The sequence below is a fragment of the Physella acuta genome, unplaced genomic scaffold, assembly GCF_028476545.2.
Source record: "Physella acuta isolate Inbredline_101_S28 unplaced genomic scaffold, ASM2847654v3 ptg000604l, whole genome shotgun sequence".
NCBI classification, from domain to species: Eukaryota; Metazoa; Mollusca; class Gastropoda; family Physidae; genus Physella; species Physella acuta.
The window spans coordinates 863,396-1,151,753 of NW_026732123.1; the positions used below are offsets into that span (position 1 = coordinate 863,396).

The 288,358-nt window shown below is 34.6% G+C and overlaps 13 protein-coding genes, 2 non-coding genes and 1 pseudogene across 35 annotated transcripts; 7 read left to right on the forward strand and 9 right to left on the reverse strand.

The window, feature by feature from the left end:
- Positions 1–28,375: 28,375 nt before the first annotated feature.
- On the reverse strand, positions 28,376–28,804 carry LOC131947693 (large ribosomal subunit protein eL33-like; annotated as a pseudogene).
- A 5,799-nt stretch (positions 28,805–34,603) lies between these two features.
- Positions 34,604–34,692, reverse strand: Trnay-gua (transfer RNA tyrosine (anticodon GUA)). The gene is given in 2 exon segments: positions 34,604–34,639; positions 34,656–34,692. It is a non-coding gene; the product is annotated as a tRNA-Tyr (tRNA).
- A 1,087-nt stretch (positions 34,693–35,779) lies between these two features.
- Positions 35,780–35,865, reverse strand: Trnay-gua (transfer RNA tyrosine (anticodon GUA)). The gene is given in 2 exon segments: positions 35,780–35,815; positions 35,829–35,865. It is a non-coding gene; the product is annotated as a tRNA-Tyr (tRNA).
- Positions 35,866–75,631: 39,766 nt separating this feature from the next.
- LOC131947677 (GDP-mannose 4,6 dehydratase) lies at positions 75,632–95,626 on the reverse strand. 2 transcript variants are annotated; one of them, XM_059308939.1, is made up of 13 exons: positions 95,450–95,626; positions 94,052–94,096; positions 91,597–91,684; positions 89,093–89,113; positions 85,447–85,556; positions 84,398–84,493; positions 82,404–82,500; positions 81,178–81,282; positions 79,670–79,797; positions 79,021–79,139; positions 77,932–78,028; positions 77,394–77,462; positions 75,632–76,847 (listed from the first exon to the last, which is right to left on the reverse strand). In XM_059308939.1, the coding sequence occupies exons 1-13, from the start codon at positions 95,504–95,506 to the stop codon at positions 76,785–76,787; spliced, it is 1,095 nt and encodes a 364-aa protein (XP_059164922.1). In that variant the 5' UTR covers positions 95,507–95,626; the 3' UTR covers positions 75,632–76,784. The 2 variants fall into 2 exon arrangements, with proteins under 2 accessions (XP_059164922.1, XP_059164923.1); XM_059308940.1 differs by lacking the exon at positions 89,093–89,113.
- Positions 95,627–103,351: 7,725 nt separating this feature from the next.
- LOC131947658 (hydrocephalus-inducing protein homolog) lies at positions 103,352–174,065 on the forward strand. 11 transcript variants are annotated; one of them, XM_059308909.1, is made up of 96 exons: positions 103,352–103,455; positions 105,126–105,273; positions 105,370–105,495; positions 105,881–106,000; positions 106,384–106,518; positions 106,906–107,105; positions 107,570–107,694; positions 108,017–108,218; positions 108,718–108,844; positions 109,195–109,511; positions 110,073–110,255; positions 110,479–110,563; positions 111,231–111,431; positions 111,807–111,913; positions 112,278–112,482; positions 112,601–112,717; positions 113,701–113,853; positions 114,320–114,423; positions 114,893–115,027; positions 115,164–115,296; positions 115,583–115,695; positions 116,071–116,221; positions 116,795–116,929; positions 117,017–117,145; positions 117,465–117,599; positions 118,052–118,270; positions 118,591–118,701; positions 119,400–119,573; positions 120,208–120,417; positions 121,048–121,185; positions 121,275–121,407; positions 121,968–122,221; positions 122,473–122,660; positions 123,761–124,034; positions 124,418–124,609; positions 125,012–125,158; positions 125,828–126,067; positions 126,497–126,599; positions 127,164–127,256; positions 127,494–127,646; positions 128,342–128,509; positions 129,346–129,585; positions 129,874–130,001; positions 130,227–130,358; positions 130,749–130,932; positions 131,114–131,255; positions 131,432–131,512; positions 131,813–131,998; positions 133,085–133,186; positions 133,491–133,648; positions 134,078–134,101; positions 134,891–134,970; positions 135,346–135,489; positions 138,487–138,638; positions 138,864–139,091; positions 139,712–139,759; positions 140,304–140,486; positions 140,670–140,789; positions 141,367–141,554; positions 143,350–143,494; positions 143,738–143,939; positions 144,641–144,740; positions 147,066–147,165; positions 147,485–147,587; positions 147,747–147,898; positions 148,292–148,459; positions 148,955–149,035; positions 151,545–151,677; positions 152,166–152,450; positions 153,005–153,157; positions 153,733–153,966; positions 154,277–154,373; positions 155,189–155,455; positions 157,404–157,546; positions 157,935–158,066; positions 158,500–158,576; positions 160,000–160,206; positions 160,539–160,805; positions 161,113–161,337; positions 161,641–161,779; positions 162,114–162,279; positions 162,448–162,595; positions 162,991–163,198; positions 164,000–164,221; positions 164,567–164,742; positions 165,027–165,225; positions 166,408–166,677; positions 167,809–167,978; positions 168,525–168,660; positions 168,878–169,177; positions 170,827–170,990; positions 171,373–171,523; positions 171,749–171,979; positions 172,422–172,646; positions 173,001–173,282; positions 173,696–174,065. In XM_059308909.1, the coding sequence occupies exons 2-96, from the start codon at positions 105,130–105,132 to the stop codon at positions 173,897–173,899; spliced, it is 15,561 nt and encodes a 5,186-aa protein (XP_059164892.1). In that variant the 5' UTR covers positions 103,352–103,455; positions 105,126–105,129; the 3' UTR covers positions 173,900–174,065. The 11 variants fall into 11 exon arrangements, with proteins under 11 accessions (XP_059164892.1, XP_059164881.1, XP_059164883.1 ...); XM_059308898.1 differs by lacking the exons at positions 103,352–103,455; positions 105,126–105,273; positions 105,370–105,495; ... (11 more) ...; positions 112,278–112,482; positions 112,601–112,717 and adding exons at positions 137,003–137,311; positions 137,838–137,924; positions 142,476–142,859; ... (1 more) ...; positions 156,376–156,510; positions 158,917–158,982 and having other exon boundaries at positions 113,728–113,853; positions 131,816–131,998; XM_059308900.1 differs by lacking the exons at positions 103,352–103,455; positions 105,126–105,273; positions 105,370–105,495; ... (11 more) ...; positions 112,278–112,482; positions 112,601–112,717 and adding exons at positions 137,003–137,311; positions 137,838–137,924; positions 142,476–142,859; positions 145,821–145,955; positions 156,376–156,510 and having other exon boundaries at positions 113,728–113,853.
- Positions 174,066–175,384: 1,319 nt separating this feature from the next.
- Positions 175,385–180,253, reverse strand: LOC131947660 (uncharacterized). Its single transcript, XM_059308910.1, has 3 exons — positions 179,593–180,253; positions 177,344–177,467; positions 175,385–175,934 (listed from the first exon to the last, which is right to left on the reverse strand). The coding sequence occupies exons 1-3, from the start codon at positions 179,662–179,664 to the stop codon at positions 175,477–175,479; spliced, it is 654 nt and encodes a 217-aa protein (XP_059164893.1). The 5' UTR covers positions 179,665–180,253; the 3' UTR covers positions 175,385–175,476.
- Positions 180,254–180,571: 318 nt separating this feature from the next.
- Positions 180,572–195,943, forward strand: LOC131947661 (kinesin-like protein KIF15). Of its 6 annotated transcripts, none has more exons than XM_059308912.1 (36): positions 180,572–180,683; positions 182,379–182,457; positions 182,591–182,780; positions 182,909–182,985; positions 183,203–183,240; positions 183,369–183,469; positions 183,694–183,873; positions 184,160–184,261; positions 184,390–184,497; positions 184,731–184,856; positions 184,981–185,039; positions 185,300–185,363; positions 185,625–185,790; positions 185,893–185,984; positions 186,121–186,279; positions 186,533–186,734; positions 186,968–187,089; positions 187,257–187,436; positions 187,781–187,984; positions 188,421–188,507; positions 188,696–188,801; positions 189,024–189,154; positions 189,300–189,377; positions 189,555–189,671; positions 189,950–190,111; positions 190,614–190,841; positions 191,134–191,232; positions 191,367–191,414; positions 191,512–191,645; positions 191,871–191,961; positions 192,770–192,879; positions 193,512–193,637; positions 193,839–193,889; positions 194,300–194,393; positions 194,601–194,732; positions 194,995–195,943. In XM_059308912.1, exons 2-36 carry the CDS (start codon positions 182,435–182,437, stop codon positions 195,133–195,135), a joined length of 4,128 nt encoding a protein of 1,375 aa, XP_059164895.1. In that variant the 5' UTR covers positions 180,572–180,683; positions 182,379–182,434; the 3' UTR covers positions 195,136–195,943. The 6 variants fall into 6 exon arrangements, with proteins under 6 accessions (XP_059164895.1, XP_059164894.1, XP_059164897.1 ...); XM_059308911.1 differs by lacking the exon at positions 180,572–180,683 and adding an exon at positions 180,845–180,912; XM_059308914.1 differs by lacking the exon at positions 180,572–180,683 and adding an exon at positions 180,845–180,912 and having other exon boundaries at positions 187,802–187,984.
- Positions 195,944–196,173: 230 nt separating this feature from the next.
- Positions 196,174–201,629, reverse strand: LOC131947663 (ER membrane protein complex subunit 8). The gene is made up of 5 exons (XM_059308917.1): positions 201,400–201,629; positions 199,011–199,087; positions 198,704–198,773; positions 198,429–198,520; positions 196,174–197,165 (listed from the first exon to the last, which is right to left on the reverse strand). Exons 1-5 carry the CDS (start codon positions 201,604–201,606, stop codon positions 197,003–197,005), a joined length of 609 nt encoding a protein of 202 aa, XP_059164900.1. The 5' UTR covers positions 201,607–201,629; the 3' UTR covers positions 196,174–197,002.
- Positions 201,410–204,257, forward strand: LOC131947664 (transmembrane protein 42). Of its 2 annotated transcripts, none has more exons than XM_059308920.1 (4): positions 201,410–201,473; positions 203,111–203,295; positions 203,583–203,729; positions 204,018–204,257. In XM_059308920.1, exons 2-4 carry the CDS (start codon positions 203,140–203,142, stop codon positions 204,183–204,185), a joined length of 471 nt encoding a protein of 156 aa, XP_059164903.1. In that variant the 5' UTR covers positions 201,410–201,473; positions 203,111–203,139; the 3' UTR covers positions 204,186–204,257. The 2 variants fall into 2 exon arrangements, with proteins under 2 accessions (XP_059164903.1, XP_059164901.1); XM_059308918.1 differs by lacking the exon at positions 201,410–201,473 and adding an exon at positions 201,842–201,970.
- A 346-nt stretch (positions 204,258–204,603) lies between these two features.
- Positions 204,604–212,480, reverse strand: LOC131947665 (ribosome quality control complex subunit TCF25). Its single transcript, XM_059308921.1, has 17 exons — positions 212,098–212,480; positions 210,521–210,688; positions 210,259–210,398; positions 209,831–209,905; positions 209,543–209,628; positions 209,321–209,442; positions 208,815–208,914; positions 208,479–208,572; positions 208,247–208,339; positions 207,954–208,059; positions 207,683–207,790; positions 206,891–207,012; positions 206,630–206,788; positions 205,957–206,041; positions 205,723–205,802; positions 205,526–205,604; positions 204,604–205,412 (listed from the first exon to the last, which is right to left on the reverse strand). The coding sequence occupies exons 1-17, from the start codon at positions 212,323–212,325 to the stop codon at positions 205,161–205,163; spliced, it is 2,097 nt and encodes a 698-aa protein (XP_059164904.1). The 5' UTR covers positions 212,326–212,480; the 3' UTR covers positions 204,604–205,160.
- Positions 212,481–215,874: 3,394 nt separating this feature from the next.
- On the forward strand, positions 215,875–225,055 carry LOC131947676 (solute carrier family 66 member 2-like). Of its 2 annotated transcripts, XM_059308937.1 has the most exons (7): positions 215,875–215,927; positions 217,643–217,915; positions 218,075–218,211; positions 219,333–219,380; positions 222,383–222,599; positions 223,092–223,224; positions 223,527–225,055. In XM_059308937.1, exons 2-7 carry the CDS (start codon positions 217,695–217,697, stop codon positions 223,587–223,589), a joined length of 819 nt encoding a protein of 272 aa, XP_059164920.1. In that variant the 5' UTR covers positions 215,875–215,927; positions 217,643–217,694; the 3' UTR covers positions 223,590–225,055. The 2 variants fall into 2 exon arrangements, with proteins under 2 accessions (XP_059164920.1, XP_059164921.1); XM_059308938.1 differs by lacking the exon at positions 219,333–219,380.
- A 3,045-nt stretch (positions 225,056–228,100) lies between these two features.
- LOC131947675 (chloride channel protein C) lies at positions 228,101–238,213 on the reverse strand. Its single transcript, XM_059308935.1, has 19 exons — positions 238,141–238,213; positions 236,981–237,223; positions 236,504–236,646; positions 236,041–236,170; positions 235,711–235,791; positions 235,370–235,545; positions 235,124–235,216; positions 234,737–234,980; positions 233,863–234,057; positions 233,147–233,235; positions 232,646–232,779; positions 231,840–232,011; positions 231,515–231,689; positions 231,246–231,412; positions 230,658–230,834; positions 229,844–229,949; positions 229,506–229,604; positions 229,146–229,265; positions 228,101–228,620 (listed from the first exon to the last, which is right to left on the reverse strand). Exons 2-19 carry the CDS (start codon positions 237,164–237,166, stop codon positions 228,327–228,329), a joined length of 2,781 nt encoding a protein of 926 aa, XP_059164918.1. The 5' UTR covers positions 237,167–237,223; positions 238,141–238,213; the 3' UTR covers positions 228,101–228,326.
- Positions 238,214–239,893: 1,680 nt separating this feature from the next.
- Positions 239,894–246,249, forward strand: LOC131947690 (ileal sodium/bile acid cotransporter). 2 transcript variants are annotated; one of them, XM_059308966.1, is made up of 5 exons: positions 239,894–240,517; positions 240,821–240,907; positions 241,033–241,204; positions 241,582–242,145; positions 242,956–246,249. In XM_059308966.1, exons 1-5 carry the CDS (start codon positions 239,957–239,959, stop codon positions 242,988–242,990), a joined length of 1,419 nt encoding a protein of 472 aa, XP_059164949.1. In that variant the 5' UTR covers positions 239,894–239,956; the 3' UTR covers positions 242,991–246,249. The 2 variants fall into 2 exon arrangements, with proteins under 2 accessions (XP_059164949.1, XP_059164948.1); XM_059308965.1 differs by lacking the exon at positions 242,956–246,249 and having other exon boundaries at positions 241,582–242,290.
- Positions 246,250–248,192: 1,943 nt separating this feature from the next.
- LOC131947673 (pseudouridylate synthase RPUSD2) lies at positions 248,193–253,906 on the reverse strand. Its single transcript, XM_059308932.1, has 12 exons — positions 253,858–253,906; positions 251,946–252,286; positions 251,662–251,788; positions 251,387–251,508; positions 251,208–251,308; positions 250,762–250,928; positions 250,435–250,576; positions 249,888–250,024; positions 249,364–249,509; positions 248,988–249,270; positions 248,719–248,882; positions 248,193–248,387 (listed from the first exon to the last, which is right to left on the reverse strand). The coding sequence occupies exons 2-12, from the start codon at positions 252,249–252,251 to the stop codon at positions 248,289–248,291; spliced, it is 1,794 nt and encodes a 597-aa protein (XP_059164915.1). The 5' UTR covers positions 252,252–252,286; positions 253,858–253,906; the 3' UTR covers positions 248,193–248,288.
- Positions 253,907–255,467: 1,561 nt separating this feature from the next.
- Positions 255,468–268,006, forward strand: LOC131947657 (ankyrin repeat domain-containing protein SOWAHA-like). Its single transcript, XM_059308897.1, has 12 exons — positions 255,468–255,585; positions 256,758–256,819; positions 260,219–260,477; positions 262,643–262,800; positions 263,058–263,228; positions 263,337–263,360; positions 263,469–263,492; positions 264,334–264,384; positions 264,680–264,781; positions 265,830–265,919; positions 267,317–267,389; positions 267,774–268,006. The coding sequence occupies exons 1-12, from the start codon at positions 255,468–255,470 to the stop codon at positions 268,004–268,006; spliced, it is 1,365 nt and encodes a 454-aa protein (XP_059164880.1).
- LOC131947674 (uncharacterized) lies at positions 266,764–277,720 on the forward strand. 2 transcript variants are annotated; one of them, XM_059308934.1, is made up of 8 exons: positions 266,764–266,830; positions 267,317–267,389; positions 267,774–267,854; positions 270,905–270,952; positions 274,372–274,416; positions 274,851–275,044; positions 275,412–275,515; positions 277,309–277,720. In XM_059308934.1, the coding sequence occupies exons 6-8, from the start codon at positions 274,853–274,855 to the stop codon at positions 277,388–277,390; spliced, it is 378 nt and encodes a 125-aa protein (XP_059164917.1). In that variant the 5' UTR covers positions 266,764–266,830; positions 267,317–267,389; positions 267,774–267,854; positions 270,905–270,952; positions 274,372–274,416; positions 274,851–274,852; the 3' UTR covers positions 277,391–277,720. The 2 variants fall into 2 exon arrangements, with proteins under 2 accessions (XP_059164917.1, XP_059164916.1); XM_059308933.1 differs by lacking the exon at positions 270,905–270,952 and having other exon boundaries at positions 266,765–266,830.
- The last annotated feature ends 10,638 nt before the right edge of the window (positions 277,721–288,358 follow it).

Here is a 288,358-nt window from a genome sequence, read left to right on the forward strand (position 1 = left end):
ACATGAGTAGCTCCCCAACGTGACAACAACATGAGTGGCTCCTCAACGTGACAAAATGAGTGCCCCACTCTCCACTCCACACAACACCACTCTACCCATAGCTAACACCACCAGTGTAAATATCCCTAAACCCCTGCACAGATTCAACCATGGCGTAATATTACGTGATCCAATCACTCAATGCTGACCATTCATCCCCCACCCCCTTCCCCCACCCCCAACAGGTTCACGATGAAACAGAACCCACTTGTCAACGCTGAGTTTATCGGTGGCCAGATGCAGATGATAAGCACGCTACCCGACCCACGGGCCACAGAACTTGGGACGGAACTGGATCCGACCCCGGGCTAATATACCTCCCACCCTCGGGATCGATGGAAAAACAGGTGCAACAGAAGGCGGTCTTGTTTGCCGGTCATCTGGAGGTGTAGGGGAAGAAGCGAACCGCTCACCTCGACCGTGCACTGCCCTGTTTATTTGTTGTGTGTGTGACGGTATCTCTCGCCCCGCTAGCGCTGGATCTGTTCGTTCATCTTTACCGAGCGTTAAACAAGGGTGTAGCTTGTTGAGAGAGTTTTGGGGGGGGGGGGGGAAGGGGGGAGTCACCCACACACCCTAGGTAAGGTAGCTAATGAAACTACACTCGTGGGGTGTTAAACTACCCCCCCCCTACCCCCAGCCCTCCCCTCCAGCGCGTTATCTCGTTACGCCTGGTGGGCCAAAATGTAAACTCTCCACGCTTCAGTGAGCAGGCTAGAGAATCGGGACTTTGATATTAGAGCGACTTTTATGGGTGACCCACCCCGTTTTTTATACAATCGCGTACGGAAAATTTGGGGTCTGTTTATATTCATCTGGTGCTAAAGTTTTTTTTTGGGTTTTTTTTTATCTACAAGGCCTGTTGGTTTACTTGCCGTAATTAGCATGTGTAGTTGCTGATGGTATTCACGTGCTGGGGTGATGGTATTCACTCGGGGGGAGGGGGAGGGTGGAGGGGGTGGGTAACACGTGTGTTTCGTGTTTGACAAATTTTGTTTGGATTTTTTTTTATTTAAACGTCGGGTAGATCCGAGGGTTTTATTATGCTAATTATGTCTCAATGTTGGAGTGTGTAAATATGTTTTATGGTCGGGTGATGTTAGACTTTCACACGTTGTGTGGGTGTGGGGAGGGGGGATGTAAAGGACAGGGGCGGAAGCGTTGGGGGATTTAGTGAGAGGAAATCCATGGTCGTGTGGTTGTGTTGGGTGGTAGGAGGTGTGTGGTTGTGTTGGGTAGAAGATGTGTGGTTGAGTAAGTGGTAGAAGGTGTGTGGTTGTGTAAGTGGTAGAAGTAGTTAAATCAGCAAACAAATAGTTTGATCAGATACCTTTAATTTGATTAGTTACATTGAGCAAAGTTTATTCTCTGTTATATGAGCATCACCGGCTCATCAGCCAAGCGGACTGGATGAGGGTACAATATCGAGTATTTCTATCACACATGTTACCAGGAATGAATTTCCCCCTCCCCTAATGCATCGACCCCCCCCCCTTTTTTGGGGGGCATGTGGGGCCGTGTATTTGGGGACCCCGAACCTGTGACTTTCAAGTTGTCAAGCGCGCGTTCCACCACTCCATCGCCTCAAAAAAAAAAAAAGATTGCTATAAATCTCGACACCGACCACCAATGAATGGCTGTAGAACAATAACTATGTCTTCACTCAATGCTGACTTTGTCACACGGAAACTCTCTGTCGTACCCCACAAACTAAAGCTTTGGCGCATCCGACACGGAAACTCTCTGTCGTACCCCACAAACTAAAGCTTTGGCGCATCCGACACGGAAACTCTCTGTCGTACCCCACACACTAAAGCTTTGGCGCATCCGACACGGAAACTCTCTGTCGTACCCCACACACTAAAGCTTTGGCGCATCCGACACGGAAACTCTCTGTCGTACCCCACACACTAAAGCTTTGGCGCATCCCACATAGAAACTCTCTGTCGTACCCCACACACTAAAGCTTTGGCGCATCCCACATAGAAACTCTCTGTCGTACCCCACATACTAAAGCTTTGGCGCATCCGACACGGAAACTCTCTGTCGTACCCCACACACTAAAGCTTTGGCGCATCCGACACGGAAACTCTCTGTCGTACCCCACACACTAAAGCTTTGGCGCATCCGACACGGAAACTCTCTGTCGTACCCCACACACTAAAGCTTTGGCGCATCCCACATAGAAACTCTCTGTCGTACCCCACATACTAAAGCTTTGGCGCATCCGACACGGAAACTCTCTGTCGTACCCCACACACTAAAGCTTTGGCGCATCCGACACGGAAACTCTCTGTCGTACCCCACACACTAAAGCTTTGGCGCATCCCACATAGAAACTCTCTGTCGTACCCCACATACTAAAGCTTTGGCGCATCCGACACGGAAACTCTCTGTCGTACCCCACACACTAAAGCTTTGGCGCATCCCACATCGAAACTCTCTGTCGTACCCCACATACTAAAGCTTTGGCGCAACCCACATCGAAACTCGTACCCCACATACTAAAGCTTTGGCGCATCCCACATCGAAACTCTCTGTCGTACCCCACAAACTAAAGCTTTGGCGCATCCGACACGGAAACTCTCTGTCGTACCCCACACACTAAAGCTTTGGCGCATCCCACATAGAAACTCTCTGTCGTACCCCACATACTAAAGCTTTGGCGCAACCCACATCGAAACTCGTACCCCACATACTAAAGCTTTGGCGCATCCCACATCGAAACTCTCTGTCGTACCCCACAAACTAAAGCTTTGGCGCATCCGACACGGAAACTCTCTGTCGTACCCCACACACTAAAGCTTTGGCGCATCCCACATAGAAACTCTCTGTCGTACCCCACATACTAAAGCTTTGGCGCAACCCACATCGAAACTCTGTCACATCCCACACCGAACCGCTTAGGCGCATTCCACAGTAAAACGCACCGAGTGCGCGGCACGACAACAGCGAGTTAAAAGCGGCAACCTAAGAACGATCTGCTGCGGGTGCTGAGCTAGACATCTGTTGCTCGGGGGAAGTTAGCAGACGACTCTGGAACAGACTGGGCTATGGCATCGGGTGCGAGGCGTTGAGTTTTGCCTGGTTAAAGTGGCATTGATGAACAAATAATACCCCTCGTATGTTAGGCGGTTCTTCTTTGATAAGTAGAAGCAAATATTTTCGCTGGGAAATTTTCGTCAACATCTTTGGCCGCGGGTTCGTTTAGGAAAAAAAAAATGGTTGCTAATCTTCGTCCCTCCCGTACTCCATGATACAGTGTGTGTGTGGTGTGGTGTGGTGTGTGTGTGTGTTTTTTTCTTTATAGAGGGGATGTGAAGGATGAGTATTGGGGGGGGGGAGAGATTTTAGAAAGTGTGGTCCAGCGATAGAGCGTGTCTGCTAAACGGGAAGAAATAGAGTTCGAACATTAATTAGTTAATATACAAGCCTGGATCTGATTTAAAGTCACGCGATAGATGTAATAAAAGCCCAACCAATCAAACAATTTGGGGGAGGGGGCTGTACGTAAGTCATGGGTGGTCGCCGGAAAAGATGTCACGGTCTTAGATATAGGATAATTCTATTTCATCTACATCATGGATAGCGAGGTGTAGCAAGAAAAATTCTGGGGCCGTGTCTATTTTTTTTAACTATCCCGAACTTGCAAACATAATGAGTTGGTATACATTAGCTCGTAGTGCGATCAACCGCCTAATTACGTTAAAAATTTGGTTTAATTTATTTAACACTTGTCCGTTATTTTAGTGGTGTCCTCAACTCCGGGCTAAAATAGGACTAAAACAGGAACGGGTTATTTGATATTTGAGTAGTGCCCCTATGTTTAATAGAGGAGTAAAGCCCCATCTTCAGCTAATTGAAACTCTACGGCCATAGTAATCATTGCGACTTATTTTTCATTACACAAATATTAACAAGACCCGTATTTGATGGGTCATTCATTTTTAGCCACGGGGTAGGATTGTCCATCATAAGCCGGAACTGGAAGTAGCCATGATAGAAGTATACAAACATTGTTTTTGGGTGGGTTTTTAAATATATAAATATAAAGATAAATGATAATTTACAAATATATATGTGGATCTCATATCCAGTGTATATGATGTCGTCTTTAACACAACTCCGCCCACTTGACCCCTCAAATTAACATGTCCCCGCCCACACACGTGATAACTTGGACGCGACTGCGGCGCGCACGTGAGAAGCTCGGGCGGGGCCGCTCACGAGATGCACACGGTAATTGTGTGTCGTAAATCACGACCCGTCCCCCGGGCCACCACAGGTAAGTTCTCGCTAATACGTCAGTAACGAGGCGGGGGGGGGGGAGATAGCGCCCCCCCCCCCGACTCCCTGGTCTCTAGCGAACATCCTTAGAGAGTGAGTTACTTCCCATGCCGAATGAAACCCGTGACAAACCCTAATTAAAAGATCTAACGCCGGGGTGAAGAAATGTAGGGGTAGGGGGGGGGGGGGGGGGTGACGTGTTGACGTCATTGCGCGCGGGGAGAGGGAACGCGCGGACAGATCGTGAGCGTGGCACGTGACTTTTACACGTGAGTCCAACATGGCCGCCGTGCTTTTGGGACGACGTGTTATGGCGGAGTGGTACCACGTAACGGAAAAGATATCAAATCAGGTTTCTTTGTTTAAATACCCTTGGAGTAATGCAATATATCGACTAGCAATAAGGTTTATAAGTGTCTTGTTTTTTACAGCCGTCTGTAATGTTTACACTCTGTTATAGATCTTGGTGGAGTCGGGGGGGGGGGGGGAGGTGCTTTTGATACTGTGTGTGATGGGGAAGATGTAATAGCAGTGATCGAACACACTAATTGTATTTTATAACTTGTTTTAAATATAGGTATCTAATTATTTTAAACAATAACAAAATTATCATTGAAAAATTTAATTTCAAAATCCTGACATCCATAACCCTATTCCTGTAGACATACAGTCTATGTAGGTGTTTGGTCTATGTAGGTGTTTGGTCTATAAAGGTGTTTGGTCTATGTAGGTGTTTGGTCTATGTAGGTGTTTGCCCAACTTCATTGCCTTCTGCCATCCACTCTTGTCTGCTGTCTTCTAATTCTGGCCTCCAGGTTGTCGTGTAGGCCTATACAAACGTCAACTAACCATCTGAACCCAGGCTTGTCTGATGTTCTTTTCCCTGTGGGTGGGGGGTTTTGGTTAGACACCGCCGGAGTTAATAACCAATAACACAACAGCTTATATTCATCGGGGATAAGAAAAAAAGCTGAGACGTAGTTCCGACTTCAACTTTTTTCGTTCCATTTTGAGTAGACTTCATTCAACATTATTTATGCTTTTTTTTTTGCTGGTATTTTTTTTTCTATATATTTGTACATAGTACTGCTGTGTTTTCCACATTTAATATCTCTCTAGGCAGGAGAATGGGGGAGGGGGTGAGACACATACAATGACCAACAGAAGAGGCGTGTGAAACATGTGCTAGCGAACACACATGTTCAAACCATGCCATAGACACAACAGTTTTTTCTAATCTTGTTGTACAAGTAGAGTTCAATTAATATGTGTCACCCACGTGTTACTCAGCCTCTTTTTTTTCTAATTTTTTGACATCTGACACCAAGACATTTGGTAATATCACTTATCCTAGTTGTTAGCTACTGTCTTCAACAAAGTCCCCTTACCTCCTCCACCCACCCCCTCCATACAAAACACCCACCCTATAACTCGTGAATCGATCATTGAGCCGTTGATTAACACAACCGGCCATCTTGTTTCAATTGTGTCATCTCCCCTGTGGGCTGGATCACTTCCCTCAACAAGGGGCGGAGAACTCCTCGGCTCCGGCGCGATCGTCTCCCTTTCAAGGCGACACTTGGGACATAACCCTGGCTAACAAGCGACCATCGATGACACGGTACTGTCCATTCACTGACCACTGCAAATGGTCACTGGGGCTGGCTAACGATCGGTCATCATTGACATGTCGCATTCATGTGCGACGGACGCGAGATCGAACTCACGGGTTGCATTCTATCCACTAATGTCCGATAATCCGGCCAACAAAGACCCCCTCCATGACCATCAATTTGACCCCTGGCCTGGTGTCATTTCCCCCCCCCCCTTCCATGAGTGACATGATCCGACACTTGTTAGGTCATTGTCCAGTTTTGACCGGTGCCACAATAGCATCACATTCAAGCTAACATCGAGTCCATTCCAACAACATGACTGTGGGTCAATATGACTTGATTGGAACATGAATTATAAACAAACCAAATTGATTGGATTGGAACATGACTTAAAAACAAAACAAAATGACTTGATTGGAACATGACTTTAAAAAAGTCAGAATGACTTGAACATAAATTACTAGCGAGCTAAAATGACTTAGTGAAAACATCATTTATAAGAAAGCCATGCTGATTGTAATATATTATAGAAGTGTATTAATTTGGCTTAAATAAGCCATGATTTGCAGCTAAATATAAAAAAAAAATTTCTGGCCATCCACCGTCCGTCCATATTCAGTTAATTTAAAGCTCCATTGTTCTCTCTGTTTTTACGTATCATTTCAAAGCTATGGAAATTAAAAAATACCATAATAATAAACACGGTTTTAAAAAGCTTTTTAAAGTTGATTCGTTGGAAATTTAGTGAGTAGAGGTACCTGGATCTAGAAACCAATCACAGCAGCAGAAGAAAGAAAATGGTCGCTTGAATTGATCTAACAAAGATTTTAAAATCAGGACTGTGCGATGACTTGCTTGAACGGGGAACTCCAGTAGTTAAATGTTTTTAACTATAAAATAAGTTGCTAGAGAGGAGAGGAAAAGTTTATTTAAAAACAGAAAATTGTAAAATAAATGTAAAGTTTTGTAAACTTGTCCCTGTATTTAAACAGTTTTTAATAAGCGTGTAATTATTATTTTTATGTGAATTAAATTAATTTTCATAATAATATTCACAATAATATTAAATCAAGTAGTTTTGATGGGCATTTATTTACGTATGTTGAAACAAGTAGATGCGATTGTATTTGTATTTATTTTTTTTATAATTTATCATACCAAGTCACTATAATGCTCATTTAAATGCTAATGATTAAATTACGTAGGATTATATTAAATGCTAACTGTGTTTGTATGATGAAGAACTTTCAAAATGACGTCACCAGCGAACACGATCACAAAACGTCACTTCAAGTTTCACAATTTGTCAATTACTTCCTGCCACCCTTTCCCCTCCCCCACATTATCATAGGCGGTGCTAGGGTCTAGAACCAGTGTGCCCCCTGGCCACCCATCCCCCCCTCCCCTTCCCTACGATCCCCTGGTGTCAATGCATATAGCCGTGCTACACGGTGAGTGATTCACGGCTTTAGGCGTCGCTCCTTCCACGAGAACATAACCACAATTGTGTCACTTTTGATGGGGAGGTCAGGGGAGGGGGGGGGGGGGTTGAAAGTGGGGTGTGACGAGGGATATGATAGGGGTGTGTGAAAGGGGACAAGAGAGGTGGGGAGGGGCATGAAAAGACACGGGGACATTGATATAGATACCGTGGAAGTTGGAGATGGTGAGGGGGCGGGGTGAGGGGGGGGGGGTGTCTAGGGCCCCAGGGGAATCTCCAGGAATAGCTCCCCAAAGGACGAATACAGGCACCTATAGCAACTAATGGCACCGTTTATGGCATGACGTCAACTGTCAGGGTCGAGAGATGGATTGGGTTTCAGATTCCCCCCACTACCCCCAACCCCCTCCCACACACACACATACACATACACATACACATACACACACCCACTCACTCCCTCTCTTCAGTACGTCAATGAGATCTATAACCAGTAGACATAATAAATGCAAACGGTCGCTGTCGATAGAACCAAATTTAAGGCTTTGACCACTTTCAAGCATTCATTATAGTTCACGAACTACAATATTCACATATATGCAGTTAAACACCAATATAAATCCATATATATATATATATATATATATATATATATATATATATATATATATATATATATATATATATATATATATATATAATTAAAGCTTGTGGTGCAAACATTAAAACGTTAGTTTTTACAGTGAAAATCGACAAATAAGAAGTACATTTGGGGGCCCCTAAAAATCGGGATACCGCTTAGATTCACAAAGACAGGACAATGTGAATGTTGTTGTATCTTAAAAACAACATGTTAGAGCCTCTATCAACCAATACCGGATTGATTATAACCCGATCAACCTCCTCTTTAATTGCTTAAAAGAAGATCACATAACTTTAAAGCTAAACGTGACTCGTTAAATCCTCTGTATTAGACCACCATAGATCAAAGTAAACCCTTATTGACGTATCCATGTGGGTGTGTACCTCCCCCTTACCACCACCCTCCCCACTCCCCCTACAAGACGTTTCATCACTAGCCCTGTTGTCCTCATCACCATGGTTACCAGACGTCAGCCTTGACAAATTTCCCTCTGGGGTCACATCCGCCAACCTGACACGCGCGGAGAGACGCGCGCCCATTGGTGGAAACTCCAGCCACTAATTAATGGCAATGATTGCGGTGTGACGCTGTGGCGTCGTGACGTAATGGGGCTGTGACGCAATGAACACGACAGGCCAGGGCGCCAGAAGCACCTCTTGTTCGGTGGCAGGTTCTAATAAATCACGTGGTATCCAACAAAACAGTTCGACCTTATGCTACGTTTGCAATGGTTTACATGTCTAAACTTAGACTTTCGTTTTTAATTAAAAACAAATTGCAAATTTAGTTTCAATCGTCAGTTTAATAATACAATTGAAGTGGGGACCTCATAATCTCAGGAACATTAGGTCCTAGGTTCAAAATTCCTAATCTTTCCAAATCATTAGATCAAGATCATTAAACGGTAAGATCAAGATCATTAGACGGTCCAATTCAAATCAGACGGCAAACAAACAGAGGAAGAGTGAACCAACGGCCTCCGTCAGCAGAAGTCTAGCAGACGTCTAGCTGTCCTACCAACACCCTCCGTCAGCAGAAGTCTAGCTGTCCTACCAACACCCTCCGTCAGCAGACGTCTAGCAGACGTCTAGCTGTCCTACCAACAGCCTCTGTCAGCAGAAGTCTAGCTGTCCTACCAACACCCTCCGTCAGCAGACGTCTAGCAGACGTCTAGCTGTCCTACCAACAGCCTCTGTCAGCAGACGTCTAGCAGACGTCTAGCTGTCCTACCAACAGCCTCTGTCAGCAGACGTCTAGCAGACGTCTAGCTGTCCTACCAACAGCCTCTGTCAGCAGACGTCTAGCAGACGTCTAGCTGTCCTACCAACAGCCTCTGTCAGCAGACGTCTAGCAGACGTCTAGCTGTCCTACCAACACCCTCCGTCAGCAGACGTCTAGCAGACGTCTAGCTGTCCTACCAACAGCCTCTGTCAGCAGAAGTCTAGCTGTCCTACCAACACCCTCCGTCAGCAGACGTCTAGCAGACGTCTAGCTGTCCTACCAACAGCCTCTGTCAGCAGACGTCTAGCAGACGTCTAGCTGTCCTACCAACAGCCTCTGTCAGCAGACGTCTAGCAGACGTCTAGCTGTCCTACCAACAGCCTCTGTCAGCAGACGTCTAGCAGACGTCTAGCTGTCCTACCAACACCCTCCGTCAGCAGACGTCTAGCAGACGTCTAGCTGTCCTACCAACAGCCTCTGTCAGCAGACGTCTAGCAGACGTCTAGCTGTCCTACCAACAGCCTCTGTCAGCAGACGTCTAGCAGACGTCTAGCTGTCCTACCAACACCCTCCGTCAGCAGACGTCTAGCAGACGTCTAGCTGTCCTACCAACAGCCTCTGTCAGCAGAAGTCTAGCTGTCCTACCAACACCCTCCGTCAGCAGACGTCTAGCAGACGTCTAGCTGTCCTACCAACAGCCTCTGTCAGCAGACGTCTAGCAGACGTCTAGCTGTCCTACAAACAGCCTCTGTCAGCAGACGTCTAGCAGACGTCTAGCTGTCCTACCAACAGCCTCTGTCAGCAGACGTCTAGCAGACGTCTAGCTGTCCTACCAACAGCCTCTGTCAGCAGACGTCTAGCAGACGTCTAGCTGTCCTACCAACAGCCTCTGTCAGCAGACGTCTAGCAGACGTCTAGCTGTCCTACCAACAGCCTCCGTCAGCAGACGTCTAGCAGAAGTCTAGCTGTCCTACCAACAGCCTGGGCAACAGGCCAAGGGCAACTCACTCTGGTCTCTGCCACGGGGAGTAATTCTCATCTAGGGGAACTCACCCTAGACGTACTCACTGACAGCGCGCTATAGACCACGTGAGCAGTGTTGCGTCACGGGAAAGTCAAGGTTTAATCTCGCATGGCCCCGCCGGCTTTCAGCGGGTTGGAACAATTAGGGGCCATTACAGGAGGTGTGGACAGGGCCGCAGAGCCACGCCGCCAGCCACTGCTTTAATCAGAGCACGGGCGATGATGGTTTGCTGGCTCTCAAGAGACTCGCTGGGAGCAGGCACAAGGGGTTCAGAGGTCAAGGTGGTGTGTGGTGAGTGGTGGGGATGTAAGGAGTGGTGGGGATGTAAGGAGTGGTGGATGGACAAAACTATAGGTGGGAGGTGGGTGTAAGCTTAGGTGGGTGTATGCTTAGGTGAGAGGTGGGTGTAAGCTTAGGTGAGAGGTGGGTGTAAGGTGAGATTTGGGTGTAAGCTTAGGTGAGAGGTGGGGGAAGCTTAGGTGAGAGGTGGGTGTAAGCTTAGATGAGAGGTGGGTGTAAGCTTAGGTGAGAGGTGGGGGAAGCTTAGGTGAGAGGTGGGTGTAAGGTGAGAGGTGGGTGTAAGCTTAGGTGGGTGTAAGCTTAGATGAGAGGTGGGTGTAAGATTCTATATTAAATTTATGTTTTATATTTATTATATTTCCCTTCCAGCCTACTATATACAGTAGTCCGGAGAATATATATAAATGTATAGGGTGTGTGGAGGTGTAACCCGCTACTAGTTTACAAGAACCTACTCCACAGACAAATGGACTCTTTGAAACCTTTCCCACGCACATCAGTTTTCCGAAGGTTTTGAACCTGCGACAGCGACAAAAAAAAGGGGTAGATAATTGGCAGCAAGGAGCCTTGGATAGACACAGCGAGAGAATTTCATTGGTAAACAAACAAAAGCCAGCCCATGGTAATGTGAATTAGTGAACGACGTTAGATCAGTTGTGAAGCAGTGATTAGCCGTTTTGGGGTTGAGTTGATGAGACGTACTTTTGTAGGCCTGGCGATGTCAGCGACGATAAAATGGACAACAAAAGAGTACAGAATAAAAAAACAGAGGGAGAATGGTAATTGCTGTCGTCTGTTTAACATTAACTTCTGTGTCACATTTTCGGAGATTTCCGGAATGGGCATTATTTAAATACTACATTGGCGCATTTTCGTTCTCTCTAGTATATGTGGAGAGTTTGTAATGAATGATTATAGGTCCTAATTATTGTTTGTCAAATTGCGATTTTGTAAAAAAAATAATTGTAAATTGCAAATTAAGACCAAACAATTCAACACGTGAGGCTCAAGACACAAATAAACAAAGTTTGTATTATATAATGTCTTATGAGGGTTTGAATCCTAAGTCATAAAGGTTTGGAACATTCGACGACAATAGTTTATACCTCGGTACAAGTGACGGGACAATGTGGTCAGAATGTAGAGCACTCGATGACTAGCCTTGAAGTCGTGGGTTCGGCTACAAGGACGAGTATCTCCGACGCCTGTACCAACTCTACCCCACGCCTCTACCAACTCTACCCCACGCCTCTACCAACTCTCTCAGACGCCTCTACCAACTCTATCAGACGCCTCTATCTTTACCAACTCTGTCACGAGCCTAAAACTCTAACAAATCCCACCGACAATTCTAACTATCAAATCCCACCGACACCTCTAACTCTAACAAATCAGTTAAAACAAACCATCCTCCTTGGTTAGTGTTCTCATGGTTATCGTTGTAAAAAGACGATTAAAACAATTTGAGACTATACTTCGATGAGGTAAGCGACTGTGGGAATTTATCAAAGCACCCCCCCCCCCCTCTCTCTCTCTCCTCTCCCTCCTTTTCGTTCTTCCACATCGTAACTTTGTGCTTTTATTCTAAAAAACTTGACCGTTAATTTACAGCTTGACGTCTGCCGTTTCTCTCTCATCGTCTGCGACATCACGTGATAAAAACTGTCTAAAGAAACCACCGGAGCGGTGAGGGTACACCAGCCAGGGGCCGCCACTCTAGAGGAACAAAGGTAAGACAACCACATAAAAAAAATTAAAAACATTTGACGCTTATTAATTTCGATACGAATGGGTTAAGGGGAATAAAAAAACTAAACCGTAAGTTGAAATTAGGATCAAAAGAAAAAGTCTAAGTCAATCGAGGACCCAGTCGTCGCTTCCGTCTTCCCAAATCTGGCTGCCGCGACAAGTTCATTTTGAAGGCGCGCCAAATTTGTCGAGGGATGACAAATGCAACAAGGGTGGTAATGGCTGTTGATAAAACGTTTCAAAGGGGGAGAATCCTGTTCGCTGAGTGGATGGCGGACAATGAAAACACCGTGAAATTCGCCGTCTTTTGGCGCTGTCGGCCTTTGTGGGGCGGGGGATGTTAAACAGGGGTGGGTGGGTGGGGCGACGGACAAAGTGGTTTTGGTTTTCAAATAAAAATGAAATTTCATAAAGGCGGTGAAGAGAGGTGGGGGGTGGGGGAAAAAAGGATGCATCTCAGGGGCGGGGAAGCAGAAGTAAGAGATAAATTGAGGGTTGATAATGCAGATTTTTTATTAAAAGAAACGGCGCATCTTGGGCGGTTACGAATGTGAGGAATGTCATGTCGCATTGATGGCTGTTTGCTTTTTCCTTTTCATGTACGCTGAAAAATTAGAATGTAAGAGTGCATAGTTTTTTTTAATTCAAAATGTTAAATTTGTGTTTAATCAAAGTGACAGCTATTTTTTTTGTATTCCTATACTCAGTGGTGGCCAGTGAATTAGATAAATGGATTAGCCAGTGTCGGATTATCCTTTATTACCTAATTTAAACAATAGCTCAGAGCAGTGGCGTAGCGAGGTCGGGTGTCACCCGGTGCGGTACTTAATGGTGTCACCCCCCCCCCAGAGGCGTAGCGACCCTTCCCGGGGACAAACTTTCGATTTGCACCCCCCCCCACCTCAAGTTTTCGATTTGCACCCCCCCCCCCCCTCAAGTTTTTCTCTATATATTTTGCTATTTTTTGCCTTGGTGTCACCCCCCCTAAATGGTGTCACCCGGTGCGGTCCGCACCCCCCGCCCCCCCCCCCCTCGCTACGCCCCTGGCTCAGAGTAACGTCTATTAATAATCTTAACCCACTATATCTATTCAACTATGGACAATATTATAATCACATAATAGCCTATGTATAGGTTATTTATTTATATGCCTACATATTAATAGAAAACAATAATGGACGTTTGACACATTTTACATGAACACACTACAGTCTTATTATCTTGGTTTGTTCTACAGTTTAAAAATTACTTATTATTAAAGTGCAAAATATTCTTTTTACAGATTTAAAAAGTAAAACATCTCGTACATTTTGCCACTGTATGTTCCCTAACTATAACCAATCACTTATTGCCATTCCTCCCATAGAACCAATGATATTTTTGTATGTACCATGTACGAACCATATCCCATTATCGCCATCTCTCCCACAGAACCCAGAATAGTTTGAACAAAAATCGCGTCAGTTCCCGCACCAAGGAACCTCCTCCATAAATTCTGCATCTTTGTCCCATCACCCGGAGCTCGATATAATTAAATCATTTATCCGGCCACATCCCCGCTCCCCCGCTCCCCACGGGGGCTTTCCCCCGACCGCAGCTCCCCATATACCAAATTTTAAAACAACAACAAAATCGAAACCGGAGCCGCCATCTTGCCCCCAGCCATCCAATGATTGGTCTTTTAAGTGTGTGAAAAAAAGCATGAAGCGCGTTCATTGGCTGGCGTGGGTTTACCCCGTATCGATTACAGGCATCGGGGACTCCGCTTTGAAGCTGGGGGCGCCCCCCGCCGAGGATCGCTTTCAGGGTCTGTGGTATCTCCCAATACGGGTTGAGCTAGTTTGGTGAATGGGTTGCGTCCCCTCCAGGGCGTTTAGAAAATAATAACTTTAAAAACAAGTCGCGGGCATTAATGGGCCTGGGTGTGACTTTGTGACACCGTGGTGAAACGGCGATACAAGTAGATCATTGAAAGCCCGGGGGTGGGGGCATGGGTGTCTACCCTGGGTAGTATTGTAGTCTTTGATCACTAGGGCAGAAGTGGATGACTAGAACGGGAGAGTAGTTATCGTATAGGACTGCATCTTTCGCTGGTTGCAGAAGTTACTGCCGGCTAGCGCAAGTATTATTTGCCGGTTAGGAGGAGTGATATTTACCGGCTAGATCAGTTGTTATATGCCGGATGGTGCAAGCGATGACTGCCGGTTGATGCAGGTGAAATCTACGGACTACAAGAGATGTATCTGCCGGCTTCACCAAATGGCATTCCGATAGCCGGCTGTTATAAGCTATGGTGTATCTGCTGGCTGTTAAAAGCGATTCTGTATCCGGTTGTTTTAAGTCATGGACTGCCGTCTGTTATAACCGATGGTGTATGTGTCGGCTGTTATAAGCGATGGTGTACCTGCCGGCTGTTATAACCGATAGTGTAACTGCCAGTTGTAATTACCGATGCTGTATCTGCCGATTGTTAAACGCGCTGATGAATGTGCCGGCTGACCATGGCTTGAGGTAATGCCGGATGATGCCGGATGAAACTTGAAACGTTTTAAACTATAATTTCAGCTGTCGCACTTGAAGCATCATCTTCCATGTTTACCAACGGTTGTCTGCCCGTGTGCCCAGCAGACGGCTAAACGTCTGCTACGTGCGACCTGTCCAGGCGTCCATCTCACGGCGTCGTCTGCTGTTTGACACTTGATTTGATTGACGCTGACGCCAAATTCAATTCTGCTGGTTACACGCGCAAGGTCATTGTCAGTTATACAAAGGGGTCAAGGTATGTAATATAAGGGGTCGAGGTATGTAATACAAAGCGGTCAAGGTATGTAATATAAGGGGTCAATGTGGGTAATACAAAGCGGTCAAGGTATGTAATAGAAGGGGTCAATGTGGGTAATACAAAGCGGTCAAGGTATGTCAAGGTATGTAATAGAAGGGGTCAATGTGGGTAATCAAAGCGGTCAAGGTATGTAATAGAAGGGGTCAATGTGGGTAATCAAAGCGGTCAAGGTAGGTAATAGAAGGGGTCAATGTGGGTAATCAAAGCGGTCAAGGTATGTAATAGAAGGGGTCAATGTGGGTAATCAAAGCGGTCAAGGTAGGTAATAGAAGGGGTCAATGTGGGTAATCAAAGCGGTCAAGGTAGGTAATAGAAGGGGTCAATGTGGGTAATCAAAGCGGTCAAGGTAGGTAATATAAAGGGGTCAGGGTATGTTTTTGTAATACAAAGGAGACGAGGTAGGTAATATAAAGGGGTCAATGTGGATAATGTGGATAATACAAAGGAGTCAATGTATGTAATACAAAGGGGTCAATATAGGTAATAGAAAGGGGTCAATGTATGTAATACAAAGGGATCAAAGGGGTTAAGGTGGGTAATACAAAGAGGTCAAAGTAAGTAAAACAGAGTGTGAAAGTAGGTATTACAATGCGTAAAGTTGGGCGATTTAAAAAAGGTCAATTCGAAAGAAGCTACACAAAGCGCATCACGCTACTTAACTATCTCCAAAATTGTTCTGTCTCATTTGTGGGACAAATTGGTCTTTGTGGGATAGCATGGTTGAGATTTTCTTGTATTATCTGAAAACTACTGAAAAAAAAAAATGAACTTCCTTGCTAGAGTCTATTTTTTTTAAATAATTACAGAATTTTAAAAACAGAATAATGAGTAATTAGTGACATAGTTACGCACTAAATACATATATGAAACAAATGAGCAATTCATTTAATATCCAGGCGCTTTTTATTTTCTCATTTAAAAACGCGCATTATCATTACAGCTAACCAACCAAAAATTAATTAGACATCTATTTAATAATCAGTTAATTGACGAGAATTCGCGCCGGATTGTCAAACTTAAAGTATTAGGGGATGGTGCGAAGAAAAAAATGTAAGGTTCTTATGGAATGGTGCGCACAGCATAGCACGGGGCGCGTGGACAGGGTGGCATGCATGGGATGGTAATCAGGCGTAACCTGAGAAATTGAACCTGTCTCTGGTAATAAGATTTGATGGACACAAGCTTTAGTGCCATGGCCGAGGGGGACGCGGTCGGGATATGGCTGTGAGGGGGAGGGGGAGGGGGAGTGGGGGGAGGGGGTATTGCCAAACTAGAAAATCAATTTGTTTATGGAATGCAAAACTTTAATGTTTTGTTCTTAAGTGCTAAAATGTATTAGTTGTTATAATATTGAATTGAAGCTTATCTTATAAGATATAATATACTTTTCCAGAATGAGCTTAAAAAAAATTGTAACAATTTTAAACATGATCAACAGAATTAAATAAAAAATTATTGTTCTTAATATCTCCTCCACTCTGGAGACTTAAAACATTATCATCAAAGTGAAATAGTTCTTAATACCTCTTCCCATCTAGAGATGTAGAGCAGCATCACATAGAACAGAGGTTTGAACTATGACAGGCATCTAACTAACCTTAGGGGAAGTAAAAATGGCTGGGCATAGTGCTGACCACACCATCACTTCATATGCCGAGGTCACTGAAACAGATGAACTCTACTTCACTTGTCTTTGGAATCGACAGGTTCCAAGGGGAATTTTACTACTGCTATTATACCAAGATTTATTTTTTAAAAACATTTCTCTGTAACCCTGTTAGGGTTTGGTCTAGAATTAGCGTTTGTGAAGGTTTATTCAAACTTTTTTTTTCACTTTCAAATTTATTATTTTATACGTACAAAAAACCTTTTGTTAGTGATTTTCTACATATTTCGGCTTTTACAGAACCCACATTTAATTGCAGACTATCCTAACGGTATCTTAACTTTTTTTTGTAAACATCCCGTCCCGATCCCACACACATTTTTTTAAAAAGGTACTCCTCTGAAGAAGACACCCCCTCCCCCCCCCCACACACACACACGCACATACATATCTACGCCACTGATACTCAAAAACGTCTGCACCACACACAAAAAAAACCTAAAAGAAATAAATTATAATTCTTTTCTTGGACGTTCGCCTTGAAACCAGGGCTGTTTCTAATAGCTTGAACGTAAGCGGTATTAGATGGAGTGCCTGTGTGTATGTTTAGGAGGTACTCACCACGACAAAACGCTGGCTCGGGGAAATCAATGCCTTTGTCTCCTCTCTCGCCCTTTACGCCAACCCGATCTGCGAAGACACAAACAACAACAAACTGGGACGCAGGGCAACAAACAGCCGCCACGGGCGAGGCTCTGGTTGCGAGGGGGCGCAGGGTTCAAATACGTGTTCGGCGCGAGACTTTGAGCGGCTGTTTGGGGGACGACACCGGCAGATGGCGTTGTTTCGACTTGCCGTGTTTTTTTGCGTGTGGTCTTATACTGGTGTTAACATTCACAGTTTACGTTTGATGGTCGCGGGCAAGCTGTTTTGTAGCTGGTTGCTTGATATGTTCATGTATTTTTATTTGGCTTAATTGGCCTTTCACTCCATTAATTTCATTTATTTGTGTGAGTAAAGATGGGCCTATAAAGTGTGGGGGTCGTGGGGGTCAAGACGAGTACAAATTGTATGTAAACACAGGTGGGTTATTTAGGGGATAAAGCGGGGGGGGGGGGGGGGGGACGAATGTGTGGGTATGGCCAGTTAAATATAGATAACAAAGATCTTATTTCTAGGACACATTGAACCAGTGATAGGTTATACGTTTGGAGATGGTAGGTGACTGGTTTTCTCTTTAACAGAAAAGTTGAGCTATAATAACAGCATTTAAAACATATAATGGGTCATCAATAAATGAAATCTGTGTTTTTTTGTGACGATTTTTATCTCTCCGTCACACATCGTCACAAAAAGCAGATCTCCCCCTCCTCCATACATGACGTCACACAACCTCTCAGAACTGTAGATGAATGGAATTTTTTTTTGAACATCGATTTTTTTTCTATAAAATATTGACTAACCTCTGTCAACATAGAGTACTAAAATCGCTTTCTTTTACAATGTGTTGAAACAATTTTCTAAAATACGAAAAAGCGGCTAAAATTCAGTTCCTAATATTTAAATTTAAAAGTGTGACGTCACACTATCTACAGCTTCCCCTCCCCCCCCCCCCCCCCCCCCAATATATAGTCACAAAAATACGAGCAATACTTATAAAATCTATACGCTTAAAGTCTAATAATAATAAATGGAAATCCGTCGAATTAAATAAAAGTGTACTTAAATTAAGTTGTCGTGTTCAAGCACTTACATACACACACACAAACACACACACACACACACACACAGCTACATACAAGATTGAGTTGATTTTTCTTCGCTTCTCCGTGATAGTATATTTTGCATACGTCATAGAAAAAATGAAAATAAATGTCTAAAATTTAAGATTGAATTTTGTGGTTAAGGGTAGACAACAAAACTTTATCAATAAATTTAAGAAAATTACAGCTACCTCCCTTTGTTAACAAATATCCTAAAGATTTTGTTACCTAGAAATAAAATGTTTAAACTTTTGTACATTTTTTTAAACATTTAAAATAGTAATAATAATTTATTTGACGGTTTTTACACAGCTTTAAAGACATGAACATCAATTGTATATATAATAATTAAATGGAGAAAACATCAATTGTATATAGAGAAATTAAATGGAGATAATAAAATGGCATAAGAACTAGTTTTTATTGCGTAGACTACTTGAAAGACGATGAGAAATTATTTAAAAGGTATTTTAAAAAATAGTGCCCAAACCAGTTTTACAAGGTAAAACAAGCTCGGAGCACTTCAATTTTCAAATTGGATAGTATTCATTCAGGGGAGATAGTCATGTTAAACTTTGAAAATAATGGGTTCATTCGTTCATTCCCTTTACAATATTTTACCCAAAAAAAATGTGTTGTGTGTTAATAATTTTCCCTTTTTTTTTTTTTTTTTTTTTTTTTTTTTTTTTTTTTAAGATTGTTTTTTATTTTAAAGCAAAAGCAAAAGGCTTTAATGTACGCCGTTAAAAAACCACAACAGTTCTTGTTTTTCGTCATGATGGGTTTCTTGCACTTTTGGATACTTTGTCCATTTTGTATAAAGAAAATAATAACTTTAATGAGAAAAAAATGTATGTATTCAATATACCATTTTTATGACCCTATTAATTAAAAAATAATCAATGTTTCCCAATATTAAAAGCTCTCTTGAGAAAATGTTTATATCCGTCATCATATTCTATTTGGCATCATTGGAAAGCTGGATTTCCTGTGTATCGATAATCTTAACTTCTATCATCTCGGAAACACCCAAATCTTACAATCGGCTTTGCAGTTTACACAGATATGGTATTTTCGTGACCTACTTTTTGTTACTTCTAGCTGTTTTTCTCAGTTCGCAGGTTTTTAACACTAAAAAGCCTACTACTTTTTTATTTATTAAACAATCCTCACCATATTTTCAGTAATTGTTCTTTATGCAAAAATACAACTTTTATCACGGGGGAATTGTGATGGCATTCATAGAAAAAAATGAATATGCAAATTTTTAAACTTTTGAATATCAAAAAGGGTACGATTTTTTAGACCTTGTAAAATACTTACTTGTATCTATTTCAAAAAGTTGTCGTGATAAAAGCATTAATTTATACTGAAATATAAGTAGTTTAAACTTGATTGCTATAAGTACATAAATAAAAAAAGCCATAGCATTTTCAAAAGTACAGAAAAATTCAAAATGGCGGAGATTTGTTTTGGTTTAAATGACAACCAAAATTGTTTTCAACACTTTTTTTTTTAGCTGTTTAATACTTACTTTCATGTGCCAAACATGGTAATAGTATTCAAAAGACTTTAGACTATAGATTTTAAATAGTAAAAATTAAAAGAATTGAAAAAAAAAAACCGGTGCATATCCCCTTAGACTAGGAGTTGGCAACCTTTTGAGAGGGAAGAGCCAAAAGATACAATTTATAATATCTCCCAGTTTTTAAAGAGATACTTACACTTTTTTTTCTCAATATAATAGTATTTGATTAGGATTAGGTAAATGGATTTAAAATAAATGGGTTTAAGTGTGAAATAATATGTATTCTTATAAAAACATGCATATTTTGCGTAACACATAATAAAGTATTTAACTAGCTCTGCTAGGATGCTAGGATAACAAAATCAAATTATATATAACTATAGCACTAGGCCTACCCAATTCAAAAGTAAAAAAAAAAAACGTGTCACTCAAGTCAAATTAATGCACACTGACAAATAAGAAAATGCCCTCTGAATAAAATAAATAAATAAAATTGAAAATATTCGGAAAAAAGCATTTCGGTAGTGGAAAGCATGGAACTACTGCCACAGGGCTGGCCATATCACAGTTGTGGAGCTGAGCCTAGTACCCAAGCAGTTGTCAGCATACACTACTCCACCAATGTATTTTTTTTTTCTTATTTGAAGTTGCTTTTTACAGTTTAATATTTTTATGAATTATGATAATAAATTATAATAATCATTATGCAACTGGCGTGTTGCATATTGCTTAGGCCTAAAAGTAAAACGATATTCAGTTATTTTGTTTTTGTTCCACAAAAGTAAAAATGTCTTAATGGTGTTTCAACTGTATTATATTCTTAATTTTGTACTGAATAAATTGTCATTGTCTTAAGTAAAGATACTTAATTTAATGTTTAAAAATTATTTACAAATATGTTTGAAATTTATCAACGTTTGTCAATATTGTATTGTCTTAATATTTATACCTTACTCTTAGACTAGTTTAATTGAGTTATATCCCTTAGATCGTAAAATCCCATACTATTAAAAGAGCTGTTTCCCTTGATACAACTTAATGAAACAAAACGATTTAAACTAAAATATTTTTTTATTATCATTTTATTTAAATTTGGTCATTTATTTGTTTAATATAATTTCTGTTTTTACACATTGCCGATGACACACTGGTGTGTTTGTGTGTGTGTGGTTTGTGTGTGGTGTGTGTTTCTGTGTGTTTCTGTGTGTTTCTGTGTTTTCTGTGTGTTTCTGTGTGTTTCTGTGTGTTTCTGTGTGTTTCTGTGTGCATCTGTACTTTTGTGTGTGTCTGTCATTATCTTAATACTCAAAAATGACAGACTCTTATAGTCTACTCGTTGAAATGAGCTATAACCTTTTAATAAAACGGATTATCACCCTTGATCTAGTATTCTAGTTGAATGAAATCAACCGAATCAAAGTAAAATAGCAAATTGCTGTATATTTACATCTAACACACACAGATACACACAAGCACACTCAACCATTTATATATTTATATATATATATATATATATATATATATATATATATATATATATATATATATATATATATATATATGTTTCTGTGTCTGTCTGTGTCTGTGTTTATATGTGTGTGTGTGTGTGTCTGACTGTGTGTGTCTATGCCTGTATGTGTGTGGCTGTGTGTGTGTCTACTGTCTGCGTGTATGCGTGTGTTTCTTTGGGTTTTTTTTTATTTTGTCTGAGTGCGTCTGTGTGTGTGTGACGTGTCTTTAATATTAAACTTCTAATTCAAACCATGTATGATAACTTGCTTTTATTTTGACACAAAAAATAAAAGGAAGTTAATAAAAATTAGTTCCTTTCATTATTTAGTAATGCTCCCTTATTTAAATATCAATTTAAAAATGTATAGGCCGTTTATTTTATTTTAGTACGAATATTCATTAAACAATGTAGTAAATGGTACATCGTGTTTCATATCACGAACACATCATTGAAAGAACGTGCCGGTTGAATTGATTGTATTCGTTTTATGAGGAACCCTTGCAATTATTTTAACTTACTTATTGTGTTTTAAATAGATTTGCTTGTAAGTATTCGTTTAATACTTGGACTTGTGATCATAATTATCATGTTAAACCATATTTACTTGTGGTCTTATGCTTGCACGAAAGAACACTTGAATGAAGGATATGCCCGTGAGAGTTTTTTCACATATTACCTCATTAGATAGAAGGTCGCAATTAATTAGCATTAGGGATCCCTATAATCCTCAGGGTCCAGGAATAATTCTCAGCATGCACGTGCAGTCCACGTGAGATATTTTTGTGCGCTAGTAATTTAAGCTCATTATGATTTTTTTAGCTATTTATTTGAGCTCACCAAAACGTTTTTTCGTGTGATTTAAGCTCACTAAATTTCTTTTCCTACTCCCTAATAATTTAAGCTAAGGTTGATTATATTTAAATTTACCAAATTATTTTTTTCGTTTAGAGCTAATCATTTAAGCTCACCAAATTATTTTTTCATATGAGCTTATCATTTCAGCTCTCCAAACTATTATTCAATTGGGTAATCATTTAAGCGCCCCAAATATTTTTCATGTGAGCTAATCATTTATGCTCAGCTAATTATTTTCTCATACGGGCTAATTATTTTAGCTCACCAAATTATTTTTCATGTGAGCTAATAATTTAAGCTCACCAAATTATTCTTCGCGTGAGCTAATTATTTAATCTCACCTAATAATGTTTAAATTGAGCTAATACTTCAGCAAATATCTTTTTTCATATGAGCCAATTACTTAAGCTTACCAAATTATTTTTCATGTGAGCTAATCATTTAAGTTTACCAAAAAAAATGTTCGTGTGAGCAAATCATTTAAACTCACCAAATAATTTTTTACGTGAGCTTATCATTTAAGCTCTCCAAATTATTTTCATGTGAGCTTATCATTTAAGCTCAGCAAATTATGTTTAAATTTAGCAAATCCTTTACGTAAGCTCAGCAAATTATTGTTCCATGTGAGCTAATCATTTAAGCTCAGCTCTCCCCGTGAGCACGACGCAGCTAACAGCTCAGCACCCAGCACCCAGCACCCAGTACCCAGCACCCAGCACCCAGCACCTGGCCCTCTACCACACACAACTGTCCGCCAGTTAATTCCCCGTCACGTCACACCCCAGCAACAAATTAAAGGGAAGTCACCCGCTCTCTAAATTTATTCATCAAAAAAAGGGGAGAGAACACTCGCTCTGTTTATGTACATTAAACAAGATGTTCGCTTCTGCTCAAGTGACAGCTGACAGAAGAAGCAAACCAATTTTTTTTCGGTTTCCGAAACTGAAGATTGGTGTAAACGTATCACGAGAGATGGCGCCATCTATTGTACGGAAGCCCACTTTCTCATTTTGTACTTTTCTGTATTTTATTTTAACTAAAGCTTAACTGTCGTTGCATGATTATGAGCATCGGTCTTTCTTCCATCGTAATTGTTACGATGAAGGATATTTCCTGTAAAAAAATTAAGAATTACTGCCATAAGACCCATAGACTCCTATTTTACCAGATTTTGTTTTTTTCGATTTCTTTCCACCCAAGAACAAACTACAAGGCACAGCAGTTAGATTCTATATGATTTTAGAGTTTTCTAGAAGGGTTGCTGTCCCCAGCTAACGGCCTCATTGGTCTTGATGCAGTTTGAACTCGATAGCAGGCATTTGCTCTCTCGCCCGACCACGTTATGGGTTTTGTTCATGCAATTTCTATTATAGTGTGGGTGTCCTTATCAATGATTTAAATTTATGTTTCTCGGTGTCTTCATGTTTAATTAGAAGTGTCTCTCTTCGTGTTTAATTAGACGTGTCTCTCTTCATGTTGTTTAATTAGAATTTCTCTCCTCGCGTTTAATTAGAAGTGGTTCTTTACCTTTTTGAGGTACCGAACCCCACCAGTTTCATATGAGCATTCACCGAACCCTTCTTAATAGTTCTATCGTCCACACTGACTAAATCAGATAGAGACTCATATTTGTCTTGACTCCCGCTGAACCCATGACTCAGCGAACCTCTGGGGTTCGATCGAACCCTTGATGGGAAAACACTGGTCTACACGTACCAAACATGGTAGATGTTGATAGCTGCTTCTATTAACTGCTGATTATAATTGTTGGGTTGTTTGTATGGAATGGCATACAGCATATCTTTTTTTTTTTATTTCATGTCAAATGAAACCAAATGAATATATTATTGTTTTAAATTCCCTTATATCAAGATACTAAGGCTCAGGGTAAAATAAACTGTCTTTGCTGCCGATTAATTATACATTCATATTTTTTTCAATCAATATATCGACATTTTTAAATCGGTCTTTATTTCTAAACATCAATATTTAATTGTTTAAAGAACTGTTCACGGTTGTTTATAAGTTGATATGCAAAATCTGTTGTAATATACAAATTGTTGAACTACAAAATTTGTTGGACTACACGAAATGTTGGACATTTTGCTGGAAATCAAAGTTTGTTGAAATACAATTTTGTTGACCTAAAAAGATTCGTTTGACTGCAACATTTTTTCGACGCACTGTGAAGATACAACATTTGTTGGACTACACGGTTTGTGAGACTACAACATTTGTTGGACTACACAAATTGTGAAACTACAACATTTGTTGGACTACACAAATTGTGAAACTACAACATTTGTTGGACTACACAAATTGTAAAACTACAACATTTGTTGGACTACATCATGTGTTGGACTACATCATGTGTTGGACTACACCATTAATTCCCGCACCAAATAGCCTCTACTCCCGGAGTAGCGATCTCCGTGACGAGATCTATGTGTACATGTAAACCGTGGTGATGTTTATCAACACGACTCCAAGATCTCCCGACTGTCGCTACACATTGACAGCCTACCCTGGGTGTAAAGTTTACAGACAACTCGAGAACTACAGCAGTAGCTGGCTTGTTTCCCCTGATATGATGACGCTCTGCGGCGTTGTTGACAAACAGCCGCAGACAAAACGGCTCGGAAATAGTTTTCCGTAAATAAGCAGAGGACAGGAAGACCTACGTCACTAGCCCGTGGCATGCCGGGTAAACAGCGCGAGGATCGCGCGTGTTTATAGTGACTTGTGACGGGAGATAGCCGATTGTTTGGGTGCATGTTTAGATACAAAAATGGTGTAAAAATAGAGATTACGGGAGGGGGAGGTGGAGGGGGGAAATCGTCGGTGTATGACGTCACGCATGTATTGGGGTTTGTGACGATTTGACGTGAGGGTCGGTCGATGACGTCACCTGGGGGTGGAGCTACAGGTTTTTGACAAAGTGGAATCGGGATAGTGACAGATTTGAAGACGTTTAAAGTAAAATATCGCACTGGTTGCATGAAATCAGTTTACGATGGACGAGCTGATCCCTCCCAGCACATGAGTAGCACCCTATTAGCACCCAATTAGCCACTATTGGAACCATAAGCACCCCATTAGCACTACTTGTTGCACTCTTTTAGCACTACACCATCTCTTCGTTAGAACCTATGAACACACTATTTGCACTATCATTACTACCCCCACCCCATCCCTTTATTACAACCTATTAACACACTATTAGCACTACTATTGCTACCCCTACCCCTCTATTGGAACCTATCAACACACTATTTGCACTATTATTGCTACCCCCACCCCTCTATTAGAAACTATGAACACACTATTTGCACTGTTATTGCTACCCCCACCCCTCTATTGGAACCTATCTTAACCCTCTTAGACCGTTAAAGCACCCCATTAGCCCCCATTAGCACCTATTAGCCCCCATTAGCACCTATTAGCAGCTATTAGCCCCCATTAGCACATATTAGCCCCCATTAGCACCTATTAGCCCCCATTATCATTAGCACCCTGAATGATTCTAGCTCTACCCTTTGTCAGCTACTTTATATCCCTTTTATTATAACAAAACTAAAGGAGCATTGCCCCATTTCCATTGTTAGGCCATATCAACTTTTTTTTGTCTGATTAAAAACTGCTTACATTGGGAATGGTAAACTTCCGGTAATCCTGGGTTGTGTAACCGGATTAACCATTGATGCCGCTGTAATTTTAATTTCTATATCTGAACATTTTTAACTACCTCTGATTAGTAGTAAAATAGTACATTATATATATATATATATATATATATATATATATATATATATATATATATATATATATATATATATTAAGTTTAAACTTTTACCACATGTCGGCCATTAATCAGCTAGTCTTTAATATGTCGGCAGTCATCACCCAGCCTTTAGTCTGTCGGCATTTTCGTTAGCTAGACTGAAATCTATCGGAATAATGTACTATTATTTAAACAACTATAAAAAAAGGCTGAGAATGTCGAAAACTTTAACAGGCGCAACCGCCGGCGCCCCGTAGATTGCACGACTCGAAGCGCCCCGGGTTCCCCTGCGAGTACTATGGCGCCACTGCGGTAGTGTAATCGGGGGCTTTGGAGAGCGCCCCTCTACGTCCCTGATACATGGGCGGTCACCGAAGTGTGTTCTACCTATTATTTTGCTGAGTGATTAACGTACACTCAAGGTTTTCATGCGGTAGTGTAGGTAAACCCGTGTCCCGCAATTTATGATTTACAATACATGCGCAAGCATTGTTTACATTTAAATATCTCAGTTTTAGAAATCAAGGTCACACGTCTAAGAATATATGATTGGTAACGCATTCATGCCTTCTTATACATTTCGTCAGACTTTCTTCTGTTCCCGCTGCAACGCATGAATGAATGAATTCTTTGACTATTTCTAGCCTTAATGAAACCGGAAGTAATTTTGTACTTATTACACGCGTGTTATAAAATATTCAATTTTGGTTGAGAAATATGCTTTCTGGCATCAAAAATTTTAAACCATTTGGAACCAGCTTTTCTTTTTTTTTATAAGTTTATTTTTAAAATAACCAACATAAACAAAGGCCATTTTATACAAAATAATCATAATGGAAATGGTTAAAGTCCAGTTTTACTCTCTTTCAAATCTGTTCACTCGCCCAGTTTTTGACACACTGTACAGGCAATATCTTGCACACACGAGAAACAAAGAACGTTTAGTGTCAGTTGATCTCAGGGCCCTTACCACCAGGGACAAGCATAGTGATATTATTTCCATTGAGCAAAAGTTTGTCCAGCTTTGTAACCCTCCTGCCTTTTGATACACTTTCAAATGTTGTGACATCTTCATAGTGATATTATTTCCATTGAGCAAAAGTTTGTCCAGCTTTGTAACCCTCCTGCCTTTTGATACACTTTCAAATTCTGTGAAATCTTCATAGTGATATTATTTCCATTGAGCAAAAGTTTGTCCAGCTTTGTAACCCTCCTGCCTTTTGATACACTTTCAAATTCTGTGACATCTTCATACTGATATTATTTCCATTGAGCGAAGGTTTGTCCAGCTTTGTAACCCTTCTGTCTTCTGATACACTTTCAAATGTTGTGACATCTTCATAGTGATATTATTTCAATTGAGCGAAGGTTTGTCCAGCTTTGTAACCCTTCTGTCTTCTGATACACTTTCAAATGTTGTGACATCTTCATAGTGATATTATTTCCATTGAGCGAAGGTTTGTCCAGCTTTGTAACCCTTCTGTCTTCTGATACACTTTCAAATTTTGTGACATCTTCATAGTGATATTATTTCCATTGAGCGAAGGTTTGTCCAGCTTTGTAACCCTTCTGTCTTCTGATACACTTTCAAATTTTGTGACATCTTCATAGTGATATTATTTCCATTAAGCGAAGGTTTGTTCAGCTTTGTAACCCTCCTGCCTTGTGATACACTTTCAAATTTTGTGACATCTTCATAGTGATATTATTTCCATTGAGCAAAAGTTTGTCCAGCTTTGTAACGCTCCTGCTTTATGATATACTTTCAAATTTTGTGACATCTTCATAGTGATATTTCCATTGAGCAAAAGTTTATCCAGCTTTGTAACCCTCCTGCCTTCTGATACGCTTTCATATTTTGTGACATCTTCATACTGATATTATTTCCTTGGAGCAAAAGTTTGTCCAGCTTTGTAACCCTCCTGCCTTCTGATACGCTTTCATATTTTGTGACATCTTCATACTGATATTATTTCCATTGAGCAAAAGTTTGTCCAGCTTTGTAACCCTCCTGCCTTCTGATGTACTTTCAAATGTTGTGACATCTTCTATCACCATCTTGACAAGGTCATCAAACCCCAGCAAATCTCTTTGTTATTCTTCATGATGATGTGGATCCTGGGTACAATACATTTGTCAACAAGTTCAAGGTAGAAGCTGTGTAGGGTTTGCTTTTTCTAATGTTATAACATTTTAATCTGGAACTCATTCTATACTCTTGATGGGTACATCATCACTCTGATTCTTCTGCCCATTGCTTTGCTTGGCAGGTTCTTCCTGAACTTGGCCATTACAGCACCACTGTTACCATGGGGACGAGTTACTTTGCCCCAGATAACTCTAAGCCGACTTGGTTTATTATGACCAGGACAGGCTGTTAGCCTCTTGGCCTTGTAGACATAAGCACACTTTTTTCCAAGGTAAAAATCTGTCTCATTCTTAGTGTTGACGCCTTCAATTTTCAGAAGAGCAATAGATTCATGCTGGTTTTTTGTGTCCTCTTTTGTAACCAGTGAATACAGCTTTACAGTATAACCTTCCTGACTTTTTGGGAGCATATGGCTGTGATTGTTTCTCGGCCATTGAGAAACCTTTAATCTATATATATGATTCTCTTCTGGGAGACGCTAGAAAACAAGCTGTAAACGCACTCCCTACCATCCCCACCCCTACATGGTCTTAGTGAGTTGTGGTTCACGCTATGTTTGCCTTCGTGGAGTCGGGTTTAGTGACGGCTATTAGGGGCAGATAATTTAGTTTGAAACGATTTTAAACGTTGGGGGGGGGGGAGGGGGGGGGTATGGTCCTTAACGAGCTACTTATAGTGTTTTAAAAAATATATTCAGTGTCAGCGTTGGTACTGTCGAATTCACAAATTATGAATTACTGAAAAGTAGAAAAAACAACACGTATCTTATGCCGCGGGCCGGCTCGTTTATTATATTACGGATATGTTGCTTGACTAATAGTTTATTTGTAATTTCTTGGTACAAAAACAATTTGCATTTGTAAAAATTCAACTATTTAATACAATCAAACAATAATAAAAATTTTCTAAACTATTCTAATTAAGTATTTCATATTTTTATTGCTTTTTCAATTAAAATTTTGATAAAATGATAATTCCAAATGCAAATAAGTTTTTAAAAAATAAAATAGTCATATAACACTGTTTAAAATACCATTTAATACAATAATAAAAATGATAAACATTTTCATTTAAATATAAATAAATTTATTTTATTTTTCTAAAAACATTTTAACATGTTTTAGGTTATATCCCTTGTATTTGAAATTGTGTTAGCTAACTCCCGTTGGTAAAAAAATAAACCGGGAGTGATCTCCCCTAAACTTTCTCGAATATTCTTATAAAAAACAACAGGGGATGGGAACTCGGGATATAGTTAGGATTTTTAATCCATTTTAAATACTTAAACTTTTTAAAATAGAATAGAATATCATAATAAAAAGAATTGCGCACCAAGCGAACGCCAAATAAAGATGTTCATAATAGTACGAATATTATTAGTACTTTATAAATTTACATGCGTGTTTTGAGAAATTGGAAATAGCGTAAATTACTACTTCGGGTCAACGGAAATTACTCAAAATTTGATAGAAGGTAGAGAATTAGATCATTTACTTACATGTGAAATTTCATTTATCTATCTGAAATAGTACTCAAGTTAAAGTCTTTTGAAAAATTCAAAGTAGGAAAAGTACCACTTCCGGTTATCGGAAATCGCTCAGAAGTTAATACGGATCTACGATTTTGATAAAATACTTATATATGAAATTTCATCAACCTAGCTGTAACGGTACTCAAGTTATCGTGTTTACACACACACAGCACACACACATACAGAGACACACAGACATACGGACAAGATTGCAAAATTATGTTTTTCCGTATCAGTGAGGTGTAAAACGTCGAGATTTGTAAAAATCTCGATTTTTCTTTTGCACGATTACAAGACTTTCTCTATACTTCGTATATACGAGAAAGTAAAAAAAGAAGTTGAGGTAAGAATTATAGGTTAAATTGTTAATACAAGTGATGGTGCATTCTAATAAAAGTCTGTAATGTTCAATGAAAATAGAACGAAGCAAATTTTTAACAATATAAAATTAATATGGATATAAACTAGCACAAGATGTGCTTACATCTGTGTTGTTTAAATAATATGTGCTTACATCTGTGTTGTTTAAATAATATGTGCTTACATCTGTATTGTTTAAATAATGTGTGCTTACATCTGTGTTGTTTAAATAATGTGTGCTTACATCTGTGTTGTTTAAATAATGTGTGCTTACATCTGTGTTGTTTAAATAATATGTGCTTACATTTGTGTTGTTTAAATAATGTGTGCTTACATCTGTGTCGTTTAAATAATGTGTGCTTACATCTGTGTTGTTTAAATAATGTGTGCTTACATCTGTTTTGTTTAAATAATGTGTGCTTACATCTGTGTCGTTTAAATAATGTATGCTTACATCTGTGTTGTTTAAATAATTTGTGCTTACATTCTGTGCTTACAACTGTAAGATGTCTACATAATTATTGTGTGCTTACACCTCAGTGTTTTGTTTAAAGAGATGGACCACAGTGTTATGTTTTATCAGACAACTCGTGTTGTTAAAAAAAAAAAAAAAAAAAAAAAAAAAAAAAAAAAAAAAACATATAGTGCGTATAGCATTGTGGCTGACTAGAGGTTGAACATGGTAGCCTTTTATTAACAAACGTCTTTTTATTTTTAAAGTCAGTTTCTAAGCCAACGATTTCAGTTGGTAATGGACCTTGGCACCAAATTAAAAAGCAGTTTATGTTAAAGTTGTATTAAGCAATAATCAGGTTTAAAGAGAGCTTAATGACACTGGTTTAGCAAAGATTGTGTCGCCATCTTTAAAAAAAATACTTTTCTCGTTATTTGTATTTTACATCCCTTTAGAGGTCGCCAAAAATAAGACTACTTCCCTGTGGGTCCCTAACCTTAATACATGTCTTTAGGGGTCGGTTATATTAGTAATGTCATCGTCCTTGGGATACCCAAATCTTGAGACAGCTCAATCAATATTTTTTAAAGAAAATGTTTCAAAAAGGAAAAGTTTTACTGAAGGCTGGTTAGGCTAAAGTAAGACGTCATTTTAGTGTGTGTGTGTGTGTGTGGGGAGGGGGGGGGGGATTTCGGTGACGAACGTCTATCATTGAGGGGTGGGTGGAACCAACAACATTTACGTGACGACGTTCATGGACTACCTTCTTTACGCCATAATATAGAGTCAGAAGTTTAAACGACGTCACAGAAATTTTCTTGAAGTTAATTTTTAAACCTTAAGAAAATTCGTACAGTATTTCTTATTTCAGTAGTTATTATGATCTGCAATGAGAAAGTGTTTTCAAAAATAATCATTTGTCTTTCGGTGTTTCTTCCAGGCATCCCCCTTTCCCCCCCCCCCCCCCCCCACCCCCCGAACGAAATTGAATTTATATAGAAAATATATACTTTTAACAGTGTCCGCCTTCCCCCCCCCCCTCTCCCGGAGAACAAAGTCTGGAAGAAACACTGTCATCATCTAGAATCTAGAATATTTCTCAAAACCATCCTATTTTAGCTAGAACAGCTAGTTGCTGTTTGTAGCCTTTATAGCAGCTCCCTCTCAGCAGAGGGCAGATCTTTTCTAATAATTTAATTATTTTTTTTTAAACTCCTCAAGTTGAAGTCAGAAAACTCGGCTGCATCCTGATCACACTGAAAAAAATAGATTATATTTTCCTTTACTGTACAACCGGCTCGAATTTCTGAAAATGTGCTCAAACGGTACGCCATAGTCGCCGGCTTCTGGGACCGCCCCTGTGCAGTTTATGTGTGGTCGTAGGGCCGTGTGTATTTATTCCGGTGCCACAATCATCCTTGTTGGTATACACGCGCTTATCACACCTACATGGGGAGACCCGGATGGTGCTTGGGAAAAGGTTTGGATAGGGGCGAACCGGCTGAGGTTTATAAAAAGTTGTCTCCCTTGGAGTTAAGGGAAGTAATTGCGTTTAAGGGAGAGAATAAATAGAGTCGATTGCATTTGTATACTGGTGTATTTCAAATTATACCACAAAATAAAAATTAGTGTAGAGTTAAATTTAACACACTGACATTTATTTTATTTTATATTTTTATTCATGAATATAAAATATAATCTTTATAAACTGTGTCTATAATATTTAATTAAAATATTTTAAATTTAGCAACGGAATTTTTTTTTATGTATTCATGCCGTTCATCTGGGGCTGCAAGCTGTGTAAAGACAGACACGTCCCTTCCGGTGAGTTTTTGTAGGTGGCGCCGTTTACCATAGACACAATTTGCAGTTGTTGTTTTTGTTTATGTGGTGTGCCATATCGTCTTTAAAAATAGATTGGATTTGTAGGAAGCGAAGGATTGTGTTCCTGATACGCTAGATCCAGCCTACTGGCGGTCAGACAATGTAAGCCTACAGGTCAACTACAGGCTGGAGGATATACTTGACCGTGCTAACTGGTCGGAAATAATGAAGTATGCAACACTGTATTAGGGTTAAATGAAGCAGGAAATAATCTATAAGTAGCCTATGAAGTAGCCAATACTCTAGAATGGGTTAAATGAAGTAGGCAATAATCTATAAAAGAGCTTCTTCCAGGCATCTTTTCGGGGGGTGGGGGATAGAAACGTCCCCCCCCCCCTTCCGAAAGTAATAGAATTTATATAGAAAAAATATAATTTTACCAGTGCCCCGCACCCCCTGAAGTTTTAGCCCCCCCCCCCCGAAAATCTCAAAGTTACCCCCCCCCCCCACCCTTCCCACGGAGAAAAAGAGTCTGGAAGAAACACTGAAATATAACGGGTTAAATGAAGTAGCCAATAACCTAGAAGGGGTTGAAAGAAGTAGTCAACAACCTATTACGGGTTGAGTGAAGTAGGCAATAACCTAATATGGGTTGAGTGAAGTAGGCAGTAAACTAATACGGGATGCGTGAAGTAGGCAATAACCTAATACGGGTTGAGTGAAGTAGGCAATAACCTTATACGGGTTGAGTGAAGTAGGCAGTAAACTAATACGGGATGCGTGAAGTAGGCAATAACCTAATACGGGTTGAGTGAAGTAGGCAATAACCTTATACGGGTTGAGTGAAGTAGGCAGTAAACTAATACGGGATGCGTGAAGTAGGCAATAACCTAATACGGGTTGAGTGAAGTAGGCAATAACCTATTACGGGTTGAGTGGAGTAGGAAATAACCAAACACGGGTTGAGTGAAGTAGGCAACAACCTAATACGGGTTGAGTGAAGTAGGCAATAACCTAATACGGGTTAAATGAAGTAGGCAAGACTCTATAAAGGGTTGCTATATTAAAGAAAAGGTTATTATTCTTGTACTCATCTTACCAATAATTGTTTATATCGTTGTGTAAAATGTCCAACGCCCACCAGCTTTCTTATATAACATTTCCTTTTAAACATTTGTAAAGCCTTATTTGTGTTAGTGACAGCCAAAACTTGACCACTAGGACACTGACAGCCAAAACTTGACCACTAGCTAAAACTTGACCATAATTTCCAACCAATTTTGGTAAAAGAGAAAATGTGTCGTTTAAATACTTTTCAAAAAAGTTTCTGCAATATAACTTTCTTTATTTTTTTAATTAAGCTATATAATTACACCAAAAAAATTTCCCGCGAACCGGATTCGAACCAGTGACCTAAGGATAGCAATTAGCACTCTACAGTCCTCCGCTCTACCAACTGAGCTTTCAAAATGCTTTCAAAACTTCCGATATGTGTACATCTTAATTATGATGATCAATCTGTTCAAAATTTAAAAGTAGATAATCTCTCGATGAATTATGTTCTGACTTTCTGTAGTTCAAAATCTGTTTTGGCCCAATTACCTACAACAAAAATTATTTGACGAAAGTAACGAACGCTATTTCAGCCATTGATAGAGCTGATCAATGTTCACAAAATATATCATATAGATAGATCTGCCTGGAAGAAACTCTGAGAATAGCAGAAGACAATTACTCAGCCTTCTGACAATCCAAATCTCCCATTACACAACGTTTACACTTGCGACATGTATACTATACATGTCCAGAAAAAAAAAACTCTGCCTTAAATTAATTTTATCCGAACATGTATGGGGGGGGGAGCTACTCACTTATTGCGAAGTTGTTTTTTTTTTCTAGACATGTCCCAAGTGTAAAGTCTGTGTTAGACTTGGATGAATAGTAAACAATAACAATACGCGTGTCACTAGTTCTTCTAAGACTGATGTCAATTAATTTTATTTCAGAAATCAAATACGGCTTATTTCTTCTTTTCTTTCTTCTTAAATTATATCTTTATATAAAAGGGAAAAAATATTCCCGCGAACCGGATTCGAACCAGTGACCTAAGGATAGCTATCGCTTACATTCTACAGTCCTCCGCTCTACCAACTGAGCTATCGCGGGATGTACAGAAAATTTGGATTTAATGTATCATCTATGATAATATCTCTTTTTTTTAAAAAGCCATAAAGACATGGTTGTGATGGAATGTTGGGTTGTCTTCAACATGTAACCAAAGCTTATCCACCCATCCACTAAACTTTTGTTCTCCCTAAGTCAAAGCCGATCATATCAATGTGTCAACATTATAGATCAACACAACGTACCGATCACATCCCATTAGAGACTACAAGCAGAGTTTCTTCCAGGCATCTCTTCCGGGGAGGGGGGCGAATAAAGTCTACCGAAATGGATTTTATATAGTAAACATACACTTTTACTATTAAAAAAATGTTGACTGCCCCCCCCCCCCCCGAAAATTTCAAAAGCCCCCCCCCCCCCCACCCCACCCCGGAGAAAAAAAAGTTTGGAAGAAACACGAAACACTGACTACAAGGCCTACAAAAAAACCTGTTCTAAACAAAAAAAATAAACTGATTAATCGCTAACAGGTTGCTAAATATCATTTTAAAGTTACCATTTTCTTACATTTCATAACTTGATCCTATCATTTTTTCAGCATATCCTTCAGAAGTGTCGAATAATTTTTACGAACATTTTTTTCATAATGTTTTACCTACAAGTAACGGTTAATGTAATGTGTAGCCTTGATATCAGTATGTCACCACTTTTCTAATCATTTTAAAACTCTTTCATTCCTATAATCATCATAAAACTCTTTCATTCCATTAATCATAAACGAGTTGTTGGTTTGTTGTTTTTTTTGCAACCATTATAAAAGAGTTTCGTTTCAAATAGTTTCATTACATTTGAATTAGGCTTACATTCAGAGGCCTAAAGACTATTACATAAAAATAGGCGTTTCGGTTATTCAAATGTAAATCTTTATTTTACAAATTCCTTCAGAAAAATAACATAGGCTTATTAATTGGCCCGAAGTAAGTTATGAACATAAATGATTTTTAAATCCCTTTTAAGACATTAAAAAGTGTAATAAAATAATATGTCCGTAAAATAATTACTGAGTGCTAATGTTTCACTTTCAAGATGTTGGCCCGTTATTAATTAATTTTAAGGGAAAAGAAAAAGTTCCCGCGAACCGGATTCGAACCAGTGACCTAAGGATAGCAATTGACGCTCTACAGTCCTCCGCTCTACCAACTGAGCTATCGCGGGTTGAATGAATTTGGGAAAAGTATTAATTTATTGGCACGATTAAACTTCTCTTACAATAGATTTCCATAACTGTATCATCATACACCATTGTTATAGCCCATCTATTTGTAAATTTAATTTTGTTTTTATCAATATAGCTGTTGAATTGTTCTATTTAAATTTCCATATTCAACTTATATTTCAAAATATTTATTTATTTATTTATTTTTTGAATAGTTTATTTTTAAATTCATTTATTCTTTCTTGTACTAGTATTTTGAAAGGTGTGTTTTAAGTTATTTTTCTTTTGTTATAGATCTAATAAGTATTTCTAATGCATCTAATATTATCTAACTAAACATGGAATTTTTATCTGGTGTGCTTAGTCTTGTTTTAAATTATGTTAGGCCCATATGAAACATTTTGTAAAATAAAAACACTCACTTGATATAAACACTTCAAGCTGATATCGTAGACAAAATGAAAAGTTTGTTTTTAATTAAATTACCTTTGATTCAAAAAGCTAATTTAATAGTAAAAATATAGGCCTAGTAAAAAACACTTTAATAACAAGCTTTTATATATTAAAGCGCGAAAAAGAGAAAATAAATTATTTTCTTTAAACAAATAATAATGCACCACTTTTTAAAATAACCATAAAGAAAAGCGTTGTACACTTTATTATATTGAATACCAAGATCCGCAAATTTTTTAAACCTAAATGCATTTAACACGGTATTAATTATAACTTTACAGATCTGAACGACGCTCTTAAATAGACCTATTGATAGACCTGACAACTCTTTATTGTCGGGTTAAGGGCTAGTTTGTTGTGTCTCAATGAGATTAGTCGCTCATATACATCATCGGTACTGTTACAATGGTGTATATGGTGAATAAATAATTGTGTGTGGATCATGGGGTTAGTGGATTCTGCAACCACCCACTTCATCCTACCTCCTCACCCATCCACTTCATCCATCCTCCTACCACACCCACCTACCTCACTCACCTTCCTCACTCACTACCTCACCCACCCACTTACCTCACCCAGTTGCGTCACTCAACTACCTCACCGAACTTCTTTATCCACCCACCTCACCCACCCTCCCCAATTCATCCCTCACCCACTTCCGTCATTCACACGTTAAATTAACACCTTAAGCAACCACAACCTATCAATTCCCCTCCCCAACACAAAGACTCCCACCTTCCAACGGAAAACATTTCTAATGGAACACAACGTAATCGATAGTGACAAAAAATAATTTATTAATTTACACAGCTACATTCACACACCTGTACAAAGTTCAATAAAATATAAGGCCGGTGTCAGTCTTTGTAAGAATGTGTTTACAAATGGGTAACTTGGAAGCCAACATCTGGCAAACATCAAATTGGTTGGTGCTGTTAAACGATCTTATTGTTATAGGTTAGTTCACTTGGTAGGTCGTTTCATATGAAAAGCTTGACTGTTTTTATATGTCAGTTAACTCAAAGACTTTATAGGTCAGTTGACCTGAAAGACCTTAGTTTATAGGTCAATAGACTTGACATAATATCTGCGGTATAAACCACAGTGTGGTCAAGTTCCAGTGTCCTGCAGTACTGAAGCATGATAAGACTTGACCGGTAGATCTGGCTAAAGCAGCAGAAGACTTGACCAGTAGACCTGGCTACAGCATCAGAAGACTTGACCAGTAGACCTGGCTACAGCAGCAGAAGACTTGACCAGTAGATCTGGCTACAGCTGCAGAAGACTTGACCAGTAGACCTGGATACTGAAGCACATCCGTCACATGATCTGGCCACTGAAGCAGCAGAAGACTTGACCAGTAGATCTGGTTACTGTAGTACATTCGCCACATGATCTGGTTACTGTAGCACATTCGTCACATGATTTGGTTACTGTAGCACATGCGTCACATGATCTGGTTACTGTAGCACATTCGTCACATGATCTGGTTACTGTAGCACATTCGTCACATGATCTGGTTACTGTAGCACATTCGTCACATGATCTGGTTACTGTAGTACATTCGCCACATGATCTGGTTACTGTAGCACATTCGTCACATGATTTGGTTACTGTAGCACATGCGTCACATGATCTGGTTACTGTAGCACATTCGTCACATGATCTGGTTACTGTAGCACATTCGTCACATGATCTGGTTACTGTAGTACATTCGCCACATGATCTGGTTACTGTAGCACATTCGTCACATGATTTGGTTACTGTAGCACATGCGTCACATGATCTGGTTACTGTAGCACATTCGTCACATGATCTGGTTACTGTAGCACATTCGTCACATGAACACGTTGTATGGGAACCCTGAAGACCGGGACAGGGGCTCTAACCCCGTCAGACGGTGGGGGTGGTGCTGGCTGGATGACGTCAGACCCAAAAACGGGTGCCCGTACATCATGACGTTGTCGATCGATGACGTCATCGTGTCCAGGGGCGTGGGGTGGGTGACGGGGAACCCCAGACCCGCGGGGGATCGGAGAGAAAAACGCCCGCCTCTGGTCATGTAATTGGGCAGTAAAGACAGGGATAAAGCGTCCAGGTTTTTCTGTTTCAGGTCGATGAGTTTTGGAGGTGGGTTCGGGATGCCCTCGAAGACGTCACGTTTTCTTTTCTCGCCGAGTTCGTAACCCGAACCAAAATCTGTCCCCGGTGTTGTTTCGGAGTTCGAACATCTCGTTCCCGTCACACAGCTTTGGTTCACATCGAGGCTAGATCGGAAAATTTTTGAATAGTACTCAAGAGACGCGATAGGAGATTTCGGATCAGCAGCTCCATCGTTATGCGCTGAACGTATATGTTTGTTGTGATCGTTGTCGTCATTGCCGATAAGTCGGTCAATGCCGAAGGACAGACGTAGCTTTTTATAGATGCTTTCATTGTTCGGCGCATTCAAGGACGGGTCGTGTTTGGTACACGGGTCTCTGACCTGGGTCGTGGAAGTAGTTTCGTTATGTTTATCTTCCTTGTGGAACTCTTGTTTTTCTGGAGATTTTTCCTGCTTGACGCTGTGGCCTGGTGAGAGAGTGGTGTCCATTTCGTATTTCCGGTTAAGTAACGACGCGTGGATGTCGACGAATTTGTTGATGCACTTCGTATCTTGTTCGCTGTCGTCGGTGGTGGCGGCGTTGTCGTACTGGCGAGGCGAATCCATCGAGGTCACGTGTTTCATGTCACGGCCTTTACCTTGGCTAAGGTCGACGGCGGCGGTGTTGAAAGTTGGACGGTGTGCTTTGAACTCTGAAGGGTCAAGGACGTTCTCGCGGGGAAGGTCACGGAGAAAAGTGTCAGGGTTATCACGTGATCTGTCTTCATCTTTCACCAGCTCATCGTCCACGTCGATTTTGTCTCCTTCGTTGCTGTAGGCGGACGTGTCCACTGGCGACTCGCCCTGCAGCCGGCAAACTCCGGACGGCTCGTCCTGCAGCCGGCAAACACCGGCCTGACCCCTGACCCACAGGAGTCTGTGATTGGATAAATTATAACGCTCGTGACAACTCTCCCCTTCGTCGGATTTCGGACTGATGACGTCAGAGGACATGGGCGTGTCCAACTCGTGACGCGGTGTATCGCCCCGCCCCTGGCTGTCAATCACCGGTCCGCCATTACGGCCTTCACTCTCGACACGGCCACTGGCCACCGTGTCCCCGGTGTGAGGGCCACTGATTGCCCTGTGCTGTATCTTGACCCTTCGCTTGCGACGTCTGTAGTTGCCCTCCTCGAACAGTTCGTCACAGTTCGGGTCCATGGTCCAGTAATTGCCCTTGCCTGATACAAACAGGAAACAAACAAATTAAACAGATGGTTTTATAAAAGATGTTTAAAAATATGAATACCATTTTAGCTGATAAAGATATAAAAGCTCTTTTAAATTATAGTGCGTAAATAATGAACCTAAGAGAAGTATTTCTAGATTATATTAATTGTGATCAGAGTTTCTCTCAGCCATCTATTCAGGCATCTACCCCCACCCCCTAACCAGTGCCCCCCCCCCCCCCCCCCCGGAAAGTCTGGAAGAAACACTGCTTGTAATATAGCATATATTGTGTTATGTTTTAATAGTAAGCGTCTATAAATGCCTTCATTAACTTCTGCGAGGCACGGTGGATGGGGAGCAGAGTTTCTTCCGAGACAGTCTTGTATCAACATAGGGGAAAGCTTTTTGGGCAGATATGCGACGACAAAGCGTACAGTGCAAACACATAGTCTTAAAATTGGATGATGTCATCTGGTTTTGTGTATTACCAGGCTAACTCTGCTGCATCTATCCTACTACCAGACCGAGCCTTGATCGTATGACACCTACAAGCCCTGAACACACACAAGCTACTGTGTACCGTACCTGGTGTGCCCTTGTCCCTGGGCACCTTGACAAAACAGTGGTTCAGGCTCAGGTTGTGACGTATGGAGTTCTGCCAACCTTGTCTGGTGGAAGAAAATGTTTGAATGATTACATCTGTGTGATGCATTTTTTGAATGATTACATATGTGTGATGTATTTGTTGAATGATTACATATGTGTGATGTACTTGTTGAATGATTACGTCTGTGTCATGTATTTGTTGAATGATTACATCTGTGTGATATATTTGTTGAATGATTACATCTGTGTGGTGTATTTGTTGAATGATTACATCTGTGTGATGTATTTGTTGAATGATTAGATCTGTGTGATGTACTTGTTGAATGATTACATCTGTGTAATATATTAGTAGAATGATTACATATGTGTGATGTATCTGTTGAATGATTACATCTGTTTGGAGTATGTGTTGAATGATTACATCTCTGTGATGTATTTATTGAATGATTACATCTCTGTGATGTATTTGTTGAATGATTAAATCTGTTTGATGTATTTGTTGAATGATTAAATACATGTGATGTATTAGTTTAAAGATTAAATCAATAGCTGTGTGATGAAGCTAATTGTTGAATGATTAAATCACTATCTGTGTGATTAAGCTATTTGTTGAATGATTAAATCCCTATCTCTGTATTTGTTAAATTATTAAACGTCCGTATTGATGTTGTATTTTTAAAAGTTTGAATGTATGAATGATCAAAGATTCATCTGTTAATTCTAACTCTGATGAAGAAGAAATTAAAACATGAAGGTCTACTTGATCAAACTTCAGTTTTCACTACTATCAAATGAAAACAAACAGGGGTCAAAGAATAGTAGAAATAATCTATACAACCCCTAGTTCATATTGTAATAAGATAGACGTCTTTTAGGTGTAATACAATTAAATGTGTATTAAAACTAACAAAAAATATGTGTTCTCAAATAAGATTCCAGGACATCTAATTTTACAGAGTTTCAGATCGATTCGATGTTCGTGTTAAAAATCAGCGAGCTGAATTCAACGTACTCGTTGGTGAACCTGTTGTAACAAATAGACTCAAATCAGAATTGAAAGTTCGCCTAATGCAGGGGTCGGCAACCTGCGGCTCGCGAGCCGCATGCGGCTCTTTTGATATCAAGATGCGGCTCTCCAACTCCTTGAACAAATACTAATAATCTTAATAAAAAAAAAAATATTTGAAATAAAAAAAATGTTAGTGGCTCTTTAAAACCAGGGAAATATTGCAAATTGTAACTTTTGGCTCTTCCGCTTCAAAAGGTTGCCGACCTCTGGCCTAATGAAATTGGTTCAAACAAACTGTAATTTTAACTTTCGATACAAAATGTAAATGGCAAAACTTTGGTCGTAGAGGCCTAGGTGGTCACTCCAAGATAAGGTGCCATCGTGGATCAGGCATCTCAAACGTACTGGCCGGTACCATATCCGGTTACTTGATCTAAAGAATACCGGATCAGTCCTTTGTCCGGCGACCTAATCTAAAGAATACCGGATCAGTCCTTTGTCCGGTGACCTAATCTAGAGAATACCGGATCAGTCCAATGACCGGTGACCTAATCTAAAGAATACCGGATCAGTCCTTTGTCCGGTGACCTAATCTAGAGAATACCGGATCAGTCCTATGTCCGGAGACCTAATCTAAAGAATACCGGATCAGTCCTTTGTCCGGTGACCTAATCTAAAGAATACCGGATCAGTCCTTTGTCCGGTGACCTAATCTAAAGAATACCGGATCAGTCCTTTGTCCGGTGACCTAATCTAAAGAATACCGGATCAGTCCTTTGTCCGGTGACCTAATCTAAAGAATACCGGATCAGTCCTTTGTCCGGTGACCTAATCTAAAGAATACCGAATCAGTCCTTTGTCCGGTGACCTAATCTAGAGAATACCGGATCAGTCCTTTGTCCGGTGACCTAATCTAAAGAAAACCGAATCAGTCCTTTGTCCGGTGACCTAATCTAAAGAATACCGGATCAGTCCTTTGTCCGGTGACCTAATCTAAAGAATACCGAATCAGTCCTTTGTCCGGTGACCTAATCTAGAGAATACCGGATCAGTCCTATTTCCGGAGACCTAATCTAAAGAATACCGGATCAGTCCTTTGTCCGGTGACCTAATCTAAAGAATACCGGATCAGTCCTTTGTCCGGTGACCTAATCTAAAGAATACCGGATTAGTCCTTTGTCCGGTGACCTAATCTAAAGAATACCGGATCAGTCCTTTGTCCGGTGACCTAATCTAAAGAATACCGGATCAGTCCTTTGTCCGGTGACCTAATCTAAAGAATACCGGATCAGTCCTATGTCCGGAGACCTAATCTAAAGAATACCGGATCAGTCCTATGTCCGGTAAATTGATCTAAAAAACATAAGGGTGAGCTCCCCCACCACCATCCCCCCTTCGGATACTCGGTCAATGACCCCCAGATCAAAATGTAACTAATTTTCTCTAATCATTGCTTTAAAAACACACGCGAGCTTTGTTTATTTTGTTTTGTTTTTCTACATTTTTGTTCCGTCGTCATCGCTATAATTTGATGAAGTTGTTTTAATAACACGCGATAATCGTCTGCTTCAACTTGCTTTAATATTTACCCACGGCGCCTCGCCAGTTTGCGGCTCATAAAGATTACAACTCGGGGTTTGTAAATAGGCGGCCATGATTACAGGGAGACAACTACAAAACTTGTGTACGCTAAAGAGTTGAAGGGGTAATTAAATTAATTTATACCATCCATGTTTTCCCATGTCCTAGCAGAAAAAAAAATCTTTACTCTCTGCTTGTATAGTAATACTACAGTCACAGTTTTGTCTTAAATTTTTGTTAAAAATATATGGAACTTATAAATTCACAGTCAATACGCACAGCAGATTTTAAATTTGATTAAAGTTAATTGTTTATAAAATGTAGAATATTTCGATTACAGATTAAGATTCATAGTATTTCAAGCATCTCTTCCGCCTCTCTCTTCTCTCCCACCCCCCCCCCCCCACCCCCCCCCCCCCCTCCTACCCTGCCAGAGATATAATTCTGGAAGAATCACTGAATAAAATCCTAATCATTTTTGTCTTTAAAAGTAAGAATTATATACTTAAAAGCCCAAACCCTCACAGCCCACCAGGGCCCACCACTCCGATGAAAAATAATCCCTTGAATCAACATTTAATTACACATTTGCATGTTCAGGTTTTTATTTTAAATAAAATTGTAATTAGACGTTTTGTATTAGATCTATGTATACGTAAACCATCTTAAATGAATGAATGTAGGCTACAAGTAAGAAATAAATATTACTATTGTAGATCTGTATCAGTCCTCACAAGTCGATGGTGAAAAATGTAATACTAAAGCGAACAAGCAAGGCAAACTGACGAAAAGAAATGAGTATTATATACCGCTTATATTTGTTTAGTTATATATTTCAATAATAGACTTTTATCGAAAAATTGGTTTTAAAAAAAAAAATGAAATATAGTGCAGATGCAAATTTATTTTATAAACATTTTTTTAAGACAAAAGCTTTAACAATAGCCTGTATATATATATATATATATATATATATATATATATATATATATATATATATATATATATATATATATATATATATATATATATATATATATATATATATATATATATATATTTACCATTTAATATATTTAACTACTCGCGTATTTTTTTTCTAAACCACACATTAAAAATATTTATTTATTTAGATATTTTTACCAGCCCACATAAAAATTAATCTGGCAAATATAGACAAACAGTGGCTGACTAGGCGGGCATTTAACAGTCCTTATCACGCAGTTCCTAACAGGGCAGGGTGGCCAGATAAGCGATGAATTTTATCGCCAGCTTCAAAGACACTGCGTTTAAACATGGCGTTGTTTATTTTCTATAGGTGGTCTCTAAATTGACGGAGTTTTTTTTTCTAAGACTTTGAGATTTCCATGCATGGGTTCATAGACTCTTAGTGTAGTAATAGGGTGGTGTGTTGCACGTTATATATACATAAATAAAATACTTTACACATACCGACATATTTACGCGTATAGCCTATGTATACATTGTACCTGTTTTTATACATAGTTTTCCATAGCCTACTACTAATTAACTCTTACCCGTTGCTTTAAGTCTTTAACATGGATCGCTTCTTAAATTTTGGTTTAGAAAAGGTTATTTAAAAAATAATATAGTGACCCACGCTTTTCTTTATAGTTATTTAAATAATTGTGTATTTATTATATAGATCAAGAAAATCGTTTTTTTTTTCTACTTTTTAGTGCATTATTAAATAAAAGCTTGTGATTAAAAAAAATTTTTAGTTTGTTTTCAAAAATTGTAATACAATAGACTTGCATGACTAAAATAATTGCATACTAAATAAATACAATTGTATAATAGCGCGGCAAGTAGTAATCTAGAAAATCTTAATTAATTCTTAAAAATTAAGTAAGAATCCAATCAAGTCGAATTAGGTGTTACTTTGCATTGTCATCGGATTTTGACCAAATCGGTCTGTTAGAAGTGATCGAAATTTTGCACGCCCGTTTCAACCCATTACGACAGACAAAGCCATGAGAAAACAAGTTAAATAAAATCTTGTAATGAGTTTAATCTAATATTATCTTTTTATTTCATTATTTATTTATTAGTTCCAACACATTTTACTGTCATCGTTGTTAGGTAGGCGAGAATTTGTTTTTATGGTTGTATCAATTAACTTGACTCCATTTAAAATGGAATTCCTTCTTATGTTAGCAATAATCATCTCATGTAAAGTCCCTATATTTCAAATAATTCTTCCTGTTAACAGGCGAATTACTTTTCCTGTTTAACCCGGTCCGACTTAACTTGTTAAACCAAATTAAACGCACCATATTTCATGTTAAATCGAATTGGGCGAAAGACTTTCCCTGTTAAACTTGAGTCTAACAACCGTTTTACCTGTTAAACCCTAGTCTAACGAACAACTTCACCCGTTAAACGAACCACTTTACCTGTTAAACCTGAGTGTAGCGAACCACTTTACCTGTTAAAACCTAACCTGAGCAACAGCTAACATAGCCAGTACTTTAAAACACCAACCCCGACCACAGTCCTTTACCCAAAACGAACTTAATCCTTAACCCCAAACCTAATTATCATCCAAACCCTTATCCTCAACCTACTTAACCCTAACTCGTCTTTTCTTAGACTGAAATTATCACACACGAGCATCAACGTATATATCAACCTGTCACAGATACTTCACTGCCTGCAATCAACAATTCGCGTGATTATAAAATAATCATCAACCCCGAAGTGTAAATATGACAAACAAACTCGCTCTATCTCTCCCTAAACCATTTCATACATACACAGACAAAACACTTTATTATTTTTTCCTTATCATAATAGAACCGGAGGGAAGAGATGTTTTAATAATTATATCTAAAATTATTCTTGTTGTTTTTTTTTTTATTTCGCACTATCGCGGGGTTAAAGCGTGCATCTGGCTCATCTTCTTACAGCGTGGCAAGTCTGTTTTGTCAGGATTCGCATTGGTCTCCGCCGTTTTATCAGCGGGTAAAATGTTGAGGGTCAGAGTTCACCTTGTTTATATTATTGTTTCTTGTGTTGTGTTCGTGTTTTTTTTTTTTCAATTAAATGGATCTCGCCCGCCGTGTGATATTTGAAGAGAGCCGCAGACTAAATATGTAAACATTTTTTAAATTTATATTTGTCGGCTTCCGGACAATAGCCCCCTGATCAATTATCTCCCCCCCCCCCCCGAGGGGGAGGGGTCAATTATCCCAGGTCATTTACCCCCTCTCCGTGGCATATGCCCCGCTAGATAATACCCCTCCCCAATTTAGGTTTATATACGAAAAAAAACTAACTTTTTATCAAAGAACAATCACCGACAACACCTCTGATGTATGTCATTATAATGTGAGGTCAGCTGTGATATGAAAACAGCAAATTGTTTCACAATACAAAAGGTCTTAAGTGTTATCCATGGATGATATTTAAGTGATCGTTTGAATGTTTAATTGACAATTTTTTTTAATGTTCAAATCGACTAAAATCATCATAAAAAATACAAATAATTTACAAGATTCTTTGTCTGAGATGTTTTGTGTGAGATCATTTGCCCATGATATTATTAGTCTTGATATAATTATTTTGTCCTGAGATTATTTGTCTTTCAACCGACATTTCGTACGGCTATAATTAACGTTTGTAATTAAAATGATGAGCTTGAACATTTCAGATAGGCCAAAAAAAAGTCAGCAGATGACTTTCAAAATAATTTGAATCTTTAAATCCAGCCACCCCACCCCCACCATAGATATTACACTGTGCATACTAAACAATACGTGAATGTTGAGTGTGATCCAACAGGTTATTTTACCCCAGCATAGCTTCCATGGTTCTAACCTAACTCGTGTATCCCCCCCCCCCCCCTCCCCTTGTAAGATCTTGTAAGATAACGTTTTTCAAGTTTATGGTTAAATCGTAAATTTCCTCGTAATAAGTTATAGTTAAATTTAAAAAATTAAATCAGACTGAAAGCAACGGGTAATAGTTAATTAATAGTAGGCTATAGAAAACTATGATGTGTAAAACAGGTACAATGTATACACAGGCTATATGCGTAAATATGTTTGTATGTGTAAAGTATTTTTTTGAGTATATACAACGTGCAATACACCACCACAAAACTCTACAACCTCTCCCCCCCCCCCCCCCCACCCTCCCCCAATCCAACAGCAGAAACTTGCTTATTGTCGAGGTAGTTCGGGAAGCGCTCCCACCCAAAAACACACACACACATACACCCCTCCCCCACCCCCACCCCGAGTTACTACGGGAACCCTTCCATGATGAAGTTGTAAATATCGTTAATTAATGTGATAAAAACTTACTTATTGTCGAGGTAGTTGTAAATATCGTTAATGTGACAAAACTTACTTATTGTCGAGGTACTTGTAAATATCGTTAATGTGACAAAACTTACTTATTGTCGAGGTAGCCTACTTGTAAATATCGTTAATGTGACAAAACTTACTTATTGTCTAGGTAGTTGTAAATATCGTTAATGTGACAAAACTTACTTATTGTCGAGGTACTTGTAAATATCGTTAATGTGACAAAACTTACTTATTGTCGAGGTAGCCTACTTGTAAATATCGTTAATGTGACAAAACTTACTTATTGTCGAGGTAGTTGTAAATATCGTTAATGTGACAAAACTTACTTATTGTCGAGGTAGTTGTAATTATCGTTAATGTCACAAAACTTACTTATTGTCGAGATGATGAAGTTGTAAATATCGTTAATGTGACAAAACTTACTTATTGTCGAGGTAGTACGGGAACCGCTCCATGATGAAGTTATAAATATCGTTGAGGGTCGCACGTCGACCGGGCGAGGCCTTGATGGCCATGCTGATGAGGGCGATGTACGAGTAGGGCGGCTTCTGGGTCTGCTCACGGTGTCTGTGCAGCTCACTCAACATGGCGCTGTACTTCAGCTGAAAGGTCAAAGGTTAATTAGTTTGGGTTAACTGCGCTAAAAATAATTTTTAAAGGGTGGTTTTCGTACACAGTATTTAAAATTAATTCAGATAAATTAGGATGGTAATTGAATGAATGGTGTGGTGGAAAGGTAGAGCGCACGACTGTTAACCTGAAAGCCTTTAGTTCGCATCTCGATCTAGTGTCCGTAGGACGCCCCTGAGTCCACCCAGCTCTGATGGGTACCTGACTTACGTTCCGGAAAGTAAAAGTGATTGAGCAGAGAGCTGACCACGCTATCTTTTTATATGCCGAGGTCACAGAAACATGAACTTAACTACATCGTTCACATCGACCGCCGGGTTCAAAATGGTTGCAATCAGCCTACTATAAATTTATGAGATTGAAAGAAAGATATGGTTTGTGCAAAACTTCTAAGCCACGCAAAATCTAAACTAGGTCTTCAAATTCGTGCTATCATTCAACACTATTTGGAAATACAGTTGAATATTAAACACGGTTGAAAAAAAAACGTATACGAGGTTTACTCAATTTTTAATGTGTTCCAGTAATTATAGTTTCAATATGTTCCAATAATTAATGAAAATCTGCTTCACATGTAAACAAATTATTATGTATTAACAGATATTTGCTGAGGAAAATCGTTTTCTTTTTACCATCAGGATTTTTGTTTATTTTATTTATCAACTGCGCGTTGTGTTTAAGCTATGGTCTATTAAACATTAATCAAATTACGTCTAGCTATATATTTTAAGTGATTGTTATATATTTGGTTTATTAAATTAATAGTTTCTTAATTATTACTATTTCTCTTGATACACGATTTAACCTTTAGTTATAGTTATTATAATTTTGTTATCTTATCTGATCTCATATGGCCAAAGATAAAACGTGATAACCAGTGGTTGATGCTGACAGCCACAAGAAGTGTTGAAGCTTATGTAGTGGTATTTACATGTTTATGGCTGGTGTAGTTAGCTAACCATTTAAACATTCGGTGGCCAGCGATGTTATAGGCTTATACTTTTTTCTTAAGTTTAAAACTAACTGGTGGTCGAAATACTTATAGTATTAGTGATAACGGTAAAAAAAAATTATCTTTAAGTCAGTAGGTCTACTTCAAACAATTGAAAAACTAAGAAAACAAGTTCTAAATGTTATTAAGTCAGTAGGTCTACTTCAAACAATTGAAAAACTAAGAAAACAAGTTCTAAATGTTATTAATATTTGTGGCGTTGATTACTTGTATATTCGTTATTGAGAATTTGTCACTGTTTCCTGCATGAAACTTGTATCAAACAATCTGATTTAAATGCGGTACAGTTGGTTGAAATTTGACTGGGGTCAGTACCAAATCAGTACATGTGTAATTGTCCTAATGTCTATAACTTACCTGAGACATGAGAAGACCGGATCCGGACAGGTAAGTGCCGGCAGCCGTGAGGTGGTTGGAGTGCTGGGGCTGCTGTAGGTGGTGCTGTAGGGTCACGTGATCCCCGAGTCCGACGTTGCTGCAGTCGTACTGGCCGTATGTTGGGGGGAGGAGTTGGGTCGAGTAGGGGAGGACAGCGAAGGAGGGGAACCCCCCGGAGGAGGACCGGAACCCTTGCATGGTCAGTTGGTCCTGGTAGGTCCTCAATAAGCTGGTCCTATAAGATCCTATTTAGTTGAGTGAGTTGTTCCTGTTAGGTCCTCTTTAGTTGAGTAAGGTGGACTTGTTGAGACCTCTTTTCCTGGACAAGTGGTTAGTTGGTTTATTGGCTGTGTGCCTTTTAATGAAATAGTTAGTTGGTTGAATGCCTATTTGGCTGAATAATTGGTTGTTTGGCTGATTAATTGGTTGTTTGGCAAAATAGTTGCGTTTCTTGAAACCTATTCTGTTCTATTCAGTTATCTTATGCTGGTTAACGTTAGCCGTAACCCACCAGTGTGACCTTCGACCCGATGGGGTTTTCTACGGTAATATTTAATTCTCAGGTGACTGTAAAGTTCGCTTTGGTGGCAAGTTTTACGTTGTAGCTATCAGTGTCTCACGCAGTTGTTTGTTCTATGCCACTTGCAATCTTTATTGTTCTATTCCCTGCAGTCTGTGTTGTTGACTTCTATGATGTTCGCGTCTTGCAACGTTCACATGTTTCTAAACAATGACGTCAATGGTCATTTTGAAACTGGATTCACAAAAAATAAATCCCTGAGCTGTATATAACTACCTGGAAAAAATAAAACAAAATATTGGTCTAAATATAAAACAGAGTCAATACACCAGAGGAGTAGGCAGTAGGGGAGCAGAGGGAGCTCTTGCCTCTCCCTCACCCCCTCCCACAAAAACCTGGAAACGCCTCTGCAATAATTTTTTAAGCATGAAAACAACCAGGATTAAGAAGGATGTTTATAATTGACCAAATGTCAGCTTAAAAAATTAATCCTAAAATTAAAAATCTGAAAATTCTCGAAATGTAGGTCTATTCTAGAACAAGTGCTTAAGTCTACAGGAAGTTAAGTAGGCGTCGATTGCGTTGTAGTTTGGTATACCGTGCGTTACAAAAAATTTGAAACCATTTTTTAAAGGGAAAAAAAAATCTCCATAATCAGTAGCACATAGTCATAAAATCATACCCCAACAAAGAAACACGTGCATACATTGAACTGTCTTAAGATGTCTTACACCGCCAACTTTAAGAAATCTGCCAGTGGCTGGGCTATGCATATGATATGAGACACGGAGTCAATCTGTCTTTCGGCCCAGAGTGTCTCCAGTGGTTTGCCTATGTGTCAGAGGCGTAGCGACCCCTCCCGGCGCCCGGGGACAAACTTTCGATTTGCGCCCCCCCCCCTCGAACTTTTCATTTGCACCCCCCTTCAAACTTTCGATTTGCACCCTCCCACCTCGAACATTTCATATGCACCCCCCCCCCTCAAACTTTCGATTTGCACCCCCCCCCCCCCTCGAACTTTCAATTTGGCGCCCCCATAAGGTCGGCGCCCGGGGACATATGTTCCCCCCCCCCGCCCCCCTCGCTACGCCTCTGCTATGTGTATGAGAGACGATCAGTCCGTATGTCACTCGCCCTAGAGCATCTCAGCTGTTTTATAACAATGTTAGGGCAGCGGATAGGATTGCGTTATACATCTATTTATTAATTAACTAGCCTGTTCAAGGTTCTACTAAAATAAATTTCATTAAAGAGAAAATGTAGCGACAGTCTAGTCAAAACAAAAGAAAAAAATGCAAATAATACTAACAATAATAATTACACAAATAACACGGTGTAAACTAAAGGAATCAACTATTTTAATTATACATTCAAAAGCAACAGTTGGTATTTGATACAAAATTTACAGTCAAGTAAAGGGTACAGTTTTTTATTAAAAGTTCCTATTGGTGACTTTAAAAGTGAATGATTTGTTTAGAGTGTGGGGATACCATTACATAAACTGATTTTCAAAGATTTTTTTTAATAAGTATCAAATTATAGAAATAAGAGTTCCCTTAAGAAAAAAAACTTTTTAAAATGATAGTTTATCGTTCAAGAAAATTCAGAACGTCTCCCTTCATAATATAAAAATTACCGCATTAAAAAATTGTACAGTAAAGTATAAATAAATAATAGACATTCGAACAGTATAAGCTACGGCAATAAAAACTATTTAAAAAATATACAGAATGAAGCACTAATTTGTTCCATACATAAATATGCTGGCTTATCTTCGTACACGCTACATATGGACTAAGTCAGCCCGTCAACAATAATTGGTTTTTTCGTAGTTAAATTATTTTAGTCTTAATTAATAAGTACAGAAATAATACAAACCAAACGATGTTCGGTTTTTTTTCTTATGCAATAGTCTTTAAACAAATATTAATTAATGTAATTAATTAACTATAAAAGATTAAAAATATTAGTAAATTATTATTTTATTCAAATAAACACGAAACAACTTGCAACCTATGTTGATTTAGTTAATTAATTGATTGATTTAATCTGCTGAGCTTGTAAAAGTAGTTTTATGTTTATTTCATTTTTTAATCTAATTCATTCTTATTATAGGCCTACTGCTACTACTACTACTACTACTACTACTACTAGAATTATTATTATTCATTATTAATTATTATTTATTGTTATTGTTTTGTATCATTATTATTGCTTAGACCTGTTATTACATCTTTTTAAGGATTAGCCTGACAGCTCGATACTACTGAGAGAATTGTTATGCGTCCTTTTCCTAATATTTGTAACACTTTCATACTTTTAAAATCAGCACCAAACCCATTATTTGTTAATAAAAAATTTGGTGATTCACAATGCCATGTAAATTAATAATATGTCCACGTCATATTTTATAAGTATTACAATAAGTTATGTGTATTATTGTTTTTCTTTTAGCTTCTTACCTTTTCCTTTAAAACAATTATTTCACAACACCACAAGTATTCCCTTGAATAATTAAAAAAAAATTATTGATCTATCAGAGATCATCGACTCCTGTTTGAAATCAACTTGACCACATAGAGTTCTCCATCACCGGTCATCTACGTCCAACTAACTGGATTGTCTCCCTGCGCCGGCCCAGCTACCATTTTAAACATGTCTGATGTGTCGACGCTTTTGATTGGTCCATGTCGGCCGTGACACGTGTGTGTAAACACCACCGTCCACTAAAGATGGGATCCGTCTCGCTAATGGGCCGGCCGGGTCAGTGTGACATGTCAACAAACAAGCTGTTGGACGCTGGACGCTGGCCATCACTGATTGGTCCGTTTCCAAGTAAACATACACCGGTCTCATTCAATTGAATATAAACAGACTCTCTCCGTTTCTTTGACAACAAACACGAACGTATTCCGTTTATTTTGGAATCTATTTACTGAATTATCTTCAGATTTTAATGTCATTACCTCTAATCATCTAAGCCCATCAATAATTAATATTTTTAAAATTAAACTTGAAATTAATGATATGGTAGTTTTTAAATAATTAGGCGATTACTTTCATAACTAAATTAATTACCAAAAAGTATTTTAAAATCTGTATACTTGTGTAATGTATATTTCAAGAATAACAAGACAGGCATGATTATTATATGAAGTAGCCCAGAAGTTAAAAACACCATTAACAAAACGAGGTATCAGACAAAAGTCTAAAATCGAGTTTTTACAAAAATTTTAATTTGTGAATCGCGTGCATTTTGTACAATTATTTTTAGTAACACAGATTGTTAATTTTAAGTGACATTGACTAAATATAATTTAACCACTGACAAATTAAAAATTCTAAAAATAAAACATCAGACTTTACACTAAACCTTCACGTGCTTGAACTTTGCTGGTCATTGCCAGAGTTTCTTCCAGGCATCTCTTCGGGGGGGCGAAGCCCCCCCGAAAAATTTTTACCGCCCCCCCCCGAACGAAATTAAATTTATATAATTTATATAGAAAATATATACTTTTAACAGTGTCCGCCCCCCCCCCCCGAAGAAAGTTTACCGCCCCCCCGAAGATTTCAAGTGCCCCCCCGGAGAAAAAAGTCTGGAAGAAACACTGGTCATTGCTTGTAAATAAGATGATTGGTAAAAAATAAATTAAGTTCAATTACATGCTAATTATAATATTATTTCTAATTGAAAAAAATAAAACGAACATTTCTATAAAATATAATTTCTAGTAGCTAGTTGTTGTACCGATCTCCGTCAATATTTTCGAAAGAAATCGATGTTTTTTTTTTAATTTAACTGCAATTTTGAAGTGGGTTGTAGGCTAACGTGTGACGTAATTTTGTGACAATGTGTGACGGTGGGAAGGGGAGAGGTAAAAATAATTTTTAAAAGCGTGACGTCATGTATGATGACCCCCCCCCCCCCTAATCTAATGACCAGATTCCTGTTGCTAAATGACAACCTTTAACATGTGCATTACTTGCCCTAAAAATGGCCACATGAACCGCGGCATTGTGTATGTAGATCTATATGCGTGAGTTTAAACGAAAAGCATATTGAACAAAACATAACGATATTGTTCTGTAAAAATACAACGAGTATGAAATTTTAAAAAATTAATAGGAAAACAAACACAATACCTATAGACGGCTAAACTTCGTTTTAAATAACCCAACAGTTACCTATAGAAGTTAAACTCACGATTTAAACAAGCCAAAAGTTACCTATAGTAAAACTCACCATTAAAACAAACCAAGCGTTACCTGTAGAAGTTAAACTCACCCTTAAAACAAACCAAAAGTTACCTATAGTTAAACTCACCCTTAAAACAGACCAAAAGTTACCTATAGAAGTTAAACTCACGCTTAAAACAAGCCAAAAGTTACCTTAAGTTACCTACATAAGGTAGAACTCACCCTTAAAACAAGCCAAAAGTTACCTTAAGTTACCTACAGAAGGTAGAACTCACCCTTAAAACAAGCCAAAAGTTACCTTAAGTTACCTACAGAAGGTAGAACTCACCCTTAAAACAAGCCAAAAGTTACCTTAAGTTACCTACAGAAGGTAGAACTCACCCTTAAAACAAGCCAAAAGTTACCTTAAGTTACCTACAGAAGTTAAACTCAACCTTAAAACAAGCCAAAAGTTACCTTTAGTTACCTACAGAAGTTAAACTCATCATTAAAACAAGCCAAAAGTTACCTTAAGTTACCTACAGATGGTAGAACTCACCCTTAAAACAAACCAAGAGTTACCTTAAGTTACCTACAGAAGGCAGAACTCAACCTTAAAACAAACCAAAAGTTACCTTAAGTTACCTACAGAAGGTAGAACTCAACCTTAAAACAAGCCAAAAGTTACCTTAAGTTACCTACAGAAGGTAGACACCATTAAAACAAACCAAAAGTTACCTTAAGTTACCTACAGAAGGTAGAACTCAACCTTAAAACAAGCCAAAAGTTACCTTAAGTTACCTACAGATAGTAGAACTCACACTTAAAACAAACCAAGAGTTACCTTAAGTTACCCACAGAAGGTAGAACTCACCATTAAAACAAGCCAAAAGTTACCTTAAGTTACCTACAGAAGGTAGACTCACCATTAAAACAAGCCAAAAGTTACCCTAAGTTACCTACAGAAGGTAGAACTTCCATGCAAGACGCCCCGAGGGTGGCTGGCCTCGTGAGAACGGAGGGGGACGCCCACGGCTGCGCGTGTTTACTAACATCCAGTTGACGGCTACGCCGCTGATCAGAGAGATACTAGATCAACACGGCCGGGGGTGGGGTGGTGTCCTCATCGCCAGGACCGTGGGAAGTGATGTGTAGGGTGGTCGTAGTGACCCCCCCCCCTCCCACCCTAGAGATAGTCGGCTGTGTTGTTTAACCTAATGTGTTTGTGATAGGTCTAATCGTAGTCTGTTGTGTTGTTTTGTGATACGTCTATTCTATGTTGTCTAACGTGATGTTTCCGTTTCCTTTAGTTGTTTTATGCAAGGTCTAATCAATGTTGTCTTACTGTTTCAATTTCTTTTACTCGTTTTGCGCTAGGTCTAAAGCACTACAAATGTGTTGTGCTAAGTCTAATCTATGTTGTCTTACTGTTTCAATTTCTTTTACTCGTTTTGCGCTAGGTCTAAAGCACTACAAATGTGTTGTGCTAGGTCTAATCTATGTTGTCTTACTGTTTCAATTACTTTTACTCGTTTTGCGCTAGGTTTAATCTAGTCTAACTGGGTGTTTCAGTTTCCTTTAGTTGTTCAGAACACTAAAAAAAAAAAAAAAAAAAAAAACACGTTCTTGTGTAACAAAATTTGACCACAGCACTAAGCGGGTGTTTCAGTAAGATGGAGAAAGCATAAAATCTTTCAGACAAGTTGTATTGTCTGTAGCAGACGATATCGTGTATACAATATATAACATGCAGAGGCTGGCATGCTGGTGTATCAGTGTGTTATATATTGTGTTATAAGGAATAGTGTTATAGAACAATGTCATATAACACTGAAGTTGATTTTCTTGACTCTCATTTGCACACAATTTTAACTATTAGAATGGTTGACTAAATGAACCATAACAGCTGATTTTTTTTTACCTTTCTCGTATACATAGTATAGAGAAAGTATTGTAATCGTGCACAAAAATCACTAAAAATTTTGACAGTTTTCACCGTTTTACTCCTCAGTCCATCATCACATCCGGAGTATAAAGGACTATTTTAATCGAGCAAAAATTATAAATCTAGATTAATCAAAATGTTGGCGTTTTATGCGTAATCAAGTCTTTAAAAATTGGCTTTGCAATTCTGTCCGTATGTCTGGGTGTGTATGTTAGTGTGTGTGTAAACACGATAACTTTAGTACCGTTACAGCTAGATTGATGAAATTTCATATATAAGTATTTTATCAAATTTGTAGTTCTATATAAACTTTTCAGTGATTTCCAATAACAGTAAGTGGAACTTATACTTTTAATATTTCAAAAGCCTATAACTTGAGTATTGTTTCAGATAGATAAAAGAAATTTCACTCACATATAAGTAAAATATCTAATTCTCTGCCTTCTGACGAATTTTGAGTATTGCCGTTGACCGGAAGTAGTAATTTACGCTATTTCCGATTTCTAAAAAAAACGCATATGAATTTATAAAGTACTAATAATATTCCGCACTATTATACACATATTGTTTTTCGTTCACTTGGTGTGCAATTCTTTTATCTACGAGATTCTATTCTATTTTAAAACGTTTAAGTAATTAAAAATGGATTAAAATCATGCAGAGGCGGAGCGACCCTTCCCGGCGCCCGGTGACAAACTTTTCGATTTGCACCCCCCCCCCCTCGAGATTTTGATTTGCACCCCCCTCAAACTTTCGATTTGCACCCCCCCCCCCCCTCGAGATTTTCATTTGCACCCCCCCCTCAAACTTTCAATTTGCACCCCCCTCAACCTTTCAATCTATTTTTCCAACCCATTTTGGCGCCCCCTAAGCTCGGCGCCCGGGGACATATGTCCCCCCCCCGCCCCCCCCCCCCCCCTCGCTACGCTACTGAAATCATGTCCATATCTCGAGGTGCCATCCCCGTTGTTTTATATAAGAATATTCGAGAAATTTTAGGGGAGATCACTCCCGGTTTATTTTTTAAAACATGACATAATGCTTTTCAACTGATTTTTTCAAGTTAAATTTTCTCTAATGTTTATTTTATTATATTATTATTTGATTTATTTTTAAAAGTCACCGAAAATTCTAGTAATTATCCGGTGATTTCTAAAGATGTCATTTAATATGAGGGGTTGTAGCATACAAATAAATTTTATATTGCTTTATGGAAAAGTGATAAAAACTGTCAATACTTTATGTTGTATAACACATTCACAATCCTTAAGAAGCTATTCTTATTTTTATGAAATTCATAATTTCTGATATTTTGATTGATGTTCAAACAATTGTTAGCTAATGTATATTTAAAAACGTATTCGCTGAAGGGTGGATGTGGTGTGGTGTTTGCATCTAGACTGAAGTGGGAGTAAGTACAGTTTATTTTTCCTAAGCTAGCGAGAAGCAGTCTCCGCCACGAGGGGAAAAAACAAATAACATTATGGAGATTACCGATCACGCGCATAACACATAATGACACATTTATTTTTAACATAGCTATTACAATTTCAAAGGGGGGTGGGGGGGGGGCGTGGTGCTTCAAAGCAAATTATTTCAAATGTCGCTAATAAATAAAAATGACGGGGAATAGTGAACAGTAATAGACTTGAAAAGCTGGTTCCAGAGGATTCCAAATTTTTGTTGCCAGAAAGCATATTTTTCAACCAAACTTTGAATATTTTGTAACATTTGTGTAATAACTACAAAATTACTTCGGTTTCATTAACGCTAGAAAAAATCAAAGAAATAATTACTAGTAATATAGTAGTAATCTAGCAAAAAATTTTATTTTTAATTTGGATTAGTAGAGTCAGGGTGTTGTGGTGATTGTGGATGTTATGTTATTTAATATAATTACAATACTACGCTATACACGATAGATGATTATTGTGTATTTTTATCATGGAAAACAATTGTTCTGACTTTTAATTGTTTTACTCTTCCTGGCCAATCCGGTTGACTTCAAGGAGAGATTGAGGTCAAATTTTGAAAATATTTGAATTTATAAAATAATTCTAAACGGCTTTTCAACGGTATATATTCGATACCAACATATAAAAATCAGTGTAATCGATGGTTCCCAAACAGCATTAGTTTTTACAAATGTAACTATAATTTTATCGCTTGACATATTTTTAAAAAGATTTTTTTTTTAATTTAGTATGATTACATAGACTTTTCATACCTATTGGTGTCACACTTAAAAACAAAATCTAATTTTGTGCTCCAAAATTGAAATTATGACATTTTTTTGACTTTGTAATCCAAAAAACAATTTCGTCTCCGAACAAAAACAAATAAAATATACTGATGTGATTTAGAAATGCACAATTCATTGCATAACTCATTAAAATCTATTTCTGTTTTAGTTTTGACATATTTTAGTGTAAGCCTACTTTAGCCTACTAAAAAAACAAGAGAGTTATTCTTTTTTGTACATGTCAAAATAATGATCAGATCCTGATCAACCAAACCGCTGGGGGCCATTAATTTAATACTTCATTATCAAACACTCTTCTTCAAACACAAATAGCGAACATTACTTGTTATTTACATAAGAGCGCGTATAAAATGTATTATAAAGCCAGGTGATTGTTTAATAAATAGTATTCAACTTTTTAAAAATTATTTAGTTATGTATTAAAATAACAGCATAAGCGCGCTATACTAAACGAATGTTAGATATTTAGAAACGTACCCATGATATTTTAAATCATACAATCTATTTAAAAATATTAAGTTATTTAATTTATTCAATTAACTATTTGGGGAAAATGCCTTTTGCTAATCTCGGCTCTCGCTGTTTTCAGTTAACCCTTTCTATGTTAATATAGAATGATTAGACGACTCTACTCCACCTGCTCGATGGACTACCAGACCTTGAAAAATGTTTTTTTTTCATTCGCTAAGATGGCTAAATGTAGCTGGAGTAGATTATAATATATGAATATCTCATCATTTTAGGTATGGGGGACTGTCTTATCCGCTCAGTTCAAATTTGCCGATTTCAACCACTACGGCGTCGACAAAATATCAGCTTAAATTTGCCGATTTCAACCACTACGCCATCGGAACAATACCAGTTCAAATTTGCCGATTTTTTAAAGCCACTACGACGTCGGCGCTATTTATTTCCCAACTGCATGAGCAGCGAGACAAACAGACCAACTCCAGCAGAGAGTGCCGCGGACGTACAAGAAAACTGAAGCCCATTTTATACCCGTGGAACCGGTTGTTTGTTCCTCCTGTCAGACCGACTGGCACTGCTTTCAAGAGCCGACAGGAGACAGGAGCCACCTGATGGGTGGGGGGGGGGGGGGGGGAGGGAGGGGGTCGACACCAGTCATACCAGGACACAATGGTGCCATTAAGGCCTGTATTTATATTTTTTAATATACATTTTTAAAATTTTATGTAGGTATTATATGTATGTTTATGTAAATGTATATATGTATATACAGTGCTTTTTTTGTAAAAAAGAAAAAAATAGGTGCCGGTACTCAGTGATGGATTGCCTATCTTTTTAACAAATTAATAATATAATAAATTAATAATAAACGTTAAAATACAAGAAAAGTGATATTTTTTCCCCAAATTGAAAACGGTGCCTGTACGCCGTACCGGTGCATACCGTCACACACACACACACACACACACACACACACACACATTAATATATTTTTTTTATTAGAAACTTATACTATGAAATATATATATATATATATATATATATATATATATATATATATATATATATATATATATAATTCATAGTATAAGTTTCTAATAAAAAAAATTCCCTTCGCATATGCCCCTGTAATAGCATCAGATGTCTCAACTGCTAAGTGAAAGATGTATCAACTGCTAAATGAAAGATATATCAATTTCAGCGTGATAATTGACTTGACAAAAGAAATGATCCCCAGAACACGGACACCTACTGCCGTAAGCGTATCGACTTACCTGTAGCGGAGTGTCACCCCTCCTGGGTACGTCGAGCCGACGATCCACCTAGCACGTATCCATGACCGTTGAAACTCTCCGACACCCAGCGATGCCGGTGAAGCAGGTCTGTCTATCCTGAAATTTGGCTCGGCCGCGCGCTAAGTGCCACCAAGATGAGTAGTTAATTTCTAGCCGTCAGCGGAAGCGAGTTGTGTTTTTTTTTTTTGTGTTGGTTTTTTTTTTTCTTCCCCAAGATGGTGTCATCGCGCGCAAGAGAGCGCTGGGCCGGGCTAAGGCGGTGATTTGCTTATGAAGTGTCACAGGTAACCTATGCCAAGGGACGGTGTCAATCCTAAGCGCACACCCTGGGTCTCAGAAAACAAGCCAGACTCTAGCAGAAGCGCGGGGGATGAGGGGTGGGGGTGCGATAGCAGAACTGCAGTAAAACAGATTTCCTCTGAATAGACAGACAATTCTCAGACATTTCTTCAATTGTAATTGGCATCTGGTCGTGTTGAAGCAAGTACGGCTAAAGGACGCGATTCCCATTGGCTAGCATGTCTTTATGTACGTTAAGAAAATATAAGAAATTATGAAAAATAATCATGTCTTAATCCTAACCCGCTCGTCTTGCTAGTTTATGTCAAGGATTATTTGTACTTATATTTCCCTTTAAAAAATTAAGTTAAATTAATAAAGCAATTATGATTAGGTTTGAACCAATGACGAGGAATAGGTAGCTAATGTTATCAACAAGAAAACATTATATATTTATAAACTGACAGCATTTCTTAGCCTTCTTCATTCTTTATTGTAATATTGAAGGGGATTTCTTCCAACTTAATTAAGTATTAAGTGTCAGCAAGGTATGTACAATATGGCCGGTGGGCTCCTACTTCAGCCTGCTTTTCTCTCTGAGTATGTTTCCGGTATTCTTCGTGGATTTGCTTCCATAATCTTTATCCACTCACGAACAAACTACACGGCAGTAGTTGTTTAATTTCGGAGTTCTGTTTCCTTGATAGTTTGCTGTCCCTAGCTAATGAACCCCATTTTCTCGGGGATCCGAACTCGGGACTTTCAGGGGCTAGCAATCATACGCTCTTCATCCCAAACTGGCAGTATTATTTCACGTTGCAGAACGTTTTGGGCGAAGAAGACAGAACAGTATACATTTCTCAGACTACAGTTCCACTATTACCACATCTTCCCTCCCCCTTCCACATCACCTCTACGTTAACTGAGACCTGCTTCCTACCCATTCGCTTCTTAAACACACCATGGAAAAAAAAACTAAGAATAAAATGAAAACGCGAGACATTTCTTCCCACGATAAACAGCCCATCCGCTTATAAACGCGCCTGTCGCTAACCGGCACGTCCTTATCAGCTAGGCGGACTGTTAAACAGAAGGCGTTCCGTTGCCGAGCATTTATTTAACGCGTCAAGACGGCCAATCAAGCACTTCGCGGTTGCTTCCAAAATGTTTAGTAAATTTCGCCCCACGACGACAAGGCAGACCTAGCAGGGAGACCACCCAAGCGCACCCTGGGTTGTTTATTATGAAGTTTGCGTAAAGAGATTATTGACCACCGTCAACATAAATACAAGATTTTTTTTAAAGACTTTTTTTGGGGTTCGCTCACCCATGCTTGGGCTGTCATATCCCGGGGAGTCTAGGGGTGGGGAGGAGAGGGGGGGGGGGGGGCTCAACCGTTTAATTATCAGGGAGTTGATCGTATCACAGTCCAGATCACAGAGGCGCTTGGGGAATATTTTGACAGAAGGTAACGGGGCGTTGGGGGGCGCCCTGTGAACACCGTGTACATCCGCGCCCTGATAAAGACGGGGAGTGTTTAAATCATGCCCCCCCCCCTCTCTTCAGCATGGACCTACGCTGGAGAGTGAGATCAGGGATGGGCATCAATGGACGTGATCTTTGGACGTGAACAGTCTGCGTGATCATAGTGCTGGAGATCACGGGACGTGATCGTAATGACAGTGATATATCTATTGACGTATTTGTGAGGATGTATGTAGATCGGGATCTATTGACATAACATTTGTATGGATTGATGGTGATCTTTTACGTATTTGTGTGTATGTATGTGGGTGGTGATCTAGCTGGTAGTTATTGGAAGTGATCAAATGAATTGGGTTCACCGTGCCAGAAGATGGTATCCAAAGGACGATAACGATTATGTTCAGCCAGTGTAGAAAGATGAGTCGCCTAGTATTACAAGGATCCACTTGTTGAGTTGACTGAGCACTACCTGCATCACAGGCTCGTGGGGCGGGCCTAGACCCACTCTGACATTAGAACTTTCACCGCCTGTACACGTATGGTGTCAAAGTTCACACGACATTACGCCAGAGTAGAGTTTAAAAAGATTCGTTAATGGATTCCAACCCATCCCATCAACCCCCAAACTTAACCCATCAACCCCCAAACTTAACACATCAACCCCCAACCCACCCCATCAACCCCCAACCCACCCCATCAACCGCCAACCCACCCCATCAACCCCCCAACCCACCCCATCAACCCCCAACCCACCCCCATCAACCCCGAAACTTAACCCATCAGCCCCTCTCCCCTCACTCTCAGATCACCACACCCACCCTGGTCCTTCCACCACGCACATAAAACTCCCACCCTCAGATCCCAACTCCACCTCAACAACCACCCCACATTTACCCCCCCCCCCCCCCACTCACCAACGACGCCCCAAAACTCATCCCACACCCCCCCCCCACTTAACGTCAACCTACCCCACCCATACCAAATCATGACCCCAACCCGCGGAGCAGTAAGAACAGAACACAAACATAAAGGTTTGTTACTCTACTACTCCCCCGAAACGCTACGACCACCCCCCCCCCCCCCCCTCACTGAAATGGTATGAAAACACAATTTACGACATGCCCTGGCCGGTGACGGAGGTACGGGGGGGAACAAGAGAAACTGGATCAAAGTCCTCATTCTGGTCGTGTGAACATTTACCCTCTGCCCTTGTTCACAGTTTGGGGCGCTGGACTTGATGAAACGACTTGAAATTAAAGTTTTTACAAGCGGAGCACACTTCCGGTCATGACGGTGTACCGGAGCTAGAGTTTCCTGGTCTTACTGATGGTTAGGTTTAGGATTAGCTTGAACAAAATGGAAGGGAGCTTAAGTAATTGTATAACTTATTTATTTTTGCGTTTCGAGATAAAAATCCAGTCCCAACTGCATTGTAAAATAAATTTTACCGATCACTACCGGTCAAGTCTTAGGGTTGAAAATAGGGCTATGTAATGGGTCGGTTTTTAAACAAAATTTTCTTAAGCAAACGTTTAAGTATTTAACATTTATAATTTACAATTGACGACAAGAGTGTTTAGTCCCCGACCACGTTGGTGTGTTTTGTATGATTTTATTAAACAAAAAATTAAAATAATAATGTTGCTCTTTGGAAACTACTGTTTTTGTGTGTGTGTGAATTTGAACAAAGAACTTCGTGGTACCTAAACGGTGTGAATAGTGATGAATGCCTTCTTCTTCTTCGTTCTTAATTTTTAGCGTTGGAAGGGATCGAGCCTTATCTACCAGAGGGTTTGAACTCGAGAAATTTTTCGAATTTATCAACCATGAACTTTTGCCGACTCGACCACGCCTCCATCACAATTAAGGATACGTGTCAACTGGTTATGCGCCATTGAGGCCATTGACTCTGATTTCAGTCTGCTTTTCTTTTTGGATTTGCTTCCATAGCCTTTGTCCAACCAAAAATAAACTACAAGGCAGCAGTTGTTTCATTTTGGAGTTGTCTCTCCTGGAAGAGTGCTGTCCCCAGCTAACAATCCTCTTCTGCCCGAGGGTTCGAACTCGAAACTTTTCGGTTTAGCAACCATGAGCTTTACCGACTCGACCACCCCCAAATTACGAATGTAATTATTTTAATATTAAACCTTAGTTGCGGGTTTTGAACCCATGTGTTTTGTAATGACACCCCCCCCCCCAAAAAAAAAAACACATTCTGGGGTTCAGTATTTGGGTTGTAATCCTATATCAGCCACCTCCACTTTCCTAGACTGTGGTTATGGTTGGATAGCTCTAGAACGTCGTTTGGACACGATGACGTCATCCGAACTCAAAACTTCCTGGTAAATAGTCGCGCGCTCTACCTCTTACTCCCCCCCCCCCCACACACACACACCCACCCCCATCCCCTCACGTATTTTTATAAATAACCGGATGAATGTTTTAAATTTGAGAAGATGATAATTTTTAAGACATCTTTAAATATTTTATATTAATTTGCCGAAGGAATGTTTTAAATTACAGACGAACGCAACTTTAAATACATTTTTTGTCTTCTAAATTTTTGTAGGGATGTTTATAATTATTATTAGAGAAGATGGCACATATTGATCACTTTAAATACATTTTTTTTCCATCTAAATTTGAGCAAATAAATTTTTGAGAGAACAAGGACCATATTGAACACAACTTTAAATATATTTTTTTCTTCTAAATTTGTGTAGGAATGTTTATAATTGGAGAAGATGGCATATATTGAACACATCTTTAAATAATTTTCTTTAAATTGCCGTAGGAATGTTTAAAACGAGAGAAGAGGCCGTCGATTGAACACGTCCCCTAGCCCAGGGTCACACAAAGCAGGTTTTTGATACACCCCAGAGACTTTTATCGGATTTAAAATATACATTTTATATTTGGGTTCGCTGATAAGTGGGCAGACCCGCGAGGATCAAGACCCACAACGGGGCGATTGTTTTTTTTTTAATCGGTTGACGTTTTAGGGAAACTTTAGTTGAGTAAACCTGACGTGGGGGTGTAAGGTCCTGTAACACAGTGTGGATTTTGTGTTGTCGGACTTGGTTTAACGGGTGGATTTTGTGTTGTCGGCCTTAGTTTAACGGGTGGATTTTGTCTTGTCGGCCTTAGTTTAACGGGTGGATTTTGTGTTGTCGACCTTAGTTTAACGGGTGGATTTTGTGTTGTCGGTCTTGGTTTAACGGGTGGATTTTGTGTTGTCGGCTTTGGTTTAACGGGCGGATTTTGTGCAGTCGGCCTTGGTTTAACGGGTGGATGACGTGTTGTCGGCCTTGGTTTAACGGGTGGATTTTGTGCAGTCGGCCTTGGTTTAACGAGTGGATTTTATAACAAAATAGCCACCCGTTAAACCAAGGCCGACTGTACAACATCCGTCCATTAAACCAAGGCCAACTGTACAACATCCGTCCGTTAAACCAAGGCCGACTGTACAACATTCACCCGTTAAACCAAGGCCGACCGTAAAACATCCATCCAAACACTTGCTAGTTGTCGCTCCACAAAATTAAAATCGCCACTTTTATGGAGTGTTACTGTACTTGTACAATAAGTTGTCAACTTTTTAACCTTACATCTAATTCGATGATTGATTTGTCTTGGAAAATGAATCTAAACGGCGTTATTGTTATTTTTTTTTTAATTACTCATCCATTTATACTTTAATTGAAATATTGAATTAGCTTTCTAAAATATTCTCTTTATTGAAAATAGTTAAAAATAAACCGAAATACCTGCAGCTTATCGTTGATATTTATCAAGGTGTTGCCACCAAAATACCTGCCCTGACACCTAATAAACGATTCGATTTATTTTTTAAAATACCTTAAACTAAATATTTTATCATGATTTAATTAAAATATAAATTTATCTTTTTAAAATCTTTTATGCACGGTTATAAATATACCCCCATATTTGTAACGGAAAACTGATATTCATCAAGGCATTCAAGGCGTCGCCACCCAAATTTTACCTGGCCAAAAAAATAAAAATCACGAGCTCGTTTCAAATGGATAACACGCCGCAATAAAACACAAAACAAAACACTGGCAGCTCTGTCTGATTAGAAAGGGGCGGGAACCAATCACGGAGGTAGTTGCCATGACGACCAATCAAAACAAAACAACATTTTTAAAAAAAAACAAAAAAACTTCCCATTTCACAGTGAGCGGAGACAGCCCCCCTCCCCCCATCTCCAACACCCACGTGTATTTATATAAAAGCTCACCCCCTCCGCGTCTCGTAAAAACAAGATCTCGACTCGCCGGTGTTGTGTTTAAAAGGTCTCTGCGAGATTCAAATCTTACCCTACATCTCGCGTGCCACGGTTACCCACTAGACAGAGAGGGAGGGAGAGAGAGGAGGAGAAAAAGCCTCCAAGCCTCCGCTTCCACAAGTAAACATCTCAGTTACCTCAAAACCTTATCAGAGTTACCGGCCATTGTTTTAAACACCCGCGACAGAGAAAGAAATGGGTTTTCCATACCGGGCAGAAATTTCATCTTTTTTATTCAAGGTCATGTGCAGTCTTAATTTATCATCATCTCTTCCCGTTCGTGCCCAAGAAACATGGGGCAGATGAAGTAGAGTTAGCATGTCTATAAAAAAAATATTATATATTACTTATTTTAAATCGGGGTAACATTCGGAGTTTCTTCCAGGCATCTCTTCGACGGGGCTCCGCCCCCCCCCCCCCCCCCCCCCCCAAGAAAGTATACCGCCCCCCCTCCCCCCCCCCCCCCCCGAACGAAATGGAATTTAAATAGAAAATATCTACTTTTACCAGTGTCGTCGTCCCCCCCCCCCTGGGAAAATGTTGACACCCCCCCCCCCCCCCGGAGGAAAAAGTCTGGAAGAAACACTGGTAACATTAATGAAATTGTTTCAACTATAAGACCTCACACAACATTTAACACAATATTACAACGAGTAAGTTCAAAATGGCAGTAGCTCGTGGAAGCAAAGGTTCCCCAATCAGCAGTCTCCACGAGACGGTCCCCACTCATCTCGTGGGTCACACTTCCGTCACTTCCCATACATTTAAAAAGCATTACAATTTAACCCTAACATTAAATGTGTTTCTTTCGTTAAGTTGTACGTGGAGAAAGGGGGGGGGGGGGTCATGACGCTTTAAAAGAAAGACTTTTTCCCTGCGTTATCTAGAGTTCGGGTCCCGTACTCAAGTCGGTATGACTTCCCTGAGTCTACTCAGCTCTAATTGATGCCTGAATTTCCGCTAAGGAAAGTATTTTAACAAAATCAAACAACACCCCTAAATGACGTCACGCTTAAGTCAGTAGTAATCTTCCGACTCCCCCCCCCCCCCCACACACACCCCCGGGACTAAATTCATTTTCAAAATCCCCTTTCTATTTTTAAAAAATATAGTTTTTAGCAGTATACCCCCCCCCTCATCCAACTTTCCAATGAGTTGTTTCATTCAAGTACCCCCCGCCACCTACCCCCGGAAGTTTTAAGTGAATCCCCGGAGAGAAATGCCTGAAAGAAGCCCTGCCGAGGAAGCCCTATTGAACAATAAACTTGTAATGTGTTAGTATGTTAGGTCGTTATGAACAGTTCAGTTAATTGTGGCGGTCATCTTAATCTCCACCACCAAACTTCAAACCAGTCCAACAGGTTCAATATTTTTCTGAAGGAAGTTGTAAACTTACGTTCTATTTTAGTTCCCACAAGTTCCCATAGCTCTGCTAAAATTGTATTGGATCACATAACACATACATAACAATGTAGACCAGACCGAATATAGAGACGGTCGCACACCCGCTACAAGATAAAAAAACAAATGGTAGCTACAACGAAACCTAGACGGTACGGCGTTTCCCATACCTATTCTAGTCCCCGCGGTCATGTGACCTCAATCACATGACCCACTCGCGAGGCAGACTTCTAACGGAACTCACCGCTGTCAAAAATCAACAAATTTGTCCGTTTTTAAACCAAATCGCCGTACTCAGTCAACATCTATTCACCCCGGCTGGTATCTTTTCTGTCGTCTGCCTCTGGCGGCCCCTGTGATCTTTTGGTGAGGTTGTAAAATGTCTATCGTAACGGCTGCGGGCTGTTGGTGTAAGACTTGCGTTCACGGCTAGCTGGACTACCATGTACCGTGGTCAATAGAAACAACACAAGCGTGGAGAAACTGATCGAATACATTTGTTGATTTTAGCGAAGCAATCGGGTTATCAAGAATTATGAATTGTTTTATACTCTTAAACCGTGGGAAAGGGTGGGCTATATTAAAGGAATAATTAGTGCACAGATCATTAGAAATATTTTGCCATAAACAGAGACCTAAAGTAAAGAGACTGAAGGCCACACAATTCAAATAGTTTTGTTTCTATTCACTTGCCCCTAATGAATTTTAATAATAATAATAGGTTTTCCTTTTTTTTTTATTTTCAATGTTTCAAAACGACAATTAAGCGTCTAGACAATTTTTTATTCAAATAAAAATCATTTGGTGGAAATTGTATAGTAGCAGCAAAATTATATATGTAGTTGAAATAGTGCCCCACCCTCGGACAAACGAGAAAAATAAATTAAATATAAAACGTGCACTCGCACGAGTCTAATAATTGCTTCTTCCTCTTCCCCCCCCCCCCCCCCCCACCCGTGGAAGTCTCAAATCCCACACTCCCGCTCAAAATGTCTGAAATAAAATGTCTGCACAGATCATTAGAAATAGTTTACTAGCCTAAAGAAAAAAAAAATATTAGGCCTAAATTAAAGAAACTGAAGTCCGCAACATTCAAATAGTTTTATTTCTATTTACTTGCCCTTATTGTATTGTAATAATAATAATGTAAAAGTAGTTCCCTTTCAAACCTGACGGTCTACGGGGCAAGTGAAGTAGAGTTCCCTTGTTTCTGTGACCTCGGCATATGAAGGGATAGTGTGGTAAGCACTATTCCCAGCCGCCTTTACTTACCCTAACGTGAGTTAGGTACCCATCAGAGCTGGGTGGACTCAGGGGCGGTCTGTTGACTTGAACCCGGGTTAGCTCTCCAGCTCTCTACCGCTAGGCCACTCAGTCCCAATAATTGTAATAATGAGTTTTCGATCTTTTTTTTAAATTTTCAATGTTTCAAAACGACAATTAAGCGTCTAGATCATTTTTTTATTCAAATAAAAAAAATGATGAAAACTCTATAGTAGTAGTAAATTGTATATGTAGTTGAAATAGTGTCCAATCCGGACGAACCTCGGACGAACGAGAAAAAGATATTAAATATAAAACGTGCACTCCTACGACTCTAATGATTCAAATCCCCACTCCCGATCAAAATGTCTCAAATAAAACCTTTGAGGGACCTTCAATAATTGAAGTCAATAATAAGAATAAAAGTAATCGAGTCTTCTTCTTCTTCGTTCTTAATTCTAGTATTGGAAGAGATTCCCTTTAACACAATTAAGTTTTCCGTGTCGACCACGCCGACCAGTAGCGTAACGAGGTGGGGGCGGGGGGGGGGGGACATATGTCCCCGGGCGCCGAGCTTAGGGGGCGCCAAAATGGGTTGGAAAAATAAATTGAAAGGTTGAGGGGGGTGCACATTGAAAGTTTGAGGTGGGGGGTGCAAATCAAAATCTCGAGGGGGGGTGCAAATGGAAAGTTTGAGAGGGGGGGGTGCAAATCAAAATCTCGAGGGGGGGGGGGTGCAAATCGAAAAGTTTGTCCCCGGGCGCCGGGAAGGGTCGCTACGCCTCTGACGCCGACTCCATTCACGGTTCTAAAAGCTTAGATCACTATGAAGACAACTTACATACCGAAATTCTCGATAAAGTGGTATTGCAAGGAATTATATGAACATTTTCTGAATCTATCTATTCTTCTTATGGAAAGTTTTTGTTATAGATCAATACACCCGTCTATTTATGTGTAAATTCCAAAATGAGTGACGGTTTTGTTTCCGATTTCCGTTCCTGTTGGTCACATGTCACTTTAATTAAAACTAAATCTCAACTTCTCCAAATGTTTCCGTTTCTCCGTGATATGTTGACCAATCGGACAACCAACACCTCGCCGACCAAGCTGTCGCGGCCGTTGTTCCGCCGCAGCCTTGACACGGGCGCGAGCGTAAGGGTCAACCATATTTCTCACCCGGCGAACAAAAGAGCTCGCTCCCCTGCCACACTGTATTGACACAAGGGCTGGAAACAGAGTTATCCGCACTGTATACTTCAATTATCCTAGTTAAACACACGCTGAGCTTGTATTGACCAAAATAGTACAAGCGATATTTTAACAGTGTGATAAGCTTGCCAGGCACTATTTTAGATGAAGTTTGCGCGTCTGTGTAACAGAAGAACAAACTGGCCAGGAATGTGTGCACAGTTTCGGCCAAGCAAAGTAAAAACCCGCATATGATCAAGAATGACGAAAATAATTAAACGTCCGAAAAAAAATGCACTGCGGGATAGTTACATAACTTAATTTAAATTTTTTCCGAAATACTTCGTATTTAAAACTTTGGTATTAAAAATACATTGAAAACGACATCGTCTTAAATTTATTATTTCGCATTTCTGTTTTATTTTAGTTTTTACGAATCTTTCAGACTATTTGGCTGATATCAATGACAGTAACAATTTCATAATCAAAATTAATAGGCAAAGAAAGGGGTCATATTTTTACTAATTTTAATTTTACTTTAGTTCCCTGTTGACATGTAGGCCTGAGGATATTGAGGTAGAATCTTGCGATTAAAGTAAGATTCACTTATAATGAAACGTCTTTAAACCTGAAACAAAGGCCAAGCACGGACTAAGTTGCATTGTTACATAAACTTTTACTTAGAAGTTAGATACATTTTGAAAAATTAATAATACATCCTTTTATAAAGTAGGCCTACTATAAGTTTCAACTAATTGTCTCGCGCTGGGTCCTGACTCTATGATTACGCATAAAAAAAACAATCAGTGTATAACACGTCTTTAATAACAATCCTTAACACGTGTATAACAGTAATTAACACGTGCACTAGATAGAAGAAAATAAAATCGTTTACTTCAAATATTCACATAATTGTGGGTCATTTTCAAAAAGTTTTGCCCAACCTTCGACCAGTCTGCCAAGTTGATTTTGGACAAAAGATTAGCCTCATAAATAAAGGTCCACACCATAGATATACGATCCACTTTATCGGTGGATTAAAAATTTTAATCTGAAAATCAATAAAATTGCAACAATACATAGGGCCCCCCATTTAAGCGTTCTACTAATCAGAGTTTCTTTCAGGAATCTTTTTGTCTCTCGGAGAGAAATCAGAGTTTCTTCCAGGCATCTCTTCGGGGGGGGGGGGGGGGGCTTTTTTTTACCGCCCTCCCCCCCCCCCCCCCGGACGAAATGAAATTTATATAATTTATATAGAAAATATATACTTTTAACTGTGTCCGCCCCCCCCCCCCCCGAAGAAAGTCTACCGCGCCCCCCCCCCCCCCCCGAAAATTTCAAGTGCCCCCCCCCCCCCGGAGAAAAAAAGTCTGGAAGAAACACTGAGAGAAATGTCCGAAAGAAACACTAGTAACAATCTTAAATGACACTTTACATAGAGCCACCATTGTCGCGTGGCGCGCTGTATACCCTGCTCAGTAAACTGTCCCCGGTCAAAACACGCGAATGAGTTCAGTTCGAACATCGCACTCTCCACCCGCTAACCCGTTAACAATCGGCTCGTGTCAAATAACCTCCCCCTGCCCGCTAGAGGGCGCCTCGCCTTTTTCCCGCCTTCAATTAGTGATGTTGTGAGCTGAGCGTTGACACGCCAAGCAAACAAACACACTGTTACACCGTCTCGCACTCGCCTGAAATCGAAGCTAAAAATATACAGTGGGTGTCGTAAATAAACCCTTTCAGTCCATTTGCACATCTTTCTATCGGGTGCCTACACAAACGAGCCAGCTATTTCAACAAACACATTTACTCCCGGTATACTCCAAACTTCATCTGACGTCCATTTTTTTTCTTCTCTCTTGTTTATTGGAATACTGGAATACAATTCATGAACTTGATTTTCGGTACCTTCTTGACTCGATGGTCCGTTTTAATGGGAGGGGCTGGGTGAGGGGGAGGGGAGGGGGGGGGGGGGGGTTGATGTCCCTTAAATGACGTCACATTTTGACGTAACGGGGGAGAGCGAGTGTGAGTAAAATGTCTGCAGTTATTTTGAAATTTTTGATCCGTTTTGACTAAAATAATTAAAATTGCGTGCCATCATTAATAGACAGGGTGGATGAATGGTATGTCAAATGCATGACATTTTAGGGAAATATGTCCTTCTTAGTGTGTATAATTTAAAATATATATTACGGGGGTCACTGAAGAATGCACATGTGGTAAGAATGACTAATGAAATTCTGGTTCTTATTTTTCTTAAAGCGAACTTGTTACGAAAGGACGAATCACAAAAATATATACTGCTTAAAGTAGTCGAGTGGTGTAACGCGCAACTGCTAAACCAAAAGTCGCGAGTTTGAATCACTTTTATTATAGAGCAGGGGTCTCCAAACTACGGCCCGCGGGCCGGATGAGGCCTGCGATGTCCTCTCATCCGGCCCGCGGAGATCTTTTTGTCCACGGAAAAACCGTTTGTTGGTGATGGCTGAGGAACTTTACCCGGAAAAATCAAAGACATGCCTGGAAGAAACTGGCCCCCGAACTGAAATTTGATAGTTAATGCGGCCCTCGGACTGAAAAGTTTGGAGACCCCTGTTATAGAGTAATCAGGGGTCTTCCATAAACGAAGTTAAACTACTATGGGGAGGGAGGATCGTACTTTTGTGACGAGTGGATTTTTTGCATTTTTATTTAAAGTGATGTTAGAAACTTACTTTTATCCGTCATTTTTGCAAATGGCTGTTTTGTTTTTGTATTTAAATTGTAATAAATATTCATTATTCATTTGATCGAGCTCAGTAATTATTTAAGAAAAAAATCTTTAAAAAAAAAAATTTGCAATTATTTAAGAGTGGGGTCCTTAGGCTGAGGTGTGATATTTTAGGGAGTGGTCTGTTTTTGTGTGTGATAATGTGCGATGATGGGTAGGGGTGAAGTAAAACTCGTTTAAAAATGCGTGATGTCGTTTATGGATGACCCCTAAGACTATTTCCAGACAAAGAGACACCCACGAGCATTTTTTTTTTAACAATCGCTCGCAAAGTTTAAGTTGCAGAACACTCGGTTAAGAAAACTTTTAAATGGTATCAAGTGCATTTCTCATAAGACAATACATCCATTTAATCTTTGGTTAAATGTCACTTTTGGCATCTAGCTGTGGTAAAAACCAAACTTGAACTGCCGTCTGCTGCTGTTGTTTCAGCAGATCGCCACACACTAACCCCGAGTGCGCATGACTTGCCGGAAGTTGCGCGCGCGTTAACGCATCTGACCAGCAACAATGCGCTGTTGACATCAGCGGAGGTGCGGCGACACAAAAATAAACCGTCAATTGGTCACACTGGGGGTAACTTTGACACCTACTGTCTTAACGCAGGCGTGTCTTAAACTACCTTACAGTCGTGTCAGAGGCAGAGTTTCTTCCAAGCATCTCTTCTACCCCCGACCCCCTCCCACCTTCAGGAAATGGAATTTATACAGAAAACATATATTTTTACCAGTGGTCGCCAGTGTTTCTTCCAGACTTTTTTCTGCAGGGGGGGGGGGGGGGCACTTGAAATTTTCGGGGGTGCGGACTAATATGTTTGGGGGAGGTGGGGGGCGGACACTGTTAAAAGTCTATATTCCATTTCGTTCGGGGGGCGGTAGACTGTTCCGTCACACAATTAATACTAGATCAATATCAAGATAATTTATCCAAGAGATAATACAAGATGGCAAGTATCGATAAAAATCAATAAGTTACTTTACTAACATTATAACCTAGGAGGTATGGGCATACCACACGAATCAACGGCTAATAATCCGAAACGTTACTAAAGGGTACTATGCAAGGAGGGAGAAGAGACGGACAAGGACGTCATTGGATGGATAACACCAGAGATAGGACTGGGCTGCACGTTTCAAAACTACTCACAGCAGCAGATGACAGCGGAAAATCATAAGAAAATCATCTGTGGTGCCTTAACAATCTTAACTGTTAGGGGATGATTGATTGATTGATGCAAGGAAACCACATAAACAATAAAAGCATATGTGGTGCCTTAAGGATCTTAATAAGGGTTAAGGGATGATTGAACCAAGGAAACCACATAAACAATGTCTGGGTAGTAATAGGGTAGATCTAATCTAAATGTCAAGAGACAGCCATTGCTTTAAGAGACAAAAAGCAAAACTCAGGAAAAGACAACTTTGATCAACCCATGTTTTATTTCCTGTAAAATTGCACCATTTGGGGCAAGAGAAGGCATCAGTACACCTAGTCAAACCTCTGCCTTTCATTTGCATGTTTTACAGAAATATTAATGCATATATTTATTAACATAGTTTAGGCAAAGAAATATTTAAATGTGTGAAAATGAAGTCACTTCTTACACATACACAAAAATAAGAATGATTACCAACAGTTAAAACAAAAGCAGACACCCTCATCCTACACACCAAGTACACTAAATCATGAAATGTGTATGTATACATATACATTAAAAATGATTTGTGATTTAATGTGCTGAACCTAGTATAAAATTGAATCAGTGATATTAGCTGAGTAATGCTAATAATACCAAATTAAGTGACTATACCATTCAGCATACATGGATAGATATGTAGCCTATGACAATGAGAACAAACATTTCCCCCCTCAATTTATTTGGTGATCTTGTAACAAAATATTGAACTTTATACAAAACAGCAACATTTCAATAAGACAGAAGTGAAATAATAAATACAGAAAGAGGTTTTAAATTTTTTTCTACTAAAAATGTTATCCACGTTTTACAGCCTTTTAATAATAAAAAATATGTGCATCCCTTTTTCTCCAATTTAATTTTCTTTATAATTTAAAAAATTGTTAACAACTTGATTTTATTCATTTTACATTTCACACAATGCCAATTTTAGATGTAGGCCAAGTCCATACAAAATTGGCTTAGGAAATCTGTAATACATTTAAAAGCTTTCTCTTTAAACTAGTTGATATTTTTATGAGTATTGTGAACATTAGTCCAAAAGTAATTTAACATTTGCATTATTTTTTAAATATATAATGTAGAATCTAAAAAAAATTATTTTAATACTTCCATTCTAAAGTTTAAAACAATTGTTTCCTTGAAATTCACATTGAGCATAAATGTTCTTATAGTAGTGTCAACAAAGAATGATTCAAATGCTCATGGAATTTGTAAGGATACAATTTTTTAAACATTTAATTTGATCAGAAAAATATGCTATAAAATGTGTAAAGCTTTTAGTGTGAAAATATCAAATATATTGTGTAGAGTAATTTATTATCTTCAGCTTTGTTAATTGTACTGGGTTTCTTTTACAAATAGACTAATTGTTATATTTGCTATTTAGTACTTATATTAAAACACTACTTTTAAAATAAAATGGTATTTCCTTCATCAATTTTAGCTTTAACAATTTAAAAAAGAAACAGAACTAAGATAGAAAATCTTGTTAAAATGCAATTAAATAAAAATTTGGAAGTGAGCAGGTAGACAGAAAAGTTACAAATTAATGCTAAAAGTAAATAAAAATATACAAGTTTATTTGTAAGTATAAAATTTTTGTATACATAAATAATAAAACAAAAAATTTCAACATATAAAAATTGAATTGTCATATCAAAGAAAAAAATATTTTTCATGTGAGTTTTTATTTTTAATTGCACCTAGTTGTTCATAAGCAATGTTTAATTTAAAAAAAATTATGCAATTTTATACAGTTTCAGCAGTTAAAAATGTGGAGATTACAATTTTAACATTTTTTTACTATCTTGTAAAATTATTATTTTTTAAAACCTGAATGAACAGCTTATCAATACACACTTTACAAGTAAAAAAACTAACCCATAATTTAAAACTTTAAATTATAAACAAAAGAATGCACTTTGATCTTTTACCCAACAACAACAATCTATTACAGCTTTTCAGTAACTGTTGATGCAAAATTAAAAAAGGTACCAAGCATTATAAAAACAAATCCATTTATAGTATGTTGATCACATATTACAACTGTGATCAGAAGAGTAAATGTTTGACAATAAAAAAATTTTTTAAATTTATTTGCTAAGAACATTCTGAGAGAGATCTCAAAATTAAATTATTTTAAACAAGGGAAGCTACTCTATTTGTTGGTAACAATCAATATCAACTTGCTCCTAACCTTTATTGTGAAGCAAGACTAATGCATTCAACAACTGCTACCTTTGTTTACTGATATACATCTTATTATAAATATTTATAATTCCTCTATGCCAATTATTCAAAAATTTTAAATAACTCCTTGAACTTAAACAATTGTAAAGTTAGCTTATCAGAAATTTAAAAAAAAAATGATTGTTGCTACTTAATTTCAAATAAAACAAATGAAATACAATTAAGAACATATTTCAAGAATGAAATCACAGTTTTGTAACATTTAAACATGGCTTGTTAAGTAAGTTAATAGGATTAAAAAGAGGACTATAGTAGGATACCCACATATGTACAAAAACCTATTAAAAATAAAGCATATAAAGGATTAACTCAATTATGAATAGTTATGAATAACTGAGATTCAGTTAATTTCCTTTTATATAAAGTAGCGATGGAATCTTTAGGAAAATGTAATAAAAGGAACATTTTTTAAAAGTTGATAGATGAACAAATGTGTATAATTTTCCATGTATTAAGTAATATATGAAAATATTGTCTTTTTTTCTTTATTTTACATTAAGTTCATTATATAACTTTAATAAGTTACAGTTATTGCAAAATACTTTGTCAATCAGCAAAAAAAAAAATTATGGAGTAATAATATTGTAACATAATTTCTTTACACTACTTTAAACACAACAAGGTTTTTTCTCCATTCTTTCCTATGTTACATTTTGTAATGTAAAGAGCTCATATTGAGGCAAAGTTGCAATCTCCATAGTTAAATGAATAGTTCTTATCACTATCTCATAACAAAGTTGGTCATATTTTGGAACAATATGGTTCTTTTTGCACACTATCACAACTTTATGCTATTGGGTTCTGTTTCATTAATTTCATATCGGAATCCATCATTTCTTTAACTAAAGCCTGCAAAGACAATAAAATAATCACAATTACAATTTTAGTAAATGCAATGTATGAATGGTTAATGGGAAAAGGAGACAATGGATAAATGATTCATTAGAACAGAGAAAGAGTCAAAATGATGCAGATAATATGGTGCTGAGGATAATAGTTTTGTTTTGTTTAAATGTTATAAACATTATTAAGTTAACTTATCCCAAAGACACATTACCACTCATAAAAATTGTGTTAAAAAACAAGCACAACTAAAGCTGTTAAGTTTGATAGACTATAACAGATGGTGCAAATGAGCATTTCTCCCACTCCCATTGCAAGCCCATATTATTTGTTTCCATCAGGTATTTACTTTATCCCTTATGCTACACATGGTTGGATGTGGGTGACAGTTTAATCATGAAAAGTCCTATGGACTAAAGCCCCCCCCCCCCCCCCCCCCCCCCATTACCAGGGTGTTGAACTCATGGCTTGTATTTTAGCAAGTCTGTGCTTTACCACTAGATATATTTCATCTTATCAGGGGTATTCTACTAACAAACAAAAAAAACTTACATCAAAGTCATATTTCTTCTCCCACTTGAGTTTATCATGGGCTTTCTTTGGGTTACCTAAAAGTAATTCCTGAAAATAGAGGTACAAATTATTGATGTAGTTCAGGTTTTTGTAAAGTATGTATCTGTATTAGTGAAATATTCAGCATGTGGAGATTTTTTACTGCAAGAACTGTCTGTGATAAATACAACAGATATCTTCTTTAAAAAGCCTAACCTTTTATTTTTACAATTGTTTTCTCAGGGAATTTTTTTTTAATGAGAGGAATTAATTGGCATTTAGACTAAATATGCTTTTGAACAGCTTTTATTTTTATTTTTTTGAGGATAGCATTTGTTCCTAATTTAATAATAAGTTAATAATTTGAATGACTGCTTTGTTTACTAATTATTTTCTTTGTAAAAGTTCTACAAAGGGACACAACTGGGACAATATTGTGACTACTTTTAGGCCACAATGGTCCTAACTATGATCAGTTAACTAGGGGGTGTTACTTCTGATGTAAATGGTCTTGTTTATTAATTGAAAAAGTACTTACAACTTCAGTTGGTCTGTAGAACTTAGGGTTGATCTTCACTAATATATTGCCTGTGGCTTTGTCTTTACCCACTTCATTCACACCAGAACCTTCCCATCTAAAATAAAAAGCAAGTTCATTAATTCAGTTTTGGGGTATAGGATTTCTCATTTCATAATTACTTCCCTTGTCCTGTAGAAAATTGCCTGGACCTGTTCTAATAGATGCCCTCACTCCTCCCAGAGATCAGAAAACTTGACATACTTATTGATATATTTATTTTTTGCCTATAGTCTTTGAAGTGCTCTCTTTATTTAGTTATTCTCCAACACAAGTGACCCATGACACTATAATGTTGACTTACTCAATTGTTATCTGAACATTTTTAAAAGCCTTCTCAACAAATTCCCTGACACTATAATGTTGACTTACTCAATTGTTATCCCAACATATTTAAAAGCCTTCTCAACAAATTCCCTGACACTATAATGTTGACTTACTCAATTGTTATCCCAACATATTTAAAAGCCTTCTCAACAAATTCCCTGACACTATAATGTTGACTTACTCAATTGTTATCCCAACATATTTAAAAGCCTTCTCAACAAATTCCCTTACACTATAATATTGACTTACTCAATTGTTATCCCAACATATTTAAAAGCCTTCTCAACAAATTCCCGGACACTATAATGTTGACTTACTCAATTGTTATCCCAACATATTTAAAAGCCTTCTCAACAAATTCCCTTACACTATAATATTGACTTACTCAATTGTTATCCCAACATATTTAAAAGCCTTCTCAACAAATTCCCTTACACTATAATATTGACTTACTCAATTGTTATCCCAACATATTTAAAAGCCTTCTCAACAAATTCCCTGACGCTATAATGTTGACTTACTCAATTGTTATCCCGACATATTTAAAAGCCTTCTCAACAAATTCCCTGACACTAATGTTGACTTACTCAATAGTTATCCCGACATATTTAAAAGCTTTCTCAACAAATTGACTGACGCTATAATGTTGACTTACTCAATTGTTATCCCAACATATTTAAAAGCCTTCTCAACAAATTGACTGACACTATAATGTTGACTTACTCAATTGTTATCCCAACATATTTGAAAGCCTTCTCAACAAATTCCCTGACACTGTGTGTTTCACCAGTTGCTACAACAAAGTCCTCTGGTACTTCAGCCTGGAGCATCAGCCACATCGCCTAAAACATATGAGCATTCAGTTAATATGGTTTATTGTATTAAGTTGATGTTGATAAGTTCTTATGTGTAGTTTTATTTTGTAGATGCTACCATCAGCCACAGAATCTAAAACATAAGAGCATGTGTTAATATGGATAATTGTATCAAGTTTATGTTGATAAGTTCTTATGTGTAAGTATAGTTGTTGTCTTTTTTTGTATATCCTACCATCAGCCACATTGGCTAAAAAATAATAGCATTAAGTTGATGTGGGTAAATTCATTTGTGTATAGTTTTATTTTGTAGATACCACCCAACCTGAGACATAATATTATGACCATGTGGGTAAATACATTAAATCTTGTTTTGGAACATTTTATATTAATTTTGATTTTAACAATTCGGCTAAGTAGTTTTTACAAATAAAAAATGTCCTAAAATATATAATAGACTTGAAATAATAAGCTAAGAATAAATCCTAAACAACTTATTTATGTTCTGGTTAATTAAATCTTGTTTTTTTACATTTGAGTCCCATCCAAACACTTACTTCAACATAGTCTTTAGCATGTCCCCAATCTCTCTTGGCATTCAGGTTACCAAGCTCTAGATCTTTCTGCTGTCCTAAAATTATTTTGGCCACAGCTCTCGTGATCTTGCGAGTTACAAAAGTCTCACCTGGCAACACAAATAATTTATCTGGCATTACAAGAAATAAAGATTTGTTGTGGTTTGAATGCAACACAAATAATTTATCTTGCATTACAAGGAATAAAGATTTGTTGTGGTTTGAATGCAACACAAAGAATTTATCTGGCATTACAAGGAATAAAGATTTGTTGTGGTTTGAATGCAACACAAAGAATTTATCTGGCATTACAAGGAATAAAGATTTGTTGTGGTTTGAATGCAACACAAAGAATTTATCTGGCATTACAAGGAATAAAGATTTGTTGTGGTTTGAATGCAACACAAATAATTTATCTGGCATTACAAGAAATAAAGATTTGTTGTGGTTTGAATGCAACACAAATAATTTATCTGGCATTACAAGAAATAAAGATTTGTTGTGGTTTGAATGCAACACAAATAATTTATCTGGCATTACAAGAAATAAAGATTTGTTGTGGTTTGAATGCAACACAAATAATTTATCTGGCATTACAAGAAATAAAGATTTGTTGTGGTTTGAATGCTCTAAATCAGGGGTCTCCAAACTTTTCAGTCCGAGGGCCACATTAACTATCAAATTTCAGTTCAGGGGCCAGTTAGTTCCAGAAATGTCTTTGATTTTTCTGGGCAAAGTTCCTCAGCCATCACCAACAAATGGTTTTTCCGTGGAAAAAAATCTCCGCAGGCCGGATGAGAGGTCCTCGCGGGCCGCATCCGGCCTGCGGGCCGTAGTTTGGAGACCCCTGCTCTAAATGATAGGAAATAGTAATGTTGTATTTATTGGGTTAACGAATAGCAATGCAATCAGCAATAATGTCAGGTAACCTGACTTCAGTCAGATTTCAAAACAATCAACAGATGTGTTTTAAAAAAATAAATTTTAATCAGCCTTCATGACATCACTACCTATATTAATGGAAGTAGATAATTTGCTCTGTTAATGTCAGTCTACACATTTTTTTAGCTTGGCCTGTTAAAAATGTATATTTAACAGGATTTACCTATTTATGGAGGGATATAATTTTATTTTCAAAAAAAGCTAAATATAACTACAGAATAATTAAGTATCATCTGTGATAATACTAAATATGATTTTCTTAAAAGCTCTGTGGTACCTTTGCTAATATCAAGTCAGTATGTTTCAACAATTTTAGACTGATATATTCTCATGGTATTGCACTCTAAAACAACTGTCATCAGCTATGCTCTTCACTTTATTGAGGCTATTACACTTGATCAGAGCTGTTATTTCAATTTGTTAATTTTAATTTTATATTCAGAACTTAGTTAACTAATTATATATTTGGTTATAAACTTTTCAGTTGTGTGTTTGTCTGTGCACATTCTTCTGTCTGTTGTACATCACTAAAAGCATTAAGTGCAAACCTCTTCTAGGACTCTCATGGTTGAACAGGATTCCATTGACAGCAAACATATTGTAGGCTTCTCTGTAGTTGATGACCATCCAGTAGGCATACAGTTTGGCTACACCTAGTACAGGGACAACAGAACACATCAATAGAAACATACAGTTTAGCCAAGCCTAGTACAGAGAAAACAGAACATATCAATAGAAACATAGTTTGGCCTCACCTAGTACAGAGACAACACATCAATAGAAACATACAGTTTGGCCACGCCTAGTACAGAGACAACACATCAATAGAAACATACAGTTTGGCTACACCTAGTACAGGAACAACACATCAATAAAAACATACAGTTTAGCCACACCTAGTAGAGGGACAACACAAATAGAAACATACAGTTTGGCTACACCTAGTACAGGAACAACACATCAATAAAAACATACAGTTTAGCCACACCTATTAGAGGGACAATAGAACATATTAGCCACACCTAGTAAATAGTGACAACATTACACCTCAATAGCAATGCTTGATCAATATTTCATGGTGTGCCCATATCAAATGTGTTTTCTACATCAAAGGTGTGCATCTTAAATGTAATGTGTAGTATCTAGCTAAATCAACTTGTGCTATCTATATCAAAGGTGTGGTATCTATCAACAATATAAAAGGTGAGTATCTAGCTAAATCAAATGTGTCCTATCTGTCAATATCAAAGGTGATCTGTGTATCTATATCAAAGGTGTGCTATCTATTAGTGTGCTATACATTTTTATCAAAGGTGTGGTCCTATTTAAAGGTGTGGTATTTATTTACACCAAAGGTTTCTATCAATATCAATGGTGTGTTATCTAAGTTTAAGTTAAACACTATATATTTTTTCCATTATCTAGAACAGGAACAGCATCCACTGAAACAGTTTAGTATTTGATGTTGTCCTGAATTTAAAGATGAATAAAATCACTGTTTAGATTTTAGCTTATGTTGGATGTAGTAATCAATAGGAATTCTTTTCAAATAAAAGAAATGCAACATGTGATTTTAATTGTATCCATACATTCTATTGAATTTCTCAATCAATAAGGATTACAGTGCTCCTGTAGTAGACATAGTTAAACCAGCAGTTTAAGGTGAGGGTTTGTATGGGGTGACTGAGTCACAAGCTTGTTTCAACAATACAGCACAGGTCAACCTAAATGTTTCAATACAAATCTAATGAAACGACAAGAACAAACATTTTACCATAAGGAGATCTGGGGTAGAAAGGCGTGGTTTCAGACTGTGGTGTCTCCCTAACCAATCCATACAGCTCACTGGTTGAGGCCTGGTAGAATCTAACCTGAGGGTGGAGACATGGTTTATATACTACATGTGTAGAGTGGGGGGGGGGGGGGAGATGGACAGAGGGGACTTCTTGACCAAGCCATACAGCTCACTGGTTGAGGCCTGGTAGAATCTAACCTGAGGGTGGAGACATGGTTTATATACTACATGTGTAGAGTGGGGGGGGGGGGGAGATGGACAGAGGGGACCCACTGACCAAGCCATACAGCTCACTGGTTGAGGCCTGGTAGAATCTAACCTGAGGGTGGAGACATGGTTTATATACTACATGTGTAGAGTGGGGGGGGGGGGGAGATGGACAGAGGGGACCCACTGACCAAGCCATACATCTCACTGGTTGAGGCCTGGTAGAATCTAACCTGAGGGTGGAGACATGGTTTATATACTACATGTGTAGAGTGGGGGGGGGGGGGGGAGATGGACAGAGGGGACCCACTGACTAAGCCATACAGCTCACTGGTTGAGGCCTGGTAGAATCTAACCTGAGGGTGGAGACATGGTTTATATACTACATGTGTAGAGTGGGGGGGGGGGGGGGGGAGATGGACAGAGGGGACCCACTGACCAAGCCATACAGCTCACTGGTTGAGGCCTGGTAGAATCTAACCTGAGGGTGGAGACATGGTTTATATACTACATGTGTAGAGTGGGGGGGGGGGGAGATGGACAGAGGGGACCCATTGACCAAGCCATACAGCTCACTGGTTGAGGCCTGGTAGAATCTAACCTGAGGGTGGAGACATGGTTTATATACTACATGTGTAGAGTGGGGGGGGGGGGGGGAGATGGACAGAGGGGACCCACTGACCAAGCCATACATCTCACTGGTTGAGGCCTGGTAGAATCTAACCTGAGGGTGGAGACATGGTTTATATACTACATGTGTAGAGTGGGGGGGGGGGGGGGGGGATGGACAGAGGGGACCCACTGACCAAGCCATACAGCTCACTGGTTGAGGCCTGGTAGAATCTAACCTGAGGGTGGAGACATGGTTTATATACTACATGTGTAGAGTGGGGGGGGGGGGGGAGATGGACAGAGGGGACCCACTGACCAAGCCATACATCTCACTGGTTGAGGCCTGGTAGAATCTAACCTGAGGGTGGAGACATGGTTTATATACTACATGTGTAGAGTGGGGGGGGGGGGGGAGATGGACAGAGGGGACCCACTGACCAAGCCATACAGCTCACTGGTTGAGGCCTGGTAGAATCTAACCTGAGGGTGGAGACATGGTTTATATACTACATGTGTAGAGGGGGGGGGGGGGTGTCCCATGCAGATAACATATAGATACAGGGGTTTAAATACAAAGAACTTCTCATTAAGCTCATTAAGCAACATTATACCCATACTGATGAGATTAAAAAATAAACACATTCAGGGGTCAAATACAGGCTGTGCTGGGATCATCTAACCCTCTAAGCTAATTGAGTGGCAAGGACAGTTGGGAATATATATAAAACTATTTTTTGAAATAAATCCTTTTCTTTCTTAGACGATGGAAATTTTTTAATAAAATGTATTTTTTCTTAAGAAGATATATACATAAATACAAGTTAATTATCATTTAAAAAAGAAATTTAAAAGCCTGGGTTGTTTTGCCCACATGAATTGATTATCACATGATTTTAGTTTAATGATAATATTGATGGTTTTTTATTTCCAACTTGATCGTTACAATGATGGTTTTATTACTAACTTGATATTCCAATTAACACATTATCACATACTTACAATAGATTTTGTGTCACATTATTATTCCCTAACTTTTAAGTTCCCCCAACACTTGGCCAAGTCTTGATGGGCAGGTATTGACTAAACACTAATTAGCGTGAGCACATGTCAAACATTTTACTTCCTAGTTTTATGCTCATAAAATCTGGACTCACTTTATTGGTCAGGTGACATGTGCGGATAGCATCCAGTAACCTGAGTGTACCAACAGCATCCACATCCGCTGTGTACTCTGCAAGCTCAAATGATACCTACATAGAAGCAAACACAGGTTATTTATTATTGGATTATCCTATATAGATGAAACAATCAACAGTTTCATTAGTTATATACTATTCAAATCATGAAACACACTGAATTTAGATAAGGCTGGAGGTCTTGGTTTATCATGCATGTAAAGACCAATCAATAAACATCTGCAGCAACTATTTACCATACAACAGATTACACATTTTTCTTCAGCTCAATATACCTGGCACAGCTGTTCTCTAACATCTTTACCTTTATAAAAAGCCATGCCCTTGAATAAAATATATATGATGGTATGCTCATCCATTCTCAGGGTACATGTTGGAGGAAACCCTCCCCCGCACCCCCAATAAACAATTTTTAGAAAAAATATGACCAAGATATTAAAAACTAATTTAATATAGATAATAGAAGCATTGCTGAATGTTTCTATTATAGTAATATAAGAACACCGCCACACATAGTAGTAATGGTAGCATTGCTGAATGTGTCTATTATAGTAATATAAGAACACCATCACACATGTTGTTGATTAAAGACTAAGGGAGTATGAGAGGTTGACTATTTTTAATGGTGATAAGCCATTGGAGGGTGAGGGCTGAGACACATGTTACACAGCAAAAGATAAAATTTAAATTTTTGTTACTTATATTTATTGGGGGGGGGGGGGGAGAGACAGAGGGGCTGGATCTTTATAACATCATATTACTGCGGGACCATCATCTGGTCTCATGAGACAATAATGGGGATATGGGGGTGAAAATATGCAAAATATACCTTGACATATTCATTCATGGATAAGCCCATTAAGATTAAATGGCTTTCTACATTATACAATGAATTGATGATCTATAGCACTTTAACTTATCAGATTAGCAGCTCAAGAATTTTTATCTTAGTAAACTGACCACACAGTTGACCCTGGTTGAATAAGCCAACAGATACGGAGACTGACCTTAACATGACTCTGGGCAGCAAGATTGTAGATCTCTGAGGGCTGGACCTCACTGATAATTTTGACCAGGCAGGTACTGTCAGTCATGTCACCATAGTGTAGGTGCATACCTGTGATAGTCAATAGCTTTAGCTACATTCCACAGAGACCACCCCACACCACTTACTTAGTAACACTGTTACATCAATAGATACAATCTATTTTACTGGAGTGATTTGGTTATAAGGTAAATGTAAAAAGAAGGAATTCTGCTGAAGACTAAACTGCCTGTTTTTCTCCATTAAAGTAGTTCAAGGCTGTAACTAAGTAACTCCCAACAAGAAAAATACATTAAATCTTTACTGTACTAAACAATATTTAAGCTAAATGTGTTAAGTGATTTGTTAGGTATCAGAAAAACCAAGTATTCCCCCAAGTAGGTGAATAGAACACCTACAGTGATGTTTGTTGAGTTAGTATTGAAGTGATATCAGCTGCTAATGTGATATTAATGGTACAATATGAAAGCTTGAAAACATATAGACTGCAGGTAAATGTGACTTTAAAAAATATTTCTATATCTGCTGTAAGTGCTCATCTTAAAACAGACTGCAGACAAAAAGACACCTGATTATTGCTTCACTGTACCAAACCTGTATTCTTTAGAATACAGGAGACACATGGTCATAGTATTAAGGGAATTGTATTATTCAAGGGCCCAAAACATAGTTACGGTTACTGTTAGATATGGGAAGAATAATGAGTTAATAATGTTTTTAATTAATTTAATTCCAGGTCATTTGCACATCACAAGGAAAAATATATACTTAATGAAATGAGAAAATAAAATATTTTTCTATTTTTTTTTAAAAAGGTGGAAAGGTCCAAAAACAAACAAAATGGGCAAGAGTCAGTTGAACCTCCCACATACATACTTGACTTGTAGCTAGTTAATGGCAAGCTTTCAGCTAGTAAAATAAAACAAGACCAGTTAGGGGTACATAACAGCTTCGTGCTTAAAGAAATATTTTTGTAGATGTGTAGGTCATATAACAATGAACTCTCTGTCACACCCCTGCCATTACAGACCTAGAGGGTGTCACACCCCTGCCATTACAGACCTAGAGGGTGTCACACCCCTGCCATTACAGACCTAGAGGGTGTCACACCCCTGCCATTACAGACCTAGAGGGTGTCACACCCCTGCCATTACAGACCTAGAGGGTGTCACACCCCTGCCATTACAGACCTAGAGGGTGTCACACCCCTGCCATTACAGACCTAGAGGGTGTCACACCCCTGCCATTACAGACCTAGAGGGTGTCACACCCCTGCCATTACAGACCTAGAGGGTGTCACACCCCTGCCATTACAGACCTAGAGGGTGTCACACCCCTGCCATTACAGACCTAGAGGGTGTCACACCCCTGCCATTACAGACCTAGAGGGTGTCACACCCCTGCCATTATGGACCTATAGGGTGTCACACCCCTGCCATTATGGACCTAGAGGGTGTCACACCCCTGCCATTACGGACCTAGAGGGTGTCACACCCCTGCCATTACAGACCTAGAGGGTGTCACACCCCTGCCATTACAGACCTAGAGGGTGTCACACCCCTGCCATTACAGACCTAGAGGGTGTCACACCCCTGCCATTACAGACCTAGAGGGTGTCACACCCCTGCCATTATGGACCTAGAGGGTGTCACACCCCTGCCATTACAGACCTAGAGGGTGTCACACCCCTGCCATTACAGACCTAGAGGGTGTCACACCCCTGCCATTACAGACCTAGAGGGTGTCACACCCCTGCCATTACAGACCTAGAGGGTGTCACACCCCTGCCATTACAGACCTAGAGGGTGTCACACCCCTGCCATTACAGACCTAGAGGGTGTCACACCCCTGCCATTACAGACCTAGAGGGTGCCACACCCCCTCCATTACAGACCTAGAGGGTGTCACACCCCTGCCATTATGGACCTAGAGGGTGTCACACCCCTGCCATTATGGACCTAGAGGGTGTCACAGCCCTGCCATTACAGACCTAGAGGGTGTCACACCCCTGCCATTACAGACCTAGAGGGTGTCACACCCCTGCCATTACAGACCTAGAGGGTGTCACACCCCTGCCATTACAGACCTAGAGGGTGCCACACCCCTGCCATTACAGACCTAGAGGGTGCCACACCCCTGCCATTACAGACCTAGAGGGTGCCACACCCCTGCCATTACAGACCTAGAGGGTGTCACACCTCAGCCATTACAGACCCCTGCCATTACAGACAGAGGGTGTCACACCCCAGCCATTACAGATCTAGAGGGTGTCACACCCCAGCCATTACAGATCTAGAGGGTGTCACACCCCAGCCATTACAGACCTAGAGGGTGTCACACCCCAGCCATTAAAGACCTAGAGGGTGCCACACCCCTGCCATTACAGACCTAGAGGGTGTCACACCCCAGCCATTGTGGACCTAGAGGGTGTCACACCCCTGCCATTACAGACCTAGAGGGTGTCACACCCCTGCCATTACAGACCTAGAGGGTGTCACACCCCTGCCATTACAGACCTAGAGGGTGTCACACCCCTGCCATTACAGACCTAGAGGGTGTCACACTAGCCATGGTGGAGCTATGGGTGCCATAACACCCCAGCCATTGTATAGCTACAGTTTCACTAAAAACCAGGCCACCCAAAATATAAATTAAAATGTACAAAACTTTCAAAAAAAAGCTTCTCTTTAAATAGTAGAAAATAAAACAACAAATAAAGAAGTCTTAAAACTGGCTGCATTCAGTATTGGTTTTAAAAAGCTTAACAGAACATACTGGTGATATAGTGGGCAGCAATAGAAAGCAATTAATTAATTTAAAATTCTATTTAAAACAGTTTTGCATAACATTTTGATCAATCGTGAGTAAAATATTGAAGGATAATATGCTGCTAAGTTTTGCTGAAATGCTTGGCATATAAACATATAAGTGTATTAAATTAAAAAATTAAAAAATTAGATGATAATGGGCTGAAAGATATTTTTGAGTTTTTGTTTTTAAAAAATGCAGTGGTAGGTGTAAATGTATTCAAAGCAATTTTAAAATGAATAAAATATATAAAATTTGATTAAATAGCAGTTTTTTTTTTAAATTGTCAAATACCAGTTGATAAAACTATATAAAAATTGAGTTTAAAATTATTTTAAATGTAGCTGACAATATTTTAAAGAATTATAGGGCAGTCCTATCAAATGGGCTTGGCTAAACCAGAGAGAAAAAGTAAACATGAAATAATCAGAAAATTAAGCAAAGGATATTTTCAATAAATCAGAAAAGCACACTTAACAGCACAAAATACAAAGTCAAACATTAAAACAAAATTGTGAGAAACTTGCAGCTATAATGGGACTTTATATAACTATCTATATGTATATATGAATGTATGTATATGTGTACATATTATATATAGATAATATATGTGTATATATATATATATACATAACTATGTCTGAATACATTTATGTATAGATAAAGACATATATATATTTAAGAGAGTAAGAGTGGGGTTATTGTTCTCAAAATATATGGTAGTCAATGTAGCTGTAGGCATTAACCAAAGAAACTACAAATATAAAAACCACTTTTTTAAAAAACCCTTGGTGACTTACCTCCCCGTTGTGATTTCTCACCTTAAAAGAACAGAAATCTTCTATGATCATAGTCAATGTTTTTTTTTTTTTTGGGTTAACACGAGAAAAAGTAGATGAGCAATAGCATCTTTTTAAAAAGGGTCATCAATAATCAATATCAGGAAACTTCACTGTTGTGACGTTCTAATGTCAGACAATGCTATCACCACCCTAATACAACGTCATCGTGTTTCCACCTCCACTCTCCACCCCTCGATACACACACCCCTTTTTAACAAAACATGCAAATTTTTTTCATTTGTTTTTATTTTATTTATTAGCATTCAGATAAATAATGTATGCCCACGTCATATTTGATTCCCCCCCCCTCCCCTCCCCCACCCTTCACAAATGCGACACGTCATGATTTATCGATGACCCTTTAGTGGAGGCTTATTTATGTAGCCCTCACGGAATGAGAGTAAATATGTTTTCTGATCTATTCTATTACTTTTTTCAATTTTCAACTTTCTTTTTTTTCTGTCAGAGAAAAATTAGTTACGTTTACGGTGGGTGGGTTTTAAAGGGCGACACTGCATTTACAAGTTCAGTTTAAGTAAATCCCAATACGTGGGAATGTAACAGGCGGGTAAAAGGGGAGCGCATCTACTTGCGACACGCAGCTTTACGTGGCCTCGCGAGTTATCCAACCTTGACAACACGCCACCTGACGTCAACAGACTAGGTGGGGGACCTCAAGGCGTGTTGAATAAAACCAGATATCGGGCCGTCTGGTTCGCGTCCGGAAGTGGGACGTGGCAGAAGGTCTTTTGGGAAATGTTTCTTCAAATAAACTGCCTTGGTACTTCTACAAATCCGACCAAACCCTTCACGCGATCTAAAAGCGCCGGCGTGTGAATAAAAAGAATGCGGGGCTACACCTTGCTGTAAACTTTTAGTCCCTAACTCTCCACCAAGATATTGCTAGATCTATATTCATTTCTTATTCATTTCGTTGAGACCGACACGTAGTCGCATTGAATATAGATTCTAGTATTGATCTACTACTGTTAAAACGAAAATGCGATCTCTAATATTGGAAAATGTGTCTTCTATATTACGTCCTAGGACACACATATGTAACATGCTCCAAGGAACAATGAAAATTCTACGGTCCATTAAACGGTTTAAATTCTACGGTCTATTTAATCAAACAATTCCCCGTAACTGGATACCCTCTAAACCTGCTCTAAGTGTTAGCGCCCGTGTCACATAAAAACTGGGTGGAAGCTACGAAGAACAATACAATGTAAAGCATGTCTATCAAAAGCCAAACGATACATATTTTACAAGTTCCGTGAGCTATACAGTCGACTCCGCTTAATTAGAAAACATCTGGATTGCGGTGTTTTGTCACAAGCCGATGACCCGAATATACGTTAAAATTAATGTATTTCCAGGATTTATTTAATTTGGCTCAAATAAATGACACATTTAGGTGTCCCGATTTAGCGGAATCGACTGTACATCACAAATCGTAAAAAACTACATAAAGACTAATTTGCGTGTAATCATTACTAACAGAATCTAGAGGCCATAGAAATTATTGCCGACCATTGTCCCATACGTTCACGACGTCTAGCACGGAAATGTATTTTAACCAGTGAATCTCCATGGAATCGGGGGGGGGGGGTCATCACATAATTTTGAGAAGCACTACAAAAACACCCTACAGTGTTATAGCTAATATACACTAACACATATCCTTTCATAAAGGTATTTGATTGTAAGTACATATGTGCATATAACATAGGTAAGTATAGACGTTCAAATGTGGTTGTCACAGCTGAGTAGCTGAGACAGTAACCTTAATTGAACTATATTTCTTTTGGCCGGTCGAGTGTGGTAGTTCAACAATAAGATGTAGCTTACTTTAAAATACGAGCTTGAGATTTAGCTGAGTGGTGGGGGGGGGGGGGGGAGGGGGGGGGGGCGTGACGTCAGGATAAAAATAATTTTACAAAGCCATCTCTGCTCCAGCCTAATGGCATTTCAAAACTTCACGTTAGCACAAGATTGGTTCTTATAATATGGGAGTCAGGCGGATCACATTAGGTTAGTATTGGACAACAGACAACCGAATAACAAGGAAGCTGACGGAAGTGGATCCCTCCGATGACATGTATAGCTGAGTACTTGAATCTAACCCTTCTATTTTCTAGGTATTAGGGGATATCAAGCCTTTGTGACAGTACTGTGACACGTACTTTCAAATTAAGGTTACGTCTGTATAGAGTGTGTGTGCGGGGGAGGGGGGGGGGGGGTCCAGCGCTAACATTAGTATATTTACTAACAGATGACCACTACGACAAACACTGACATGATGCATACTAAGAGATGACAACTACAACAAACACTGACATGCATACAAACAGATGACCACTACAACGAACACTGACATGCATACAAACAGATGACCACAACAACGAACACTGAAATGCATACAAACAGATGACCACTACCACCAACAAAGCGGTACTTACTTCCTTCCTTATGTGCCTGTGGGTCAGCATACAGGTGCTCTATCCTGTGTGTGTTGAACGTGGACGCTCTCCGAATGATGCCGTGGACCTAGGACACCAACAGGTATATAAAATACCTAACAAACATAGCCCCGAAATTTAGAGTTTGAAACAAATGCCATGCATCCTTGTGGTTTAAATAGGATGCAAGCTAAATTAAATGTTTTATAAATGCTTTGTATTCTCTGCCCTCTCTTAATCAGCTACTAACAAGTGCATATAACATCAAGTTTTGACATGATTTTGTTTACTAGCGACATCACATACGTCAGTTGACCTGGCATAACGGATGTACTATTGCTCATCGATTTACCATAATCAAACCAAAAGATTCGACTAACGGACATCGCCGTAATGGATATTTTTACCCTTAGTATTTGCACGAAGTATTGGCGTTGAAGTGTTGCTACAGGCTATACTAGCTATACGAATGTGCTGATATGGGTGATCACTGAGCTCTGATTCACCACTTCTAACTAGTTAAGCCTACGAGAACACAGCAGCTGTATGTGTATTATACCAGATCACGATATGTAAAACAATACCCTACGAGACAAAGAGCACCCCGCCCCGCTAAACACATACGGGATACTCATGTATCAAATCAACAAACTGTTTAATGACTGGTAATTTTTGTATTGATTCTATGTCGATCATGACGGCTGACGACAATATGTCTTGTCCGTGGGGTGCTAAATGTACACACGACAAACACACCCACAGTAGAGCGTGTCAGTTGGTCAGAGAAATGTTCGTGTCCGTGCACGCTAAATTGTGTAGTTCTACACACAACCAGGTTTAGATGAGCAGCCTAAATGGCCTGGATGGAATAACCTTATACAATGTAGTGGTCTCCTTGTTTAGAGTTCCATCAAATGTCTTGGGAAATACGATGTATTTTTTACTGTTACGGCAATCTATAGACCACCGAGCCATTTTATAATTATATAATGCCGGGTTCCTCACTTTACCGACGTCATGTATTCTCAAATTAAAGGGGGAGGCGGGTTATAAGGTGTCAACGTGAGATGGGGCGCTTTTCTGTACACACTCGGTGTCATTATAGCAACTATAGCAATACTCGACCCGAGTATTGTTATAGGAATATAACCGTTCTAGGAGATGGGAGTTTACAATACAAAATGTAAATTTCAAAGAGACTTCATTTACTGAAATCTACGACAGACTATCTAATAAGACCGTCAATGGTGGAACTGCTCACTGAGTGCCCTAACATACAGGAGCATAGTCACACACCTACATTGACGTCATGGTACAGGTATTTAAACAGGGGGGGGGTCAAGTGATGGACTTCACTGAGTACCCTAACATACAGGAGCATAGTCACACACCTACATTGACGTCATGGTACAGGTACTTAAACAGGGGGGGGGGGGGGGTCAAGTGATGGACTTAATCAACAGAACTATTTACTACAACAGCTGAACATTGTGTCAATTGACGTCAGTTTTTACCTCCTCAGATGCTATCATCAGTGACTGACCAATAAGAGATAGATAGTGTATCTAAGGGAGGCTACTGGATGTAACCCAGGTGACGACCCCTGTCACATTCTCGAGATAAGCCAACCGTAGAGTTCATCATCAGATTCTATTGCTAATTCATTATCAATTATATAATTCATTATCAAAGTGGGTGTACCACATTGCACAATCTTTCTCAGGGGAGAACTGCTAGGGTATCACATTTAGGGCGAAATAAGTTTCACCAACAGCTCTATATCAACGTTACATTTACAAATTAATTGTGTAGACCTTTGCCTGTTGTGACAGAGATAATGTACTACTACAATATTCTCAAAGAGGGGAAGTAATTTACATGGGGATCAAGATATATAAACCCAGGACCTTATGGGTTTTATGAATAGAAAATCTAAACACGTAAACAGAAATGGCATAAATACATACAAATCGGCACAAATGGCCCATACAAATTGTGTGCCAGGAAAATTTGTTTTTTAATCTATACTTAACAGCGCTTATAAGGTTCTTTTCTTCACAGGGCTTATCTTAGTTTTGTTTTCCTCCTAATCCCCAAAGGGTTCATATAAAAAAAAGATAATTCATAGACCTGTGTAACACATTTAGTATCAGCAGTAACATATTGCAAAGTATTGTATATTAATTCTGATAGTAGTTTGAGGTTGTATTGGCTGGAATTGTCTTTTTTTTTAACTTCTGCTGTATTTTTGCTATTTTTTTTGTGTTTGTTGTGTTCAGAATTTTTTTTAATGCTTCTCTGTCAGAGAATACTGATTGTCTAGTTAACTAATATTAGCCTCCACATACAAGAGTATTTGGTCATTATCTATAGACAATCACTTGTGGCAACACAAAACATAAAGTAACAAGTAACTAATTCTCTTCTTATCATACAAGGAAAAGATATTGCTTACCTCGTAACCCTTATTTAGAAGTAATTCAGCAAGATAAGAACCATCCTGGTAGGAAAAAAAAATTAATTTTAATTCCCAAGAAATTATTTATCCTCAGTTATTTAAAAATCAAAATAGAACATTAAAGAAGTTAATAAATGAAGTTATAATTGAAATTGAATTTGATTTTAGATTTTAAAAAGCCACGGCCAAGTGAATAGCATAAAGAATTTAATGATATTATTTCACCAAACAGAAAATGTAATGTGGTAGCAAAATAACAAGTAGATCTAGGCCTATTCAGTCTTCCCTTAACTTCATGATCTAAAAAAAAAAACTAAAAAATTAACAACTAGTTTTCATTAATTGCCACATCTTACCGGGTACCCACATAATCAATATATAGATCCATAGCTGGCATTAAAAATAAAAGCTTTAAATAAAGCTTTATACTAAAATAAACAGTCCTTGGGATAAATTAAATTAAAATGGTCAAAGGTGACTAAATATAGATCTATCTAGGACTGAACTTATAGATCTAATGTAAAATGTAGCATCACTAGCTAGAGTAGTTAGTATAGACTCAGTCTAAGACTGTATAACTAAATGTACCAGATCTAGAATAATGATATCAATGTACTCTTACCTCTTGTATCTAGAAATCTTGATCTAAAGTTAAAGAGCCCGAGGCCTAAAGACTAAAAAGTAACTAAAGAATACTCAAATTGTCCAAGATATTGAATCATCATTCATTCATCATTGTTGGGATGGCGTGGGGTGTGGTAAAGTGTTTGGCAACTAGCCCGAAGGTTTTGAGTTCGGTTCGGACTTGTGACTGTAGGACATCCCCTCTAGACTCTAGATCTAGTTATCGTAGTGACTAGTCCACCCAGCTCTGATGGGTACCTGACTTACATTGGGGAAAGTAAGAATGCTGGGCATGGCCAAGCATATAATACTATAACTGGCATAGTGCTGACCACACCATCCCTTCAAGAAACATGAATTCTACTTCACCTGCTCATTAGATCCCAGGTCTAAGTCTAAATTCTAAATGTAGAGTTGAATAGGCCTAGCTGTAGGGCCTATCTTTTTTTCTATTCATCATTATTGTTGAATAATTGATTGTTGATTCATCGAAAAAATTAGATAGATATTCTAGATCTAGACTAGATCTGGTGTCTAGACTAGTCTAGAGTTCTTCTAGATTCTAGATCTACCTTTACTTAATCACTTTTTTACCAAATTCTCTAATTTAAGTAATTTTAAGTAGAATCTAGATTCTAGGTAGACTAGCTTAGCTAGGCCCTACTACAACAGTACAGTCTCTACTACTCTCTACAGCCTGAGTTACCTAGCCTAAAGTAAAGTAGTTTAGTTTAAAGTAGTAAAAGTAGGCCTAATTTACTTATTACTAACCTGCCCTGTAATCCCTGTAATGAGAGCTACTTTACGTGACAAGATAGAACTGTTCATGATAGCAGCACGTTTATTTTAACTCTAGTTATAATGACAATAAACAAATGGTCTAGACAAGATCCTGCTAGGTCTACACTACTACACACTGCACAGAAAGATATATCGTCGTATGTGTTGAAGCCGGTACTTATACACACAAAACTAAGAAGCCAGATCAATGTTTCGAAACCAGCTGCCAAACATTTTTATCGTGAATTCTATAATTTTTTTTCATTTAGGGGGAGGGGGGGAGTGGTTGTTGGTAGTTTTTACAGCGATTAGTACATATTTTAAAAATAAACTCAACAAATCACTAGCTAGTTGTTTTATAATTATATATCTAACGAAAACATTGGAGTTAATTTTTGCACCCATGCTTGTCTATTTAATTTTGTCGTGCAGAGGCGTAGCGACACATTCCGCACCCCCCCACCCTAAACGACCCACTTATATTATAATAATAATATAGCCTATAGCTATTTGTTTTGTTGCTTTAAAAAAAGTGCCCCCCCCCCCCCTTGTATCTTATTGTCGCGCAGTCGATATTAAATAGTTACATAAGTCCGTAAAGCATGCTGTCCATATTCTTTACTTAAAACAATATTGCAACTCAGAATGAACTTTTAATTATTATTTTTATTATTTGGTGCCTTCTCCCCTCCCCCCCCCCTATATTTGCTGACCTACAAATGTTTAATTGGTCGGTAATTAAAGATGGTGTGGTGAATTTTTTTTAAAAAAGTTTGTTTGGTTAGTGGCGTCACAATGTCGGGTGTTACCCTATGTGTTTACTAAAGGTGTTACACCATAGTCTCCAACAAAGAATTTTCAGTGGGGTGTCACCCCTCCCTCGCTAATCTTTTATTATTTTAGCTGGATACAATTTAGTGTTGACAGTAAATTTTACAATGTTTTTTCATGGTGTCACGCATAAATGTTTTCATTAAATGCGGAGCGCACCTCTGCCCCCGCCTTGAAACACTACTGTGTTTGTTTACTTAGAAAAAAAATCTAATTAACTGTAAGCTTGTAATATTTTTACAACATATTGATATAGTATAAATACACAGGACGTATAAAATATAAAATGTACAGAATATTTATTTAAACTCCTCCATCATATGTGGCGGTTGATTTCTTCTTTAAACTCTATTGTAGCCTGACGGCTGACAAAGGGGCCCACTGATAATTTTTGCATAGGGGCCCGAAAATCCTAGCTACGCCACTGCTTGTAATATTATGTTTACGAGCTTGAATATTTCATCGTTTACTTGGTACCAGGGGCGGAACTACCATACCGCCAGACCCCGCAATGCGGGGGGGGGGGGGGGGGCAGGACGTTTAGGGGCCCAGTTCCGACCAAAAACAATGAATTTTTTTTTTCAAAAATTATGTTTTCATGCATCTTGAAAGTGGTTTTGTAAAAAAAAATAAAAAAAAAATAACAGGTCTACTATAGCAGAGATTGTTGAGTAGAATAATAATCATTAAAAAAGTTTTAAAAAACCCACCTTTTCTGATTGAACTAAAAAGTAGAAAATAAATGTTATACATCACAATAATGCAAGCGATCACTCTACTATAAGCGATGAAAAACGTGGGGCGCCGAAGTAAAAGTTATATTACTATTGATTAGATAATACTATTGACTTTTATTAGGGAGCTTGTAGAGAGTCAACAGTATTAGAAACTGTAAGAAAATCACGGCGCCCCACGTTTTTGATCGCTTATAGTAGAGTGATCGCTTGCATTATTGTGATGTATAACATTTATTTTCTACTTTTTAGTTCAATCAGAAAACGTGGGTTTTTTAAAACTTTTTTAATGATTATTATTTTCTACTTTTTAGTCTTTGTCTGTTTGTTTGCATTGAAATCTTGCTATCGATTTTATCTTTTCACTTTTTTTGGGTAAACGAAGACAACTCGTAAAAAGACAACTCGTAAAAAACGAGAGACCCTTTCTTCTTCGGTCTCAATCGCAAGTGAATGATTGTCAGAGGTTAGTTGATAGCGGTTAGGACGAGGGCTGGTTACTGACTAGAACACATAGATTTGAACCCGAGTGGGATAGCAATCGTGTGCCCAACCACTCGACCATATCGTCTCCCCCAAACTGGCCTACCTCCTGTAAGTTTAAACTCGGTTCAAACTAAATTATCTGCCCCTAAGCCTGTGGCGACGTGGGATCGTTCGCTTCACTGCGCGCGAGGTACGCGTCGCTCGTTTTTTTTTCTAATGGCTCGCAGAGGAGAATTATATATATAGATTATATAGCGGTCTAAAATGCTCAATAAAATGTTTCCATTGATCAAATTAGTAATAATAACAATTGGATATTCTATGGTCATCCAAAAGAAAGCTTCCCTGAAAATTTCAGCGCGCTAGCTAACTGGGAAGTGCCAGAAATTTCGATCGCAAGATTGGATTGGAAAAACAGACAAACAGAGAAAGCAAGTTAAAGAAAACGTGGGAAAAATATTTTAAAATCTACAAGAGCTATAGTTTGAAAGGTAGGTAAACATTCACACTACTTCCATGACTTACTGCCCTTCTTTAAAATAGGGATGCCCACGAAGCTCATTTAAATAGTTTTGTACTATGTATATTAAAAAGCAATTGATTCTCTGAATTGTTAATTAAATAAAACGTACTATACAATAGTATAGCTATAAAAATCATTGTTTTCAAAATTGATATTATAAAAGCCAAAAATTAAAAAAATAAACATAACGCGAGAAACCATTCACGAATCAAGCTAACGTCTTTATATATTTTTGACCGGCATTTTATACTTCTTATGCTGTTACGCTTCAAATGAGTTTGGACTAATTTTTTTCTGGTTTGTTCTGTTAGAATGGTTATATATTGCAATGAAGTAGACCAGGGGTCGGCAACCTGCGGCTCGCGAGCCGCATGCGGCTCTTTTGGTCTCAAGATGCGGCTCTTCAGCTCGATGCACAATAATTAATTATTTTATTTTATTTTTAAAACTCATAAAAGTATTAGTTTGCAACACTCGGAGATGAACGATATAATAATAAATATAAACAATAAAACACTCGCTATTCTATGAGAATATTTAGTTTCTCCCTATTTCAATGTACTTCCTTGTTTTCTAAAGCTGAGTTATTTAAGTTTAAACAATGCCTGTGTTTGGATCATATTTATCGGGGCACTGGTTACCTACACTACCGCCTACCACCATGGCGTGCTGTATGAAAGCTTTGAGTGTAAGTTAATCACTCACCGTAATATCTCCGTTAATCACTCACCGCCTATTTGTCGAGGACGGAATGTGGCGCTCTAGTGAACCTGATTACACTACCGCAGGGGCGATGCGTAGGGCCCTAGCTCGGTTTAATCATCGAATGTCGTATTGTAGGGTGCTCCTTAAAACTAAAGTAGGCGCTTGGTGCTCGCAGGATAGCCCTGGGCGCCAAATCGCACCCTGCAGAGAAGCCGGAGGACGCGCCTGATTCGATTTAGTGAGCGACTAAAGCAACGCGTGTCTATAGTCTATAGTGTATAGCCTATTTTTAAAATTGAACTCTTCTTCTTCTTTTTCGTTCTTAATTTTTAGTGTTGGATCAAGCTTTATCTGCCAAAGGGTTCGAACTCGAGACTTTTTCGAATTTATCAACCATGAGCTTTAGCCAACTCGACCATGCTTCCATCACAATTAAGGATTACGTGTCAACTGGTTATGCGCCATTGAGGCCATTGACTCCGATTTCCGCCTGCTTTTCATTTTGGATTTGCTTCCATAGCCTTTGTCCAACCAAGAACAAACTACAAGGCAGCAGTTGTTTGATTTTGGAGTTGTCTCTCCTAGAAGAGTGGCTGTGCCCAGCTAACGAGTCTCGGGTGACCGAGGGTTCGAACTCGAGACTGCAGTTTTGCCGCTGAATATAGTAGTACCCCTTACCCGCTATGCAGAACGCCCGATTAACGGATGCCAAGTACTAACATAGACGCCGCTCATAAAAAAAAAATGATTTTTTTTGTACAAACCTCTCCTTGAGCGTTTTAATCAACACCTTAAGGTTTCATGACGATACACATTCATTGATATATATATATATATATATATATATATATATATATATATATATATATATATATATATATATATATATATATATATATATATATATATATATATATATATGCCAAAATGTTTGTGGCTCTTTAAAAACTGGAACATTTTATAAAATGTAACTTTTGGCTCTTTGGTCTCAAAAGGTTGCCGACCCCTGAAGTAGACTAAATTACTCAGTAAGGACATAGATTATATATATATATATATATATATATATATATATATATATATATATATATATATATATATATATATATATATATATATATATATATATATATATATATAGGGGGCCCTAGTTTTCTCTTTGCGGGGGAGCCTTTGATTTCTAGTTCCGCCACTGCTTGGTACTGCAGCTTAGAGCAAACTTGTTCATAAATATTTTACCCATTTCACTCCCTCGCCCCATCTTTCCCACTCACAATCTTTGAAAAACAGGCATGGAAAGTGTTGCAACACAACCTATACATTTGTTGATATTTCTAGAACCCTATATTAAATGAGAACAATGAAATGTAAGCTACACATTGGATAAACCGGACATTAAAAAATCTTTATGTGCTATTATTATTGCAGTTAACACGGTGGTAAAATTTAAAAAAAAAAAGAACAAAGAAGTATATGACGTATGTCTACAATTGATTTACTCCTTAGGCTAATTGCTGTTTATTACGCACAAGAAAAATATCGCTGATATTTTTTAAAACTTGTCATTACCAATATAAAGGTGAATATATTGGGGGGGGGGGGGGGATAACAACATACAATAAATGTGCGATCCCAACTATTTTCCGCCCGACCACGATTTTTCAAATAGAAAAATATAGAATTTAAATGGAAAATACACACTTTAACCCGTGTCAGCTCTCCTCTCCAGTAAGTCCAAGCCCTCCCCCCTACCCCCACCCCGAAGAAACATGTCTGAAAGAAACACTCACTCATTCAAAATAGCAGAAATCTTGCAAAAATTAAAGGCAGTGTTGTTTAATATTGTTTTATTCAAATCTCCTATCCCAATTTATTTTTTAAAGTTACTAAACTGAACCAACTGGGTGGGGCAACTCCACCCCCCCCCCTGGCGCCGAACCTACGGGGCGCTAAACGGGTATAAAAAAACAAAAAGCTCATTCTAAGCTGCATTACTGAATTGCTCACAGTCGAAGTTAGGGGAAAAAAAGTGCTGCTTGGTTATATGGACTTATTTAACTATTGTTAAGGGATGACAATGGGAAAGTGATTGATAAAAAGGCGTCCATAACTTTTCTACTTGCTGGGGGGGGGGGCTTTTTCACCAACGTGAATAACTATATTGAAATGGCTACGCCTCTGGTTATAGTTATATTTGGGGGACGATTGGGGACGATTCCTAATAAAGAGATAATAGATATGCGGGACCAGATGAGGGGAGACAACCAATAAAAATAAGTACCTCCAGTGTTTGGTGGAGTATCAATGAATTGTATGGCACGGGGTCATTGTTGGGGATCTGACACGCCTACGTATTTCAAATAGCCCAAACTCCAAAATCTCCAACAGTTTTACGACGATAAGATGAATGGTGTGATAATGCATTAACCCCCCCCCCCCTTCACACATACTTTAATTTAGGCTACAGGCCTATATAATATTTAGACCTGTAGATATTGCTTATATATAGGACCTATTACAGATTCGCCGCATATTTATAACTTAATAACGCATACCTTTATAGGCCTACATACGCGAGAACCTGTAGTGATAAAAAAAACAATGTTAGATCAATAGGAAAACAAATAGATCTATAGATCTAGATATCTAATTTGTACAACTCCGCGCTTCCAGTATTTCTTCCAGACTTTTTTCACCGGGAAGGGGGGGGGGGGCACTTGAAATTTCCGGGGGGGGGGGGGGAGCGGACGCTTTTAAAAGTTTATATTTTCTATATAAATTCCATTTCGTTCTGGCTGTAGACTTTCTTATAAGGGGGGTGGGGGGCCCGGAGAGATGCCAGAAAGAAACTATGTGCGCTTCCTCTAACCGAAATCCTGGCTACGCCCCTAAGTCTAGGCCTAAATTACAGTGTCGTGATTTATTAGGAGCTAGACTACATTACTATTAATAAAACATAAACAGTAGACATTGTACGAATTTATTGCTGAAAAGCTAGACATATATTCTTTAGTTTTTAATTAAGAGTAGATCTATACCACGGGTTCCCAACCTGGGGGTCGCGACCCCCTTGGGGGTCGCGAAGGGCTTTCTGGGGGGTCGCCAACTGGTATACTAAACGTAAGCAATGAGAAACAAAACTTAAATATTTAGAAGAATATCTTAAATTTGGCTTTACTAACATCACTAGAAATGGAATAGAGAAGAAACAATGCATACTGTGCAAAATTGTTCTCAGTCAGGAAATCTTCAAAACTAAAATCTCATTTTGCGACGAGTCATTAGGAATATACCAAAAACGATATGAAGTACTTTAGTCGGCGTGAAGCTAGTCGCAAACGTTAGAGACTTAATCGAACAGGATGTTTTCACCAAGGAAACACAACATCATATAAAGTCGCGATAAAAATTGCCAAGCAAAGAAAAAATTTAAAAATCACCAAACCATGCATGTTGAAGATGGTGAAAATAATTCTTAGGGATTCCAGTGCAGTAAAGATGCAACAAATATCTCTGTTTTATAATACTATTCAGCGGCGTATAGCAGATATGTCCGTAAATGTAAAAGAACACATTTTGAATTAAATCAAGCTTTCACTATTGTTTGCTTTTCAAGTTGATGAATCAACAGACGTGATTTCGTGTTCGCACTGCTTTGTCTCTGTGAAATATATTCATTCAGATCATAGCAAAGAAGAGTTGCTATTTGGTAAAATAGCATGGAGAAAATAAATACGTTTTTTGAAACTGGATGATTAAAATGGGTTTAAACGGCTGTGGGGTATGTACGGATGGTGCGCCATCTATGTTTAGGTCAAAATCGGGCTTTCAGAAAACAATAAAAGATTTAGCTTCCTAACCAAGGGTTATTTTCTGCATTCTTCACCGGGACGTCCTCGCCAGCAAAACTCTTCCGACTCTTCCGGAGCCCATAAAGAACTGCGCAAAAACATTAATAAAGATCACGAGGTTTTTCTTTTCTACACTGGCAGTCAAACGAAATGTATTAAATCGTGTTTTTGAATTGAAAGACAAAATCAAGTTGTTCTTGTAAGTGCAAAAGATATAAGACCTTTTGATATACTTTAACGACAAAGAATGGTTGGAGGGAGCAGAGCTTCTGCCATGCTTCACTCCAACCCCCCTCCCAGAAGAAAGTCTACCGCCCCCACCCCCCCCCCCCCCACCACCCCGAAAAAAAATTGAATTTATGTAGGAAATATATATACTTGTAACAGAAAATTTTTGTCCGCCCCTTCACCAAAAATTTCAGGTCCCCCCCCCCCCCCCCCCGGAGAAAAAAATCTAGAAGAAACACTGGGAGAGAGTATCATACATAAGCTTAACCTGAAGCTTCTGGGAAAATGAACCAATAGAAAATAATATTTTAGTGCTTATTAATTTCCTTCCAAATTCGACTTTTTAATTCTATGGGGGTCGCGGGTCACTTTCTTTTTATAAAAGGGGGTCGCCACTCGAAAAAGGTTGGGAACCACTGATCTATACCATTACAATATTTAGATTAAGAATAACTCAGATCTAAAAGCAATTTTTAAACTGTTGTTAGAATCTAGATCTGGCCAACCAAAGATCTGTGTGCAGCCATGGTAACCGAGTCAATATGGCGTAGTTACATGGCGTTGATTACAAACTGACTGGTTAATTTCAATTCGCCTTTCCTTTTACCAGTTTATTTTACAGAGGTTTACTAAATACATGTAAGATTTTACATCCAAAACTTGATTAGATCTATTTAAAACTCTCTCTGTTTTGCTTTAGATCTAATAAAAAAATCTAATATTTAATAAAATTACAAAAAGAAACTTTTTCAAAAAGATTGTAAAAAAAAACAACTAAAAAAAACTTTGTTTGACTTAGATCTAGATCTAGATCTAACTCTTAAATTACTTCGCTAACTAAATTCTAAATAAACTAAAGCATCTTGGATTCATTACATTTAGATCTATATCTATTATTAATATTATTTATGTATAGGCCTAATTGGACGATAAAAATAATTAGAAAATCTATAACTTACTTAGGGGTTAGGCCAAGGTATTAGAAATTAGATCTAGTAATGCCTAGTATTACTTTTAACATTTAGATCTAGACTTCTATATTTAATATTTATATATTAGACCCTGTCATTTTTAGCAAGTTTAAGTAAAGAGACACTCTTTTTTTAATATAGATTAATACTACTAATAATAGTCTAACTCTAATTAATCTGTGTGTGTGGTGTGTCATCTTTCTTTTTTTTACTTATTGTGAATTAAAATTAACTAGATCTAGTTTTAGCAGCACTTTGGCTTCTCCCAGACTATCCCTGTAGTTAAGTAGTAATGGGTTTTAATCATTAATGTTACTGTTGTACTACTAGATTTAATTTATGTTTACATAGACACTTCCTGTGTTGTGAGTTGTTGTTGGTCGTCATGTAGTTGTCATCCAGTTTTTGCTAGTTTTCTTGCGGATAAAAATACAGAAAAGAAGTGTTTAGGTATTTTCTACTACCAGGTTAGTCCTGCATAAGCTTCTGTGTAATATATTATTCGTAGCAACTAAAAATTAGTTGCTTCTGTATTCAAGTTTAGTGTGTTCTTGTGTGTCACATAAAACGGCAGATAAAATAGACTATGGTTGTTTTTTTAGTTTCTCTGTAGAGATAGTTAATTAAATTTTTTGTTAATATTAATTATAAAAAGCCTTTGTTTACATGAAGTCTAATGTTTTGTAGTTATTTATTCAATACGAGCCGACCCGCAGCGTATCATACGCCGCTATTTAGTTGTTTTATTTTCTACTTTTCAGTAATTCATAATTTGTGAATTCGACAGTACCAATGCTGCCACTGAAAATATTTGCTTTAAAACACTAACCCCCCCCCCCTTCCCCTAACCCCGACCCTACACCCCCCCCCCCCCCCCCCCCATGAAAGCAGCCACCTCTTAGTTATTTCTTCGTTACCTCCTGTAAGTTTAAAATCGAACTAAATTATCTGCCCCTAATAGAAACCCGGCTCTACGGCTCCACGATTTGTAAACATTTAGCTTTGTAAACATTTAGCGTGACAACAGCTCACCAGACAATGTGGGGGTGGGGTGGGGGTGGTAGTGATAGTGATAGAGAGAAGGAGAGGGGACTGCAAGGAGGCGCTTGCAGCTTGTTTTCTAACGGCTCCCAGAAGAGAATTATATATATAGATTGCAGGATTTGTTATTAGAAATTGCCCATTACAATAGCTAATTTATTTAAGCCATTATAGCATTTGTATTAAAGATAAATATTTTTAAATCTACCCCAGTGCTTACTGTAGTCTACATAGGTTACACCATTGATATATTTTTTTTAATTTACCCCTCAATATATTATATAATTTTATTTATAGCACAATGCCATTGGGACCATTTGGTGAAATCTTGGGGACCACTGGAACCCTAGAGGTTCTTGGTCCTCTGGCTCAAAAATACAAGTCTAAAGTTATTGCTCCACGCAACCCAAAACTAGTCAGAGACAACAATCCTCAAGAATTCAAGGTGATATTTTTTTTATCATTCTACCTGTAGGACTAATTGAATTTTATGTAGGCTGAATATATAATTGTATTATTTTAATATCATCTGTTGATTTAGATGAGACCAAGCACATTTTTATTTGAGGCTTCCTTGAGCACAGAACAAAAGCTTGCAACCACCCATATTATGAAAGTTCCTAACAAAACAGAATTGCTGGATATGGGTGATACTTCTTTGCAAAAGGTGGGATTGTAGTGTTTAAGTTTCTTTTGTGTTGTGATGATGCATTTAGATAATTAAAAAATATTATTACTTTCTTTAAAGTAAGTAAGGGAATTTAAACTTAGTTTAGCTGTTTCCAGTTAATTTATAGAGCTGTATGAATAACAGAAGTTTTACTTTTAAAATTTTTAATGTAAAGTGTTTAAAAACTTATCTTAAAGGTTACCACACAAATGGGCTAACTTTAAGGAGAAATTTAAGAGTAGAAGGGCAGTGTTAGATTTTGTGAAAAATACTAAGTGGTTTCATGTTATTTAGTATGACTAACCCAGGGTTACTGAATATTTTCCATAAATTTGAGCTCATATTTGTTAACATTGAAAATCATCACTATGTTTATCAACAGGTTTCAAAAGTCAATATTGATGAGCCGATGTTCCAGCCTTTTCCGTCAGAAATCTTTTTCCAGAATTTTGAGCCTTTTAAAATGTATGAAGTTCCACTAGTGCTCAGGAATAATGACAAAGTATGTTTGTATGTTTATTTAACTCTTTATAACCAGAATGGTTTCATGTCCCACCAGAAGCATTTTTCCCCCGCAATTTAATTTTTCCCTGTTTATCAAAAGCCCACACAGAATCATTATATATAAATAAATTAGTCATAATGAATGCCCTACAAACAGATTTTAATTTTATGTAATGGCTTATTTATTGGATAAAGAAAAAATGACTTAGATTTAAACAAGAAAAGTAATGAGTAATTTTTCAACAGAGCAAAAAACTCTCTTCTGTTTGGAAAATTAAAAAAATTATTTTTTATAATTTTTATTAATAGAAACAAAATTATCTCAATGTGACTTATGAGTTATAGATGCTCACGTTCATCTCTGCTCACTATTTTTTGCAGGTGCCTCGTCTGGTGAAAGTAACCCAGGAGGATTCCCCTTATTTTAAAGTCATAAGCCCTCATGACGTAGGTCACAAAGTTGGCCCAGGCTTACCAACAACATTTAAAATACAGTTCACACCAGAGGAGAAAAAGGTTTGTATATTTATTATGTGCATTAATATATTATTTCTAAAGCTAAATAATACAATTAGCTGAATAGCAAACCTGTCAGTACACATTGCAGACTTAATTTTTTATAGTTATAAAACCCTTGTATAACTATTTAGAAAAGGCATCACACTTGGTTGAATCATCCTATCCATCACCCTAGTGACTATAATAAAATGTAAAATGCATCTTTGTGTTATGCATAGCTACTTTTATTTTAATTAAAAGAAAATTGAAAATATCTACGGACTCTTGAAATAGAGTTATGAGAAATACAAGAGAATAAATTTATCATTAGAAACAGAGCAATAATAAGGTTTGGGAGAAATGAAGCTAAAATCATTGGTAAAGCATGCATTTTTTATTTTGCAGGACTACAAGCATGAACTTGTGTGTATCACAGAAAGAGAGAAATTTACAGTGCCCATTAAGGCTATTGGTGCACGAGGAATTCTAGACTTCCCTGATGACATCCATTTCACAACCTGCCCAGTGAAGTACTCAAATACCAGGACACTTCTGGTCAGGAACATTGGGACCAGAGAGGCCAAATTTCACCTCAGGACAGAACCGTAAGTAGTTGCGACATTGACATAAGTGTTGCTGTAAGAATGGATCTAGGGAAGAATACTCTTCTGTTCCCAGTAGTCCCTGTTTATTCTGATTAACTTTTAAAAAGGAGCTGATATAAGAAATGTTAATATTGCGTAATTGTATTTTTAAAAACTGTAACAGTTCTCTTTTTTTTCTCTTAACATTTGCTTTTGTGTTGTTGTTTTTTTTTTTTTTGTAAGATTTAACTTGCAATATTAATAAAAGAACTATTACAAAAATTAATATTATATATTTTAGCTTTAACAGGAAAAATAAAAGCATTGTTTGTATCGTGAAATGTAGAGATTTCTGGAGCAATAGACACTTTTATTTTTAAGATTTAAGCTAAAGAAAAATTACATTCATTTTCTTATTTTTAGCTCATTTAAAAGCTTATTTTAATGGTTTTATGTAATTGTGTTATTAAAAACATTTTCCACAGACCTTTTTTTGTGACACCAGACATTGGAACTCTTGCAGTAAAAGACAGCATGCAGATCACAATAGAGTTCAAGCCCTTGTTTGCTGGTGATCACAAAGGAGAGATTTGTCTTGTGTATGACACAGGTCAGATGTTTTTCTTGGCTAATGGTTTTTCTTAAATTAAACTAAAATATCATTAGAGACCAGATTTTTTAAATAGACTGTATGTGAAAGAATGGTCAGCACCATGCCTAGCTGCCTTTGCCTTGAGTGACTCATGCCAGGTATCCATTAGAGCTGAGTGGGCTCTGCGATGGTCTATAGAACCAAACTTTAGTCTTTCAAGTTGACCTCACTAAACCACATACAAATATTGTTGACAGTATGACAGGTAAAATATTAACCTGAAATAAGGTTTATATTTATATTATTTACATTATATTACTTAGTTATTCTTCATCAACAGGAGAAGAGGTTTACATCAACCTGTATGGAGCCAGCCAAGATGCTTCCATCCGTTTAGACAAGAACACAGTCAAGATGGAAAGCACTTACATTTCTATGGCCAGCCAAAGGACGGTTGTGATACACAACCGCAGTGACTTTATTGCCCACTTCAGGTGGACGACTTTTGCCACGCAAGATGAAGAAGATCAACACAGGCTAATGTAAGTCATTAGAAACTTCTATTGTTTCACTAATTATTTTTTAAATTTATCCACAAATTTATTGTTTTAATGTTCAGTAATTGATTTGTTGTTTTTATTTTTCATTAATAAGTTTTGTTGTTTTCATTATTCATTTACAGATTTGTTATTGATTCATGATTTGTTAGTTAAATTGTTGATCTCAGATTTGTTATTTTTATTGTTGATGTTGTAGTGTAGTGTATGTTTTGTGTGTGAACTCACAGACTTGAGACTTCTATTTTAGCAGTCAAGTGATCTATCACCCAGCCACACCGTCCCATCATTACATAAACTACTGGGCAGGAAAATGTTTTCGTTCACTGTGCCCTACATGAAACACTTTTTCTCTCACCCTACCCAAAGTTTTAAAATTTATTTATCATTGATATAAATGCTATTCCAGCCACATAAATGTTGCTTGCTATAGATATTTAGAAAGCATTGTCTTATTACTTTTTTCTGTCCATTTTCAAAAAAGGCAACAGATTCAACTGGACAGGGAAGAGCACTCAGACACTGACCACTTCCTGGCTGAATGTGTTTGTGACCCCACTTTAAGAGACAAGTTGTCCATTTTGTCCAGAACCTTCCAAAACAGGAAACGGGTAAGAGAAGGGCATGTTTCCATTTTAAAATGAGTTGATCTATCTGCTAAGCATGCTGAAAGCGAGAAAGGCAAATGCTAACTGTCACTTAACAGAATAAATAAAATAACTTCTTAATAATTTATAAGATCATTTTCTTCCTTCAGTATAAAAAAAAGAAAATATTTTTTTTTAAATTAAAATCATTGTAAAAATATGTAGGATCCATAATACATTCATTAATGTGCATTTTAACAAAGGTAGAGGTGTTTCAATGTTCTATATTTCACAATTAAAACGCAACTATTGTCAGTATTGAATAAAATAAATGATTGTATTCTTGTAATTGTAATCTTGTATTCTTTGTTTAGGCTGTAGAGAATGACCCCCAGTTGTTTGAGGATGATGTCATAAGCATTATGCCAGTGGAAGGGGATATCTGGCCTAATGCAACCTTTGAGATAACCATCATCTTCAAACCAAGGGAGGCAACACAATACACAAAAACAGCTTACTGTGACATCACAGGCCGCGAGAGCCGGCTGCCGCTTCGCATTAAAGGTGATGGCGCTGGGCCCAAAGTTGACTTCTCATTTGAATATTTGGAGATGGGCAATATCTTCATTGGATCAAAGCACCTGTATGAGATTGTCATTGCCAACAAAGGAGACATTGATGCCATTTTCAGGTATATTGAAATATTGGGGTTCTAAAAATTAAAGATTTTCATGTCTTTATTTTGTTATAAATGTAATGAATGGGTATTGAACCATGCCCATAGTATTCCAGTATTTCACAATCAGCTTTAAGCCTAAACCAAGGACTGCATGAAACAATTTAAATGTGGAAGGCACTTTTAAAGTTTATAACACCACCCATACTGTTAAAAGATTATGTCAAACTTGCTTTTAATCAGACTAATTGTTTTAAATTTAGTTCAAAAAATATTTTTCATAAAGTTACTTTTTCATGATAAAAAAGGCCAATAAATTAATTACCTCCTACTCTGTGGTGTAGGATTTATTCCTTTTTTTAACCGTCTAATGCCAATTGTAATATTTTATTACAGAAGTTTAACGGCGGCAAGAAAAAATTAAACAGCTTTTGCATAACTCCCTATTTTTGGTAGCAGCTAGTTTACATTTCATGCTTGTATTGTTGTTTTTATGGTCAATATCTTATAAATAATTCAGGAGTTAAAGGGTTAAATTGTTTTTTTAAGTTTCTGTTCATGTTTTTATTCCTTCAGTGTTGTACCAAACTCAAGTACTTTTGGGCCATGTTTTGCTTTCAACCCTTCAGAGGGGATTGTCATGCCAGGTGGCCATCAAGCCATTGAGGTGTCTTTCAGCAGTCCTTACCTTGGGGACTTTCAAGAAGTTTTTTGCTTTCAAATTGATGGCCAACCACTACAAAGCAAAATTACTTTCATGTAAGATTGATTAATATGCCCATGAGAAATAGTTTTAATATGGTAAAAAAAAATAGCTGTTTAAACTTTGTTTTTAATTGTTGTTGTTTTTTCAAGAAATTATAACTAGCATATTTTATAAGAAGTTTCTTTGTACTCCTTATTTATGAATTAGATGTCCTAAAGCTTTACTCATATCTAAAGTAACATTATGAAGCTAACTCAAAAATGTACAATTTTTTAGTGGACAAGTTGTTGGACCAACCTTTAATTTTGATGTAGCTGACTTGAAGTTTGGAACAGTTCCTATTGGCTTCCCCTCCTCACAGGTAATAAATAAATAAATAAATAAATAAATAAATATATATATATATATATATATATATATATATATATATATATATATATATATATATATATATATATATATATATATATATATATATATATATATATATATATATATATATATATATATATATATGTATATAACCCCCCAGTTTAAATTTTTTTTACTATGATACTATAGACAAAGTATTTCATAGAAAATAATTTTTATGCTGATAATAGTTGCCTACTGAAAGTAGGCCTAGCAGTGGAGCGCTAGACTGCTAACCTGATAGTTTCAAGTTCGAATCCGGGTTCAAGTTAGAGGAGCGTCCCTGAGTCCACCCAACTCTGATGGGTACCTAACTCACGTTAAGGAAAGTAAAAACGGCTGGGCATAGTGTTGACCATATTATCCCTTATGCTGAGGTCAAGAAACATGAACTCTACTTCATCTTCCCAATGGATCGTTAGATCTAAGGAGGAATCTTTACTTTTTAAAAAGTAAATTGGGCGGAAATAAAATTCATATAACAATCCATATACCAAGTTCTGGGACAATGCTGACCAATGTATCTACTTGAACTGTTAGGATGTAACCCAAGGTTTGATACTTGCTGTCATTGTTAATCTGGCTTGTGATTGATCTCTTCACTTTCCCATCGTTAGGAGTGCACCCTGGTGAACACATCACTGATACCAATGATATTTCACTTGCGTGTGCCTGGGGATGGATCCCGCACTGCTATCAGCTGTTTAGCTGACGTCTCAGACAATCCCCTGGGTCTAGGGCCATTACCCATTGCAGATCCGAAAGAGTTTGAGATCATTCCCGCACATGGTTTAGTTTCACCACAAGGACAAATCAAGGTCTGTTTCACTGTAGTCTACTTGTGTATTTATATGCTTATATAACCCACTTAGAATGTCCTGCCAAAATTGTCTCTTTTCATGTTTTCTTTTATGCTCCAAGGTCTGCTTACTGTAGTCTATTTGTGTATATATCTGATTCATACTTACATAACCCACTTAGGATGTACTGTCAAAAATCGTCTCTTTTCAATTTTTACTTTATTGTCATTCAAAAGTATTCTTTAAAAATTTAAAAATTATTATGGTGAAGGTAACAATTATGAAAAAAAATGTAGGCCTATTCATTTATTTATTTTTTTTAAATTTATTTGCACGTTTATATATTTTTCATTACCTGTTCCTTTTTCATGGCTATTTTATTGTTGTTTATAGGTGAAAGTAAACTTTGTACCAAACACTATTAAAAAATATGAAATGGCTCTGGTGGTGGATGTTGAAAGGGTGGGGGAGGAGATCATGTCTCTACCCATATCAGCAAAGTAAGTTGTGAGGTTGATGGGTTTTTTATTTTTTGAATTAAAACTTTTAGAAGTCTGTCACAGTAGTAAATATGTTAATATTCTCAAATATAATTTAATAAAGATGTAACTGATTTTTCTTTTTTTTTTTTAAAAACCATATTTGTAAGGCTAACAAAAGCATTAGTTAATTGTGAATTTCTACTAAAAAAACAATATGAAAAAAACATTAACTACAATGGAACAGTTTATGGTGTAATTTAAAAAGAAAAACAACTCTAATTTTTAAACAACACTTATTAACAACAAAAAATAAATAAATAAATAAAAACATGTCCATCTTTGGATCACATTAATTCAAGTTTTTAATTTTTTTCTCCATCAGGTCAGTGGTCCCGGACATCATCAACTTGACTCCAGTCCTGAATTATGGCCGCTGCTTCTTGAGACATCCCTACGAGCACAATGTCCAGCTTCATAACGACACAGAGTTTGCTGCCAAATATGAAATCATCCACCAGGAGAACATCACTGTCAATGATTGTCTCTCAGAAAAGCTTCCAATCACATACCACAGTCCAAAGCCAAAGGTTCGTTTTAAGCATATTGAAGAACAATTATGTAATGAATCTATCTATGTATCATATTATGTTAATAATTAATTATTTATGATGTTTTTAAGTAAGTTTTTATTCAAATTATTTATAGGGTATCATAGCTCCACACTCAGTTGTGGATATTCCATTGGTGATTGAAGCCGTAGCTCTAGAGGAACAAGAAATCCCTTGCCTCATTCGTATCTTTGGACAAGATAAACATCCTATGGTAAGTTGTTCTATTTTTAGACTGGATTTTCATGAGTAGTGATCAATCAAATCAATAATTTATTCAGATAATTAGATAATAGATAAATTTAATATCTCCTGACTAGACAATCAATATAATTCTAAATTATAATTTCATTTCCTAGTCTATTTTGGAATAGTTAATTGGCACCTTTCTAATTAAGCCTGTAAACAAAGGAGAAATTTTTAGCTTTAGCGACACTGTTTAGAATTTGTTTCATCATCTTGTTTGGTGTTTATGGTATAATGTATTTTTAAATATCTATTGGTTCAGTTACATATCTTTACTTACCTTAAATAAAAAAACAATAGCTCAAACTTGTATCTGAATTAGAGCTTTATAAAGAAAATGTAAAGATTTACTTTTTTAAGATCATATGTCAATATTTAGAGAATCTGTAATGTCCTGTAGATTTGGTCCTATTATAATTATAAACTTAAGTGGTTTTGCAATCTATTGCTTGATCACTCTATCCTTAATAGTAAAATAACATAATCCATCTCCCCCTCCTTTACAAGACATACAGTTTTATTGCGTTCACTAGATTGTGTGTGTGATCTGTGTGGTCGTCCCCCCCCCCCCCTTTTAAAGACATTTTTCATTTCTTTTGACTAGATTATGCATGTGATCTGTGTTGTCACCCCCCCCCCCCTTTTCACTTCTCCCCCCCCCCCCTTTTATTGACATATTTTAAATTATTTTTGACCAGATTGTGCATGTGTCCTGTCTTGTCGTCCCCCCCCCCCACCCCTTTATTGACATATTTTAAATTACTTGTGACCATATTGTGCATGTGATCTGTCTTGTCCCCCCACCCCCCTTTTCACCTCCCCACCCCCCTTTTATTGACATATTTTAAATTACTTGTGACCAGATTGTGCATGTGATCTGTCTTGTCCCCCCCCCCCCTTTCACCTCCCCACCCCCCATTTATTGACATATTTTAAATTACTTATGACCAGATTGTGCATGTGATCTGTGTTGGAGAAGGACCAGTTGTCCACATCAACCCACTCCAGCTTGACTGGGGCGACATCCCTGTCCTCACAGATATCAAGAAAACCATTGTGTTATCCAATGAATCTTTCATCCCTGCTCAGTTTACTGCCCATATGGTAAGTTAAAGTTACAGTATACTATATTTTACTGCCCTTATGGTAAATTAACATTAGAGTATACAATATTTTACTGCCCATATGATCAATTAATGTTACAGTTTACCCATTTTATGCTCATTTGGTATATTAACATTACAACATACTGCATTTTACTGCCCATATGGTAAATTGAAATTACAGTATACTCTATTTTACTGCCCATTTAGTACACTAACATTACCATATACTACATTCTACTAATCATGTGTCTACTACAAAAGATTATAAATGGAATTTTTACCTTATCAACTGCAGAAACTGGATCCACAAACGGCCTACAATATATTGTGTCACAGCCAATTTACCTCAATAAACGAAACAAAATTTGAAGAATAAAAGAAAAATACATAGCCTACTGTTTTTATTGTTGTTATTAATATTAACTACTCATGGAAATCACAAAGTAACTTTTTTTCTTTTCCAGGTTAGACCTAACACAGTCTTCAAGGTGATCCCATCTGAAGGGGAAATCCCCCCAGAGAAGTCAGCTGAGATTACAGTCATTGCTAACCTGGATGACTGTGTCAGGTAAATCAACTTGGGAGTGGGGGGGGGGGGTAAATTGGAAAAAAGTCAGCATATAGGCTTTGATTTGAATTTAACAAATGTAGTCATGTAGATTCATAACAATTTCATCATAAAAAAAACAAAATTAGAAACTATTTGTGTTGTATTTTTCTAATGATTTGAACAGTGTATCTGACCATGCTAGTTTATATGTTTTCTTGTGTAAATTGAGGGAACAACACTTAACTTCAGTGGGTCATGATGTGAGTCTTGATATAATGATAAATATCTATCCCTTATATTTTTATGACCACAAAGACTGAAGAGTTCTTCTTCATTTCTAACATATAGATCTGCATGTGAAAATTTTCATTTATCTTACCTTACCCTCTAAACTTTTTCGTACTATTTGCGACATTTAGGAGAGTTACTGATGGTGCTCATTGTTTTAATTTATTTGATTTCATATAATTTATTTCACCATTTGCAGGTTTCAAGAAAAACTGCAAATCAACTTCCAACAGAGCCAGTGTAGAGTGATTCCTCTGCAGGCACATGGAAAAGGAACCACCATTGTTTCTGATCCACCCCTTGGAACTCTCCTTGACCTTGGCCCAAATTTCAGGTTAAAGATCATCCTGTGACATTTGTTTTTAGATTTAAAAAAAAATTAGAAATCTCATTATAATTTAAGCTTTTATCTTCATTTTAATTGATGAAATGTGGCTAAAATGTTAACTTAATATTGTAACTATTTTTAGCAACAACAAACTCATAAGGAAATTTAAATTAACCAACCAAGGGCGCCGAATTCAGCAGCTTGTTTGGCTAACGAATGGATTCATTCCCTTATCCAAGGCAAAAAGAGACAGAATAAGGGTTGATGTGAAAAAAGTAGGTTTTGTTATTTTAATATAAATAGTTGTACTTATTAATTTAAATAATATATTAATACATTTTATTAAAAAAATAGGGAATAAACATGAATTCTAACTGTTAGGTTTTTCATTTTCTTATTGTTTTATTGTTATGTTTGTGATGATTTTAAAACTTTGTGTTATATTTGACTAGTCCACACACAGAGCAAACGAGCCAGCAGAACCAGTTTTTCAGTTGTCCCCCAACCGTTTTTATTGCTATGTTTGTGATGATTTTAAAACTTTGTGTTATATTTGACTAGTCTACACACAGAGCAAATGAGCCTGCAGAACCAGTTTTTCAGTTGTCCCCCAACCGCATGGAGCTCCTGCCTGGCGAATCAACAGAGCTGACCATAGAAGGATTTGTTGATGGGTGGGTACAATTTTTTATCTAGCTATTTTATTAACCCTTTATTTCCATGGAACTATTGATGTATAGTTTATTTAACAATGTTCATTAACCTTTTATTTGGGCAGATTATTTTATTTTTGGTACATTTGCTCTTTTTAAAACTGTCTTTTAGTGTTTTTGGGAACCTAAAGGTTGAAGTAATAAACTTTAAATGCCCTGATGTTATTTACTTCATAAATAAATAACCATCTATAGATATTTAATAAACAAGGGTTTAAATATGTGCAAATTATCTGTTTATAATGTATGACAAACGAGAATTAGACCAGGACTTAGGTACAACTTGTTCACCTTACTACATGTAGATGGTCTCACACATTCTCTGCTCATCCACAGACCTCGAACCGTAGCTGAGACAATCATGTGTCATGCCATCATTGGAAGATCAGGGGGAAAGATCCCAATCATTAATGTGGATGTGAAAGCAGAATTCATTGAACCTTTGTTGAGCTTCTCTACCAAGTGTGTCTTTTTCAGAGTAGACAAAGTAAGATCATTCAACTCTTTTGTTGTAGACAATGCCCAGTAACCTGACACACACACACACACACACACATATATATATATATATATATATATATATATATATATATATATATATATATATATATATATATATATATATATATATATATATATATATATATATCTTCATAGAGTTCAGGAGAAACATCAACTCTATGTTGTTTTATATCAGTCATTCTCTAATCAGTAGCCTGAACTCAAAACTGGAAGTCGAAAGTAGTGTTTTGTGATTACAACCTTAGCTGGGTTTAGGCTTGCTTTGTAATTGAAGTATTTGGCCTTTTTGACCAGGGTTGTTCTATCATTTTCACAAAACATAATACCATTTTTAAAACATTCAAATTTGTTGATTTTTTTCAAACTTTGTTTTTAGTATAATGTCAATCATTTTGTTATTAATTTGGTTAAAAAACCATGTTTATATAACATAACTATGATTTTATTATTAATTTTGTTACAAAACTTTAATGATAAATTTTCCATAAAAAATCATCGAAGTAATAATGTTTTATTTTTTGTCGATGTTCCACAATAGGCACCAACAGATGAGCTCCAAACACAACAGAAACAAATTGTTTTGACCAATGTGTCCAGTTTGCCCTTGACCATCAAGCTCAAGCTGGCCTATCCTTTCAGCATCATCATCTGCAATGAAAACATCTATAAGCTTGTGAGTTGTAGAGGACTATGTAAATCTTTGCTCGTAGACAGTTGAAGTTTATGTTAGTCACTACTAATTTGAACCTTTGTAAAACAGGAAGCATGTCTACAATCAGGGGAAGACTACAAGCTGGTCATTCAGTTTGACCCACAGTTCAAGGATGACAGCCATATCCGCAGTATTGATGAGGTTCTTTATGTGTCTTACAAGGAGCATCCACATGTTGTAAGTGTACAGTTGTTCTATCCTTTTTTTTATGTTGGTCAATTAATAATAAAGCGATTGTTGTTAAAGAGATTGGTCAAGTCATTGTTGGTCAAATGAATGTTGGTAAAGTAATGGTCACATAACCCTTTTTGCATTTTACAGAAGTAATTTTAAAACTTAATTTTTAATTAGTCCCTATAATTAACATGAATTAGTCTGTATGATTGACATGAATAAGTCCCTATAATTAACATGAATCAGTTCAGTTGTTATAACAGAAATGAATCCAAACTTGTATGTTTACTGTACTTTAAACAGCCTTTTGAAATTATCACAGGACTATATCTCTTTGCGAGGAGAGGTCTATTTCCCTAACTTATTGTTTGAGAAGAATACAGTAGATTTTGGCTGCATACTCAATGACACAGAAGTCACTCGGTACATCAACATTACCAATAACAGTCCTATGGAGGTAAGTTTGTTTACTTCCTGCCCATCTGGTAATTATGGCCTTTTCTTTTAAAATTCAGCTCTCCTTATATTAATTTTCAATATATTTTAATATAACTATTCATTTAATCAGAACATCTTACTCAAGTTGTATTGGAGTTTTTTTTATAAAGATCGCTATTTTATTTTAAATATACATTCTAAAAGAATTGATTCAAGGGTGATCAACATACAATAGTCTTGTTTATTATTGTCATGTGTCCTTTCTTCAATGTGTTAATTCACTTTTGCTAGGTGTGCTATTTTCAGTGGTTAAATTATTCTTGCCATGTGTGCTATTTTCAGTTGTTAAATTATTCTTGCCAGGTGTGCTATTTTCAGTGGTTAAATTATTCTTGCCAGGTGTGCTATTTTCAGTGGTTAAATTATTCTTGCCAGGTGTGCTATTTTCAGTGGTTAAATTATTCTTGCCAGGTATGCTATCGTTGGTCCTTCCTTGTTGGAGATGGCAACACAGAAATTAAAAAGTTTATCCGCCCCCGGGAAGATTCAGGTGTGGACAATGCAGGTGTGAACGATGAAGAGGACTCAGGCCTGGAAGAGGATGAGGAGGATGAACTAAGACAACATGAGGAGGCATCAGGGCCAGAGGAAGATCATGTTGAGGATGTTATTGACCCTATGAACCCTGAGGTAATTAGTAACTTGTTAATGTCACGTTTTGTAGCGCAAATAATAAAAAAAAAACATAATGTTTTAAGAAAAAAGCTAATATGTTTGATTCCTTGTATTAACTTAAATCAATGGTAAATGGGGTGGAGGAAAAAAAAATTATGAATACAAATTTATGTCTAAAAATATCACAGATAAAATTTAATCTAAAAAATAGTTTTTTAAATTTTAAATTCTTTTCTTCTTCAATATTTGTTTTTCTGTTTGTTAAAATTGACTTTTAGATAATGTTAAGGTTTATATAAAGTTAACGAGGCCTAATTTACTATCATGTAACACAGCCAACTGATAAAATTACACTGACAAAGAAAACTCCAAACTCAGATGACAATAAAAATGATGAGGTTGATCTCCAACCAATCTCTCCAGTGGATGAAGATGCTCCAGAAAAGGTAAAAAAGCAACTTTATACAGTGTTGAGTTTTAATAGTGCAACTATAGGATTACTCACAGGCTTGCTACAGTATTTAGTTTAAATAATTATGTTACCTTGCCATTTTACGACCATATCATTGGAAATTCCTATTTAGTTTGTTACTTAATGAGAACCATGATTACTTTTTTTTAGTTAATATTTTTACTGTGTCAATGAAAGATTTTGTATCACACTTTTGCTGTTTGTTAATGCCTAAACATTTTATTCGTTGTTTTTTTTTTGGTAACTATGTGACAATGATAAAAAACTAAATTGTTTTTGTTTTTCCCCAATATTGTATAGACAGACATATCAATAACAATAAATTCATCACATTTGTACAAAGGTGACACAAAATCAAGTTTTTATTATCTCGTATTTTAACAACAATATTAAAATAATTCTTTGAGAGTACAACCTGTTAAGATAATTACTTGTCTGATTTTTTAAAAATTCCCAGTCGTAAATGACATTCAAATACCACTTTATATAGCCAGTTTAAGTTTTCAAACCTGGAATGTAAAACACCACTAACCTACAACCGAAATAATACTGGATTGGAATCAAAATAATGTTTTATTTTTCCAAATTATTGTCTGAGGTTTTAAACAGTAGTGCAAAAAATATATAAAAAAAATTTTTTTAGTTATGAGAATTTTGAATATTTTTTTCAAGGGTCAACTGGATCAGGAAGAGAAAAAGGAAAAAAGTAAACGGTCAGGAAAGTCAAGTGTTCTGGCCCAGCTGGCGTTGAAGAAAGAGGAAGAGGAAGCACTGATGGCCAACAGGGTGCTGACTGCATTGCTGGAGACAGAGGAAGACATTGCTCCAGTCATTGGAGTGGAAGAAGTGAGTCACCTACACCATCTCTTCTTTTTCATTATCAGTAACATATATAAGACAATAATTCCTACTTAAGTGTAGATTGATTGTAGTATTTAAAAGATCCATGCATTTGTTGTGATTTCTGTTTTAAAAGAGGACTAAAATTGATTGGCTATTTGTGAGTTTGTTTTGTGTCTGTGTCAGTGTATATCAGTGTTTGTGTTTATGTATGTATCCATGTTTAGGGCCATGTGTATGCTCATATGCTCCATTCAGCTTTACATCAATGAGTGTAGATACACATGATCATTGTTTATTATAAATATGAAATATTACTATCAGAAATAATTTTTCTGTCACATAGTCAAATTCACCTAGCCAAAGTAAAAAAAAACAAATATTGATACCCAGAAATAAAATATATACTGCTCTAATTAAATGTTCTTTGTAAAATCATTTCTTTGTAAGATTGTACATCAATAAATAACTTTTTTAAAAAAATACTTGAGCAACAGTGGATAGAATAAATAATCAAATAGAATAAAATGCCTCTCATTGTAGATTGTTTCTACAATCAATAGTCTTACTCTTGCTTACGTTTTGTTTCACATTTAAATAGAACTTTGTAAGCAAAAGAGCTTCTTATTCTTATTGCCAGGTTTTTGACATCTTGCCATTGTATGGCTGCTTGCAACCTGGCGACACAGAGCAGGTGACCTTCACCTTTTATGGGCACACAGATATTTGGGGGAAAGTGAAAGCTATCTGCGAGGTGAATGGAGGACCAACATATGAACTGACCCTGACTGGGGAGGCCTCTCTGTTGGAATATACATTTGACACACAAGCTATTGACCTTGGGAAACAGGTACAGCAGTTTCTTTTGTACCTGTAATACACACATTAAAAAGATGGACCAGAAATATATCGTTGAAACATTTATTACACAGTTATTGATTACTGTATAAGCATATACTATATAATAAAGTAAACAATTATAGTATCCTTTCAAAACCTTATGGTCCATGGGGCTGGTGAAGTAGAGTTCCCTGTTTCAGTGAACTTGGCATATGAAAGGATAGTGTAGTCAGCACTATACCCAGCTGTTTTTACTTTCCCTAACCATGAGTCAGGTACCTATCAGAGCTGGGTTGCATCAGGGACTTGTGTCTGGGATCCGAACTTGAGACTTTCAGATTGTCAGTTTTATACTGTACCATTCTACCACACTGTCTATACAGTTATCCGAGTTTTAAAAATTAAATAAATGGCATTATTAACAATTATAGATAAATTAATTAACTGGCTTGACCATGATGGATAAATGATGGATAAACTGGTTTACCATAAATAAATGAATGAACTGGTTTGACCATGATGAATTAATTAATTGTTTGGACCATAAATAAATTAATGAATTGGTTTGACCATGATAAATTAATGAACTGGTTTGACCATGATTGATGAATTAATTCATTATATTTGTCTCTCTGTCCAGATGTATGATCATGTTGGGTCAAGCAGCATCACTCTGGTAAACACTGGCAAAGTTGGCTTCAAGTTTTCTGGCATCAACATGGATCCAGCCTTACAGAAGCGCCCTCTGCCAGGACAACCCATCATTATACCCCACTCTGTAAGTTGTATTGATATTTTAAAATGTATTCACTGACCTGACTCCCTGTGTTATTTCCTCTAAATTTCCTGTTTGTTATCCAACTTTAGGGCTATGTTGAGCCGTTCTGTAAACAAGAAATCCAAATAAAATATTTGCCTGGCGTGCCAGAGATATTTGAAAAGACATTCCAGATTCAAGTCGCCCATTTTGAACCAGACACAATTACATTACGCGGAGAAGGTTGGAGCTTTTCCTATTTATATTATTCCACTTTTAAATCCAATTCCTGATCTAGTTTTTAGTTTTGTACTATCCCTTTAAAAATGCAGTTGAAAATCCTGTTGTTACTAATTTTATTTTAAATTTTATTTTGTTTTTATATCTATGGTGGTAATTTCTGAATGAATGCCACTCTTTAAATTCAAACAGCTCAGATATTTAGAATGATGATTTATCTCCTTTTAACTGCCTCATAAATTAGGTGTGGGCTTAGCTATATTCTTTGTTTTGTTATATAGCATATGTTCTTATAAAACATAGATCATCATTATCAATTATTATTTCCCTCTTGATGCACAAGGTATCAATAGATGAGCACCATTTTGTCCTGTCTCTAGCTATAACCTCTGCCTATTTGAATGTTATGCCACTTTCCTTCAACTCTTTCACCATTGATCTTCTTTATGTTATTTTAGCCTCCCTTGTTTTCTCTTGCCCTGCTGTGTCTATGTAAGAGCAGTCAGCCAAAGCATCTGCTCTTATTCTGAATATTTTCTTACATGTTTTGTTCAATTCCCCAGGTGTTTTCCCCCGCATATCCCTGGACCTGCCCAGACTGGAAGACGATGACGGCCTGTACAACAGCCTGCTGCAGGAGGCCAAATACAACCTGACCAACCTCCTGAAGCAGCAGCAGGAGCAGCAGAAGAAGGTGCAGGCAGACAACAGCGACGAGGAGGAGGAGCTGGTCAAGCTCATGTCAGCTGATGAGAGCGGGGTGGAGATGAAGGACTCGGCCAGGGGAGATAAGTCTGGAAACAACTCTGGGGATCATGTGAGTTAGAGTTCCTGGTTTAGAAGGATTTCATGGTTGTCTTTCTTAACTCGCAGAGATTGCTTTGTGCTTTGTTTTAATATTGTTCTCCAAACAGCATTTTAATTTAGCCGAATAAAATTATATCACATTTAATATTAATTATTCTTTAAAAATTAAACACACTTCTTCATCTGGTAACTAAATATTTACACATAAATTATATCCACTGGATAGAGATTTATCGGATTATTGTTGACTTACCTGTTCAGGTGAGAGAGCCGACAGAGCTGGAGATCCTGATGGAAGTGGAGAGGCTGGCAGTGAGAGACTATGCCAGAGAGAACCAGAGTTTCACCAAGCTGCTGCTGGCATCAGTGGATGAGGCGGGGGAGAGCCTCCCTCAGGTGGACTCTACTGCAACACTCTGTGCCTCAGAGCTGTTCTCATCAAAAATCAAGTACGTTTGTGGATAATTAGCTATTTATTTTAATCAATAGAAATAATTTATGGTATTAGTTAATCCTTATAAAAATTCAGCCTTTAGAGAAGGGTTTAGTCACTGCATAATATTAACTGTTGGAAGTATATTTACATCAGTGGGGGGTCACTAGGTTGGGTGACACCCAGTGTGTATAAAAATTAAATTAGGTATTAAATTAACTTGATATACAGATTCTCATTAAAATAAGCTGTATTTTGCTTTGGTATCAACTGGTGTTGTTGGCACCCCCACCTGATGACACTACTGATTTCAATAGTTGTAACTGGTTGCTTATAGAGTAGCACATTGATTAGTAATAATTACCTCTGTTTATAACTTCTGGATTTTGGTTATTAAGTTGTCATTAATTAGTGATAATTACCTCTGTCCCTATACCAACACTACCTGGACTTTAAGCCATGTTGTCATTAATTAGTGGTAATTAACTCTGTTCCCAGACCAACACTATGAGAATACCTGTTGGACTTTGATTATGTTGTTATTAGTTAATGATAATTACCTCTGTCCCTAGACCAACCCTACCAGAATACCTGCTGGACTATAATTATTTTGTCATTAATTAGTGATAATTACCTCTGTTTATAACTTCTGGATTTTGGTTATTAAGTTGTCATTAATTAATGATAATTACCTCTGTCCCTAGACCCACACTACCAGAATACCTGCTGGACTTTGATTATGTTGTCATTAATTAATGATAATTACTTCTGTCCCTAGACCAGCCCTACCAGAATACCTACTGGACTATAATTATGTTGTCATTAATTAATGATAATTACTTCTGTCCCTAGACCAGCCCTACCAGAATACCTGCTGGACTTTGATTATGTTGTCATTAATTAATGATAATTACCTCTGTTTATAACTTCTGGATTTTGGTTATTAAGTTGTCATTAATTAATGATAATTACTTCTGTCCCTAGGCCAACCCTACCAGAATACCTGCTGGACTATAATTATGTTGTCATTAATTAATGATAATTACCTCTGTTTATAACTTCTGGATTTTGGTTATTAAGTTGTCATTAATTAGTGATAATTACTTCTGTCCCTAGGCCAACCCTACCAGAATACCTGCTGGACTTTGGCTACGTTGTCCTCGGTGCCATGAGGACCCATGTTGTGAGAGTGACCAACACTGGCTGGATGCCAGTGTCCTTCAAGCTAGAGAGAGAAAACATCCACCAGCTTGGGTTCCACATTGAGCTGGACAGGGTCCGCAACTTGCCGGGTGCCCCGGATAACGAGACATTGGACTTTGTTGTCAGCTTTGACCCAAGGGGAGCTAATCTGCACCTTGGATTTGTGGAAACTGTTGTGCCAATCAATGTAAGTGGTTAGCAAGTCTTGTGTGGGCTAAAAATATTTTGTCTGATATTTTAATTTAACAACTCAGTTTTAATTAGTACAAAACATGAGTTGGGGGGGGGGGGTGTGAAAGAGCTACAAAGCAAATAGGCATTGTAATAATATCAGAAAAGTATCCTACACAACACTCTAAGTTGTATTTAAATAAACTATAAACTTTAACATATGGAAATATCAACATATGTCAAAAGATTCACTACAAGGTTTTGGAAAAAGATAAAATGCTTATTTGTAACTAATGTAAAACATAAGAAAATAGTAATTAACAAAAAATTATTTTTTTAAAATAAAAAAAAATGCGTATGAGACTTGAGATTTCCTTCATGTGTTTGACCCTATCTCAGATAGCACATGGGCCGGTGGTCAACATGCGGCTGCGTGCCCATGTGACCATGCCTGACCTGGAGGTGTCTCAGGATGTCCTGGAGTTTGATGAGGTCAAGTGTGGAGAATGCAAGGTCATCACCATCCAGTTGTACAACCACCAAATGGTCAAGTGTGAGTGGAACTCTGTGCCTCCAGATGAGAGCAAGAAGGTGAGTATTGGTGGTGGATGGTGGTGTGGTAAACATTGGTGGCGGATGGTGGTGTGGTAAACATTGGTGGTGGATGGTGGTGTGGTAAACATTGGTGGTGGATGGTGGTAGTTGCTGGGGTGGTAAACATTGGTGGTGGATGGTGGTGTGGTAAACATTGGTGGTGGATGGTGGTAGTTGCTGGGGTGGTAAACATTGTACAACCACCAGATGGTCAAGTGTGAGTGGAACTCTGTGCCACCAGATGAGAGCAAGAAGGTGAGTTTTGGTGGTGGATGGTGGGGTTGTGAACATTGGTGGATGGTTGTCTTTACTGGGTTTGTAAGCATCAGTGATTAACTCTGTTTGCGTTAAACATTGTTTTTACTTGGATGAAGCACCATTATATTGTTCTTGATTCAGATTGACAAACATGTCCCGATGCACCTCAGACGTAAGATGAAACAAAACAAAAAGAAATCTCACATCTTTGAGGTGCTGCCCCCTACTGGGGTGCTAATGCCAGGACAGAGAATAAATGTGCAGGTCAAATTCATGCCCACAGAAGAGGTAAAGTTCTTTAAAGGTCATTAATTATGTTTGAGTTTAAATTTTCTTTTTAACATTACACTATAATACAAAAATTGATATAGTTTAGTCTTTCATAAAAAAATGTTTAGCAATATTTTCAATGTCAGAATAAAATTAGGTAATGCTTATTCACCTTTATGGCTTCAAAGGGCGTACTTTTCCATTTTCTTTCCCTCGTGCTCAGTATGTTTATTAGTAAGAGGAATAGTCAAACCATCTTGCATTTTAAAATTTGTTAGGTTGTTTTTTTGTTGTTTTTTTTTTTGTTGAGATAAGCATATTGGCAATATGGCTTCTAAATGCAGACCACAATAAAATATTATTTGCAGTTGCTTAATGCTAATTGCGCATTCTCTTTATATTTTTCTACATCTTTATTCATTTCAAATTCATCTCTACACTTCATTATCAATTGCTTAAAACAAAAAATACTATATTTTTTTTTAAATCTTGAGATTTGTGTCTGGGCTGTATGGAAGTGATCATAAAAAACTCTTGGTTTTGAAATAGAGAGCGAATTGTTACTGGTGTTTTTTTTTTTTTTTTTATATAGGCTCTATTAACAATAAAATATTTTATATCATAATATTATACAAATGGTTAAAGACTAAAGTAGTTACTGGCTGTTGTACCATCTTTTTACCACAGAAATTCTATGAGAACAGAATCCCAATCCGCATAGCACAAAGCAGTCAGCGCATTCTCCTGCTATGCCACGGACAGGGACTGGAACCAAGGCTTGAGTTTGACCGCTCTGTGGTCAAGTTTGGACCCATCCTGCCCCACAGTCCTGGAGATGACCAGGAGATTCTTGTCAAAAACCCATGTCCATTCCCTATTGAATTCTATTCCTTAGAGTTTGATACCAACTATCTAGAGGAAGAAAAGGTAATGAATTTCACTTTATTGTTAGTTACATATTTTTTGGTGATGGGCTTTTTATATTTATTTCATTTAGTTATTAAAGTTTCAATTTTTACACCAATTTCTTCTGTTTGTAGTAATCCATAATTTTATTTCCTTACATTCTCAATGATGATGTGTATTTTTTTACTAGCATTCTTACACATCTTGTACATTCTCACAGTTTTGTACATTTATTGTTTTTAATTCTGTGAGATCTAGTACATTTATTCTTTAATATTCTGTAAGATATTGTACACTTACTGTTTGATTTTATGTATCATTTTTTACAATTATGGTCTTAAATTCTGTAAGATCTAGGACATTTATTCTTTAATATTCTGTGAGATATTGTACACTTATTGTTTGATATTTTGTATCATGTCGTACACATATGTTCTTAAATTCTGTTAGATCTTGCGACTAATGAGAGGATATGATGAGTTCAATACACTTCTCCTTCCACCTCGCCCTGTGGGCAGCAAGCTCCCACCTGAACTGATAGAGTATTATGAAGGTAAATTCATCCTGTTTCACTAAATACCAAAATCCAGAGAACATATATTGTCTTTTTAAACTGTCTAATATAAGTTAGCCATCTGGATGGTTTATTATGGAGTGGCATGGTCGGATGGTAAAGCAGACAGTTGCTTGCCCAAAAGTCTTGAGTTTGGATCCCTGGCTTGAATTCTTAGAACATCCCTGAGACCACCCAGCTCTTATGGGTACCTGACTCATGTTAGGGCAAAAAAATACGGATAGGCGTATTGCTGACTACACTATTCCTTCATGTGCCTAAATCACAGAAACAGGTTCGATCAAGTTAACTGAGATGGGTTTTTTTTAAGGAAAGTTTTTAAAATGTGTAGGTGACTCTAATCATCATGATGCTTACAAGTAAGTTTTTTGTTTGTAAACCAGACAATGTAAAGGTATTTGAAATCAAAGCTAAACATATATTCACTTTGTTTTTATTTTCTAAACATGTAGTCCTGATAAAAGTAGGACAGATGAAAGGAATTATATTCATATTGTGTACCCCAAGTGGGATAAATATTTGTATTATACATTTTTAAAATAGATCAACTGAGAAAGCTTGAAGAGGAAGAAAAAGCTAGAGAACTTGAAGCCATTGAAGCTAAAAAGAGAGCAGAGGAAGAAGCAGAGGCTGCTGGTACTAAAAAATTTCTAACTTTAAAAAATTGCCTTCAGTTCATAAAACCAATATCATTTTGATTACAGTTTCTAATTAAAATTAATTGCCTTCATTTCACAAAACCTGTATCATAATAATAACTTACATTTTCTACAACATTTTATAGTGACGCTACTGATTCATTTAGTTTGCAACATTGTATTAATGTACACACTTTTATAGTACTGTATATCAGTCTTTGTACTATTCACTCAGAAAAAGAGGCTGAATCTGTAGATGAAAATCAAAATGAAGCAGCGGTTAGAGATGTGACCCCAGCTGAACCAGTTTTACAGCCATCAAAACAAGGTGTCAACTCTGAGTTAGCTATAGCTGCCAGCAAAGAGAGAAAAGATGATCTTTTAAATGGTTTGTGTTCACATTTCCATTCATTGTGGTTTTAAATGTCTATTTAGTTCTAATGGTAAAATATTTGTGAAGTGAATATGTGGGGAACTGCATGGTAGAGCTGGAGAGCACATGATTGCTTACCAAAAAGCTTCTGTTTGGATCCAGATGATCAGATGAGGCCCATTAGCTGTGGACAGCAACCCTAGTAGGAGAGAAAACTTCAAAATCAAACAACTGCTGTCTTGTAGATTTTTCTTGGATGGACAAAGGCTATGGATGTATATACAAAAGCAGGCGGAAGTCAAAAGTCAACAAACCCTATGGTACATAACATATTGGAGGAAATTCCTTTAATATTAAAATTGAGAACCAAGACGAAGAAAGAATAATTTTTCATTGATCTTCTAATTAGACTGAAATGTTAAAATATTTAAAGTATTATATATCAGCTAGCTCACAAAAAAATTGACATTAAATGAATCCTGTTCACTTTTTTCGGGGTCTTTTCGTTCTTCTAAATTGCACTTAACATTTTAATTATTGTGCAAGCTTGTGTCAAATGAATGGTTTTGCATTTTGTAACTTTTTATGTACTGCATTAAAGCCTGAAAAGACTTCTATGGAACAATGTTCTTACATTTAAAATACGTGAAGCTGTTTTTTTAATTAATTAAATCAACTAACCAATAATGTCCTCTTCTGGTTTATTTCAGATAAACTGAAGGCCTCGTCTACTGGGATGATGGGGGTGGGAGAGCTTGAGATTACACCTGTGTCTGCTGCTATAGCCAGGTACCTGGGCATTGACCTCACACCTGAAGGGAAAGCTGCAAGAAACCGAAGAGGCATCGCTATAATTGTTCATGGTGCCCCAGTCTCTGGTAAGTTGTCACACTTTCTGCCTCTTGCTGAAACAACTTTTTAATGCTGCAGCAACCATGAGACATGAATTCATCACATTTCTAATGCTGCAACAACCAGAAAACATGAATTAATCAAATTTCTAATGCTGCAGCAACCATGAGACATGAATTCATCACATTTCTAATGCTGCAACAACCAGAAAACATGAATTCGTCAAATATCTAAAGCTGCAGCAACCATGAGACATGAATTCATCAATGAAATTTAACATTGGTTTTGGCCACACATAAGTAATTTAATAGGAAAAACATGAAACAGAACTATTCTCACGCAACTTTAAATGTCATCATAGTCATTACGTTATTTTTCATGTTCTGAGAAATCTAATTAGTTTTTAATAGATAAACTCAGATACATTTCAGCTCGCCATCACTCAATGACAACATATATTTGCTAAGGTTTGATTAATCTGACAAAGACTTGATTTTACAACATCATTTTTCAGATTTATTTCTTGATATTTTAATTATAACCTTCAGTGCTGTAGCTTACATACATTGCTCATGTAATACATATATTTCTTATGTAATTTTTGTTTCCATCAAAAAACCTAATACTGTCATCATTTCATCAATCAAGCTTTTAATTTCCCCAGGAAAAACTAGCATTGCCATCATTTCATTAACTTTTAATTTCCCCAGGAAAAACTAGCACTGCCATCATTTCACCAACCTTACTTTTAATTTCCCGGGAAAAGCTAGCACTGCCATCATTTCATCCACCTTACTTTTAATTTCCCCAGGAAAAACTAGCACTGCCATCATTTCATCAACCTTACTTTTAATTTCCCCAGGAAAAACTAGCACTGCCATTTCTTTAGCCAAGCATTATGAGGCGGCCCTATTGACAATTGATGGCATTGTGTGTGACGCCATTGCCAATGGCAACACCCCTGCAGGGCAGAGGGCCAGAGAGCTGTGCATGGAGGCTGCCAAGAGAAAATCAGAAGAGATTAGAGAGTTGGAACAGGTGGAGATGGAGAAAAAAATTGGGCTCAGTGTGGAGCAGGTCACTGCACATACACAAGGAGCTGGTGAGATTTTTGTTTTTGTTGGAGTTATCTTGCTTGTTTTGTATTTATCCAATCAAAATTTTTTGTCTTTCCCAATTTATTTATTTTAAATTATTTTCCAACATCTCAGGCTTGTGAGAAGTATAAAAATTAGAAAAGTAAAATAGTTCCTTCATATAATTTCCTTCAGTACTTGCATGTATTCAACAACTTTTGTCATATTTCTAAAAAAATTTAAAACAATTTTGAGCCAGTGATTTCTGTGCTGCTTCTGGTTCTGTGTGTTGATCTGAGTTTTTATATAACCAGCAGGGGCAGCTGGGACCTCCATGGGTTCCAACCGTAAGACAAGCACCATCATGGAGCAAAAGAACAAAGAAAAGCAATCCACACTTAGTAAGAATACTGGTGTCAATTCATCAATAGAGGGCGCCACTGTAAGTCATGCTCTATAGCATATTTTATCCAAATTTTTATGCAGACCAACAAAATTTGAAACATTTCTTAGAGTAAATTATGTAAAAAAAAATAATAATTTGACTTTTGATTTGTTTAAACTGCATTATTCATACTCTTTAATTGATGGGACATTTTATAAATGCTGAGTATTCAATATTTTGTTTCTACATTTTTTTTCTACATTTTATTTTTACCTGAAATAGAGCCCGTTACCTGTTGTTGCCCCAGTCGCTAGAAAATTAAGCATCAGTGCCAGTGTTGCTGGAGAGGAAGGTTTAGTCTCTTGTGTCCTACCTGATGAGCTGTTGGTGGAAATTTTGGCAGAGAGATTACAGGTAGACTGTTTTATTTTGTTTTACAATTAAACCCACAACTGGTCAAAGGATGTCAGAGTATGATATTGCCACAGAGTAGAAGTAAAGTGTCCTTTCAGACCTAATGGTCCATCTATTTTACCTTGGTTCATAAATAATGGTATGGCTAACACTTGGCTCAACATAAGCTATCTGACATTTTTTTTTTATTTCAAAAAGAAAACATGACTATATAGGCTTACCTACATTTAAATTACTTATTTTAAGGAATAAATACAGTGCTGTTTCTCCACTTGTGTTTGTCATCAGTTGAAAAAAAAAAGAAGATAAATTGTTAATTTTTTGCTTTTTTTTTATTAAATTCATTCACTAACTTATTTTAAGAAAAATACTTAAAATGTGTTTCTCCAGCTAAATGATTGTCATCGAGGTGTTGTGTTTGATGGCCTGGACACGTTGTTTTCCCTGAATTATTTCATGACTGCCAGTGCTATCCTGAAGGCTCTGAACAACAGGAGATTCATTTACTTTGTCACCTTGAAGCTGGACTACAATGTCCTCAAAGAGCAAGAAAAGAGAGCACAAGAGGAGAAAGGTTGGAACTTTTAAACTACAATCTTCATGAGCTTTTAAAGTACTGAATCCTTTCTTTACATGAGAATGAGAAAACAACCCCATGTTTAAAGCACTGCTTTAATATGAATTTTTTATTATTTTAGAATTATTTTCCATCTTTTTTTTTTTGCATAAATTTAACTTGACCTACTTTTTTGTAGTATTGGAAGAGCAGCTGAAAGAGGAGAAAGAGCTCTTGTGGCTGGAGGAGATGGATGAAGAGGAATATGATGCTCTCCCAGAAGATATCAAGGCCAGGATTGACTTGAAAAGGCTGAATCTTAAGAAGGAGAGAATAAAGAAGTACTTGACTATTAATTTACAATCTCTGCCCACTCCAGCTATTATGTTTTATGTAACAAATATTTATGCTTTTTTTAAAAAATGAGCACCCATTGCACTAACTGCAAAAACAACTAATTTGCTTTGAAAATTATTTTTAATTAATCTCACATTTAATTTTTTAAATTTGTGATCAGAGAACAGCAAGAGAAAGCAGAACGTGAAAGAATTGAGAGAGAAGCAAGGGAAGAAGAGGAAAGAAAAAAAGAAGAAGAAAAGTATGTTTTTATACAGCCTTTTTTAGTAAAAACTTTAACCAGATTTTTTTTTGTTTAGAAGAAATGTGTCTCTTTACCACTGTTACACAATAAATGATAATTTAAAAGTATAACACAATCGTTTTATAAACCATATATATGTATGCGTCTCTAAAATGATAAAGTTATTAACAACAAAAATGCAATAACTAATCTGTAGTTATAAAAAAAGTAAAATGTTATTTTAATAAACATAATATTTAAAGAAAACAAAAAAAGCAGTAAATCATGCAATGACACAATGTGTTATTGTATTTAAACTAGGAGTAAGAAAGGGAAGGGTAAGAAAGGTACAGCACCAGCTCCAGACAAGAAGACACCAGCAGGGGGAAAGGTAGCATCAAAGGCACAGTTTTCTAAAGCACAAGAGGCAGACAAGGGCACTGGATCTGATAGACCAGAGTCTCATCTAACAGAAAAGTCTGACAACCTGGCAGAAGATCACAAGTAAGTCAGACACAAATTTTTTAATTTGTTTCTAACCCCACTGATTGTGAAAAGTCTGACAACCTGGCAGAAGATCACAAGTAAGTCAGGCACACATTTTTTAATTTGTTTCTAACCCCACTGATTGTGAAAAGTTGAACTATTTGGCAGAAGATCACAAGTAAGTCAGACACACATTTTTTAATTTGTTTCTAACCCCACTGATTGTGAAAAGTCTGACAACCTGGCAGAAGATCACAAGTAAGTCAGGCACACATTTTTTAATTTGTTTCTAACCCCACTGATTGTGAAAAGTTGAACTATTTGGCAGAAGATCACAAGTAAGTCAGACACACATTTTTTAATTTGTTTCTAACCCCACTGATTGTGAAAAGTTGAACTATTTGGCAGAAGATCACAAGTAAGTCAGACACACATTTTTTAATTTGTTTCTAACCCCACTGATTGTGAAAAGTCTGACAACCTGGCAGAAGATCACAAGTAAGTCAGGCACACATTTTTTAATTTGTTTCTAACCCCACTGATTGTGAAAAGTTGAACTATTTGGCAGAAGATCACAAGTAAGTCAGACACACATTTTTTAATTTGTTTCTAACCCCACTGATTGTGAAAAGTCTGACAACCTGGCAGAAGATCACAAGTAAGTCAGGCACACATTTTTTAATTTGTTTCTAACCCCACTGATTGTGAAAAGTTGGACTATTTGGCAGAACACAAGTAAGTCAGACACAAATTTTTAAATTTGTTTCTAACTCCACTGATTGTGAAAGGTTGGACTATTTGGGAGAACACAAGTAAGTCAGACACATTTTTAAAAAAATAAGTTCGTGAAAAGTTGGACAGTGTAGCAGAAGAACATAAGTTAAGTCAGACAATTTTTTCTAAAAGGGCTAGCTCCTTTTTAATCAGATGAAAATTTACTAGTCCAACTAGTTAAGAAAATTTTGTAACTTTGGTTTGTTGCTTATATTTGCTTTTTATTTCATTTTTAGTTCTAAAAAAAAAATATAAAATAAGTTTAGAAACTAAGAGAATTATTGGGATTCTACTAAACAGTTTCAATAATGAACAAAAAATTTTTTTCAGAAAGAAGAAAGGGAAGGGGAAAAAAGAAGGCACTGAACTTTCATCTTCAGCTGAGGAAGTGAAAGATTTGGCCAAAGAAGCTGAATTACTTTTGATGAGCAGGTAATTTTGTTGTGTGTAATTCTGCAGTTTTAACCGCTGCGTTGTCTTATGTGTAATAATAACAAGTTTACAGTTTTTGGTATTTTTCTTAATAATCATATGTATATTACAATACAAGTAGGGTCTACTTCTTTTAGACAAAATAGCTTTGACCGTACTATTTAGAAGATTTCAAATGATACTTTGTTCTTTGTCTGGCAACCTTTTGGGTTTGAATTTATTTTGGTTTATAATATTATTTAAATTGTCTATATATGCTGGGCATTTGGTCATTTCAAATGGTTACTTCACTGATTTTTGTCAGATTTCGTACATTCGAAACCTACCAGAAGGACATTCAAGATTTACTAGAATTCTGGGACAGGACTTCCCTTCTGCCACGCCGCCCCAACACACCATCAGACAAATCTGATGAGGATCATAAAGAGACATCTCTATCAGCAAGAAAAGGGAAATCAAAAGGTATAGAAATATATACTTTAAATTATAGTTTTGTATTGCATGGTTCATATAATTACTTGTAATAAACGATAGTTACCCATATTCTCTCTAATCACAGTAATTTATTTATATACCCAGATTCTCTCTAATCACAGTAATTTATTTATATTTAAATGAACTTAATAAAAAGAATACTCCTCTAATTACTAAAAGTTAATGAGTGGTTAATTAATACATATGCTACATTGTACAATACTATATACTTTATCTGATTTAGCAGATGAAGAGTTAGAAGATTTTCATTTTAATTTACCTTTTTTATATATGATTGCAACCGAAAGATAAATGCTACTCTCCCGCTATAACTCTTGTTTGAAAACTTTCTTCCTTTGTGTCCAAGAGTAAGACATTTGTTAAATAATTAACTTTAATTCAATTAATATCTGTTAGCTTCTCTCTTTACCAAAGATGACGGTAAGCATTCAATTCTTGGTTGTTGTTTTTTTTTACCTGGACCCATTCAGTTTCATGCTAAGTACTCAATTTTGCACTTCAAAGATACATTCTTTATTTTTCATAATTAAAAAAAAAGGTGTCCATAAAATGGTTAGACTGCACACAGCTCAAGTTACCCTGACAGAAAACTTTAAAGCAGTAGTAAAAAAATGTTGATTTAAAACCAGTAGCATAATTTATATTTTGAATACTAAAATAGGTAAAGAACAATAACTAGTTAATGCTGTTACTCTTGCAGGAGATGTAGAGTTTATGTGTTTAGTGACTGCTGTTAGTTTTAGTCCAATGCAATCCCCAGCTGTTTAGAACCTCTCTCACCACATATCAGGCAGCAATGCATAGCAAACCTAGCTAGGTGTTAGATAAGAGTTCAAAATTTAGAATCTTCAGTCAACACTGATTGTGAATACACATTTTGTTACTATGTTCTGATTTTGTATGTTTCAAATGGTTTGTTAACTAATTAAAAACCTACGCCCAATCTTTAAGTTGTTTTAGAAATTCTTTTAGAAGTTTTTTTTTTTTGCAATGCATTATTAAAAATTAAAAATTGTTTGCGAATCTACCAAAAAGAAACTGTTGTCTAAAACAAAATAGTCTTTTTACATTTTACTGTTGAAAACAGAATATTTGTATTGAAGTTAAACACAGGATAAAAGTTTTATTTCTACCCCTCATCCAAAACTCCCACTTTTTACTTACTGACCTCATCCAAAACTCGAAATTTTTACCCTTTATTATTTGTAGAGAAACTTGACAAGGAGAAGCTAAAAGAAGTCGAGAGAATAAGAATGGAAAGGGAACTGGCTGAAAAAGTTGCAAAGGAGGTTAGTAAAGAAAACATTTTTTTCTATCAGATTTGTTTATGATAAGATAGGCAGATTTGTAAAGAAGACAATCAACTTTATTAAAATACTTCGTAATCAAATGAGTTGAATAAAAATCTATGCTTGAATATAAATGCATATATTTTTACAGTTAAATATTCAAAATGAGATTGAATTGAATGTAACTATTTTTCACATGTGGTTTGAGAAGTGTTTTGAATAACTTCATGAAATCTTTTGACTTTGGCTGTAAAACTAGCATACAAAATGCTTGGCTAATTAATTATATATTAGTTTTAGTAATTTTATGTGAACGTTCATTAAATCTGCTGTCTAGTTCATATATCTCATCCACCTTTTTTAAATGGTTACCAGTCTGCCCAGGCTGAGGAGCAGAAAGAAGTCGTGGAGGAAGAGAAGAAAGATGAGGTTGGTGTCCCTCACATTATTGTGGACTGTGGTGAAAGGATTGTCATGTTGTACCAACGAATTTTAGATACCTTGCCGTCCACAACTGATGTAAGTAAAAATATTTTAAGACTACATTTTTATTCACTATGTAATTAACAACTTAGGCAAGTAATGCTACTTTAGGCAAACTTTTTTTTTAATATTTCAACTTATATTTTCTGCTGATGCATAAGCTTCTGCTCGACAACTTTATTCACCTGATATGTTCTTATCTCCACAACTGATATCTGGCTTCTCAATCCACTATTTTAGTTGTAAATTGAAATTAAACAGGCTGACAATTTTGAAATGAGAGCTATCCTCTCCTTTTTGTAACTATCGTTTAATAAGAAAAAATCAACTTCATAACTTCAGTTCAAAGTGGCTTTTCATTTTCTTTCTGTTTAATTACTTTGAAAGAAATTATTTTATAAAAATAATATCGCTTGATTACATTTATCTAAAACAAAATTTAAATTAGATTAGAAAAGTGCATGTGATAACAGTTGTTTTTCTTATTTCCCCTTTAAATAAATGAATATATCATCACTTTTTTGTGAATTGTTTACATTTGTGACTTGACTAGTCTACTAAAACAAACATGCATATGGACATTTTTATATCAATGTTTTTGTCTATACACTTCTTTCTTCTAGTTCAATTTAATGTTATTGTGTTATACATTAAAACTTCTTTAGAAACAGGATTCGTATAATATTCAGCAAGGCAAATTAATTAACACAAATTCATTGAAATCGTACTTGTAATTATGAAGTCTTCCAAAGCTGCTTATTAATTTAGATATTATTTGAATCCTGTGACTAGTTGAAAAGTTTTTTGCTGTTGTTCTATATGTCCACAACTTATTTAGATTTTCTTTTTTTTTAAGTCTGATTATATAGAAAAATAAATATAAATCAGCTTGCAATCATTGGCTTTGTAAATGAAAACATCTTTAACTGGATTCTCCATTTTGTGCGTAAATATCCAATTAGTTTTATCAATGAAGTTAAACACAGGATAAAAGTTTTATTTTCACCCCTCATCCAAAAGGACTGAAAAGGACAGACAATTAGCAAGAAAACTCACTACAAATGAATCAATTACATAAACATAAGTCATATATTTTCATTTTCGTGATATCTAAATTAAGTTAATGTTATCAACCATAAATACATAACTTTGTTTTAATTTGTCATTATATTTTATCCACCCAGCATATATCCTTAGACTGAAACCACTGTAAACAATCAAATAAATAAAATCTGAAGTTATTAAAATGTCTGTGTTAAGGAGTACTAGGTAGATAATGAACTCCAATAGATATTCAGATAAAATCTAGTTGTTTTTTTTTTAATTTGTAATTTATATTGAGTAGCACTAGGCAGCCATTTCTCAGCAATTCCTCCAAGTTGAGTCCATGACATTCTAGCTGCTTGTGCTTCACTGACTGTTGATCTTTTCCAATTTTGTCTTACCTACTTTCATCTTTCCTGGGGATTCTAATCTAATGTTTTTCATTATGTTTGTTGTTGGCCTTTTTAAAATCTCTAGTTACTAGTTTGTCCACAAAATATCTCAGATTTCAGGAAGGATCAAAGCAGGTAAACGTTTGGCCTCAACTTCTAAAAATATAAACCAGTCCTTCCGCCCCAGATATAGTACACTAGAAGACTGGCCAATGGAATTCAGAAAAGCCAAAATAATCGCTGGTTGCCCTTTTGGAGCACGTAACACCAGGATCACAACCAGTGATACTTATCTAACTGTTGTCAGAAATCTCATTTTTAAGAATAGAAGCCAAAACAACAGCAATACCAAGAGTCCAAGCCTAGACTCTAGAATCAAATTTTTGAAAGAAGTTGAGATGTATCTGTCTGGTGATGCAGAAGTATGTAGCCCTTGCTGGGCTTTTGTTTCAACAATGGAGAAGTTTTATTGTCTTTTGCAGTTAACATTGTTTATTTATTTGCATTTTGTGCTGTTAATTCTAAAATTTGTTTGAATTTATCTCTGACATGGTCAACATACTTTAGTGTTGCAGTTGACAATAAGTATTGAATATTTTATGTTAATTGTATTAAGCTATATTTAGGTTTATAAACACATAATACAGAAATATTAAATGTGATAAATGCTTTTTAATTGTTTAGCTATGGGTATTTTATTTTTTATTTGACACAGTATTAATTATATGTGTTAACTTTTATTAATTGATTTAAATTGTCTTACTTTAAGTGTACTGATTTCTCTCTCAAATTTTTTAATTATGTAGCTTACTAACTATAGAAAAAAATGAGGCAATGAAATCTTTAAATTATTTCTGTGTGTGCTTTCATGTAGTTACCTCACTTCCCTTATAAGCTCGTTTAGATAAGCACTAACAGCACTAACACATGCATTATTTTTATGAACAGGGGACCCCCCAACCCACTTTATCTCATGAAAACCTCCTATTTGATGGTATGCTTTTAGAGTCAGGACACCTCCCAACAAAAGAGGAAGTGAGTTACCATGGAATAAGCCCTGCACTTCTCTTAATTGTCTTTCTGCATTGCTACTGCATTTGTTTCTTTTGCTAGCTTTACCTTCCTTATTAAAAAGCACTAAACTTAGAGCTAGAATTAAATGTAGTTTTGATTAGATTTTATACACTGAATATATTAATACAATTCTCAATATGTAGGGTATACTACAACTGAAAAGTTCTTAAAGATTTGTTAATTAAAAATGTATCAATGCAGTTGTTCTGTTTTGTAGGGTTAAACTTTTTTAAGCATTTTTTTTTGTTTTGAACATATTAAAATCTTGCGATTACAATTTTTTGAGATAATTTTTATTTTTTTAATTTTTCTTAAGAATCTGCTTTTTTCCCCTCTCTGCTCTAAATTTTAATAGCACAAAAATATGTTGATTGAAAATGCAATTTTTTTCATTTTGCTATTTCACAATTGTAAAAAAAAATGTTTTTCTTCTCATTGACATTCAATTAAATCAACATATTTTGTATAATGAGGAACTATTTTTCTGTAAATTTAAAAAAAAAAAAAACTTGTGTGTCTGCAGGTTTTGGATGGGCTAGGTCTCGGCACCCAGGGCCCACCAATACCACCACCTGCTACTTTTGCAGTCATACCTTTTCCAGTCAAGAGAAAACCACCTCCACTGCCTGAGATGGGAGGCGGCTACACCTTCATTGCTGCATATCCTGATGACCCGTAAGTCATTGCACTCACCAGACTAGCAGAAAAACTCTTCTTCCTCTGCTCAAAAGAACTGTCAAAAGCTTTAAAGTAACTGTTATGTATTATCTACAGAATTAAACAAAAGACTTAAAAAAAACTGTATCCACTCAGTTTAATATCTTATCTTATAGGCTACAGAAATTGATTATGTACACCAGACTTAATTTTGATTAAAACAATGATTCTTCACACTGTTAGGAATGTCGGCATTGAAGAAAAATCAAAAGAAGAAGTAGAGGAAGAAGCAGCCGTTGTAGAGAAGTTGTCAAAGGAAGAAAATGCTAAAAAAGGAGGTAAAGGTGCTGACAAAGGAAGAACTAGCACAGAGCAGAAGCGGAGCGCAGAGCGTAAGAAAAATCGACGTAACTCCGTGGCCCAAGCGGCCTCACCAACTTCCGAAGGAGGAATTCCTGCTGATGATCCTGCGTGAGATGTTTTTGATACCTAGTCTTATGGATACCTAGTCTTATTGATACCTAGTCTTATTGATACTTAGTCTTATGGATACCTAGTCTTATTGATACCTAGTCTTATGGATACCTAGTCTTATTGATACCTAGTCTTATTGATACCTAGTCTTATTGATACCTAGTCTTATTGATACCTAGTCTTATTGATACCTAGTCTTATTGATACCTAGTCTTATTGATACTTAGTCTTATGGATACCTAGTCTTATTGATACCTAGTCTTATGGATACCTAGTCTTATTGATACCTAGTCTTATTGATACCTAGTCTTATTGATACCTAGTCTTATTGATACCTAGTCTTATTGATACCTAGTCTTACTTAACAGATTTGGCTTTTTTTCTCAACTTTAGTCAAAACAAACTTCTCTTTTCTATTTAAAATATTTGGTAACTCAGACCATTTAATCAGTATAAGTAAATTGTTTTTAAATGAAGATTTAAAACAGTTATTTACTAAATACTTTTATAACTTCCTTCTCTTTTAAAATGTAGTTATTTCTTTATTAAAGTATATTTAAACAAGTGTCAGTTTGTATTGCTTTAGAACATGTTTTGATCAAGATTGTTTCATTTAGGCAACAAGGTGCTCAGCCTACTGCTGAAAATCTCATTCCACCAAAGCCGTAAGTTAGTTTTGTTTCTTTACAATAAGTGTCAGTTTGTTAAGATTAAACTTTTTAAATATGTTAAATCTTATTCCACGCAGGCTGTTACTTAGTTTTGTTTATTAGTTACTCTGCTAAAAGTGTCAGTTATTATTAAACATTTTAAATATGTTAAATCTTATTCCACACATTTTGTAAGTTAGTTTTGTTTATGTTACATCTGCCACAAGTGTTAATTAAGATTAAACATTTTAAATATGTTGCTGTATGTTTAAACATGAACACTTTAAAAATATGTTATTAAATGTTTACAGCCACTTATGAACTGACAGAATTATTGTATTTTAATTATAAATTACATTTTAATCAAGGAAAAGCTAATTCTGAAAAACAAACAGGAAAATATTTAACAGATGCTAATAATATAAGTGGATGTATATAATGTATTTTTCCCACTCATAGATTTTCAACAGAGCAATAGTCAGAAGCAAAAAATATTGTGATAGTTTTATAATGATTGTGTGCATAGAGTTAACTATGTGTCTAATAATTGTGTCGACAGACTGACCATTTTTAGATGGACTGTACAAGCTAATGGAGAAGTTAAGTTAAAGTTGAGGTTTCTCTCAGATGACCTTGGACAGTTTGACCAGACGATGAACTTTGAGATTGTGGGCACCCGGCGCAGATACCAGCTGTTTTGTCGTGGCGTGTGCGCATTTCCAACAATAAGCAAAGAGCCCAGGTACTGATACAGTTTTTCATTTCTTCACTTCTGCCACAAAATAAATGACATAGGAATTTACTGGAACATTCTGTATGATTGAATAATAAAAGCTTGTTTAGATAATTAGCTGTGTGTGAAATAATGAACTAGACCTTGCAAGTGACTGTCTAACATTGACTGTACTATGTCTTATTCATTTAGAATTGTATTCCAAAGTCGGAAAAAAAATCGGCGTTTGGATGAAATAGTGCACAAGAAGTACATTCTAAACACCGAGACATTTGAATTTGGTCCACTGCTGGTTGGTAAATCCAGAGATAAGTAAGTATTACCTGAAAACAGTACTTAACTTTTATGAAATAACAGCATTATATGATTTTAATTACAATTGTTACAGTAGATTCTTATATTCTTATGCAATATCTATTGCTCTTTATATAAAAATATTACTTGAAAACATACATTAACTTTCATAAAATAATAGTATTATTAATTTGGTTATAATTATTGCAGTAGATTTCAATATTCTGATACAACTCCTATTGCTCTTAGTATATAAAAATGTCACCTAAAAGCCCCACAAACTGAATCAAAGTGGCATGTAATACTATGTGTTATATTTGCACAAACTGAATCAAAGTGTCATGTAGTACTAGGTGTTATATTTGTACAAACTGAATCAAAGTGGCATGTAGTACTATGTGTTATATTTGTACAAACTGAATCAAAGTGTCATGTAGTACTATGTGTTATATTTGCACAAACTGAATCAAAGTGGCATGTAATACTATGTGTTCTATTTGTACAAACTGAATCAAAGTGTCATGTAGTACTATGTGTTATATTTGCACAAACTGAATCAAAGTGTCATGTAACACTATGTGTTCTATTTGTACAGGTACAGGGAGGGCAAGTACCCAGAGAACATGGAAACCATCACCATTTTAAACACATCCCCGCTTGACTCGGAGGTTAGCTTCTGCTTCCTCCATGACAGTAAGGGAGACACCTACTTGCTGGAGCCACCAAACATGCTTCTCAAGCCAGGAGAGTCCAGTACCCTCACCATTTGGGCTTATCCTAAAGGTATTTTAGTAGATCTTCCCTGAAATTACATTTCTATTTGAACACTTTTGTCACTAAATTATTTATCATGTTTTGTAATGTGTCTGTGAGGGCTGTTTTTGTTTACTCAAGTTTTTCTATAATGCTCCTTCTGAACTACCTTACTACACAAGTGATGATGATGGTATTAGACTTAATTCAAAGCTTTCAATAAAAACACCTTAAAGACTATCGTCCTTCACATAACATTTATTGGCAACATAAAACATAAACTACCTCATGTAGCTTTCAATAAAAACACCTTAAAGACTATTGTACTACACTTAACATGTATTGGCAACATAAAACATAAACCACCTTATTTAGCTTTCTACCATTGAAACAAAAACCAATGCTTTTCTATTTGATTCTTTTCTATTCACCCACAAGGTCATCATCCTGTTTTCTACATCATTCTGCTTTTGACCTATTATACTCTCAAAAAAAACAAATAGCAAATACTCTCTAACCCATTTCTACTGTCTTCAGTTAATTCTTAGCTAACCCTAAAATGTCCTTAATCAACTTGTCTCTGTTATAATCTACCATTCGTCTAGTCATGTTTCTGCCTTTTAAATCTCTGTCTAATAATTTCTTATGTATTGTACGTACTTCAACATAACTTTCAGCTGTACACATCAGTACATTTTCTGGCTACACTTGTCTTTTGTAACCTCCCTTAATGTTAAAATAACATCATACACAAGATGTGATTTTAAACATATTTCAATTCAAACTCAAGAACAATTTATAGCAAATTTAAAGACAATTGAGCAAGTGAAGTAAAAAATTGGCTTAGTATAGTAACATTTGTGTATAAAAGCTTCACCACAAGCAACCAAGCCTTCAATCCTGACATATTATTGAATGCTTATATGTAAACAAGTTTTTAATGGCTTCCAGTTAAAGAAGGGGAATTAGAAGAAGTAGAAGTTGTTAGAAGATCTCTGGGCTTGGAAGTAGAAACAGACAAGCAAGAACCAGAGGAGCCAGAGGCTAAGCCACAAGTTGTCGCGTCACTTACAAAAAGGCGATCGACCATGGCTCATCCTTCTTCAAGTCTCTTGAAAGATGCTAAAACTCCTAGTATAGATATTGTAGCAAAAGCTACTCCTTCTAATGAGGAGGAAACTCATTTGAAAATTGGAGAGAATCCTGTTGAAATGAAATCAGATGTTGAAAAGATAATAGAAGCTGTAATGACTCCGCAATCTGCCGGGTCTTCAAAAAACAAAAGTTTTCCATTTGCTCAAAGACAAGATAAGCATAAAATTCGTGCCAAGCCGAGTGAGATCATTTAAATAACATTTTGGTTTTTTGGTTTTCCTGTTGGGAATTTCAATTTTTTAAATTACAGTTTACTTTATTTAAAATCCAGTTTGAAGACAGAACTTTTTTCTTGTGATGGTTCTATTACACTCTGCTTTCCTTTTTGAAAAACTAGATTTTTAAACCTTTGGCTGTTAACACTTGTTGTAATTATCTTTTCTCATTTTAAATTGGTTTTTCTTATTGTATAACGGTACATATCTTATGCTAGGTATTTTTATTTTTAAAATTATATTATTAAGATTAGCAAAGCAAGTTTTATGAGGTATATAATTATATATAATTATATTACATACCTATAATATGATCTGATATATTTGTTTTCTATAATGTTGTTTTTCACAATTACTAGATAAAACAATCATTGATTTTCAAACAATTAACTTATGTCCATCTTTTTTTTTTTAAATATTACACCTGTTATAATTTACTTCTTGCTCTATATTAGGCCCAGGACACTATGAAGATGCAATAGTATGCTGCATAAAGGAGAACCCAGAACCAGTAGTCTTCAAAGTCTGCTGTGATGGCTACCGCCCAGAGTTGGAACTTGACAAAAAGATGCTACACTTTGATAAAGTTTTGTTACACAGGCAAGTGGCAAGATTCATTCATGGATGTAGTTTGATGTCTATTATTTCATCTCTAAAAAAATTTACATGACCAGTTTTTCAGCTGGACAATAATTGAAAAGCAGTTTGTAACCAACTTAAAAAATAAAGGCAGAAATATTATCACAAATTTGTATTTGTTTTATATAGGCCCTATATCATTTATTATGTTTTGTAATTTATATTTTTGGAAATAACTTAAGAATGCCAATTTTAACTTTGTAGAAAAGACACCAAGACCATTTACTTAAGAAACAGCACACAGCTGCCAGTTGCCTGGAAACTGAGTGGCCTTGAGAACCTTGGGGATGACTTTACAGTAGCGGCAGATAGTGGAATAGTTGAGCCCCTCTCAGAGTATCCCCTCCATGCTTACTTCAGAGCCATGAAAGCTGTGTCAACGAACAGAAAGATGATTAGAATTGAGGTAAACAAACATGGGCCTATTATCTAAGCTACTCCTGAATTAAAAAAAATTAATTTAAGAGCTATGTTGCTAGTAACATATTGGAAACCAAAATTAAAATTGATAATTTGTTTTTAGAAACTCATTGGCAAAAAAAAACAGTTTTTGCAATAAGATAAGAATTGTATCTGGAAGATTTTGATACAAATTTGTACAGCAGATTTAACAGTCCATTCTCACTTTTTTCTTTTTTTTTACATTTTGTATTAATTAATAGAAGTTTTCTGCATTAAAAATTTCTAATATTATTAAAGTAAAATAGCTTTAACTTAAAAAGTTAATATTAATTTTTAATAAGAATATGAAACAAAATAGTTATATAAATCATTGTAAAATTTATTAAGTGAAAAATTATGTGAATCAATTATATACACTACACTTTATTTTATTTTTTTATATACATTAACATGATTTTCAAGTAAAACTTAACATTGTTTTAGCTTTATTTTATAATTTTTATAAAAATATAACCCAGAATTTAAATACATTTCTGATAAGTAATGTAATTTTCAAGTAAAATCTCTTAGCAATGGTTTAGGTTTATTTTATAATTTAGATTTTAATTAAATTTCTGATCGATTATATAATTTTCAAATTAAGTTATGTTAAAATTGTTTATTTTATAAAGATAAATGAGATCTATATACTTGACTGTTAACCAGATTTCTGATGCTGACAACATTATGGGTGTTGTCCACACAGAGCCTATTCAAGTCATCGCTGAAGCCTATGATGTTGCCCTTGATATGAGCTTCCCCAAAGGTAAACTCTCACATTTGTAGAATCTACTTTTGTTGTGAGAAGCAAGAAAAAAACATTTGAAAATAATGGAACCTAGGGGTGGGAGAGTAGAGAAAGTGTTTGCTAACTCAAAGGTTCAAGTTTAGTTCATGGCTGAAGTCTGCTGAAGAAATCTTGAGTCCTGGTTAGTACCTGGCTTAAAATAGAAATTTAAGGTCACATGATCTTGTAACATAGTCTACTGCATTTTCCTGTCCTGGCCATCTTTTGACAGTAGAAAATCATTCTCTCTTATGATTACTTTTATTGAAATTTTTAAAAGCTGTTTATGTATGAATTATTATTATTATTGCGCTGTTATTTATTTATTTATAATTTTTTTTGCATTTAAAAAGACTCACCAATCTTTTAAAATGTTCAATTGCGATGCCATTTTAAAAAATTTTCTTATATAAAGTTTTTAAAATTCTAAGCATTTTTATATTACTGAAGAATTTAAATGCACTTAGTTATAGAGCCTACAAGTTCACACATAAGCACTGATTGAATTGCTATTTTTGCCAAGACTTAAATGCAACACTTTTCTTCACCCTGCTATAATAACTGAACAGAGCCCTTAAAAAAACCTGCAAAGCTCAATGCAGCAGAACAGCAGGTGCCTCAAGGAAGGAGAATGTCTCTTTTAGGGGCCAATTTAATGCTCGATAAAATATCTGTCTTTGCTGGAAAGTCTTCTAAGTTTGACTCCCATGAAGAAGAAAAGCAACCAACTTTTTATGGTCCAACCAGCAGCCAAACTGAGCTGGTTGATGGTGAGAAATGAATATTCACTGCTATGTGAAAATGGCTGTTCACCTTGATGTAAAAACAAAAATAGTCATTTCTTACACTTTAAAATAAGTAAACTTGGTTTTGTGTAATATAAATATTGTGTTGTTTTGTATTTCTGCAACACTGACATTACTGTAGCCTTGAAGGGTTATTTGTTATACTTTGTGTTGCCCACACACACAAAAATCACCATTTTGATGTCAAGCTTATATCACTGTATAGTAACCACTCTTTAGCCTATACTTACCTTTAACGGTGCTCACCTTGTAGGGATTGTTCATGAAAAAAAAGGCAAGAAAGGAAGGTCCCCATCAATGATACTTCCTGATGAAACTAAAACAAAGCATAAACCCCCATCTATTTCCAAAGACATGCCTCCCACATTTAGTCTGATGGGTGGTAGAGGTCAGCATATATTGAAAAAAAATGTTTTCAAATTCCGATTCTAGTTTAAAATTGTATTATTTTGTTGTTTTTCTTTCTGATTATTGTTTTTACTGTTTCAATTAGTCAAGTTCAGGCTTGGTCAGCTTGATCCACCTATTTAAAACCAAAAACATTGGGTTTTATTTTTATATTTTTCACAACCAAAAAGGTGTTTTAACTCTACTTTAAATCAGGGCTGTTATGATGAGATAACTGGGGGCTACAGGGTTAACTGAGTCAGTCACAGTAAAACAGATTAGACTCTCCTTCATTGGGGGGGGGGGGGGATATTAAACTTATATGAGGATATAATTTTCTCATTACCTAAATAACAAATAAAAAACAAAGTATCCATTACTTTTTACTGTTAAGTGTCATTTCATGTGATATCATTTTAATAAATTTTTAAAACAACACAACAATCATCCAGATTCGATTATTAACCTTTTAAATTACAATGACAATTAAGTTAGTGATTTTTGAAAGGGTAGATTTATGTAGTACAATCAGGGATATTATTATTAAGTTTAGGCATTTAGAAGCCTAGATTATTCCATCACACTGCTTTAGTTGTGGTTGCCAGAATCAGAGGCAATTTTTGTCATTTTGGGGATAAATAATTTAAATCCAGAAATTTGTGACAGATTTTGCAGCTCTGATTTAATTATTAGTTCTTCATCCATTTTTTTCTTCTTTCTTTTAAAGTGTTGCACACGTTTGTTATTTATATTTATATATATTTTTTTTGTTATTGTTGAGTTTTGTTATACTTTGTTGTAATGTAACTTGCATTGCTTTGGTTTTTTTTTTATCTTAAAGAAAATCGTATTCTAATTTTTTTATATAGTTATATAAATGAGTTTTAGATCTGTTTGCTTTGGTAATTTTTAAATTAATTAAACCATTAATGAATCATTAAGTTTTTTTTTAAACAATTATTTATCATTTTTTTTAACTTTTTCAAAATGTGTGTAAATACTGTAAAGAAAGTTTATATGAATGAATTTAAAAAAAACTCAAAATAATACTTTGAGCATATCCTGCCTTTAAAAAAAATCAAATTTTTTACATTTTTGTTTTCACTTTCAGGTACAGATGGTGGGCTTGACTTTGGAACTCTCAGAATAAATGAGGAAGGCCGACAGTCATGCACCCTCAAAAATAAGGGAAAATATGAGATTGCCTACAAGTAACCTTTTTTCTTCTAATTTTACTGTTTTTAATACAGTGTTGAGTTTGTAATCAAGTGGATTACTTACTGATTATTGATTAGCTATTGTGTAATGATATCTGTGTCTGTTGTATAAGGGTAAACACATAGGCTATGACATACTTAAAATGTCTTAATTGTTTTGATTTATATACATGCTAATTAAATTTTAGATTAATTGTTAATTTTTTTTTCTTTAGTCAAGATTTTCAGCTCTACATTCATAAGTTGTTTTAATTTGTGTTGTTAATTTTCCTGTATAACCTTAATTGATTAATTTTTTTTAAACCTCCGCCAGTTTCCTTTTAGAATATCCAGATTCAAAAAGCCAGGAAATTGTTTCCCTGTTTTCAGTAGTCCCTAGTAGTGGGAAGCTAAGTCCACAAGATAGGCCTACACAGGTTAGTGCTCAAATACATTCCAATGAATAATTTAATTTTTATTTCAATTACAATTTGGCAAGTCAAAACTATTGTCATCTATTATGTAAGCCAAATTTTTTGGAGTAGTGGAATGAAGATACATTCTCAATACTTAGATTACACAATTTTAAACTCCAGGTGCAGGTGATCTTCAAATCTTCCCGGGAGGTACAGATTAAGGACATACCACTTTTAAAATGTCAGGTCATTGAACCTTCCCTGAGTCCTCCACGTGGTGAGGTAATAGCAAGTATACCCGTCAAAGTATCTGTCAAGGCTGTGTTTAGCAAGTGAGTTCTTCTTACAGTGAAATCACATACAGCATATTTTTAAAAAGTTTCTTCTTGTAGTGAAATCACATTCAGTATCTTTAGTTGATTCTTCTCATAGTGATATCATCACATTCAGTATCTTTTAGTTGATTCTTCTCATAGTGATCTCATCACATTCAGTATCTTTTAGTTGATTCTTCTCATAGTGATATCATCACATTCAGTATCTTTTAGTTGATTCTTCTCATAGTGATATCATCACATTTAGTAACTTTTAGTGAGTTAAATTTTCGTAAACTGATACATTTCCATTCATTTCATTTTAGCAAGTGATTTCTATTTATGGTGATATCGTGACATTCAGTATAATTAGTATCTCATTTTACATTCCTTCATGTTTTTGTATTTCAGATTTCAAATAACACCAGTCAGTGACATAAACTTTGGGGCTCTACTGATCAACAGCAAGAAGACAAGAACTTTTGTCATAGAAAACAAGGGCGAGTTTGACTTCAGATTTACCATCACCAAGAAGGAGAGAGAAGTGAATGCACAGGGGACTGCTCGTCAGAACAGGCCGTAAGTGGAAATTTTTATATCTTAACCCACACTTGTTTTTTATTTCCAGCAAAGACAAAAAAACTAATACTGTGTGAACAGAACTCAGGGTTGATTTTAAATAATAGAAATGGATTTTGAAATATTTTTCATTTTTATGGTTCTTTTTTTTAGTTTTCACTTGTAATTGTTTAAAACTCTTTACTTCATCAGTTCTTTAAGGAATTTCTAATTCATTGAATATTATTTAGTACTCATAATATCAAAAAATTTGAACAATCTGCTGATATTATTGATCAGCTATACCATTTCTTGCTGAAAATATTACTTTTATATTTAAAAAATAACTTATCTATAACATTTGTATAAAAATTAAGATATTAAGTATTATTAGATGTTACACCTAATACTGAACTTAAGTATTATGATTTTTTTTCTGCACCCTTAATTAGAAACTTTAGCGAGTCAAATTTTCTTTCCTTTTTAAATTTTTTTTGTTTTGTTTTCATTATTCAGATTGGTAAAGGGAGATAAAAAAGGAAGGGATGATACAAGCTCTACGCCCTCTGCTAAACCTAAAAAAACAGAATCTGTCAGGTAATTTCATTCATCTTTTCACCTGAGAAAAAAATTGTATTGTGTGTTAACTAAACTACCTGGGAAAGAATCATCTGTTTTGAATTGCTGAAATCAATTAATAGAAATACAATATGTTCTATTTTATTATAAATTTTGTAATTCCTAACCAGTGCCTGAAAAAAGGAAGCAAGCCAAAATTGACAGCTGTTTCGTGTTGTATTAAGTTTAAATTTTTTTATATGATAAATTATTGTCTTTCAGTATAATGCCCAACAGTAATTCAAGCAACACACCAGCAAAAAAAGGAGTCTATATGTAAATGTTCTGATAATGATCTAATATTTTCACATTTCCATTTTTTCTTTTGAAAAGTTTTTTTTTTTAATTTTTTATTTTGTTAAAAAGTAACCACACTGTTGCGGTCGATTGTAAAATGATAGAAAAGTTAACTATAGATCACAAATAAATATTTTGTTTTGTTTAAGTTGCATGAAGTTATTTTTGTTTGACCTCACTGAATATCTACATGTTGTAGAAATATTACATCATTATGAGAACATGCATTACTCTATGAAGACCACAGGGGCTAAACCACAGTTGTCACACTTTTTACACTTTCAAGAAAAACTAATTTTTGCAGACTCTGGTAGCCCCACACGCGTTACATTTTGAATTAAAATTAGTTTTTTTTATGAAAATTTTTTCAATCTTTGACATGTAGGTGTATTTATTTAGTTACCAGGCCAAACCATGTGTTCAGAAATATTTTTTTTAAATGCATACCAATTTTGGACATGGGTTGTTTTTCCCTTGAAATTCTATTTAATACATGTTAGAGCATTGAAAATCACACATTATATATTGAAAAACCATTTATTATTCTAATACTGATAGCTATGGATCTATAGTATGAAATTATAAGATGGTCAGTGTCATAATTTTCTTCCTGGTTTGACATTCTGACACGTTCTGGCTTTGGTCTGATTCTGACTCAGGGTTGCTCAGGTCATTGTTTGGCAGTTCTTCAATGAATGGTTTGCTCTGCTCACATACCTTTTGTTTTAGTTTGAATTTCTCTACATTTTAGACTAGGCAGATTAGCTGTGTAAGCTTGTTTTGGGTGGTCAGACAAGGCAGCTTGAGCATGGTTTCTGTCTCTTGCAGCACTATTGGATGCTCTGGCCTGTGTGGGAGTACCTTCTTATGGCTGAACTATTTATTACACCTCTTTCTGTGCATGATAAAGTGTATTTTACCCTTTACAATTTGTATTTCTGTGAATTTCAGAAGCATATCGCTTGTCATGTTGATGATGGTGTTTTGTGTCTCCGGTGTAGTAAGTGAGCTTTGCAGAATGCTAGCCTTCTGCTGAAAGCTTTTGATTAACACTGGGGATGTGTCAATCACATTCTTTAAAGGAATGTCCTCAAACAGGACATTATGTCAAATCACTTTAATCCATTTCATGTGCTAGCTGGTGAAATGTGTTGTTTCTCTCTTGATTCTCATTGGCTGGTGAAGGAATAACTTGGACATCTGTGGTTTTTCGCGGGGTAAACATTGGAAATCCATTGTTATTCCATTGTGGCATGTTTTTAAAAATCTAAATATTGCATTATCGAGCTTGGTTTTTGCTTTCATATCTTTATACAAGATAGATATGCAGTAGTACTACACGAAAAGGACGCTAACTCAAAAAAATTTTAAAAAGTGGACATTGTTGCTTAGCCTGTATGGTCTTCAAATAGGTTCATTTAGTGGCATAGGCAGGATTTAGTTATGGGGGTGGGAAGCTTTTAGATATCAAATATTCTTAACACATTTAAAGGCATATATATATATATATATATATATATATATATATATATATATTATTTTGAGAGTATATGTGGAATTCTCCCCCCCCCCCCAACACATCTTACCTATGTCAATGGTGTCATTGAAATGTATTTTGCTGCTTTTCTTAGTGCCTTATTTAAAAATAATATTCAAATCAAATTGATTACAAAACCGTCACAAAACTGTCTATTTGTAAGCACTTAAGGTTTTTTAATGGAAAACTTAGCTGTCCAAATAACTCTATCATAACTAACCAAAAGTGCTTTTTCAAAATTATTTGCACATTTAATTTTGTCATTACTTTGGGGGAAAAGTTTATTTTCGTGACATAACAAAAATATAGGTTTTATATAACTTTTTAAACGTTAAGGGGCTACTAACTTATTACATTGTAAAATTGAGCCATATTTTCAGCATGTGTCCAAAAATATTTTTAGTTAGCTATCCTCTACAGGTTTTTTTTTTTGCCTATGTTAATAAATGTTTCTAGTTTGCTAATGTTATAAAATAAATACACTCACATATATACTTACAAATGCATACACACATACACAAAAATGTGTTACTGTTTACACATTCCTGTGAATATATCATAGTATCTCTTAAGTTAAAATGTAATCATTTATTTTTATGAATATTTTTTTAAGTTGAATATTTAACAGCTCTTAAAAAATCTTTTCTGTTCCAGGCAAGACCCTAGCCAGTCCAAACTGCAATTAGGAATGTTTACAATTTTCCCAGCGTTTGGCATCATTTTACCCAATGGCAACCAAGTGATAACAGTAGATTGTGTAGGGGAAACACCTGGTAGAGAGGTCCAGGTTGGTTTACAGCAACTAAATATTTTTTGCAGTGTCACCCTCTTTATTTTATTCAGGTCAATAGCTGGACGATGTGTTGTTGTCTTACTTGCTCATGTTGGATTAGACCTTGTCGTTCCATTTCAACATTCCCTCCTATCTGTTAACTGACTTTATATATGTAATATAGATTCTCAAAAGAATATTTTGTTTTGTTTTTGTTTTTAAAAAACTACTCTTTATCATTTCAAGTTCATTTTTTTTAATTACTATTGAGCATTGACTAACATCAATGTAGCTTAGTAGACTTGCATAAAAAGCAAAATTATGTTAAAATACTATATTAAATTAATTGAATGGCGTTTCATTTATATTTAAACAAATGTTGTAAAAAAATTTAAATATTTTATTTCATTTTTCAGCAATCATTTACTATTATATTTTATTAACTTCATGTCTGATATCTTTCTAAAAGATTTAATTAAAAATGTAAAATTTTGTTGTAAAAGGAAATCAGCATTGAAGTCACAGACAGGGAACCTGGGTCCCAGAAAGGTGGAATACCCTACAAACTGGTGGCAGAAACCTGCATACCCGCCATCAATGTGGATGACATTGGCAACATCTTTGAGGAGCATAGAGTTTGTAAAAACCTGTCAGTCTGGCAGCACAGTAACTGTGGAAACCTGGAGGTTGGAGGGGTGTATGGGGAGGAGGAGAGGAAATTTGTATTCAACAATGTTATCGTTGGGCGCACCGCAAAGGCTCGCTTCAAAATTTCAAACAATAACAAGGTACTCTTTTTTAAATAATTTTAAATATTTAATTATTTGACCACTCAATTAAATTTTTCAATTTTTTTTCTACTACAATTATTTGTCGACTTAAATCTTGTTTGAGGGTTTCAAATATTCCACTGATTGTATTTGTCCATTAAATGTTTGTAAATTTAAAAAATATAAATATCCTGCTTAAATGTTGTGGCCACTAAATCCCATTGGCTGATCACCACCTATGAGACCAAACATCTTTTTAGACAAATCAGACAACATTTAGGTGTTCCCAGGCATGAATTTAGTTGTATCAGTTTAACCAGGTGGACATTTTTTAAAAAAAACAGCGTCTTAGGTGACAAATTACCAATAGGGGTTGTTTGTCTTTAGCTCTGGCTCTGATCACTGACAGTGTGAAGTTGCATCAAGTAGCTCAGTGAAGCTAAACAATCCAACAAACTTTTATCATTCAATTTTTAAATCCTAATGTGTAACATTATAGTTAAAACTAACTTTGTGTGTGTGTTTAAAGGTTTGCACCAATTATTTAATAATGTTTTCTGCGATCCTCCCAGGTGCCCTGTGATGTTGTGTTTACACTTAAGCCTGTTATGGTAAAGGGTGCACCAAAGTCTTTGGATGTTTTTGACTTGGATCCCCCAAGAATGCAAATTGCAAATCACAGTCACATTTATGCAACTGTCTCCTTCACTCCTCCATCAATGCAGGTAAAGTTTACTTGTATAGTAAGGATTGTATGCCAAACATTTGAGAGACATTGAAGTTCTTATACAATCATTTCATTTCTTTCACATAGCAAAAAGTTTAATAACTGCTAAAAGATTAGTGAGCCTAATCAAAATCAGAAAATTATAATTAGTTTTGGAAGTATTAACACAATCTAGTACAAACAAATTTTACCAAAAAAACAACTAGTGCAAATAATAAATAATATTAAAGAACACCTATCTGAAAGATAATTCTTAGAATTGTTAAAGCAATTTTTTAAACAGTTTCTTATCTTTATTTGTGCAACTCATTTTATATTTATATAAAATATATATATTTATATAATTTAAATATTCTGCTGAAATGCAGTGTCCACTAAATCCCATTGCCTAATATAAGTTCTGATCACCACTTATGAGACCAAACTTCTGCCTAAACAAACAAGGCAGCAGTTGTGGTGGTCTCAGGCATGAATTTAGTTGTATCAGTTTAACCAGGTTGATATTTTTTTTTAAAAACAGTCCTACAAAATGTTTTGTTACAATACAAAAAAATATCAAACTTTTTGTTACAGTCATTCAGTGCTATTTTTGAAGCAGCAGTGGAAGGTGCTAGTGCTAATCAAGCTAAGGGCAAGTCATTAATATTTGAAATCTCTGGTGAAGGAAACCTGCCCAGGATTACAATCTCAAAGCCTAGCATTAGGAACAAGAGCGGACAACCACTGCTGCTCTTCAAGCGTATTTTACTTGGGCGATCAGATTCTCTACCCTTTGAGCTCTTCAATGATGGAAACCTGCCGAGCAAAGTAATTTGATTTCAGCTTTTTTGAAGTTCTAACACTTATTTCAAATTTGCAACCTTGGGTTATTTATTCTAAAAATTGAGAGTCGCTATTAGATATTTAAATTTATAAATATTCATTTAAAATGTAGAATTTGAAGTTTCAAACTTGTAAATAGTATGTGTAATAGTAACTTACTAGATATGTTATTTAGCAGTAAAATATTTTTCATTTATAACAATCTGCATTGTAATTAACATACACTTCATATCTTTGTTTTCATGTATTGTAATTGTCCCAATAGAAATTTCTAAAGGCTCAGTATTATCTGCAGGTGGCCATTGATTTACTTGATTCTGACCACGCCTTTATGCTGAAACCAACCAATCAAACAAGGAATATTATTGGAGACATTAATTACAATGAAATAGGTACATTATTTTCACAAATCATATTTGTGTAATAGTTAGAAAAAAATGTACTGGAATGAAATGAAAAATCACTGCTGTTTTCCTTCTGTCTTAAAAGTTGTTAGATTTTGAGCAACAGTTAAACAGTGGTTTAACTACTTAATGTATGTGGGCTGGTTATTTAATTGTTTATCCTAAAGTAAAATAGTTATTTGCTTGCTCATTAATAGGGATCACTCAGGATAGGACAAACTAGGATAGTTGTAATTGAGCTTCAAAGAAAACAATTGTTGTATGGTGCAGGCTATAGTCATGTATTGAATATTAAGTCTGCCTATTTTGGCTGAGTTTTTGGTTGTCATATTTTGCTTACTTTTTTGTAGTTATATTTTTGTTGTTTTTTATCATTACTAAATCAGGGGTTAAGGTTCCCCCACTGCATATTTTCATTCAGTCCAATTTAACTGTTTGAACCAAGCTAAAATTAAGACCATCCTAGATATTTTTATAACACCATCTTTTAAATGAAAATTCAAATAATAGTGTGGTTTTTTTTTTGTATCTTTCATTGTTAAAAGGGGCCTAATTGTGTATATGATTACTTTTTCATTCACAAAATTAGCCTTGGAGTGTGAATTGTATAATTATATTTTTATTCACAAAATTGGACTAGTAGTGTTTAACGCTTGATTTCAACAGGCTAGAATTTCCTTTGAGAACAAGTTTAACTTGAGAATGTTTAAATAAGAAAACACTGTTAAAGATAGACCAAAGTACGTACTGACTTTACAATAGACCAAAGTATGTACTGACTTTACAATTCTCTTTTGACTCAGAAACTAGGAGAAGGGCACACACAGCGTCCCTGGTTGTCAACCCCAATGAGAGAGCAACCTTTGAGGTGATTTATCAACCCAACGCCCCACAGAGGTCACTGGCCAACCTGAAAGTGACCGTAACAGACAACCAGTACGAGGACTACCTGGTCCAGATGGTTGGGGAAGGCTATGAAGATGACATCACACTGGACAACATTGGGTCAGATTTGGTTACCATAGATCCAGAGAATGAGCTCATCGCGTCAGCTGATGACAGTATTGAAGGTAAGACAAATACATGGACTTCTTAAGTGTTTGTTGTAACTAAATAGATCATTTTTTCTTCTTTAAAAAGACTGTGCAAAAAATAGAAGCTTTAACTGGATTATACAAATAATGATTGTTTGCTTCAATGGAGGTTCCCATCTTCTGATGATGCAGGAAAAACTTTGATGTGAATGAGAACTTTATTTTATACAGCTCTTGGTACCATACCCAATCTTGTGATCTGTGTGCATTTGTTAAATCTTATTTCAGTTATTTGATTAGTCTAATAAAAACAGTAAGACCAGATGCAACTGGGATGAGAGCAGACTCAAGCTTGAATGGCTTGATATATTTCCTTGATGTTTGTAGCGTTGTTGATGGATTGTAAATGCCTGGTGTTCCAGAGGAGAAATCTGATAAAACTCAGAAAGATGAGACCCAAGTCAAGGGCTTGGTGTGGGATGTACAGTAAAGCCCTGGTCAGATGAGGCTCAATAGATGGGTACAGCAACCCATCTAGGTGAGACAAAATCCAACATGAAACAACTACTTCCTTGTAGTTTATTCTTGGATGGACAAAGGCTATGGAACCAAAGCCAGAAAGAAAAGCAGGCTGAAATAGAGTTAAAGAGCCATATGGTGCATTACATGTTTACACATAATACTTAATTGTGTTGGAAGAAATTCCACTCAACATTACAATTAAGAGTACAGAAGAAGAAGGCCCAAGCCTTAAATGTTAAATATTTCCTTGAGGTTTTGATGTTTGTAACTGCTGAATGATTGTGAATGCCTGATGTAAAGGTTAAATATTCCCTTGAGGTTTTGATGTTTGTAACTGCTGAATGATTGTGAATGTCTGATGTAAAGGTTAAATATTCCCTTGAGGTTTTGATGTTTGTAACTGCTGAATGATTGTGAATGCCTGATGTTTGCAGGGGAGAAATCTGATAAAACAGAAAAAATGACAGCAGATTCCAGTGATAAAAAGTTCCGGTCTGGTGATAGCTCAAGTATCTCATTTCTAAGTTCCTACCCCTCCGAGGAGGGAGACGAGGACATTGTTATGATGGGTACTAGATCGTTGTATTATAACCCCAGTTCAAGCATTAATCCTAGAAGATTTTGTTCTTCCTTTTTTTTTTGTGCACTTTTTTATGTTCATTTTTTATTTCAGTGTTTTGTAGATTAATTTTATTTCAGATTTTAGCTTGAGTTGAGTTTTTAAATTATTCTGCAAGCAAAATAAATTTTGTGTCTATTTTAAATGCACCTTTTAGTATTTAGCTTTGTAGTTAATCATTAGAAAAATCAGAAAAAAAGAAAATGTTCTCTGAAAAGTTTTCATGAAGAAGTCAATGGCTAATATTTTAATGCTTTATTATTTTTGCACATTCTATTATTCATGTTTTTTTTTACGATTCAGAAAATTTCTAAGCTCAGATCGCATGCAATCTATGTTTAATTTTTTTTAAAATAGAATTTCACTATTTCAGAATAGTTAATCACAGTTATCAATATTTGAAGACAATTTTTCTCTGTTTTCTCAAATTGTCATGATCAGAAAAATTTCTCTTTGTTTCCAAGTTAAATTTTTTCTTTGCTGCTCTATTGTTTATTTGATCATTTAAATATTAAAAAAATGAATGTTGTACTTCATATTTATATCAATTGGTGTTTTACATTTATAAATACCCATACGAAAAGTTTATAACCACAATCTTTACATTTGAATTATAGATTATCCAGGCATGCTTCTTCAAAACTAATTTATTAAAACTGAACAATAACAACAATAATTAAGATGGAATGTCAATCTCTGTCAATTTTATGGAGCATTTATCAAATAGTTTTTGTTTTATATAAAGATGTATTATTTGAGTCCTAATCTCTATCAACTTTAAGAAGCATTGATCAAATATGTTTTTGAATATAAAGATTTATTATTTGTATTTTGGTCCTTCAGCTGCCAAATCTAATTTGATGAATTTTGGCGACTGTTACATCAATGAAAGCAAAACACTCAACCTCACCATGACGAATCATTCAAAGACTGACTGTGTGCGTTTCCAGTGGCCCAGTCACCCGCAGTTTAAATTCTCACCAGAGGTAGGTTAAACTGAGTTACAATGACATTTAATTAGGATGATAAATTGATGGCTTGTTTCGCTCATGTTCTAGACAAACAGTGGTGATATGTATTAGTGAATTCGAAATATAAAAAAATAATTTTATAATTAAGTCAAAAAAATTAATAAAACTATCAAACTCTTGTTTTCTTTTTTTTTTTTGGGGGGGGGGGGGGGGGGGGGGTTGTTTTTTTTTTTTGCAAAAATGATCAAGAAATTATTTAATGAAATTTTGTAAGCTGTGGAGATCAATATGATTCCTTTAAATAAAGAGCTTTTAAATACTTTGTAGTGTTACATTGTGCTGGTTTAATTTTTAGTCTACTGCAGTGCAAATTATTTTATTTAAAATGTTTGAAATCTGCCAGGTTGGCCATCTCCATGCCAGCTGTACCAAAGACATTTCAGTGACTTTCAAGTCCAAGAAACCAGAAGTTTTGAACCAAGTCCCCCTGCAATGTAAAGTCACCAAAATTGTATTTGATAAACCTATAGAGCAGGTAATGGAAAAAAAATGGTTTTTATTTCAATTTAGGGAGAGAATTTTAAAAGAGTGTTTTAAATAACAAACTAACAATAAATATTAACATATTTTTGTGGTGTGATCACTTTATGAAATAAAACTACATCAACATTATCAAAAAGTTACAGTAATCTTGGGGTAGTACATTCAAATTTTGAGCTAAGTTGAAACTGGTAGTTTGATCTCTTCTTATTATAAATCTTTTTCTAACCTTTCCCGACAACTAGACTTTTTCTTTGTATCTTCACTAGTGCTTACTGTACAGCATGTCTAACTTTCAAATATCCTGCCAATTATATAAATACATGCATCTGATAATTTTGATTAAAAAATGGTATTTATAATTAAGATGAGAATATAAATGTAAGTTCTTGTCTACAAGCTAAAATAGATTTTATTTTTGTGTCAAGGTGTGTGACTGGGATGATAAAATCCAAGTGGTCAAGTGGGTAGATAATCTGTCAGCCACTCCAACTCTCACAGAAAGGTTGGTGAACATGTTACTCCAAGTTTTTAAATTGCTAGGAACTCATTTCTTTCATAAGATTAAACTATTCTGTCTTTAAAAACTATGATTAAGAATAAGTTTATTTAATAATAAAAAAAATTAGAAAACTTGTTTACTAATCCTAGATTTCAGGTCAATTTAATGCAAGTAATTGGCCACAAAAATATGATGGATAAACCAACTATCGTTCAGCAAACAAAACACCTCCACATTTTTTAATTCAGTTTTAGGAAAATTGTTTTTTATTTTTATTATTTTTAACACTCACAAAAATCTGTTAATCAGATATGCTAAATTTTTGCATAATTGCTTATGACAGTTCCACTTCATTTAATGAATTCAACTCAGATGAACAAATGAAGAGTATCTTGGAAATTCTGCTTTTGTGGGTCTTTCTCGGTTTTAAGTTTGTTTTTTCATGTTGTTGAATTGGAGTATCTTTAACCACTTTCTTTTGCAACTTGATTCCTGTTATTTTGTTGTATTTTAAGACATTATAAAATCTTAAGGTAACTGCATGAATTATTGTAATATAAACTGAATGAAATATTTGTATGCTGATGCACATATATATACATGAAAATATAGGTGCTTAGCAGATCCTAATGCTTATTCAATGAATATACAAGTCATATTTAATTTTGCAATATCATTTTCTTTATCATTCAAAATACTTTTTTTTAAATGTTTATTGATATAATTCAAGACTGAGAGGGAGATGCTAGGGTTATCAATTATTTTTAAAAGGTAAATTTATTAGAAATCTGGCAACAAACAAATTTCTTGATGAAAAATGTGTAACAAACTTTATTTGTAGCTAGAAAGTTTAAGCGTGCAGTCACTTTTACATAAATACATTAGCAAAACTTGCAGTGATTTCAAGATTTAATTCACTGAGTTGGAAGTTTTATCACATTTGCATCAGCACATGGTCATATCATGTAGTCATTTGAATTATAAATTATTATATACCACATCATAATACTATGTATTGTCTTCATAAAGTTATAAAATATGTTCAAATATAGAACTGTGTGTATTAGGCTGCTGATGAATTTGTGACATATACATCTGTATGTGTATGTTTTTGTATTCTATAAGGCAAAGAAAATATTTTTAAATTAAAAATAATTAAGAATTTTTCTTTTAATTGTTTAAATGTTTTTAGGTATATGTTGATTTTTTTAAAGTATTAACTTTCATAGCTTAAAACAAAACATAGCGGATTAATAACATTTAATTGTTGGACTTTACAAAGAATATAGTTTCATTTATGCTTAAGATTAAATAAATCTTTTAAATACTGATTGGGAAACAGCAAATTTTTTAAGAAAATTTGTTAATAATTGAATTATTATTTCTTTCACCTTAAATTAATGAATCTTTTTGTGATTGTGCACAGTGGAAGTAAATCTACCGTAGCCCCAGTAAAGACTGGCAAGAAAAAAGTGATAGAAACTGAGACAGAGCCAGCAAATACAGAAATTCCAGACACATCCAGAGATTTAGAACTGCTGGTATCTGCCATCATAGACTTCACCAAGTGCACATGTGATGTGGAGACCATCCACTTTAAAAGCACACCCATGTTCCAGACCAGAGTCTATAGGTAACTTTTTCTTTTCTTTGTCGATTTTAATGGGAAACATAGGTTGGGCTAATTATAGCTGTGGATGAACTAATATCAAATTAGTCTACTGTTTATGTGACTTTTTAATATTGTTTATAAAAGGTAAATTAGATGAAAAATTTTAAAAATCATTTTTAAATTTTTAACATTATTTTATTTGTATAAATCACACAGAAATTTTGATGTGTTAAATAAACCAAATATAAAAATGTCTGTGATTGAAAATTTGGGAATGCATGTTATCTAATTTACTCCTTTTAAAATGTTTTCTGTATGACAATAATTCCTTTTTTTTTTCTTTTTCCAAACAGCTTGGTACTTAAAAATGAAGGTCCAGTCTCCTTTGACTACAACTGGCTCGTAGTAATGGACAGTTTTACGCCCATGATGCGGCGCTCCGTGACCTTCCTGTCAGAGGGAGACCGCCCCGAGTCCCGGGTGGATGTCGTTGAGACCCAGTACATTCCCTTCTCTGTTGAGCCCCAGTATGGGACCATTGCTGCTGGCTGCAAGATGAACGTTGTGGTCAAGTTTGCTCCCTTGGATGCCAATGACTATGAAGGGAGACTAATTTGCAGGTATTTCAATATCTAAAATTTTAAAATCCTTTTGTATTGCTAGCAATAGCACTGATTTATATTCTAGAACTTCAAAAGAAATTATTTAACTAGCCAGTTTTTACAATTTTGCACTATTAGATTTAGGCTTTAGTTTTAAAAGATTATGGATACTCTATTCCCTATTTTTGTTTACTTTGTACTTGCAGAAATAACTAGCCTAGATGTACATCTTTTACTTCATGTTTTTTATCTTGATTATCCATAAGGATTGTAAATAATTTATTATGAATTCAGACAATGGTTCTTTATTTTTATTTTTTTGCAGTGTTCCTTTTATGAACAAAGGTGAACAAGGACCAGTCATTGGGGTGAAAGGTCGCAGCATTATGCCCTACTGTCATTTTGAACTGGAAGAATCTGATTACTTGGCTCGAGCTAAAAATAACCATGAAAACCATAATCAGGGCAACGCAGTGCAGGGACCAAATGTTGACCCCACTACACGGGTCATTGAGTTTAATGTCTGTGGCATTGGCATCAAATGTTTCAAGTAAATTTTTTTTTTTTTAATAACACATTTCTTGAAACAGAGCCTGCACACACAGAAATTCCAGAAAATTCCAGTTAATTATTATTTTCTTGAAAAAATAGTGTTCAGTGGCATTTAAAGTTTCAAACTACAAATACAATAATGAAACTTTAAAGTCATGTTTGAGATTAAAGTTATAGAGATTAATTAACCTTAATCTTCATAAATCAAATGAAGTTCAGGATTTTAAAACAATGATTCACACCACTTCCATAGAAATATTTAGGTTAACTCCGCTATAAAACTGAAAATTTTCTTTCCTAGGGAGTTTGGAATCATTAACCCAACAAATGAGCCTTTCACTTTTGAGTGGATTTGTGAGGATGACAATGATCCCAAGCAGCCTGTATGTTTCAAGTGTGCTCAGCCAGTAGGGGAGATCAAGAATGGTAGAAAGTGCAAAGTAAGTTCATGTCTTGTCTGATTGGCCTAGCAATTTATAAAAATATATATATATATATATATATATATATATATATATATATATATATATATATATATATATATATATATATATATATATATATATATGTATGTATGTATGTATGTATGTATGTATGTATGCATGTAAAGTACCATTTCAAACCGTGAGGCAGTTGAAGTAGAGTTTACCTGTCTCCTCTTCCTTTTAAATTTTCTCCCCAAATATTGTTTTATTAAGGTTTGGTTACCTCTGTTTTATCTTTAAAAGTATTTTTTTTAAAGTAATTTCAGTAAATTTGGCATTTCACCTGCAGGTTGGATTTGAGTTTACTTCTTATACTTTGGAAGCTACGGAGTCCTTTTGGCGCTTTACCATCCCATCAAGGGCAATAACCATTCCTTTTCTGTTGGTTGGCTACACAAGGGAACCAAATATTTGTTTAGACAGGTCCCACCTCAACTTCAAAACTCTTCTTGTTGGTAAGTCCAGTAAAGCTTATTAAAATGGTCATTTGGTATTGAGGTTTATCTTTATATTTTTGTTTCTTTTTTTGAGTGATAATATTAATAATGAAGATATAAATTAAATTGTTTAAAAAAATTTAGTTGAAGATATATTTCAAACCTGTTTTTTTTTTGTTACTTTAGGGAGAGAAGCAAGAGACACAGTGTACCTGACTAACAATGAAGATACTTATTTCAACTTTGCTTTTGTGGAAGACTCTTGTCATTCAGAAGGCTACTCAGCACATTTGAAAGTAGACCCAATGCATGGACACATTCCACCTCACTCAAGGTAAGCACAAGTGGGATGAAATACATAACAAATGTTTAATAAATGTTTAGTACATAATGGACACATTCCACCTCACTCAAGGTAAGCACAAGTGGGATGAAATACACAACAAATGTTTAATAAATGTTTAGTACATATACTTTTTAATAGAATTCTTTTTTAAAGAAATTGACAAATATTGTATAATTTTTATAGCTGTCAGAGTAAGACTTAAAACTGTAATTTAAATGTTTTTAAATGGTTATGTAACAACTTTTTTTGTGTACATTTTTGATAGAATCAAATAAACATCATTTAAATTGTTTTCTTATAAACTATTATGCACAAGAATAATTAAAAATGCATAACCAGATTTAAAAAGAAACATACCTTAACCAGTGCTTTTATATTAACAGCATCCCGGTGAATTTAAGTTTTTCACCAAAAACTGAGAAGGAGACAAACTTCAACCTGCGCTGTGTGATCCAGCACAAAAAATCTCCAGTGACATTAAACGTGAAGGCTGAGGGCTACAGCATGAACAGCATTTTGTTGTGTGAGGACTCCACTGGCAACAGGGTAGAACTCAGTGACAGGGGAGTTAATCAGATCAACTTTGGAGAGGTGACCACAATATTCTAGTCCAGGGGTCTCCAAACTACGGCCCGCGGGCCGGATGCGGCCCGCGAGGTCCTCTTATCCGGCCCGCGGAGATCTTTTTGTCCAGGGAAAAAACGTTTGTTGGTGATGGCTGAGGAACTTTGCCCAGAAAAATCAAAGATATGCCTGGAAGAATCTGGCCCCCGAACTGAAATTTTATGGTTAATGCGGCCCTCGGACTGAAAAGTTTGGAGACCCCTGTTCTAGTCCATGCACTCTTACTAGCACTATATTGTGTACTACTTTAAGGAAATTGTACTTAAATTCGCCTAAATGAGATTTTTAATACATTGTTTGTTTAAAATGTCAATTCATATTATTAATAATAAAAATACAAGCTTTGAAAAATTAAGTAACCCATTAGGTCCATACAACAACAATTTGAATAAGCTTGTGTGACTGAAGAAACTCATGGCTTTGACTGGCATTGTCTGTAGATTAATATTTATAATCTCCAACCTCAAAAAAATAAAAAAAAAATAAAAAAAATAAAAAAAAAATAAAATAAAAAAAATCTCCAACCTCTTTGTACTTGTTTAGACCCTGCCAAGGAAATCCTGGCTTTTGTCAAAGATTCAAACCTCTTTTATTTATTGTGTGCACAACTGCTGCAACTCTCTACCATATTTGATAGATTAAGCATACTAGAAATACTAAGTTTATCAGTTAAGAAATAGATTACGTTTTATATTCACTGGGACTTTTCTTTTTTCTAAAACAATTGTAGATTCTCCAAGCTAAATTAAATGTTCTTGGTTTTGCCAGGTGGAGGTGAGTGAGAACATCATCAGACATTTGTTCCTGCTCAACACCGGCAAATTTAACTTCGACTACAGCTGTGATTTCCATGAGAAAACACTTGGCACAGATGCTGTCACTGTGACTCCTCCCAGAGGCGGGGTTATGTTTGGAGAGACACAGGAGATCTCACTGGCCTTCTGCCCACCCAGGAAGATGTCACTCAAGTGCTGTGAACTTGCTCTCAAGGTAGGTCATCTAAAAATTATAGAATCCTAGGTTTTGTCTGAAAGAGTGACCTTTTTCTAGCCTCAGAACAATTCCTTTCTGAGGTAAAATATTTTTGTTAAGGTCTAGTGCTTGAGTCTAAGAAAATATTTTTCTCTTTAAATGAAAAACAAATTTTAATTAAGAATTTGGTTGAATTTATTTTTTTAAATAGAAATTTATCTAAAATAGAGTGCACACCCATCAACAAAGATGCATTTTAGAAGATTTTTTTGTAAGCAGAACTCACATTGTAAAAGTAATATTTTTCAGATATGTTTTTAAATGTAATGAACCATGCTTAACTCTCCTGCTTCCAATGTTTAGGTTACCAATGGGCCGACCTATGAACTCTGCATCACTGGCCAGGGAGTAGTCCCAGGTATCCTTTTCTCATTCAGATCCCACAACTTTGGCAATTGCTTTGTGTACAAGGCAGGCCTGGAACTGCCTAAAGAACAGGCTATACTAAAACTTACCAACAAAGACAAAAAAGAAGTCAGGTAAGTAACTAAAATCTGCAATTTAATAAATAACTCTTTATAAATTGCCAAAATACATTTAAATATTATATAGGTCTACTCTTTGCTGTTATAATTTTAATAATTTTTTAAAATTACTTTTATATTTACACATTTTCTTTTTCCCTGTGTTACAAATTTCAAATTTGTAAATTACTAACTTATTTTCTGAAATATATTTCAATATTGCATAGGCCTACTCATTATCATTAAAATTAAAATAATTTTATATTACTTTCTTATGTGTACTTTCTCTTGTTCCCAAGTGTTGACTGCTTGTATTCTCCAACAAGCCATTTAAGTCATAAGTTTGAGACGTGTGTTATTGCTCCTGGTAAAACTTTAAAGGTGCCTTTCACATTTTGCCCAACTCAACCCATCAAGTACCATGAAACTGTAGTCTTTGAGATTAATGGACTGAACAAGCAAAAGGTTGAATTCTATGGAACTGGTCATGAAATGAAGGTATGGTACTCCTGTCCGTTTGATGTTACACTTTTTTTTTAGTGTTGTGTTCTTTCCGTAGCTTAAACACATGGCATGTGACATCATTGTTTATTGCGTTCTGGTCATAACCATAAACACTTTTCCGGTTGCATAACTAAAATAATGTTTCTACATTCGAATATTGTTTTATTTTTATTTTCTTTCTTTAAATAAAATTAATTTATACATTTAAAACATCCAACATACTATTTTGAACAAAAGTCTGTATCTTTTAGTTCTCCATATATCGCTGAAGATACTGAACTCTTAGACTCGAGACACGCTGACAGAGAGAGAGAGAGAGAAGTGCACACATGGGCTTTTATATATTAAGATTGTAAAATTTTCCAATCACCCCCCCCCCCCCCCACTTCCTTTTTTAGACTTAGACTTAGACTTAGTCCTCTCTGCTCCTTATGGAGCATAGGGCCTCCACCATTTCCTTCCATTTCTTCCTATCCTCGGCTATTAATTTTGACATCTCCCAAGACATCCCTATTGGCTTCAGTTCTTCAAGAAGACTCCGCCTCCAGGTCTGTCTTGGGCGCCCTCTCTTCCGCTTTCCCTGGGGGTTCCACTCAAGCGCTTGTCGTGTAACATTTGTGTGAGCCTTTCGCAGCATGTGACCCACCCAGCGCCACTTCCTCCTTCTTATTTGCACACCTATAGGCTCCTGCCTAGCTTTCCTCCATAGTTCCAAGTTCGGCACTTTGTCCTGCCATCTCAGTTTCAGTATCTGTCTAAGGCATCTATTCATGAAGGTCTGTATCTTTGCTGTACTTCCTTTTTTACTTGTCACAAATGTCCAAACCCCAACATTTCTTCTTTCTTCTTTCCTCCCCCCCCCCCTCGCCCCCACCCAATAAGTGTGGCGACAATGATAAATATGTAAATATTGAGTTAAAGGGCAAAACATTTTTTTATTTGAAATATGCAGATGAAGTTTTTAAAAAAACTACAATTAATTAGTACTCTTATATCACAATTTTTCTGTGGAAATATTCACTTCTCAGGAATTTAGAAAAATCATAAAATTTGTTTAAACTTGTTTTGCATTTGAGAACTTAAACTAGAGCATTTTAACAAAATGATTTTGTTGTTGTATTTTTTAAAAAAAAGTCTTTTTTTTTTTTTTTTTTAATTCATATTTTTGTTTTTCAGATTGAAGTTTTAGATCCAAAACAGAAATGTTTAAATTTAGGAGCAAGAATGGTGGGGGATAATGTGAGGAAGTTTATCCCTATAGTAAATAACAGTCCTTCACCTATTACCTTTAACTTGGCCTTGACCCCAACGGAACCTGCCCTGCAACAGAAAGAAGTTTTATCAATCACACCTAAAGAACAAATCACACTAGATGCCAATGGAGGAACAATGAAAGTTGAGGTCTGGTTCAGACCAAAAGCACGAATTCCACAGTTTGCTGAGGAAGTAAGTAGCAAAAACAGGCTTCTAAAGTTTTAAAAGATTTGTAAGTTTGAAGGTTTCAGTTTAACTGAATAAATAAGTTCTAAGAAAATAATGCATTAAATACTCCTTATTTTTTGCTTCAACCTACAATCATCAGCTCAGCAATAAATGTAGATACCATACAAATTTTAAGTTTTATAAATTGAATTTGGTGGATTTAAAACATCATTCATTAGTTTTATAATGCAACACTAAAAAAAATATACACTTCCAAATTACCTAATTAAATAAACCGGTAGTGATCTCCCCTAAACTTTCTCGAATATTCTTATATAAAACAACAGGGGATGGTAACTGGGGATATAGTTATGATTTTTAATCCATTTTAAATACTTAAACTTTTAAAAATAGAATAGAATCTCATAAAAAAAACATTGCGCACCAAGCAAACGCCGAATAAAAACGCGTATAATAGTGCGCAATATTATTAGTACTTTAAAAATTTACATTAGTTTTTTGAGAAATCGGAAGTAGCGTAAATTACTACTTCCAGTCAACGGAAATTACTCAAAATTTAACAGAAGGTAGAGAATTAGATCTTTTACTTACATGTGAAATTTCATTTATCTATCTGAAATAGTACTCAAGTTATAGGCTTTTGAAAAATTCAAAGTAGGAAAAGTACCACTTCCGGTTATCGGAAATCGCTCAAAAGTTGATACGGATCTACGATTTTGATAAAATACTTATATATGAAATTTCATCAACCTAGCTGTAACGGTACTCAAGTTATCGTGTTTACACACGGACAGACAGACAGACAGACAGACACACACACACACAGACATACGGACAAGATTGCAAAATTATGTTTTTCCGTATCAGTGAGGTGTAAAACGTCGAGATTTGTAAAAATCTCGATTTTTTTTTTTTTTGCACGATTACAATACTTTCTCTATACTACGTATATACGAGAAAGTAAAAATATACACTTTCAAATTACCAAATAAAAATACACATGTTCTAATTACTGAATAAACTTACAAAATTTTAAAAACCTTCTCTGCCTCTGATAATTTTTTTTCTGTACAAATAGCCTAGCTATGTTTAATTACTTGTTTATACAGTAACATTATCTTTCTTCTCACTTAGGTGCTGATGGAATGTTCTGGTATGTCCCAGCCAATATTTGTTGTGAAGGGGTCCTGCCTGGGCATGGAAGTGAACCTGGACTCCGACTACTTGGCATTTGGCACAGTCTACCAGCGCAGCAGCAGTACAAGGAAACTGGTCATGACAAACTCTGGTGACATGAACACAAAGTGAGCAATACACTTGTTTAAGTGCTCTTTACTTTTTGCTGTACTCTCAATACACTTGTTTGAGTGCTCTTTACTTTTTGCTGCACTCTCAATACACTTGTTTAAGTGCTCTTTACTTTTTGCTGTACTCTCAGTTGTGTAAGATAGGCTAGGTATTTTAAGTTCTTCTACTCATAATCCAACTAAAGTAGATGTTTTTGGATTTTCTTTTAATGAAACATATTTAGTCTTCTTTTTAACAAAAGGTTGGTATTTTAAATTATTATTTTAGTGGATTTTTTAAAAACTAAACATGTTTTGTGGGTTTTTTTTAATTTAAAAAATGTGGTGTTTTTTGTTTATTACTTTAAGTTCTTTAATACCATTTTACTTATTGAAATAAACTTCTATAATTATTTAAGTATTTTCTATATAAAATATATCTGTAAAATAGTGGTTAGATTTTGCATGTTTATTTCTTGTTGGTTGTAGTAGTTATTGATTATATAATTGAATAAATGTTGGTGGGTATACACCTTTCAAAGTTTCTCATCATTTAATTTTCAGGTTCAGATGGGATATTAAACGGTTCAAGCCAGATTTTTCTATATCTCCTGTTGAAGGTTATATCACACCGGGCATGGAAGTTACATTTGATGTCGTGTTCCAACCACAAAGTGTTAATGGTGATGTTAGATACGATGTAAGTAGCCTTCACATTGTAAGTAGCCTTCACACTGAACTAAAAGCTCTGATGTTAAAAAAAATTTTATTGCAAAATATAACTAGAAAAGTTAAGATCTCCTTGAACACAATTCGTTTTCAAATTTATTTTTTAAAATTAAACAGTGCTCAGCATCAAAGATGTTTAATTCCTCTTTTAAACAAATTGTCTATTTTGTCACTGTGGCATATTTCAGAAACTCAAATGTTACTTGGATGGTGGGCCTCACAAGCCGATAACCCTAACCCTGACCGGGTCATGCACAGGTATCCCACCGGTTAAAGAGGTGCAAAACTTCCAGTGTGTGGTTCGTCAGACAGAAACCAGGCAGCTCATGATTCCCAACAAGAGCAACCAGCTCTGGAACCTGAAGCCTATCATTGACGGGGAGCATTGGACTGGACCTGTTTCTTTCATAGTCGAACCACAGCAGACCAAGTCATACGAGTTGACTTACAAGCCGCTAACAATGACTGCAGAAAACAAAAAACATACCGTATGTCTTGTTAAAAACATGTATTTGTATTAGATCAATATTCTGAATATAATAACTAGTGAAAAATAAGTTTGTGAAATCTATTCCTCTAATTTCTTTTGAGACTGTCTAAATATATTCCTGATTTAAAATTCTTAGCTTACAGGTCATCACTGACCATGGCATGAAAGGATTGTGTTGCCCAGATACCTTTAATTTACCCTAACTAAAAAGGTACCATTCTGAGTAAACTGAGGGACATCCCTTGAGAATGGAAACCAAAAGTTTTTCTTTCTGTCTAGCAATCAAATCACCCAACCACATAAAATTCCCAAGATATCTATCAAACCTTTATTTTCAACATAAAACTTGAAAAAACCAAATGTTTCTAAATTTTTACATGGTTTCATTCTTCCCCCCCCCCCCCAACAGTTCAAATGTTTCTAACATTTTACAAGTTTCTATTTTCTTCCCCAATCCCTGATGGTTCAAATCTTTCTATTTGCAGGGTTCTATTTTCTTCCCCCTCCCTGATGGCTCAAATCTTTCTACTTGCAGGGTTCTATTTTCTTCCCCAATCCCTGATGGTTCAAATCTTTCTATTTGCAGGGTTCTATTTTCTTCCCCCCTCCCTGATGGCTCAAATCTTTCTATTTGCAGGGTTCTATTTTCTTCCCCCTCCCTGATGGTTCAAATCTTTCTATTTGCAGGGTTCTATTTTCTTCCCCCTCCCTGATGGTTCAAATCTTTCTATTTGCAGGGTTCTATTTTCTTCCCCAATCCCTGATGGTTCAAATCTTTCTATTTGCAGGGTTCTATTTTCTTCCCCCTCCCTGATGGCTCAAATCTTTCTATTTGCAGGGTTCTATTTTCTTCCCCCCTCCCTGATGGCTCAAATCTTTCTATTTGCAGGGTTCTATTTTCTTCCCCCCTCCCTGATGTTTCAAATCTTTCTATTTGCAGGGTTCTATTTTCTTCCCCCCTCCCTGATGGTTCAAATCTTTCTATTTGCAGGGTTCTATTTTCTTCCCCCCTCCCTGATGGTTCAAATCTTTCTATTTGCAGGGTTATATTTTCTTCCCCCTCCCTGATGGTTCAAATCTTTCTATTTGCAGGGTTCTATTTTCTTCCCCCCTCCCTGATGGCTCAAATCTTTCTATTTGCATGGTTCTATTTTCTTCCCCCCTCCCTGATGGTTCAAATCTTTCAATTTGCAGGGTTCTATTTTCTTCCCCCTCCCTGATGGCTCAAATCTTTCTATTTGCAGGGTTCTATTTTCTTCCCCCTCCCTGATGGTTCAAATCTTTCTATTTGCAGGGTTCTATTTTCTTCCCCCCTCCCTGATGGTTCAAATCTTTCTATTTGCAGGGTTCTATTTTCTTCCCCCTCCCTGATGGTTCAAATCTTTCTATTTGCAGGGTTCTATTTTCTTCCCCCCTCCCTGATGGCTCAAATCTTTCTACTTGCAGGGTTCTATTTTCTTCCCCCCTCCCTGATGGCTCAAATCTTTCTATTTGCAGGGTTCTATTTTCTTCCCCCTCCCTGATGGCTCAAATCTTTCTATTTGCAGGGTTCTATTTTCTTCCCCCTCCCTGATGGCTCAAATCTTTCTATTTGCAGGGTTCTATTTTCTTCCCCCTCCCTGATGGCTCAAATCTTTCTATTTACAGGGTTCTATTTTCTTCCCCCTCCCTGATGGCTCAGGGCTCCTCTTCAACCTCACGGGTGTGGCAGAACCTCCCAAGGTAACTGCTAGAATACAGAGAGACATCCCATGTAAAACAGGCTACACTGAACTCATTACTGTCTCCAATTGGCTCAAGAAACCCCAGAGGTGGGCAATGTTTACTTCAGTATTAAAACTCAGTGTTAAAACTCAGTGTTTAAACTCAACAGTAATAAGTTTAGTTTTTTAATTCCAACTCTGAAGTTTATAAGGTATGAAAGTGTATAAAGTCCAAATAACAGGTTAAAAAAACAAGTACCTTTCTGTCACCTTAAGAGGAGTCAGCACCTTGTTATGGTGATGTTACTATCCCAACCCAGAGCCAGGTACCAATTAGAGCTGGATCAACTCAGGGACACATTAGAGATCCAAGCCCAGAAAGCAGACTTATAACTGATTATAAAGCATTTAACTGTGCCAATTGTTTGTTGTTAAAAAAAAATTAAAATAATGTGTAATTAAAACTATATCTACTAATCTATTGTTTTAGATTCCGTGTTAAAATTGAGCCAATCAAACCAGAGAAGTTGGATGCTGGGATTACAGTCAAGGGTGTGGAGTATGTTGATGTGCCAGCCAATGGTAAAAAGGACTACAAGTTATATTTCTATGCTTACAAGGAAGGACAAACTATACTCAAGGTGATTGAACTTTCCATCCTACACAAAATAGTTTAATGTTATTGAATGTCAAGCTTGGTTCAATTTAATAAGTATATTTAAAGATTTAAGGTGTGGGTGTTTATAACTTCAGACATAAAATTTAATAAAAGCTTTTAAAAGTAAACAATTTAAATTAGTTATAATAGTAAGTTTAAATTTTTATTCTGTTGATAATGTTGAGGATTTATTTCTCCATACTTGTAGGTGACATTCATCAACGAACAAACAGGAGAGTACCAGTTCTATGAGGTAACCTTTAGAGCCACCAAACCAGGAACAATTTCCACCATCAACCTATCGACGCCAGTCAGACAGAGCATACAATACACAATCACAGTGGACAACCCACTGAACACCCAGGTTATTTTCCTCATCAGCTGTACTGTGCCAGAGATTCTTGTACCCAACATGTTGGCCGTCCCTGCTGGTTCTCAAGTGAGTGGATCACATAAGTGTTTTTATTTCATACATTTGATTCTAAATACAGACTTCCTTTTGTGTCACTGCAAAAAAAAAAATTAAATTTAATGTAAAAGTAATATAACAAACTATTATTACAAAAAAAAATTAATATACAATAAAAATTAATGTTAAAATACAACATAATATTTTCAAAATTAAAATAGAATTTTTGTAAAAAAAAATTATAAAAGATTCTTAGAATATAAAAAAAAACATTGTAAAAATATAACAAAAAACTACATCTCTGTAATAATGGTAACATAATTTTTATGTAATCTACTAAATTAATAAATTACCAAAATAATAATGACTACTTAAAAAATATTTTTTTTAATGATGACTACTTAGTTTTTTACATTTTCTTAGCATTTAATCAAGAAAATTAAACAAAATATTGCCTTATTTCTGCTTTCAGGGTCTTTTTACATTTGAATACCAGCCTCTAAAGATAGGTGAGACTACTGGGCGACTGGAATTAAACTGTACAGAATTAGGTCAGTACATGTATGACCTGGTACTGAATGCAACCCCAGGAGTGCCAGAGAAACCAATTTATTTCAAGACTGGACTTGGTTCCTCTGTGGTGCAAGTGGCTAAATTCTTGAACTTTGCTAAACAAAAGACAGACTACACCTGCAAGGTAAAAAGCTACTATCAAAATGTAGCTTAAATTTTATAACAAACACTTTGTTCATGTAAAAACTTGTTTAAACTTCAGCTACAAACTGTTGAAAAGTCAGTTTTACAAATTTTTTTTCTCTCACATACAATCACAATCTCAATTAAATTAAATTTTACAATTTAAATTACCCTCACATATATTATTATTTGAATAAAAAATAATGTTTTTTGGTCTCACCTTCAATCATATTGAAATTATATTTTTATATCATTGAAATTATATTTTAAATTAAACTTTAAATTAAATTCCCCTCCTCCTATATAACTATTATTAGATGAAATAAATTTAACACAAATATTTGTTTGTTCCCAGATTGATAACACAGACTTCCATGTAGAAAAAACAGTAGCAGCAGCCCCAGGCTCACCAGGTGGAACTGAAGTGGCACTAGAAGTGGTTTTTGAACCTTCTAAGCTAGGAGAGCAGAGGGCATCCCTGATGGTGTCCTCAGCTGTGGGTGGAGAGTATATCTTCCCCTTGTTTGGTACCTGTACAGCCCCCAAACCACAGGGCCCTTTCATCATAAAGACAGGGACCACAATTCCTATCATATTTAGAAATGTTTTTAGTACTGCTACACCTTTCACATTCCAGGTTTGTATTATTTAAATTTGTATTCTTTAGTTAATTAAAGATTGTATTGATATAATTTTATTTAAATTTATTTCCAATCTTCAGCTATAAGACTTATATACATATGTCCATTATATAATACACAATTCTATCATGTTATATACATTTCTATCATAAACATATATCTGTAATATTTATTATTTTTGGGCAGATCCTCTAATGCAGTTAATAAAAAACAAGTTTAGAATAAATCCATATAATTTTTAAAACATTTATTCAGATTATTGTATACTTATTTTTTTTTTATTTATATTTTTATACTTTTATAAAAAAGATGCAAGTGAAAAAATTAATAAAATATGTTTAAATCTGTGTTTTGCATTATTCAATCAATTCCGATGATTAAATCAAGTGATTCGCTATCCTTTCCTCAGGTGGACAATCCCCTGTTCCATCTGACAAAACATGGAGAAACCATCCGACCTCACAAGGATCACAGAATAGTCGTGGGCTATGACGGGCAAGACAGTAATTCTAAAAACCCCGTCATGGGAAAACTTGTAGTGTCATGCGCCAGGGCTGCGGGTGGAAATTCCAATGCACAGTGGATTTTCTATCTGAAAGGAATCCCTTATTAAAAGTTTCAGTACATGAACTCTTGATACTTCAATTCAGCTCACACCTTTACAAGTGAATGATTAGTAAAGATATTTTTAGTCTTTTTTAAAAATAATTTGCATTGTTTTTAAACTGCTTTTTTCTCCTACATCCCCTTACAGAATTTCCAGACCGTCCCAGATTTAATACACTTTTTTAAAATTGATAGATTACTTCATTTTCAGTATGCTATAAAATTATAAGAATGTTTTATTTTTCTAAATAATTATTTAAAATATATTTCATGACAGAACTGAGTGAAACTCATCTGATTAATTTAATGAATGTTTCAAATGATTATTTGGATATTATTTGTATCATAAGCATTTTAAATAGAAGTCTGGGTTTCTTTATGAATTGTGCAAGTGTAGTTTGTCTTGTGTTTTCAAATATTACCTAACAATTTGTTTTTAAATCAAATATTTATTATTCTAAAGAAAATATAAAACAAATAATATTAATTTCTTAAAATGTGAAATAGCATCACTAAAATTATTATTGCAAATGACATACAAAATTTATAAAAAGTGTATGTATTGATTCATAATTTATTACTCCAAACTGTGATTTTACCAATGCAATGAACAGGAATGGGTTAACTGCTAATTTTATATTTATAGTTGTACAGAGAATTTTGATAGCAATGTTGATGATTTTTTTTATCAAGTGGCGTGAATCTTATCTTTGAATATAATTAATGAATTTTGTAAATTAAATTTTAACTTCAAGCCTACAAGCTGTGATGAATTTTTGTTTAGAGTATTTTAAAATGTACAAGTATTGAAATATATACAAAATATTAAATGTTTACATTTAAAACATGTGTATGTCTCATTGTTTTTATTTTCCTGCAGCTAATTCTCCAAATGTTCATTCATTTAAGAAACTTCATATCATTTCCAAGACATGGTTATTTTCAGCAAAACACTAGCAATAAAACAAGAAACTGACAAACCACTCAATAAAATGCTGGTATATATTTTTATTTATGAAAACTGTTACAAAATGTATGTACACAAATCAGATATGATAAACAGGTTTGTGAATAAAATATTTAATTTTGGCTGGATCTTCATGGCTGAAAATTTGAGACAGTCGACAGATGAGACAGTGCAATATATTATATACAAACATGAAGAAATGCTTTTATGATATAACTGCTGAGAAAACATTAGCCCTAGTAAACAACATAACTGCTTATAGAATGTAAAGGATACTGAAATGGCAGGAAGGGACAAGCATTTAACTAAAGTTTTGTGCTTCAGGGGTTATACTAGTCAACAGGGGAGGTAAAAATATACAACTAAACCTTATTGATCAATTCATGTAATGCTATTCATATTGTGTCTTGCTAAAAGTAAAATGGACAACTGTTTTGTTTAAGACCAACAAACCTCTGTAAATTTTTATATATATATATATATATATATATATATATATATATATATATATATATATATATATATATATATATATATATATATAAATTCAGCAACTCAGCGTTAAAAAACCGCTATGTTTGCATGTACTGTCATTGGTCCAAGAGACAAGTCTTGAGCTATTGAAGTTGGTGTTTTTGAGCTAGCAGAATGGAATATGCTCTCTGCACGTGGGGTGGGATCTCCACGGGCGCCTGGTGACCACACTGGGCGTACAGCGTGAACTTCTCGAAGTGTACCAGCAGGTACTCTATGACGTCATCCAGCGTACCCACGTGGGGGCTGGGGTACTCCAACAGGGAGAGGGGAGGGGAGGAGACGCACAGGTGAACCTTGGAGGAGTCGTGCCACTGCTTTTGAAAGGTCAAGACTGCGCGGAGCTCCATGAGACTTTTGGTGACGACGAGGACAGATTTGGGGGCGATTCCCATTTGGTTCAACAGTCTTTGGGAGTACTGGATGTTCTCCCCTGTGTTTGTGGCTTGCATCTCGAGAATGATCTTGTCACGTGGTACGCCTCTTGCCGTCATTATATCACAAAATACTTCAGCCTCTGTCGAGTTGTTGGGGAGCTTGCCTAAAATAATAATTAAAAAAAACAAAACAATGAAAAAATCTGAAACTCTCTATTTGAGCGACGTCACTAAACTATAGATCTAGAGACTGTCAACGAAAAATAAGTTCACACATGTCTACAGGTCTATATATTTACTCTCCACATCCGATTAATAGAACCAAATAAAAGATTTTTCGTTCACGTATATCGGAAGTATATTTTTTTCTTTTTCGTCTTCTTCGTTCTTAATTTTTAGTGTTGGAAGGGATCGAGCCTTATCTGCCAGAGGGTTTGAACTCGAGACTTTTTTTTTCGAATTTATCAACCATGAGCTTTTGCCGACTCGACCACGCCTCCATCATAAATTAAGGATACGTGTCAACTGTTTATGCGCCATTGATGCCATTGACTCCGATTTCAGCCTGCTTTTCTTTTTGGATTTGCTTCCATAGCCTTTGTCCAACCAAGAACAAACTACAAGGCAGCTGTCTTGTGATTTTGGAGTTGTCTCTCCTAGAAGAGTGGCTGTACCCAGCTAACGAGCCTCATCTGCCCGAGGGTTCGAACTCGAGACTTTACCGACTCGACCACGCCGACCCCTATTTTTTTAAGTAATTGCGTTTGAAGAAATCTTAGCACATAGAAAAGGGGGGGGGGTTTAATTGTGACGCTTATATGTATAAAAGGCATTAAAACGGCACTTCACGAAAAGAGACAGCAACAGATTGACCTCGTCATATAGGCTTCCGACAAAAGGGATCCCGTCATCACGATTCCCGACCGATAAGCTAAGGTAATTTTGGCTCCCGATAAAATGGCTCCGGTCATTACGCAAGTTTCAAGTGGCCCCCCCCCCTCCACCAAGAGGTCTCTATGACGTGTCACCCGGTGACTGAGGGTGTACGTACAATTTTATTTGAATAACCAGTATTTTCAACAGCGTTATGAACCTGATATTTTTGTTGCTGATTTTTTGCCGTTTTTTCAATGCAGCGATGCTAATTAGGCTATTGTTCATTGTAGTACGATTGTATATTTCGTAGTTAAGTAACTAACCATATAGACATCCATGGTTCCTCACTGTTGAAGTCTTACAACCATCAACCATCGGCGGCTCCAGGCTATTATTGGGAGGGGGTACAGTTCTTAGTCTAAGGGGTCATCCATAAATGACATCACGCTTTTTTTGGACGATTTTTACCTCCCCCCCCCCCTCCCCTCCGTCACACAACGTCACAAAAAGCCAGACCCCCCAGACACACCATCTGAACCCCCCCCCCCTTCCCCCTCATCACACACCGCCACAAAATTACGGACCCCCCCCCCCCTCTCCCTATGAGTGTGACGTCATTTATGGACGAACCATAGCCTATATTTGTTCTAAAAATAATGGATGGGGCTAAATCATTTTAGTTTTAAAAAGATCTTACCTTTTGTACCAGTTCCTTCCTTCCCAGATATGAGCACTAAAGGCGCCCAGCCCTCCAAGTAAAGCTCAGCAGCGTGCTCCGCGGAGCGTGGATCATCGTTGCCAAGGACGATCATAACTTCACTCTGATAAGGGGAGAGAAAAAATAGATAGTTATGATATTTCGTTTCTTTTTTTTTAAATAATGGTTAAATTAGTTATATCTTTTTTTTTTAAATTGTCTAATTCAGGAGTTGAAGTAAATGGGCAGAATAGGTTGTGCACTTGATGTTTAAAATTAAATTAGGCCTAAATATAGGCGTAACTGTCGAATCGTGTATTTGTCTCGGCGGCGTTGACAGGGATTCAACATGGCAAATGGCTGTAAGTTGTAACTTAAAGTTAAACAGTTGTCGTTTTTGGTTGCTAACAACATCCCCCATCCCCGACTACGCCACAGAGTTGTGCAAACATTTTTTTCCCGACAAAGGCCTAAATGTTTTGTTCTTACCCGCGATATCCAGGTTTCTTTCATGTCCCCAGACGAAAAAGAAAAATATGTTAAACAAATATTTTTAAACTTGTATTTCTTTCTTCTCCCCCCCCCCCCCCCTCTCACCTAAATTTTAATTAGTCCCTCGGAGGTAGAGAAAAACATTGACCTTATTAAACAGACGCAAGAAGAAAAATATTCCTAAAAACAACCAGCAGAGAGCATTCATACGACTAATATAGATGGCGGCTAATTCAACTGAATGATCCGCTAAACGTCAAGCGCGGTAGGGAAGGGCTAGGAAGTGTGACGTCACATCTTGAATTTCATAATAAAAATAGACACCCATTGTGTTGTATGACACAGTAGCGTAGCGAGGGGGGCGGGACATATGTCCCCGGGCGCCGACCTTAGGGGGCGCCAAAATGGGTTGGAAAAATAAATTAAAAGGTTGAGGGGGGTGCAAATCGAAAGTTTAAGGGGGGGGGGGTGCAAATCGAAATCTTGAGGGGGGAAGGCGCCGGGAAGGGTCGCCTCTGGTATGACATGTGCACAACCCCAGCCGATCAGAAGAGCCTTGCGTATTTATTCTAAGTAGTAGTAGAGTAGGTGGCAGAGGCTAGTTCAGCCAGAATAGCTTCTTAATTCTTATCATCTAGTAGCGGGAGAGGGCAACCTTTGAATATGATGTATTAATAGCATTATGTAAGCTTTAGGAGCAGTGTTTCTTCCAGACTTTTTTCTCCAAGGGGACACTTGATATTTTCGGGGGGGGGGGGGGGGGGTCGTCAATATTTTCCGGGGAGCGGACACTGGTAAAGTCTGTGTTTTCTATATAAATGCCATTTCGTTAGGGGGGGGGGTAGACTTTCTTCGCCCCCCCCCCCCCCCGGGAGAGATACCTGGAAGAAACTCTGTTTAGGAGGGGCTCTTGAAAGGTGTCACCCATTGCCGATCGACCCCACAATGAAACTATAGGCCTAATGTGTTTAATTATATAGGCTATCACACAGGCTATTGGATGCAAAATGTCAGATTGCATCCCGTGTTTTTTTTTCAGGCATATCTCGGGGGGGGGGGGGGCTGTAGTTCGCCTCCCTATCCCCCCTCCCTCCCGGAGAAAAAGTCTGAAAGAAACATTGATCACATCTTCGATAAGCGATAAAAACACGATTAGAGTGTTACATTATTTTTGTAACCTTTCAATGTAATAAGAAATAGGCCTATCAAATCACCAAAATCGAAAGGTCGGTGCCATTACTGTGGGTTTTTTTTTTAAAGCCGTATTCCATAGTTCGCCACTAATCCCAACTGGTTCAGGTCAGGGTCGGTGTGCTTATTCGATTATCTCCCCGCCTTTGAATACAACAAAGGGAACTAAGTCGGTTGGCTTCGGTCACACAACCCGCTCGTGCTATAGGCTATCTAAATGTTTATATCATGCCAAAAAAATGAACTAAAAATTAAACTATCAACGGCAATTTTTAAAACTATAAAACAACTGGCATGCTTATAAAACGACATAGATCTAGAAAATGTATGCAAATTTGTTTAAGTTAAATGAAATTTTTTTTTCTTAACTGTAAATCTAGCTATTTTCAAGTTATCTCGAAAAATGATTTCCAAACAATATAAATAAACATATAATGTAATTGTTTGGATATCACACAAGTATTATTTAATAGGTGTCGATTTCTTGTTTCTTATAATTTTAATAAAATTAAATCGGCCTCGAGGCCACTCATTTAAAACAAAACAAAAAATAAACATCAATTTACCTTTACAAGAATTTGGTTCACTCTAGCGAAGTCCCACAACACTTTGGCACATTGCAGCAATATCTCCCTCATCTTGTTGACTACTATTTTTTTTCCTACCGATTTTTACACTAACTAGGTTAACCTACACTTCAGTAAGACACGCAATTTTGTTTCCGATGAGTATAAAGAGTACAGCCTACTATTTATAGTGCAAATCACGTGAAGAAAACGCATGGTTGGTGTGGGTGACAGGTGGTTGGCGGCAGAAGCGACACAAGTGACGGGGTGAAGTCTACAATGGTGATAATAATTTAATTCCCAAGTGGGGCGGAGAGGGGCAGTGGTTACGCCACATGTATTGGCTGTTGAATAATAGCGACGGACATAGCTCAGAATTGACCCAATTCTCGACCGCCCTAGACTGGTCATGCTATTGTTAATAGTGACGTATCAAAGCGACCTTCGGAACTAATGAAAACAGGTCACTTTAGTTGTAAAAACAAGTTGGTAGCTACTACAGAATAAATATTTTAAAGGTGGTGCTAATGTTTTCTCAGCAGTAGAATACGCTTAAAAGTAAATGTTATTGTATTTCGCCCCCATGTAATGGTCCTAAATTCACGATTCACAACATGTTTTCACATTCAGGTGGCCGAAGGGAATTGGCAGGCTAGTACTAGATCTAGATAATATACATTTAGCCCAAGTGTCATGGACATAAGCGTTCGTTTGTTGATGGCTTATTGTCTCTTTGGTTGTTTAGCCGTAATCACTAAGGAGGTCTACCAAACATGGAAACATGTCAGTACATTTACAGTACACGATTCCGTAATAATTAATGACTTTATGAATTGTTACGAAATTAATCGCATCTCCGGGGGAAGTGGTGTAATCATCTTTTTCTTTGGAGTATGGAATGTTTGGATTACATATTATTATTGTTATTGAAACCTTGAAAGCACCGTGTGATTAACGGGAAAACCCCAAAACATACCCACAAATAGCAACGCGTGACGTCAATATTGTGCATACAGGCAGAACTTTTTTTTTATGTTTACGATGTGTGAGCTGTCATCTAATATAAAATGAAATGAATTTGCTATGAAATGGTAAACGTTAAAAAAATTATTTTTAATCAGACAAATAGATTTAGATTCTAGATCTACTACAAACTTATCTGTTTAAGCCTAATGATTTAAGCTTGGTTCTAGATCTGGATACGAATAATCCATTTATAAAAATCTGGTCCGAAACGAGAATTTACGAGACGGAAAGCGGCGAATTCAAAGGATGTTTGTCAACAATCTGACATCTGATGCAAACATCTGAATAAAAATAGTTAGTTTGTTATAAAATAATTTATAAAATCCCATTCAAGTTAAGGTCATGTGTAGATTCAACTTTAATTGTGATATAACGAGATGCACTTTGGAATCAGACCATTTAATGATTTTTGCAATTTTTCTCTCATTCTTTCTATTCGTATTCATTCTCCATCTTTTTATCTCATAATCATAATTTTAATTTACTCCACTCCACAGGAACACAGCACACTGCGACTAACAAATAAAAAATGGAAACGATTGCTCAATAACGCTAGAAATTTAGTGACTAGGCCTAACACATTTGCCTCATTTGGTCTAGTTCTAGTAGGGTAAAACTCAATTTTTGCGTATTTTAATTTATTTTATTCACCACTTTTTTATGTTCACCTGGGGTTGAGCAGTTACACAACCAAAAACGTACAGAACCATAAGACTTTATTGGCATAAGACCATAAGATTATCTTATTCTAGGATTAGATCTAGAATCTAGATCTACACAATTTTTTTTATGAATGTGTGTGTATTTTAATTAGAAAAGGTAAAAAAACATTATGAATAGGCCTCTTAACTAAATAACTAAATAGTATTAGTAGGGCCTAAATAAATACCTAAGCATTAGGTCGGTTCCAATTTAGGAAATAGCGTGTCATCGACAGCAGGAGAAAATTCACTGCACAGTCAGTTGAGGGTCCACCGTGAGTTCCCATTGTCATTACTAGTCATTAGTTATCAGCATACATCTTAACTTGGGAGATACTTGTAACAATAAAAACTTAACAGCCTCCTTGCAATACCTTAGTAACCTTACTGACCCATTGCAATGAAAATCTTAACTGACACGAACATATTTTCAAGAGTGAAAAAAATAGCTAAATCTAGATTTCTAAATAGTGCACATTCAATATTCTAAATTTGGATTTTTCTCAAGCTTTGTCAAAAGTAAATTATCAAAAACTAAAATGAAAATTCATAAAGAAATAGGCCTAAGCCTAATGTTTTCCTAATGTTTTGTGAGTTTGGTTGTGTTTATAATAAAATATGCTGAGCTGGAGGTAAACGTGTAGCCAGTAAATAAAATACGCTAAAATGGAATTTTACCCCCTAGTAGGCCCCATTAGATTTTCTTTTATCTCAATGTTTTTTTTTTGGGCTATACTTTCAAAGTTATATGCAAATAAATCATTGGGAAAATAAAGTATTTCTGGAGTAACATTACATACCTTAGTTATTACAATCCCTCTTAAGATTTTAGTAGCCTTGAATTAGTAGTTAAGATTAACACTCTTCTTGCTCCTATTATAATTCTATCCAAATCTATAAGTTGTTTTGATCAACACTCAGTGCTATTAATGCTATATCAATGTAACATTGCAATTTTTTTTTCAGAATGTATACATTTGTTAGTAAATAAGTAATTAATTGTCATTAAATTTCCTATAACCGTTAAAGACTTTATACTCTATTTGTAAAATTTAACAGTTCTGAAAGTAACAAGGCAGTTTGATTAGAATTTGGAAACTGGTACATCACATATAATGGATACTGTATCATCAACTAGGTTCGTAACATATTTTTTTTTTATATTTTAGTCTATTAACTTAGTTATAGTTACTCTAAATAATTTCCATACATGAAGCATTGCTCTAGAAAAACAACTTTTTACTAATGTTTTTGTTTTGATATATTTGTAGCACATCATCCGAAGGAGATTCCATTAAGATATTTCTTCGTGTTCGGCCACCTGACCCTAGTATAAGTGAGAATGATTTTGCACCGCGAGTATTAGATGTCAATACTGCAGATAATGCAGTGATCCTCAGAACTAAGCCAGAACCTAAAGTTTTCACATATGACAATGTTGCTGATGCTGATATAACTCAGGTACACCTGCTTATTACATGTAAAGAGTGATCAAAGTGAAAAAAAACCTGCTTTCTTATGTAGATTAGACTTGTTGTGGGCATTACAACAAATACTTTGAATGATTTTTTTATTGATGTTCATTACAGGAAGCTGTGTTTTCTATAGTTGGCAAAAAAATTATTGAAAGTTGTGTTACTGGCTATAACGGGACTATTTTTGCTTAGTAAGTACTTATATTTCGATTATTTTTTGTGAGAGTTTTCAGTATATGTTGCATTGAGAGTGGGGCAATCAATATTAGAATATAAACCAAAGAAGTATTATTCAAATCTCAGGAGGAGAACTAATGTATATATTAAATTATATGCTTAACTGTCTTTCACACATTTTGACTGCATTCGTTTTAGAAATATAATTTTTCTGATGTGTTAAATTTTCAGTGGGCAAACTGGTTCAGGAAAAACTTTCACTATGCTGGGTAAGTGCTAAAGTAAAATTTTGATGGTTAAGAAATAATTAGCTGTTTTATTTTTACAAAGCTGCAACAAGTGAGAACCTCTTTACATAGAAGCCTAATGTCCAATTTTTAAAAATGTGTCTATACAGGACCTTCAGAAAATTCTGATAGCTTTCAGCATGAATTGCGTGGTGTAATTCCTAGAAGTTTTGAGTATTTATTTAGCTTGATTGCACACCAACAAGAACTGGTAAGGCATTTTTAATACAAGAATTAATCAATAAAGTAGAATATTTAAATCTTATGTGCTGCAGTGTTTTTATATTGAGAAGAAAGAAAAATTTATATAAATTTAATATAAGTATTTATGTAATGTGTATAATTTACTAAAACTTGCTATGTTTTTACGTTCAATAAATGGATGAAATGGAATAATTTGTGACACTTAGATATAATTATGTTCGTTGCAAATAGCACGGCAGCAAGAAGCAGTTCCTGTGCCGCTGCTCCTTCCTAGAGATTTACCAGGAACAAATATTTGATCTGTTGGACCCGGCTTCTCAAGGTCTCCATCTGCGTGAAAATATGAATAAAGGTGTATTTGTGGATGGCCTTATTGAACAGGTTATATGTAACCCCAGCGATGCATATCAGGTAAATACTAGTAGTACATGTAAAATCTTGATTGTTATAATTAATTGCTTTTAAACTCTTTCCAATAGTGTTTTATTTTAGGACTCAATATTTTCTTTTCATTGATTAAATTTTATGATTTTAAGCATTACGACAGACATTTGGTAACACTATTGGCGTTCATTGTTAGCCCTTTAATTTAAACTAGTTTATACTTCAGCAGCTCTTATGTCATCCTGTATTATATATAATATGGTTTCTTTTCGATGATAAGTTTGTCTAATGTTTCCCAAATTTACCTAAATAGGTCCTCATAATGGGTTGGCTGAATCGAAGAGTGGCTGCAACTTCCATGAATCGAGAAAGTTCACGGTCTCATGCTGTTTTTACAGTAATGATTGAGTCCAAAGTATGTTATTTCTTTTTCTTTTCAAGTCTTAATTTTACTTAATTTTAATGAACATAAAGCAGAAAATTCATTTTTTTTTTGAATATGGTCTATTTCTGTGTAACCTAAAAGACACAATTACATTTCAGGAGGATGCTGGCGGTGTACAAAACATTCGCACCTCGCAGTTGAACCTTGTTGACTTGGCTGGTTCAGAACGTCAAAAAGACACTAATACTGGTGGAACAAGGCTAAAAGTGAGTTCTCATATATGATCAGTTATATTGGAATTAATATATTAATGTGGATTTTAAATTAATTATTTATAATCCGAAACATAGTTTATTTTCTATAAGTATTTTTTGATTGGTGACAATGATTTGGTAAGTAAGTAAGTAAGTAAGTAAGACAATGATTTGGAATATAAATATTTACTTCAATTGATAATCAAGATGTTCTGTTGTCAGTAAACTGTTATTTGATTTTGCAGGAAGCAGGCAGCATAAATAAGTCTCTGTCCGTGCTAGGTAATGTTATAATGTCTCTTGTAGACCTCAGCCATGGCAAAAAAAGACACATTCCATACAGAGATTCCAAGCTTACTTTTTTATTAAGGGTGAGTAGACTTGTTTTAACTACTCTCAAATGTTAACTATTTTTGTAACCAAATAGCATCATGACTGCATTAATCATGAAACTTTTATGTGGATTATGCCCATTAAAAATATTTTCCGTCTTAGGATTCTCTTGGTGGCAACACCAAGACCAGAATGATTGCATGCGTGCACCCAGATTCCAGGTATTAATTATTTCTTTCTCTTTTCCATTTTATTCTCAGGTTGTTTTTTTTCTCTTTTCTATTTTATTCTCAGGTTTTTTAAAAAAATGTTTATGATCTTTATCTGAAGTAGAGATTTAGCCATTGCTAAACTTCACTTCTAACGAATTCAAATTTTCATCCATATTTAGTTCTAATAGAGTATTAGTAACATCGTTATATTATGCTAAAGGTGTATTTACAGTTTTGTCATTTTACAATAAGTTTATTCACTTTTACAGATGTTTTGGAGAAACTCTCTCAACACTGAATTTTGCACGAAGTGCAAAACTGATTAAGAATAAAGTGAGATTTTATTTGTTAGTTTAGTTGTATGGTTTACTGTCAACTGTAAAAATCTAACATCTTGATCATGTTACACCCATAAAAATGTTTAACCTCTTACAATTTCTTTCAATCCACAATCCATCTTTTTTTTTTTAAATTACATACTTTTGATTATTTTATTTTCTTGTTGCATTTAGTAGGCCTTTGCGACTGAAAGGTGCTACTTAACGTTATCACATTTTTACCAAAAAGATCTACCATGTAATCAATTGTGTTTAGGCTGTTGTCAATGAAGATTTTCATGGAAACAACCAAAAACTCCAAAATGAAATTCGCCGTTTGAAAGAACTTTTGGAGTCCTTACAGAACTCACCAGGCCCAGAGATACGTCCTAGTGTTGTAACTCCAACAGGTACAGTCATCCCTAGTGTTGTCACTGCACCAGGTACAAACCTCGTTTTAATTTTTTTTATTCAGTTCCTTTGGTATTTTAATCTCAATAAAAGATGTAAGCAGTAATGTGATGAATTAAACCATTTTTATTTAGATACACCAAGTTTCATGAATGCTGATTCAGTGTGGAAGAAAAACTTTATCGAGGCTATGTACTTTAGAGAACAATCTGAAAATGAAAAAAAGGTCGGTAAATTTACTAGGTGTTAAGCTACCAACTTATTTTTTTTTCTGCTTTCAAACTATGATTATAAAAAGTTTTAATGTTTTTTTAGGGGGTGTACTATTTCTATGCTAAAGATGTCATAAAATATGTTTGCAGACACTTCAAGATGTTGTGAATCATCTTCAAGAGTTGTGTAACAAGAAAGACAAGTACATTCAGTCCACAAAAATGATCATCAAGTTTAGAGAGAACCACATACAGTCTTTGCAGCAGGCTTCAAAAGGTTACACAGAAATGGAGAAAGACCTGCTAGTGGTTTGTTCAACTTTGATTAATTTTTTTTTACTTAATTCATTTTAAATTTTGTAAAACTTTTCACATTTTAAATGTTTAATTTTTCAATTAATATCATGATAATTCATGTTTATTGTGTTAATAAGAATTTGTATAGTCTTTTACATGCTTCTCTTGAGAGAGGACTAATAAGAATTAAAATTAATTACTCATTGACATCAGCCCATTTTATTAGTACGTTTTTAAGATGACTTTCCGTCTATTTTAATGACAGAAATCTTTACGTGATGAAATCAAAGTCCTGAGGCAACAGCTGGAGAATAACCCGATGCTAGCCAAATATGCAGGAGAAAACAAACATTTACGGAGTGAGCTCAAGCAGCTGAGGGCCCGCGAATCTCTTAGCAATATCCACAGTGATGTTTCCAGGAGTGCACAGCTAGAGAGGGTCTTCAAGGAACTAAAGCTATTTAAAGGTGCAAAGTTAACCCTTTATTTTTGACCATACAACAGAGCCTTACCAAAAATGTTTAACCCTATAATGCTATTTTCATTACAGCAGTTTGGTTTGAGTTCAAGTAAAAAAACGTATACTTTTTAGCCAAAATTTATTTTACTATGCTTCATTGATCTTCACAAAATAATTCACATGTTTACAGGATTATTTTCTCACTGAAGAAAAATGTTAATTCCTTTTTTTCTCCCTTAGAGTTAAGTACAGGCAACTCCTGTGGGGGCCTTAGATCATCTCCATTGAAGGATGGACTGTCAGCCGCTACTCTTGATAAACATAGGCGAGAAATCAAAGGCTACCAAGAGCAGTTAGAAAATGTAAGGGCCGGTTATTAAATATCTTGACTTATGTAACTATACCTGTGTACTGAAATTGGTATTTCTAGTTCCAGTTGTAGGTATCCTGGCTTCTGCTATATGATTATATACTGTCAGATTTCAACCTTGCTCTCAAGTAAATGAATATCTTTCATAATTGTGTTTAGGTTAGACAGCAGCTGTCTGATATGACAAAAGCAGCAGAGAACAGACAGATGGAAATGGAGGTTGAGCTGGTTTCTTGTCGCAGGATGATAGTAGAGCTTGAAAGGGTGCTGGAAGCTCACCAACTGAAAGCTCGAATTGAATGCAATGCATTGAAGGATCTGCATTGCCAAACTCTAAAGGTTTGGTTCTATTTTATTTTACACTTTAAATCTAAGAAACATGGTCTGATTTTATGTTATAAACTCCTAGTTTTTAATGCAGCAGTGTGCAAAGTTTAGTAAAAAAGAAATATTAATATCTTTGTACTTTTTTAAAGTGAATCATCATTTTAAAAATTTGTTTTTGCTAATGTCTCATTGCTTTAATGATTTTCAAAATATAAAAAAGCTAAGATTATAAATGTGTTGTCATTTTTAGTACAGACCCACAACATTTGGTCAAAAAATCGCTTATAAATGCTTGTGAGGTTTGCACTAAAATGTATTGACTGTCTAGATAAAATAGGGAATTTCTGCTGCTTTAGTATAGTGCTTTTTATAACCAGGTAATGACAACTCCCAAACTGTCAGCAAGTTCTCCCAACACACAGGATCAAGCTGTTGGTGATGCACCTGATTCAGAACTTGGGATCACTGACTGTATCTTGCCCAAAGACTTGGCAGAAGGTGCTCACGATGCCCTGATGGAGGAAATTCGCATGCTGCAAATGGAGAATGGAAAACTGAAGGTTTGTTTTAATGTTTTGATGCACATTATGAGAATATGCAGATTTGTCTGTGGGCAATCTGAAAATGTGCATTTAATTCACAGTTTTCCTTTAGTCCTAATTTTGTCCTGTGATTTCAATACATTTCTCATACATATTTAATGTATGTGGTTGATTCTAAAAAACTGAACATTTAATCTAAATTCCATCTAAAATGCATTCTTTATGTGTTTAACACTGGAAAACAAATGTTATGTTTATAGATAGAAAAAACTGATCATTTTTTTGGACTGAAATTGTATATGATGTTTGTAAATTTTACACTTGAGCTTAAATTTTGTTTGAGGTGTTGTTAATAATAATTCCTCTCCTTGTTTACTTGTCTACCATTAGTTTGAATGTAAACTTCTGGCTGATACTTAACCTGAGAAAATAATTTCATGTCATATAATTCCAGGAAAGGGTTGATGAGTATGAAGCAGATATGCTCAGACAGAGGCAACAAGTGGAAAAACTAGAACTTTACAACACTCAGTTGAACACGGTATTTGATTCTTTCAGACATTTGTTAATATGCCATATTTTTAAGTTGAGCTGTGTAACTAATTAAGATGCTTCTTGCATTTTTAAAAATGTATTTGAAAAATCTACTTATAGCAATATCTAATTGAACATGTTATTTTCTTATGAATCTCCTATAATCAAAGACCCGGTATTGTACAATATGATTAGGTTTTGGAAAAAGAGCGTGCTGAAAACACAGCTAGGAGAAATGACTACACCAGTGCAGTTAACACACTCAAAGAGGAAATTGATACTGTTAAAAATGATCTCAAATGTAAGTTAATTTTCGGCTGTGCCATATAGTAATACCAGTATAATTAGAAATAAGTGTATTGTGAAGTAAATTTATTTAAGTTCTGAGTGAACTAAAATTATTTACGTAAAACTGCAGTGTGGAAATAACACAAATGTAACTATAAAAGAAATTACACACCCCCTTAAGCTAAGTTAAGGTGTAGTTTAATGTTTCACATTGATTATTTGGACATTTCGATAGTATTAAATGACGAAAACACAGACTTGCATCTGGTGCTCAAATCTGCTGACAAACAGTTGAAAGAAGAGAAGGAGAACCACAAGGCACTTCATCAGGCTTTCACCCATGAAATAGAAACTCTTGAAGCTAAAGTAAGAAAGACTCATCTAATTCATGTGTTGTTAACTTTGTAATGTGTTTAAAAAAAAATTTTGATGCTGGTTTTTAAACTTTGCATTTAATATTGGTTAGCGTTAGCTTTCTGATTAGTAACTATGTTTTTAAAAATCTAAACAGCTTTCCAAGACCAGTATAGACCTGGAAACCACAACAAGAGATTATGAAGAAGCTCTGAAAGAGCTGGGTGCTTTAAAGGTTAGTTGAATAATATTAATGAGTGAATGAATGAACAGCACAGAGACATGTTTTAATGCAGAGAAAACATCTTTGAAATACAAAGGGCAGTAGAGTTGTTTTTTTTTAAAATAGTAAGTTTAGCTCTATCTTTTTCTTAAAAAATGAGGCTTTAAAACCTGAAATGTGTTTCAACAGGAAGATCTTGAAACATCCAGTGTGACAATAGCTTTTCTTGAGAACCACAGTATTGAGCTTGAGGAATCCAGAAACAGAGAAGTCAAGAAAAGAGAAAAGATTGAACAAGAATATAAGGTTGGTTGTAAAAATTTTAAATCAATTTATTTTTTCTATTCTGTGCTCGGTAGTTGGTTACTAACTTATAAAATTGGAACTCAAGTCCCAGTCACTACTATTTAAGTGTGTCCCTTTTATCTAAGAAACCGGATAAATAATAACATTCTAGCCTCACTTGTTGAGCTTTGGTCAGCCATCTTCCCTTTTGATCATGAGTCTCAATAGATGCATTAATTCTTTATGTAATCCTAGGAGATTTTTTAATTGTTTGTAACTCATTGATTTCTGTGTTCCAGGCTTTAAAATCAGCAGGAGATATAAATGACTATAAAGAGTTTAAGGAGCAGGCTGAAGCCAATTTGGATTATAAAGAGGCTGAACTGGATGTGATGATGCAACAGAAGGCAGAGCAAGAGAAGATGATTGAACAGCAGGAAAAACTTATTGAGGAAAATAAAGTGAGTTTTATGTCAGACTGAGTAGCAAAGCCTTGAGTTCACCTCCCAAGTTATGCGTAAGTAGGCACCCGTTCAAACCAGGGAAGTTGAGACAACTAGGCATAGTGCTGACCACACAATCCCTTGATATTTTGAGTTCATAGAAAAGATAGTACTGATTAATATAACTAAATAGTAATCAGGTGTATTAAATACCTTGAAATGATTAAAAATATTTTTACAAATAGTTAACTTTGTTTAAACAGGCATTCCTGGAGTTTTTGTAAGAATTGGTTTATCGTCAATATATTTTTTTTTAAAAAACAATTACACAATAGTAATTGTGAGGTGTAGGGCACACTACTACTAACATGAAAATTTCAAGTCTGGATTATTGATTGAAGTCTGTAGGATGACCCTGAGTTCACCCATCTCTGATGTTAAAAATGTTGATGTAGGCAGTGCTGTGCATCATATAATTCAGGCTACTTTTATATTTCACTCTCTCCTTATTTGTTTTCAGGAGATCATCAACAATTTAATGAACAAGATGCATGAAATGAAAACTAACTTGGCTGGTAAAGAGGCATCAAACATGAACCTCAAGTCTGAGATTGAGAACTACAAGATGGAAGCCGAAGAAGCCAAGAGAGATCAGGAAAAAACATCCGCCCAGCTTGCTGCTACACTAGAAAAATTGGAAGTCATGAAGCAGAATTATGAGAATAGCCTGGATAGAAAGGATTTTGAAGTAAGATCTAGTTCACTAAAGAGAAGTCACTTTAAAAGATGGATAGAAATTTTATGAATTAAAATTCTATGATAGTTTTATTTTCTTCACTAACAGAAATGTATTGACAAACCTGTTTTATTAAAATTGTTGTGTGAATGTAAGAATTGATATTGTTAGTGGATGGGAGCTTTGACAATATGAAATGGGGATAAAATCAGCCTTGGAAGCCTAAATATTTGGCTTGGATTTTTTTAATCATCTGAAAATTGCACAGAGAAATTAAAAGTAACAGATGTTTTTTTTCTCCCAGATCTCAAATCTACAGGAAGACCAAGAAAGTGCAAATAACACCATGCTTAAACAAGCTGAGATGCTAACTAATTTACAGGAACAGCTAGAACTAAAAGAAGTACTTTGCCTTTTAATTTATTACCTTAAACATTTAATTAACAATATTCTATACTTATAAAATTAATTTTTTAAATTTTATGCTAATTTATTTTGTATGATTTAATTTAACTTTTTATGTCTTTTTTTTTTTAGTTACTTTGCAAAGAGAGGTTGGCCACCATTGAAGACTATAAAAATAAGGTGAAAACATTTTTTACCAGATGAAAAATAATTTCTCTGTCATTAAAATTTATCATATTGCTGTCATGCCCATTAAAATATTTAAATCTAAATACAGTTGGAAGAAAAAGAGCAGGTGTTGCAAGAAACAATTCAGAGGTTTAAGGAGCGTCTGCGAGAAGCAAATAATTCAGATGAGAATACAGATGGAATCAAAAAACTTCTCAACCAAAAGAATATTGAGCTTGAAACGTATGTATTTTTTTAAAGGGACCGAATGTAGGGCTTTAAAAATTATTATCGTATTATAAAAAGCCAAATTTTATTTAGCAAAATACTTCTCTAAATGACATTTTGTTAGTTTACATGAGGCTTTTATTATGAGTAAGCTATTGTTATTGTAGTAGAACTTGAAAATATTTCAGCTTAAGGATAATCCAAATGTTATTTTTAGCTCTAAAATCTCTATCTTTAAAGCTTGCATGTGAATTACAAAAAACTGGGTTGTATGCTGCAAGAATACGAGCTAACACGCAAGGAGAAAAATGAAGAGAATGAGTTACTCAAAGTAAGTTTACTTTTTTTTTTAAATGATAACTTTTTTAACTTAACTGCTTAAGGAGGCAGCCACATTTTTATCTTATGATTAAAAGCAATAGTTTTCAGAAGAACCATTAGTTTTTACAAGGAAGAAAATCCTAAAATGAAAATAATCTTCAAATATTCACACAAAGTTGACATCTGTCTTAGAAGGCCACTAAGATTTGAAATTACACTAGAAAATTCTTTTGGGGTCATCCATAAATGACATCACACTCAAAGGGGGGGGGGGGTCCATAATTTTGTGACTGTGATGAGGGGGAGGGGGGCTCAGATGGTGCAACATCACACTTTTGCATTATAAAAAAGCAATGTTAAAAACTATTTTAAGACGTTATTTCGCGTTTTAGAAAACGGTTTTTAATAAATTGCAATAGGAATTGATTAAAATACTCTATATTGACAGTTCAGACAAGATTTTTGAAAAATATCGATGTTTTAAGAAAAATTCAACTGCAATTTTGAGGGGGGTTGTAGGCTGAGGTGTGACGTCATTTTAGGGGTGGTGATCTGGCTTTTTATGATGGAGGTGAGGGGGGAGGTAAAAAATTGTCAAAAAGAGCGTGACGTCATTTATGGATGACCCCTTTTTGCTGCATTTCATTCAACTATCCCTTATTTCCTTCTTAATTCTATAAGTTGTAATAAATTTTTTTATTGTCTTTACTTTAACTTCTTCATTGAAGCTTAGTTTATTTCTTGAAGTTTTTCTTCATATATCAGTTCATTTCTTTGATGAAGATTTAAGTTTTGAAAAAATTGTGTGTTGTATCTAGGCCCAAGTAGTTGATCTGGAGAAGACCAAAGAAAGTTTAGAGAAGAGCAGACAGGAGGTAGAGGAGTTACAGATTGCCATCAACACAATGAAAGCCAGCAACAAAGATCTGTGAGTCACTTTATGAACCCTAGTTCACTCTAAGAGAAAACTGTCACTCTCCTGTGTTGGTGTTTTACACTCTCTTGTTGTCATTACCCACATTTGAGAACCCTTGTGTTTAATTAATTCGGAGTCACAAATCTGATTCAAGAAATTCTGATATTTTAAGTATTTTTTTCTTTTTTTTTTATATATATCTATGTATTGGATACAAATTTGTACACCTAGTAGGTTAATTTAGATTTCCTTAAGATAAACTACGAAAGAAATTCTAATTGGTTACCAAGTTGAAAGTTTCACACTAGTATCTTTTTTTTAAAAAAGGAGAAAAATCATTTTCAAATTAAATGTTTCTATTATGGAAAATCCTCATTGAATTTATTCTCTGTATCATTAGGTTATAAAAGTAATTTTTAATTTATATTTAGAACTGCTATTACTCAGTTTATTGGTGTGATGGCTCAGTTTCTCTAAGTTTATCTGTAAACTGATTAACCAGTGGGAAGGGGAGGAATAAAATATTAAACTCAGAGACTGTGCCAGCCCTGACTAGCATGTCACCATGACATTTGTCACAGTAAAACACCCCTCAGCTCTAAAAATAATTTCTTTTGTGTGCAAAACTTTTTCATACTACGCAGCATCAAAACCCTGGAGAGCACACTAAAAGACAGAGAGGCAGAATTGAAACAGGAACAAGCTAAAAGCAAGGAAATAGATGCCAGACTAGAGCATGTTATAGGGGAGAAAGAAAGAATAGAAGCACTGTAAGGGAGCATCTATTGCCATTTGTATTATTTGTTAAGCATATTTATATTTGCAGTTGCTTTATTTACTTTACTTTACTAAATAGCTAACAAAAAAACCAGATTTATTTTTAAAACATATTTAGTTTCTTTAATTAAAAAAAAATAATTTAGAAGCAATAGTTTTCAAAGAGTCTTAACTCTTTTTTATTTTTATTTTAGATACTTGGCTTCTAAGAAAGAAGAAGAAAATAGTCTTGAGGAGGTGGCAAGGTAATGATTTATTAATTTAAAACTAACAGATTATTTTTGTGCTGTAGAAATTATGGCACAGTTCTTATAAGTTTTAAAATTTAAATGTTGTTGCATTGCATTTATAATACAAAATAAAATTATTTATTTTCACTGTGTGCTATAACTAGGAAGTAGTTTAGTATCAGTCAAGAGATCATTTTAAGAACTTTTAAAAAGTACATACTGATTGTTATATAAATGTTATTGTTTGTTAAAAGTTATATTGTTAGAAAATACTAAGGCCTATTGCTTGCCTGACCAAGAAAAGTAAAATCTGCTGGGCATGGTGCTGAGCAATGATCATTACTTCATCTAGCTTAATAATATTGTTAGATCATTTCCTTTTTTTTACATGGTTCATCAGTGCTATTCTTATTTATGATCAATAGACTTCAGAGTATTCTAGACAACCATTACACAGAGAAAACTGAGCTAAACTCTAAAATTGAGAGTCTACAAGAGGAAAAGACCAAGCTGAAAGATGTAATACCTTTTTTTAATATTCATAAATACACACAACTGTTCGGTTATTATATTTACAACTTTTTTTAAAGTAGTAATGGAGCAGAAATTTAAAACGTTATGAATAAATTCTTGCATATAGCTTTAAATAAAGCCAAGTTTATATACATCATCACACATATACAAATAGGGCTACATAAAAAATTTAATATTGTACCTGCTTTTTAGGAACTTGTCATGCTAAAAGAACTAAACTCACAGTTGGTTGAAGAAAGCAATCGACTGATTGGTCATACAAATACTAATCAAAAGATTCGTTTGTTTGACAAGAAAAATCAAGAATATAATGAATTAGCAAAGGTTTGGATACTCTTTGTGATATTTTAACAATTAGACCCACATTACCTTAATGTTGTGCATTGAAACTAATTCAGTGCTTAATATTTCAAGATTTTATGTATTTATAAAGCATCACTACTTTGTTGCCTAAAAATATTATTTTCATGTTTTGTAATTTCTAATTAAAAATCAGTACTTGCTTCCAATTAGTGTAAAAGTATGAATTAATTAGAATTCCAAATTTCTAACCACTTAGGTGATTTTTACCCCTTTCACTGTTTAGAAACATTGTGAGCTTCAACTAGAGCATCGCAAACTTCTGCAAGAACTTAAGCAGCCTCAGTGTAAGATTACGGGTACACCTACATCAAAATCAACAAGCTCAACAGGCATTCGGGACATTACAAATGTCAACCATAACTGATGCATCTTGCTGCGACAAGGTGAGAGAAGAATGCAGGGTTGTTACCAGGTCACCATTAGCTAGTTTTGAAGATATCAGCCATTGTTTATAAAGCTATTTTTTTATAGGTTGACTTTTCGGCAAGTTTTGTGCTGTAAATTATTTAGTAATGACATCTTAACTCCATAGAACATGGGAGTAACTTTTTTTTGTCATATATTGACAAAAATTTTCCATCATTTATGCCTTAGTTGAACAATGTTAAAACAGCTAAAAAATGTGTATGTTATTAAAAGTGAACAAGTGTATGTTATCAATTAAAAGTGAACATTTTGTCATGTTTTTTGGTTGTTGCTCACACAGCAATTCACTGCCCAAGTTAACCCAGTTTTCAATCTAACACTGAATGTTTCATATTTTTACTGTACGAGCTATCTCTTACTGCAAGCCTTGTGTGATTAAAAATGTATGACCAAACTCAGAGATCAATTTCATACTAACCTAACCATAAGAGTTCATTTTTACAATTAAATTGCCAAATTTCTGTCACTTGTTTTTACAATTTAAAATTGTAAATATTTATATGCTAATGATGTATATTGATACTATGAATTATTTTTGTAAATATTTACCTATTTGTAGGCAGCAATACAGAATGTTTTATTTAATTAAACAACTAGATGTGCCATTCACAACATAAGATTTCTCACTTTGTAAGGCCCACCAATCTAGAATATTCAACTCATCCAAGGAAGCAAACATCACAATTTCCACACAATTGTCTGTTTTATTTTTACATGTTGACTGAATAAACCAGTTGTTAAACTAGTGTCATTTTTATTTTTAATTCTTTAGACTGTGTTTTGGCTAGACCAAACAGGTGTGAACATGTTTTTATTTGTATGGATAATTGTAATGTGACCATAATCCACAGGAAACCTGTGTGGGGCTTCACAAAGTTTATGTATATCATAGAAAAGGATTTGTATCTTATGTTACATAACATTCTGTCAGTAAAGTATGGACACAACTCAGCAAATAATTCATACATCTGATAGTACCTAACAATAAACAGTCATGTTGCATTAAATAATAAGTAACATTAACAATTTTTTTTAAAGATTCTTTTATTTCACATGTTAAATGCATATTGTGTCATTAACTAGGATTTTTTTTTTGCATCAATTTTCCAGACACTCAAATGCAATATTTATAAAAGTAAATGCATGATCACATTAGAAGGTCCATAGAACATAAACAGAAATAAATATTAATAATTAATCTTTTGTAATGCTATGTTTCACATTTCTGATGATGTGATTTCCATTTTTATAGGTCCACAAAAGAATGTAAACATTCTTACATAAATAAGGTTTTGTTTTTTTTTTAATTTAAGTGGTCCCCACCATTTATTGAAGTTTTTTTAAAAGCTTTTATTTTTTCTACATCAGTTGTATATTAAAACTTCACTTTTTTAACATTTGGGACAAAAAGTGTCTTCAATTTTTCTTAACCAACGAAAATTTTACATAACATTAAATGCTTTTTGTTTATGAGAAAAAGAAATGTCTATAAAGTTTGCATACAGAGATTTTAAGAAAATGTGATAACCATCAATAACAACACTTAACAATTCTTTATTCTGAATGTAATACATGTTATAACAAAAAAAGAGGTATGCTAGCATCATACAGACTTGTTCAACACAAGCATTACACTTAGAATGAGTTCTTCCTTATACTAACAATAGTCTTAATGTAACACTCATGTACAGACAAGCAATCACCTTTTTAAATTATGACATTCACAGCTCTCACTGGCCACTTACATGCAAAGGTTATTTTAATATCTTACAAAATGAAATTTGCATGACTGAATGGATGCAATGTTATATACACCGAGCAATCATATCATTAAGTTCCAAGTTCCTCCAATCATTCCGAACATCATCTAAATGGTTGTCAAAATCTTTTACATGTCGCTGTGCTCCAGACTTGAGTAGGGTGTAGAGGCATTGTTCTTTTTGTAACTCATCTTCTGTTGAGGAGCTCCTAATAAGATCAAACCAATAATAAGTCAGTAATACATTAAATGTAAACTAAAACAAGTTAATTAAAAAATCTAGTGACAATTTTAGCGCAATTTCCTTATGTTATCTAAAAATAGCTCTGTCGTAGCGTAAATCAAGAGCAGGGTTAGTAAAACCATTGGTTAGTTATTAAAACGTTTTTTATTAATTTTTTTTTCAGTATTTTACATGTTTTATTTACAATAGAGTTACAAGACTAAAAACCATTGCGCGCCTAGCTACTGAACGTGATGACGCAGCCATTGAACGTGATGGCGCAGCTATTGAACGTGATGACGCGTGTGGTGTGGTTGGAAAAAATGCCTACTAATTCGGTCCAAATTTTAATTAATTCAAAAAAATTTTTGTGACCGAACGAAAGGATATTTTTGAAAACTTTCTTCGGCAATATTGTTCTAAATTATGGCAGGAATCGATTGGTAAATGTTTCAAGTCGCTAAGTGGTCTGGTTGCCGAGATATGGGCCAAAAACTGCATTTTTTCGAGGTTTTTTGGCTTTTCCGGGAAATCCATGTAAGAAACCCAGAATTTTTTTGGCCTATGTTCATCCTCGTAACTTGCTTAACATAATTGCTTTTGGAACTAATCATCGATATTGCTTCGTTGAGGAGGAGATAAGGCTTAAAGCTGCGGACACACATCCATTCATCTATTCATACATCCAGAAATGACGGGTTAATAAACGCAATTCTCCAGAATGTAAATTGCGCTAAAAAATGATGTGCTTGTCAACCATCTTTATATTATTATGTGGGAGCTATTTCAAGCAGTCCATCAGTCTACTGTCTAGACACTTAAAATTATCAGTCTGTTATGCAAACCACAAAACTTCGGCATCTGGAATTAATTTTCCCTATTGGTAATTTTCTTTTTAAATGTTGAGTAGCATTAATGGCAAGGGGGAACTCAGGATTGCGATTTTAATTATTGGATTATACACCGTAGAGACAGCTTCAGCTCACAGGTAAAGTGGTCAAGAATTTCCCTATTACTTATGCTTAAATTTAAAAATATATGCATTGCAAACATGCTACTGAGGTTTCTTCTAATTAATAGACAATCCCCCCCTCAAAGATACAAGGGCATTTGTGCTAAATAAGTTATGTGAATAGTGGTGTTTGTAACAACTGTTACAAGTTAATATATGGTAACATAGCCGCCAGCTTAGAGGGAATATGGCATGCAGGATACTTCCAATTAACTGGTTACAATGTCAATGACTCACTTCTTTTCTATTTCTTTCCATCCGTTTTCTTTATGAGCAAACACTTTATATGGCTGGGAAACAGTTTCTGGTTTTACTTTCCTGTTGTCAATCTTAAAACAAAATGAAATAGACTATACACCATGTTATAAATGTGAACAATGGACCTTTTTATAAATTGACCTATTATGTAATAAACTGACTAGATATAGTTATATGTGGTATACATTAAATTAAAAATGTATGTGACAGACTTGACACCCATTCACCAAGCAAAATACTCATAAAAAACTTACTATTAGGACACAAGCATCATGGAAATTCTCCTGAACTTTCTTGCCCACTGTCTTAGAAACATGATTCATTCTAAGAAAAAATATAATTGCTCATATATTGAATACAATAACAAATACAGCAACAGTGACTCAACTTGAATTTATCATTATGGAAAAACAACAAAATAAAATTGTTTATTTCTTGAAAATAGTTATAAACATGAATAGCTGATTATGTAGAGATACCGGAGAGCAGATTTAACATGAATTATGATAAACGACTAAATGTGAAAAACTAATAAAATGTGGGTAACCACACTAAACTTACTCATTTTCATTCAAATTTTCATTTGCCTGATAATATCCAGCAATAACCAATCCTTTACTTTTACAGTAAGCATCAACCTAAGAAGAAACAAAGTATTAATCTAAAACATGGGCCTGTTCTAATTTTATGTACACATGAATAAAAATGAGAACACTTTATTGAAGCTGGTTATTAACAATGGCACTGAACCTTTTCTAATGTATTTTATCCATTATCAATGCCAATAGGATCATCAACTAATAGCGAATAGATCTAGTCCTAATAAAACTTAGCCACTAATCTTTAGCTTAGAGAAAATATTTCCAATAAAAAAAATGAGTAGATTTATAGGATGATATTTAGAATCGACCCTTTGAATCCCGGACAGATCGTCCCCCGGCGTGGCCTCAACCAACTGGCGGGCTCGTTGCATTGAGTTAAATATAAACTCAAAACAATAATATAAACACTCTTCTTAAAAAAAAGGGGGTGTTAGGTTACTGGTAGTTAACTAAATACACACATGGCTGGCTAATGTCAATGCTAACCCTGTCCCTAACCCTAGTCCAACCATACGCCTAACCCTAATTTCTAACCATAAAATTAGTCGAGATTACAATACTTCTACTACTCAGATATCTAACTACTAACAACCCAACACCCCTTTTTAAAAGAAGATTCCATTATCGGACACCTGTATCTATAATGATAATCATCCTGCTTCTGTTACATATAAAGCCTCTGAATAGCGCTGACTATGACTATTCAAAGTGAAGGTGTTCGTGGTTGGCAATTGTTCAAGGTAGGCACAGTTACTCTAGATTCTATACGGCACGGCAATAATATGGCTGTACGGCTAACTAATAGGCCTAAGTGTCTAAAATTAGGGTTTTGGTTTTATTGGACACTGTGATTGGTAGAGTTAAGTAGTAAGTAGATTAGTAGATCTCTAGAGTAAGCTTAAAGCTAGATCTAGACCTTTCACTTTTCAGTTTGTATTCCTTCAACTTTTGTTTAACTTTATTTTTATCATGACTTTATGACACTTAGGCCTATCCCTTATGTCATAAATCATAATTCATATGTCCTTTGGACCCCTGATGAGCGGCTTAAGTTTCATTTTGCTAGGTAAACAAAATAGTAAAATTTAATTTATATAGGCCTACTTATATAGATCTACAGTTACAGTGTTCACTGATACAACGGTTAGATCTAGACTCTAGAGTATAGTATAACTGAATATGAAATTGCATTTTCACATGTAGATCTAAGATCTAGTCTAGGCCTAATAATTTACTAGATTTTAATCTAATATATAAAGCTCAGTTCTGTATGTAATGCATTTGTATGTCGTTGGAATTGTACGATTTTAAGTGTTAGAAAAATTATCGTGCGCATTTGTCTAAATTTATGAGATAAAAAATTACTATTGAAAGTGTTGGGAAATAATTTTCATTTTTCAAATTATAGTAATAATTGTCGGCATGTTCATTAAACACAAGTTTTAAAAAAAATATCATCTTTTACAAAAACTCTAATTATGTCTTTATTTAGTCCTATAGCACTTACTTCCCTTTGATAAATTAGGAAAAACACAATTACTTCCCTTTATAAAACCATTGCATTCCGTGAAAATAATTTACTTTTTAATTACTTTGTTTTGGTGTTGGGAAAAAAAATAATTACATAATTAGCGGGGATTGATCAAGTGCAAATGTTGTAGGTATTTTACGGATAAGCTTGGAGTATTAAAATTGTTTATTAAATTGAAACAGGCGCGTTCGTTTAAGTGAGTGCAAAAGACTGTGAATAAGTTGGGGTACTATAGTCGTTCATTAAGCTAAAACAGGTGATTCCGCCCCGGGCGTTTATGTTCGCGTTAGTGTTTTCTTTGTGTTTAGGTGGGTTTGCGTTAGTGGTTGCGTTTTAATTTGGTTCGTTTTTGTTCTTTCTTTTTTCGTTTTTGTTTGTGTTTTTTTTGTTTTGGGTTTGTATTTGTGTTTTTGGTTGGTTTTGCGTTTGGATTTGGTTTGTTTTCGTTTGCTTTTTTCGTTGATTTTTTTTTTGTTGGTATTGGTGTTTGTGGTTGGGTTTGTTGTTAGGTTTTTGTTTTCGTTTGCTTTTTTGTTTGTTTTTTCTTTGTGTTTGTATTGGTGTTTGTGGGTGTGGTTGTGTTTGTTGTTAAGTTTTTGTTTTCGTTTGTATTTGTAATTGTGTTAGCGTTATGTTTGCGTTTTGTTGTTTTGGTTTTGGTTGGTTGTGGTTTGGGTGGGCAATGCAGGGTTTATGATGATTACTAAACACACAGGTAATGGTCTTTAACAGAAAGGTTTTTCACAGAAGCCAGAGCAGGGCCTGGCCGGGACGGCTAGTAAATTAATAAATAAGAGTAAGAAACATCACGACTTACGTGCAAAAGAGCGATTTCTAACATGGGTGCTAAACCTAATGACACATGGAATAGAGGAACGCAGTCAACATAACGTAGTGATTTATTCAGATCTTTATTTTTGTTATCCTCCGCCAATAAAATGCCATTTACTGAGCTGTGGGGATATTTAGCAGCATGCAGTAACAGTTTGCAATGAGCCCGTACACTAACAGTAGCGTCAGCCATTTTGTTATTTTTTATCGACTCAATTCATTAACTGCGGGAAAAAGAAAATATCGATTAAAAATTAAGATCTAGAATTCGATTCTACTATCCGAATTTTAAAGAAAATAAATTTTAATTTTTTGTAAACTTTTTGCAATAAATAGATCTAGTAAATGGTGTAAAATAAATAGTTTAAAATTAAATACTTGTACATAGTTACTAAAAAAAGGCCTATTTACTTCGAACCTTCATAATAACAACAATGATGGCCGCCCCCTTTACACCGTGATACGCTCTCTTGAATCAAAGTGCATAGGACATTAATTATGTCCTAGTTAATATGTAACTTATGCCAACATTATGTTATAACTACACGAAATTCGTGGTAAGCGTCTAGAAATATCTAGATTGATTTAGAGTCTAGATCTATATATTTAACGATCAAAACTAGCACTGGCACTACTACTGTACTCAACTGTACTGTCTACTACTACTAGTAGTAGTACTAGTACTAGTCTAGATCTGTAGATCAGTAGATGTCTAGTACTGTTTGTACTAGTACTACTACTACTAAAAGTACTAGATCTAGTTACTAGTACTACTCTACTACGCCATATTACGGTACGTGACTTGGACTACTACCTGTACTCAGTACTGAGTTATGTACACAATGTACTGTACTACACACTTTACTTACTATATCTACTTACTACTCACTAGACTGGACCTTGTTGTAGTAGTAGTACACACTACCACAATAATTTATAAATTATTATCCCGCAATATCTCGTATATGGTGAGGCAAAAATGTGAGAGATAACCTGCTGAATCACAGAAAAATACGAGATCTAGTTGGCCCATATAGCGAGACTCCATTTGTGAGAATGTTTTTGTTTCATGATTTTTTGTATGGTTTTCTTGATATAGAATCTGGGCCTAGATTTTCAAGATATTAAAAAAAAATTATGCAAATTCTAAACATCGTTGCTCCTTCCTTAATCTGACTGATAGGACTATAAAATTTAATAAATTTACGTTTAAATGTACAGTAAAAGAGAAAAACATTTTACATAGACCTACAGTAACACATTTTTAAAAATATGGTAGGCTGTGTTTTGGGCTGACAGAGTAGATAAAAGTTGTTCAATCATCATCAAGAATTTTCAGGAGCAGTAAAATTTGGAACATCAGATTCAATTTCACTTCCTTCTCGCAATTTACCACCTTGCCAATTCACCTCTCGCATTTTTACCACGACCTAATACTACTAGTTAAATCTGTGATTTTACTTCAGTCATTTTCAGAAGTGTTAAGTTGGCCTATATTTTATTATATTGTGATATTTTATTATAATATTTGTCTCAAATATAACAGAACCAGATTTCCCATATATGTATACAGTTGGTAAATGGAAATAATTTGAGCTTATTCTATGTATGAGAAGACCTCCTCTGGGTTGACATAACAAATCTATTTTTAGCTTGTTTTGTCCATAACATGTAAACCAAGCTGAATTTTTTTACAGATGTTTTTTTAGTAAGGAATTGACATAACATGGGACTTGATGGAATTATCTTTGCCATTGAAGCTGGGATATGTGCAGCTCTGGCATCTGTATCTGCAAAACTTGCCACTTGTTCAGAAACTGATACATTTGTTACACTTGGTTCCAGCAATTACTTACCTGATGGATTTCAATATACTGGAGAGGTTTGCTAAAATGTTATTTTTGATAGGATTAACGTCATTTTTAAAATTACTTATTTTAATGTAGAGGAGGAGTTGTAAAAATATCAATTTCCCACAAAATACTTTCAAATGAAATGTAATTTTGTGCTAGAAATGACTTATGTTTAAGGTATCATTAAATCACCATATTAGAAGTTATCATATATTTACTTATTATATTAAAAATTGTCTTTCAATTGTGTAATTCAATTGCTAGGTGCTGTATAACAATAGCATTACTGGAGTTTTCATTGTTTTTATTTCTGAAGCTCACCTTGGCTGTCAGATTTGTCTGTGTCACTGGAATTTTTCTGTTTAATGCCATTATGTGGGTGCTGTTCACAAAATCTATGCACAAATGCTCCTCAACATTAGAAGCAACAGCCTTCAATATATCATCTAATTTTATATCAACGGTACGATTAAAACATTTCTTTTTTTTATTAGTAGAATACATTTGTATATCATGGTGACACACATAGCTTAGTAGTCCCACATTCATCTCTGTTCAGATTTTTTTTAAAATATCATACATATAAGAGTAGGTCTACTAGATGTTGTCACTCACTATAGAAATAATGTTATATATAACTACTGTCTAATTTAAAAGTGAACACATTTTTCTATTTAAATTACTTTCTATTTAAAATTTTAAAACACATTGACTGTTAAAATAAAACGAAAAATTAAATTATTTTGAGTAGGCTGCGTTTGGACAAGTGCTGTTTGGTGAACATCTTGGGATGATTTGGTGCCTTGGTACAGTTTTAATCATCATTGGCCTTACTGTTCTTCACAAAGAATCCAATGTGGTTGACATTGATGAAAACAAGCACAGCCAGGATAAAATAAATAAACAAGAACTATCTTAATGTAACTGTTGACATTTACATATTTTTAAATCATTTGCTTTACATTAAAGTTTAAATAAAAATTCTTTCAGTTTTGGGTCTTGGTGTATTTTATGTTTATATTCATATAATATATGCGTTTATGTCTGCACATATTAGACATGGATGTTAGAACACATTATATATCTGTTTTTTTATTTTTAAAATACATTTAATAGTTTAAGTGCTAGGTCTAGCAAAATTAGATTTTTTTTTTTTTAGATTTTTGTGAGTACAAGAAAAAATAGCTGTTTCCCCATTCTATCATCTGAAATTCATAAGTGTAAGATCGGTAAGGGCAAGTTCTTTACACAAAGAGCTTAACTCCAACTTTTGAGAACACCTAGTCATGGCTATTTGAAGTTAAAAACTTGCATACTAATACTAATTATTTATCGGCATAAAATGAGCCAGATATATGTACTTCACTTTCACAACTTATTTCTGCTATCTTAGGAATCATCCATACATATAAAATTAAACATCAACATGCTAATTGTTATCAAAATTTTTCAAACTATTAAATTAAAAATATGCTTGTAAAATTTACATTTTGTTGTCATAAATAGATAACCCATAAGTAGAATAGGACTAGTTTTGAATATTTTAAAATATTGTACAGATAAAACAAACTTGTATCCCAAAAGCCGAAATTTATTGCAGAAAGATCAGAAAAGCTTGAATATTTACATGAAAACTTTCTTGGCATACGTGCAGGCAATGGTATTCTGTACACTAATTGACTCATGATTTAGACCACAAACACACAAAATTTTACTTCGTATTAGATAGTTTTCTTTTTAAAACATTTGTATCCAAACAAGTAATGGACATACTAAATAATATGACAATTGTAAATTTTAAAACAATAGTAAAATAAATAAACAATTTAAAATAACATTTTAAGACGTTTTTAAATAAAAATTTAGAAATAAATAAAATGGGAATGAAGATAAGTTATCTATTTTCTTCCTCTTCTTCCCACTCCCTCTCATTCTCATCCAATTCTGGCTGATTTTCATCTCTATTAGCATTATTTTGTATATGAGCAAATGGTTCATTGAGTAGCTGTCTCATTGCCTGCATGATGGCCTGCACCCCTTGTTGTATCTGTTGAGGAATGGCAGTCCCCCCTCTGGCTCCCTCATCTTCATCACCTCCTTCTACAACTGCATTAGCTTGACGTCTAAGTGCAATATTGGCTGGTTCCTGTTTATTTTAATATAACACAAAATAAAATGAGAGATTCAATCAGTTCAAATTATTTTTGACATGTATTTAAGTTTAAACTTTAAAAATATTTAAAATTAACTCTATCTTACATAAGGATTATAGGTTGGTAGAAGAGATTGGATTAATGATCTCAGTACTCCACTTCTATCCTGAGATGCCACTGTTTGTCTGAAAATAAAAAGAGGAGAGAATGCTGGAAACAAAATGCTTGTTGCAAAAAAAATATTGAAAATATCATTACATTTATACAGAATGAGCAACAAATAAGCACAGCTTACTATCTTACCTCACAGGTCTGGTATATGATATTATACTATTGGCTGGAGGGTAGGGATCATGACTAAGCACAGATGTTCCCAAAAATTGCTGAATTAAAAATACAAAATTGTTTAGATAATTGTTAAAATTAGAAACAATAAATATAAATTTATTAACAAAATACATTAAAAGAAAAAGTAAAAACCTTCTGGACAAAGACAAGGCCATAAAAATAATAATTGGGATCCTTATTTATACTTACACGAGGTACACCCAGCCCTTGAAACTCTGACAGAAAGTAGTGCCTTACTAAAGACAAAGGTGGATGCTTGAAGCGCTTTTGTCTCCTGTAATCAGATATTTACACAAAATGGCTGTTGAATTCTAAAATGACTATGAAAGTATATAGAATAGACTATGAATAGTGATTGGGCCGGTAAAAATCATGGCTGCTAAACCGCAATGTCCCGAGTTCTAATCCACCAGTCAGATGAGGATCAATAGCTGGGAACAGCAACACATCTAGGAAAGTAAACTCCAAAATCAAAGAACTTCTGCATTGTAGTTTGACAAAAACTTTGGAAGAAAATCCAGAAAGAAAAGCAGGCTGAAATCAGAGTCAACGGCCTAGATGGCACATAACAAGTTGACAGGTAATACTTAATTGTGTTAGAGGTAATGTCTTCCAAGAATTCAATTAAGAACAAAGAAGAATATGACTAATGTGTTAGTCCAGTTTCAATGGTTTAATTTCTTTGACAATATTTCACAAAATGACCACTCTAGATTTTTTATATTTGATACATTTTTATAGCAGCATCTATCTTTCCCCACTTGGCATGGACTTCACAAAAATAACAAAATGATCACAAAATAATCTATTAATACATTGTATAATTTCTAATTGAATAAAAAATAGTACAGATCCTACTTACAAGTTTGAATATTCTGTTGGTCTCTTATCAGTGCCTTTATTTACAATTTCTATCACAGCTTTGACATTTTTTTCCAACCAAGTCATGACACCAGCTTCCTTCCAGCAAGACTCACATCTTTTCACATACAACATAACTAATCTCTGCAGTTCACTGGTGCTGCATTGAAATAGTTGCAAATATTACATTTTTCATAGGGTAAATTCTACGCAGAAAAAAAAAAAAACATGATTACATACTGGAGGTTTCATAAATACAAACCTGTCATTCAGTTCTGATGTACTGAAGAAAGGATGACTACTAACAGTTTTATCAGGCTGCACACTGCACTGATCAAGTAAAGGCATTAACATCACAGGGAAGAAAAGTAATGCATCTTGTAGCTGGAAATTAAGATAGGGAAACTAGTTTAGACTGCCAGTAAAATTAAAAAGATTGGTCTGAAAAAAAAACAATGTAAATAAGTGAGCCAATATGCAGATGGACCAAAGTTTTGCGACCATTTTGTGTAGTCATTAATAAAATGGTAGTAGTCAATAATAAAATGGTATAAGAGGTCAATTAACATTTGTTTCGCTATTCTTTCCACTCTTTAAAAATTAGAATTCCTCAAAATACCAGTATGTTTTAAGTTGAAGGCTTAGATTTCCCAATCTCTTCTGCTCAGAATTTCCTTACATGAAATGTGTAAAGAAGGAAGCAGATATTAAAACCTAAAGAAAAGTTGTTTTTTTCTTCATTATTTTATGTACAATATTTGTAGATTCTATTCAAACAGGCATAGAGGGGGTTGTGGGCGCCGCCGTGTGACACTTAGATCTAGACACACCACTCTGTGGTGCCCCAACGACCCAAACAGGGGTTAAGAGATATTTAGATTTAGATTCAAACTAGCAGAAAAAAATGTGAATAGTGCAACAAGATACAATTTTAAGTAATTTTGCTGAAAAATTCAGCAAACTGAAGACCAGTAGCCTGCAAGGTTAAGGTTTTTAAGACATTTTAGCAAGAGAACATAATGTTGTAATAGAATAACTAAAAAAAATCTTTTACCTTAAGATCAGCAACAGTAGTATCTGTCCCATTTCGCATGGCAATATGATAATGTGCCAAGGGAATAGACATAGCAAAGTTAGGTACACGCCTCATTGATTCTTTAGTCTGATACAGATAGAAAATTGTCCTCTTAAGTAGGTTAAAAACAAGCTTCATTAACACAATTGGTTGTTAAAATGTTAAGCGGTAAAACTTAGAACACTGAAAATCTAAATAGGTGTTATATTCAGCTCCTTGTTAAAATCCTTATATAGTAGAAGATACTTACCAAAACTTCAGCCTCTAATCTAACTAAATGATCATACTGTTCTGATCTCAAGGCATAATAGTCTATCATGCTCATACAGTCTAGTGGGTCATCAACTGGATCAATGCTAAATAAAATATAAAAACAAAAAATGTCTTAGTTTCCAAATCGGAACTCTGTTAAACCTATCATTTTAAAATCTGTTAATAACTTACTAGTATAATCTATTTGACAATATTCAGAGAACAATTTACAATAACTTTCCCGAATAAAGGTAAGATAAAGAACTGAAAAATTTAAATGACAGAAATTACCTCAATAGAACTTTACAAAATTCAAATGCTGTTCTGTTACATCCTCTTCTGCCTAAGTTCAAAATATGTTTGAACAAACATAGGTAAAAAGTCCTATCAAAAAAAAAGAAGGAATTGTCATAACATTTGAAAAAAGGGCAATTTTAAATATTTTCTTATAAAACTATTTACTTGCTAATACAAATTTCCTTGAATAATTATATTTATCTAGTAACACAGATGATTTATTTACCTGTTCTCTGGACGTCTGTAGCTTAAATGACAATTTCCTGACGCCAAATTGAACATGGGATGAAAGACACATTCCATTCCATATAATGCTTTTTCTATAAAAATGTAAAAGACAGATAAACATTTCAAACGTGCAACAACATAAGCAAAAACTTTATTTTCTATTTAAAAATGTAAAAAGATTGTTAAACTATTTTCCTTAACATTTTAGAAACAAAACAGCTAATATTTCTACCATAATATAGTAACAATCAAACTTTGGTTAAGTATTTTGATATCTTGGTGAGCTAATGTACAAAAAAATACAACCAAGTGTGATTTGTTATGTTGTAGTTACCTATTGATTCTGCAGCTGTTTGGACATCTTCATTAGCTCGGTGGAACTCTGCCATCTGCAGTAGTGTATCAAAGTGATAAGGATGATCTCTTAATATGCTCTGAGGAGGAAGGCAACAAATATAGCAACATTTCATTTATAGGGCTGATTAAGAGTATCTCCTCCTGTAACTACACTAAATATCAATGACATTAATTTACATTTAAATACTCTGCATGGTCACCCTTTACAAAGTTATTGACTTTGTTCATCCAAGAATTTAAGTCACAATATTTTTCCATGGAGGATAAACTGAATGTTCACCAAACAGTTGAGCGATTATCTCAAAAATTGCTCTCTTTAAACAGTCTACTCTCACTTTTGGGGGAAAAAAAGGATGTTTATGACTCTTATTCTTAATATTTACTCAACAAACAGGCAACATTTGAACTAGCTGTTTAGAAATAAAGTAGATACTGCAAGTTGTGCAGAGTATTTTCAATGTGTACAGAGAGTATTTTACTTACAATGATTAACTCTGGGTGGCCAGATTCAACAGCATCACAAAATTGATGTTGTATTTTCTGATATGCTGGTGAATGTTCAAATGTGAATCCCTCATTCTCTCCAAGATATTTCATAGACACACCTATGTACATTGAGTAGTATTATATATCTAATAAGAAATTCTTGTGTTTTGATTTAAGATAACTATTCAGAAAACATTAGCTTTATGCTATAAAAATTACCTATTCCACCAGTATTGTGCCATGTGTCTTTAGGCTGAACAAGGCGACTACTACGGTGTAAAGGATGGTTTCTGTGTCTTCTATTTCTAAAAGAAGTTATGCAAAACTTGCCGATGAGTAGATGATAAAAATAGAAATATGACATTACCTTTACATACTATGAGTATAAATGAAAAGCTTAGATATTTTTTGTTTAATGCTGCAACTACCTATATAATTTCCATTATACTGCATTGAAAATAAATGCACAGTTTAGAAGGACTTAAGTAAAAATTATCACACTATTACCTTTGCTGTTGCTGTTCCCCTCGAATTACCTGTGCCCCAAACATTCTTTTAAGTTCTGTCTCAGGATTTAGGTTTCTGAAAGTTTGTTTGGAAAGCATTTAAACAATATGATATCTAACTAAAACTGTACTCAATTTTAACTTGAGGGAACGTGTGGTCTAGCGGTAAAGCCCTCGACTGCTAACCCAAAAGTCTCAAGTTCGAATCCAAGTTCAAGTAATTAGAGCGTCCCTGAATCAACTCAGCTCAGGCAGTGTGCTAACCACACTTTCCCTTCATAGGCAGGTCACAGAAACTGGTGAACTCCACTTCACTTGCCCCATGGACCATCAGGATTGAAAAGGGAACTATACTTTTGCTATTTTAACCGAATAAAAAAAATTAACAAAGTATGATAATAACAACACTATTTATAATGGCTTGATTACCTGTAATCAATATGAAGTAATGGTTTCATATTCACTGAGTATGCTTCATCCCTGTTACTGCTTTGAGAACTAGCAGTACCTGGATCTCCTAAGATTCTGTTTACTTCTTGCAAGCTAGCTTCAATTTCATCCCCAGGCATCTACACATAAGTTTATCAAAACTGAAGATTGCTTATGAGCTATAGTACAACAGATTAACAAAAATACAAATAAAACAATATTGTGTCAAGCAAAAAAATCAGTTTAACATACAAGCATTTACCTTCAAATTCTCCTCATTTTCTTTATCTTTTCCTTTCTTTTTTTTCTTTTTCTTGTTTTTCTTTGATTTCATGCTACCGTTTTCTGGTAAATCTGCACTTTTCAATTTTTGATCAAGTTCTTCTTGTTCATCAGTAATGTCATCTCTTTCTCCATCTCCTTGTTCCAACTGAATAAAAATTTAATTCAAAATTAAAGCAATTAATTCAGTGGTTTAAATAACCAAGGTACATATATTAAATATTCCATCAGCTAAAATAAAAATAAAACTGATTCAATTTGGTGCTCTGCTTTTATCATTTCCAATACTAAGAAAAACAAGCTTTTGTAAATTTTGAAACTGAAAATTGTTTTTACTAACATTTTTTTCCCATAATAAAAATAGATTTTTTTGCATTAGTACTTAATTCAAGCTGAACAGTTGAAGTTTGTTTTTTTAACTTTGTAAACTGACCATCTGTCAATTTTTAAAAGAATAGCATAATAAACAAGGATTATTGATGTTTGTTATTAGATGCAACTAAGTTTGTTAAATTAGCAGTCATCTGCTTAAGCCTAAGTTATTTTTTTTGGTCAATTTTGGTTAAAATTTTAGGGGAAACCACTCTAACTTACAGGTGGCAGATCTTTATATAGCAAATCTTGCTCTCAAAAAGTGCTGTTTAAAGTTAATTTCTGGTCTACTAAAAGCCTATTGATATATTTAGATTAAGACATTGCAGTTAGTGTTTATTTTTATTTTGATACAAATATATACCAATATACTTGTATTGAAACCATATTAAATTATCGAAGTGTCTATTCCCAGTTAAATGGTGTGGATATGGATATTACATCAGAGCGGGTGGGTTTCCTCGCTTTTGGGCAGATATTCATTCAACACACCGCGATAAGCGCAGATGGTGGTAGAACTTTGGTGTGAATATGGATATTTACGAAAATATTTTATGGTAAAAATAAAATGGCATAATGCTCTCACGAATGTCTGCACAGCTATCTCTCCTCGCCAAACTCGCTGGGTGATTTAAACCACCAACAAACAACATGGGAGAGACTTCCATATGACATGGATGGCCTTCTCCAGATTTGATGAAGACAAAATGGCAACACCAATGATTGACGGTAGTGCAAGAAAGTGCAAAACGGCACTGGCGGCTTATATTATAGTTTGAGGCCATAAAAATGAGGCAACTTTTTTTCACATTACTATCCTCGGCCGATTTTATGCACCTCACTTGAAAGTTTAAATGACTCAAATAAAACGATAGATTACCCTTAAAATTTAAACTCTTAAGACTTATGGAATGATTATAGATACCGGTGTCTGATAATAGAATCTTCTCTAAAAAAGGGGGTGTTGGGTTGTTAGTAGTATTGTAATCTCGACTAATTTTATGGTTAGAAATTAATTAGGGTTAGGCGTATGGTAGGACCAGGGTTGGCGACAGGGTTAGCATTGAAATTGACATTAGCCAGCCAAGTGTGCATTTAGTAAAAATTTTAGTTAGGCCTAACCACCAGTATTAATTATTAATTAATTACTTAGGCCCCTATGTTATACTAATATACTTAACTTACCAGCTCAAACGGGTTATTGAAGTGTTTAATTCTGGCTTTTTTCTTAGTTTTTTTACTTAAGCTATTCAAGTTAACATGAGATAGTTCCTCTTCTGCTGTGCCCTTGTCGCTGTCACCATCATCACCAGATTCGTCGTCTTCAGTTTTGTTATTTCCCAACAAATGTGTAATGCTCAGTTCTCTCGAACCTTGCTGCTCTTGTAGACGTCTCAAAGCCCTACTCGACATTGAAATAAAGTACTTTTTATACTTTAAAAGTAATTAAATATTTAACTTTTTCAACTCAATGATACAAAATATTCACTGCCAAAACGTAAAGCTGATTTGAAAATCGGTCAGTCCTCAAAGTACTACACAAGCGGACATGGATCTAAACAAGACGATTTAGATCTCTCTAACAACCGAAAGTTTTTAATGCGAATAAAAACGAGTTATCAAATGTTTAAATAAACCAAATCACGCATAAATTAAATAATAGAAAAATTTCAGGAAAAAGGCACCAAAAAAATCACAAATGAAAAAAATACACTAAAAAGTAAAAAAAATGTAGTTTGTTGTAACCTTACTAAAGCTATTAGCTGGTATGACTAAAAATAAAAAGCCTCGGTGATAAAAATTGAACATTTCAACATAGGCAGTTTCTTCCGGGCATCTCTTCGGGGGGGGGGGGGGGGGGGGTAGAAAGCCTACCCCCCCCCCCCCGAACGGAGTGGAATTTATATAGGAATGTATATAGGAATTTATATACTTTTAACATGTCCGCCCCCCCCCCCCCCCCCCCGAAAATTTTAAGTGCCCCCCCCCCCCCCATCGGAGACTGGAATAAACACTGAACATAGGTCTTATTGTATAGAACGTAGCCTACACCTCAATGAACTCCCTGGGAAAGGAATTTTTTCCATACTCTGTATGTTGTTGAATGTAGCAATCTTTGAATGAATATGTAATGGCTAAATAACTAATCTAATTGTCAATAAAACAAAATTAAAAATATGAAGCCTAAGATATTTTTTTTGCATTATCCTCCGACTCAATCACTGCATTAGAAGTCGACCAAAATGGAGTTACAAGAGTTGCCTCAAACAGGCAGGACGAATGACATAGCGAACTAAATAAAAGCTTATTATAACCAGTCTACATATTTATTTTATTAAAGATTTTCATCCTATGCTATGATAATTTTTTAATATTGCAGTATGATCTGTGCAGCCTATCGTTGATATGATTTATGAAATATGGTTATTTTAGGGAAGGGCGAGTGAAAATGTGTGTCGGAAATTCAGGGAAGAGAGGCTGGAGTTCTGTGACATTCGACGACCGGGGTGGCAGTTGGCAGTAGCGTAGCTGGAGGAGGGGGAGCTGGCGGGGCTGCCGACACACAGTATTGAAAAATTCGAAGTCAAAGAAAAAAAGGTGCTAAGATGCTTAAAACATCAAATACAAAATTTAAAGATGGTGAAGTGGGTGACAATGTACGCATCCGTTTTCCAGATGTTCTAAAACAACTGTATGCTAGAAGTGAGTTTTCAATTCTTCACGAAAAACTGCTCTTATTGTCGTCAGTTGGCACTGAGGAAAAATCACTACGAACCATCGCATCTTCGCAATCATTGACTGGGGGCCAAGGCTACACTCGCTGCAATTGCACAACTAAGTGCACAACAAATCGCTGCAAGTGTAAAAATAACAAGCTGCTATGTAATTCTAAATGCCATAAAAGTTCAACTTGTTGTAACAAATGATGATATTGATAGATTGAGACTATAGTACAATAAAAAATTTGAATGTTCCTGTCATTTACTTTAATTAATAATCAATAAAGACTTAATTTCATGATCCTTACGGCATAAAAAAAACAAAATCTGCTCATGATCTTCTAATTCGGACTTTGGCCGGTCGTCCCTAGCCAGATGATCTTCTAATTAAGAGCTATTTCAGACTTTGGCCGGTCCACCATGGCCAGTCTGCGGATTGGCCGGCCAAAGACCGAAATCAAGCAAAGTTTCGGACTTTGGCCGACCTTAGGGAGGCGATATTGGCCAATGCGCGGATTGGCCGGCCAATCCTAGCATTGGCCGACTTCGGGCTTAGACCGTAACATATATATATATATATATATATATATATATATATATATATATATATATATATATATATATATATATATATATATATATATATATATATATATATATATATATATGGTACACCGTCGAAACGGCCCGCCAATATGACCACTACAAATCACCACCCCCCCCCCCCCCCCCACACACACAAAACGACGCAGTCAAGATAGCCCCGCCAAAAGGGCCCCAACATATTGGATCCCGTCAAATGGGCTCACGTTATAGTGAGTCGCGACATATGGGCTCACGACAAATGGGCTACTGGCATATTGGCTCAAAACTAAATGATTCCCGACATATTGGCTCCAGACTGATGTAACCATTTTGTCCAACCCACCAACCACACGCAGTTCCTACCTCCATTATCACTATATATAACCTTTTAAATACCTGCATGAAAAACTTTTTTGAACCAACAGCAATCAGTGTTTCTTCCAGACTTTTTTCTCCGGGGGGGGGGGGGGCACTTGAAATTTTCGGGGGGGGGGGGGCGGTAGACTTTCTTCGGGGGGGGGGGGGGCGGACACTGTTAAAAGTATTTATTTTCTATATAAATTATATAAATTTCATTTCGTTCGGGGGGGGGGGGGCGGTAAATTTTTTTCGGGGGGGTCCAATGCCCCCCCGAAGAGATGCCTGGAAGAAACTCTGACAGCAATTCATAAAACAAATCGAGCCCTTAACCGCTCAATTCCACCAATTTGATAATGTGTTATTTAAAACCGTGATAATCTGTTGCTTAATATCGATTTGTGAAGGATAATGTTAGATATTTTATTTGTTTAAACATAAAACTGTGGGTATGATTCCCTTTCAGGATGACCGTGCCGTCTTGTCTCACATCATCATGGGGTCAATGTCCAGTCGGTCTTTACTGCTGTTGATGTTTGTAGAAGAGACCAAAGATCTTCCTTTACAGGAGAGTCTTTACCACGTGGACGTCCAGAGTTTCTTCCAGGAGCCCCCCCCCCCCCGAAGGAGGTCTACCGCTCCCCCCTCCCCTCCCCCCCCCCCCCCCCCCCGAAGTCTGGAAGAAACAATGCTACGCCTCTGAGAGGTGGGGGTAAATATGACACCATTGCTTGACTTTTAGCCTATAGACCTACACTTTTAGTAGGATGCATGTCAGTAGACATGCGAAGCTGGCCCCGTGTGTTATTGTTATTTTTTTTGGTTATCTTAGTTAGCAAAAGAATGAGTTATGTAGCATGAACAGACGACATTGTTGGAGCCTCATACATCGATCGCATGATTTGCAACACGATTTCGTCCACGATACCGACTATGTAGACATTCGCATTCTATTAGAAAAAAAACAAAATCTTTGCGTAAAAACACACCTTGCTACTATTATTATTAATATGGCCAGAATATATAACCTAGTGATTAAAAATACATTAATTTTTTATTGCCATTCTTTCTCTCATACACATTCACACCAGCGAACCGTTTATTGAGTTGTTTTTTAGAGCTTTAGACGTAGGCTTTGCCAACACATCTGTTCGCCAGCAGATGTTACATCTCAGATGTAAGCTATATCAAAGATCGGATGTCCGGTAGTTTATGTCATTCGTTACGGCTGTAAATCTGAAATACTCATTGTCATCAGAGATATTACTGTAGCCTCTTGAAAACTCATAATTTAAAAATAAACAAATAACTAGCAGAATATCTTTCAATATGGATGCACATCTCTTATCAACGGTATGCTCTAAAAAATTTAAGTATTTTTAAAAACTATGAAAATAAAAATAATTTTAAAAAAAGTAAAATAATTAGATTGCTAAAACTTGCGGTATTTTCTTAATTATTGCTAATAATAGAAAGAGAGATATAATTGCTTCTTTAGCAGTGTATCTACCTTCATTAAGCTTTTGTGGTTCAAGGCTTTTAATTGGTATTTCTACTCATCGTCTGTAAGCTTATGTAGCCTGCAAGGTTTCTTTCATGTATTTTTCTACGGGGGGGGGGGGGGGAATATAACTTATAGAATGAGTAAATCATACATTATATATTTTTCTATTTTATCCGGGTGACGGAAGACGTGTTCGGGAAAGATGTCTTGAAGAAAACCTGTTTATGTAGATCCACGGCGTTTTCACGTGATAATTTTTATTTCGGGACAGCAATATATTTAACTTCTGTAATTCGTTGGAATCGTTTTTCTCCAAAAATAAAATTAAAAATCCCCACCTTTTTGCCTAAATCATAGCCTACATTAAAATTATGTGTGTAGTTTCATAAGCCCTTACTCAATTGTTTGAGTATTTTTAGGTTTTTAAAAATTAACACGCCATAATTGAAACATATAAAAATCAATGTTTTAGTTGGACTGATCAATGGTTTTTTTTAAACATAAAAATAAATAAATCATAATTTAACAGCAATCTCGTAAAAAAAAATCTATATTTAACACGACACGTACAGCAGGGGATACAACTTTCCCGGAAGTAGAAAGTGGGTGGATAACTTCCCGTAACCAAGATCCACTGAACGCGACATTCTGATTCTTAGCACATGAATGTAGATCTACCCGAAGTAGTATTAAATTACTCACGTTTCTTTCAGCTCTTCTCTAAAGCAGGAAAATGTAAAGAAAAAATAATTTAAAGTAGATCTAGACGTCTAGTAATTAGACTCTTTGTGATATAATAAATATAAAATGGTTTTGCCTTAGCTAGGCTAGATTTTATTTTTAAGTTTTAGTTTTAGTTTTAGGTTTTATTTTTTTAATTTTAAGATAAAAAAAACTTCAATTTTTATTAAATTTTGAGGCCCCTTTCTTTACCAAGGTTTGCCCTTTACTTTGTCCCAACCTTAGCCTGAAATTCAGAGTAATGATGAGTAAATAAAAAGGCCGATTCTAGTCGGAATAAGATACGCATGCGATACGCATGCGCAATGGAGAGAAACTACGACTTAGCGGCGATGTTTTCGATGGTACTGCGCATGCGTGTGTTTACAACCGCAGAACCCTAATACCAACCCTAATCCTATCCTTAACCTTATCCCTAATCCTATCCCTAACCCTAACCCTAACCCTAGCCCTAATCCTATCCCTAATCCTATCCCTAACCCTATCCCTAATCCTACCCCTAACCCTCATTCTAGCCCTAACCCTAGCCATAGGTCACTGCGCATGCGCAGAACTATCTTTTGCCGAAAAATCTTATTCCGAATAGACACTTCGAAATAAAAAATTAAGTTTAAGTAAGAGGGTCTGTATTACTATTAAGATAAGTGTCTTAAGTCACTCTTAACAGTCTTAAGGAAATCACCACCTTCATTGATTGCCTTTACTCTTTACAATTCTAATCTAAAATATAGATGTCCTTCAATTAAAAAATTAAAAATCTCTAGGCCTATAGATCTACAATCAAATTAAAATTGTTATTCAAAATTTATTCTTTGTTCAGCAGCTTGTGGACGTGCTTATCCTTTTAGAAAGTAAATCATCCATCTTCTCTGGCCATGAATTTCGCCAGTGACTTTGATATTGCAACTTTTAGCATAATGGGCTTTACTATTTTAGATATAGTAAGCATTGGCTCACAGGCAGCCATGGTGCTTGGAGGTGTTGTCCCATTTATTCCTCAGTATCTTGATATTTGGCGATCAAGAAATGCAGAAGGTTTCTCATTGTTTGTTTGCCTTGCATTACTGATTGCTAACATCTTGCGCATTATGTTTTGGTAAGATTTTATAAAAATATATAGATCTAATGCTTTAAAAACATTTAGTAAATTGTATTTTTTTAAATTGTGCTTTTCATAATTAGTAATTAGGTCTATCATACACAAATATCCTACAAAATTTTTGATTTTTTCATGTTTTTCACCTTGATTACATAGGTTTGGCAAACATTTTGAGCTACCTCTCCTTGCACAGAGTATTATCATGATATTTACCATGTTGATCTTGGTTCAGTTGTGTGTTGATGTAAAAAGTCGAATGGAAATAATTTCTTCTAAGCCACGAAGATTTACTGGTAAGTAAAACTTGTTCATATTAGGATATAAAGAATATCGAACTGAACAACACTTAAAATTTTACCTTGTACTAGAACTTATTATTGATATTTTTCTGCCAATATTGCTGTTAGTGTTTTCCATTAAGGAGTTTTGGTTAAACAAAAAATAGTGTCGACTTTTCAGTTAAGTAAAAAAATACATTGCTAAACATTGGTTTTAAAAACAAATAATATTGCTACAATCAAATATTTGTTCATTAATACATTTTTAATGATAATAATCTTTATTATAAAACCAGTAAAGAAGTTTGGTTTCTAGGTAATAAAATTTAGAAATTCACCATAGTGCAGCAGGATCCAATAAAATCCAGCTTTTTACATTAGAAAATAAACTTTTTTTTTAGAAATTGTATCTTCAGTGCAAAAATATAAATAGAACATAGTTTCTATTCTTTTAAAAGTATTTTTTTAGATTTTTAATTTAATTTTTATGGTAAATTTAAAAAGGCTCATTTTAATTTATTAGTCAAATTTGAAAAATGTTCATTTTTGTATCATTCCTCTCCCCTGTTTGGAACTATCATGATGAAAAAAGGTAAATTGAGTTATCAGCTCTAGCTTAAAAACTAGGCATATGAAGTTTTGGAAGTGTATTGACCACTTGTTTGAATATTGTCAACTCAGTGTATATATGTTGCCTTTGATCCTATACTTCAGTGTTTATTCTAGGACTTGTTTTTTCCCAAAACTGCATCCAGTTGCATAGTTCTCTAATGGAATTGTTTCTGATGTGTATATTTATTCATTTTATTTTTAACACAGCACTCAATTTCTTTATCTTTCTTCTAAAATTCTGTTTTTTTAAAAATATTTTTTCATTTTTGAATTTGCACAACTATATTTGTTTTTATTAACTTTTGATAATTAAAACAAATAAACATGTTTATTGCTAGTTTTGTAAACTGACTTTACAAAATAACTACTAACACATGCTGATGATTATCCTTAGCAGATATGTAAAGTGTACATTTTGCTACACATTCATTAAAAACTTATTTTATAGTGAATAAATCAAAAGCTCAGTTGTGCTCTTAAATTTTAAATAGAGCTAAACCTGAGTTGATTCCCTTTCTTACCAGGTGGCATTGATAGCCCTCCTGTTGATGCACAGGTCCATTCATTTTTTGGTATGTAGATTATGACTAAATGATTATTATTTTTTATCTTCAAATTTGCACAAGGCTATCACCCATTGCAACATAGAGTCGGGTACCATTATGCTTTATAATTATTCTGGCATATTTTATTGTGTGTTTTTTTCCTTCTTACAATTGACACCAGCTGGTTTGGCATTGTACCTTAACCATGTGTACTAATCCTATCATTATTTCAATCCACCGCCCTCTGAAATGTACTAACAAATTTGGTACTGCTCTCATTGCCTTGTCAAATGTGCATGGTAAGCAAAAATTCGTAAGAAAACAGCTGCAGAATATTACAGCCCTGCAAAATTAAGAATTCTACAATTTCATCTTATATACACACAAGAATTTTGGATCTGCATTGGGGAGCTTATGAAAATTATTCAAAAAAAGCATGTTTGCTGTACTTCAAGTGTAAACAAAACACAGGTGAAAATAATTTACCATAAGCATTATCAGAACAGTTTTGTTTAGCTAAAACAGAGTTTCCCAACCTCTGGTCATCGGTATGCATTGGTTGTGCACACAAAAACAATATTGGTCAAAAATGGGGAAAATTTTTTTTAAGCCCAACAATTACTATTTTGGGGTACTAATAAAAGTTTGGGCCGAAGTTCAGTTTGTACTCAATATGGGAACTGATGATTCTAAAGATGTCTTAGTATATCATGTGTGGTAAAGCTGGACAGCGTATCATTGCTAACTCTAAAAATCCAGATTTTTGGATCCCCCGCAACCCATCTAGGAGAGAAAACTCCAAAATCAAACAACTGCTGCCTTGCAGATTGTCCTTGGGTGGACAAAGGGTATGGAAAGAAATCCAGAAAGAAGAGCAGGCAGAAGATAACAGGACATTCGGTGCATAACATATAGACTTTTAATACTTAATTGTGTTGGAGGAAATCTTGTTCAATATTACAATTAAGAACAAAAAGAAAGATGATATTAAAACCATATTTGACTGAAAGCAGGCCACCTTTTAATTTTCATCTGGGTATTGAGTGAGTAGCTAGCTAGTTATTTTTCAGGGGTGTTTATATTTTGTATGGTTTTCTTTTCTTAAATGGATAACTTATTTTGATGAAATACATATTGCCTGTTATGAACATGGACGTTATTCTACGATCACTTTTGTCTTATTCTTGCATAAAATAAATGGCAAATATCTTTGAGAGATTGATGTTGCTACTGACTTTAATAAGATGGAAGAAGAAGAGAAAGATCCTTTTAACCAATGCCTAGAACTACATTTATAATATTAAGAGCAGTGTTTTAAAATGTTTGCATAAAAATTAATATTAATATTTTTTATTATACTATTTATATAAATATAAAGTTTTTTAAGTTGTTAATTATTTTACTAACCTAAAATTCTAAATTTTTTTTTAAAGACAATGGGGGACTTATAAGGTTGGGATCCACTGATCTAGTCCATCATTTTTTGCTATTCAGTCTTCCATTTTCTAAAACATTAACTTAGCCAGTGCTATAATTGTTTCTGTGTATTTTTAACACCTCATTTCAGCAGTTTAACATTTGACCCTTTACTTCTTATCAGCATCTATATATTTAGTTTACTCGTGGCAAAAAATTATTCTTTTGTGTGTTAACTATTATTGTACTTGGGGGGGGGGGGGGGGGGGCATGAGCTCTCAAACATGTATTAATTTTTTATTTTTTAGATTCCTTAAATAACAATTGTCTTGATTTTCTTAAAATTTTTGTTTCCGGGATTTTTGATCTGCGTATTTCACTTTTATCAATATGTATTGACCAGCCAGCGGCATTAAAAATTATGTACAACCTTATATACTGTTACATGCTCTGATAAAGTTATATCATGCTTTATTCCTTTTTACCTAAACTGGCCCCACTTCTTCAAATTTCAACCATCCCCCAAAATTAAGATTATATACAACTTTTCCTTGTTTTTACTTCATTATTATTCATAATTCAAATTTTGAAATAGTTCTGTTAACAAGGCAGGTTTATGTTTTCTCATTCTGTAAACTTTTCATTGTTAAAGTTTAAAGAAATGTAACTGCTCCTTGTTTTAGAAACTTTCAAATTGCATGAATAGAGTAGTTCAAAAAGTGTAATAAAAATGATAGAGTATTAACTTTTAAAAATAAAATAATTTGAAGCAGAAACAAATCAGCCATGAATGTTTGTCTTGGCGGAAAAGAATAAACTGTTTGTGTATTGCTTTATTTCGTGTACATGTCTAGCATGTTTTGAAATATACACCTAGACGCATAACAACAGTGGTGCTCCAATTTAAAAAAAAGAAGCACAAGCTTAATTCTAAAAGTTTTATATTTTACAAAAAATAACCTTCTCTTTGGCCTTTAATTTATTTAAAAGAAAAAGTTTTTAAAATGTGTGGACCACTGCTGCTATGGTATTGTAGAATTTCAGACAGTGTGTATGCTTTTTAAAAGTAGCATATGATGAGTATGTAAATGTAGAATGCTGTATGTACTACGTTTTCTCTTTGTATATTTATATTTAACTGGTAAATGGAGTAGTAATTGTATTTCTTTTTCTGTAGAGAATGCCAAAGCTTTCAATAAACAGAGCTTTACTGTAGACGCAAGTCATACAATTAAAATCATAGGGTTGCTTATTTATTTAGTTTAGGGTACAGGATTATAATTTTTTGTTTGTTTGGACAAATGGGTATTTTTCAAGTAATATATGTTAGAGAATATGAAATATACTGACAATTATATAAATATTTGAAGCAAAATGGCAACTTATTCTTTTTAGCTATTTGTTTTGCTTCAGCAAATTAACCTAAAACATCCCTGCATTTATTAACTGTTATAAAAAAAATTAATTTATTTCATTATTTAATATGTCTTCAGTTTTATACAATATTTTAACTACTGATTTTAACTGTCTGTTTTAAATCAACTAAAACATTTTTATCAAGAAATTTAAAAAATTTCAAAAATTTTAAATGATCTAAAATATTTTTTCTCTAGATTTTGACCCAGCATTTTTTTGGCGCTGGACAGACTTTCTGAGTTACCTGGAATTTGTCACTCTCTTCACACTTTGTATTGGCATCATTACCTACCTGCTCATCAACAGTGTTGTTTACATAGAACTCCTTGGATTTATGGCAGTCTTTACTGAGGCTATGCTTGGTGCCCCTCAATTTCTTCGTAACTTTCAAAAGAAATCTACTGCTGGTATGAGGTATGTATGTTTTTTGTTTTTGTTGGAACCGTTAATTTTCTAAAAATTTGATTTGATTTCACAATTGCAGTAAAACAGTAAAATATTTTTTTTTTCTAAAAATTTTTTTGGTTGTACTCTCCCTAAATTGATAATAGATTTAAAGCAAGTTTTATAAATATAAGTTTTAAGTAATCTTTCATGTAAAAACTATTTTGCAAAAGGGATTTCACCCTAATACTGTATAAGCTAAATAACAGGAGTAGGTTATCAACATATTAGTATTACAATCTTTAAATAGCTTTATAACTCTCATCTCTTTAAACCTTGCTAAATATGGGTGATGGTATATTAGAATATTTCAGTAATATAATTAGTAAAAAAATAAAAATGATAATTCATTTCTTTGAGGTTATTGCTTCTTGAAATGTGACTCTCTTGTGCATTAATAACAGTAAACTGATGAGATAAATGTGAGCATTTGAACATGCAGTTATTGTTTTATTCTTCCAGTCGTAAGATGGTTGGCTTCTGGACATGTGGTGACATCTTCAAGACAGTCTACTTTATTCTCAGAGAAGCCCCTGCCCAGTTCTGGATATGTGGCATGCTGCAAGTTTCAATAGACATTTCCATCTTCATTCAGGTGGGGTTAAATTATTATTAGTTTAATTATAAAAAAAAATATTTTAGTCCCTATAAAAAGTTTCAATTTAATTTCTCCTCACTTTATGTTTTACCATAATGGCGTTAACTAAAACATTTCTATAAATATTTGTGATTATGTTTGAAAACTTAAAAGATTCAAAGTCTTATCAGTTGTGATCTACTTCACGCATCTTTAGTTAATTACCATTTTCATGATTTTGAACACTTTTTCTTTTGAATTCAAACATAAATTAAAAAATTAAAAAATTCTAATTTTTCTGATATGATTTTTTTTCTTAGGTATTCATTTACAGACATAGTTCCAATATTGTTGACAGAACAAGCAAATCTGCCATCAGCTGACCTAGCTGAGACTGTATATTAATGTGATCATTTCAGACTATGTTTATGTACATGTTCCTAGTTAAAGCTAAAAGTATAGCAGATGTTTTTTATGGAGAAATTTGTAAAATTTCTTAACTCAACAATACACTAGATTCATTAAATAAATAGTTAATTAAAAGTAATAATTAAAACATTTTATTTTTTTTTTAATGCCATCAACACGAAGGCAGTTTGAACAAAAATGAGAAAATCTTTAAAAAAAAATATTTGTATGGAGTTTGTTCAAAGCGAAGCCACTTTATAAATATTTAGCAAGGCAATGTGAAAAAAAAGCTGTTTCTTCATAAGGTAGATAATTTGTAGATTTGATGCTTATAATCACATCCTAAACTAAATTGTATCAATTACTTAATAAAAACATTGAGTTGACATTTTAAAAAGTAGATGTGAACATAAATAAAGTTTTTAAAGTTGAATCCATTCACTAATTTTATTTACAAGAATTATTCAGCCTTTATTTAAAAAAATAAATTTGAACAACAAATTATTAATTGAGGCATTCTATTGAATCACCAATTAATTTTTAAAACGACATCTTTTAATATGAATTTTGTAGTGGTATTTTTTTTTGCTATATTGCTTGTATACCTTGTTTATTTTTTTAAAATTGCTGTTAATATAAGATTATTAAGCTTTTGCAAAAGCTTGAAGATCTATTTATAGATTGCCTGATGAATTGGTTTCCAGTTTACCTCTTAGCTGGCTTAAAATAAGGTGTCTTTGCATGTACAAAAACAACCTATTGTTAGTACATGTTTACAGATTTCTTTTTTTACTTTAAATTTTCTAAGTGGGTTATTTCCTCATGCTCATGCCTGGATTATATTAGAACACTGTAATCTTTTCTGTTATGGTGGCTCACAAAACAAGGCTGTTAATTGATAAGTGTTTTGTGATTAATTCTTGATTAAAATATTACATATATGTATTGTAAAGAGGATACTATTTTGCGGGTATTAATAATGATATATACATATATATATGTATGTATATATATATATATATATATATATAAAATATTCCTATGCATTTTTTACTGTGTACTCACGTGGTATGTAGCAGTATGAGAAATTTACATGAAATATTTAATCACCTAATATTTTAGCCTCTTACCAAGTTTATAATCAGATCTAAAGGTTTTATATTTTATTAGATACAGCATTTGCATTTGCTTTTTTAGTCTATCGAAATTTAAAAATGCTTTAAAATTTCCCATTTATATTTTTTTTCTTTCAAGCTCATGGTTTTCTTAGTTAATTAATAATAAATCCACATTCCAAACCTATTACATTAATTAGGAGAATCTTCAAAATAAAACACCTGTAATCTGTGTTTAAATTTGTGCCATGTAGTTGTGGTTTTCAGTGTAATTGCTTAGTGTATGTTTTAGCACCAATTTAGACATTGATCCCCCCCCCCCCCCCCCCAAAATGAGAAAATCTATGTTATTTATTATGTATGCATTTTTTTGGGGAATTTTTAAATTATTACTGGTGGCTTTTCAGTAGCTGTTTTTATCATGGTTGTCGAAGAGGGAAATGATTGTTTAATTACACATCGCTACAATTTTTCTTTCATAAATTTTTGTATAAATATGATGCTAAATAATGCCAAACTTTAAAAGCTACATTAGACATTCTAAATAACAATACTAAAAAGATTATTTTGAGAAGTAATTTTAAAACTAAAGCATAATAATTCTTAAATTTAGTTGTCACCAAGTAATTCTTAATAATACTTAGTTTATTTTGTTTAAATTAAATTTTTTTTTTACGTTGAGCGAGCAAAACTTTTTCAAATAGCCTATAAGATATTGTGTCAGTACATTTTAAAGAGTTTTAGTGCTGGTTCTCACCATGAGATACTTAATGACATAGATTTATGCAGTGTTGAATAAATGTACAAAAGGATATATAAAAACAATATAAGTCTTAGGAAACTATGGTATAAATATGAAATAATGTCTTATTTGTTTATTAAATGATATTATAAAATATCTTCTTTACTAAAAATCTTATTTACTTATTGAGAAATAATATAATTATTAAAAAAAAAAATCAGAACTGCTGCTTATGTATTGTTAAACTGACAATATTTACTTTTTGTAAGTGTTCTTTCTATGCTCTGTTCCCTCCATTTTATACTATTTCATATCTTTAAATATGCAAAACAGACATTATTTTATTATAGATAAATAAAATTAGTACTAGCTATTTTTTTTTCAACTGTTTACATGCATAAAAGCATTTTTTAATATTTGTTGATTGTTGTTCTTTTAATACATGTTGAGTTAATTGCAGTGAGTGTGTTTTTAGTCTAGGTTTTCACTTAATGGTTGTGACCTTTTACTAAATTTGTATGTTCCAAATGTAGTGGGGAGTCTGAAATATATAATTGTAGGGCAGTGAAGGAGTTTTAGGCCAACACGATGACTCAGTATTGCCAAATTTTACATTGATTGGGTACCAATCATTTTATAAATAAGTAAAGAATACATGTGAACAATGGATAAATTTAAGGTGTTTCACTGGTAAGCATTGACTTAAAAAGAGCTGTTCAAATTGTAATTAGATTGTCCCTTTTAAAAAAGGCAACTTAACTTAAAGTTGTGAAATTTAAATTCTCTTGTGCTGAGAATACTTTAAAGTAATGGATTACTTTTCCATTAAAATTATTGAAACAATTTTTTTTAGAAATTAATTTTTAACATTAACTTTCAGCACTTATCTGCAATGTAAGGTAATCAGTTTTTTTTTCTGTAATCATGCATACTCTTAGCTTATTTTAGTGTAGAAAAGAGAGCATAGCCACAAATAAATACTAGTATGTTGTTTAACTAATTTCCCCAAGTGAATGACTAATTGTTAGATCATCAGGATTATCTGTAGGCTCATGACAAATGTTTTTGTTTTCACTTGCTCAATGTGATCACAAGTTGTGTGTGTTCTAGAGTCATGTATCTTTCATTACTAGTAAACCACTTTTGTTCTCATTCCAGACCAAGTTTACGTTGCTATATTCTAAAATAACAAACAATGCAAATATTACTTTGAAAAATCAGTCTGTTATTTAATATTTAACATAAATGATCTCTTGGAAATCAAGTTTTTATTGTTATAAATCTAATTATTCAGAACTTAATTAAGTAATGTAAGTTGATATTTTTTTGTGGTGAAAATCATATCATGAACTAAATCTTTCCCTTAGTTGTATGAAACATACAATATATCTGCTGGAATATTTTTTTTCAAATCTGATTTATTATGTTAAAATTTGCTTTTTGATACAATTTTAGTTGTATTATTCCATAATATTGCACTTTATATTTTATAATAACTAATAAAATGGTTACAAATGTCTTATTGTTTTTCTTTAAATTTACTTTAACCATTATACCGTAATATACTATGAATGTGATTGCTTTTATTTCTTAAAAAAAAATAATTTAGGTAATAAATCTTCTGCAGTGTGCAATGCTTCAAGTAGTTTTTTGCATAAAATAGCATCTGAAAGAATTTTTTATTAATGGGAAATCTACTAACAGATCAATAAATTCAAAATTTGAGTTTATCTTTATTTTTTTAAACTCTTCTTTGTGTCAGACATGATTTTATACATTCTTTACTTAGCAAAAACAACACATTTTTGGAAGTAAAATCTTATCCGTTGTAGTCTTAACTAAAACTTAAAATTTCATACATATGTTTTCTAGTAGAAAGGGTTAAGAAAAGCCCAATTGTCATACACATGTATAAATACTTAATTTAAACAATGAAAACACATAAGTTAAGCTTTTTTTGTATAGAAACTTCACGTAAAAAAATCACATGTAACATGATCTACAATATAGAGTAAAATTTTTTTCTAGTGTTTGTCAAGAAATAAAAAAAAAAACTCTTAATATAATAAAAAGTGAAAGACCTTAATTGTGTAAAAAATGCATTGCTAAAATAGTACATAATAAATATGGAATATCTTTCTATTTAATTTAGTAAATCCTTTAATTGTTTTGATAATTGAAATGGTATTTCATTATGCATAGTTTGAGCTTTAGAGCAGATCTGTTTATTCTAAGTAAAAGAAACTAAGCTTATTGGATTCAATCACTGTTGGGAGGTAAAAACAAATATAAATTTGAGCTTACAAATGGCCAGCACATTTCTACCAAGTCTCTAAACCAAACCACCACTGAACATCTTAGTCTGAATACAATTACAAGCTTCTTGTTACCATATTCAGTTTTTATATAAGATCCAATCCTACACTAATATCTAGCACAGAAGGAAGATTAATACATTTATGTTTCTAGCATTGAAGGGAATTTAGTACACAAATTTCACTAGTATTAAAGAAAAAATATACCAATTACATTTGCACTGAAGGAAGATTACTGACGTACATTAATTTTTCAAGCTTACCTGCCCTATCTCTTGTACAGTAAACATTGCAAAAATGTAGACCCTAAATAATTTTGTTATTTTAAAAATATATATACATATTTATTAAAATGAAAAAGAATCATTTTAAATTGATGAATGATTTTAGTACAAAAATTATCAATTCAATATTCTAATTTACACAAATATAAAATACTGAAACCAAATGTATCAAATACAGAAATAAATAAGATCTCCTGAGCAGAATTCATAATTTACATTCAAATGAATTGAAATATTCTGTCAATAATATCCATAATCAGCAGTTCTGTTCTTCATCCTCTGTTAAGGTATTTAACTCTACTACCACAGAGGAGGTCACTTTTTTACTGCTTGGACTGGTCACAACAATAGTTGGAATCACATTAGCAGTAGCTGCACTCTCACAGTTTCCATCAGCTTTATTCCCTTCAGTTTTTCCTCCTGTGTCTGAATCTTCTTCCTTCTTCTCAAAAGAGCCAGTTCTAAAATAACTTTTTCTGTGTAGAATTGGTGTCAACACCTCTACCATATGATGACCCATTAGATCTTTTCTGGTAATCATTCCTCTAACCTAAAAAAAATAATTTTAGAAATTTTTTAAGCGGTAGGCTATTTTGAAAAAAAAAAGATTCAATTTTGATCACAACTATGCTGCTATCAATTAAATACAATTTATAAAAAAATCACTTCATCATCATCATCATATCTTCCCATTGGTGCCCACGTCACAAGGGGCAGATTAGGTAGAGTTAATCTGTATCAATGACCTCGGCATGCAAGTGATCAGCACTATACCAAGCTGCCTTAGTTTCCCTATTGTTAATAAGGTACCCATCAGAGCTGGAAGGACTGAGGGATGTCCTACAGATTTGAGTCAGAAAGCTGAACTTGAGACTTTCAGGTTACCAGTCATGTACCCTTTACCATCTAACTATGCTATCCCACAATTACTATTTTAAATTAAAAAAAAAATATTTAGGATCCGAACTCTAAACCTTTTGGGTAGCGAGATCCCATAAATCACCTTCACTAGGTAATAAAATATTTTTATAAATAAGACAGTTAATAAAAAATTCAAGTTTTATTTTATTATTACCTCATTGTCACAATTGACCACAGTAAGATGACGTAGGCCAAGTGCACTTAAAATTGTGTATGCTCTCTTCAGCGAGAATTTAGTCTGAACTGACATTGCAGACTGATTAACATATGGGGTCTGAGGAATACAAATGTAATAAAATCTCAAAGAAAATTTTAAATAACAATGGTAATAAGATAATAATATGGTCAATATTGCGAAGGTAGCCTAGAAACAGTTATCCAGCTGACTCCTCTAAACTGGAATTCCAGCAGAATTAGTTTTATTGTCATTATTCATGCCTTTTCTGATTACTTTGTTTTTAAAAATAAAATAAATGATTTTTGATGAGTTTAACTATTTAAATACATCTCTTACCAAATCTATGTAGTACTCTGCATATTCTGATTGTTCTGCCACAAACTGGAGCAAGAATTTTGTATTGACTTCTTCATTATCTCTTTTTCCTCTCAACATCTATAAAAGATCAGAGTAAAGTATAAATTACATAAACAAGTCTGTATTAAATATGTTGATGTATCATTTGTTAAACAGAGCAAAGGTTAAACATAGACATATTATGTTCCAGGCTTGAAAAGTAATCTAAATAATTTGTGTTAAAAAGATGGAATGTATCCAATCCAAGTTAAAATGTCACCTCACCTGAAAAAAAAAATGAAGTTCATAATGCATAAGTGAATTAAAGCTAGAGCTACCTTTTTATAATCAATTGAATCAATGTCCACGCCATCATCTTTCATGGGTTCACACCTCCCATGGGTCATGACATTCCTGTGTTGTAGTATCACTAGCAACTCAGATCTGTATCAGACAGAGGGGAAACATTTCAACAAGTTTTGACTAGTAACTAAATCTTTGTGCTGGTAAAAATGCAGGCAGGTTGTATTGAAATATATTCCTGCTAGAACTATAATACCTTTGCTAACTGTAACAAAAAACAAACAAACAAATATGATATTGCATTGCATAAATGTCATTTTTAACAAAACAAACATCCTTGGAAGTCATATCTCAGTGGTTCAAAAGTAGTATTAAGTATTACCTTGGGTGTAAGAATAAGAAGTCTTCTTTTTAAAAAAATTAGATAGCAAATATAGCTGTAATCAAGTATAGCATATGTATGACATAGAACAGTGTAAGAATTAGAAAAACTGGAATCAACGTTTTTGTATACTTATGACAGACAACAATTTCAATGCTACTTCACAAGTTGCACAAGTTAAATTATTGCTTGATCTATAAGAGACAGATTTTTTTTGTTAATCATTAGTTGAGTGAATGAGTGGCCTAATGCTGTAGTCTTTTGTTTTAACTTCCTGCCAGTGGTCGGTGTTGACATCTTTGATATAAAATACTATTTTTATATACAGAACCTAATGGATACATTTTTCTAATAGAAGCTTTTAAAAATAACAAACAAATTTAGGTAAGGGGGCTATAAAATGTAGCTTAAAAAACCACTTTATCAATAATCATCTCAGATTTAATAGAATTTTATTTTGTTCGAACCTGGTGATCAATCCATAGAAAACTTTCTTTCCTTCTCTGTTCTTGCGTATGACAGGGAAGCCATTGTGTTGGTAGTCCAGCAGGATCTGCGCTATCCTGGGCACATGATCCACAATTTCTAGTGTCACCACCGGGAAAGCCATGATGTCCTCAGCAGAAAACAGATCCAGTTTAACACTGAAAAGGGAATTTTTTTTTGCTTTAAAATTTAACGATAAAAATGTATTTCATATTTTTAAAAATTCAGTTAGTACTAAATTATGCAATAATCTAAGTCTAATAAAAGGAATAATAATGACTTAATAAAGACAATAATGCCCATGGGTATGTGGTTAAATGTGTAACACTATTGAAGGACAACAAAATAATATGCATAATATTATGTATAAAAGTTGATATTTTAAATTAATTTAAACCTTCAAACCTAACATGGGGTCTTGGTTAAGAAATGGTATACATCAAGTTATATATAAAAGAATAATATTTTAAAGTGTTTACTTTAAACCTTCAATCCTGACATGGGGGTCTTGGTTAAGAAATGGTATACATCAAGTTATATATAAAAGAATAATATTTTAAAGTGTTTACTTTAAACCTTCAATCCTGACATGGGGGTCTTGGTTTAGAAATGGTATACACTTCTGCTCAAGCAAAGCATGGAAGAATGGGTGGGTGAAAAAATCTCCAATCCATTTTGACACCATTACAGCTGTCATCACGGGCAGTAACACTTTGAGATCATTGGTAAGTTCCATCTGTAATAGAATTACTTTGTTAAACAAATCAAGTTAATTCAAGCTGAATGTTTTTTATTTATATTTTATAATTATCAGTTTTCTGTGAATTTTTGTCCTCACCATTATGACTGTAATGGCAGGAGCTAGTCTAGACACGCCACCAAAGAAGGAAGCTGAGCCAATCAGAGCAAAGGCCCCAGGATCCATCCAGCTTAAGTAGTCATTATCCAAGTGAATGCCAAAAAGATCTACCATGATTAGACCTATGATTCGACCATACAAAGCTCCAATCATTCTAAAAAAGTAAAAAACAACAGTTCTGGAAAAGGTGCTTATCAATATTTCATTTTTCATTTTAAAAAAGGATTTATTTTAAGGATAAAATATTTATACATCTCTATCGTTGCAGAAATTGTTTTTAGAATTTTAGTAGAAACTGTCTCACAGCATGGGAACCAGAATGCCAGCAGCAACAGAAGTACCAGCTGACCAGCACACCATAAAAAAGTAGATGATCAAACTGGCAAATAAAGGTCCGTAATTGAACATCTTGTGTGAGTTTCGTAGATACAGTGTTTTCATGGCTTCATCCTTTGAACTGAATAACAGGAGTGACACTAAATGGGGAAAAAAGTTGACCTTTTAATTGAATGGCCTCAAAACATAATTAAAGAAACAATATTGCCTTAACTAACAAAGTTTCAGGATATTTTTCATGGTAGATTAAAGCACTGTCGTGCCTTCTGTTTGATGTTTATGAACATTTATAATTCAGAACAAGGGCAACAAATATCACGTTATGAAGTTTATAAAGGGTGGCAAGGTCAAATGGTATAGTGACAGTGAAGTGGAGTTACTGTTTCGGACATGGTGGTCAATAGGGTGGTTGAAGTAGAGTTCTGTGACCTTGGAATATAAAAATATAGTATGGTCATCACTATTCCTTGCCACCTTTACTTTCCCTAACATGAGTCAGGTACCCATCAGAACTGGGTAGACTCAGGGAAATCTTCAACATTTGAGTCTGATTCCACCAAGCTTTAATAGGTATATGACTTGTGTTGGATAAGGTAAAAAAAAGATGCGCATGTGCTGACCACACAATCCTTTCATAGGTAGAGATCACGAGATCACATTAACAGATAAACTCTGCCGTATTATTCCTATTGCTTTTGTATGTGTCTAAATGGGTATTTTCTTTTGTATTACATTAATTAACATTTGAAAAATAATAGCAGTAATACTACTCACATTCATTGTAAGTACCATTGTATACAAATGTAGTGTTGTCAAGGTAATACGTCCCCACATCACAAGTGTGAAAAATATTTTCCTCTACAAAGTGTGAGTCATACTTGTTCATTGTATCATTGACACAATATTGACTAGCAAAAATTTAAAACTATATGTTAGTATATTTAAATAGCTTTAAATTCATTCAATATTCTTTGAAATTTGGTCAACATTTTTTTCATGTGGTTTAAAACAGTTTCATAAGTTAAAATTCAATTTTAAAAAATAGATTATAAGCAGTGCAAGAAATGTAAATGTTGTGGTATAAATTAATTGAAAGTTTATAAACAATGTAAAACTAGGAAAGAAAATTAACTGAAATAAGTAATTAAGATGTATTTCCAAAGATGAAATTTAAATAGCATACATTAGAGCTAGCAGTGCTGATTCTTTGCAAATGCGTACATTCGACATAGTGCAATATTAAAGCAAAAAAAAGCATACAGTAAGTGGTGCTACCTTATAATTCCTGACTCCCCTTTCATGCAAGTAAAAGGAATACATGAAAATGCCATTGGCAGAAAAATTGAAAATGAACTCATAATCAACTGTAAGATCAAAAATAAATTCTAAACAAATTTTAAACACAACATAAAATGGAATAAGCAATCAAATTAAAATATATTTTAACATTGGAATCAGTAAAATCTAAATTACGTTTGTTGTTCAATTCTTTAATATAGTTAAATAATGATTCATATATTTCATAAAATGTCTATCTATAATTTTAGTTGTATTATATTTCAATGCAATAAACATATAAAAAATTATGTTTTTGCTGAGGTCTTAGATAAACAAATTTTAGGAAAATTACATATGTGTAATTTTTTTTATTTAGGGGAAATTGCAAAAGTTAAATTTCATAATTTATTTTTGTCAAAAAAATTTTTTTTGTTGCTGAACAATTATGACATTTTCCAATTAATAAGCAAGAAAGTTAAATAAATATCAAAGCAGGTTAGACTAATGCCCATAAACATAAGAAAATTTATTGTTTGAAATTGAAAAGGAAACAAAGAAGATAACTGATTGCATGCTACAAGCCTAATGAGTACACACAGGCATTACAATTTCATTCCCATATTTAGTAAGGCTGATTAAGCATTAACTAACTTTGTTAAACATTGACAAAGTAAAATTTTAAAATAAAATAGATGACTGCAAGAAACAATTACCATAATGACTGCAGGCTCCAGCAATCGTAGAAATTTTACAACCCATGGCCTGGGTATTGAAGCAAGGAAACGCTTCCTTAACCTATGAATTTTGAGATTTATTATAGTAAAGAGTGATCCAAGTAGACCTCCGATGATACCAATAATAACAGAGGGAATGAACATAAGAATGTTTATATCCACAGCTTCATCCACCTGTAAGTATAGAAATACCTCAATGAACAATTTAAAAATTAGGTGGTACATTATAGGATGCTCTAAGTTCTAGTAAATGCTGACTAAAAATGATAACAAATAACCAAAGTATTGATATTCAAAACCATTAGCCGGTTTTATAAAGAGAATTCCTATACCATAAATCATAAATATTAAATAAAGCCACCAGAAAATGTTTAACACAATTAAAATAAACATGACATTATAAAAAAAACAAGTACACCACAAAAAAAACAAAAAACATTACACATAATCAAAAACACAATGCTACACAACACAGCATGATATAATACAACACAACATAAACCAGTATAATCTGAATTGATATGATGTAATTCAGTACAATGCAATATTTTTTTTAAATGTGAAAATATGAGATAATAAATTATATGAATTAAATACAGTTTTAACTGTGAAGGCAAACAATTTTTATGTGATTGAGTGCCTCCCTTGGGTCATGTTATCAATGTATGTTAGATAGAAATACATTTGGTTTATGTGATTGGATTTTTATTTGGGACATACATGTAGACACTGGGTTTATAGATATACTGACAAGTGTTTCCTAACAATTTTTGAAAGTGTATTTTAAATAATCTAGCAATAGCTATTTCAATAATTATACAATAAAATGAAAAAAACAAACAACTCAACTTACATTGAAGAGAATATACCGGCTTGTCCTGAACTCACCAAACATGCCAATAATTTGGAACCTTTCAAAAGCAGAGTTGAAAATATCCGATGTGGATGTTGCAATGATGCAACAAAAGAAAATCTGCCAAGCCAAAGTTTTTGTCCAAAATGAGGAAACTTCTTCCATGCAGAACAACAGACCTCCAACAGGGGCCCCAAATGCAGCCGATACCCCTGCCGCCACACCAGCAGATATAAAGTTTCGCCTGATAAGGTAAAATAACATTATATTAAATTAAAAACAACATTTTTTTTGGAAATGTGAAATCTCTTAAGTTTCAAACAGAAGAAAATTTAAAATCTTTTTATATTTTTAAATTAGTTTAAAAAATTTAAAAGAAGTAATTACTTGTCTTCTGGATTTCTAAATCTTTCAAAAAAAGGCAGGCGGATTCTTTTTAAGTAACCAGACAGCTGACTTAATCCAGAACCAATTATAGCACTGTTTGAAGAAAACAATTATTTTTTTATTTTGTTGACTAAACACAAAACAATATTTTCTTAAAATAACCAGCTAAATCACTAGTAAACAATCAATTTAAATAGGTAAATTGCCTAAAAAATAGTATATTGCACATGTCTCATTTATTCTTACCCCATATGAATCATGGGTCCTTCAGGACCAATAGGCATACCACAACCAATAGCCGCAACACAGGAAAAGAACTTGACAATGAGGGTTTTGACACTAAAAACACGCCTGATTTGTGTCCCATTTAGATAGCCTGTAACTTCAGGCATGCCTGATCCCCCTGCACTTGGTCTCCAGAACTAGGAATAATGTTAGATAAAAAAACTTTCATTTGGGAACTACATCTGAATCAGCTGATTACAATGCTATAGATCTACATTCCTTTACTTCAGATCAAACTATGTATCTCAAATATGAAAAAAAAGGAGAAGATTGAACACTTTTTGAAACAGGTTTCTACTTACAACAACAATGGCTGCAGCAAAAACTGCAAACAAAACACTGTAGCCAGCACAGAAAAACCAACCCTCTAAAAGTCGCTCATCCTAAAATACATATTACAATATTTTTTATTTAAATCAAAGTTGAATTTACACATAGATCTAAGTTAATTTGAGTTTCTGTTAAGTCCTAACACATTAAATTTCCCTTGTTTGGTTTTTTGCCATCATTTTAGAAATTCTTTTTAAAAGAATAACTCTATGAATACAACTCATTAAAAGTATCACATTATTTATTATTGCACATACATTGATATAATGACCAAAGACATTGCAAACAAATCAAAAAATTACCTCCAGATATGATTTGGTTTGTTGCCACTTCAAGTGATCAATTCGCTCAATAAGTTGATGTAGAAAAAAACAAACTACTCCAATAACAAAACCAATCAGACCCATCAAAACCCATCTGTCTGTTTCGAGGCTAAGATAAACATTTAAAAAAATGAATTAATAGTAATTTCTGAACTGAAAGAAATCATTAATATATTAATAGCTTTTATGGTTAAGTGGGGGTCTATGGAGAACTTGCAAAATTAAACAAATGTAGAATAATGTAATTATTGATAAAACAATTTTGTGTTACTTGCTTTATACTTAGTAATGTGAGCTATCAAACATGAAGAAAAATTTTATTCCTGCAAATTTTTTACAAATGAATGGCATCTAGAGGCTTGTGGAGCACAAAGAAAATGATGGGGGATCAAGAATAATTTATATAGTGACTGTAAAAATGAAAAAAAGTAAAAATATCTACTCTGAAATCGTCTGACGTTTAATCCAATGTTTAAAAATGTGACAATGATTAGGTAAATAGTCACAACTTTCATAAGCATTGAGCGTGTCTTTCTCTTGTTCTGTGTACTCATGAGTTACATACACTGGCTCATAATCTCGACCCTGTTAAAAAAACATTAAGAACTGAGTAAATCATTAACTCTTAAAAATTTGTCTAAATTACAAATGAATGGATTGTATGAATCAACACAACTTTGATTGTCTTCATATCAACAATTATGTTATTTTAGTAGTTAACATTAACAGTGTCTAAAAAACAGTGTATATTCTCACTCATTTAGACATTATAAGTGTTTAAGCCGTAAAACTATTTTATGGAACTGATTTTAGTATACGTCTGAAGTCCCACAATGTATGTCTTTATTAGGATGTGGTGATACTATTTATGCTGTGTAATGTTCATTGTTTGATAGTGTATGAGAATTTAGCAAAATACCTTTGCAAAGACTGAAAAGTTTTCATCATCCTTCACAGCAAATATTGTGTCATCTTTAGGTGGCGTTGGCTTCTGATGCGAGATTGAATTTCTTACAATGCTGGTTGTAAAGGTTCGTCTTCTGAGTGCGGCTGGGGGTACTGAGAAGAAATCCTCATCATCCGGTAATACATTGGAGAATGACATGATGTCGGTTTTTCAAGTTACTCTTGTGTTATTTACACTGTTCTTTCATCCATAACACTGTAAAAGAAAAGAGAGATAATCAACACTTTTGGCAAGTGAGTAATCTTGCAAACTTGATGGTCCATATAACATTGAAATGCTAAGGATTAAGGAATAAGGATGGATCATCTTTTTCAGTATCTACTATCATACTATCACAGTATCACACTATGTCTATTGGCCATTGGTTTATGAATGTGGTTCCTTTCCCAGATACCTATGCTACTTGCCTACAGAGTCAAGGTAGCATTATATGTATTTATAAGAGGTGAATCTTTTGCTAAAGCAATAGAATCTAGCTACTAAGTAGCTAGAGTATTACCTACACTTAGACTACACTATGACCAACACCATGCAACTAAACTTACTAAACTAACCACTGAGATTTAGGCCTACCAGGTTACCAAAGTGACCAGAGGCGTAACGACCCTTCCCGGCACCCGGAGACAAACTTTTGATTTGCACCCCCCCCCCCTCAAACTTTTGATTTGCACCCCCCTCAAACTTTTCATTTGCACCCCCTCAAACTTTTCATTTGCACCCCCCCCCTCAAACTTTCAATTTGGCGCCCCCCCTAAGGTCAGCGCCCGCCCCCCCCCCCCCGCCCTCGCTACGCCTCGGAAAGTGACTAAAGTCTAGTCACTAAAGCTTACAACAACAGCAAATCTAATTTTAATTAGGATTTAGGTTAATAATTTCATTTATTCATCTAGATCTATCTATATTCTATTAGTTCCTACAATATTTTTCTTATATTTAATTTTTAATAATTAACAAATTACAAATAATTAACATTTAATAATATTAATTATATTAATATATTAAATTTCTACTAAGCGTCACTAGTCACTAGAGTCTAGAGACTCAAAATATTAAATAATTATAATTAGTACATGGGGCCTAACATAACAAATAAACATTTATTGAAAGCCTACCTTAATTAAATTCTTAAACCTTGGACTTGACTAGACTACCAAGTAGAACTAGTCTAGTACCTGACACACAAGCCAGCCTACACACAGATTGTTGTGCACTGTGGACAGTGTGGACACGCCCACCATAACAACGTTATGTCACTTTTACTTATAGATTTTAATACTTAAAGTTAAATATCACTAAACTAACATACAGAGCACACACATTAATGTGTAACGTTTATCTCTTTGAATTTTAACTTTCTTACATTAAATTAATTGATCTACATAGCGGTAGTGTTACTGGGTTACTCTTAATCTTAACTATTGCAATAAATTTAAAGCATACAAGGGGAGGGAGAAGAGAAGGCTGAATATAAGGGATGTAACTCAAAATCATTGTTGGGTCAATAAACCTTTTAAGCCCGGAAGTAAAAATGTTTGTCAAGTTTTGTGGATGATATTTTGAGTCGACACTTTGTATCCTTAGCAGAACGAACCCCCAGCCTGGCCTCAATCATTAGGCTTGGATTCTAAAATCTAAATAAAAAGTAGGCATAAAGCAGAAAAAAATTCAGAAATTCTATATTTTAAGAATAAGTCATAAGACTATTAATTAAGACAGTGTAGTTTAGTGTAGGCCTATACTAATCTAATACTAATACTTCAATAGCCTATCTATACTATTTCATTTTATTTTCAATGTATTCTGTAACACTGTAGGCCTATTGATTTGAAGTATTATTATCTAATAATAAAATTTAGCCATAAAGACTACATTACATTACTACATTTAACTACATTACATTTGTATTTACTCATACATATCACCTAACATTATTCATTATTACCTAAAGTTTCTAGATAGCATGACAAACATTGATTGGTAGGGCTTATATCTATATAATTCTCTTCTGGGAGCCGTTAGAAAACAAGCTGCAAGCGCGCCTTACAGTCCCCTCTCTTCCTCTCTATCGCTACCACCCCCCACCCCCTCACATGGTCTGGTGAGCTGTGGTTCACGCTGTTTACATTTTACAATCATAGAGACGGGTTTGGTGACGGTTATTAGGGGCAGATGATCTAGTTTGAAACGATTTTAAACTTAGAGGAGGTAACTAAGAGGAGGCTGCTTTCACGTGGGGGGGGGGGAGGGGGGTTTAGTGTTTTAAGCAAATATTTTCAGTGGCAGCATTGGTACTGTCGAATTCACAAATTATGAATGAAAAGTAGAAAAGAAAAAACAACTAAATAGCGGCGTATGATACGCAGCGGGTCGGCTCGTACTATATAAAAAGCCATGATTTTAGGTCTGTGACCCCCATTTCTGAGTTGCTATACAATTGAAAGAAAACTTAAATCCAACGCTTTGCATACATTTTCCGTAATTCCTCTCTATTTATTCCTTTAAATTTAAACATATATTTACTGTAAGGCCACAAAAAATATTTTTACTGTTTTCTTAATTTGTTAAGTTACTGAAAATATTAAAAACACTAACATACAGCAATGCATCCATTGAGTCAGTAGTTGTTGTTTCTTAAAACAGAAGTTTTTTTTTTCTACTGTCAGGGCTAGATTCAGGACTATAATCACTGTAACAATACTAGATCTAGTAAAAATATAGCCTGTATAAGCTGTATTTGAAAATGTCCTGTCTGCAGAATGGTGAGCACTATTACAACTTTCTAACCAGCACTTTAGAAGTAAGATAATAAAAAGATCTAACTTATACTTATTTAATTTCCAGATGAGCGATTTCCATATTACAGCAGCAAGCATGATGCAAGAAATTTAGCTTATTGGAAACTTCAGCTGACTAAATTCAACAAATATAATGTACTCAGAATTTTTAAGTGCCTGTTTGGCTGCAATTTTTATATTACCCCAACTAGTTTTAGCTGACAGTGAACCTATGTTTAATCAGACACAACCACTGTCCTTTGATATTCAGACAAGCCTGAAATTTCCATACACAATCATACAAGATGAAACGTCAGTGTTAACATTTAATTACTCCTACCTGGAGCCTAACAATACTGGAAATGATGCAGAGTTGATTCATTTGAGAAGTGGATGGAGAATTAAGGCTTCAGTTGACAACCATAAAATAGCTGAAGTTTGGGGTCCTGCAGAGGTATTTGTTGATCCTATTTATCCTTATGGATCTATTGATTTTGAAGTTAGTGGAAAGTTGCCTGGGCGAGTGACTTTACTGATTTGTGCCATTGCTAATGCAAGCACTGGTAATTCAGGGAAGATTTTAGATTTCTGTCCAGGAGGGGATGTTACTTTATATAAATTATTTGTGGAGAGGAGAGAGAGACCCATAGACATTGCATTTAATGTCGTTGTTGTGCTATTGGTTGTACTGACCAATGTTGGCATGGGAGCAAAGGTAACTATAAACTTAACCTGTTTCAACTTTTACGCACTTAATGAAATATAATATATTTTAAAAGTTGTTTCTCACAAATATTAAAAAAAAAAAGCAAAAACAACATATTTGACGTTCTGTCATCTCAAATAGCATGTTGATTTATTATTAATTCTAAGCTTTTTTAAAATAACTCAAAAAGAATTTAAAATTTTTTATTTGGTATATTTGAAAAATTCAGTGTCGATTGTTTTTCTTTTAAACTCAAGCAACAGCATAAAATATTACAACGCATAAAAATATTTTTATATGTATTTCTAACAGATAGATTTTGAAGTTGTAAAGTCCGAGTTAAGAAGACCTATTGCTCCAGCTATTGGTTTGTGTTGCCAATTTATCATCATGCCGATGGTAATAAAACTTAACTTACAAAATATTAAGAATTGGGTATCATATAAAAAACAATTTTCAAATATTAAAATATTTCTTTAATGTGTGTTACAGATGTAAACTATGTACATTTATTATTTTTCTAGATTTCATTTGCTGTTGCCAGTAGCATTAGTTTAGATCCTGGCATTGCCTTGGGATTTCTTGCCTTGGGGTGTGCACCAGGTGGATCAGCTAGCAATGCTTACACCCATCTCCTGGATGGCAATGTCAGCTTGAGTGTCACCATGACCTTGATCAGCACCATTGCTGCCTTAGGTAAGTGACTGAATGCAGTGGGGGATCACTGCAAAAGAATAAAAAATAGAATTTATCAATCTTAATTCTTTTATAATAGGTGTTAATGAAATTAGTTTTTACATTATTTTGTTGTTTCCAAAGAAAAAAAAATATTTTTAACAATCTCTAAGAATTTTTTTTAAATGAGTTACTGCATTTTGTACAATTTAAATATAATTTTGAATAACTATGGAAATTTCAATAAAATATGTTACTACTGTAAATTACTTTAATAATATAACTAATTCTGTGCAAAAGATCAAAGTTCCCAAATAGAATTGGCTTTTAATATTGAGTAATTTAGTTTCAATAAATTACTTACTTAAATTAACTTTTGTTTGATCATATCCTTACAGGGCTTCTACCTATGTGGCTTTTCACTCTGGGGAAAGTGGTGTATGATGAAGGAAATGTGACGATACCTTTTCAGAATATCTTCTTCTCTCTCTTGGGTATCATCATCCCTGTCACAGTTGGGCTACTTCTTCAGCGGAAATGTCCCAAAGCTGCCAAAATGTGCGTCAACGCTGTCAAGTACATAGTGTTTATCTTCATTGTTTTTGTTCTAACTGTTGGTGTTTATGCAAATATCTACATATTCTCTCTGCTCAACGGACAAGTCCTCCTGGCTGCTGCCTTGCTGCCCTATCTAGGGTTTCTTCTCGGGGGTCTCGTGGCTTGTGTTCTGCGGCAAGGAAAGGTGAACATCATTACAATCGCTGTGGAGACTGGTATACAGAACACAGGGATACCGATCGTGCTACTTCGTTTGTCTCTGATGGGTCCGGACAAAGACACAAGCATCGTAGCACCTGTGGCATCTGCTCTGTTTACCCCCATACCACTGGTGATTGGGATCTTGTATGTGCAAGGCAAGATCTTTTTAGAGAAACGTAGAAAGAAGAGAGAGGCCCGAGAAGGTGGGTGTGCACTTAAGGGCAGGGATTACTTTGATAATGTAAAAGCTGCAGGTGACTCTTTAATTGCTTCCAATTCAGAGCTGTAAACCATTTTGAAATTAAATTTTTAAAAAAATTTATTCATTTAAAAAATGTGTTAAACATTCTATTTAAATTCTATTTTTCAAGTTACACTAGGTTTGTTTTTTCATAAATTCAATTTTAAACAAATTAATATCCATACCAATCTTTTATAATAGAAAAAATCAAAATCTTCATTATGAATTTTTCAATTTAACTATTACTGTTTCGGGGAATTACATAATTCAGGAAATAAAAATAATTAGGCCTTTATTATACATGAAAATCACCTGCCATTTGTATACAATTGCTTGCTGTATTAATGCTCCATGAGTATGATTATAATGTGCATGCCTGATTTCAAATAATAGTCTGTTTTTAAAAAAAATACTTCTTTACAATTTAAAAAATTATGTTTTAATTAATTCATCATAGATTACAAATGTAATGGCATTATAAAAACAATCTTTTGTACTAACTTTTTATTAGAATACATTGCATGTTTAACCTCCATTCTGCACTACCTGCTTTATTCCAAAGCCATTCTGAAATCAAAATTAAATTTACAAGTGTTAAATTTTTTTTTCTCAACATTTGTCAATTCTGTTTCTTTACCTACCTTTTAAAATATACAAAAAACCATGGGTATAACTATAAGGATGGCATTTGGATTCAGCTCATCATATGCATGGGGTAAAGGTGAACTAATTCAAGTTGTTACAAAACTAATGGTGCTTCTTTTGCTCTCAGGTAAAGAGTCTATTGACAATCCAGAACCTGTGTAATATGAGGGTAGTTCTGCATCAGTGTGTTCTATATTCAGTAGTTTCAGCATTACTTGAACCTTGGAACAACAGGGAGTAAAAATCATACATGTGTAGGACCAAACTATCTAGTACAACTTAAGTCAGGGCTAACTGTTTTTGATGCTACTTTATTTCACTCGGTTGTTGTAGTGGTTTATTTTTTCGGTGGATTGTATCCATGTTTTCAGCTTCAAAATTGTTACCTTAAATTATATAAAACTATAATCAGGGTTTTCAAAATGTTTATTAAAAGCTTTGTTATCTTCTGCCATTCATATGGTAATTTCACTGTTTTTAATTGAATGGATTTGTGTACTCTATTCGAAAAGATTATGTGATTTTATAAAAGTGGTTTTATACTTGTCTTCTGTATAAAATGTTGAATGTGATTAGATTATTATTTGTTAGTTATAGCTTCTGTCTATTTAAAAAAAAAGTAATCTTAAAATAAACTTGTTAAAAGTTTAATTTTGACATTTTTTGCCAAAATGTAACTCCTATTGGGTCTCACATCTGTTTTTAAGGCAATTTTAAGTTGTGATTTATAAGTTTTAAAAGTGATTGCCATATTTACTAATAGAGTGCCAAGCCCTGATATCAAACGCCCTCCAACTGTTTTTATAAAACAGTTCTTAGATTTTCTTCACAGATCTGTATTTTCAAGAGACCTTTTTATAAGTAAGACTTTATTTTGTTACTATATCTACAGTGTCAGATCATGCTCAAAACTGCTTGTTTGCCTTGAATTCAAATTTGTTAAAGGGTTTGTGAATAATCTTATGGAAATATATTTTGTTTAATTAAATCTCTGCTCACCATATTTAGTTAGCCACTTGATGTTATAAGCTACTTGTATTTATTATTATAAAATTATTTTTCACAAAATATTTTAATGTTCACTAGAAGTTTAATATCAGTAGCTTTATAAATAATGTATATTTACTATATAGTCTACAACTATTTAAAACATTATGTGTCAAAAATATCATATTCTCTTATCGATGCTTAAGTATTTAATTTTAATCATACTCTTGATGATGCTGATTTATAATCAAATGATGATTGTGATAAAGAGCCAAAGATTTTGTGGTATATGTAACAGTGCACTGAACCTTAGTTTTTATTCACACATTGCAGTTATAAAGAAAAGAAGGTATTTTGTTTGGTTTGTGTTTTTTTTAAAACGTGGTGTAATGTACCTCACTAGAACTGTACTTAAGCTGTTAGTTTAATTTTTAGAAATTGCAATTTATGATATATGTAAATATATGCATGAAATCAAACAAAAGTGTGTGTACCAAAAACTGTCAAACAGTGTTACATCTTTGTTATATATATATTTGCAATTGTTTAGTTTTACAGTCTTGAGTATGCAAAAACTGGAGGGGAGGTAAAAGCTGCTAGATCTATATGCAAAGTTTAATTTGTTAAAAACTAGTAATGTATTCATCCGATAAAAGACAATCAATACTTATTTGATGTGAAGGTATTAAAAAGTGTATGTAAATGCAGAGGCATCCTTTTTTCAGTTTGGAAAAATAAAATTGCTCTGAACTTTCTCATATTTTGTTTATACTTTAATTTTAAAAAATCTCATTTTGAATTTTTACATAAAAAAAAAAATGAAAAACCCTAAAAACCTTTAATAATTGTAAATAAAATAATTTTTTTTCAAACAAATTGAGGAACTCAGTGTTAAATACACAAGTCCTAATTAAACCAATCTGTATTTTCTATTGTCTCCCTAATTTGCATCATATCAATTGTCTATCTAATTTACATCATAGATATATATAAATACAACCAAACTTATACTTCTAAAAATACAAAATTTATTTAACATTTTGAAATTTGATTTATGTATAAAATATTGTTAGCTTTGTAGTCATTACATTTTAGGTCCATTCTGCTCAGCATGCACAGAACTGTACAAGTACTAAGATCTCTTGTATTTTTATTTAATTTTAGCATTTTGTCTGTATATGTTGTTCGTTCTTGCATGTGGGTAGTTGTTCAAAACATGTCAACTGTGATGGGTACTATGGCAATATAAATAGCAAACAACGTGATAATTGTTTTAGCAAGGTTTTGCTGTTAAAGTTTGAATCACTGACAATTGTTTAACTATTTCCTTTTAAAGAACAGTGAAATGGCCAGTTACCTAGTCTGAGATTGATGATACATTGTGCCATAATTCAGCTGTCTTAAATTTTTTTTGTTTTAATCTTTAAATCCATTTTTAAATTTTTTTATCTTGGTGAAGGTTGTACATTACAAATATATGACTGACAGGCTTTTTTGAAGACCTGGTAAATATTATGTAGGTGATTTGTATTTAATCTGTATATATACAGCATGCTGTTTGTGAGTATCCACCCTAGAATTATACATTAGTTGTTTTAAACTTGAAAATATTCTAAAGCTACATAATACTATATCCTTTTGTTTTTGTATTTATATCTTCTGACCAAGACCTTCAGCTTTAAGGTCAGTTTTATTTTTGTATAATGACTTCACATTTTGAATATCTTGATCACAAAAAATTCTTTAACTTTAATTAATTGGTTTTACCAAGGTTGTAAATAAGTGGAGGTGCTTTTCTGATCAGTTTTTCACTGAAATCTTTTATTTTGTTTGTAAACATTTGATTTTTTTTGTTTCAATTTTTAGCAATTATTTTTCAACATTATTTACAATTTCTAGTATAATTTTTTTGTATTCAAATTTGTTAAAAAAATATTTTTTTATCCCAGTAAAATAAGAGCATTATTTTATTAACTAGAATGCTTCTAGTTGTGCTGAAATATTTTTTATTATATAATCAGACCTTTTTTAAACAATGCATTTATACATTTTTACATATTCTTTTGGTTTATAAGTTTAATATTTTGTTTTGCTTATTTTTTCTATTTAATTATCAGTTTAAGTTTTATAAACTTTAATTGCTTTTTTTAGAAAAAAAAAAGAATTTTATATTTTCTGTTGTTCAGCTAAGATACAAAATATCAACTATGGTAGGTCTAAAGGTTTTATAAAACTTTTAACACTATTAAGCACAACATTTTAGATATTAAAAATACAATAGGGGTCATCCACTTATGATGGAGTCCACATTAAGAATTAAAAAACTGCATATAAAATGTGTGAATTAAATCCGCTGTACTCCTGTTAAAAAAACAACACAGATCAACTGGTGAATAAATGTATCAGAGATGTAACTTTATACAGCCCAACCAAAAAAAAAGGCAAATTTTCACAGGCGCTGGGGTGGGGGCAGGACATTGACTGCTGCAATTTTCTAAAACAATAAACTATTATAAGTTTATCTTTAAAAATTTCAAAGCATTGAAAAGTAAGTTAAAAACAAAAGATGTAGACCACCCTGGTAGATCGTGCAACCATAGTTTGCCTACTTTATTATTTGTGTCAAAGCCTAAGACGATGTAGATCTAGTTATTTTTTTCAAGTAATAAACTCAAAATAACCACCTTTTTAAAATTAGAAAATAACATGTAGAATGCGCTCGTGTGGTCAGGTGTGTAGGGCTTACGAAACATGTATAGGGAGAGGTGGCTGTAAGGTTCAGTAAAAGTAATATGACGTCACGTTGATTAGATGAATTATATTCATAGCTAGACAGCCACAAAGGACATTAAATAGTTTAGTCTACAGCCCAACTAGCCCACCCTCTTTATTATAAAATATTTTATGACTGCCTCTAACCTCCCATTATCTTTAGGAATAATTGTATGTAAAATCGAGAGGTACACAGCGTCCATGCGCCTTGTAAAGATATTGCTAAAAATATCAAATTTGTAGCATAATAAGGTACATATTGCATGTTATTGAAGACATCATAAATGGATGACCCCAAATGAAAAATAATTAAATGACTAATTTTCATTTAATCTCCAGAAGATCCCTAACTTTCTATTCTGATTATATTTATCTTCTACTTAGTTGCAGCAGCCTTTTTATTTAACAATGAATGTATATTAAAGTTCAAATCACCAAGGTACCAGTTAAACTATTTACATTTTTCCCACATTCACTTTAGTTTCCTTTAAATTTATGGAGTGAAAAAAAATAATTTGAAGAGTATTTAGTTTTTTTTTTTGTGATGCTGAGATCTACAGATTGGGAAACACTGGTTTAAAGAAGTTAGAAATATTTCCACTTGTTACAATCATACAAAAGCTTAAAATCTATAAATTGAAATGGGTTTTATTTATTTTTTTATTTTACAAATCATCTATAGGCTACCTATATAGACAGTAATTTAGTTATGTAGAATTTTAGTTTTTATTTTTTTTTTGTAAAGCAAACTGAATTCTTAACATTTCATTTTCATGATCTTAATGAAATAAAACTACTAAAATATTTGTACTTTAAAAAAAATTACACTAACTAGTTATTTTAAATTATTTGTTAGAAATTTACTTGAACTTTGGTTTTGTTACTCTTATGCATTTTGACTTGTAGGTTTTAAGATTTGTAATGAGAAGCTCTCATCAAAGTAATGGGACCAAGTTATTTTTCCAGTTTTTGAAGTGTCCTAACACGGCTTAAATAGTGTACACATGGCAGCTGTTATGTTAACACTGACCCAATAAGTTGAATCTGTACCATGGTTTGTTAGGTTTTATACCTCTAGTTCCTTACCGTGCCAGTAGTAGTATCCTTAGACAGTAGTCAGCTGTATGGTTTATCATTTTAAAACTATACTTTAAGGAGATGCCTTATAATTGTAATGCAGCAAAGAATTTGTTGACTATTTTATTTGAAGTAATTCACTTTTCAAAATGCAATACCACCATATTTCAGCTAAGATCAAATGTGTCAGATTAATCTAAAATGCTTTTTTGAAAATGTTTCTAATTTAATGAGCAATGTGTCATGGGCAATATATATAATTTCTAAGGTTTTTTTAAAAACATGAAGTAAAATCTAACAGGGTTAAGTCTTCCTAGACCTCATGGAATGTTTTACTTTGATGTATGCTGCAATAAAGTTTATTTCTTTTAATTGTTTTTTTATTATGATTTGCCCCCCCCCCCACCATATGTATTTAGTATAGTGTTGTTTTATCCAAATATAATAATGTACAAACATGGTTAATATTTTTGCATTGCCAAGGTCTTACTGTAAGGATAATTCGCAAAAAACCAAGTGAACATAACATTCAGGTTTCCAATTTTATTTCAAATTTAACGGACACAAATATTCAAAGAAATGACAGCATTAAGCACATTCTCACACCCTATGTAAACATGAACATCATAATTTAGGACAGGTATCAATAATGTAGTCATCTTCCCTGTTCCAATCTTCTTTCGCCCATTCTGGTAAAGATGTCTCATATTCCCACCCTGGACCCTGTATGTGAAAAAATATTTTTCAATATATATGAGTAAAAAAAAACATACAAAAACAAAATTCTAATGTCAAAGTTCTTTTTGTGTTTACACTTCATAATGTATGCAGTTAAAATCTACAACACAGAACTAGTACATTTGGTAGAAAGTGGACCAAGAAAGATAATTAAATGTAAACATTTTCATCTGAATATGGCATGTTCAAAACTGCTTGTCGAGGATTACAACTTTGTATGCATCACATATCCTAGTATTTAACAACAAATCAGTTAAGTGCAGGTTTATATTTAGAGAACTTATACAGTGCTAAACTAAAAATGGTAACCACCCACCTTGTATCTGAGCGCATGAAGAAATATCACAAGATTCTTCTCCCCAGGATCAACAGGTTTTTTCTTACACAGATCACATGCAGGATCAACCGACCATCTGGCCATGTCAAACCCAGGCTGCGTTGCTTCAGGTGGACTAGTGGCACCATCTGCTGTCTCCCCACCTGTGGGATAATATACAATAATATTGCTAAATTCATTACATTAAAATTAGCCATTGAGTTTAGAAAGGAAAATTTTCTTACCATAAATATCTAAAAACATAATACCTGGATCAGATTGAACAGTTTCTGTTTTCAACCGCTTGATGGGAGGTTCATGACATAAGAAATTGTCAGAATTCTTCTGGCCATCTGTATGTGACTCAACGCACACTGGACTTTCAGAAATCTGCTCACGTGGCACCTGTTGGATTTGTTCTATACACTTTGTGTTAGTCAGGTCATCTACAGCTGCCAAAGATTGCATTTCTTTTAACTTTTCTTCATACAACGGGTTTTCTCCACCGTCCCATAACGTCACATGATGTTCTGATAAAATTCTTTGACAAACCTAAATAATCAATTACATTTTTAAAAAAGCATAAATAAATATGTAATGAATAAAAATATCTTACAAACTTCATGAACAAATAAATATTTGTACCTCATCAAAATTGAGTTCATAGACTCCACCTTTTCCTTTGTTAGGTCCCCAGGCTTCGCTGTTATAAAACATATCATTGATGATTGGATGGCCTAAATACTGTAGGTGGACACGGATTTGGTGAGTTCTGCCAGTATGTGGTACACCTACAGTCAAACAAGATTAAATAATCAGCATAACTCAAAAGTTTTCTTCTGAACTACCAAAATTTACAATTTAAAAATGATATCATGGAGATCATAATAAGACATAAAAAATAAACCTTTTAGGTTAAGTAAAGTAAAGATCAGTTTCAGATCTGATAGCCCACGGGCAGAAGAAGTTAACTTTTTCTGTGAAGAGCTTGTGCATGTCAGCACTATGCATATCCATTTAACTTTCCCAAAGTCAGGTACACACTAGAGCTATGTGGGGTCAGAGATCTCTTGTTGACTAAAGCTCATCAATTATCATAATAATAACTTAAGCCGCAAATAAATTTTCTCAACAAAATTATTACGAATTGAAAGCTATTTGACACTCACACCTGACAACACTTGTCTTATTGTTGTAACTTAAACGAGTAAATGTTGTCTGGCTTGACTTTCCTTTAGGTGATACAACCTGTAGTCTCAGCTTGTTTGACAAGGGCATGAGTGGTTGATCTACTGTCACAGTTCCCCTGTTCAATGTTTGTATGAAAAGTGTTGTTACAGATGTACAATTAATAGCTGCTCAATGTTTATTTGCATGCTAAAATGCAATAGTAATTTTCACATATATTTTAAAAAGAAAAACAAAACAGCTAAAAAATAAAGTTCCGTTACTAAGTGCAGCTATTGTCTCCCTTCACATTCACTACTTTGTTTTACGAAGCTTTCTGTTAGGTGTATAATCCTCCCTTAATAATTACACAGTATACAGAACACATGAGGGAAAACACAGTGCACTCTTAACAAAACTGAACCCACATTTCCAACATTTGGCCAGAGTTTATGGTGCAACATGACACACTTGTTTTTAAAGAATAACAATCACAATAATAGTAACAATAGATTTGGACACACAACTCAAAACACAAGCATTACTCACTCTGGGAACTTGCCAACCACCCTACACACATACTCCTTCTGCACCTGTCTCTTGGCTATTTGGTTCATTAACACCCGCGTTTTTTCTATACTTTTGCCAAGAATTAAAATCCCTGAGGTCAATCTATCTAAACGATAAATGTCTGAAAAACAATAGGGTAAATTGTCTATCTTTTTCTGGCACAAAACATAAAACTCCAAAATGTTAAGTGACATAATTCACAAGATTTATGATACTTTACAATTACCTGTAGCCTTTTTTTAAAACAAAAAGTAAATGTAATAAAATAATGTACTTGTCAAAAACAGTATAATAATTACTACTTACTTCGTAGATTAACAAGCCCCATTTCTTTTCCGAGAATGAACACAAGAGAATTGAACCTATACCTTCCACAGGGATGACATGGTATAGAGGATGGCTTATTTACAACCAATAAATCTTCAGAATTCTCTATAATTTCTATGGGTGCTGCAGTCACAGGATTTTCATGCCTACAACAAATGACAAGACATTAAACACCAAAAAAATAGTTCATAAGTTACCTAAACAACTGACGAGACATTTAGCACAAAAAAAAATAGTTCATGAGTTAACTAAACAAATGACAAGACATTAAACACCAAAAAATAGATATTTCATAAGTTACTTAATAAAATTTCCTATCAAAATAAATCTAATTGCTTGTTATAAACAAACAACAAGCAATGAACATAATACACTTTAGCAACGCGCTGAACTGCAAACAAAATTTATAAAATGAAGTTTTAAACCTGTGTGTTTTATGAGAGATGAAATCACAGTCTTTGAGTCTGTAGTCAGAGGGCACTCTGTTATTATTGACATGGATCATTCCAGATTCAAAAGCTTTCTCCTGAAAAATTATCAAATATTACCCCCAATGTCTTCATATAAAGTCATAAATAAAAAAGTAAAGTAAAATATATCTTACCAAATCTCCAGGTTGATCGTATCCAAATTCTTTCTCTAAAACTTCAAGAAGAGTCCTACCAACCCATCGTCCTTTTGCATGAGTTGCAAAAATGTATGTGTAGGGGTAAACTTTCCTCAAACCTGATAAAAGAAGTAAGTATTATTTCTTTTTACCTTTCTTTGGAAAGAAAAAATATAAGTTAATTATGTACAGAATTTTAAAAGTATACTTTTTAACACAGTTATATATGAAAAAGGTTAATTTTAAAATGAAAATAACAGAGAGATCCATACCATTTTCAAAATAATAAGATGAGTCTTTCAAGTCCTCTGGGCTGTAGCCAGCATCATCTTTTTGATTTAGCCTCATCTCTTCTCGCCTCTGCTTCTTTAATTCACTGTGTTTTTGAGCTCTGGCCATCTAAATATTAAGATTAGTTAGACAATTTACTACAAATTATTTTCTATAACAGATCAATAGCTGCTTTGATCATGCATATATTAAAATGAGAAGCAGGCTAATTATCCTCTCAAGTTAAAATTGTTAGGATTGTACTGTACCAAAAAATATATAATACCTTTTTCATAGCATTTTTAGATAAGGGTTTAGAAGCATCTAGATTGTCTGTGATGTTCATTTTAGTTTCATCTACTTCTACTTCAGCTGGGCTGATATCTGTTTTGGGCAGAGCACATTCTGCCATGGTAGCTTCACTTGAACTTGTGGTGCTTATCTTACAAAACTGGTTCAAGTAATTAAGTGGTAGAAAAGTTTCCTTTGTAAAAAGGTCTGTACTATGTTTTAACTTGCAGCAGGAATGGTTTGGAATGCCTTTATAGCCAATTCTTTGCAATAGTTTCAATGCATTATGAATGATGAGCATAGTTTGCTTTGCTCGACAATTGTTGATTATCTTTTCTATGGACAAAAGTATCAAATAAGATTATCAATATTAATGTACATAGGTTGTTAATTGATTCATAAAAGTGATTTCATATGCAATCTTGCCAACACAAGCAACTAAAAGCTATTCATACCCTAATTGAGTTGTCAAAGTTGAAAGCTTAAGGTGTATAATATAATCTTTGATAAATACTTTATTACATTTATATGTAAAAAATGGTGCACCTCCAAAACGGCCCGGGACAAATCAGCCCTGTCAAAACGGCCCCGTTAATATGACCCCCGACAAAACAACCCCGTCAAAAGGGCCCCGACTTATTGGCTCCCGTCATAATGACTCACGACAAATAGGCTCCCGACAAATGGGCTCCCGACATTTAGGCTCCCGATAAATAGGCTCAGGACATATTGGCTCCCGATATATTGGCCTCCGACAAAATGACTACTGACATATTGGCTCTAGACAAATGAATCGTATTACCACTATTAGCATAAAAGTAACCATTTTGTTCTACATCCACTACCACTATAACCTCTTTTAAATGTCTGAATGAAATTGTTTATCATGAACCAACATCAATTCACAAACAAATCTAGTCCTTAACAGCCAAATTCCACCAATTCTAAAGGTTTGATAATGTTTAATTTACAACAGAAAAGATCTGTTGCTTAAAAGCGAGCACAGAAGTGTAAATGTATGATATAAATGATGTTTACAGGATAACGACATTTTGTTTTGATAACCTACAAGCTTACTGCAGGTAGGGATGTACAGCGTGGACCCCTCTCCCCACACACTTGAGTTGGAACAGCCTACAACCGACTCATTTATGGAAGTCATAGATAGATGACCCTTAAATTAAAACATACTACTTCTTATAATAGATAAACTATTATAAAAATAAGGCCAACCGAACAAGTGTTGGATAAGCTAACTCTAAAGAATATTGATGAAGGGGTCCCACTGGCAGGTGTCATATTTGTTGAGACCATTTTGCCGGGAGACTAGTCTCTACAGAAACCGTATTGTCAGTGGTCCTTTTGTCGGGAGTCAAATTGACAAGAGCCTATTTGTCGTGAGCCAAAATGACCGGAGCCTATTTGTCAGGAGTCATATGACGGGGGCCGTTTTGTGGAGAAACTAAATGGCGGTAGCCTATTTGTCGGGAGTCGAAATGTCGAGGGCCGTTCTGTCGAAAAACTAAAGGACGGGAGCCTATATGTCGGAAGCCTTATTGACTGGAGTCCTTTTGTCTGGAGCCTAAATGACGGAAGCCTATATGTCGACAGCCTATATGACGGGGTCCATATGTGGTTGGCCCTTTTGACTGGGTCAATTTGACTGGGCTCTTATGTTGGGGCCGATTTTTTGACGCCGCATAGTCAAAAACACACTTCTTTTTAAAAATATGGAGGAAAAAATCCTGGTGAACGAAATTGAATTATTCCACTACTAACTAAACAGAAAAAAATTGTATATTAAAACTATTACATCTGAAAGGGCTACAACTGATTGAAGTTTCAAAATGTGCATTGTCCTTTTTTCAAAATTAAAAGTATAATCCAAATTAGGAAAACTTGCTCACCAAATGAACATGACAATGCATGTATAATAGCGCAGGATAGTAGCACCAGTAGTGAGACAGCCTACTAATTTCAGACAATTTTTATGGTTGAGCGTATTTTATTATAAACACAACCAAAACACAAAAACATTAGGAAAACACTAGGGGATATAGATCTAGATCTACTTATTTTTTTTATGAATGTGTTTTAATTAAAAAAGGTAAAAATATTATAAATAAGCATTACAGTTCCAATTAAATAGCGGCGGCGGGACAAAAATCCCTACATGGTCAAGGGTTCACCGTGAGTTCAGATTGACTTTAATTATCAGCATACGACATAGCTTAGGGTTGTTGTGAGTTCATGTAAGTTTATTTAGTTCTATGCCTTGCAATTATGCGTTTTACTTTACCCATTGCCATGAAAATCTTAACTGACACATACATATTTTCAAGAGAAAAAAAAAGTTAAACCTAGATCAACGAAATAGTGCACATTTAATTTTCCAAACTTTGTATTTTTTTCAAGTTTTGACAAAATTAACTTAAAAAACTAAACCAAAAATTCATAAAAAAATAGGCAGAGTGATTTTCTAACGTTTTTGTGTGTTTCGGTTGTGTATATAATAAAATACGCTCAACTGGAGGTGAACGTGAAGCGAGGAGTAAATTACACTAACATGGAGTTTTACCCAAAAACTCAACCCCGAATGTAGAGGCTAGTTAACTAACAGTAACACTCAGCATGTAATTTCATCAATCGTATTTAAAACAGTTATCAAGAATAATTAAAATTTGGATGTTGGGTTGTTAGTAGTATTGTAATCTCGACTTATTTTATGGTTAGAAATTAGGGTTAGGTGTTTGCTAGGACTAGGGTTGTGGTTAGGGACAGGGTTAGCATTCACATTAGCCAGCAATGTGTATATTTACTATTATTTAGTTAACTACCAGTAACCTAACACCCCTTTTTTAAAGAAGATTTCCTTACTCATACTAATTTCAACTTTTCAAATGTATGGGGTCGCAGGTCACCTTACTTTTTATATTTATAAAAGAGGGTCGCCACTTGAAAAAGTTTGGGAACCAATGATATCTTATTCTAGAAACATTTTTTGGATGATTATAGATATGATATAGATACCAGTGTCCGATAATAGAAATACTAGATGTGTTGGGTTGTTAGAAGGAATTGTAATCTCGACTACTTTTAAAGAAGATTCCATTCAGTTTTTCAGACACTGAGACACCTTTGTAAAAGTAAAATAATAAATTCTCCCCATTTTTTTAGATTGAATAGGCCTACACAACGACAATACTAGTCTAGGTCTAGTGTAGTTCTATCTTAAAGGAAACTAGATTTTGATTTGTTAAATCTAGAATCTGGGCCCTAGAATGTAGTTCTAGATTTTCTACCTAGATCTAGATCTAGAGTGAGTTAGTAGAGTCAAGCAGTAGGAATCATTTATTTATTTTTGTCAGGCCGTTTTTCAATAACTTAGTTAAGCCTAGCTTTGTAATTCAGTTTCTAGCAGTTCTTTACGCTTTCACTTCCGTTAAGGGGAGGTAATTTGAATAGAATTTGACTAAAATTATAAGGAAGTGACTGAAAAAAAAAATATAAATAAACAATGGGGGATTTTGAAATAGATGCTGTTTTACAGTTTATGCTGTCTAAAGGTGGTCGTGTGCGGAATCATGAACTGGTTACTCATTTTAAAAATGTATTGAATCATCCAGTAAATAAAGGTATGCCTAGCCTACAGGTCCACTACAGGACTACTACAGTTAACTACAGCCACTACTCACTACACTACTGACTGTGTAGTGACTACAGTGGTCTACAGGCCACAGGCCCTAAATTCACAAATTGGCCTAAATTTAAATTATTATTACATTAGGCCCCTATTTTATTAATATTTAATATTTATTTATTCTTTATTTAATATTTATTATTATTTATTACAGTATTACTGCCTGCTAGCCGCTAGTTCGGCTAGTGTTGTGTAGACTTAATGACTTACTTATTTATACTTAAGAGTAGAGTATATAGTAGAAACTAACACTAGCCGCTAGCGCCTAGTAATAAAGATAAAAAAATTAATGAAATGATGGTAATCTCACGATATAGCGTCGGAAATTATCTGGTAATGTTTGTTGAGTTTCGGTTACATTCGTTACTGTGAACTGTAAACCATAGTTTATTTGACCGTTGAAATAAAAATAAAGTCAAGTGCATTAAATTTAACTTAATTTGATGTTTAATTGACAGAAAATTAGCAACAATTTAGGCCTAGTAAATCTAAATAAATATTATTAGGCCCTGATAAAATCGAGTTTAGTAATTAATGTTTTTTTAAGAAACACAGAAAAAAAACTTGCAGAAGATTTGTGACAACTAGATCTAGATCTGTTAGTAAAATAAGGCGCTTAGATTTACTAAAGTTAAAAGTAGTAAGAAGAACGATAACAATGTTTAGTAGCAGCAATAATTAGCACATACACATAAAATAATTAGAAATACAAAATAATTAGCAAAACAGTATTTAAAATGCAACTAAAATCAATCCTTGCACATTTTTAAACATTATGTATAAAAAATAATATGGCGGCAAATAAATGATGGTTTACAGTATTTCCGGTGGTTTCTGGAACGGCTAGTCAGACTACGCCATCCCGACATGGTTTTACTGTTTTTTACCGCTGTACAATTCCGGAAAGATAACCGACGCTATATCGTGATTTTACAGAAATGATTCCTACTGCTAGACTCTACTAACTCTAGGTAGAAAATTTAGAACTACATTCTAGGGCCCAGATTCTAGATTTACCAAAAAAAATTCTAGATTTTTAGACTATGAAGAACTGCTGACCTTATTTTGTGATTTTTTTTAATGAAGGTTTACTTTTCTGTTTTCCAGCACTGAACAGAGAGAAGTTTAAGGACTATGTCAATGAACTTGCTTCTATCAAGCTTGATGCAGTAAGTTAGCATTATTTTCACTTTCATAGAATGGTTTTCATTTTCATCTAGTTATTAATATGGTCATGTAGTGTCAAAAATAAACTTTTAAGTTTGGAAAATATTAAAGTTTGAAAATTTTTGCATATGTTTGTGATAAATATTTAGATTGGTTACAGTTGTATTGTATTTTTTAAGTAAAAATAAATTAAGGGACTTTTATAAAATAAGAATTTCCAGACTTATATTAATAAAAAAGAATAATCAAACTTTTATAAAGTAAAAAAAATTGCAGTTTTCAATCCAATTTTTTAAACCCCTTTTAAAAATTTACAATTTGATTAGACTTTTGAACAACCATATTGTTGTGAAAGAGAAAGGATACCAAACTTCCATATTGTTAATCTTTTAATTAAAAATGTTATAGTTCCTTATCATAGGGAACAGAAATAAAAAGCCATCTTTAAAAAAAAAATTGTGGTTTTAAATACTATGCCTCTGAGATAACTATTGCCCATGCCAATTCAACTATACAGAAAATATCTTTTAGTACTATAGTGTATTAATTTCTATTGACGAAGTTAACAGAGTAGGGATGTATTTTCCCACGTTTTCTTTAACTTGCTTTCGCGTCTGTTTGTTTGTTTGTTTGTTTGTTTGGTTCTCCAATCAAATCTTGCGATAGAAATTTCGGGCACTTCCCAGTTAGCTAGCGCGCTGAAATTTTCAGGGAAGCTTTGTTTCCGATGACAATAGAATATTCAATTGTTATTATTACTAAATTGATCCATGGAAACATTTTATTGATCATTTTAGACCGCTATATATTTGTACAAAAAACGTGGGAAAAAGGGACATAACCCAGTAATTGTAATTTGATGAAAACAAGGTTCGGTACTCTCCCTCTTTTGGCTTACTGAGTAGTTGTCACGCGGTGTTTGTGTACAAACAACCGGAACGTAACAACTGGTGGCCAGTATGGGGGAGACGATATGGTCGAGTGGTTGGGCACACGATTGCTAACCCACTCGACACGGGTTCAAGGCACATGTTTTTTACGAGTTGTCTTCGTTTACCCAAAAAAAAAAGTGAATGCGAAAAGATAAAATCGATAGCAAGATTTTAATGCAAACAAATAGACAAAGACTAAAAAGTAGAAAATAATTATCATTAAAAAAGTTTAAAAAAACCCACGTTTTCTGATTGAACTAAAAAGTAGAAAATAAATGCTATACATCACAATAATGCAAGCGATCACTCTACTATAAGCGATGAAAAACGTGGGGCGCCGTGATTTTCTTACAGTTTCTAATACTGTTGACTCTCTACAAGCTCCCTAATAAAAGTCAATAGTATTATCTAATCAATAGTAATATAACTTTTACATCTTATATTAACAATGACCGATAAAAAACTTTCACTTTGGCGCCCCACGTTTTTCATCGCTTATAGTAGAGTGATCGCTTGCATTATTGTGATGTATAGCATTTATTTTCTACTTTTTAGTTCAATCAGAAAACGTGGGTTTTTTAAAACTTTTTTAATGATAATTATTGTTTGACAAAAGTTAATAGATGTATGCTTTGACAAAGTACAATATTTAACTGTCCATTTATCACATTTAAAATAAATGTATTGGTCCAGACATCACATTTTGGATAATTGAATAAATGTAATTGTCCAGGTATTACATTGTAAATAAATTTATTGTCAAGGTATCACATTGTAAATAAATTAATTGTCCAGGTATCACATTGTAATAAATTAATTGTCCAGATTTCGTATTTTGAAAATATGTTATTGTTCAGGCATCACGTTTTGAATAAATCTGGTTGTCCAGACCTCACATTTTGAATAAATCTGGTTGTCCAGACATCACATTTTGAATAAATCTGGATGTCCAGACATCACATTTTGAATAATTCTGGTTGTTCAGACATCACATTTTGAATAAATCCTGTCGTCCAAACATCCGCCTGTGTAAGTGTTGTTCTGCCTGAGAATGCAGCCACACAACAAAACTATTGAATTTTACATCCTTTTATCCTAGTGGTGTGTAGTCAAGTCAAGTGTCTATTTCCTATTACATGCACTTGTTCAAATTATCACTACCATGCAAACTTACATTATATTTTCAGTGTTTATGTGTCCGCTGTTGATTTGGAATTCATAAATAATCTAAACTTTGATTGTTATTCAGAATATTGGATAAGGAATATTCCTCTAACTCTGATAGTCCTTGTGTACTTTGGACTATTTTTTTTTCTCTACAGCTAAATTGACAGAATTACTTGTATGTTATACCTTATAAATAACCACAAAGCAAATTTAATCAATGAGACTTCATAGATTCCTTTGAATAGATAAGAACAGTAGTTCTTGTGGCACATTAAGGTTTAGGTCTTATCTCACACTACAAGATTGTCTGTCTGTCTGTTCATGTTGGGAATAGTTGTTTTACTAAGCAAATTAGACACTGTTGTATATTTCTGAGGTTTGTAGTTTGTTGTATTTATTACAAATTTCTGACCTTGATGTTTTTTATTGCATTTTTATTTGGATCTTATGATATTTTCCTTTTATTTTTATTAAATACTAGTGTATCTTTAAGAACAAGATATATAAATATCTTAAAAATAAAACAAATAAGAGAAACAGTTTTCAGTTGCAGAATTTAATACAGTGGTTCTTAACCTTTTTGGAGGTAATGAACCCCACCATTTTCTTATGCACATTCACCAAACCCTTATTAATAGTTCTTTCATCTGCACTGACAAAACCCAATATTGAATCGTATAAGTTGGGTTAAGTACCACAGATTTAATACAAGATTGAAAACAGTAGTTGTTTATATATATATATATATATATATATATATATATATATATATATATATATATATATATATATATATATATATATATATATATATATATATATATATATATATATATATATATATATATATATATATATATATATATATATATATATATATATATATATATATATATATATATATATATATATATATATATATATATATATATTGGTATTTTTTAAACTTGTTTTTATTAATAAAAATATAAATACAAGTATACATATCAAACCTATATACTCACATTAGTTCACACATCTACACACTCTAACACCACACTCTATCACACATAACCATACACACCAGTGTTATTTCAGCTCTCACATGCCTTTGCCACACATCAACACACTACTACTACACTTTTAACACACATAGCCACACACACACCAGTGTCACAGCAGCATACACACAAGTCATACATTTGCACACTTAATTGCCACATAACCACACATAATACTATTTCTTATTTTAAATGCATTTCTATGCAACAATAACAATTAACTAATAGCTACAATAAATAAAATTTCTGTACACTATTTCAGGGAGAGAAAGTTCTGGTGCTCAAAAGGAAATATAGACCGGGATCCATGTATGGTGACTCAACCAATTCCTCATCATCATCTTCTGCGTCACTTTCTTTGTCCAACTCATCCTCGTATTTGTCCAAGTCTTCAGGATCTAAGCCATCCTTCTCTAATACAACAGCAGCTTCTGAACCAAACTTGATCCCACCAGAGACTTCGATGGAGAGGCCCCCAGAACAAAATGTTTCAGCACGTGCACAGTCTGAACCTCCTTCTGGTAAAAAAAAAATATTTTCCTTTCAATAATTTTTTAATTTTCTAAATTAAAATTGGATGTATTTAATACTAGATGACCCGGCTGTCTGAAACAACTTCAAACAAAACGGGAATTAAAGATACAGTAACTTATTCATTTAGAGCTGAAGATTATTGCAGGGGAAAGCAGTCTTAATTTATCTGAAAAAGTTGTATACTTTTGAATAAACAGTATAATTTATATATTTAATACGAACATTTATTTATATTATCTTTCTTCCTACATTTGTTTTGATAATTATTTACACCCTGTAGGGAGGGTGCAAAATGATTATTTTTACAAATGAAATAAAAAAATTCTTTTAAAAATGTATATAAAGATTAGAGGCTAACATAGCATTAATGTAAAAAGTCTATTTTTTAAAATATCTACAGTCACTTTATTCTAACATTGGCTACATTACTATCCAATAGGTATGAAAAGTCTATGTAATCATACTAAACTTTTGAAAAAAATCTTTTTAAAAATATGGCAAGCGATAAAATTATAGTTACATTTGTAAAAATTAAAGCTGTTTGGGAACCATCGATTACACTCATTTTTATATTTTTGTATCGAATATAAGCTGTTGAAAAGCTGTTTAGAATTATTTTATCAATTCAAATATTTTCAAAATCTGCCCTCAACCTTTCCTTGAAGTCAAACGGAATGGCCAGGAAGAATAAAACAATAAAAGTCAGAACAATTGTTTTCCATGATAAAAATACACATGAGTGATCTATGATGTATAGCATAGTATTGTATTTATATTAAATAATATAACATCCCCAATCACCAAAACACCCTGATTCTACTAATTCAAATAAAAAATAACAGTGTTTGCTAAATTACTCTTATATTACTAGTTATTATTTCTTTGATTATTTTTACCCTTATTGAAACCGGAAGTAATTTTGTACTTATTTCACAAATGTTATAAAAATTCAATTTTAGTTGAAAAATATGCTTTTTGTCAACAAAAATTTGGAACCAGCTTTTCAAATCTTTTACAAATTCAAAAGTCCAAGGGAGACAACACATAACTTTGCTTTCAAATGTTGTTAAAATATAGAATAATTCAATATTAAGAAATAAAAATGCAGTTCATTGTTTTTTATTTTGCAAAACACTATTACTAAAATTATTTTATGTCCTTTCTGATCTTTATACTTTATAAATTTTAGAATTATTATTATTGGATTTGTTTTTTGTTTAAACAGAAAACGCTTAGCTAAATAAATTGAAAAAAGTTTACATCAGCGTTTCTGTGCAATTTGTTGCTGACATTAGCAGTGTTTGATAGCTGGTTGGTTATTTTTTCATAAGTAATGTGTCTATTGGAGATTATGGGATCCAAAGGATAACACTGCTCATAGAAGTGTTATCCCTGCTCATCCACATAAACTCAATAGAACATGTGTTGCACAAACAATAAGCCACATCAATCTTGTGTGTGGGGTGAGGGCAAGCATTAAGAGATGAAAAGATCCATTGGTTTTGTGAGGGTGGCGCTGAGACAAAAACTTTGGAAACATGTCCACACCATCCCATAGATCATAACACAGTTACACATAGATCATAACACAGTTACCTTAGAAACCGATGAAATTTGTCCACAGCCACACCCAGTGACTCCACAGATGGTCCCATGATGTCTCAGATAAAAGATGAACACATGCCTGTTAACTTGATGAAATTTGTCCACAGCCACACCCAGTGACTCCACAGATGGTCCCATGATGTCTAAGATAAAAGATGAACACATGCCTGTTAACTTGATGAAATTTGTCCACAGCCACACCCAGTGACTCCACAGATGGTCCCATGATGTCTAAGAAAAAAGATGAACACATGCCTGTTAACTTGATGAAATTTGTCCACAGCTTCACCCAGTGACTCCACAGATGGTCCCATGATGTCTAAGAAAAAAGATGAACACATGCCTGTTAACTTGATGAAATTTGTCCACAGCTTCACCCAGTGACTCCACAGATGGTCCCATGATGTCTAAGATAAAAGATGAACACATGCCTGTTAACTTGATGAAATTTGTCCACAGCTTCACCCAGTGACTCCACAGATGGTCCCATGATGTCTAAGATAAAAGATGAACACATGCCTGTTAACTTGATGAAATTTGTCCACAGCTTCACCCAGTGACTCCACAGATGGTCCCATGATGTCTAAGATAAAAGATGAACACATGCCTGTTAACCTGAGCAAAACTGATAGAGTCACAGAGCAGAAGAAAATATTTGAAGACAGCGTCAGTGTGTCAGGGTCTAATGTATCTCTGGCTTCTACTGTAAGTTATTGTTTTTTTTAAAGGCGTGGTAATACTGTAAAATACTTTTTTTGTGCTATTATGTTGATTCAGGTGCAGCATTTCATGGCTTCTATTATTGGATCAGAATTTTTGTTTTTGTTAATAGCCAAAATATTTTACAACACTTAAGTTTGTGAATATCAGTAATATTATAGCATGTTGATTCATGTTTATTTTCCCACATTGGAAGTGTAATTTTGTTCAATTTTTTTCTATCATTTTGTTTGTGTAACCAGGAGTCTCAGAGATCAGCAACCTCTAGCACATCGGGTGTGACATCCACTGATGATGATCCTAATGCCTCTGTGATTAGTGTCAGGGACAAAATTAAAAACCTGAACAAAATTTCTTCAGAGGTGGATCTCCAGCAACCAGTTGGAAACAGGAAAAATAACAAATATACAAAGGTATTTGCTTGTTTCTATATAGATATAAACACAAATATACAAAGGTATTTGCTTGTTTCTATAGAGATATAAACACAAATATACAAAGGTATTTGCTTGTTTCTGTAGGGATATAAACACAAATATACAAAGGTATTTGCTTGTTTCTATAGAGATATAAACTCAAATATCCAAAGGTATTTGCAAGTTTCTGTAGAGATATAAACACAAATATATGAAGGTATTTGCTTGTTTCCATAGAGATATAAACACAAATATCCAAAGGTATTTGCAAGTTTCTGTAGAGATATAAACACAAATATATGAAGGTATTTGCTTGTTTCTCTAAAGATATAAACACTAATACATGAAGGTATTTGCTTGTTTCTCTAAAGATATAAACACAAATATACAAAGGTATTTATTTGTTTCTGTAAAGATATAAATACAAATATATGAAGGTATTTACTTGTTTCTCTAAAGATATAAACACAAACATACAAAGGTATTAGCTTGGTTCTGTAAAGATATAAATACAAATATACAAAGGTAAAGATATAATCACAAATATACGAAGGTATTTGCCCATTTCTCTAAAGATATACATACAAATATACATAGGTATTTGTTTGTTTCTCAAAAGATATAAACACAAATATGCAAAGGTATTTGCTTGTTTCTCTAAAGATATAAACACAAATATACAAATGTATTTGCTTGTTTCTCTAAAGATATAAACACAAATATACAAAATATAAACACAAATATTTTAAGGAATTTAGTTTGTTCTTCAATTGAAAATCTCAATATTCTAAAGAATTTGCTTTTTCCTGTGAAGAAAACATAAATCACAAACATACAAAGGTACATTGTTTGCTCCTGAATTACTTAAAATTCAGATATACAGAAGTATTTTGCTTGCCTCTGAATAGATAAAATAAGAGTTGTCCTGTATTTGTATAGTTAAAAATATTCAAAATTGTTTTCCTCGTTCCCTATTTTATCACATCACAACAACAACAAAATAATAGAGAAATGAAAGATATATAACATTTGAGCAGTTTAAAATGTTGATTACTTAGCTAAAAGTTATGTGAATTAAAATATGGAATTCAATTATCAGCAGGGTGTTGATGATGATGACATGTCACATGCTTCAGGAGTTTCTTATGTCACGGTATGTTGATACCTGTTTACAAACCTATTGTGATGAATATTTCAATGGAAAACTCATCTAATTTTCTATTTAATATTTTATTTTTATATTAAGTGTCAAACTTAATTATTCTGTATTATAATTAGCTCAATTAAAGTTAAAAACATATAAAAAAAAACACAAAAATTTTAAGTTTTGGCATTAATTAAAAAGTGTCAACACCTACTAATTTAAAGGGTTAATACATACTAATTTTAAAGGGTTAAGACTTACCACTATTTGAAAGCTGTCACGTTTCTATTTACTAATGTTTCAGCTTACACCAGAACAAAGAGACTGGATGGTAGTAAGTGCAGCCTCAGACTATCATGATATGAATCGGCTGCTCTCCAAAAATCCAAGTCTTGCTAAACTTAAAGTAAGTTTTTCTTTAGCAATTGTTTATTATGCTCTCCAAAAATCCAAGTCTTGCTAAACTTAAAGTAAGTTTTCTTTAGCAAATGTTTATTATGCTCTCCAAAAATGCAAGTCTTGCTAAACTTAAATTAAGTTTTCTTTAGCAATTGTTTATTATGCTCTCCAAATTCCATGCCTTGCTAAACTTAAAGTAAGTTTTCTTTAGCAATTGTTTATTACGTCGGGATAAAAGTTACTAAAGAGTCCAAGAATAAAATACATTGTTATTTATTTATTATTGTCATGTTGTGCCATATTAAAACTATCTTTATGCATAATTATTTGTACAATTTGTATTTAATTTTTTAAATTATTTTTTTTTCAGAATTTTACAAATGTAAGTATGTTTTAAATACAAGAAGAAACCTTAATTATTTATTTGAAAAATTAAAGCAAAATCTTTTTAAAACAATATATTTTTTAAACGACCAACCTATACAACTATTTAAAATGAAATACAATTACCATAATTCAAGCACTTAAATTGAAATTACACTGATTACTTTTTCTTTGCTTGTGTTTATTTTATACTTCTCTCTTTTTTTTTCTCATGATCAAACATAAAAGGGGGTAAGTCCAATTTTTAAACTATAATTATTTTAAAAAATAACTAAAACTAAACATAAACAGTTGCTTGTAAAATTTAGTAGATAGCTATTGATTGCCATCACAAGTATTGATTGGGTGTGCATTTCATTTGAGTAAAAGGTGCATGTATTTTATACTGAGAGACACTTAGCAAGCAGATTTATCATTTATACATTTTATTTTTTATTACCCCTTGTTGCTGTGATGGTACTTTCTTGTTATTCTGGTCACCTTGTGGATTTAAAGTATGTAAGTATCATATTTTTCTACATATTTATCTAGAAATACTTACTTTTCACATTTTTTTTCAGTTTTAAAATATTTTACCATGTGAATTCAACAAACTTTTTAAGCTTTTAAAATTTTCCAACTATTTTAGTGAATAGTTTTGATGCACTTACATATTTATTCAACTTTTTCAGACTGCTCTACACTGGGCTGCCAAAAATGGCAAAATGGAGGTGATCAAACTTATAGCCAACAAGCCAGGTGTTAAAGTCAACCAAAGATCTGTACGTATTTCATGTGATTTAAGCTGCAAACTTGCTAGTTAGCTGGTATTATGTTTGTGTTTATGTTAAAGTCAACCAAAGATCTGTACGTATTTCATGTGATTTAAGCTGCAAACTTGCTAGTTAGCTGATATTATGTTTGTGTTTATGTTTAAGTCAACCAAAGATCTGTACGTATTTCATGTGATTTAAGCTGCAAACTTGCTAGTTAGCTGGTATTATGTTTGTGTTTATGTTAAAGTCAACCAAAGATCTGTACGTACTTCATGTGATTTAAGCTGCAAACTTGCTAGTCAGCTGGTATTATGTTTGTGTTTATGTTAAAGTCAACCAAAGATCTGTACGTATTTCATGTGATTTAAGCTGCAAGCTTCCCCTGCTAGTTAGCTGATATTATGATTGTGTTTATTCATTTTGATACAAGTTTAGCTGGATACTTTGTGTCTAAAATAGTAGATTTATTAAAATTTTGTTAAGGTAAATAATTTTAAAATGTTTTTCCTCTTATTTTTTCCTCATCAACAACAGCATGTGAGTATATTTTGTTTTATATTAGAAAGTAACTCATTAAAGCTATAACAGTTATCAATACAGTAAAGTTTTAAAATAGAGTTTATTAATTAATCTTCAGATTTTGATTGCTAAGAGCGCAACCTTACTTTTAAAAATTAGTATAAGTTTCTCTCTACCTTCCATGTATTTATTCCAATGTTTAAACAACACAGTCAAGAGAGCCTCTCTCTGATTGGTGTTTGACTTGACTCACAGATGGTGCTTGTTAAACTCACACTATTTATACATTTAATCTCCCCCTAAACCAACAAAATAATTTTACTTTTTCAAACATTTTGTTTTCTCTTCGTCATTGGCTCTGATGTCTGATGTTGTGAACTTTTGTAAAATCTTAGGGGGTAAGTTTTTTTGTTCAATTGTTAAGATTAGTAGAAAAAGGAAATCTTTATTATTTACCATTTCTTATTATTTTACCTGCTTGCTTACATTTGTTAACAAAGAAAACTGAATTTCTTTTAAGAAAAATACTTAAGCATTAGAAGGAAAAATTTATTTCTATAATGATTTTACCTGCTTAGATTCTTGGATTCTGTCAGTTAATGTTTACCTATGTGGCTGTATCAAGCGAACTTAGATTTCTAGTAAAATAGTTCTAAATTCTAAACTGAATTTCTTTTGAAAAAAATATTTCAAGCATTAGAAGAAAAAATGTATTTGCTTAATGAATTTGATTCACATCTCTTCCTGGATTTTTTCAGTTAATGCTTTAATGTATGTGGCTGTATCAAGCTCACTTAGATTTCTCGTAAATTAGTTCTAAATTCTATGATTTATAATCTCGCCCCCATGTGTTATAAATGACTGTTTACCTTGCTATTTCCCAGGGATATACGCCACTTCATCTTGCAGCCATTCATGACCATGAATACATCATAGAGCTACTTGTACAAACATTCAGTAAGCTTTTTTTTTATCATTTAAAACACTGAAGTTTACCTTGATCTTAAGAAGGTCTATAACTGAGTTGTTTTTTTCCATAGTAGTACTCATATTTAAAAACAATGGATTTATTCAGAGTACATGTACTCATATTTTTTAATTCTTCGTAGGTGTGGGGTATTGGTCAGGAAAACTGTTAGTTTGAGGTCTGAGTAATACTAAGTTTTAAAATATTGGGTAAAGTTAACCTAGCACCACCTTAAAAATTGAATTTCACCTTGAGCCTGCTTAATTTATTTCATTCATAAATTTTAAAATAGATTCTGAAAAAAATAGAAAGCTTTTTCATGTATATTCCATTCTTGTTTAAGGTTTTAAACATGTTATTTTGAATTTTTCCAGAGGCAGATCCAAATATTAGAGATTACAGTGGCAAGAAAGCCAAACAGTACCTGAAGAACTCAGCCTCATCCAAAGCCCAACGTAAGCGAGTTATTTCTGTTTATTCCAGCCCATCCTATGAGGCTTTGAACACCATAGTAACCAACTCTAACCATGCCCAGTTAAAAACCAAAGCAGGCATTAGATTAGAAATCTCAGATCCTATTCCTATTGACAGTTCCAGCAGTATCTAACAAACACAATGTTATTTTTAGCAGCCTAATTTGTTTATTGAAATAAGCTTTTTAACATATGAGTTGCTTATATACTTGTATTTAAAGTTAATTATTTGAATTTCAGCATAATTGATTATTCATACTTATTTATTCTTGTATTGAACAGTCTTCACTTGGTTATGAATGTAGAAGATGATTCTAAATAATCATTTTATGTTTTTATAAATATGTATTACATTGTAGTCAACATGATTTTTCTTTTAAAAGATTAAAACTGACTAGTAAAAGTATGATACCAAATTTAAAAAAAAAGCATATTCCGTAACATTTTACAGAAACTTAGTAAATACACATTTTTCTGTTCTAAGGTGTGACTTGTTGAGATGGTGATTAATGTAAAACTTCTTATATTTTCTCTTAGGTAATCTTGAATATTGACAGATAGCTGTCTTGTAAACCAAACATTTCATTTAATATTTCTTTTCCAATTAGGTTACAGTTAAATATCATAAACACTAACACTTGTATCAATTTAAATGAAACTGATAAGCCTTTCATATTATCATATAATAACCTTTAATATTATAGGTTTTGGATTGAGGTGAAGCAGAGTCTTCATGTTATGTATGTTTTATTTTGTAAACATTGTGATGGCAACTTTAAAAATATGAAATTTGGTCCAATTTTTTTATAAGCTCAGTATATTGTTTTGTTTTTTACTGGGTGTTTTTTTTTCTTTTTGTAACTGACTTTAAAATAATGCTTTCTCTTAATAACATGTCTAAAAATTTCTTTGATTGTTTTGCCTGGGGCTATTTAGACATTTTTAAAACATTTTGGCTTTAAAAAAATATAGATTGTTTGGTTTGTTCATCTGAGGGATACATGACAGTAGTATTAAATCTGTTTTTTACAATATATTCCAAAGTTAGAGATTGTTAATTTTAGGATAGCATCAAAATGAAGGTGTTAAGTAAAAAGCATGTATGTGTTAACTTCAGAAACAAAATGTCGGTTACTTTAATATAATCTTATTTATTTTATATTAATTACATTATTTCTATTATGTATGGTGAATAGTTTTTGGTTAATTAAATCAGATGTAAAAAGTAAAAGAATGGAAAAATATTGATTCATCTCTACTTGATTAAAATGGGACTTATCTGTAGAATGATTTCTTTTTGTGGCATTTGCAATATTCAAGTCATTTAGAGGGCATTTTATTCCCCATACAATGTACATTAATATTCATACATTTATTTAATGTAAAAGGAATGTTTGTAAATATATACAGAAACTTTAGTCCAGTTGTGCAATACTTTTGTTGTTGATTGGTTACTACTAGGAAAATAAATGATGCAAAAGGGGTTAACTGTAAAAAGTTCTGGATGAGCTTTATTTTAGATTATGGACAATCATTTTTTGCTCACAAGTTGTTTTACCTAAAATTGTATCAAGTCAGGGTTTTGCTTTATAGTTATTAAATTTGAAAATCCTAGTAATTTTACTAATAGTTTTACTACCGAGAGAAAAACTTAAAAAAAAAAACTTGTTAAATGTGACTTATCAAATAAATAAATATCCTTATTCTTAGTATATATAATGCTACACATTTTAATTACACAAAATAGCCTAAAACAAACATGGATAAAAAAATATAAAAAATACACAATAGAACATAAAATTGAAAAAAAATATTTGAATTTTAAATTTCATTTAACATATTCACATGTGTTTTCAAAAGATGTTGAAAATATGTAAAAGTTGAATGGGCAAGGATTTAATAATTAGAACAAATAAAATACAAAAACCTTCAGTTAAGCTGAAGTTTTATTACCAGGGGAATGTTTTAACATTATAACTTGATGTAAAATTTTACATTTTTTTTAAAGCGATACTTTTGTTTTTATATTTTAATTTTTGCGGTTTTAAAAATAATAATCTAGAATCAGCCGAAGTTTAAATTATTTATGCCATAATATTTAACATACTTTTTCTATCCACAGATTTAGAAAAAAATTTTTTTACACCACATCTTGTAATGTGCCTTATTGGCCTTTGTATATTACCTGGTCATTGTGCCAAATTGTATAAGTGGTTATGCTTGTCATTGCAAATTGAATACTGTTTATCTTTTTTTTATCTTACTAGTCTTGAAATAATAGGTTGAAATTGTATTTGAATTTATTTATTCTTAGTCTATCTGGCAGCTCTTGATCATGTTTACTCTTGTAAAACTTGCCAGATTTTCCACAATAATCAAAGTGTAGTACTTATGTGTCTTCACTAGTAAAGGTTCTAACCAGTTTAGGGTTACCATAACCTACCATTTTATCTCCTTACATAGCCTTATTTGCTTAGTGTGGCTGGGAATGTTAGTTTTAGCACCAGTCTAACTTGCAATTTTTAAGGAAAGCAAATTTTTAGAGTTTCCCATTATAATGATACCTTGATAATATTGGGGAAAGCAATTTTTAGATTTACCCGCTATCTTTATAATATTGGGTGTAATTTTAAAGTGCAACTTATTTATCATTTACAGGTATTTGTGTAATTCTGTTTATTTTTTTTATAGAGCTTTTAAAAAACCTCAAATTGTATACACATGTATATCTTATAGCGTAAGGGTCAGATAATATAGTTTTTGTTACTTACCTTTATTACAGTTTTTACAGGCAGACATCAATACACATTTTATTTCTAAATTAGTTAGGTCAAATGTTTTGTGGTCTATCTTTGAACCATACTGACCTTTGAACTTCATACATTTTCACTCAGACTGAATACTACTATGTAACAACAAATAATAACAGCTATTCATTCTGTGATCAGAAAAATAAAGAACAAAGTTTACATACATTTGTTTTTTTTTCCTTCTTGCTTATACTTGATATTTTAACATTATGTTTGATTCAGTTTCCAGCCGTACCAGTTATTACGGAGCCAGGCCGAAAAGCTTCCATGGTATTTCAATTTTTATTTTAGCAGTTAGCCATTGTACTCATAGAGGAAGGCATCTGTATTGCAGTGGATATGTACATTCTTATGCGTTTAGATGCTCCAGAATTCAACTGCATGATTGAGATCTGTAATGCACCTTTTCTCCAACATTATGTGTATATATAATCAAGAATTTTCAAACCAAATATCGGAAACCCCACAGCATGCTGGTGATAATTAGAAATTTATCTTTGTACAGTAAGATAAACAACTTCCTATTGAAAAATATAAATTTATTTTTTGGCTAATTGATAACGTTAAGATATTGTCAAATATGATGAAGAAACTGCAATTTAATTGACATATTTTAAGTGGCTGGATAATTGTTCTACTTACGATTACTATGTTAACATTTTCCAAAGTAAAAAAAAAACGAATAATTCTCATATTTATAATTATATTTTTAATGGAAGTTAACATTATAAGTTAAAAAACAACACATTTTATGTATTTATTAATAAATATCATTTGTTATTCTAGTCATTGGAGTGAACAGATAAAATTTTTTTAAAACCTCAAGCAACAATTTAAAATATTTTCTTATACCTAAAATGTGTATTCTGTTGTTCAGGTCTAATACTTTCTTTGTCTTGAAAAATATCGAACACTTTGATAATCAATTTCTCATTTTATTCTAAGTTAGCATAAAATTCTTAGGCTGTTCCTGAATGGTTTGATTGAATTCCTGGTTGTGTTGTAAATTTTGGCCGTCCTTTCTACCAGGCTGTGAGTATTCTTGCTGATTACCCCCCTCCCCCATTTCTCCTGACTGTTTTTTTTTTGTATCAGTATGTTTGATTGTGCTGCACTGTTCTTGGCCCTTACTGAATGTGAAGCTTGTTTAATTTTCATTCATTTTCAGTTGTAGTTTAACACTTTTTTGAAATCATTGGTCCTTAGTGAATATAAAGCTTGTTCAATTTTCAATCTTTTTTTCATTTTCAGTAGTAGTTTAACAAATTATTTTCAATCGTTGGCCCTTACTGAATGTAAACTTGTTCAATTTTCAATCCTTATTTCATTTTCAGTAGTAGTTTAACAAAATATTTTCTATTGTTGGCCCTTATAGAAAGTAAAGCTTGTTCATTTTTCTTTTCAGTAGAGTTTAACAAAACAATTCCTCCTACTGTTTCTTTTGTTTGACAGACATTGTGTATTTGAATGACATTTTTAATAAGTTTAAAATATACTTGTGTTGGTAATTGTTACTTGGCTGTCAGAATTTTAAAAATTTGCCTTCAATTCACTTTAGCGAACAAGCAGTCTTTAGTTTTATTTTTTATTTTTCTGTTGCTCAGCTATTGTTGTTTGATATCAGCCAATGTTGTGAACACTCAAACCCAAGTGGTGATCTCCCTCTAGTAGTCCTTTCAGTAGCATTTTTTAACTCATTCCCTAGGATCGCTTCCCTTTATTTCATGGGCTAAATTATGATTTTATTTCCTAGTGGAATCTTTACTTCAGGAAATTTAATTTTATTTATTGTACCAATATAAATAAACAGTTAATTTTTTCATATCACCATTGTTCTATAATTTCAATTAGGGAAATTACATTTAGACAATTGAGAAATAGTCAGCATTGTTTTATTAATAATATTATTATACAACACCATAACTATCTTCTCCCTGTAACATGCTTGTATCTTCACAATTATTCCCAGTAAAACTATGTAGTATTCATTTTGCTTTAGTGACTTGTTTAAAAAGTATATTTCTTCTATTAAAGTAAAGTTGCTAGAATCATACTGTAGAGTATAATTCAATCTACAGTATTTGAATCTTTCATGCATTTTTCATGTAATTTCTGCCATTTATTGCTATTGCCTTAGTGCTGGATATCTACAGCATGGATTTCTATCTCCATATTTTTATGGGTAACTTATTATGTGATGCCACTGGAATATTAAAAAGTATATTTTTGGGATAAATTTAAAACGCTGCATGATATCCTCTTATAGAGTTGAATTTAAGAAAAAAAACACCTCTTCAGCAGTATAAAATCCTCTCCTAGCTTAAAATATAAACCACTCACTTGCATGTATAGTTACAGTTAATAGTGCTATGTTGTATTTTTAGTTTTTTTCAGTAAAATTTATTGTATGCTTCAGTTTTTAGAGTAGTCTTAAGAGACAAATATTTGAATGTTGGGTATTAATCATAGACCCTATGTTGTAAAATAGAATTTAATTTTTTTGTTTTGTTTAGCCTCACAGCATCTACAGACATCAGGTGATGGTAGAACCTAATGTGTGTGCTAAGGTTAAAGGTGGTGGTATCCGAAAACTGGAAGAATGTTATCATAATATAATGATATATCCAAGATACATTGCTTTGTTTCATTGAAGTTTCAGCCACAGCATATCCAATACTGCTCCAGCTTAACATTTACAATTGCTCTTTATGAAATTTAATCACAGCGTTTTAACTGTATGAAGCTCTCAATTACAAATGCTGTTAAAACGTATGGTTATATTTATTGGTTGTATATTTTATATTAGCATCTAAAAAATGTTTGCACTCTGCATTGGATTGTAAAGCTGCATGAAAACCTTTTAAAACAAATCTGATTGTTTTTGCTGTGTTGCCGTGCCTACATGCAGCCCTTTTATTGAATGCAAAAACTATTTTCAAGCATTTATGTTTTATGTATTGTATTAGATTTTAATTCATCTAAACCATGCTTATGCCTGCATGGTTGGGACTTCAGAATTTATATTCAAATTATATTTTCAGTGTCAATCAACTATAATTGCATCTTCTACATTATTGCATCTAATTTAAGTTTTTATTACCCACAGATATTTAACATATCTAAGATATTTACTTACCCCATCATGCTTGAATTGAAATATTTAATTTTCAGGTGGCTAAGAAAAATGTAATTATTATAATTTTGATTGCTGTAAATTTTACAGTTAAAGTATACTTTTTAGAAATAAAAGCGCATTAAAGAAAAAGTTTTACTTTGAGCTAAATATAATTATTTAAAAATGTTATAAATTTTTAAACAACTACCAGATGTACAAAATATTTCTGTAATTGACTATTCAAATGCATGCAATTAGCTACACTTGAACAAGCCTACTTGCACTGTCCTTATTTTACTTTCTATCCTATTAAAGAATAAGTACTATAAGTTGATTATATTTAGTTTTTCTGATATTATAGGCAAACTTTAAAATAATTTTAGGCACATTTATTAATTTAATATAGATATAGCAGTATTAAAATACAGATTGTAACTTTTTAAAAACTAAATCCTTGATATGTTTTGTTTTCAATTAATAGCACATAAACTCCGGAGTAAGTATTGTAATATTTTTTGTACTTGACTGTTGATGTATAATATTTGTTAATTAAATTTTCTTAAAATTCCTACAGAGCTTCTTGCATCTAAACGGTTGGGTTCAGAACTGAGAGACCAGAGTGAGTCCCCTTACTTTTATTTTACTACTTTCACTGTTGTCAATTCTATATGCCTATAAACATTCAGCCTAAATTTATTAGAAATGTACTAGAAACATAAAATTATAGTTGGACCATGGTATCAGTTAAAAAATGTCAGTACACTGTGTTTTAGTATGGTTAGGAGTGGTCAAGCACATTGTTCTTTAAGTTTGGTTTACTGGTAATCTGGGGGGTGTCCCTAAGTCCACCCAGCTCTGATGGGTACATTACTAACGTTAGGTAAACAAAAGGTGGCTGGGCATGGTAGAAATCAAACTATTCCTTCATATTCAGAGGTCACTTAAACAGGTCACTTTACTTCACTTGCTTGATTTTTGAAAGCGTAACTACTTTAAAAAAACAAAAATTTACTATTATATATAAATTACAAATTTTCTTTTTATAATCTTAAGACATGGATGATTCATTTGTACGATCGTCAACACGCATGAGCAACCGAGCCAAAGCAGTCTCGTCTATGCTGATGTTTAAGTCTGAAAGTGCCAGACAGCTGCTGCGGTCCAGTTGGAATGGCTCTGGGTCATCAGAGAACCTTCGGACACCACCAGACAGTACAGACTCGTCTCCCAAGTCCTTCAGAAAAAAGGTTGCCAGATAAATATATATTTTTTTGTTTCAAACAATGATAAAAACTCGGGTCGTGAAAAATGTTCAGAAAACAGGTTGCCAGATAAATTAAATTTTTTTTTTTAAACAAATAAAAACTCTGGTCATGAAAGGTGTTCAGATTCAAATTTAGATTCACATCTCAAAACTTCAAAATTCAACATTTTCTACCACTGCTTTTACCTTTATTAGTCGATTATGTTCATGATACTTCTTTTAGTAAGCTTTACAATGTTATTAAATATGCATTTTTGCAATTTTGTTTATAGTAACATATTGCAATACAATAACTGTAAGACTATTGAAATTTGAATCAATTGTAAAATCTCCTGTGGTCTGACCACCAGGACCTTGACCTGATGCCCCCACCCTCTAATGCCATGATGGGCAGAAGAACACGGCGCAATGACCGGTCCAAGTCATCCAGTCGGGAGAGCTCACCGAGATCTGGGTAACCCTAACCGTTCTAGTAACCCTAACCATTCTAGTAACCCTAACCATTACAGTAACCCTAACCATTCTAGTAACCCTAACCATTCTAGTAACCCTAACCCTAACCATTCCAGTAACCCTAACCATTTCAGTAACCGTAACCACTCTAGTAACCCTAACCATTTCAGTAACCGTAACCATTCCAGTAACCCTAACCATTCCAGTAACCCTAACCATTCCAGTAACCCTAACCATTCCAGTAACCCTAACCATTCCAGTAACCCTAACCATTCCAGTAACCCTAACCATTCCAGTAACCCTAACTATTACAGTAACCCTAACCATTCCAGTAACCCTAACCATTCCAGTAACCCTAACCATTCCAGTAACCCTAACTATTCCAGTAACCCTAACCATTCCAGTAACCCTAACCATTCCAGTAACCCTAACCATTCCAGTAACCCTAACCATTCCAGTAACCCTAACCATTCCAGTAACCCTAACCATTCTAGTAACTTAACCATTCCAGTAACCCTAACCATTCCAGTAACCCTAACTATTCCAGTAACCCTAACCATTCCAGTAACCCTAACCATTCCAGTAACCCTAACCATTCCAGTAACCCTAACCATTCCAGTAACCCTAACCATTCTAGTAACCCTAACCATTCTAGTAACCCTAACCATTCCAGTAACCCTAACCATTCCAGTAACCCTAACCATTCCAGTAACCCTAACCATTCTAGTAACCCTAACTATTCTTGTAACCCTAACCATTCTATTAAACCTAACCATACTACATACTTATATCCCCTGATGATAATAGGAGTGATCATATAATGGAGGTTTTGTTGTTAATGTAATGGTGGGGTCACAGGGCTTGAAGTGTGCTAAGTAGTGAGGTATGCTGTAGTGAGGTATGCTGTAGTGAGATATGCTGTAGTGAGGTATGCTGAAGTGAGATATACTGTAGGGAGGTATGCTGTAGGGAGGAATGTTGTAGTGAGGTATGCTGTAGTGAGGTATGTTGTAGTGAGGTATGCTGTAGTGAGGTATGCTGTAGTGAGGTATGCTGAAGTGAGATATACTGTAGGGAGGTATGCTGTAGGGAGGAATGTTGTAGTGAGGTATGCTGTAGTGAGGTATGTTGTAGTGAGGTATGCTGTAGTGAGGTATGCTGTAGTGAGATATGCTGTAGTGAGGTATGCTGTAGGGAGGAATGTTGTAGTGAGCTATGTTGTAGTGAGGTATGTTGTAGTGAGGTATGCTGTAGTGAGGTATGCTGTAGTGAGCTATGTTGTAGTGAGGTATGTTGTAGTGAGGTATGATAAAGTGAGATATGATATATTGAGGTATGATAAAGTGATAAACAATATATTCAGGTATGCTGTAGTGAGGTATGCTGTAGTGAGGTATGCTGAAGTGAGATATACTGTAGGGAGGTATGCTGTAGTGAGGTATGCTGTAGTGATGTATGCTGTAGTGAGGTATGCTGTAGGGAGGAATGTTGTAGTGAGGTATGCTGTAGTGAGGTATGCTGTAGTGAGGTATGATCAAGTGAGATATGCTGTAGTGAGGTATGCTGTAGTGAGATATGCTGTAGTGAGGTATGCTGTAAAAAATAAGTTTGACTAATTTATGCCAAAGGTCACACAATTTGAAGTAAATGATGAATAAATTAGTGACCTGCCCTTGATTTTTCCAGTTTCTTGATTTGACCAAGTCTGACATAATTATCTGAATGTTTTTATGTTAAAACCTGTTGCAGAAGTTTTACCATAATCCTAATTTAATTACAATTTGTTTTTTGTAGACGTAAAAATGACATCAACCAGAATGTAACAAAAGCCAGCTCTGATTCCAACCTGCCCACCTCTGAATCTGTGATCATGTAGCAGAAATCTGGCAAACACAACTCATGTTGACATCACATTTTGGCAATATCTGCATGAAAAAGGATATTTAGAGCTGAAATCTTGCCTAGTGTTTAATATTTCAGTCAAATGTTTAATATATCAATGCACAAAAGATATGGTAGTGGTTTTTTTTCTCTCCAAGTACTTAAGAATTTACTCTCTTTTTTTGTTACTGCAAATATTTATGAAATTGAATTTTTTTTTGCCATGCTTTAACTTAACATCTTACTATTTTAAGGCCTTGTTATTTTAAAACCTTTCATTTAAATGTTATTAAAATTATTTTTTTTTGCTTGTAAAATATACATTTTTCAGAATTAGAGGCCAAAGATAATATAGTAATCTATACTGTTCTATCTCTTTAATCATTTTGATTGTTGTTGCCCGCTTAAAATAATTTAATTTAAATTTAAAACTTTAATAAGATTCACTTTTTTCTAACTTATTATTTGTACTTTCTCTACTTAAAAATAATTCTGTTTCTATTTATAATTTTCTATAATCTTCTATGATAACTTACATATCACCCAACACTGGCTTGTCCAGATATTTATGGAGTGGTAAATTACTTGCAGGATCACAGACACACAGTTGCCACGTTGGCCTATTAGTGACCAATTTTGGATAAACATATTTAAACTAGGGTTAAATTTTGTTTAAATTCTAAAATATACTTTAAAATTTTAGAATCGTTTCACAAATAATTGTACATTGTTTTTCTTCCAAGTTAACTAACATAAGTTACATTGGCCTAAACTAAAAATATTACACTGTTACTATTAGCCTTTTTTCTTCTATTTTTGAAAATGCTAAAAAACTAAAAATAGAAAGGTGTTGTAGAGCAGTAATTGGTGCAAATTTAGTCTTCCAAAATTTGATATTGGCTGATAATTTATTAATCAGTTATCTTTTGATAATTTGTTTATCAATTTATGTACATCAGGAGTAATTGTTGTTAATTAATAACATAAAAAATGTTTAATGTTATATTTAGAAGTGCTGTTTTTGTAAGCAGCATTTAGCTTGAGATTTTTGTTGATTGAATCTATCTAATCAGAAATGTACCCAGAGCTTGACTACTGTGGCAGTAGCCTGAGGTAGCTAGAGCTGGGCTACAGCTGTTAAGCCACAGCTGTTGGGCTACAGCAGCTGGGCTACAGCAGCTGGGCCACAGCTGTTGGGCTACAGCAGCTGGGCTACAGCTGTTGGGCTACAGATGCTGGGCCACAGCTGTTGGGCTACAGCAGCTGGGCCACAGCTGTTGGGCTACAGCAGCTGGGCTACAGCTGTTGGGCTACAGCAGCTGGGCCACAGCAGCTGGGCTACAGCAGCTGGGCTACAGCTGTTGGGCTACAGTAGCTGGGCCACAGCTGTTGGGCTACAGCAGCTGGGCTACAGCTGTTGGGCTACAGTAGCTGGTCTACAGTAGCTGGGCTACAGCAGCTGAGCTACCAGATGAAGACAATATAAATAGTAGCAACACAGTGGAAATGATACATTTTTCTTGTTACATTGTCTTTCAGTGACTTTTTTCTCTTCCATTTAAAACTTGATAGCTAAGCAATATTCTGTTATGAACGAACAACTTATTGTAATTATATGTTGACTTAAGTCATTGTGAATATTTGTTTAAATTTGGTGTGTGGTTGCTAAGTGCTTGCTTGAAGGCAGTGTTGAACACACTTATTGGGTGGTTAAAATATTCAGGTAGATTTGAATAAAACACCTAGATAGATCACAACAGTGGTATACATACACCACAACAGTGAATTATAAAAATGACAAACTTACAAGATAAATATGTTTTAAAAATCCATCATGTGGTTGTATAGATATTGTCCACTCATGCTCCCTATACAAAAATGATCCTCCTGTGCATGTAGTATTGCAAAACATACTCTTTCATGCCTATTTGTAATTATATAAACTATTGTATTGTAACTTTAGATAATTGAACTTGTTATGTACATATATTATAATTTGTGAAAGCTGTAAGAGCTGCTTGATAAATCCATATGCTGCTTGATTATTTATTGCATTTATTAAGACAATTGATTATTTTTTGTTTAGTTTAGTTAGACATTCTGCACTAGAACTAGTATTTTATATAGGTGGCCACATTTCTTCCTTCACTTCAAGATTCTAGCTTGCATTTTAGTAAATTAGTTTATTATGGAAAATTAGTTTCAAATTCTAGTATATTAACTTTATTTATGGACATTAGCTTATTTTTTTTTAAAGATACTAGCTTACAATTTAGGATTTTAACTTACGTTTTAGATCATAAAGTAAGCATTGTATTTTAATGAATATTGTTGCCGTTGTTTTAGGTCTCTTATTAAAAATTAGAAATTTTAATGGTTACCTCCCTTTGATCGTGTTGGCTGATAATTATGTTTTTCATGTTGTAGAGATAATCATTTTTTTCCAGCTTGTTATGTGTCCGTGTTAGTGTTATGTTTTTGTGCTGGTTTAAATTCGCCATCTCGATTGTCACATTAACACAGTGGGTAATGTCAAAAGTTGGCTTTAAAGTTTTAGTAGAAGCCATTGTTTAGATCCTGTGGTCTTTGCTGTGGCTTATTACAACTTGTATTTGTTGTTTTTTTTGTGGTCGATCAAGAAATAAATGGTTGCATACTTGTGCAGGTTTTCTTTACAGCTATTGTTGTAATTTATTCTTTTTTTTTTTACGTAAAAATGATTTTAAAAACAAATCTGTTTAAAACTTAGATCTGCATTTATAGCTGTTTTTCCACAGACAAATAAAAACATTTAATGCGGTATTACAATAGTAAAAAAGTATATTAAAAAGTTTTTTTTTATTGCGGGAGTCATGGTTGGGGGAGGAAGAAGGGCGTGCCAGGTATTTTTTGCCAGTTGGTTTTGAAGGCTCCTCTTGACAAAATGAAAAGTTTAATTTAAAAATCTCATTAAACCAAAAAGCATAGCGGGCGTGCAATAGGTGTGAATCGTTTTTAAGTCCGCTCTTTTTAAACCTGGGTCTTTTAACTGGCTGCCCCACAATATGTGTGTACTTTGTGACATAAGTTGTCAAATTAACGTCCAAGTAAAACATGTCACTTTTTTTTAGATTGTCTGAAAAAATAAACAACAACCGGAAACCGTTTGCCGGAAGGGTTTGTCATTGACTACATTAAGTAATGCTTGTCTATGTAACCTCGGCATACCCACCAACCACTAGAAAAATCCAGAGAAGTGCGATGGTCACCAAACTCTGGATACCGATCTCCTCTTTTCAAGAAACTTGACTACATTAACTTTTTGAGCCTAAATCAAGGGAAACTATTTAAATGATAATTTAAATTACTTAATTTATTTAATATTAAATTTTATAATATTAAATAATTTAATTTTTTTACCAGTTAAATAACCCACGTCTACTAGAGAGCAAGCGTCCATCATAAAAGAAACAGGTAACTAGTTCTTAGTGCCACAAATGAATCATCAACATCAAATGGGGTAATTGGTGTTGAAAAGCACATAAGACCACAGTAGATTTAGTCGATCAAGGCTCGATGGACACTATGTTTATGTAAGCGGACGTAAAAGAAAACAGCACATACAAATATGTATTCGCTATTACATATGCACTAAATCGGAAGTGATTATTTTCATATAATTAGCGGGGACAGTATGTGCCTTTGGTGTGACCTTACGACTTACGGGCTCTCCCTAGGCGCGGACATCCGGGAAAGCATGTTGTGCGTCGGCGGTTTACATTACATCACGAGGATGGGTAGAAATAAAAATTTGGGCGGACGTCCTTTACACCATTGTGCTAATTGTGTTAGGGGTCATCCATAAATGACGTCACGCTTTTTTTGACGATTTTTACCTCCCCCCCCTCCCCTCCGTCACACGTCGTCACAAAAAGCCAGACCCCCCCCCCTAAAATGACGTCACACCTCAACCTACAACCCCCCTCAAAATTGCAGTTGAATTTTTTTTAACATCGATATTTTTCCAAAATCTTGTCTAAACTATTACAATTTATTAAAACAGTTATCTAAAACGCGAAATAAGGTCTAAAATTCGTTTTCGAACATTGCTTTTTTATAATGCAAAAATGTGACGTCGCAACATCTGAACCTACCCCTACGAGTGTGACGTCATTTATGGATGACCCCTTACCGTAGCGGAGCACACGTATAAGCTAGTTTCATATACTGCTAGCTTTTTGGTTTCTAGAGAGACCATCGCCCTTCCTTGAAATGCGCGTCGCACACCACCACGCTGACAAAGGACCAATACCGATGACTGACGGTCGGAAGGACGGAACGACACACAACCTAGCCGCTTATATTTCGCACCCTCCAGGGGCGCCGCCCTTGCGAAATAAAAAAAAATGAACGGTGTCAAACCGTAATCGACTTTTATGTTTATATGTGTGTCTGTAAACACGACAACTTCAGTACTGTTACAGCTAGCTTGATGAAATTTCATACATAAGTATAATATCAAAATTGTAGATCTGTATAAAATTTTCAGCGATTTCCGATAACCGGATGTTGCACTTTTTTTACTTTAAATTTTTCAAAAGCCTATAACTTGTGTATCATTTCAGATAGATAAATGAAATTTCACAAGTAACTAAAAGATCTAATTATCTGCCTTCTGTAAACTTTTGAGTAATTTCCGTGACCGGAAGCAGTAATTTACGCTATTTCCGATTTCTCAAAAAACGCATGTGAATTTATAAAGTACTAATAATATCCCGCACTATTAGGCACATTTTGTTTGGCGTTCACTTGGTGTGCGATTCTTTTTTCTACGAGATTCTATTCTATTTTAAAAAGTTTAAGTAATTAAAGATGGATTAAAAATATTGTCTCTATACCGAGTTGCCATCCCCCCGTAGCGTTATATAAGAATATTCGAGAAAGTCTAAGGGAGATCACTCTATGTTTATTATATATGTAGATGGCCAAATTCCCTCCTTTACTTCAAGATTTTAGCCTGCATGTTAGTAAATTAGCTTACGTTATGGGATATTTGTTTTAAAATCTAGGATATTAGTTTTATTTATGGACATTAGCTTATTTTTTTTAAAGATACTAGCTTACAATTTAGGATTTTAACTTACGTTTTAGATCATAACGTAAGCATTGTATTTTAATGTACATTGTTGCCGTTGTTTTAGGTCCCTTATTAAAAATTCGAAATTTTAATGGTTACCTCCCTTTGATCGTGTTCGCTGATAATTGTGTTTTTACTTTCTCGTATATACGTAGTATAGAGAAAGTATTGTAATCGTGCAAAAAAAAAAAAAAAAAAAAAATCGAGATTTTTACAAATCTCGACGTTTTACACCTCACTGATACGGAAAAACATAATTTTGCAATCTTGTCCGTATGTCTGTGTGTGTGTGTGTGTGTGTGTGTGTGTGTGTGTGTGTCTGTGTGTCTGTGTGTAAACACGATAACTTGAGTACCGTTACAGCTAGGTTGATGAAATTTCATATATAAGTATTATATCAAAATCGTAGATCCGTATCAACTTTTGAGCGATTTCCGACAACCGTTTTTGTGCTGATTTAAATTCGCCATCACGATTTAAAAAAAATAAATTTTAAAGCTTTTATCTGTATGTATAGTTGTTTTTCCCGGACAAATAAATTTTGTATTGTGGTATTACAATAGGAAAAGGTATATAATTTTTTTTTGAGGGAGTGGTGGTTTCGGGAGGGGGGGGGGGGGTGGAAGAGGGGCGTGTCTGGTATTTTTTGCTAGTTGGTTTTGACGGTCCCCTTGTCAAAATGAAATGTTTATTTTAAAAATCTCATTAAACCAAAAAGCATAGCGATGTAAAATAAGTGTGAATCGTTTTTAAGTACGCTCTTTGGAACATGGGTCTTATAACTAGCTGCTACACAATAGATGTGTATTTTGTGACATAAAGTGTCAAATTAACGTCAAAGTAAAACATGTCACTTTTTTATTTTAGATCGTCTGAAAAAAAACAAAACCGGAAACCGTTTGCCGGAAGGGTTTTGTCAGTATTGAGTAATGCTTGTCTATTTTTAGAACCTTTGTGTCAAACCATTTTCTTTTTTGTTGTGACTCGATTGTCGGCCCTACCCAAGGGGAGGCTATAAAATAAAAATATTCAATTTGAAAAGCATGAGGGTCGGGAATGGGAGGGTGATTAATGGCAGTAGGAAGTGTGTACAATATTATGGAGTTGCGGTCATTCCCCCCCCCCCCCCCACCCTCCAATGGGGGGGGGGAATGATACCCAGAATGCCAGTCTGACGTTAAGTTACACCTTTTTGCAACGGCGATATATATATATATATATATATATATATATATATATATATATATATATATATATATGCACACACACATATATACGTATTACTTATATGTATATATATGCATATATATATATAAGTATATATATATATATATATATATATATATATAGGCCTATATATATATATATATATATATATATATATATATATATATATATATATATATATATATATATAATTACTATATAAAGACAGTCCGTCCTCCCCTCCCTCTCACGAAAAAAAACCATATTCATGCCACTTACTATTTATCCCTACAGTGCTACACCACTGAACACGCTTGTAATTTGATGTCATTGTTTACAGATGCCTATCTAGTACTACCACAGAATGAGTCCTATAGGAACCGAAAACGGAATCAACAGCAGGACGGCTGTAGAAATAGAAACGGCAGTATAGGCAAACAGGTGTCCGTGTCTTTGTCTTAATAAACGATTGAAAAAAACAACACAGAAAAGCAAAACAGACTTGGATAATTTGAGGCAATATAGGTTGCTGTCGTTGTTCCTGGAGGGTTGTTCCTAGAAGTTACTAAAAATTGGAATAACCAACTGTACGGAGGTATATATATATATATATATATATATATATATATATATATATATATATATATATATATATATATATATATATATATATATATATATATATATAATACAAAACAATAAGGTATTATAATTCTTTTATGAAACAAATACAACTCTACTCTTGTATAGAATTTTATTACAATAAACTTCTGAGACATCAACTTCAATAAACTATTCTATATGACAAAACATAAGGGAGAGAACCGTGTTATTACTAATAGTTGAAGTTTAACTTTTGCATTATTACTCATATTTTTCCAAAGGTCATTGACAAGCATAGAGTTTTCCAGCTGAATGATAACCGACCGAAACAAAGAAAGGGACAGAACTAATCCAGTCCCTTCAGGATGATGAACTACACGACCAATTATTGGCTTAAGGAAATTGTTGCCCTTTGCTGTGCAGGGCGCCAGCTTCCCTTGGTGGCATTTTCTACCCAGCTTGGCTCAGACGGGATAACAATGGGCAAGTCTCATTATGGGTTTAGTAGAATCGAGAGTTGTGGGACCTGTTTGAAATTGATTGGGATCTTTTGATGACTAGAGTCCGGTGTTCCGGTATTATGTTTCCTGCGCGCATTTTCCGGTGTAGGATGAAATTGATGTTGTTTTCAGATTCGCTTTCACGTTATATTTCGTTTATCATGCTCAGTATCCACTTAAACAGGCATGTTTTTTTTTAAGAAAAGAAAATTGAAGTATGTCTGTTATAATTGTTGTTATTCAAATTAGTTGGAAAAATAACACCAAACAAGATATTTCAAAACAATTTTATAACAATGTACGAAAATTTGGTCAATGTTCAATGAAAGTGTTAAGAAAAATAAATCAATACGAAACTCTACTAACACTAAATTAATGTTTTTTTAATATATAAAAAAAAAACTTTCATATTGTAAATTATAAATATCTTAATAAATTTTAAAATAAAAATAAAAACGATAGAGAATTTTTTTGTAGCTTGCGTATGTAACTAGGAAAAATAAATTGTCTCCTTAAAAAAAAATAGTTTTCACATTCCCTGAATATTTACGTACTGTATTCAACAAAACCAGCTTGGACAACGACCTGTGTTGTGTAGACGGTTGTAGCTAGATCAAAAGAGAAGGATACGATATCTTTGATACCTCAACACATGTCACAAAGATCGTCACAAACAAGCTCTATGGGCTATATCGTGTTGGAGTCGACAGCTTAAAATTAAGCCTTGGATAGCAATTATTTGAAGTTCATTTTAAAAAAAAAGACAAGAATTCTCTCTCCCCTCTTCCCCCCCCCCACCCCTCATTTAGCTACCTTGATATTTTTCGTATATTTGAAAAAAGCCTATTATAAAAAATCTTGAGTCTCTTGAGTTGAGTGTAATAAATATTTCGCATTCTAACACCCATTGTTCAAACTACTTTTACACTCAAAAATGCTCATGGCATTTTTATGGCCCACTCGTAAAAGTTAACGATGCATAAAAAGCGTGAGTCGACCTAAAAAATTTCACGCTTAAATTTAAAAAAAAAAAATTCTTTAAAAAAAAATTCTTACAAAAATACGAAAACATTTTTTTTTCTCTTATTCTCAACCCGCCCCTTATCAAACATAAAGATTACGGCTTCGGTAATTGGTTGCTCTTGTACGCCCGGCGCTAACTTCTGAACCACACAACCTCCACATAAAAGTTGCACGACGGCCCGCTATCTCCCCCCCCCCCCCCCCCAACCCCAGTGTCCCAGCCCGCCCTCTTATAGAAATATAATGTGGGTAATAAAGATTCCCGCTGTAGCGCAAAAAGCTCAAACCGCGGAGATTGCGCGATTAACCAGCGGGGTAACGTTTCCGATTTTAGTGGTTGGCTCGAGAAAAAAGCGCCGGGGTTAATCAGTGCTTGGAGGAAACCTGCAGGCGGCGCGCGGACCCCCAAGGTCATCGAGTGGATCAGTGAAGCCCCGAGGTGAATAAATAATCGGAAAGTATCTGTTTATGTTTGGGGGAACAGACTCACCTCTAGGGCGTAAACATAGACGGGGGGTGGGGTGGGGGGGGGGGGGGGCAGGTTTGAGGCTGGGAGGGGTTCGATGGTGTCCAGCTGGCTGCAACTCTGGCCAGATATTTTTTCCCTTTCTGCGCCGTAAAGGGATATCTAGGCCAGTTTGTTGTAAAGGTACGTGCGCACAGTGTAAGGTTAACATTCTGGGAAATATTGAGTTAGGCGTACCGACGATCACATTCATCTGTTAGCAAAGTTGTCTGTACCTTAGGTTTATAAAGAAACTTATGCAGATATAACCCAAACTCTAACTTAACCATGCATGTCCGTAAACCTAGCCCTACTTCTAAGATTAACATTACTGCATTGGTTTTATATTCTACACAGGTAGCCCAGTGAAGGCAGTGTATTTTAAAACATGCGGTATTTGTTTTAATAGAATGGTTGATTTACACGATCGGTGATCTTTGCTTGCTAGCGTCAATCGGGATTCGAACGCCAGGCTTTAAGGAAAGCACTGTAGAGTCTTTCCTGTCGACCATGAACAGATGATCCTAGTTGATTGTTGTTTTAAACAAAATCAGCCAACTTTACGACTCGGGCAGATGATGCCACATTAAAAATTTAATTTTACCTTCCTTTAAATGTTAAAACTCAGCTATTGAAGGGGGGGGGGGGGGAGAGGAAAAGAAGAAAATGATTGAAAAACAAAAAATAATTTAGCTTGCGCCGTATGTTGCACAAGTTTGAGTTTTAGCTGTATGTACCTTCTAGCTGAGAACATGGTCTTTATGTAAATTGTATTTTTGTTTTTAAACCATTTAGTAAAACGGTTATACTTTGTTCACACATTTAAACGAAACATAGGTAAAACATTGTTTTGTGAACATATGTGAAAATTTGTGCTTTAAAGAAAAAAAAACAATAAAAATTATCTTTAGAGCGTGGAAAATAATATTAAATTAAAAAAAAAACAAATAAATAAAAACAAGTTCTACATCAAGTTTTGTGATTGTGGTTTAGGTCCCATTAAGTTCAAGCTAGCGCATAAATGTGGATCTTGTGCATTGACAGACGACGCGACATGTTTTATTTCCCGGAGGTGACGTCATTATCTTGTCAAATGAATCTGATTGGATAGTTAATGTCACATGGGTATGTTTTAAACGTCAAAATCACAATGGCTCTGTTTTTAATGTTCAGTATTGCTGCGGCATTCAATGGTTATAAAGTTAATGCAATTTTTTTCCATTAATGAATTTTTTTTACGAAAGTATAACGACATATATAATGGGTCCTGGCTTACTTTTGTTTTCAATTAATTGAAATTAATAAATTAATTAATATTGACAAAAGACAAAGAAATAATCTTCAAGTTCTATTTTTTTTAGCTATTTCTTTAACAAATTCTCAACGGTAAACAAGTAACGGTGATGTGTGAATGATGTGAACATCACTAAACATCACTAAACTTGACCTCACGAGATCCCCCCCCCCCCGACTACACTACTCCAGCGCTGAACCCATCCAATACAGAGCAACGTGTCTCTCTTGACTTTTGCAAACTCAAATCTCCGATAGCGCCCTCTATGAAGCAGGGCAAATCTAGAACACGTGACCTTTAACCTCCCTCCTATTCTCTCCATAGGTTGACACCAATCAAAACAATGGCCCGTTGTCTTTTTCGATCCTCTTCAAACAAAACCAGACACGCGTCTATTGTTTTATCTCCGTCTCCGTTACACCACTTACCCGACTGGTCTTTTTTGCTAGTATTTTGCACCATTCCTTACCGCTCTTTGGTGCACATCTGTCTGAACGCCGAACGCCCGCATTCTATCTCGCATAATGTGATACCTCTGATGTGGTGGTAGGGGTGGGGGGTGGGGGAGGCACCAAGGGCAATGAGTGCTTTCAATGAGATGAGATTGTTTCCCCTGCAGCTAGGGGAGTGAACTCTGGGATTCCAGGATCGTTGAACAACAAAACATGCCACATACTTCAGAAACTTTAAACATATCACCAGAGGTACCTGCGACT

What these genes read in the sequence shown, in the direction of transcription:
- LOC131947665 (XM_059308921.1), bottom strand. Translation starts at nt 212,325, where the DNA reads ATGTCGAGTAGGGCTTTGAGACGTCTACAAGAGCAGCAAGGTTCGAGA. An exon ending in CTACTGTTGCTGATCTTAAG is followed by an intron (nt 207,013 to 207,682) that starts GTAAAAGATTTT and finishes CTTAATTTCCAG; the next exon opens with CTACAAGATGCATTACTTTT. An exon ending in TACCAACCTATAATCCTTAT is followed by an intron (nt 205,413 to 205,525) that starts GTAAGATAGAGT and finishes TAAAATAAACAG; the next exon opens with GAACCAGCCAATATTGCACT.
- LOC131947690 (XM_059308965.1), top strand. Translation starts at nt 239,957, where the DNA reads ATGTACTCAGAATTTTTAAGTGCCTGTTTGGCTGCAATTTTTATATTA. An exon ending in ATGTTGGCATGGGAGCAAAG is followed by an intron (nt 240,518 to 240,820) that starts GTAACTATAAAC and finishes TATTTCTAACAG; the next exon opens with ATAGATTTTGAAGTTGTAAA. An exon ending in AATTTATCATCATGCCGATG is followed by an intron (nt 240,908 to 241,032) that starts GTAATAAAACTT and finishes TTATTTTTCTAG; the next exon opens with ATTTCATTTGCTGTTGCCAG.
- LOC131947675 (XM_059308935.1), bottom strand. Translation starts at nt 237,166, where the DNA reads ATGTCATTCTCCAATGTATTACCGGATGATGAGGATTTCTTCTCAGTA. An exon ending in TGGAGCCTGCAGTCATTATG is followed by an intron (nt 233,236 to 233,862) that starts GTAATTGTTTCT and finishes TTGATCTTACAG; the next exon opens with TTGATTATGAGTTCATTTTC. An exon ending in GTCAGGATTGAAGGTTTAAA is followed by an intron (nt 230,835 to 231,245) that starts GTAAACACTTTA and finishes TTCCCTTTTCAG; the next exon opens with TGTTAAACTGGATCTGTTTT.
- LOC131947674 (XM_059308934.1), top strand. Translation starts at nt 274,853, where the DNA reads ATGGATGATTCATTTGTACGATCGTCAACACGCATGAGCAACCGAGCC. An exon ending in CCAAGTCCTTCAGAAAAAAG is followed by an intron (nt 275,045 to 275,411) that starts GTTGCCAGATAA and finishes TCTGACCACCAG; the next exon opens with GACCTTGACCTGATGCCCCC. An exon ending in GAGAGCTCACCGAGATCTGG is followed by an intron (nt 275,516 to 277,308) that starts GTAACCCTAACC and finishes TGTTTTTTGTAG; the next exon opens with ACGTAAAAATGACATCAACC.
- LOC131947658 (XM_059308909.1), top strand. Translation starts at nt 105,130, where the DNA reads ATGCCATTGGGACCATTTGGTGAAATCTTGGGGACCACTGGAACCCTA. An exon ending in ATGAAAACATCTATAAGCTT is followed by an intron (nt 116,930 to 117,016) that starts GTGAGTTGTAGA and finishes TTTGTAAAACAG; the next exon opens with GAAGCATGTCTACAATCAGG. An exon ending in ACTCCAACTCTCACAGAAAG is followed by an intron (nt 158,577 to 159,999) that starts GTTGGTGAACAT and finishes GATTGTGCACAG; the next exon opens with TGGAAGTAAATCTACCGTAG.
- LOC131947663 (XM_059308917.1), bottom strand. Translation starts at nt 201,606, where the DNA reads ATGGCTGACGCTACTGTTAGTGTACGGGCTCATTGCAAACTGTTACTG. An exon ending in ATGATGCTTGTGTCCTAATA is followed by an intron (nt 198,521 to 198,703) that starts GTAAGTTTTTTA and finishes TTTTGTTTTAAG; the next exon opens with ATTGACAACAGGAAAGTAAA. An exon ending in TGGAAAGAAATAGAAAAGAA is followed by an intron (nt 197,166 to 198,428) that starts GTGAGTCATTGA and finishes TGATCTTATTAG; the next exon opens with GAGCTCCTCAACAGAAGATG.
- LOC131947660 (XM_059308910.1), bottom strand. Translation starts at nt 179,664, where the DNA reads ATGAGGGAGATATTGCTGCAATGTGCCAAAGTGTTGTGGGACTTCGCT. An exon ending in TGAACCAAATTCTTGTAAAG is followed by an intron (nt 177,468 to 179,592) that starts GTAAATTGATGT and finishes TCCCCTTATCAG; the next exon opens with AGTGAAGTTATGATCGTCCT. An exon ending in GGAAGGAACTGGTACAAAAG is followed by an intron (nt 175,935 to 177,343) that starts GTAAGATCTTTT and finishes TTATTATTTTAG; the next exon opens with GCAAGCTCCCCAACAACTCG.
- LOC131947676 (XM_059308937.1), top strand. Translation starts at nt 217,695, where the DNA reads ATGAATTTCGCCAGTGACTTTGATATTGCAACTTTTAGCATAATGGGC. An exon ending in AAATCTACTGCTGGTATGAG is followed by an intron (nt 222,600 to 223,091) that starts GTATGTATGTTT and finishes TTATTCTTCCAG; the next exon opens with TCGTAAGATGGTTGGCTTCT. An exon ending in ACATTTCCATCTTCATTCAG is followed by an intron (nt 223,225 to 223,526) that starts GTGGGGTTAAAT and finishes TTTTTTTCTTAG; the next exon opens with GTATTCATTTACAGACATAG.
- LOC131947661 (XM_059308912.1), top strand. Translation starts at nt 182,435, where the DNA reads ATGGATACTGTATCATCAACTAG. An exon ending in CTGATGCTGATATAACTCAG is followed by an intron (nt 182,781 to 182,908) that starts GTACACCTGCTT and finishes TGTTCATTACAG; the next exon opens with GAAGCTGTGTTTTCTATAGT. An exon ending in TGGAGAATGGAAAACTGAAG is followed by an intron (nt 187,985 to 188,420) that starts GTTTGTTTTAAT and finishes ATATAATTCCAG; the next exon opens with GAAAGGGTTGATGAGTATGA.
- LOC131947657 (XM_059308897.1), top strand. Translation starts at nt 255,468, where the DNA reads ATGGGGGATTTTGAAATAGATGCTGTTTTACAGTTTATGCTGTCTAAA. An exon ending in AAAATAACAAATATACAAAG is followed by an intron (nt 263,229 to 263,336) that starts GTATTTGCTTGT and finishes TTGTTTCTGTAG; the next exon opens with GGATATAAACACAAATATAC. An exon ending in TTAAAGTCAACCAAAGATCT is followed by an intron (nt 265,920 to 267,316) that starts GTACGTATTTCA and finishes GCTATTTCCCAG; the next exon opens with GGATATACGCCACTTCATCT.
- LOC131947677 (XM_059308939.1), bottom strand. Translation starts at nt 95,506, where the DNA reads ATGAACAGTTCTATCTTGTCACGTAAAGTAGCTCTCATTACAGGGATT. An exon ending in TTACAGGGATTACAGGGCAG is followed by an intron (nt 94,097 to 95,449) that starts GTTAGTAATAAG and finishes TTTTCCTACCAG; the next exon opens with GATGGTTCTTATCTTGCTGA. An exon ending in TCTACAGACCAACTGAAGTT is followed by an intron (nt 77,463 to 77,931) that starts GTAAGTACTTTT and finishes CTCTATTTTCAG; the next exon opens with GAATTACTTTTAGGTAACCC.
- LOC131947664 (XM_059308920.1), top strand. Translation starts at nt 203,140, where the DNA reads ATGGGACTTGATGGAATTATCTTTGCCATTGAAGCTGGGATATGTGCA. An exon ending in GATTTCAATATACTGGAGAG is followed by an intron (nt 203,296 to 203,582) that starts GTTTGCTAAAAT and finishes TTATTTCTGAAG; the next exon opens with CTCACCTTGGCTGTCAGATT. An exon ending in CATCTAATTTTATATCAACG is followed by an intron (nt 203,730 to 204,017) that starts GTACGATTAAAA and finishes TATTTTGAGTAG; the next exon opens with GCTGCGTTTGGACAAGTGCT.
- LOC131947673 (XM_059308932.1), bottom strand. Translation starts at nt 252,251, where the DNA reads ATGCTCATCATTCATAATGCATTGAAACTATTGCAAAGAATTGGCTAT. An exon ending in ATCTCTCATAAAACACACAG is followed by an intron (nt 250,929 to 251,207) that starts GTTTAAAACTTC and finishes CATTTGTTGTAG; the next exon opens with GCATGAAAATCCTGTGACTG. An exon ending in AACTGTTCAATCTGATCCAG is followed by an intron (nt 248,883 to 248,987) that starts GTATTATGTTTT and finishes ATTATCCCACAG; the next exon opens with GTGGGGAGACAGCAGATGGT.